Here is a 288,358-nt window from a genome sequence, read left to right as displayed (position 1 = left end):
CATCTTGATATGCCACACCTGTGGGGTGGGATGGATTATCTCGGCAAAGGAGAAGTGCTCACTATCACAGATTTTTTCAGATTTGTGAACAATATTTGAGAGAAATGGTTATTTTGTGTATATAGAAAATGTTTTAGATCTTTGAGTTCATCTCATGAAAAATGGGAGCAAAAACAAAAGTGTTGCATTTATATTTTTGTTCAGTGTAGTTATAGATATGTTTATTTTTACTGTCGGGTCACTCATTGTGACCCGACCCGTGTGATTTTCTAACCTGAAGTGTGTGTTTTTCTCCGCTCACCGCTGCAGGTGATTATGCAGAGCTGCGTGTCGACTCGTCAGAAGCAGCTGATCTCTCCCGTCAGATTAGACTTCACTCGCGTTTGTCCATATCGATCAGATCTAGCTATTGAAAGCGATGTCAGGCACCCAAGCTGAGATTGTATATATTTCTGCATTTTAACAGTGCAATTACAAAGTATAAATATAGTATAAGAATGTGGCAATTCGCCTTTATTGATAGCATACATTTAGAAAAAACTAAATAAAAAACGGATATCCGAATAACGAAATTAAAAACCGAATAGTAGGCCAACGACCGAATATTCTAATATTCGGGTACAGCCCTAGTTGACACTTCATCAAAGTGACACATGTTGTACCATAATATAGAGTTTTACCTCACTCTTTCTAAGCCCCTAAGCCCATCCCTTATATATTGTCATGTTCATAATCTCTGTGAGAGATCTCTGTCCGTTCGCTGTAAAGCCCATTGATAAAGTCGAAACAAGGTCAGCCTTTGAGATTCAAATGTTGCCATTTGGGCAGTCTAAAGAAGAATTACCCTTTTCCTGGTAACAGCTGCTGATTGGCTCTGTTTTGCTTACCTTGGCAGAACAAGCTTCTTCTTTATTTCTGAGGATATCTTTGTGTCATCTCCTGGTAGTGTGCTGGGTTTGGATGCCAACCTGCACATATACTAGAGATTTGCAACTATTGCTGCATTTTTGTCAGTTATTTTGGATGCATTTGTGCATTACTAATGAAAGCATATGATTCCTTGTTTTTTTTTTGCAAACAGTGTAAATGTAGGTGAATGTCTGTTTGATTGAGTTATGGTTGCTGTTTTAATTCTGTAGTAGCCTATTGTCTCACAATTCCTTCCATGCAGTTTGCTTATGCTGCCTTCAAGAGGTATACATAGAAAAAATAAAGAAATCACAGTGAGACTTTTGACTCTCATTTGAGAAACAGTGACAATGGTGACAAAGAAAAGCCCTATATGAAAGTGTAAGTTTTTTTTTTTACTGGATGTTATATGTGCTTTACACTTGAAGATGTCCAACAATTTTTTGTGTTTTTTTTTCTTCCCCTTTGTGACAAACAGGTGCAGTTTCAGAAGGTCCAGCAGCTTCGCTTGACTCAGTCCCGGGCGCAGTACTATGGCTCTCTGCCTAACGTCAATCAGATTGGCAACACCACCACTGAATTCCAGGTGGGTTTTCATTTCGTGTTTGCAATAGAGCAATAGTGTTGCAGTGATTACGTATTTTTGTATGCCAACTCGGACGTTCGCATCGCAAGGGCTCACTCAACAATAAGTAACAGGATTTTTCCATTGGATTTACGAATATTGCATAAGGTAAGATCAATGGCAAACACACATTTATTATATTTACACGTGTTGTTTAGCAGAATAACCTACACGTATTAACACCACTTTAATAATAGTTAAAGAGTGAATGTAATCGCAAGAAACAGCTGACGTTAGGCTATAAACCAACTCCGGATGTTCCCATGACTTCCCGTCTGGCTTGTTAGCAACCGCTGCTTTTAGGACTTCAAAGTAAAATCTCATAATCTTGTATTAACCACAGGTGATTAAAAAAACAATTTACTTCAAGACGAGGGAGCCCAGAAGTAAATCAGCTTTGTGTTTATTCCATTATTGCAGTGATTACTGTAGAATTCATATTTAACACTGTGATACGTTGTGTCCAATCAGTGTTCAATGGTTTCTTAAGGTGCGTTGAGTCAGAAAGCACACAATTGTGTCCCTCAAGTTGAAAAATTAGTAAATGGTCATTTTGAGTGAAAGCGCGTCACCACTAATGTTCCTCTCTGACTCTTTCAGACCACAGGATAGCAGTTGTCTTGCCTTTGTTGCAAATATAAAACGAAAAAACATGGGGAAGTAATGGACTATGCGCTCGAAAAGTGGAGCGAGGTTAAACCCTTTTTTTGTGTGGTGGACCTGCTGCTTTTAAGAAAAATATTCCGAGTGCTCTGCATCTGCACCCCAGCTGTGTGCCAACAAATAATTGCGATAAAAAAAAATGAGGAGGCGGCTTTTTTTTTTTCTGAACAAAGCCTTGTAGATATGCTGGTGCTAGAAATTAAATCATTGCAATTCATTTTGTGCTAATGTCCTCAAATGCTTTCCTTTAGTCACAAGGCTGTCTGAAGTCAATCTGAATATTTCTTATTTTAAAACCATGTCTCCCTTTAGAATCTATTAAAATCAAGGTCCTCATTCAGGGTTTTTCAAGGCCTGAGGACAATTACCATCAGCTCCAATGTGTTCTAGTCCAGGGGCTCCCAAACTGTTTACACCACAGCACCCATTAAAGGAAGGTTTTGTCATGGGACCCTGAGCCTCAACAATCTAATTATAATATACATATATTATGTATCATAACAATCATAAATTCTTCTTATATTAAAGCCAGATCATCATTTATCAATATTAAATCAAATAGTAGAGATTAATTCTCAAAATAAAAGCCAACTGGTGATCTGGATATTTATGGATTCAAAATAAGCAATGCCTTCTTATTTTTTATAGAGTTGAAACTAATATAATGCAAATGTTTGCCTTTTTATGAGGTAAAAGGTTATTAAAAATGTATATCCAATTGCATGATGAATCTTACAGCACCGTTGGCTCATCCTCAAGGCGCCCACTCTGAGCTTTGCTGGACCTTCAGAAGTGCAAACAAGCCTCCTCAGAGCGTTAAATTATTCAGCTGCTCACTCGAAAAAAAGATGGAATATAAGATCAGTGCAGTCGTTTTCAGTTCTCCTTCCGGCAGTGGAGCTCCTGGGCCTGTATCTGTGTCAGCTCTCAGAGGAGTGGGTTATGCTAGCACACAGAGGGTCCGGGTGAAAGTGGCCTTGTTATACTGAAGAAGGGCCCTTTGAGGTAGAGCAGTAATTGCAACACCGGGGTCAGGACCACAAATCAATCCCCACATGGAGGGAGAGAAGTGTCACTTGTCGAGTCCATTCACTTTCTGTTATGGGAACAAATCTCAACAAACTAAAGGGCTTCTAGATTCCACCCGATGATAACATTTTGATAACCTATATTCAATTCATGATTGTAGAGTACTTAATGTCTTGAGCTCTGAGGTCACAACATTTTTTCCTCTCACTGCCTGTGCTGCAGCACCTCTTTTCAACATTTGTGTTTGAAGAGCCAGCGTGATCCAAAGACCCATGAAGCAGTCCTCACATGACGAGCTTTATAAGAAACAAAGGCTTTCGGCCTTCAGCTGAGGCTTTAATAAGGGCATGAACACAAAGGACATTTTGGTTTTGAACAAATTGGACTAAGTGACAACATTCAGTTACAACTGATTTAAATAACATTTGACAAAGCTATTTTCCAATACTCCTCTCTGTCTGTGGTGAACTGGACTGTAAATCATGTGATTTCTCTTTTCAGGGGGGCTTTCCGTCAGGATTGGACTCTGTCAGAGGGACCCGCCACCACGGGCTGGTGGAGAGGGTCCACCGGGACCGCAACCGCATCAACTCCCCCCATCGCCGACCCGTCGACAAGCACGGACGGCAGATATCCTTCCAAGCTTAATCACTGACAGTGGGAGATGTGGGTGTTATGGCTTCCGGGTTGTTGGTCTTTATTGTTTTTTTTCTTTTTTAATGGCGGTTTGTATCAAGCGTGACGCCATTCACCAGTGTAGGCAGCTGTACAGTAGCCTCAGGAACAGACTTAGTCACAATGCTAGTTTGATATGTGACGCAGAGACAGCGCGCTTTACTTACGCCTAATGGACACTGACAGTGGGAGATTCTCAGGTTGGGTATGCATGTGCATTTAGCAGCAGATGTGATTTTTAGGCAGCCGCACGAGTGTGTCATTGTTGTAATGGGGTTAACACACAGGGTGAGGAAAATAGGCGGGAGTGTTGGTACTTAAGCTCTCAGCATCACTCTTTAAAATACCCAGAGTTGGAGTGAGTAAAAACAGAACAATCTGTTTTCTTATGCCTCTTTTAATTACCAGTTTCACTAGTTTTATAAACCAGATTGCGTAATATAATCTGCTACCATTTGTTTTTTTGTCTTAACCAGTGGCTGAATTTAGACCAAGATTGATTAACAAATATTTTATTTGATAAGAATATGAATTGCATTCTGTAACTTGGGATATAATACTGTCTCAAAATTGAAATTACAACTTCCAAATGTGTCTTGTGGTTGGAACTGAAGGTTTTTTACTACATTTCTGCTTAACCTTGCCTGAAAATTACAATTAAAAAAGTGAATGCAGGATTTGATATGTTTTACGAGACATAAGGGCAGGAATTCAGAGGGGAAGGAGCCGTTTTGAGCTCTGCTACTAAAAAAAAGAGCTAAAAGCTTTTTTTTAACGTCATACGTCAAACGCGTCATATTACGTCACATGGGGAGCAACTTTCTCCGACTCCTTCTCTGCCCAATCCGCGGTAGTAGTTAGTAGTTGGTTTGAGCGGTTGTGATTTAGTGAGCTGGTATTTTTTCGGTAATTTTACATTGCAAATTGTCACCATTTGTAATCAGGACATCGAGTCCACAGTTTGGCTCACGGGAAAAGGACCGGAGCGAGCGTTCGTTCCTGGGTGCGAGGTACATCCACCTCCCTGCAGCACATACTCTCCACAGCTGAAGCCTATCAAACAAAACGTTTATCAGGAAACCGTATTACATCTCTCTCCCCCCCTTCGCTCCCCTCTCTCTCCCCTCCGGTACACAGCACCGTAAGACGTAGTGTGGAGTTGCATTAGGTAACGCGAGATACGGCTGATACTTGCGCATTAGTTTCTGTTATGGATCAGTATCAACAGTCCTGCCAGTAACGTTACTATATTATCAATACCACTTTAGTTATAGCCTGATATGTGATAGCTAACTTTACAATGTTGTGATGTGACGTTAGCTAACATTAACTGTAGCTAACGCCGGTCACTCACCAAGACAGCTGCCCTGCTCTCCACTGGTTCTCCTCACACCACAGCTCCATTTCTCTCCGATGGCCGTCATTTCTTCTAATCCTTGGCTGCTGCTGGTCTCTTGGACTCTGTGTACAGTCTCTATTATTATACCTTTACAGGTGATCACACAAAGAGCTTGCTCCTTGAAACACATAACTGAAAACTTTGAAAACACCAAATAAAATACACGAATCAACTGAGAACACTTATATATTCTCCTATGTTAATAGTATATATTAACAAGTACTTTTATTCTGTGACACATTTGGTATATTTTAAAGGTCTTTATCTAGAGAACGGTATATTAATACAAGAGAACATTAATTTAATCTCCTGCAATCGCACAGCCCGCTAATTACATTTCCTGATCTGGATTCACACCCAATGTGTTGCACATGAAACACCCTTAGCCCACTGATCCATCAGCACCCCCCCCCCCCCCCCCCCCTTACCATTTTAATAACTAGATCTGTGTATTCCTTTGCCTTGAGACAGAGATGATTCAGTGAAATGTCACTATGGTGTGTGTGTGTGTGTGTGTGTGTGTGTGTGTGTGTGTGTGTATGTGTGTGATAGCTCGAGAGGAGTGTGTCCTGTGTCTCAGCATGTGATGTCACACCAGTGTATATATTTCCACGGAGAACAATCGAAACACAAGCATAACGTAACGGTTTTAGTGTGTTGCAGGAATGAGCCATCAACCTGGAAATAAGTTAGCTTCTTACCACTTCCCTTTTCTCAAAGTCAACATTTCATTTGAGTTTGTGGGTAGTTGCCTGAAATAAGGTCTGTGGTAAATACAAGCTTAAGAGATTCTTAAGTTGTGTTCTACGTCAGAAAATATGTAAGTATTTGTATTTATTTATAGAAGGATCATGCATACAAAAACATTAATCTCAGCAAAGAGAAGAGATGTAATATGCCAGATTATAGCTAATGGCTCATTTCCATCTGTGGTCCTTAAGTAAATATGCCACTGGTGAATCACAAACACTTATTTTCATAAAAGATTGCGGTTGCTAACAAGTTAATAAATGAGACTACTCAACCTCATCAGTCCAAACATTAGCTGACTTTAGCTTCGCCTTGGTGAGTAGCTTAACATTAGCTTTTTACTTCTGGCAGTTGCATTTTAAAATTCTGAAAGTGGTCTTAATATGTGGACATTATCCGAACAGTGCAACAAAATTAGCTTTAGCATTAGTTTCTGTCGAGGGAGCCCTTGCAATGTTAACAGGTCGGCCTGAAAACATTTTGTGAACAATGCATCATTCTATTGGACAATACCCTTGAGTACTTTGAGGAAAGCATTTCATAATCATATTAGTTTTTATTTTTCTCGCTGTCTCGCAGACCCCACGCAGCAAGCAGGAAATGAACCCATCTCACACTGTCCGCTCCTCACAGCAGCGAGCTGCGCAACGTCCCGCCAACACGGCACCCAGACCCCACGCAGCATTCTCATCTGTTTGTCCTTACTGGTGTCATTTTCTGGCTGCTAACGCCATGGTAACACATAATCACTGATGTTCCGCTGTAACGGTGGTGGACTCATCAGAACAGAGTGCGCGAGCCGACCAATCAGAGTACAGTGGGCTCACAGGGAGGGGGGGGGCAGGAGCTCCAACAAGCCGTTTAGGACAGAGAGTGAATACACATACTATACAGAGACGCTGTGTGAGAAACCAACGTGAGTTTGAAAAATGTCACAATATAAATCTATTCTAGTAGACCTCAACAATGGAATTATGATCAGGAGAAATGGCCCTTTAAGTCCAACTTTAGTCCTGTTCACGTGTTTGTATCTTTTGAGAAAACGTACGGCAACAAAAGTGCTCAAGGGTTATGTGGTAAAGAAAGCCAGTGTTAAAAGAACACACAAACAAGGGGAGATGGTTAAAAACTGGTTAGTGGCTATTCAGAAAAAAATGACTTTTTATTTCTGTATAGACTTTTGTTGCCCTCCATTAGTTTTGAGTCTTGAAGATACTTTAAAAACTGATCAAAGGCCATCAGAAATTAATCTCTGTTATTGTAATAGGAGTAAAGAACAGGTTCTTCTTTGACGTTCTTCATACTGAAAGAGGATTCAGAAACACGTTCCAAGCTATAAATACTGATTTCAAGGCTGTGCGATAAATATACCATTACATTTCACTTAGCTGACGCTTTTGTCCAAAGCGACTTCAAATAAGTGGTCGGATCTTTGGCGGTCTTGCATAATATATACAGTAGCTTTATGGTCCGAATCCATCTCTTAACCACTTCTGCTGTCATTGCTCTTAGTTTCCACTAAGACAAAATAATGCTATCAGAAATAGGTCTTTGTATCTGTTTGAACGCCACAAATGTATTCTTTTGTGCAAACCAGAAGGTATCGATAGCACAGATTATGTCGCAGAGAAAACCTGGTCAGATTCCTAGTGTTGTTTAATAATTGTAATTAAATATATATCCTGATTGAATTGCGTTTTTATTATATTATAATCTGTGTTGGCGAAATCCTTAAACAGCTGCTTGTGTTTAGACAACATTTTAAAAGTTTGATTTATGTTAGATTATTAATAAAAGCCTTTTGTCGGAGAAAGGAAGGAAAATAAACACAAATGGGGGAAAAAGAGAATTTTGATTGATAATAACGGGGAGAAAAGCAACTTCTTTAAATACAAAATTGTAGAGCAATTTCTGGCTCTCATTTAACAGTGCCAGATTTAGAAAATTGAGTGTTGCTTTAATTTGACAAGAAATCGAGGGTGAAGTTTGAATTATATCCTAATTTTACACAACTTCTGTGCTCCATCTACAGTTAAGGGTTGACCCCACTAATAGAGTTGTTGAATAATGCTAAGAGCATGTGAAACAGCCGGATTGTTCCTCCTCTGAGCCTGGAGAGACAACAATACTGTCCTTTCCCCTGAATTGTATTTGTTTATAATATTTTAAAAGGGACTTATCATCAAATTAGTGTAAGTGTTGATAGCATGGCTCCAGTCTCTGTCATTCTGTCTCACTTCTACTGATAATATGTTGTCCAAGGCCCAACAGATGCTGCGTAGAACAGTGTTTGTCCTTGAGTGGTACCCAATCTCAAAGCTTTAAAGGTCCCATGTCATGCTTTTCCGGTTATTACCCGTCCCCTTGTGTGTTATGAAGGTTGCGGGGGCTAGTGGAGCCTCGCAGATGGGGGTGCTGCAGCCCCCTCAGCACCCCCCCCTTCCCGCGTCCATTCGCGATGCCTCGCTGTCTCCACGCAGCAAGCAGGAAATGAACCCATCTCACACTGTCCGCTCCTCGCAGCAGTGAGCTGCGCAAAGTCCCGCCAACACGGCACCCAGACCCCACGCAGAATTCTCATCTGTTTGTCATTACTGGTGTCATGTTCTGGTTGCTAACGCCATGGTAACACATAATCACTGATGTTCCGCTGTAGCGGTGATAGAACCATAGTGGTAGACTCATCAGAGCACAGTGGGCTCACAGGGAGGGGGGGGGGGGCAGGAGCACCAACAAGCCGCTTAGGACAGAGTGAATACTGTACACACGCTATACAGAGATGCTGTATGAGAAGCCAATGTGAGTTTGGAACATTGAACAATATAAATATATTCTAGTAGACCTCAACAATGGAATTATGATCAGTAGAAATGGCCATGACGTGGGACCTTTAATTCGTTGTTGTTGATCAGTCACCATTTTAAACACCCCTCCCTGAACCACCCAGGGAGGAGACTATGTGCAGAGCAGAGGAGCTACACTCGCAAACACTAAAATTGTCGGCAAATCAAAACCCCACCCTTCTGAAGTCCTGCCCTTCTTCAGACAATGTCAGGAACTCTGCTTCTACATTCTGTAGTAAATCAAATAATGCTGTCTTTGTTTCATCACATATTTGAAAAAGGCAGCTCCATTGTTCACGCTTGTCCATCATCGTTATGGGGCTTTGATGAGAATGTGCTCGCAATATGAATGCTTTCTTTTCGCACCTTGGACTCTCACCGTCTTAAGATGTCATGTCAAGTTGAGCTTAGAACTGTAGTTAAAACACATTATCATTTAGAATCAGACCTCAAATGCCTTTACACTTAAGAGTTTCAAGTCTTATTGCAAATGTGTTTTATTCAATTTGTCCTCCATTTCGTCTTTGGTGGTAATATGTAATAATAATACTTGAGATCTTTATAAAATTGAACTTACTATCACATGTTTCTGTGCCTATAATTCCCTTAACTCAAACCCACATAGAGAGCTCTCCGTACGGAGCCGTCTACCTGTCCCCCCCTCTGGACAACAACTGGAGAAGGTGAGTGGCACATCTGTTAAACTGCTTTCTGAATTTGTCTTCTCTTCTTCCTCTAATTATATTGTTTTACAACAGGAAGGGTTTCCTTTTGCCACCCTGTTTCCTGTATCAAGCCTCTCTGTGCCTACTAGTAGTGTCTTTCTACATCTAGGCTCCAGCCGTCTGGATCAAACAGAAATGTATATATCGATGACTGAATGTCCAGGGCAGAACTGGGGCAGGGCGACGGGCGGAGCTGTTAACCTTTATTATTTGTGCACAAGTGCTGTGCTAGCCCTGGGAAGGCTGAGACAACCTACAGATGTTTGACAGATAGCCTTTTGCTTTAAAGGTCATGCCCAAGAGCCGCCAACCTACTGTTAAGGGATTGTATGTTGTCACAGCACAACTTCCCAGAATCTCCAGCCTAGCACATATTAAATAAAGGTACCTTCTGTGAAACAATCCTACACTGCTAGCTGGCCTTGATTTGAGCTTCATTTGTCCAGATCTGGTTGTGTGTACGTTGAGCAGTCAGTGTATTGTAGGCGACTTTTCTTCAGTGTTTACAAGAGGGTGAATTATGGCCCTCTGTTAAAAAGGCTCAGCCGAGCTCCTCCCCATTCACTCATGCTCCTTCTCCACACTTGTGTTTAGTGTGCTGGCTTTGGCCGGCTGCCAGTCACCCTGCCTCCTCTTCTTCCAAAGTGCAGAGACAGACATTCGACATGCTCCGTGTTGAGCGAACCACAACAGCTTGTACTGTAGAAATGAATAAAGCCCACGCCCTGTCGTCATTGTTGACATCACAAAACAGGTTGGCTGACAAACGTCGTGTTATCAGAGTGGGTGTGTTTCTGGGACCGCCATGTGGCACAAAGCAATGAATGCAGATGTTTTATTTGCGCGGCACGGCTCTGTTCCGCATTGTGTTTCTCAATGACAGTTTGAGCATTGTGGTACCTCGACAACATAATATGGAAAACAACCAATTACTTTTTTTATTGAATAATTACATTTTCCGTCATGAAGGTACCTTTGTGTTTTTGTTATATGCTGTAAAGGGATGGACCAAAGCAATTCTAACATTTATTTTCTATTGGTTCCCATTCGTGGTCACTGTGAAAATAACAGTACTACAATCAAATTCTCCCGGCCTTTTTCGATTTGTGAAAATAATATTTTTCATGCCACCTTGTAAATGGCAAAGCATTTATCTCTACTATTTCACTCCCTTTGATTGTTGTCCACCATTCCATACAGATAGCCTTGTATTAGTGATTGGCATCATCTCTGTCAAGTCTCTGCAGGCCGAGCATCGCCTCCTGCTCCAACCTGCAACAGATTGTTGTCACAGTGTGGAACACGGATACATTTCCCCCTCAGCAGTAGATAGATAGAAGGCAGGCAAAGATAAACTACTTTCCCCTGGCGAAAACTGGCTGTGTCGGAACAGATGAATCAGAAAGCTTGGAGAACTGCTTAACTTCTACCAATCTTACCATATGCGAGTTTTACACAATAAATAGTTACATTGTGTTTTGGAGTGCTTTTTAATATCGATAACAATATGTATTAACCCCAAGCTTGAGGTGTAACAAGCTTACTTTGAAAGAACATTTTGATATGATCTGGATGTTTCTTGCCAAGACAAACATGGGTGCTCTTGTCTATGCGTTCTTATTTCTAGTAGCTTATTGCTGCCATGTAAAAAAAATCTGGCTAGTAAACCTTCCTGCAGTTGAGGGATCTGGCAGGATGTCATAAGTGAATTAGACTTTTATGGCTCATGGGTGATTTACAGACTCTGGGCTCCAGAGAGTAAAATGGATCAAGAAGGTGCAAATAATTTTTACACAAAAGTAGAAGGATATAACTTGTAAGAAGGAACTTCAGGCACATACAGAAGACATGTTCCTCATCCCTGAGCAGAACAGAAATCACAGTTAGATCTTCTTCTTCTTTCGTGTAACATCAGAGGTCCAACTCGGTGTCGTGTAGCCATGCCCGCATCTCTGGTCCTACGTCGAAGAGGCTGGCTTCCGAGGGTGGTCTATATAAAGGGCAGGTGGTTATTATATGTTCGGCATTCTGTTCAGGGTCACCGCACTCGCATGCAGCACTGTCTGCCAGGCCCCACTTCTTCATTGATGTTTTGAAGCGACCGACCCCAGTTCGTAGACTGTTTAGTTTAATTGTAAACGAACTATATCCCCGAAAAAGTTTTGCAGAACATTCTAATGGAAAGGTCAGATAGAAAGGCAACCCAGGATTTTCTCTAAATAATTAAACAATGGTGTGGCACCATAATACCGTACTATTGCAGCACCATTATTCTACACCCAGAACAGAATGTTGATGGCAATTTTGACATTCAAATTGTATTAGTAGTAACTGTTTTAATTATGATAGCTTCAAAACTACCAGATGTCCAGGCTACACCACTGGGTCTAAGCTGAACTCTCAACTTTGAAACTTTTATCAAATTTGTGGAACCAAGATTACGTGACTTGTCGGGTCATGTTTCCAATGTAACCTCGTAATTTCACAAATGTTATCATTATTGATAGTATTTCATTCGGAGTATTTAGCAAGAGGTTCCTTGAAATGTAGGCTGTATAAGTGGAAATAACAATAAGAAGAAGATGGACCTTTATTAATCCACTCGATTTTATACAGGTAATACAGTACACACTTTTTACAACATGCACAAATACACAGTTAGTGCACATGCAGTTGAGAGGTCAGAGCGGAGCAGTAAGCAGTTGGGGGTTAGGTGCCTTGCTCAAGGGCACTTCGGCAGTGGCCCAGGAGGTGAACTGGCTCCTCTCCAGTACAAGTCAACACTCCGTATTTTTTGGTCCGATCGGGAAGTGAACCGGCGACCCTTCGGTCCAAAGTCCAATCCCCTACAGACTAAACCACTGCCGCCCCTTAAAGGTTTGCTTTTGCACAATCTGTGTTTTACTCTAAGGGTGCTTTCACAAGCCATAGTCGAATTAGATTCAAATGATACTGTTTGGTTTTGTTTAAAGGTGGACCAAATAAAAAAAATAAAAACCCCAGGGTCGTTTATTATGAAGCCCAGACTGGAAATGTACTCACAAAAGTCTTTTTTTGGTCAGAAATGTTGCGGTGGAAAATTAAAAAATGTGCAAAGAAAACCCAAACCAACCAACATGATACTCTATGTTTGTAGTATAACAGCTTTGATGTTCCCAGCAAACACAAATTGAAAGTGTTCGGAACAAACGCCTCTGGTTCAAGGTTGGCAAAAATGTGTTGATCCACTTATTCATACAAGATATGCTGCCAACTATGCTGGTTTAGTTCACTTCCTACAATTAGGTCGGATTATGTTCTCACTGCTATTGGACCGCCCTAGGGATCGCTTTGAAATGGTACCATCTCTCTCAATCTGTGTTGGACCGTTTGTTTTGGTCCACACCAGAGCATGATTACTGCTTCACAACTCCCTTCAAACCACCACCAGCTCTCTTGAAATGTACGGAACATGTTGGTTTTAAGGAGACATAATGCTCTGTTTGAGTTGAAATGGGAACTGGATTAGAGTCTGGCTCAGGGAGGTTCTTCTTCCTACTACTGGGAAATTCCATTAAAGAAAATGTTCTGTTACACGGTTTTACATGAGAAAAAGACAAAACATTTTCCTGGTCAGTGCCTCAACATAAAATCCATCCATGGAAATGGTCGTTAAGCTCTTGAAAGGCAGATCCCCAGCTTGTCCGTCTCGAGGGAGAGTGGGGCGGAAAGTGTTTACAACGCCAAGCACATCTGCACTACATTACAGCTCTGGAGAGGAGCCACAGGGACCTTTAACTGTTTCAGTTCTTCATCACCTAAACAGTGATCAGTCTCCTGCTGTGGATTCAGCCTCTCAACCACTGACGATTGGCAAAAAGAAATCATCCGGGCGGACAGAAATGACAAATTCATTATATATGTACTGCTGTGTTTTTTGATGAAGTAGTCATGCCAAGCTGACGAGCCTCGTTTAGATCAGAGCTGAGAATGGAGTGGGTCAGTGCTAAGTTATCGCTGGGCATGACAAGAAATGTAGACACACAGAGCGGTTCGCATAGCCTTTTAACCGCTCGATGACCAGCTGACCGGTCAACAGATTTGATCATCCCTCTGGATTTGGATTTCCCCCCCCCTTTTTTTCTGAAATATAAGTAATGATTTCCCAACTTAATCCATCTGTAGTGTGTCAACAAGCCATTGCTTTTTTTCATATCCACAAGCTTGTAAGGAAATCTGACGGGTCCAAGAAAATTACTGTACTCTCGGAAGACAATTTATCAAATGGGATTTCTGGTTCCTGGGCTCCTCCCGCATCAGTCCTAAGTATATCCCAGTATGTGTCCTTTCAGAGACCAGCTGTTTCAGGGTCAAAGCTTTGATACACTCCCACGCCCTCTTTCTCTTATTCACCCAGTAATGCCTGCTATTCCTGTACCAGCCTCTCTCGGGATGAAAGCTCCGAACACACTCCCTGGAGATCGCTCTGTATAAATGGTCTCAAAAATGTCCTCTTTGGGAAATGCAGTGTGATTATTCTCCGGGGGCTTTTATCCCCCCATATACAGCAGGTGGTCTTATGGATGGCCTACGACAAAAAGCCATTGTTGAAGTTTGCTAAAAGCAACTTCTCTCTAGCCCTAAGGTTTTTAAACTTGATTTAAAGAAGCTTAGCCTCCTTGCTATGTACTTCTTACTCACCATTATCCTAAATTAGTTTCATATGTTTTCATTAAACATAATACACATTCTCAACATGAGATAAACCAGCAGTAAAATGAATGGCAGTAACAGACAAAATCTAAATGAACTTGTCAATCTGTCAGAGGGCTTTTTATTGAATGGGTGGAGTGCCACAGCTTGTCTGCATTCCTTATATCTAAATATAAGCGTAATACACTACACCCTACTGTCAGTGACACGCGTAGTGGCTAAACCAGGTGTTGTGACACATGTGGAGGTATTGTAGTGGGTCTACAGCTCATTAAACGTCCCAGTGAATGGAAGGACTCTGCCATGCCCGACATGGCCCCCTGTAGTGTGACTGGAGACCTACAGGCTTTAATGTTGCACCATGTTGAACTATTCAGACTTTAATAATAGCCTTGTTTTACTGGGGCATCCATCATGTCCCGGGCTATAAAAAGCCTTTTCAAAGGTTTTTAAATACTACTGATTAACAGCAACTGTGGCCACAGGGGACAATAGTGTAACTTAAATGTAAATTACAAATAAAATAGTTGGAGAGCACAAGTAGAGAAGCCTCATAGTCACATCTGAAGTTTGCAAACGTCAGCCCCCTTAAGCTACTTATCAGACCTGAACAAGTGAGGCTGAATATATTGAACCTAGAATGGGTAGGATTTATTGCATATAAACTTGTTTTTTAATTTGAAAGAGGAATCATTTCATACATTATCGATCAAAAGTGAAAGTCTTTCAATCATAATTATGGATTATTACAACCTGAAAGGCGACGGGATCAGAGGTTGTAGTTAATAATTGCTCCTTTATGTATTAAACCCATTTTAAGAGTGACTGTATAGTCTATTTTCAATGCCTTCATTATTTCATTTGAGGTTATATGTTTAATATTCTATGTGTATTAATGGTTATTATGCTGTGTGATACATGATGCTCTTTTTTCTTCTGTTCTGCCACTTGGCTTTCGCTAGGCAGTTGGAAAGCGTGCTCATCATCCCTTTTTGTTGCATGATGGCTAGAGATATTTAATAAACTCGTACTCCGATTTTTATGATTTCGATAAAGTTAATGACATTGAAGGGAATTATTCAACTTCAAAAAGTAACAGCCAGATACTTTGTTGCACATGTAGAAACAATAGTTACGTCTGTAACTACGGTTCTATGAGTCCCGGATGACCGCCAGAGGCGGTGCTTTAAGCACTGGATTTGTCCATCGCGCGCATGCGCAGGTCGAGTACCAATACCAACAAAGTCACCTGTGACACCGGCTATATCTGCCGGTGTCGTCAGAGGATCTGTTCCCAGAATCTTCTCGCAAGCACACAAGAATTCTGAGTGACAGGATACTCTGTCGGTCATCCGGGACTCATAGACCGTAGTTACAGACGTAACTATCGTTCTATTTCGTCCCAACTGACCGCCAGAGGCGGTGCTTTAAGCACTGGATGACTTATACCAACAATGTCATGAAGAATCCAAACCCTTGCTCACTACTGGAAGTAGCAAAAGGACCACGCCCAAAGGATGGGGAGTGGCGACATTAACCCGATTAAAACGTGGAGAATGTGCCAGAAGACGCCCACGACGCTGCGGCGCAGATGGTCTCCAGGGGCACCCCTCTCAAAGCAGCCCAAGATGTTGAGATGCTCCTTGGAGAGTGGCATCTCAACCCTGATGGCAGGGGGCGGCCACTGGCCCCATAGGCATATGAGATGGTATCGACAACCCAGTGGGGTAGCCGCTGATTAGAGAGCACAACCTCTTCTAGTGCCGCTATGGCAAACGAAGAGCTGCTCCGACTGCCATATACAGGCAGTAGCATCAATATACGCCCTTAGGGCACCCACAGGGCACGGCAACTCCGACATGCCGTTCTCCTGAATGTCAAAGCGGACCAGGTGGACAGGCTGATTGAAGTGGGTTTGTGGAAGCACCTTGGGCAGGAACACCACCTTTGCCCAAAGGGCAACCCCTGAGCCATCGGAGTCCCACCTCAGGCATGTATCGCTCACGGAGAGGGCATGCAACTCCCCAACTCGCTTTCCTGAGGTTATGGCAAGCAGGAATTCTGCCTTCGTGGGCAGCCACTTAAGCCCCACCTGGGCCAGGGGCTCGAAGGGAGGGGATGATGGGGCATTGAGCAGCAGGGGCAGGTCCAAAGCTGGAGCCCTCAGGGTGCTAGGGGGACGCTGATGTAAAGCCCCTCTCAGGAAGAGGGACATCGACCTGTGGCACCCCACTATGGCGCCGTCGACCCGAACATGTCGGGAAGAAATAGCAGCCACATAAACTCTCAAAGGTGGAGTGAGAACGTCCACTATCTAGAAGGGACTGCAGTCTGGGCAACAGTAGACATGTTGACCAAAGGAACAAGCCCATGCTTGCCCCCCAGTTGGGGTAAAAAGTGCGTGAGTGCAAGCTGCACAGCCCGAAGCTCTAGCACCTTGACATGGCGTGCACCCTCCTGGGCAGACCACTGACCCTGGACAGTCCTGCCCTGCCACACTGCACCCCACTCTGAGAGACCTGCATCTGCAGTGACAGTCTCCCGGCGGGATGGGATGGTGCCCCTGGGCACGCCCATTAAAAGATAGGCCCTGTCCCTCCAGCGGGACCGAGAGTGCAGGCACCGCTGAGAAACCCTGACTCTTCTGTGCCTGTGCCACTTGGCGTCCAAGTGAAGGCTGTTCAGCCACATTTGCATAGGGCACAGTGACTGCAGGCCTAAGGGCACAACAGCTGAGCCAGCCGTCAGTCTGCCCAAGAGCCAATTGAATGTAAGGCACCATCTTGCCCAGCCTGGCAAGCTGCTGTAAGCTGGTGGCTGAGTGCGGCTGCTAGAGGGGCCCCTGGACCTACTGGGAGTGGACACAGGCCTCTGAAGACCCGAGAGCTGCTGCCTGGTCCGCCTAGCTTGGGCAGCACGCTCCAGTGCCTCCGGGGCAGCTGTCCCAAACAGCTCCCCTGGCTTGACTGGCACACTACGGAGGACATGTCTCTGACAGTGGTGGCTGAGCAAGCCAAACCTGGCATTGAGTCTGCACCAATAAGGACATAACTCCCAATTCCCTAGACATTAGGGCAAAGGCTTGCAGTGATGCATCACTGAGGCCCAGCAAAGACGGCTCAGCCGGAGCTTGCTGCAGAGAGGTAGAGACAGCCAGCATCAGATGGGAGAGGGAGTTCCCGATACGACCCATGCGTGCCGCTGCGTCGTAGGCCTTACAGAGCGGTTAGTCTGTGACCCTGCACTGCGGCCGAGGGCATCAGGCGATGGCAGGGTCAATGGATGGCATACAACCCAGCCCCACCCTCGCCGGATCCTGCATGGCAGCAGAGGGCCCTGGTGTCTCTCCAGCATGCATGGAGCTCCCTCAGGTACCCCTCTGAAGGAGGAACAGTGAGAGTGACCGGGGCAGGGCTAGCCTGCGCCGAGTTGGCCTGCGGAACCTGAAGCTGCAAGCGTGCCAGGGCCGCACGAATAATGGCCGCCATGGAGGAGTCCTCCATGCCCTGCAGAGAGCTCTAAGCAGAGGAGTGAGAAGCCTCCTCGGGAGTGAGCGGGGCCTCGTCCTCCACCTCTTAATTGAAGAGGTTTAGCCGAAGCCGCTAGCGACATGGCATCCTCAAGCACTACTTGGACTCAAACCCGGATGTTTTCTGAAAAGCCCCGAATGTTTCACTTGAAGCAATTATTCACGTCTCGTGAGTAATGTGCAGTACCGGAGTCTAGCAGAGAGGCAGAAGCTGCGGGACAGTAGCCTGCATACTGCTTAGCCTTCCCTGCCCTGAAGAAGAAGTGATCCTTCGTTAGCGTGAAGAGTCTGCTTTATGCAGCCCCCAAATTCTGGGCTAATCCCCGGATCTCCTACGATCCTAAATCCGCCAATGCAGAGCACACCGCGCATATAGTGAAGATTGTTCTCTGCATTCAACCCATCCTATTGCTAGGAGCAGTAAATAACATTGATATAGTTAGGCTGAGCCACGCTACTGCTAGCTAAATTAAACGAGAAACGCAGCTAAAGCTGGAAACTCAAAATGCTAATGATAACGCTGCCACAATCAGCTATGCAAAAAAGTACACAATAGCACACTAAGGGCAACTTTATGGGAGAGGAAGCGGGAACACTGTCGTCACCAGAAAGTCTAAGCCAAACAATAAAGCCAGCAATCAGGACAACTTAGCTGGGAGAGGGTGCAGGGACACAGCCATCACCAACAAAGTTGACACAAACATGTCCGTCGAAGCTCTGCGCAGCCGGCCACAGCTCCTGGAGGACGAGTCAACAACCCGCGGCTCCGACTGGATCAGTCGCGAAGCTGCACGCCTCCAGCTGTATGCAGAGAAATCCCTCAGATCAAACGTTCAAACCGAACGCTGTAGGCTACAAGAATGTAGCCACGGTCCTCTCGCGCAGCGAGAAGATGAAAGGAACAGATCCTCTGATGACACCTGCAGATATAGCCGGTGTCACGTGGGGTCACAGGTGACTTTGTTGGTATTGGTACTCGACCTGCGCATGCGCGCGATGGACATATCCAGTGCTTAAAGCACCGCCTCTGGCGGTCAGTAGGGATGAAATAGAACTCCCATTGATTTGGCTCAAGTTGTCTTGTCTAATATAATATATATATGAAGAAGAGGAAAACAGATTTCAAAATACATTAATTTAAACAAATCATATAAATGTATGATCGTTAGCATGGAAGATTTATTTGTGCACAAGTTAGAAGTTGTTCTATTGTACAGCGCTGCCTGATGGGTAATTAAAGGCAATAGGTTACGTTCACAAATGTGGGAGAAATGGGCCAAATTGTAGCATACTTATCAGTAATGAGAACATTATACGTTATAAGTTATTTGCTGAGATCTGGGGTATTTTCACAAAAATGATGTCAAGATGAGAAAATGTTTTCACATCAAGTAGTTTTGATTATCTGGCAAAACTTTTGTCTTTTTTGTCTTATCGTCTGACCTTTTGTGTTTCTTCCCAGTCTGTCTTTCTAGAGATGTCATTGTGTTCCCAGATCTTTACAATTGTTTTCAGTACAATGTTATCATAACCAAAATAAGTGACGAATACTCATTTGACATAAGGAGTTGTAACAAACTGACAATTTGATTTAGGCCCGATGTCATTTAACTCTTTGGGCGAAGAAACCACCTTGTCATTCTCGAAGCTGATAAGCAGGATAATTGTGGGGTTTTTTAGACCATTTTTACTTTTACAGGACTAGTTCTACCCGTTGATGGAGCAATGAAGAGCCTTTTTGCTGAACGCTTCAGAAAAATCCACTTAGCCACTGTTCCCACTCCATGGTTTCAGCCTTTGACAATGACCCTTCAGATCAAGTGTTTATAGCTCAAGGTTTACAAAGCGGGTTTCGAGTCTTCGCTCTGCTCTAATTTTCTTTTGTCTTTATTCCGTTTTTGCTCAATGTACAAAGGTATTGTGCTGTATCTGAGTATTCTCCAGGGTCTTTCTTTCTTTCAACATGCGCCAACATGGGCTTTTTGTACTTTTTAACCAATTTATTCTCTCTTTTTCACAAACTTAATGGCAGTAGCCAAGGGTCTCTACTTTCATCCAATAAATTTCTGTCATCTTTTTCCTCCGTCTCTTTTAAAGGGAACAGCAGCCATGGACTGAGGAAAAACGGCCTGGGTTTAGATTAATATCACAACTCAACAGGTGACCCTTGACGCCCCCCCCCTTCCTTTCTCTCTCTCACCGTTTCCTTTTTTCCCTCAGTCTATCTTCACGGCTTTATCCCTTGCTCACACAGACGCCAACAATTCTGTTCTTTGTCTTTTTGCAATCTCTCTTGGTTACATCGCGCCCTGGTTTCAATCCTTTGTAAATCTCTGTCTGATTTGTAACATCTCAGTAATCCCATCCTTTCTTCCTTTAAAGCACTGAAAAAAGAAGGCAGCACATCTCAGCTAAAAACTGTTATGGTTTGTTTATTAATCATCTTTTCTCCTTTAGTCTTCGACAGTTTCTGAAATATGAGCTAACCTCTTACTAACCCAGCTTTAGGACTCATGGCTCCTTCCGGCTCTAACATCAAGGCTTCTAATTCACATTTGCTTATTTTCACATCTTTCTGTGTTTTTGAAACTTATCTCGAGAAAATGACAACATTTTAAATGTATGATTTTAAGGGACAGTATGTAGGATGTGGCACCATCTAGCATTGCAATTGAAGATTGCCACCAACTGAATACCCCTCCAATGAGCCTTTACAATACTGCGATAACCAACCACCGGGTGGGTTTATATGCTTTTGTAACCACCACACTACTTTAGGCAAAACAAAACTCAAGTACCGGCTAGCGTTCCCAAAGAACTACAGTGAGCTTCAAGTAAAGTAAAAAATGTAAAGGCCTTATCTGAAGCCAGAGTCTGCTTTGTCCATTCTGGGCTACTGTAGAAACATGGAACTCCGTAAAGAAGAGTTCCCTCTCTATGTAAATATAACAGGCTGGTTCTTAGCTAATCAAAAACACTTTCTAATACATTGAATGTATTAGATGTACTTCCAAAAACATTGTCATGGATATTTTATTCTTATTTTGCTAATAGATCTTCCTGAATTCTACACACTGGCCCTTTAAGAGAAAGGAAACAAATCTTCTAATTGACGATTCATTCAATGTCTAAATTCAATACTTTGCTTGACTTTTTTTTCCACACCAACTATGTTTAAACATGTTATTTTAGGTAAAACACGTAAGTTATAATGACTTTGCTTTCACAACTTGCTGTAAGACTGCAAATAAAAACAACATCCTAATACATTAGCGTTTCATAAAGATGACCACTTTAGTCTACAAAAACTCATCACTTAATTAATATGTGCATACTGTAAAATATAAAATAGGAATGCAGTTGCTTCATAGGTTTGGATAGTGACCTTGTTGGGACTTTGCTTTATAATGTAAAACATGGCAAATGTATTCCATTATAAGAATATTTCCATCATTGGAATATGATGAGTTTCCATCCATATTTTGAATAACTTTACACAAATCACCTATTGATGTGGCTTAATGACATCAGACACCTTTTAGTTTCCTGAGACAACCAACATATTTTTATTTTTTTTAAATACTGTATTTTTTTAATCTTTAAACTTTGTTTTTTTCTTTTTATCTATGCTGTCTTCCATAATTGACGGAATAAAACCAAACTGGGCAGCTCTAAAAGCATCAAATTAGGATGGATCAATCTTAAGTGTGATTACAACAATTCACCCCCTAGAAGAAACGTAGGAATGACTCATGAAAGGAGCCATCGGGGCTTAATTGAGAGCGCTAGAGAAAGCTCGCAGCTGGAGTGCAAAGACGCTGGGATTTGTGTGGGTAGTCCCATGCATGTCTGTGCACAAGTGATAAGTGAACTTGCTCATATCAGAAGTAAAAAGCCCTGATTTCAATTTATATTTTATAGCTGCCAATTCATATTTCAGAAAAAAGGTATTCACAGGACATATAACTTGTCATTGTGGAAACAGTATGTGTCAAATCCCAAGGGAAAGCAGTGTGAAAATGATCTTACTGAAAGATAGTTGACATACATTATATGTATATATATATATACTGTTCATTCCAGCTTCTCAGTTAAAGTCAAAGGTGATGTCTTTAATTGTCTTTCATTTCAAAACCCAAATAAATGTAAGTTAATATTTTATACAATGAGAAAAGCAGGGATATCCATATTTCTGCGTTACCTAAACAATACATTTATCGATTATCAAAATAGTTTTAGACTTATCGTCTGGCAGCATTAGTTTGTTCTATACCCTGAATTGATATAATTAGGCATTACAAACCTTTGATCATTATTTCATCACTGAGCCAAACTTGTTTACATCTCAGACAGATAAACATTTAGTGCGGCGCTGTGATGATGTTTATGAGTAAGGTCAGTGGGATGAATGCAGCGTGTGTGGAGGCAGAGCAGGAAGCAGAGTGACTCACTAACTCCGCGGCCCTGAGGAATCATCTGCCTCTGTCCAAGGTGCTGGAACACTTTGCATAATTTTCCTTATTTTTCCTCCTCCTCTTCATCCTACACAGAACCAACTCAGATTCGGCTCTCCATACAAGCGCTATGAACCCAAACCCTCAGGACCCCTTTGGCATGAACCAGCAGATGGGTCGAGGTCCCTCCCTGCGCAATGGTGAGAGAAAACACACGCACACACTTTAAAGTCCCTCAATAGACCTTTCAAATTGATTCTATATATTCTCTTCAAAATAGTCTCCACTGGAGAAATAGAATAACAAACTGTGACCCCTTCCATCAGGATTTTTGTTTGTTTATTGTTACTTAAGTTGAATGTTTTGGTTAGGACTCGTTTAACATAACCCCCTCCCTGCCTGAAAACCTCCATTGGACTCTTTGTTTACTTCCATAACATAGTGACATCACTATGTAAGACTCGCGCTTCTATTGGCTAGCGCTAAGGGGGGGCGGGGCATCTCTAAGCTGTTGACGAGATCACAACAGAGCAGGCCAGCTAACCAATCAGAGTAGGCTGGGCTCTGGTTTCAGACAGAGGGTGAAAAGCGGTGCTGCAGCACAGGCTGTATGAGCAAAATAAAGAGCTTTTTGAACATTGAAGCAGGTAGACACGTCACAGGAGAGACAAAATATAAATATTAACCTAAAACTGAGCATAATATCTCCTTTTAAAAGTCATTTGTTGTTATGGCTTCCCTTCTAACAAAGCTGCTAGTTTCCCTCGCTTAAAATCAATTATAACAAGGCTATGCAGTCTCTTTTAAAAATCTTAAAAACAGCCCGGAGATTGTAATTAACATCCACTTATGTATTGAGACGTCACCACAAACACTCATTCAGTGCATTCTACTCTGCAGAGCTCTATGTCATCGCAGCACAGAGGCAACATGTTTTTCTAGCAGACAGCCTCTCCGTCTCACGCAGTACGCAGGCTGCTCCTATACTGGGCTCATGTCATAGTAATCATGCTAGTTTATGATGTTTGCGTTTCTGTTCTGCAGGTCATTTATTAACAGAGAGCACAGTCCATGCAGCCAGCATGAGGCCTGTAAGCCAATCTGGGCTCATTTACTCAAATCACAATCTGCCGGCTTAAAATGTTCAATTTATACTCTTGGATTGTAATTGGTCCAAAGAAAGGGATCTAACTCTAAGTCAAATAATTCCTCCATGCCTCTCTGCCTTCCTCCCGAGCTGTTTCCATCCCAGCGTCGATGTGTTTTTGGCACTTTGTCTGATCTGAGCGCTGATGAGCTGTGGAGTGGATGAGAGGAGGGCTCCTGCAGCACAGCACTTTTCTCTGTGTTTAGCCAACAGGTTTAAACAGGATATTGCCTTAAGATCAGGGCCAAGAATGAGCTTCACATACAAACCCAGTGTGGCTATTTCAAATTACAACACGCGGTCTGTTGTGCTTTAAATGGCTCACACCCAGTTGGAAATAGTCTGTGTGTGTATTCATGTTTAGGATTGCTCTGTTAGTGACCCATGTATCATAATACTCTTGGGTAAGCGGAACACGGTTATTTTGATTATTGGGTAATCAACAGATTATTTTCTTTATCGCCATCATCATCCAGCCAGGAGATATTTAGTTTACTTTCACAGAACACTAAGAAAACTGTTAGAGGCCCCATTATACAATATTATTTTGATTTTAAATATATTGCAATTATGTTTTGGAGTGTATTGTATTGGTACACAAACATGACATTTTTGGTAGCAATACATTTTTATTATAAATGTTATATTAGTTAGTAGTAAGTTAGATAAAGTTTGCTAAATTCTCTAATGTCTTTCTACAATGCCAAATTTTTTTTATTGTCCGACTTACTGCATATATTACACATTAGTTTCAGACAAGAGGTGCTGCAGCAGTATGAGAGACATAAAGACCTTTTTGAAAATTAAACCATGGAGACATTTCACAGCAGAGGCACTAAATACACACATGAACCTGAAAATGAGCAGAATATGTCCTCTTTAATATCAAAGTAGTTTCCAATACATTATTTGCTGATTGACTAATACATTAACAATGGAGTTTTTGTTTCAGTTCTCCTCTTGTGCAGAGCCATTATAGTTAAAGTGTGGATGATTATGTTTCCTGACAGGAGCTGCCTGTGGAGGATCACGTTGTATTCAGCTCAATCTTTCTGCAGCCTGCTGTATATAGTCCAGCAGCACATACTACACATAGCTATACGGGGCTGTATATCCTCAGCTCCAAAAGAGGCCGTGACACCACACTGGCTCATGTTGGGGAACGAGCAGTGCCGCCTTACTCGCATGAGTGCAGAGAGCCGTGTACCCGGGGCCTCGTTGACACCTCTAAAGGTTTCGCCGGGTTTCGAGTGGTGTTAAACCCCGGCTGATTAAAGAAGCATCTAACTAGGAATTACAGCTGAGTCACACTGTCGGAGTAGAAACACTCACAGGTTCAAACCCCACTGCAGTCAGCATGTCGTTGTGTCCCTGGGCAAGACACTTCTCCCCAAATGGCTCCTGTGGGGATTGCTCACAGTATTGAGTATGTAAGTCGCTTTGGATAAAAGCGTCTAACAAGTGACATGACATGTCAATTGTCAAATGTTATTTTAAGTGTACTTTTTAATGTAAATCAGACTTTTCGTTGGGTTTTCTGCAAATTGGAAAGTCGTTTTCCGTCCCAGTTGTCCCGTTTCCGTTCCAGTTGCGCCTCGGCGAGCTTCGCAGAAAAAACACCTTTTGAGGGAGAGATGAAACGATGCCAGACTATTTGTATCGCCTCATTATCCCATCTGCTCCATCAGCCTCTCAAAATGAATGAGCCTCAGAGAGAATGAGAGCGTGGAATGAGGAGGAATGGCTGGGCAACGGTTCAAAAGCTCATGCAAGAGAATGAGCGATGAGGAGTCTTAAATATCGAGAGAAACAACAAAATATTTCTCTAATAAGTAACAGAGTGCAGAGGAAGTGTTGTTGCTAAACACAAGAGTTGGACACGAACAGAGACAAGTTAAAAGGAAGGAAAGACAAATGTTTCTGGGATCAGTTCTACAGTGAAAAGGAAGGAAAAAGAGGCTCTTTGTGGTCCCATAAAAACAATGGCCCTCTCTTTATTTCTCATCAGTCTATAAACCCCCCACCCAGCGCCCCTCCTCCCTCTCCTCGTCTCTGTGACTGATAACATGATGCCAGATGTCCAGCTGTTGTGTTTATGAAGCCACACAGTAATTGCAGTGTGTATTCCAAAGGGCCTGAGCGACACATCATTGTGCCAGACATGCCGGGATAATTCAAACAGATGTTTAACTTTGAAATATCCTTTAATGTTCATGTGTTTTTGTTTCTAAGTCCTTTCTTTATTTCTCCATCGATCATCCCGCCCCCTCTCCTTTTTGTTGTTTGTTTGTTTGTCTCGTGAAGGCTGGAATGCAGCCAGTGTGATTGAGGCGGAGGTGGACAGCTCCGGAAACGGTGAGTTGAGCATTCCGTCGGTAATGAAGAGATGATTTACGTACGTTTGTCTGTAGAATAAGTTTAATTTAAGTGTACTTTCTTCGTCTCTGCAGTCTTCTCCTTCCCCACGCTGAATAACGAGGAGAACCTAATAGGTGTCAGTAAGCCCCTTCCCAAGCAGCTGTGGGAGGCTAAGAAGGTGAGACTCACTCCACTTGCTACTTCCTCCATCTGATGGTGCTTTCTGTGCTCACAATGACTGGAATCAGACAGTTTATGTATTTTCAGATTAGGACTGGGTATTAACAATAATTTGGTTGTATTATATGTATTATAATACAGTGGTTACATTTTCATTTCATTTAATCGTTTGTGAACTGGGACAGTGCACATTGATGAACACTTTAAAACAAAAATAATGCTTACAAGTGTAAATGAGCCAGATTTTAGCTTTGAGCTCATTTCCATCCATAGTCCGTCACATACAACATATAAGAACATGACATTTATTTACATAGCAAAAATAAATACATGATATGCAGAAAGAGCATGAGCAGCATACAAGCATTTACCACATGGCAGTACAATGTAGCAGCTACGACATATAAAGTGCAAGATAAGATAAAAGTGCTACATAAAGTGCAAGAGGAGAGACCTCTGTATTAAAGTGCATTTAGCTGTGATTACACGTCTGTTTGTTTCTCAACCATTCTTTAAGTTGTCCTTTAAAACTATTGAGAGTGGGACAATCCCGTATCTCAGTTGGGAGGCTATTCCACAATGAGCTGCCTTTAATGGAGAGGACATTTTGTCCGAAAGTGGTCCGTCTGTGCCGGTGGACCTCACAGTCTCCTCTGGTTTCTGACCTAGTGCAGCGTCCAGTGTGTTTTTTGTGGATGAATTCCCCTAAGGGAGGGGGGGCCAGTCCATGTAAACATTTATAAATAAAGCACACACTTTTAAAAGACTTTAAATGGTCAAAACTCAAGAAATTGTGTTTTTCAAGGAGTTGTGGTATGAATTTGGCTTTCTGTCAAAAACCTTGATAGCTCTCTTGTACAGCTGTTCTATGGGTTTCAGGTTTGTGGCACAAGCAAACGACCTGTTTGTAAAACAATAGTACAGTATTCAATGTGGGATAGAATCATACAGTGGAGATATGACTTTGCAGCATTGACAGTAAAGAAAGGATTTGTTTAACATTACATTACATTGCATTTAGCTGACGCTTTTATCCAAAGCGACTTACAATAAGTACATTCGACCAGGAAGACACAACCTTGAAGAAAACAGAATCATATAAGTACATCAGGTTTCATAGAGCCAAGTATTTCAAGTGCTACTCAACTGGATAAGCCAGTCCTTTATTAGTATATAAGTGCTCTGTTAGCAGTTCTTTGTTAGTAATTCTATCGCTCGAGGTGGAGTCGAAAGAGATGAGTTTTCAGTCTGCGCCGGAAGGTGTGTAAGCTTTCTGATGTCAATGGGGAGCTCATTCCACCATTTTGGAGCCAGGATAGCAAACCCACGTGTTTTTGCTGATGGGAACTTGGGTCCCCCTCGCAGCGAGGGTGCAGCGAGTCGTTTGGCTGATGCAGAGCGTAGAGCACGCGCTGGGGTGTACAGTTTAACCATGTCCTGGATGTAGGAAGGCCCAGATCCATTCGCAGCATGGTACGCAAGTACCAGTGTCTTGAAGTGAATTCTGGCAGTTACCGTAAGCCAATAAAGGGAGCGGCGTGGTGTGGGAAAATGTAGGAAGGTTGAAGACCAGACGAGCCGCTGCATTCTGAATGAGCTGCAGAGGTCGGATGGCACATGCAGGTAGACCAGCCAGGAGGGAGTTGCAGTAGTCTAGGCGTGAGGTGACGAGAGCCTGGAACCGAACCTGCGTCGCTTTCTGGGTCAGCTGGGGACGTATCTTCCTGATGTTGTAAAGCGTGTATCTGCAGCAGCGGGTTGTAGCAGCGATGTTTGCAGTGAAGGACAGGTTGTTATCTAGGATCACACCCAGATTCCTTGCAGTCTGGGTCGGGGAAACAACAGAGGGGCCGATGTTGATAGTCAGGTCAAGAGTGGGACAATCTTTTCCCGGAAGGAAAAGCAGTTCAGTTTTGTTGAGCTTGAGATGATGAGCGGACATCCACTGAGAGATGTCAGCTAAACAAGCAGAGATGCGTGCGACGACCTGGGTCTCTGAGCGGGGAAAGGACAGAATTAATTGGGTGTCGTCAGCAGTGTTATGAAAAACCATGCGGGCTAATGACAGATCCGAGCGAGTTTGTGTACAGGGAGAAGAGGAGGGGACCAAGAACAGAGCCCTGAGGGACCCCTGTAGTTAATTGACAAGGGTCGGACTCGGACCCTCTCCAAGTTACCCTGTAGGTACGGTCTTTGAGGTATGAGGTGAGGAGGGAAAGTGCAGAGCCTGAAACTCCAAGTTCTTGGAGAGTGCGAAGGAGGATCTGATGATTCACCGTGTCGAATGCAGCAGACAGGTCCAACAGGATGAGGACAGAGGAGAGGGAGGCTGCTTTGGCAGTGTGCAGTTCCTCAGTGACAGCAATGAGGGCAGTTTATGTGGAGTGACCTGCCTTGAAACCAGACTGGTGCGGATCCAGAAGGTTGTTCTGATGGAGATAACAGGAGAGTTGTTTAAAGACAGCGCGTTCAAGTGTTTTAGACGGGAACGGGAGGAGAGAGACAGGCCTGTAGTTTATAACATCAGACGGGTTGAGAGTGGGTTTCTTTAGGAGAGGGTTTACTCTTGCCTCCTTGAGACTGTTTGGAAAGTGACCAGAAGTTAGAGAAGTGTTGATGAAATGGGTGAGAAACGGTAGAATATCTGGAGCGATAGTCTGAAGGAGGTTTGAAGGGATAGGGTCCAGAGGACAGGTGGTGGGGCGGGTAGAGGTAATGAGGGTAAGAACCTCACTTGGAGAGAGAGGGGAAAAGGAGGTTAGTGTGCCGGTGGAAAGAGGGTCTGGTGACCCAGCGGTGAGTAAAGGTGAGTCAGAAAAAGAAGAGCGAAATGAAGAAGTGATCGGATGTGTGGAGCGGGTTTACAGAGAGGTTAGAAGTAGCGCAGTTCCTTGAGAATATGAGATCAAGGACATTGCCAGCTTTATGAGTTGGTGGGGACGGAGACAGTGAGAAAGCAAAGGCGGTTAACAGAGATGTTAGTTCGTCTATCTTCCCCGTCTGGAGGTTGAAGTCTCCGAGAGGTACAGCGGGAGGGCCAGATTCAGGGATGTGTGATAGGAGATTATCCAATTCCTCCAAGAAGTCCCCCAAGGCACCTTGTGGACGGTAGAGAACAACAATGGTTAATTGTATAGGATGGGTTACTGTGACGGCATGGAATTCAAAGGTGGAAGGAGTGAAGTTAGGTAGCTTGAAGAGGGAAAAGCTCCATTTGGGAGAGAGCAGGAGACCAGTGCCCCCTCCTCTGCCAGTGGGTCTGGGTGTATGGGAGAAGGAATATGCTGTGGAGAGAGCTGCTGGGGTGGATGTGTTGAATGGAGTAATCCAGGTCTCAGTGAGAGCAAGGAAATCCAGGGACTGCAGGGAGGCGTAGCCAGAGATGAAGTCAGCCTTAGGAACAGCTGACTGGCAGTTCCACAGGCCGCCTGAAACTAGATGTTGGATCTCAGTGGAGCACGTGGGATAGACGAGAGCAGGCCGGTTATAGCGATTAAGAGATACACGGGGCCAGTGATAATTGCGAGAAGACACATGAACAGGAATGGAGAAAATACACATGATTATAGCATGAGGGGCTAGAAAGCTAAAGAAAATAAAAATAAAACGCCAGCGATGCTTAGCTCAATCAAAGTAGGATTTGCCTCCTCTTTGCCACCCTCGTGACTCCCGCAGGACTCCAATGTCTTTGTCAGTCTTAGAGACTCCCGCAGGACTCCAATGTCTTTGTCAGTCTTAGAGACTCCCGCAGGACTCCAATGTCTTTGTCCGTCTTCGGCTGTCTGACGCTGAAGGAAAGAGCTACCTAAATGGACGCCTGATTGCTGAGTTCACACAGCTGTGGTGCCACGCCCCTCTAATTAGTTAACTCTCTACAGCTGATGGGCGACAGCTGAGAGGCCGTGCCTATTTTAATGCACGCTTGATTGCCTACTGAGCCCTGTTTAACAGGTTCACGTGATCAGATCTGAGATTTAAAATCTCTCAAAAGCGCCGATTTAGCTACAATAACTACAGAACAATTATACAGAGTAGAATAACTGAAATAGAGAAGTCTAATTAAACACGAATAGTACTTACAGTGGTTGCTGCATCAATAGGTAATGTCGGCACCCGGTCAAGATGCACACTGACTTCATAACATTTTGCAAGTTGAATTTAATGGTATTGGATACTTTCTTAATGTGTTTCTTTTTCTTTTTTTTCCTAACTAATGGACAATTTTCGATTTAAACCTCGATTTTTTTCCTATTTTTTTCTAAACAAACCAGACCAAGGCAACATTTAAATACATATTTTCTTTATTAACACAATAAAAATAAATGAGATTACCAAGTAGTCTAGGCCTATGTGAACAAATCAGTTGTTCAAGAATAAAAAAAATTAAATAAAAACAGCACCACGGCACTTGGCTGTCATTAATGTGCAATGATTTTTTTTAAATCAAACTGAGAAAAAAATCTCTTGTAGGCCATCCCTGAAAAACTTGTAAAATGAAATACAACACATAAATAATGATAATGAAATGAATAATAAAAAAATACCCTCAAACAAAATAACATCTGTGATCGCCTGCCACCGGGGCCCTTTCTTGTCGTAAGGAATGACTGTTGAAAATGCTGCTGCCAAGGTTACCTGCTTTTTTGCAGGCACTTTGTGGCTTGAGCTAGCATCTGCATCTCTTAGTGCTACACACTCCTGCCATTCCACTGCATGTCTCTGTCGCAGGTGCTGGAATAAGTTGGTTGTGTTCCCATGTTTTGCTGCGATCGTCTTTCTACAGACCTTACACAGAACAGTTGTTTGTTCTATGTCTGACTGCTTGTACCCGAACCACTTCCATACAACTGAAGTAGCACCTTTTTTAGGAATGAGTTCTTCATCTGTGTTCGTGGACATTTTGATGGTACGTCTGTCGGTGGCGCGGTGAATGTGATTGTAGTAGGCTATGTGACTACCCGATCTGCAGCTCTGCACATGCGCACAGTGTTAGAAATTAAAATCAATGTTTTTGATGGCATAAAGTACCTTAAACATACCGTCAGTTTAAATGCTGTTTTATACTGAAAAACCAGAAGTTCTTGTGCACAACCAGTTGTTAAGCTTTTATTCTGAAAATCCTTCATCTCCGGTTAGCATTTAGCATGTGGCTAATATGCCATTTACTATAGAGGTGAATTTAGTAGCGATATGAGACGGAGTGTTGCACACCGAAACCTACTGATTTCAACACTACAACTATAGACGTTGAGATATTATTATTGCTGAATATTAAATGAAGGTACAGTTTATTTGAATACGTTTGTTTACAGACATATATGTGTGTAGTTATATATTAGTTATATATTGAATGTACAGTGTCTGATTCCTCTGTTATGCTCAACAACGAACATTGGAGACGTGGAGGGCCGGCCCCCAGCAGCGCCAACCGGCACATAGGGAGGAGCCAGCAGAGGAAATATAACAGCTGGAGAGGTGGAGCTCGCTCTCTTCCCTTCGCTCACGAGAGCCAGAACACAGCTGTTTTTCTGACTGCATCCATACCCGCGCCTTTTTTAATTAAAGCACCATTTGAACCTTAGCAGAGACTCCATTTAGTCTCCTTTTTAAAGCTTCTCTCCTGGACGCGAGAATAACGAACACAGCATAACAACAGCAGATCGGGCAGAGCTGCAGATCCGGGAGTCACAGGCAATGTGGCTGAGTTTTGTGCGCGTTCTGGAAAGTGAGAGAGTAAGCTACTACGGAGTCCCTTAAAGCAAAACAAATCTGCGGAGTCTAGAAATGTTTTAAAATCGCGATTTTTCGGTTCAGCCATTTCACAAACCGTAGGAAAGTAAAAATGCAAATTAATCGTTAAAACCGAAAAAATCGCCCAGCCCTAACTCCAAGATACTTGGAGTGGGGGACTAGTTCTATTTCTGCTCCGTTTAAAAACACGTTGGATCCTTCGATTTTGACTGGTCGTTTACTGAACATCATGCATACTGTTTTTTTTTGCATTTTACTGTAAGCAAATGTTGTTCAGCAAGTGTTGAACCTTGTCCAATGCATTTGAGAGACAGGATGAGATCATTTCAGTGTTCTTCCCATGTACAACGATGACCGCATCATCGGCATGCATTTGCACATTCAACTCAGGACATACATTAGGCAAGTCATTAATGTACAGAGAAAACAGTAATGGTCCAAGAATGGAACCTTGTGGAACCCCAACAGGGGTCTTGCATTATGTCCGAGTAAAGGGGATAGATTACCTTTTTTCGTTTAAATCCGATTTCAGGAAACATGCACACAGGTCGATAGTGTTATTGTATCACAAAACACACAATGTGTGAAATGTATTGATATTTCCATCCATCCATTTTTAAGAATGGACACATTGATAGGTAATTGTGACACAGTAAATTCTTGACACATGTCAGGCTACAAGTTGGACCAGTCTTTCTGCATGAGAACAAATAGATATTCAGTCAGCAGGACAGACACTTCAATCATCAGGAATGTCAGCAGCCCCATGTCAAAGCCTCATGGTGAAATCGTCAAACTAGACGAGAAAAAGCACAAACCCTCTTTTTGTGCACTGTTATATTCCACATTTGATGAAACAAAACATTGGCCTGTCAGTGCTTATTTTCATTTCCAAGTATTAATGTCTTTTTGATTTGGACATTACTGTTTTTTGCTCAACCAATCCTGAGGGAAGGAAGGACATTATTTTGGAAATGTGCAATGTTTTATTATTTGATTATACTTCAATAGCCTGATCTATCACAGAGAATCGGTGCCCATATAGACCATGTTTAGCAGTTCAGGTATCAGCCATGACATGACTTAAACACATTAAAAAACGGTTTCTTTGTCAATGTCTTGGAACTATTCAGTGTTTTGACCCCCTTACATACTATACTATATTATTACATGGCTTAGTTCAATACTCGATTCTGATTCGTCAATTTGGACATTTCAGAGGTTGTTAATACTTGATAACACACAGCTGCTAACAAAATGATGACTGTTGCTTAGGAGGATCAAGGGAGAGAAGGAAAGAGGTTGGGAAAAAAAACTGCGAACAAGGTTGGACAGTTACAGAAAACAGCGATCAGAGCTGCCTTCATTTTTTTTTAAGTTGTTGTTACCACAGTTCAGCTGTTGGTACACTGTGGAACCAAGTTTTTTTTTTTTTTAGGGAAGCAATACTTTTTAAGTTAATAAAATAATTTGTCGAGTCTGCGGTTTATTCAGTATGTGGCCACATACTCTGCTTCGAGCCGGGCTCCATGGTCACCTTGTCAGTTGTTCTTTTTTCATTGCTGAAAATAATAGTCCAAGGATTAAAATGTTGTGTTAATGTTTAATTTCATTTGATCTAATTGTATTTTATGTGTTTCTGTTTCAGGTCCAGTCCCTGTCATCAAGGCCGAAATCATGTGAAGTGCCTGGAATAAAGTAAGTCAATGGGAAGGAGCTTTTTATCTTATTCATAAGTAAACCTTTATCTTTTTACCCAACTGTTTCAAGATCATCACCAGCAGTGTGATGTTACAATGCCACATGGGCGGCAGATCACTGTAGCTCGTCACAAGAAACAATGGAATCATAGAGATGAGATGCCGCACATTCCCACCTCGCCAAACAGGATGTCTGTGTTCCTCTTTAGAACTCCAACCCTTTTGAAATAAGAGGAACAGAGTCATTACAATCAGATTCCAAAGGCTTTGTTTTCCCAGTGCAAACGCCCTCCGGTGTCATGGCATGATTTAGAGGTAAACAGACGTCTCCATTTTTACTAGCAATTCATTAGCTCTCCAGCAGCAGCAGCAGTAGATGGTCAGGCTTTGTTTCGAGTTAATAATAAACAGAGAGCAACACAGTACAGCTACTGGGCCTCTTTATTTCATGTTGTCAGTTTTTCTGACAGAGAGGGACACTGTTTGTGTGTTTTTGGACGAAAGTGTTTGTTCATTGTTTTGTGTTGTGCCAGTTTCTGTGGGTACAAACAACAATGAGTCACTGTCGCTGCTCATATGCTGCTAATGCGGCATATGAGCACAAATGGAAGTTAGAGAAATATTGGAGTAAATGGGGAGTGGGTGGGAAAAACAAGAACAAGTGGATGGGAGTCAAAGAAACGTCTTGTCAATCTGAAATGGCATCTGCATTCAGTTATGAGCAATATATTTACATGAATTTAGTGATTTACTGATGAGTCACAAACGTTTTCTATTTGCATTCGCAGCATATTCCCGTCCCCGGAGCAGAACCCGGGTCTGTCCCAATACCAGGGTTTGTTAAACACCGGGGGCTCCCTGCCCGACCTCAGCAACCTGCACTTCGCCTCCCCTCTCTCCACCCCTCTGGACCCGGAGGACAATGGAGGGTACCCCAACCTCAGCGGGGGCAGCAGCACCGGAAACCTGCCGGCCGCCATGATGCACCTCGGCATCGGCAACTCGCAGGGTGGGTGAAGCACGTTTTTTGTGTTTATGTGCATGCTTTACACCCTGTTGGACTTATGTAACTCTTAAACAAATAAAGCACTATCTACTAAAAGTATGAAAGAATGCTTTCAGAGCTGTTCGGAATAAAAGCTCACCTGATGTTCACATTGCTCATATAAACTCCATTCTTCTCTGCTGAGGTGTTTTTCTGTCTCCTCTCCAGCCCACCATTATTTCCCCGTCTGTTTCCTTAGCAAACTGTCAATCAATAGGAGTTAGGGTTACAAGAATGTGTCATCTTGCAAGATTTCGGTGGTTGCCGAGCAACACAACTATAATGATAGTCTGTCCGTCATTCCTTGTGTTATCTGAATTTACTTGTGCCGCATTTCCACAGCTTGGTAGAGCACTTCTTGACTGGCTTGGAGACAATATTTTTTGTGGCAAAAGTTGAACATTTCCCTAATACTTTTTTGGAGTCCTCTCACTTAAAGGTAGGGTAGGTAATTCACTTCAGAAACACTTTTGGTTATATTCCATGGAATGCTCTTAACATCCAGATAACAATGAATACATTAAATGCTTTGACAATAAATCCATAAACAAATTTCATCTGTGGAAGCCGTAGTACTGTAAAAAGCACGACCAGTTATTTTAGCCGGCCCGGCTAAAATAACTGGATGGCCTACCTGCCTGTCAGCCTTCCATCTCGTGCACAAACTTATCTCGTGCGCGTTAGTGTGTGTTGGAGGAGGGGCTCTGTAAGAAAGTCTGAAGGAGGGGGCATACTTTTTTTCGACAGCGTACTTTCAAATTCTAGCGCACTCGAGCTGGTTTCTCCATTCTTACCTACCCTACCTTACGCTCTAGCGCCCTTGGAGATCAGACGGGCCTCCACACTGCCTGCTTTTAAATCGCTTCTTAAAACCCACCTCTTCTCCTTAGCGTTTTAACATTTGGCGTTTCAACATCTTTCAGAGTGTTGCTTTTTTGCATTTAAATTGTTTTTTTGTTTTTACTTGTACTTGTTTTATGGTGAGTGAGCTGAGCTGTGTTACTTTTTTGTATGCTTTGTTTTATCTATTTGCCTGTACAGCACTTTGGTCTGGAGGTTTAAATGCTTTATAAATAAAGTTGTATTGTATTTAAGGTTCTACGCAGGCTAGGCTTGTCGCAGTACTCTATTGCAGTACTCACATACACTGATTACATAACTTCCGCCCCCACCTTTGTTTTTGCATTTTGTCTTTCATTTTTACATCTGCGCAGTAGAACATGAGCAGCAGAGTCACATAAATCCGCCATTTATAAAAAGACACGCTTCCATCATTAGTAGCTGCAATTTTGTACTCATGTCCTGGCCAGCTAAACCACACCATAGTCAACTGACCAACTATAGACAAGGGTCTGGCTGGTTTAAAAAAAAGGGACAATCCAGCATCAAATCAAGCCAAACACTGGACCAGACGGGACCAGATCAGACTTGACTTGGCAGCTACCGTCAGATTAAATACTGTGACGCCGTTGTTAGCGCTATGCCACCAGAGGCCGGCCATGGTTGCTTTTTAATTGGCCAGAATGGTCATATTGACAAATTCTGTTTCAATTGGTATGACGACAATTCATTCTGTTTAAGCTAGTACTGGACCGGACCTGCACCAACAGAAATCGATCAGAGTTGGTCTCTAGAGTTGGATTGTGTCTAGAGACATTGCTCAGTTTGGTTTCCGTCGAAAAGATCCATAGCTGTGTCGTGTTAAAGAAGATGTCAGAGCAGTTTCGCGCAGCATTGCTGTGAATATCAGTTGAAAATACCACCTACATTGAGGGGGAGGACCTGCAGTAGAAAACAAAATCAAGAAACCTGGTACCAAAAGCGAGTCAAGCTGGTAAAATGCAGTGGAAAATAGTCATTTAACATACGCCCCTACTGACTGTCGAGATTACAAACTCTGGGCCTGTCAGTGAGTTAGTATCCTTGGGGATTCTTTTCTTTGTAGGTTCAATATTGTGAAAGTCTGCTTCAGCTTCACATTCAAAGTTGTGAATCACTGCTGCTTTGAGCAGGTTCCAGGTTTCCTCCTCTGCCAGCCCAGCAGACATTATGGACAGCTCATTGAATGATGCCTCTGTCTCCTCACTGTGAACTCTGCCGCCTGATCCGATCACACCCACCGCTGCTCCCTCTCAGTCTTTCCTCTCTGTGTTCTGTGAGTGGATGTGTGGTCGGGCTCCCATGCCGGACACAGTTCAGCTTGGCGGAGCCCCAAAGAACCACAAGAACTCTGACCCTGTTCCGGCTCGCTACAATCAGCTCTTTTCTTTCCCCTCAGATCCCCTCTGTCTTCTCATTTTCCTCCCCTCTTCTCTCCACCGTTTCTCTCCCTCCCCAGACACACAATAAAGTGTAGTGTTTTGGGTGGCAGGCCTGGAGAGTATTCTGGAAAATAGACTTCACGCCACATCATAACTTCCACATGTTCTTCCTGGTTTCCGAGGGCCCATATCTGCTCCAGATTCAGTGCTGCCTCGTTACATTCATCCTAATGTGCATCTACTCTCTGATGCTGTGTCTCAATCTGCGCACATCTGTACTCGCATCTGCTGTTTTGAGTTCCAAACGTGAATACCATTACAAAGTATGGCTGAATGCAGTGCACTATAAGAGGTGCACTCAAAACAGTGGTGCAATGATGACGTATTTTTACAGGTCGACCCGTTCCAAGTCCCTCAACAAAAAAAAGGAGATTCTTCCATTGGATTGTGTCTGCGTAATGGAAATAAAGCCACCAGTCAGGTTGCACTCCTGTAAATGCAGCACTATACAAATAAAAGCGATACATCTAGGTTTATTTTACAATTCAAGCAACTGGCGTCACAAAGAAACCAGAATTCATTATATCGGGTAATCGAGGAGTTAAATGATTAGCTACCAAGAACGATGATGTTACTAGCTAGTAGCTAGCTAGCAATTATTGACAGAGAGACAGCAGCCGTGTGCAATTTGAGACAACAGTAACAGTCAGGATTCACACCATGCATAAGTGTTCTCAGTGCAAGACATGCAGTGTACTAAGGGAGGTACCCACATTTAGACACAGCACAATACTTTCTTTGTCTGATGGATGTGCCCCTGCCTCTCCTGCCCCTGCAGGTCTCTCCTCCTCTCTGAGCAATCCCTCGATCCAGGCGTCCCTCAGCAACTGCCAGCTGCAGTCGTCGCTCAGCAATCCCTCCATCAATTCGTCCTTGCGCATGTCCAGCAACTCCCCCCGGCGACGGACAGCACCCATCAGCCCTCTGACATTGTCTCCAGGGACCGAGCAGCGCAGGGGTCTGGCCAAGCAGCTGTCTCCCACCATGTCCCCCTCGCTGTCCCCCATCACACAGGTACACATACCTTCACATTACCTTAATAACAAGAGGGTATATCTATATTGTAAGGCACAGAATTTGAAATAGAAATGTACAAAGCTATAAAACTGAATAGAATGAGAAAAATGTATAGGTTTTGATGGGATGTTGTGTTGAAACTATGTTGATTGACAGTATCGGGCTCGGACTGTCCTCATGGCCTAATGTCATCATTACTAAAACTCTTTGTATACAATGTAGTCGGACGTTAAAGCAAAAGTTCCTGGTGCCATGGTTTCCCCCCTGATTTGATGGGTTGAGTGTTGTTGAGTAATGACACTACAATCAGAATAAATAAACTTCAACTCTTGAGTGAAGTTTAAGTTAGTCTTCACTGACTCCTGCTGGAATGATCTGTCCTGTGTAGGGAGTTCCTCTGGATACCAGCAACATGCCAAGGGAGCCGCCCCCACCCTATCCGCTTTACCAGCAATCCCAGCATGCAGTGGACCAGGGCCGACAATGCCACCAGCAGCAGCAGCAGCAGCAACAACAGCAGCAGCAGCAGCAACAACAACAGCAACATCAACAACAACAACAGCAGCAGCAACATCAACAACAACAACAGCAGCAACAACATCAACAACAGCAGCAGCAGCAGCAGCAGCAGCAACAGCCTCTTTCCTCTCTTCAGAACATCCCTCTGGACTTCAACACGAGCCAAGTAAGTGCTTTGAAGAGTGTCAGGGTGTGTGTGAGTTTGCTGTCCATGCATGCGCACACACACACACACACACCCTGAAAAAGATAATATTCTGCACAGCAGTATATCATTCTGAGTTCAGAGTTCGGCTTACGTTTGACTATCGTCTTTTCTGACAGCTCAACAACATGTCAGCCTTCTTCAACGACCCCTTCATGGAGCAGCAGTTCAATCGCCAGACCAAGTCCAACCCTTATCAGGTACAGGTTAACACACACACACGTGTGCGCACACACCACTTACTTTACTAGCCAACAGCACACTGAAGCACCCTGTCTTTTTCAGGCAGAGGGTGAAAAGAGGTGCAGCAGCACGGGCAGTATGAGAACATTAAAGCATGTAGACACAGGCGAGATACAAAATACAATTATGCAACCAGAACATTACCATGAAAGGGCCCCTTTGAAGCAAAAACGACTTCTAATACACAAAGAAGTTAAAACAAAATACCTTGTTTTAAACAGACGCTTTTCAGAATAAAAGACTCTTTAGAATGGATTTCATGATATTTAGCCCACACGATATCTAATAATCACATTTAATAAGATAATTAAGAACCGAATGTGTCACTGCCTTCAGTTTTAATATGAATATGTTGTCTATGCACTGTGGAAACAGATTTCCTGCCAATGTGAACTCGGCTCGCTGATTCTCTGCACTTTCTCTCGTTTGCCATTTCCTCTCTGCCATCTGCCGTCTAGTTCGACCAGTTCTCTCTGTTGGAGAGCGCGATGAGCTCCACGGCGGGGGGGTCTTGCTTTGACCCCTCCTCCTCCCTGCTCTACTACTCCCAGGCTGCCCTCTCTGGGCTGGGGGGCAGCCACGGGAGCCTGCAGGACCCCATGCACATGAGGTCCAACATGTTGTACTCTAACTGCAGCGGAGGCCTGCCCAACATCATCCTCACTGGTAAGACCTAGCGGGGGGGGGTTATTTTCTGTGTGTCCCTCATAGGCCACTAAAGGTGCATCCTGGGAGCGAAAGAGGATTGTTTTTGTTTGTTTATAACGGAAAGAAAATGAGTATTGTGTGAAGGAGGGGAAACAGACACAAAAACACAATTTGACGGGGGGTTAGATGATTGTTCTGGGCAGAAATCCAATGTTTACCATGTTATTGCTTTAAAATTGGGTTTCCATTTTATGCAGGCAGGTTAGGGAAGTAAGTTAGGTAGGTAAGTACAGATTATTATTTCTTGTTTACGAAAACAGATGTTGATGATTGCTAGTACTGATCCGTTTAATGAAACAAAACAACGAGCGAGGACATTTTAATATTCATCTGACGATTATGATTAGGAACAGCGAAGATGGTCTCTGGTTACAAATAAAAAGGGTAGCTGTAGACAGTTTGCAATGAATTGTCTCCAGTCAGATGAGCATTTTTAATAATGATATTACTCTTTTTTCCAGCATGAAAGTGTCACGAGACGCAAGTATAAGTGTCATGTGTGTTTCTTGAAACTGATTCCTCTCTTTAGAGATGTATCATTGTTTGATTGATTGCATCTAGTTAAAACCTGTGATAAATATACATTTTATGATTTTTGTCTTAGTTATTAAGTTTATGAAGTTGTTTGTTTTGTCCTCGTTGTGTTTTATGACATTGTGTCTTGTAGTGTTCTCCATAGTTTTTAATGTTTACCTGGGTCCCCTTCAAAAACTCAGAACAGCGTTTCAGTTAGAAAGAAATGGTGCTTGGCAACATGACCGGTGAGATGAACCGGGATGGGACATCTCCGGTTAAATAGTATCTGTTTATTATTCAGCTTAAAAACAAAGGCTTTAGAAAGAATGACATCATCAAGGCGTGTTTATTTATATTTCATTGAAATCATCATTGAGAAATGTTCGCCTGCATAATCACGTCGCGCTGTCTGTAGTGCTATTTCTGCCGAAGCGCATCTATAACATGCAGGTTGTGGATCGTGTGAAGTTTATGCAACAGCTGTCAATTAACACTCCAGCCAGAATCGGCACAACCGTCAGTAAACGACAGGTTTCACATCTTTCCTGTCAAAGTCCGGTAAATACCGGCTAGCAGAAGCACCGACTCAGCTGTCTATGCTTGCTTATATAATACTTAAATATATAGAAGTCGGCATTTGTAATAGGAGGAAGATGAACCTTCATACCTCATGAAGGCTGCGTGACTGATGTTTGGGTGTAACCTTGGCTGAACAGACAGGGATACTCTGTTCAGTCTGAAAGGGAGAAGAGTGTTAGCTGTATTTATTTAACAGCTGTGATGTCTAATGATGAGGACAGTGTGACCGTGTGAGCCATGGCAAGAGGAATTGTTTTCCCGACTGCAGGAACCTCTCACCCACCGTCGTCTGCTTCTCTCTCTCAGATGACTCCAGCCTGTCGAAGGACATCAGCAGCGCGCTCTCCACGGTGCCCGAGTGTTTCGACTCGGAGGGCTGCTTCCCGCTGGAGGACGAGCTGCACATCGAGCCCCTCGGCCTGGACGGACTGAGCATGCTCAGCGACCCCGACATGGTGCTGCCGGACCCCTCCGTGGAGGATACTTTCCGCAGTGACAGACTCTGAACACACACACACACACACACGTGGATTTGCAGTGTAAAGAGTGTACAAATCTGACATGTGCATGCCAACAATCTCTATATGCATAGTGCATGCATCCACTGAGATTCATCAAATGTGAAGTATACACACACCTTTTAAGGAGGAGACTTTTGAACACACACTGTTTACTCCTGCTTGGTGCAGAGTCCCCCTCACACATCTCTAAGACGGTGTTTTGAATGAGATGCGTCGATGCAGTAGTTGGGATTCAAATCAGCGCCAGGAGCAGAAACAGGTCCAGTTCTGCACTTCAAAAGAAGCACGTGAAACAATGCCCGCTTCTCCTGCTCTCTCATCGCCAGCTCACAGCCCCCCTGAAGCCATGGCAACCACATCGCCATGGTTACGCAGCATAGCAACCCCATCGCCACGCCGAAGAGCAGCAGGAATGCCGACACATGCTTTTCCTTTCCTCGCGGCTCCTGTAAACGAGAAGTGAGCCGTTCACAGCTGGAGTAAAGAAACTACTTCAGGCTCCTGAACAATCATGGTAAAAATGAAGACTAAAAAGATTCTTGTTTATAAATGTATTTCTTTGCATATGTTACCAGATTATTTTTCAAATGTTTGCCACAGATCTATACATTTGAATATATATAAATATATATATATATATATCAATTGCAGTCTGATTAGAATGTATTTCAAACTCGAAGCAAAAAGGGCAAACTGTTTACAAAAGATGAGATTGAATAAGTCAATATTACTTAGAGATTTTCTAATTAATAAAGAGATACAATTCTACGATGAATAAATGCTATATTTTCCTTACAATTTGGTTGGATACCCCCCCCGGCTGTGGTTTCCAGCACTGGGACAGCGTCAAATTCAACTTTGAAAATCTTTTTTAAAACTTTTTTCCCCTCTTGTTTTAAATACTTATGTACATTCATTGCATACGTTTTATTTTACATTTTTTACTGACTCGTTATGGCGCTTTCACTGTACTTTAAATAGTGTCGTGAATAAGGGCTGTGGATCCATGATGCCCACAAATAGCTGTTTGCATCCGGCTTCCTGTCCCGTGTTGTGGCAGTGAACCCCCCACCCCCCATCTGAACAGTTACTCAGAGAGTCATCATGTGGACATCGGACATCATGTAACATTGCACTTAACCTCTTTTGCACTAATTGGTTCACAGTGTGTCGACTGATATTGTAAAAACTGGTAGGATCCTCTTTTTTTGTTTGTTTGTTTTTACCTGATAACCCAAAGAAGTTGAATGAAGCCATTATTGAGAAATAATATATGTCCTTGGCTTTGATCTATAGTGATGTGTGTTTGTGCAGAGCTCATATTTACATTTGATTATGTAATAGCCGGGCCTTCAGGGCATTGAGTGCCCCCTGGTGCCTGTTTAAATGACATCACAACGCTTTCTTTTATGTGTCTGAAAAAGATTCGGAGCAAAAAATGCCCTCCTTTTTTTGGCTCCTCTTAGCTATGCAACCTTTCAGTTCAGTGCAACCTGTTGAACGGGTGCGCCTTGTGCATTATGCAGTGTTCACAATGTGGGGGATCAAATTAGCCAGAAATCACAATATTACATGTGTCCAGTGTCCACAGTGTGTGTCGACTTTCGATCGATAAGAAGAGCGCCTGCTGGCATCGAACGGATCAACAGTCGGAGAACAAGGATGTCGTGGAGGAGGATTTTAAAACTTGTGCATCATTTTGGACAAATGGTGCATGGCACTGTTTGTGTTCCGAAGGCGTCGCACTGAGTGGACTGTGGGCTCTCCCAGTGTATGAAAGACATTCAGGGGTGTTGGGGTTGTTTTCTAAGAGTTTATATATTCAGCTATTATACATTTTGACCTGCTCTCTTGTTAGCTCTTAAGACAGTGGGATGGAGCCACTTTGCTGTTAATTGTGTCGAAAGTGTTTTCTTTTCCTCCCTCTTTCCCCTGCTGTCTGAACGCCTGCCTTCTGCTGCCTTAACATGTTGTATTTTGAATTGACATATTCCAGCAGTAACCTGTATCCGCTAGTTATCCCCTCCCTTTAGCTTTAGCTCTGTTTGGTACTAACTGCGCTTTGTCCTTTTCTGTCTCTTAGTCTCACTGTTTTGTTTTTTTGTCTATTCCTTTTTTTAGCAAAATGTACAGTTCTGTTATTTAAATAATTGTTTGTCCACTAGTGTTACTACTTTTTATTTGTAATGTCATTTGTTTTTCCCCGAGATATAAAATGTTGTTGGTTTGTAATGTATGTTATAGTGCTTATCTTTCTGATTTAATATAAACAATAAAACTCTATACTATATATTAAAGGTGCTGTTGATGTTCCTGCCAGCAGATGGCAGCAGTGTGGTGTAATCGAGATGAAGGTAGACATCCCACAAACAACATCTCTGTGTTTAGTTGGAACAAATACAAGTGCACCTTCTTTAGATCTTCCTGTATAGTCTGACAAATTGTTATATTTCTAAACAAAACACACTTCTCATTATTTTAATTGTGTTTGGATTCTGAGAACAGCTCTGCAAGGTGTTACTGTTTGTTTGGTTTCACAGGCAAGCAAACTGACTATCAGTTTGGAAACAGTGTGACTTTCCATCTAATTAAGGTGCAAAACGAGGAATAATCTTTCTCTCATGTCTTCTATCATTTGTCAATAGTCTATCTCACCAATCTTTAAAACTGTTGTCTTTTACGAAACATCTGAACGTTTAGTTTGTTTTGTCTTTCTCTTAAATGAAGCATAATTGACCCCGATGTTTAAAGAAGACAAGTGTACCCTTTCTTGGTATTCCAGCTGCGTCTACCTCATGAAAGGCCACTACAAACACCTTTTAGGGGAAATTGATGGCAGTAATACTTGTTTATTTGCCAAGATCCAAATTGGAGTCAGATGGTAACAATTTGATGGTTTGTTTTCACCCCCAGATCACATCTTCTGTCATTTTCCTAAAATGTCTAAACTGCAATCGGGGACATTAAGAGAAAGACTAATGGTAGCCTGACTGATGAAAAGGCTTTTGCTAGTTTAACTTGTTTAACTTTATCCTAATTCAAGAAAATCGTTTTATGCATTTTGTCCTCTGCCCTTCAGTTGAAATTGTTTAAAGGGGCCCTATTATGCTCATTTTCAGGTTCATATATGTACTGTGTGCCTCTACTGTGACATGTTTACAAGCTTTAATGTTCAAAAAGGTCTTTATTTTTCTCATAAAATGTGTTTGAGCGCTAGCCAATAGAAGTGCGAGTGTTACATAGTGACGTCACTATGTTACAGAAGTAAACACAAAATAGTCAAATGGTGGCCTCTCAAGCAGGGGAGTGAGTGTGTGGGAGAGAAACTCCCTCTGGAGGTCTCTGGGATTTTAGCCTCTGCAGACCATTTACATGCACACAAACCTATATAACACAATAGGGCCTTTTAATGAAAGGATCTCTTTATGACCACTACACAAGAACAGTAACAGGCCCCAACATGTCTTCTATTATCAATACCAGTGGCGAGCCGTCAGGGCCCTCTAGGCCCTCTGTGAGGGCCTAAGATATTCTAAAAAATAATATTTGAAAACATTAAAAAAAAAAATTGTTATATTGTTCATTAGTTTTATCAAAATAACTTGATTTAATTGTATGTAAAATAATATTTCCAAAGAAATAAATCCTTCGAATCTGCCTGTTCAGTTTCTGTTGGAATGTGAAGGGTTAAATGCCGTCTCTGCGAGTTCTCATTCATAACACTCCGTTCGATGTCTCACTATGGGATGCGCCTCATCGCAGAGCAAACAGAAGCATCAATCTCATTACGCCAATCCTGATTGGCTGGTGATCTTGACGTCAGCGTCAGGGAATTCACCCCCAATAAGTAGCTTGCGCCACAACGCATGCGTCATTCAAACACCTCTTCTCACTTCAGAGCACATCTCTACAGTAGCCAGGCTAGCTTAACTGTCCACAGACTGAACCCAAATACCCATTTCGGTCGACGGGCGCTCGCCGGCTACTCCTTCTGCTTCGCAGGAAGACGGTAGTACTAACGCTGTTAGTATTTAAAGTCTACCTCGCCCTTCTCTTACCCGAGAAAGTAAGGTAGGTCCGATTTTTCAAGCTAGCAGCACACCTGTTGCTAGCTCGCTCCCTCTCTACCGACACCACGGTAGCGAGGACGTTTTTTCTTTTCTCTTCTCCACGGAGGAGGAAAGGAATAAAGGAGCATACTGAGGCGCAATCGACAACCCCGGCTCATGCGGACATTGTGTCCGCTTCACCGTCAAGAGCCTCCGCCAACGGTTAGCACGACAAGCTAGCCTGTCGGAACAGGACCCCCCCCATGTCCACGGACCCGCCGGCCGGCAGTCAAGACACGGGGGTGTCCGCCACAGAGAGTGAACCCCTCGCCGTGTCGGTCTGGGGCTCATTATCTGCGATGGCCACAGAACCGGAATCCCGCGCCCTGGCAGGCCGGGATCCGGTAACGGCAAGACACGCGGGAACGGTTTACCGCGCTCCACCAAGCTGGGGCTCCCGGTTAGACCTCATCATGGTATCACCTGCGGAGGATGTCCTCGAGCTGGACTACGAGGAGGACGAAGAGGAGGATGCCCTGGCGTTCCTCCTGTCCGAGTCGGATGAACAAGAAGAGGACACCTTCATGTCATCGGCCCAGGCTGCAAAGCCTGGAGCGAGGGCTGCTCTCCCGGGCGATAGCACACCAGCTTCGCCCGGTCTGAGCATGGACCTGCAGGCCGTGTGCAAACGCGCTGCGGCCAGACTCAACGTCCCGTGGCCTGAAATGGCCAAGGAGACCTCCAGGTCCCGCTACGAGGGAAAACATCTTCCCCAAGCAGCGGGAAAAAAGAGGCAACTCCTTCCGGTCTTCCCGGAGATGTTGTAGAGGTGTCGGTCTCGTGGAGAGACCGGCCCTTCAGCAACAAGGTCCCAATCCAGGGTGCCTCCTCCCTAGACTGCGACAGAATGGAGAAGCTCGGCCTGCTCCGCATACCGCCCATGGAACTGCTGGTAGCGGCCCACCTTCTACCAAGGGTGGGCCCGTCACCGAGCAGGAACCCCACGCTGCCAGCAAAGTCGGACCGCTTTCAGTCCACAATGACTGAAAAGTCCTATAAAGCTGCAGCGTTGTCCGCCAGGGCCCTGAACGTGTCCTCGCTGCTAACCGCTTACCAATCGGAGCTCTGCGAGGACCTGTCGGGTAACCCGGGGGCAGCCACTCTGGACGAGATGGCAGCGGTCACGGACATTTGCCTCCGTGTCCAACGCTGCGCCGTCCAGGCCACGGGCAAGGTAATGGGGATCATGGTGGTGCAGGAAAGAGTGAGATGGCTCAACCTCACCAACCTCCCTGACCGAGAAAAGGAGGATGTGCTGGATATGCCCATCGTTTCCGAGGGAATTTTCGGCTCCGCTCTCGCCTCCATGCAAAGGAGGTGTGAGACGAAGAAGAAGGAGGACGAGGCCCTCCACCTCTGCCTCCCGCGAAGGGTCCAGCCGCTGCCTTCGCAGCAGCAGTCCTTCACCCAAGCTGCCTCGAACTCTGCTCGGTTTAAATCACCGGACAAGCAGAGGTCGCAGCCCACCCCGAGTCCCCAGCCCAGGCTGAAGACAAGGGCAAGCTGGCCTAGAAAATCTCCGGTTCCGGCTGCAGCTCAAGCTCAGCCAACCCAGAATGTCGGCCAGCAGTCGAGGAAGAAGAAGCGAGCGGCGTGACAGCCCCTCCTTCTCCCCTCTGTGACAGAGCTGGAAGTTCATTCCCCGGCTCTGAATGTGTTCCCGCCGCCTCGAGAGATACCTAAACACCATCCTCAAGTCCGCAAAAACACATGGCACACATTGGTTGATTCTTTTGTTATAAAACATTTGCCGCTGACGCATCCAGGCTTCAGGCCGAGGGTGCAGCTCAAAAAAATGAAAAGAAAATCAATAAAACCAATAAACAGCCCGCCAATTGTTCCCCTTTTGAGAGCAGCTACGGTATCTCTCAAAAGGCGGATTATTTTATTTTATTTTATTTATCCTTTATTTATCCAGGAATGTCCCATTGAGATACAAGATCTCTTCTTCCAGGGAGTCCTGACCAACACGGCACACAACAAGTTTCAACATAAAACAAAGGCATTAGTGACGGGTCTGTGAAGGCACCACGCGCAGTGCCGGCTGGGGCTTCAAGGGCACCTCCGTCACGCGCATGCGCAGTGCCGGCTGGAGCCGTAAGCGTGACATCTCAGCTGGCTCTAAGGAGCATACAGCAGGAGATACTCACGACATCTGCCTGGGCTTCTCAAAACAGTTATACTTTATCTGTTTTCACAAACCCAGAGAGAGTCAACCCATATTCTGGAGAGAGAGGTTCTCTCTCTCCTAGAAAGAAGGGTTTTATCTATAATGCCCACCGAGCGGAGTCAGATTACGCAGACAAATGTCCTCGTAAAGCACCTGCTCAACATGGGTCTCATAATAAAACTAAACCCCGCGTCGAGAGTATTGGTTATTATGTAATGCGTAGTGGCACTACACCCGACTTTTCTAGTACGGGACGCGCCTACGGGTGCTGTCCTTTCGCGGAAGGTGGTCACCACGGATGCATGTCAGACAGGCTGATAAGGTATTTACGAAGGTCGCCCGGTGAGGGGTCTCTGGAGCAGAGACCTCCAGCGGGCACACGTAAATCACCCGGAGCTTTTAGCGGTGTTCCCCACCCTAAAACGCTTCCTGCCTTCTCTCAGAGGACACCATGTCCTCGTGAGGACAGACAACACGATATTGTGTATGAACCGCAAGGGGAGGTTGCGTTGTCTCCAGTCACACACACTGGCACACAAACTGATCCCTTGGAGCGCCAGACGTCTCCTCTCTCTGAGAGCGACACAGGTACTGGGAGTGATGCACCGCGGGACAGAACTACTGTCCAGAGGTGCACCACTCTATGCAGACTGGACTCCACATCCCAGGATCGTGAGTCCGCTGTGGGTGCGTTACGGCAGAGCCGCGTTAAATCTGTTCGCATAAAGAAAAAATGCTCAATGACAGCTGTTCTCTTTAATGCACGATTTAAACGCACCATTAGGCGGGGACACACTCGTACACGATTGACCTCCGGGTCCTCTGTACGCGTTCCCACCCCTGGCTCTGATACCCCCAACTCTGGCCAGAGTCAAGGAGCAACGCCACACACTTACTCTGATGTTTCCGCCCTAGCCCGCAACGTACGGGCTGGCGGAGATATATCAGCTGTTGTGCGGGCAGCCGTGGCAGCCCCCACCACGCAGGGACAGATTGTCTCAGGCGGGGGGGGGCGATCCTTCACCCACGCCCAGAGCGCGGGGCACTATGGGCCTGACCCGTGAGTGGTACAACCTGAATACAGTGGGACTCCCTCAGAAGGTGATAAACACTATTCAGAGTGCGAGAGCTTCCTCCACCAGGTCTCTTTACGACTGTAAGTGGAGGGTGTTTGAGGAGTGGTGCCTTCAAGAAGGACACATCTCTTTTCAATGTCCTGTCGGGGTGATTTTATCATTTCTACAGGACTTGATCGAAAAACACAGAGCTTTCTCCACGATCAAGGTGTACCTGGCTGCTATTGCTGCATGCCATGTGGGCTTTTTGTCTGCCGTTCTATGAAGGGAGCGCGCAGGCTCCTCCCTGTCTCCAGGTCGCTGGTGCCCTTATGGGACCTGGCAGTGGTTTTAAATGGGCTCAAAATGACCCCATTTGAACCCCTGGAAGGAGCTGACATGAAACATATGTCACTCAAGACAGTGCTGTTACTGGCCCTGGCATCCGCTAAACGGGTCAGAGATATCCATGCACTGTCTGTACATCCTTCATGCACTCAGTTCGCCCCAGGGCAAACGAGAGTGTTGTTGAAACCCAACCCTGCCTTTACACCAAAGGTGGTTGGTTCGTGTACCCCAATTGACATTGAGGCATTTCCTCCGCCGCAGGTTTCCTCCGGGGAGCAGCAGCAGGATCTATTGTGTCCAGTCCGGGCTTTACACACATATATGGACATATCAAAGGAGCTTCGTCTTAATGACCAACTCTTCGTGTCCTGGGCTAACCCTCACAAGGGCAAGCCTGTTACTAAGCAACGGCTCTCCCACTGGATTGTGGAGGCAATTGCTTTGGCCTATACGAGTCAGAATTTGCAAGCACCTTCGGGTCTGCGGGCTCACTCGACTCGGGGCCTGGCTACGGAGTGTTATGGATGAGAACTATAGGTTACTTACGTAACCCCAGCCCTCAGAGTAACATGAAGTGAGATGTCTCACCAGACAGCCCTCCTTGCTAGGGTGAAGCAAGAAGAGGTGCTTATTTTGAATAATGCATGTGTTGTGGCGCAAGCTACTTATAGGGGGTGAATTCCCTGACGCTGACGTCAAGATCACCAGCCAATCAGGATTGGCGTAATGAGATTGATGTTTCTTTTTGCTCCGCGATGAGGCGCATCCCATAGTGAGACATCACACTTCATGTTACTCTGAGACCTGGGGTTACGTAAGTAACCTATAGTTATGTGAAGACGGGAGAGCTTGTTGGTCCCTCTCTACATTCACAGAGGGCCAGCTATAGTAACTCAACGAGAGTAATGTCAAATGACAGTACAATTGACCAATCATATCTTCCCACTAAATGGGCGGGCTTTATTTTCGCGGACTTTATGACAAGTTCCGCCCGCTGTGAGGTCTGTGCAGTGACGCGTCCTAAAACCCGGAAGTAAGCTTCGCTCGGATTCCCTCGACAAAAAGCAGTGGGATTTCTCCATAGGATTTTGGAAAATAGCTTGAAATAAGGTCTGTGGAAAATGAACCTGTTAGATAAATGCACGTTTTGTTCAGTCGGATAATATCCACATGTCTATCCTACTTTTATTATTTTCGAATCATAAATCTAATCGATAGATTTATGATCGATAGATTTATAATTAGCATAAGTTCGTTCATGATGGCTCACTTCAGTGATAGTGATGACATCGTTGCGAAATTATTAACCGAGTCATTTTCAAGATTGAGTTACAATGATAAACTGGAGTGGCAAAGGATCAGCTGAATGACCCGCAAGTGCTTCATCCAAAAGGACAGGAGGATGGACTTTGTGTTTCAGTGATTTATCATCAAAGGTAGGCCTAAGTCATTTTCAATGCCGACTTAAAGGAGACCTATCATGCTATATTTAAATGATATAGTGTATGACCATACCTATATAAGGTATATTTATACATTTTATTTTTCAAAATACCAAACAGATCATTTTTTAGACATGCCTCGTTTCGCTCATTTTCGCTCTATTCCAAGCCCGTCTTTGAAAATTCTGAGCAGCAGCTGACCACGCCCCCCTGCAGAAGAGCAGGCATGAGCCGGCGAGAGTCACGTTACCATGCTTGCTGTGATTACGAGTGTCGAATAAACATGTAATCTCAGAGCAATGCATGTGTTCAAGCATACTATCAATTTGATCCAGAAACTGACCCTGAAGCAGCAGAGGTTTTGGTGGAGGTGCAAAAATCTCGGTTGCAGCAGGACGTTTCTGAATGGTTAGCTGACAAGCTGTTGTCCCTATTTATTTTACTCTGTTACGATGCTTGCTCCTTATTCCGTTCATATTTTGGCTAATTAGCAAGAATGCAATGTGTACAGTTTGTAACGCAAAAACAGCGATATATATATATATATATTTATAAAGGGAGACATTCATATTGTCAGCATATATACAATGGCCTCATTGCGTTTAATAGTTTACAGTCCTTTTCTTCCAACATCGTGCAACAACCGTTGGAAAGTTGAATAACTTAGGATGATAAAAAGTATAACTCCAACAACACCTCAGTTGTCAGCAATGTGTGTAGTTTCATGTGTTTTTAAAAGCTCAGTTATTGACTTCTTTGTGCAAATTGAGCCACGATGCCTTCTGAACGGAGAATTTGTGCTGCATGGAGATACCACAGGTAACATTTTTGATAGCTTTACTAAGTTGTCTGTTTAAATACATTTTTCACATGTCATTCAATATATGTTTATCACAATGTGTCAAGACGGATGCAGTAACTTGAGGACTCTGTAACCTGTATGGTGGACCATCCTGGATTGGAGCCTGTGTGCCTAAATGTGTTCTCCCTGCAGAATGCGTTGAATATTTACAGAGCTGAACATGGTGGACTACAGTTGAGGCAAATAGAGCAGTGAGTGGTTTGTTTGTTTTGACTGAAATTGTAAAACGAATGCTAATATTGTTCATGGAAATAAATACTGGTGTATATGGCTTTATGCAATCTTTCATTCTGTCAACACAGCAATGGCATAACACACCCATGTGTACGACAAAAAGGTCCACACACACAACCTTATGCTTTTGAAATCAGAATATTCTTTACCCATCCAAACATGAATAATCACGACACATTTTGATATCAACTTGGAACTTTATTGTCAAAATCAACGGTTAAAAAAACCCATACAAAAAACCTAAATGTAGCCTACTTGTATTTTGTATAAATGACACTAAATATCTTTACAAAAGCTTTGTGAGCTGGTGCTGGGGCTTCCTTGGACGCAGGATCAGAGTGGTGATTCCGGCCTGCGTTGTCCTCAGGATACGCAGGGAGTTTCCTGATCCGTGAAATGTCGATGTTGGGTTCAGACAGCAGCCAAATTGAACCGTGTAGCATACCCGGCGATGACCTCCTCCCTGTCAGGTCGCTCATAATGGTGCAGGGTCCACAAAGACTTGGTCGAAGATGAGGTCCATCAAGTTGGCCACGTAGGGCTGTGCAATGGTAAAAAAAGCACAACAAAAAATGTGGTTTAGATTAGTATATGCATGTAAAAAACTGAAACTTCTTTCTAATTTTTGTATTTTATATTTGTAAATAGTTGTATAATAAATATTTTAAACACTTACGGAATGTGGGGTCAGTCTTTACTGGTTTTGCTCTGCATTCTCCCTTCCTGGCCTTTGGGAACTGCAGTTTATACAGAGGGTTTCCAGTGGATGTAGTGGCTTGTGCACGCTCAGCGTTTTCATTGTAGTGCAGGGCTGCCAGGTACAGTCTTTCATTTCCGCCATGATAAAAAAAAATGTAAATAATAGCAAAGGATGTACAAATTGTCAGTAATTAGTAAGTATGTGAGGTGCTGGCCTGTAAAGAAGAACACATAGTTAGAACAAAATCATCTCAACTTAGTATTCAGGATGAGAAAATACTATTTGGATAAATATAGTCTGCAATCCCAAAAGATGGGGCTAAAACTCTCTATTTAGCAAAACTCTCTATTTAGCAAAGCTCTTTGCTTAGCCTTTTCCAATCTGAGTTAGTTTTGAACCGTAACGTGCATGCTGTGTTTCTGACTCAATGCAGATGATGTGTTGGAGAGGGGCTGAGCTCAGTAGACTGACTGTAATGAGTGCTAGCCACTAATTAGCCTGTTGCTAGAGGTAAGGCCTTGTCAACAACAACAGACCAACGGGGCTTTAGCTCAGTTTTACTCGTGGTGTGTGTCCCCCCTCGCATACATACACAGTGTTGTATCCTAACACACCCCCATTTATATTCATGTGCGCAAACAAGTAAACACACAAAAGCTTTTACATATAACGCTGCAAAACACGGCATGTCTCATTAGCGTAGCGTAGCTTAGCTTACAGATCGATGATATCTGATCGTTCTTACAGACTACAATCACAAAAGCGTTTACATATAACGCTGGAAAAAATGGCACTTGCCTACAGAAGATTACATTTGTTATTATAACTTACTCAATATGATTGTAGAGGATACAAAATACTAATAAATAGGAGAATAAATACTTGTGTTATCGCCTAGGGCGTGGCTTTACAGCCTTCACACAGATCGCCATTACGGCAGTATGTCTGAACATGTTAGCAAATGCCTGATAATTCAAATGACAAAGCAAAGACTGCGGAGCGCACAAAATAAAATGCTACAAAAATATATAAACACCTAACCGATTACTATTTGGGTTTGAGGCGACATTGATACGGCGAAGCTACATGCTACATGCTACAAGCTAGAGATAGCTTTATCAGGAAAAACACCGCTAAATAAAAACTTACAGCTTCAAAATTGGATGTGTCCTCACTGGCCTGGTCCCAGATGGTTGGTATTGATCCCGGGTTTAGCATTAGTTTGGAGGCATATCCGTTTATGAACTTGGAAGTTCATAAACATGTCCGTGGTCAAATGTTTGGAACACACAAACAGAAATCTGCCGTGGTCTTCTGGCACATGTCCCTTGTAAATGAAGTCTAGCCACAGATTCATTTATTTTTCCACTGATGGCATTGCATGCAGTCCCCTGTCCCGAGTCTTGCAGCCAACAACAGCACAACGTTTAACTGGCTTAGACATCCTGGCAAGAGCAGGCAAAAACACAGATGTGACTGGGGTGTTGATTATTTAGCCTGCCGATAGCCTATATGCGAATGAGAGGTTTGGCAATGCACGTGGCCGTGGCTCATTCCCCTGATAGGTGGAGAGTTGACCAATAAGCGGAGCACTTCTTTGTGACGTAGAAAAGTATTGGAATCTGGATCCGTTTTTTTCAGATCCGTTGCAGCCCCTTTTTTAGAGATTTGGCGAAGGAGGAAAATAGAGAGGGTTGTGTTTTCTGACACTTGGTGAGTTCCCTGGAACACCGGGGACACATATTCATGTATAAAAGATGTACAAAGGTGCATTTTGCATGATAGGTCCCCTTTAATTCATTTGTAATTGTTACTTGGCTGTGGGCGCCCTGTCATGATAGGTGTTTATATAAATGGTGTTGTTCTGTGTGGTAGAGGGTCGCTGTCATTGATGCGTTTTGCACCCCGGACCACTGTTTTGATATTCCGCTGTGACGTAATATCTCTTCTTTTTTTTCGAGGGAAGGGGGGTCAGAGGGCCTAGGTATAAAAGTCACGGCTCGCCACTGATCAATACATGTTATTTACTTTACGAGAGAAAAATGCTTATGTTTGCTTTCAACTGTCAAACTACTGGCTCACAGTTAGGATTTATAAACCTGACATTTGGTGACGAGCAGGTGGTAACTGCAGTCTCTGAGTTCACACACAGCAACTGTATATACAGAGGAGTGTGTGAGGACAGTATATTGTGGCAGATGGACAGTGTGAGCTCCTGGACATCAGCCAAACTTCACACACAAACACAGTGAGGGAGCTGAACACATAATCACAGTTATCAGTCAGAGAGCTGGAGTCGGTCCAGAGTGAGTCTAGGCAGGTCAGGATGCCAGCTTCAAATCGTGTGTGTGTGTGTGTGTGTGTGTGTGTGTGTGTGTGTGTGTGTGTGTGTGTGTGTGTGTGTGTGTGTGTGTGTGTGTGTGTGTGTGTGTGTGTGTGTGTGTGTGTGTGTGTGTGTGTGTGTGTGTGTGTGTGTGTGTGTGTGTGTGTGTACTATCCAGCTGGTGGGAACCTGAATAATAACTAAGCTGTTGGCAGAAAGTAATTAATGAGGCCTGTTAAGCTATTGGCAAGCTAGCTGTGTAGCAGTCAACTGCTTTTATTATATTTAACTTTTTTTCTGTCATTAACAAGCAGCAACCTGAATTCATGTGAAGGTGCCAACAACGTGCATTCTTTCTGATGGCAACAGAGGGCTACTGGTGCAAATATAAAGTCTGATTGTCTAGAAGTCTATGTGAAAATAAGATAAGATAAGACTTTATTCATCCCGAAGGAAATTGTTGTGCCAGAGTAACAGTAACAGTAACGAAATACAACAAACACAATAAACACAGCAGAAAACGAGCAATCAAACATCCACCGACAACATGAAACATAGAAACATAGAAACATAGATGGTCACACAATCAATGCAATCATTATTAGCAGTATTCAGTAGTTTTCAGTAGTTAGTAGTGCAACAATTAAATCATAGTGGCAGTTACGTAATTGCACATTATCATAGCATTATTAATAATAATATACTAATAATAATAATATAATATAATATTGCACATAGTTATATATAGCTGTGAGTGTAATTGCAAGAATGTTAATTATATAGATATATTGCACATAGTGTTGGTGTGGAAGTTCTCAGTGCCCTTTACTTAGGGGTGAAGAGTTAAAGAGTTTGATGGCCACTGGGAGGAAAGACCTCCTGTGGCGCTGTGTGGTGGTTATCGGTGATCTCAGCCTGTGGCTGAAAGTGCTCCGGTAGGAAACCAGCATGGCATGCAGGGGGTGAGACCCGTTGTCCAGAATGCCGAAATTACTAACTTCTTACCCCAGTAAGCAATGAGTTATACCTCAGTGAACATTTTGTAAATTAGTTTATGGGCTTAATCACTGTTCTGACTCTTGGTCAATAGAGAATGATATTCATTTTGTAAATTATTGTGCCTTTTAGAGGTAAATAGACTCTAAAGCAGGTTACGTTGTGACTGACAATTTGACTTTGGTGCTCTTCTTGTTCACTTATTAGAACTTAAACCCTTAGCGGGTTTTTATTCCATTAAAGTTAAAAGTAACATTTTGGTCAATCATGTTTTTTTAAGCATTTGTGTAATGGCAATTTACATGACCCAATGTCCTCTTTGCTGTTACCATCAGTAGAAAACAAAATGGTAAAAGTGATCTTACGCAGACAAGATCCCACAATGGCTCCTACAATGTGGTTGTGTTTAGCTCCACCCTCTCGAGTCCCCTCTGGTTTAAAAGCCAAGATGGCGACTGTCAGAATGTCAAACTAATGTTATACAGTTCATGATCCGTAAGAAATTCGGTAGTAAAGGATGTAATCAGTTCTAAATTGAGTGACAGGTAGCCTACTTGAGTACACAGATGAATACTACATTTATAACTTTTTGGGAGCTTTCCATTATATCTTTAATTGTATATCAGTGGACAGGGTTGGCACGGCAAAACTCCTTAAATAACTCATGTTCTTAGTGATTTTTGTAAACACTGCTGAAAAAAACACTGCTTCCATGTAGTATGTAAACAACGCACAAATAACTACCTAACTATAATGTGACAGAGGTCGGCTGTGGTGAAGAACTCTGGGAACTACCACCTGACTCTAGTATTCCTCAGATGTCTTTCAGCTCATGAATTTACGGCCTGCAACTTTGAGTGTCTCTTACTGCTCACATTAACCTCCACTTCAACAGCTGTTCTAAAGGCCCTGACACACCAACCAGATTTTGGGAGTCAGAGGCTGTCGGGCATTCGCGGCGCCGTAGTCAGGTTGGTGTGTCCCGCACCGTCGACCGTGACACGCCTTATTTGGACTGCCAGACCCGATGCATGGCCGATTCAACATGTTGAATCGGCCATGCATCGGGTCTGGCAGTCGGACCAAATAATCACTCTGATTGGCTGTTCAGCTAGCAAATCAGTGCATGAGAAGCGAAGCGGAAGTGAGGGACGTAAACAAACGATTTAAGAAGGCACACACAGACTGCTATTCATTTTCATCTCATCATGGCGATCTGGAATGATGCAAACGAAGACCTGCTCATCACCTTGATCCAGGAGAGGCCAGCTCTGTATGATATTACGGAGAAAAGATACTCTTCTTCTTCTCTGTCTTCCGGTTGTTGCCTCTTTTGAATGACGAATACACACTACCGCCGCCTGCTGGTAAGGAGAGTTATTGCCACTCACGCACTGAAGTCGGTGCGGTGTGTTCCCGTGCGACACATGGCCAAAACGCAGGAGAACACGGCCAGGCAACAGCCGACTTCAGCTTTGGCTAGTCCTCTGGTGACTGCTTGGTGTGTCAGGGCCTTTAGGGAAAACAAACAGTGATGAACCCTGTTCATGGTGCCTGCTCAGCAACAAGCAACAGAACACATACAATAAGAACGCCTGGTGGAGAACATGGACCATTTCACAGCTCAAGTCACATTTTAACGTAAACATCACTCCAAATGACTGCAAATGTTGCCTCTGTTGGGATGAAATACTTTGTACTTAAAATACTCCACTATGAGTAACATTTCAAAATGTTAATTAATGGGGCCCTATTATGCTCATTTTCAGGTTCATATTTGTATGCTGTGCCTCTACTGTGACATGTTCACATACTTTAAAGTTAGGTCAAAAGGTCTTTATTGTTCTCATACTGCCTGTGCTTTAGCACCTCTTTTCACCCTCTGTCTGAAACCAGAGCCCAGTCTGCTCTGATTGGTTAGCTGGCCAGCTCTGTTGTGATTGGTCAACTGCTTGGAAATGTCTCATCCCTTAACAACAATGAAGTGAAGTATATAGGCCTAGTACTTGCCTGTAATTAAATGTAATGAAGTTGAAGTATAACATGGCAGCAAATCGAAATGATAAGTAGCTCAAAAGTATACCCCTCCGGAGTTGGTTGACGCGCATAACTTACGTAATTAATCATATATTTTCGATTATAAGGAGTAGAAATATGATTAAGATATCCGCGGAATCGCTGGAAGGGTAGCTTTCCAGCGGTATCTCCTGTGAGACTGTAACCAGGGCACAGCAGCCAATATGGCCGCTCAAAGCAGCTTGACTTTACACTGTGTGGGATTGGTGGATTCGTGTGTCCGTCAAGGAAATCTCGGCCGGCAGCCATGATGATCTGAAATGACCAATGGACATCTAGAAATCACTAAGGACCTACCCACCAAGTAAAAAAATACATAAACCACGTGTCTCCCATTAGTTTATGTGGGTCCTTCTCAGGTCGTTTAAATAGAATCCTTAGAGGCTTCTCAATACTCAAATTTCCCCTCCTCGACTCCTCGGTCCTCCGGTAGTGACCCGGAAATGAATTTCAGCTTGCCATTTCGAAGGACATCTCATTTCTCTAAATGCACACCGAGGTTGCGTTCCGATAATCCAAAAATCAGCTCTTAAATTCTAACTCTATCTCCTATTCCTTGACCTCTGGGTGAAACGTCACGGGGTTAAGGGATAGTAGATAGGAGAATTCAAAAGGACTTAGGAGAAGAGACTTCGGTAATTTATAGAATCTGAATGCACTTTCACTATCCGACGTGTTTATGATGCGCCAGAGGACTTCATAAATATGCGTCTGCTGCTGTGGGGGAACTATGGAAACTACAGTTTTCTATACAACCGACTACATGGATGTTTAATAAGAATGAGGGACTACTGTAAACCTCTCTGAAGAACCAGCACCTTACCGTGGTAGAGAGGTTTGTGTGCCCTGATGAACCTGGGGGCTGTGTTGTCTGGAACCTTGTGTTCCTGGTAGGGTCTCCCGTGGCAAATTGGTCTCAGGCAAGGGGCCAGACTAAGATTGGTTCAAAAGACCTCATGAAAGAAAAACCAAGAAGTGAGGATACCCGGCCCGGAGGAAGCCCGGGGTCCCTTTCTGGAGCCAGGCCCAGAAGGAGGACTCGTTAGCGAGCGTCTGGTGGCCGGGCTTGCCCAGCCCGAAAAGGCAACATGGGCAACACCTCCGCTTCTCCGTCCCGCGGGCCCACCACCTACGGGAAACAACGATGGGGTCGGGTGCGCTGCCAGAAGGGTGGCAGTGAAAGCGGAGGGTCTCGACGGACCAGACCCGGGCGGCAGAAGCTGGCTTTGGGGACATGGAACGGGGGGGGAAGGAGCCGGAGCTTGTGCGGGAGGTGGAGCGTTACCAGTTGGATCTGGTTGGGCTCGCCTCTACGCACAGCGTCGGCTCTGGAACCTTACTTCTGGATAGGGGTTGGACTCTATTCTTCTCCGGAGTTGCTCAAGGTGTGAGTTGCCGGGCGGGTGTGGGGATACTCACAAGTCCCCGGTTAGGTGCTTCGTTGTTGGAGTTTACCCCAGTGGACGAGAGGGTCGCCTCCCTACGCCTGCGGGTTATGGGGGGGGGAAACTCTGACTGTTGTGTGTGCTTATGCACCCAACAGCAGTTCACAGTATACGGCCTTCTTGGAGACCCTGGAAAGAGTCCTGTATGGGGCTCCTGAAGGGGACTATTTAATCTTGCTGGGAGACTTCAACGCACATGTGGGCAATGATGGAGACACTTGGAGGGGCGTGATTGGGAGGAACGGCCCCCCTGATCTGAACCGGAGTGGTGGTTTGTTACTGGACTTCTGTGCTAGTCATGGATTGGCCATAACAAACACCATGTTCGAACATAAGGATGCTCATAAGTGTACGTGGTACCAGAGCACCCTAGGCAGAAGGTCCATGATCGATTTCGTTATCGTATCATCGGACCTGAGGCCGTATGTTTTGGACACTCGGGTAAAGAGAGGGGCGGAGTTGTCAACTGATCACCATCTGGTGGTGAGTTGGGTCGAGTGGCGGGGGAAGCCTCTGGATAGACCTGGTAAGCCCAAACGTGTAGTTCGGGTGAACTGGGAACGTCTGGAGGAGGCCCAAGTTCAGGAGGCCTTCAACTCACACCTCCGGCGGAGCTTTTCAGGCATTCCTGTGGAGGTTGGGGACATTGAACCAGAGTGGTCGGTGTTCAAAGCCTCTATTGCCGAAGCCGCGGTGGGGAGCTGTGGTCTCAAGGTCCTAGGTGCCTCAAGGGGCGGTAACCCTCGAACCTCCTGGTGGACACCGGTGGTCAGGGAAGCCGTCCGACTGAAGAAGGAGGCCTTCAGGGATTTGTTATCCCGGGGGACTCCCGAGGCAGTTGCAAGGTACCGACAGGCCCGAAGGGCAGCAGCCTCATCCGTGGCCGAGGCAAAGCAGCGGGTGTGGGAGAAGTTTGGAGAAGACATGGAGAAGGACTTTCGGGCAGCACCAAAGTTATTCTGGAAAACTGTCCGACACCTCAGGAGGGGGAAGCAGGGAACCATCCAAGCTGTGTACAGTAAGGATGGGACGTTGTTGACCTCAACTGATGGAGTGTTGGGGCGTTGGAAGGAACACTTTGAGGAACTCCTGAACCCGACAACTCCGCCCTCTATGTTAGAGGCAGAGCTGGAGTATGACGGGGGATCAACGCCAATCTCCCGGGGGGAGGTCACTGAGGTCGTCAAACAACTCCACAGTGGCAAAGCCCCGGGGGTGGATGAGATCCGCCCGGAAATGCTGAAGGCTCTGGGTGTTGAGGGACTGTCATGGTTGACACGTCTCATCAACGTTGCGTGGAAGTCAGAAACAGTACCGAAGGAGTGGCATACCGGGGTGGTGGTTCCCCTTTTTAAAAATGGGGATCAGAGGGGTGTGCCAATTACAGAGGCATCATACTACTCAGCCTCCCCGGGAAAGTGTACTCCAAGGTACTTGAAAGGAGGGTCAGGCCGATTGTCGAACCTCAGATTGAGGAGGAACAATGCGGATTCCGTCCTGGTCGTGGAACGACGGATCAGCTTTTTACTCTCGCAAGGATCCTGGAGGGGGCCTGGGAGTACGCTTATCCGGTCTACATGTGTTTTGTAGACTTGGAGAAGGCGTATGACCGAGTTCCCAGGGAGTTACTGTGGGAGGTGCTGCGGGAGTATGGGGTGAGGGGGTCTCTACTCAGGGCCATCCAATCTCTGTACTCCCAAAGCGAGAGCTGTGTCCGGGTCCTCGGCAGTAAGTCGGACCCATTTCCGGTGAGGGTTGGCCTCCGCCAGGGTTGCGCTTTGTCACCAATCCTGTTTGTAATATACATGGATCGGATTTCGAGGCGTAGTCGTGGGGGAGGGGGTCTGCAGTTCGGTGGACTAAGGATTGCACCACTGCTTTTTGCAGATGATGTGGTTCTGATGGCTTCATCGGTCTGCGACCTTCAGCACTCACTGGATCGGTTCGCAACCGAGTGTGAAGCGGCTGGGATGAGGATCAGCACCTCCAAATCTGAGGCCATGGTTCTCAGCAGGAAACCGATGGACTGTCCACTCCAAGTAGGGAATGAGTCCTTACCCCAAGTGAAGGAGTTCAAGTATCTCGGGGAGGGAACAATGGAGCGTTAGATGGGCCGGAGAATCGGAGCAGCGGGAGCGGTACTGCAGTCGCTTTACCGCACCGTTGTGACGAAAAGGGAGCTGAGCCAGAAGGCAAAGCTCTCTGTCTACCGGGCCATTTTCGTTCCTACCCTCACCTATGGTCATGAAGGATGGGTCATGACCGAAAGAACGAGATCGCGGATACAAGCGGCCGAGATGGGTTTTCTCCGCAGGGTGGCTGGTGTCTCCCTTAGAGATAAGGTGAGAAGTTCGGTCATCAGGGAGGGACTCGGAGTTGAGCCGCTCCTCCTTCGCGTCGAAAGGAGCCAGTTGAGGTGGTTCGGGCACCTAGTTAGGATGCCCCCTGGGCGCCTCCCTAGGGAGGTGTTCCAGGCACGTCCAGCTGGGAAGAGACCAAGGGGTAGACCTAGGACCAGGTGGAGGGAATATATCTCTTTGCTGGCCTGGGAGCGCCTTGGGATCCCCCAGTCAGAGCTGGTTGATGTGGCCAGGGAAAAGAAAGTTTGGGGCTCTCTGCTGGAACTGCTACCCCCGCGACCCGACCACGGATAAGCGGGAGAAGATGGATGGATGGATGGACTACTGTAAACTCATCTAGAGACTCTGCACCGTGCTCTGATGCTGTTGTTTTATGCTTTATGAACGTGGACAACAGAGAAACATATTCTTCATGACCAAAGTTGTAATTGAAATAAAAAAGGAAAGTGAAATGTATGCTCCTCACCCTCTCCCTCTGGTCCACATTAATACAAATGATCCCAATATGTATGATTGTATGAAAATATCTTAAAATCAATACAAATGTATTTATTATAAATGTTAGTCCTTACCATCTATCACTGTGTATATCACCATTCAAACATCTTTTAAAAGTTGAACAAACCCCACACAGCTCAGTGAAATGGTGACTTTATTTGACGATTTCAGTAAAAACTAATGTTCATATTTCTCTTTTTGATTATAATACTGATGAACGTTCAAAACAAAGCACTTTGGCAAGTTACCACTTACGTTTTAAAATGCTTAATAAGCACCGTAACTTTCATGATAGCCTATAACTTCTCCGTCATAATCGTTTGTTTCCGTGAACGGCCGACTGTTGTGTGATGCCAAATGCTGCGGCTGCAAAACATTGTTGGGCAGCATTTTCTCCTCTCCTTTCGGTTAGGGAGGTCCAGTGGTTCCTAAGCTAAAGGAGGTTATAAAGGAAGTTTGAAACCTCCTTTCCTTTCATTTAGAGAATTGGAACGGCACTTATCATGGCTGCCACTGACGTACTTCCGGGTCATTTCACTTGGTTAGGAAGGTTCCTAAGCTAAAGACTACTGGAACGCAACCCGAGGATCGAGCGTCGAGGAGGCTCTCTGGAGGATCAATGACAGCTCTGCATGCATCCCCTGGATATTATTTTAGAAACTGCTTTCATCGCGTCGCGATGTTTCAAGAGAGAACAGCTTTGAGGTCCTTGCAGAAAGCAGAGCAGTGTGTATAATATATATATCACTCAGTATAACAGGCCTACTCTCTTTATTTGCTGTAGTTTAGTAGATATCTACAAACAAAGAGTCGATATTTTTCTAAGACCATTTAGTGCTTCACATAATAAAATACACAATGGCTGTAGCCTGATTATGCTTTAGGAGCTGTAGGTGTGTGTGGTACAGTGTGTAGGTGTGTGTTGTACAGTGCGCAGATGCGGCGGACAGACGGATCTGAGTTGGTTTGGTGTCCTCTGCTTACTTTTACTACTTGTAAATAAAACGTTTGGCCCGTAATTTCAATTCCCCATTTCAGCGACCAGAGAGAGGGGGGGGATATATCCAGTCTCTGATTGTGTTACGTTATTATGAGAGTGCTCTCATACTTTAAATTGTATATATTTATATAATTTTTTTTGTGTGTGTGTGTCCGCATCTGTAGCCTGTTATTTTCTCATTATACCGCACTCTCAATGAATTCAAAGTAAATATATAAGTGGTCATGAACACATCTGTCCATCAGACAGAGGGCTGCTGTGCCTCCTGTCATCATTAATGGACGTGTAGAGCCGATGAATGGGAGTCGGAGGCGGTGTGTTCAGTATGGAACTCCACACTTTAATATCAAAGAACATTCAGACAGGTAAGACATTAGCTTGTTACTCGTTGTGAAGCTAGCATGAATGAACCTAGCTTCCGGTGCCCTCTCTAACGGGTCTGTGTTGCAACACAATAACCTGAGGTGAATTATGTCCTATCACGTGGCACCACACAAGCCCCCCAGAATTTACATGTAAACAAAGTCTGTGCGGCGGGGAGGAACGACGCGCCGACCCCCACGACTCCTGAGCACGGGAGCCGGAGAAGCGACATCCGCCTGTGCGGCCCCCGGAAGAGGAGGGACCGGAACAACAGGTCCTAAATCCGTGACAGGGGTCACAGCCGGGGTGCGTCCCCGTCGCGGAGGTCGAGCCAGCACCACCGCCTGGTCTAAGTCCAGGTGAGCAGCCTTCACCCGGTCTACCAAGACGTGCTCGGCTTTGCACCACCAGGTGCTTGTCCCCGTGCTCCAAAACCCGGAAAGGTCCATCGTAAGGGGGTTGTAGGGGGCCTCTGTGCGCGTCGTGCCGGATGAATACGTGCCCCGCCGAGCGGAGCTCCGCGGGAACCCGGCACACTTGAGTACCGTGCAGAGCAGTAGGGATCGGAGCAAAGACCTCAGCGGTGTCCAAGGAGCTCTCGGTCAAAAGCACTGTACTTGCGTTCTCTGGGCGTCAGCTGGCGGCTGAAAAAGGCGAGTGGCTGCCAAGCGCCCTTCACCCACTGCTCGTGCACTGCACCAACGGCGTAATCCGATGCGTCTGTGGTAATGGGGATGGGAGCCGTGGATTATGGGTGCGCCAACAGGATCGCCTGAGCCAACGCGGTCTTGACCTCCGTGAAAGCAGACTCAGCTTCTGCCGTCCAGTCGATCGCCTGGATGGGGGTCGTACCCTTCAAAGCCTCATACAGCGGCCGCATAATGTGAGCGGCCCGGGTGATGAAACGGTGGTAGAAAGTCACCATCCCCAGAAACTCACGGAGCGACCGGGCTGTGAGCAGGCGAGGAAAAGCCGCAACAGCCTCCACCTTCGCCGGCTGGGGTGCTGCACCGCCTTTGGTGACGCGGTGCCCGAGGAAGTTAATATCAAAAACCCTGAACTGGCACTTTGCAGGATTGATGATCAACCCATGTTGGCTGAGCCTCGTGAAAAGGGCTCGGAGGTGTGACAGGTGCTCCACCGAAGCGCTGGCGACGAGTATGTCGTCCAGGTAGACGAACACGAATGGCAGATCCCGCAGCACCGAATCCATCAGGCGCTGGAACGTTTGGGCGGCGTTCTTGAGCCCAAAAGGCATCCGCAGGAACTCGAAAAGTCCAAACGGCATTATCACTGCTGTCTTAGGGATGTCCAGGGGATGCATGGGCACCTGGTGGTAACCACGCACCAGGTCCACTTTCGAAAACACCGACGTACCGGCCAGATGTGCAGAGAAGTCTTGAATGTGCGGCACCGGGTAGTGGTCAGGTGTCGTGGCGTCGTTGAGGCGGTGGTAATCCCTACACGAGCGCCAACCACCGTTCGGCTTGCGAACGACGTGTAGAGGAGAGGCCCAAGGACTGTCAGAACGGTGGACGATACCCAGGCGTTCCATGGTTGAAAACTCCGCCCTCGCTACTGCAAGCTTAGAAGGGTTCAACCGCCGGGCCCTGGCGTAGACTGGGGGACCTTCGGTGGTGACTTGGTGCTCCACCCCATGCTTGGTGGTGAGCGCGGAGAAGGTGGGCAGCGTCAGGTCCGGAAAGTCAGCCAACAGCCTGAGAAAAACGTCCGCTCCCGACAGCGAACCCGACAGCCCGTCGTAAGCCGCCTTGCCAAGTGTACAAACGAGGGAGGAAAACGTCAAGGCATCAACCAAGCGTTTATTTTTAACGTCCACAAGGAGTCCGTGAGCACATAAAAAATCCGCCCGAGGAGGGGAAAATAAATATCTGCCGTCACAAAATCCCAGTTGAAACGTTGTCCTCCAATGCACAAACACATAGGCCTCACGCCGTATGTGCGATTGGGGCCGCCATTAGCCGTCGTCAACCGCGGTCCATGTCCCCCACGAGCGACGTCTTCCCTCGAAGCAGGAACTACACTCCGTTGAGCTCCCGTGTCACACAAAAACAAGCTTCCCGAGACTCTGTCGCTGACGAAGAGCAGCCTGCTCGTGCCGCCAACGCTCAGGGCCACTACCGAGCGCTGGCTCCTCCGTTTCCCGGAGGCTTGTAGCTGCAGGGAGCGACACAATTCTTTGCGCTGGTCCCGAACCACGCGTGGTAAAAACACTCTCCTGTGTCTCCACGCCGGCTTGCTTCTGTCGTGTCCAGTCTCCCCCAAGCCTTCTTGACTGTTGCGGGGGCGTTGAGTGTCACAGCTAGCGCCTCTGCACCGGGCTGCTGGGTAGCCAAGAAAAAAAGGTTGGCTTCTTCAGCCAATGCACGGGGCTCTGTAATGGACATGTTGGCTAGAGCCGTCTGGACACGGGAAGGCAAGTGGCGTAGGAATGTCTCCATGAATAAAATCCGGGGATCTTCCCCTCCTAGCAGATTTAGCATCTTCTCCATGAGCTGAGATGGCTTGCTATCCCCTTGGCCTTGAATTTCAATAATCTGGCGGGCCCTCTCCTTAGCAGATAAGCTAGTCTTAAGGAGAAGGGCCTTAATCGCCTCATATTTGCCATGGTGTGGGGGGTCAGCGATAAATCCCACCAACCTGGATGACGTGGAGCTTCCCAGCGCTGCTACTACATGGTATTTCAAATCCCCATCACGGACTTGTCGGAAGGCGAAGTGCACCTCCACCTGTGCAAACTAGTGTTAATTTCGTTGACTAAAACTATGACGAAATATGTTCGTCAACGACCTTTTTTTCCATGACGAAAACGAGACGATGACGAGACGGCACCGACAGCAGTAAACAATAACTGCAACGAAATCATCATGCAATATCGTTGACGAAAAGTGACGAGGCGAAAATGTAGTTTACTAAATAAAAACTGTGCCAAAATCTCTCTTTACTTTCGTTGACGAAAAATGAGGAGACGAAATATTAACAAAGATAACGTTACATTTCTGATAGTCAGTTTTTCTCCCAGCAGTTCCATTTCCGGTGCTGCGGCAGGGCAGCAGCTGTGTGTCTGTGCTGCGTGCGGCGGTACATTTGAATTACACCGGGCAGCGGCACAATATGAACTGTCAGGAAGATTCGGGTCTAACTCATGGTCTAACTCGGGTCTAACTAACCTTATTCAACAGAAAATAAAATGGCAACAACAGGGCTTGGGAGCAGTGGTCGCACTCGCGTTAACCGAATACCCCCCCGTCAGCGCGAGTGAGTGATACATTGTGCACTCGACGGGTAAATACTGGATTATGACGGAAATGTTACAATCCTGTCCGTCAAAATGACTGACAACGAAAAAGTCTAAAGCCACCACTGTTTGGGAGAAAGAAACGAGGCGATATTTGTGCCCATTTTCGCTACAATGAGGCGGAGAAAAAAAGCGAATGCATTGTTTCATCAGAAGGGAAGCAATGTGGCCATAACACAGGTAAAAACACCACAAACCTGACCAGATACTCTCTGCAAAGCTACATTCTTAATCATTCAACCTGTGTTTTTCATTAAATAAGGACAAGATATAATCTTATTTATTATATACTAAAATGACAAATTATTGGTTTTGGCTAGACTAGTTTGACTGAAATGTTCTATATAATCTGATGACTAAAAAAGACACAACAGTTTTCATTGACAAAAAGTAGACTCAAATAATTAGTTTTCTTTGACTAAAATAAGACTAAAATGCTCAGACTTTTAGTCGACTAAATCTTGACTGAAATAGTTACTGTTTTAGTCGACTAAAATAAGACTAAAATGCTCAGACTTTTAGTCGACTAAAACTTGACTAAATAAAAACAGGATGAAGGTGACTAAATATGACTAAAACTAAAAAGGAAATGTAACACAGGACTAAGACTAAAACTATATAAAAAAATAGCTGACGAAATTAACACTAGTGCAAACCACGCCGCAGCGGCATGCTCCCAAAACTCTGGCAGCTTTACAAAAACATCGCTACTAGCCATGTTCATTGAGTCTTCGGAAACTTTCTCGAAAACGTCAGGGTCACCAGTGTAGAGCCGATGAATGGGAGTCGGAGGCGGTGTGTTCAGTATGGAACTCCACACTTTATTATCAAAGAACATTCAGACAGGTAAGACATTAGCTTGTTACTCGTTGTGAAGCTAGCATGAATGAACCTAGCTTCCGGTGCCCTCTCTAACGGGTCCGTGTTGCAACACAATAACCTGAGGTGAATTATGTCCTATCATGTGGCACCACAGACGTCTCTTTAAAATGACCTCTCAGAGGAGAGGGTTGCGTTCCGATAATCCAAAAATCAGCTCTAAATTCTAACCCTATCTCCTATTCCTTGACCTCTGAGTGAAACGTCACGGGGTTAAGGGATAGTGGATAGGAGAATTCAAAAGGACTTAGGAGAAGAGACTGCGGTACTTTAGAGAATCCGAATGCACTTTCACTATCCGACGTGTTTATGATGCGCCAGCGGACGTCATGAATGTGCGTCTGCTGCTGTGGGGAAACTATGGAAACTACAGTTTTCTATAGCGGACTACAACATGGATGTTTAATAAGAACGAGGGACTAATGTAAACTCATCTAGAGACTCTGCACCGTGCTCTGATGCTGCTGCTTTGCTTTATGAACGTGGACAACAGAGAAACATATTCTTCATGACCAAAGTTGGAATTGAAATAAAAAAGGAAAGTGAAACTTATGCTCGTCACCCTCTCCCTCCGGTCCACATTAATACAAATGATCCCAATACGTATGATTGTATGAAAAGATCTTAAAATCAATACAAATGTATTTATTATAAACGTTAGTCCTTACCATCTATCACTGTGTATATCACCATTCAAACATCTTTTAAAAGTTGAACAAACCCCACACAGCTCAGTGAAATGTTGACTTTATTTGACAATTTCAGTAAAAACTAACGTTCATATTTCTCTTTTTGATTATAATACTGATGAACGTTCAGAAAAAAGCACTTTGGCAACTTACCACATACGTTTTAAAATGCTTAATAAGCACCGTAACTTTCATGATATCATTTCTCGGTCATAATCGGTTGTTTCCGTGAACGGCAGACTGTTGAGTGACGGCAAATGCTGCGGCTGCAATGCATTGTGGGGCAGCATTTTCTCCTCTCCTTTCGGTTAGGGAGGTCCAGTGGTTCCTAAGCTAAAGGGGGTTATAAAGGAAGTTTGAAACCTCCTTTCCTTTCATTTGGAGAATTGGAACAGCACTTATCATGGCTGCCACTGAGGGACTTCCGGGTCATTTCACTTGGTTAGGAAGGTTCCTAAGCTAAATGGACTATTGGAACGCAACCGAGGAGTTCTCATTTCTCTAACTGCCTGCTGCTTCCCCTCCTCTCTCCTCGGTTCTCCTCCTCAGTCCTCCGCTCGCATCTCCTGTGGGCGGGACTAAGTCTCGAGGATAGGAGTCGAGGAGGGGAAATTTAAGAATTGAGAAGCCTCTCTTGCGTCCTTCACTTGCGTCGTTTCCCTGCGTTTAGTCCCTCCCACCAGGGAAGCATGGAGAGACGCAAGGAAATCAAAGAAGCAGGGAAATGAGTTTTAAGAGCAATGGGACGTCCTTTCCTCCGGAGTGTCACGTGAAGCGACGTCCGTTTGTGATGACGCCGCACAGCTGTTCGTCTGACAGCAGCCAGCTTTTCACAAACACCCCCGCCTCTGTTAGTACACATTTACTGACACAAACATTTGTATCATCTGTTGTAGACCCAAATACATGAAATAAAATAAGAACTCATTCTCAAAAAAGATAAACGCCATTCTTAAAATGTATAAACGAAAAAAGCGATCATGAAAATGTTTCCAATAAATGAATAAAACATTTTTTGACCACTTTGTTGTTCAGATATCACATATTTGTAACTAAATGATACATGAATTGAAACAAAACACAGTATAGACTGAGGAGTGACTCTCGTGAGTTTCATGTATTTTCTTCACTCCGCAGGGAAACTGCTCTCATGTCAAGAAGCATATCAGATCATTGCATGCGCTGTATTGTCCAATCAGTGAGCCATACACAGTAAGGGGGCGGGGCGAGTATCTGTGGATTTCATCGGAGGATGGTCTGGTGATTCCTTGATTATCGCTCCTCGATCCTTGCTCCTCCGGCAGAAATAAGCGCCATGGGACGGTACTCAAGATGGCGCAGACAAATCAACTTCCGGTGATACCGAGGACCGAGGAGTGAGGAAATTAAAATAATCGACCTGAGAAGGACCCTGTGAGGAGAAAGAGAGACAGAGAACATGGCTAAAAATGTTACAGTCGCCGCCTTCGCTAGAGATTGTTTTCGCTAGTGCAGTGAAGATAGAGCCTAGAACCTAAATTCTTCGACTCTTCTGAAGAAGAAGAATACAAAGACAACAACAAGGATCCATTTGGACATGGGTAAGTGTAAATATTACAGTAATTAGGGTGCGTTCACACCTGCCTTGTATAGTCCGGTTGAATCGAACCCTGGTGCGTGTAGCCGCTTGGTGCGGTTCATTTGGGTCGGTGTGAACGCAGTCCGAGACCTCTTAAGTGAACTAAACAACCGGACTCTGGTCCGCTAAAATAGGTGGTCTCGGAGCGCTTGCTTGCGAACTCTGGAGCGGTTCATTGCTGGTGTGAACACAGTCCGCACCAAAACATAGGAAGCGCAGTATTTACGTGTCACAAGAACGCGGATATCTTCAAAATCTTTAGCGAAAGAGTCTTTCAAGACATCCGCGGTTGTTTAGTTAAAGAGTGAAGCAGAATGTGTTGAACAGTGTTGTGTAAAGTAAAAATTCTCAGCTACATAAAAGTAAGAACACCTGTCGTCGGTGAAACGCCCCTCCTTACTGTAGAACGTCTCTCATTATATGTGTTATAATGTTTTTTTAACGGACGTTGTCTGATTATATAATTGTAACCCACTGGATAAACCAAGGTTACAAGGTTCTTGTATTTTGTTTGTTAATAATTATTTATTATTTATCTAGTTATTTTATAGTATATTTTAGTTCAATGGTCAACTTTTAAGAACTAAGCTCATTGATTGCTGTTGGACAAAAAACCGCCAAGTCCCGCCTCCTCACTCAGGTTAGTAAGAGCACGTTGAAGACGTGTGTGTGTGTGTGTGTGTGTGTGTGTGTGTGTGTGTGTGAGGGAGCAGCGTCAAGCTGGAAGAACAGAGACATGTGTGAGCATTATATGCACAAAACAGCGCAAATTAATAGTTTTACCGGGACGGCGGTGGACCAATCTCTGGGGCTGTTGTTGGAGGTTGGAGCTGCTTTGGAAAGCGGGAGTTTTGATTGCTATTTTGTTTTCCTCGGCTGGGTTTTTATGATACCCTTGGATAAAGAGATTCCGGATTTTCTGGATTGTGGACTCTGGATTTTCTCCCTGACGAGGGGGATGGCGAGCTACCATTGATAACCTGAACACCTCATCTTTCCGCTACCAGTGGTAGGATTTTGAGAAGAATTTACAGGAACTGAACAAAGGACAATTTTCTTTAGGGGGTTTATTTTTATTTTTATTTGGCTGGCAAGCGCTTTAAAACAGTTGGAATTATTTGGAAGAATGTTGTTTATTCCTGTGCCAATATATATAATTTTATCTTTATAAAATCTCAGTATTCACTTCATTCACTCTGGTGTTCGACTTCATTTATTACCCATCCTTTAAGAACCTGGAATACTGGTCCAGTTTTCACACACCTGACACCCTGGTTACATAATCATATGCACGGGCCGCTAGTGTCTGTTGATCTCCAGATTAACAGCAGCATGAGAATAACCTGCCGAGGGTACTACGCCGAAAGTGCCGATGCTCCATGGCGGAGGCTCCGGTAGAAATTGCCGGGATTTGTGTTTTTACCCCCTTAATGTCTGACCAATGGTTGAACAGCATTTCCGTGTTTAAAGTTTATAGTCCGTTTGAGTTTTGCCCGTGTGAACGCAAACCGAACCTTCTGAAAAATGAAACAATGTAACAAACTGTGGTCTGGTGCCCAGCAAAAAACGGACTATTAGGTGTGAATGCACCCTAGTGTACTGGCAATGTGTGGGGAATACCGCGAAAATGAACAATAGGTTTATTGATATATTTTTTTTATCGATAGTCATGAACTTTTTCTTGGGACAAAATAGACTCTCCATTAGCAAACGTTTACTCTGTGTTAACGTTATTTTGGTGTGTAAAAGTGAGATTACATGTGTAGATGGTTAAATTAATCATTTATTCGTCCCACAACGGAGACATCTACAGTGGCTATAGACATGTTTTTGCCATCGATTATTGTATCATACTGTTCTGTACAGATGAGGTTGTCATAGATTTATTTATATGTGTGCCTGTGATTATTTTACCGTCCTGTACAGATGAGACTTTGTAATCAGATGTACAGTGGGGCAAAAAAGGATTTAGTCAGCCATCAATTGTGCAAGTTCTCCCACTTAAAAAGATGAGAGGTCTGTATTTTCATCCTAGGTACACTTCAACTATGAGAGACAGAATGGGGGGAAAGAATCCAGGAAATCACGTTGTAGGATTTTTAATGAATTAATTGGTAAATTCCTCGGTAAAATATTGGTCACCTACAAACAAACAAGATTTCTGGCTCTCACAGACCTCTAACTTCTTCTTTAAGAGCCTCCTCTGTCCTCCACTTGTTAACTGTATTAATGGCACTTGTTTGAACTCGTTATCAGTATAAAAGACACCTGTCCACAACCTCAAACAGTCACACTCCACACTCCACTGTGGCCAAGACCAAAGAGCTGTCAAAGGACACCAGAAACAACATTGTAGACCTGCACCAGGCTGGGAAGACTGCATCTGCAATAGGTAAGCAGCTTGGTGTGAAGAAATCAACTGTGGGAGCAATTATTAGAAAATGGAAGACATACAAGACCACTGATAATCTCCCTCGATCTGGGGCTCCACGCAAGATCTCACCCCGTGGGGTCAAAATGATCACAAAAACGGTGAGCAAAAATCCCAGAACCACACGGGGGGACCTAGTCAATGACCTGCAGAGAGCTCGGACCAAAGTAACAAAGGCTACCATCAGTAACACACTACGCCGCCAGGGACTCAAATCCTGCAGTGCCAGACGTGTCCCCCTGCTTAAGCCAGTACATGTCCAGGCCCGTCTGAAGTTTGCTAGAGAGCATTTAGATGATCCAGAAGAGGATTGGGAGAATGTCATATGGTCAGATGAAACCAAAATAGAACTTTTTGGTAAAAACTCAACAAGACGTGTTTGGAGGAGAAAGAATGCTGAGTTGCATCCAAAGAACACCATACCTACTGTGAAACATGGGGGTGGAAACATCATGCTTTGGGGCTGTTTTTCTGCAAAGGGACCAGGACGACTGATCCGTGTAAAGGAAAGAATGAATGGGGCCATGTATCGTGAGATTTTGAGTGACAACCTCCATCCATCAGCAAGGGCATTGAAGATGAAACGTGGCTGGGTCTTTCAGCATGACAATGATCCCAAACACACCGCCCGGGCAACGAAGGAGTGGCTTCGTAAGAAGCATTTCAAGGTCCTGGAGTGGCCTAGCCAGTCTCCAGATCTCAACCCCATAGAAAATATTTGGAGGGAGTTGAAAGTCCGTGTTGCCCAGCGACAGCCCCAAAACATCACTGCTCTAGAGGAGATCTGCATGGAGGAATGGGCCAAAATACCATAAACAGTGTGTGAAAACCTTGTGAAGACTTACAGAAAACGTTTGACTCCTGTCATTGCCAACAAAGGGTATATAACAAAGTATTGAGATGAACTTTTGTTATTGACCAAATACTTATTTTCCACCATAATTTGCAAATAAATTCTTTAAAAATCAGACAATGTGATTTTCTTTTCTCATTTTGTCTCTCATAGTTGAGGTATACCTAGGATGAAAATTACAGGCCTCTCTCATCTTTTTAAGTGGGAGAACTTGCACAATTGGTGGCTGACTAAATACTTTTTTTCCCCACTGTATGTATATGTGTGTCTATGATTTTATACTGAATGTAAAGTAACTGGAAATACCTGTGTGTGTGTGTGTGTGTGTGTGTGTGTGTGTGTGTGTGTGTGTGTGTGTGTGTGTGTGTGTGTGTGTGTGTGTGTGTGTGACACCTGTCCAACCTCCCAAACTTTCTTTTTATGTGTGCATTGTTATTTGTGCTTGAGCAACATTTTACTTGAACTTTATTTCAATGAAATTAGTTGTAACTATTGTCCTACATTTGTTATACAGAGATGTTTCACAGCTGCCTGGGCCTAGTGGCCCACAGGCGGCGTTCATCCAGCAGCCAGAACATCCATCTGTGCCTGCCCCCAGGTCAAGATCTACATTACATTACATTACATTGCATTTAGCTGACGCTTTTATCCAAAGCGACTTACAATAAGTACATTCGACCAGGAAGACACAACCTTGAGGAAAACAGAATCATATAAGTACATCAGGTTTCATAGAGCCAATCAGTTCAAGTGCTACTCAACTGGCTTTAGATAAGCTAGTCCTTTATTAGTATATAAGTGCTCTGTTAGCAGTTCTTTGTTAGTCATTCTATCGCTCGAAGTGGAGTCGAAAGAGATGAGTTTTCAGTCTGCGCCGGAAGGTGTGTAAGCTTTCTGCCGTCCTGATGTCAATGGGGAGCTCATTCCACCATTTAGGAGCCAGGATAGCAAACCCACGTGTTTTTGCTGATGGGAACTTGGGTCCCCCTCGCAGTGAGGGTGCAGCGAGTCGTTTGGCTGATGCAGAGCGAAGTGCACGCGCTGGGGTGTACGGTTTAACCATGTCCTGTATGTAGGAAGGGCCAGATCCATTCGCAGCATGGTACGCAAGTACCAGTGTCTTGAAGTGAATTCTGGCAGTTACTGGAAGCCAGTGGAGGGAGCGGAGGAGCGGAGTGGTGTGGGAAAATTTAGGAAGGTTGAAGACCAGACGAGCCGCTGCATTCTGGATGAGCTGCAGAGGTCGGATGGCACATGCAGGTAGACCAGACAGGAGGGAGTTGCAGTAGTCTAGGCGTGAGATGACGAGAGCCTGGACCAGAACCTGCGTTGCTTTCTGGGTCAGCTGGGGACGTATCTTCCTGATGTTGAAAAGCGTGTATCTGCAGCAGCGGGTTGTAGCAGCGATATTTGCAGTGAAGGACAGGTTGTTATCAGGATCACACCCAGATTCCTTGCAGTCTGGGTCGGGGAGACAACAGAGGTGCCGATGTTGATGGTCAGGTCAAGAGTGGGACAATCTTTTCCCGGAAGGAAAAGCACTTCAGTTTTGTCAAGGTTGAGCTTGAGATGATGAGCGGACATCCACTGAGAGATGTCAGCTAAACAAGAAGAGATGCGTGCGACCACCTGGGTCTCTGAGCGGGGAAAGGACAGAATTAGTTGGGTGTCGTCAGCGTAGCAGTGGTATGAAAAACCATGCGGGCTAATGACAGATCCGAGCGAGTTTGTGTACAGGGAGAAGAGGAGGGGACCAAGAACAGAGCCCTGAGGGACCCCTGTAGTTAATTGACAAGGGTCGGACTCGGACCCTCTCCAAGTTACCCTGTATCTACCGTGGCTCAAGGGCCTTCACCAGAGCCATCACCACCAAGGACCAGCAGACCAGCATCACTACAGCTGCCTCCACCTCCATCTGCGGTTGCCACCAGGTCAAGATACACCACAGCCATCACCATCAACCAGTGGCGTAACAAGGTTGTGATTGGCCCCGGTGCAAATATTGTTTTGGGCCCCCCCCCCCATCGATCCAAACATAAGCGCACACTGATGTGCTCACACACGCACGGACATACACAACCACTCAGAAGCACCACATGTATAGGCTATCAACAACAACCTGTCCTGGCCTCAAACCACCACAGCCTGACAACGGCACAGCAAATTAAACCTGTTTCCTTGATGTTTGTTTCTGGGGAATGGGCCGATAGGCCTACATAGACCGGTCGCTATAATATAGCTTTTGATCTTGGGGGTCTCAATAGCGCCATAGAGTCCACTATCGGTTGGGGCCCTTTGGGGAACTGTTGGACCACCGCCGGGCACAGCCAAATCCAGACACAGCCACGGCCACGGATACAGCTTCACTTGTGGAGCTAGATGGCAATGATGGTGGTGAGGCAGGTGAGCTATCGTTAGCCTCCGGCTCCGGCTGCCGCTGCACGTCAACATTTCTAACGTTTGCGCTCAATTTCGAGGACAATGTATGACAAAAAAAACGGTCTAATTTTGTCAGTTTAGCTGTTACATCTCCTTGTTCTCTCTTGTCCTTTCTCTTTTGAGCGCTGCACTTGTGCTTTGGTTTGCTGTACATTATAAATGCAAGCTATTACATTGTTTATAATGCTACCGAACTTGCTGCTCCTAGCTACAGTACAGTACAGGTTGATTAAACGGTTCGCTCGTCACACAAGGTATCACATGACATGAAAGGGAGCAAGGTTATTGGGCACCTACACAGCAGCCCATGCACCATCGCCCCCACCTACACAGCAGCCAGACCCACTGTCTTGGAAGACAGACAAAGACCTTGACACTGTCTTGACATTTATATTGAATAGTTGGTTGAAAGTTCTGATGTTCAATTTTGTAAATAGTGAGATTGAAAAAAAACATATTTATAATAAATTGTTGGTTGAGAAAAAATGTTTGAATGCTCAATTTGTATTTGTACATCACATGAACCTTAGTATGTAATATGAAGTCATTATTCAGTCCTAATGTATCTCAGTCCCTGCTGTGGTGAAAGTAGAGTGATTTTCAATTTTTTTATTTTAGACATGAATTGCACATTTATATACAGTGTAATTCAAATATTTCACTACTTTTGTGATCCTAAGACTTTGGTAACCAAAAACATCAAAACAATTGGGAGAAATTAGTAAATTTGTGTTTTCACAAGAGTTTTGAAGATTTTCTGAAAATCGGATGTCAAATGTTAAGCTTTAGAGCTACTTATCTCATCACACATGTGCTCTAAGGTGAGTAATGTAATGCATTTATAGCAAGACCAGAGATTGTCCTGAACATTTTGATATGTAACACATGGGGTGCCATGTTATAAGAAGTACATTTAAAAGGTGATTTAAGGAAACACCTACAAATCCTAACTCCCCTCCCCCTCTCTGGTCGCTACAATGAGGAAAATAAATTACGGGCCAAAAGTTTTACTTACAAGTATTAAAAGTAAGCAGAGAACACCAAACCAACTGAGACCTGTCTGTCCGCTGCATCTACGCACACACTGTAACACACACACACACACACACACACACACACACACACACACACACACACACACACACACACACACACACACACACACACACACACACACACACACACACACACACACACACACACACACACACACACACACACACACACACACACACACACACACACACACACACACACACACACACACCTAAAACAGGCTACAGCCGTTGTGTATTTTATTATGTGAAGCACTAAATGGTTTTAGAAAAATATCGACTCTTTGTATATATCTACTAAACTAAAGCAAATAAAAACAGTAGGCCTGTTATACTGAGTGATATATATTGTACACACTGCTCTGCTTTCTGCACGGACCTCACAGCTGTTCTCACTGGAAACATCGCGTCGCGATGAAAGCAGTTAATAAAATAATATCCAGGGGATGCATGCAGAGCTGTCATTGGCTGAGATAAGTCCGGCCGTGCGTCACGACTCTTGCCCCTTTCACACCAGCGCTTTTTCAGCTCCGGCTCGGAGCTAGAGCCTGAAAAGCGCCGGGTTTTCCTGTTCACACCGCAGCGGCACCGGCTCTTAGCTCCGGAATCGGGTTCACTTCCAGCTCCAAAAAATTGTCAGAGGCAAGAGCTTCGGAGCTAAGAGGTGGCGTCGCTTACGTCTCTCTTACGTCGAGGCGTGCAGGAAACTAAACCCACCTCCCCTGAACATGGGTCGACTGTCATGCCTGCCTACAAGCAGTAGTGCCTATAAACACACTTTATAAAGTCAGGCAACACTAACCAGGCTTCGTGTGGTTCTGTTTATTTGTGCCTTACTTTGACCATCCGTTCGCTGTTATCGATCATTGTGGAGAGAGGCAGGCGTGTTGTTTTGTATTATTGCAGCTATCGGATGCAAGTAGTCAGTTTAGCTTCGGTTGCTATGCCAACATCACCCGTTTTATACCAGAGAAACTTTCATAACAGCGTTGTGATACCAAACAGCGTCAATTCAGACTGACACACATTCACTTAGGCTAAGGGGAACTGGGGATATGCATCAGCTGCTTGTGTGAGTCGGACAGTGAATACTTTAGAGCGGCCGCTGCAGTGTGAGCTAACCGGGAGCTAACGGGAGAATAAACTCCTGTGGAAGAGCAGCACTGCAGCGGTCGGTAAATGCTGCAGAAACACGTTAATAAACAATGAACCACGGCACTCTGGAGAAAAGTATAAGGTTGGAGAAGTCGTTATTCAATTTATTCTGGCTTCGTGTGATTAAAAGCAACACGATCATCGACACGACGCAGCTCCCCGTTGTTGTTGTTGTTGTTGTTGTGAGCGCCGTAATGGCTGCCGTTGGGGAGCAAATCAGCGATGTAAACGGTGACGTCATGACGCAGCAGGGGCAGCTCTGGGGCGCCAGTGGGCGGTGTGAACAGAGCGGGAGCTGAAAAGGGAAACCGGAGCTGAACCAGAAAAGCTCCCGCTCGGAGCTAGAAAGGGAAAAGCGCTGGTGTGAAAGCCGCATCTTTGAAAAATCTCTGTTCCCGGAAATGCATCCGCGAAGGAGCCGTGGAGGACCGTGGAGGACCCATCAGTGTATCCTCGGTTAGAGCTCCTCTAGAGAGCCTCCTCGATGCTCGATCCTCGGTCCTCGAAGTGCATTTAGAGAAATTAGATATCCTTCAACATGGCGCGCTGAAATTCATTTCCGGGTCACTACCGGAGGACCGAGGAGTCGAGGAGGGAGATTTGATGAAATGAGAAAGGGCCAGGGAGTCCCCATTGACTTGCCTTTGGCTCCCTGAACGCTGGTAATAGACGAAATGGGATCGTGGAGAAATGCTCTCCGCAGACCCATTCTCACAGCGTTATAAACAAGGGTGCACATAACTTTTTGAGTGAGTTACTCAGATGAGTACCAGGAGACAGCGTTTGGTACTCACCCCACACGAAGCGTGGTCCTCCTCAGTGTCTCCTTCACTGTCCTCTATTTACACGTCTTGCATGATAGATGATGAAGATGCTCCTCTCTTTTTAAGCCTCCGATTTGCTTTCTCCAAAACTTGTTGCCAAAACTGTGAAGTCTTTGCATTTCCTGAGGCCAAGTTGGAGGATTAAATACTAAGAAATTATCACATGACTTGAAGTCATATCTGATTTCAGATGTGGGAAGTTACTAAGTACACTTATTCAAGTACTGTACTTATATCATATTTGTACTTGACTTTGATCTAATTTGTAACATTAGCTGCACCTTTACCAGCTTTGAGAACACTTTAATGATCAATCATTATAAAACATATATTATTCTGAAATGGACCAATCTGCACAATGACTACTTTTGGTACTTTAACTAGATGTTGATGATAATACTTTTCTACTTTTACTTGAGTAACATTTTGAATGCAGGACTTTTATTGTAACAGAGTATTCCTACACTCTGCACTTCTACTTTTACTCAAGTACAATATCTGAGTACTTCTTCACCTCTGTCTGATTTCAAACTCTTCCAAAACACCCTGAGGAAGTTTGCAACTGTTTGTTTCACTCCACTTTGGTGTAAATAAAACTGCAGCAGCTTGACCACAGAGCGTGTACGTTGTGATCAGCTGATTTTACGCAGTTCTCCAGTGTGTGCCCGAGGCACAGAATGTGCACATGGGGAGTCTCCCGCTGTAGCCACTTGGAGGAGTTTTGGCACAATTCTGTTGTTCATACCGACGTTAACCCTGTCTGTGCACACGGCGACCAACTCTGTTGTCCGGTGCACCCCTGGTTATAAACCTTTTTCTTACTCAATATCAAGCCACACTTATTGTTTTTACTTCGGCTGTGAGTATTTGTGTGTGCTCAGGATGAGTTTCGCTTGTTCTCGCTGTATCGCCGACCCGGAAACCTGTCCGCTCCTCGCAGCAACGTCTCGACCAATCAGAGCACACTGGATTCACAGGGAGGGGGGGGGGGCAGGATGTGTTCAGTGCTGTTTTTTCTGTCAATCTCCCTTTTCTTGTTCTATTTTTTATTTGCTTGCAGTAAAATGTCTGTAATTTTACTGTTTGCCGTAAGAAGCATATTTGACTTTCACTGCTATGACTGTTTTTACCACATGTTTTTCTGATGTTTATGTGGGGGCTCTCTCTGTGCTGATTGGCAGCTAATGCCAACCAGACCCCTCAGAGAAAACTGTGCTGCGATAGAACAAATGTCTGTAGACTGGAATCCTGCAGGTGGTTGTAATATTGATAAAAGAGGAGATAGAAATGTGTTTTGAACATTTTGTCCCGTTTTTATTTAAAGGCTGATTCCAGAAAGTGCTGGCATGGAATCAAACACAGGGAGCGGCACGCACTTGATGATCGACTACATGTTTATTCCAACCTGATCTCACCAGAATGCGTGACTCCACCACGACACCTTAACACCGCATTGCGTGGTGGAGTCACGAACTTTGTTACATTTACGTGTCGGCACCACGCAAACAACCCCAATGTAAAGTGAATGAGGCTCTTTTGTCGTGGTGCACACACGCATTTCTACAACGTCCCGCAGTGAGCTTTTATTCTATACAACGTTTTTTAAATCTACTTTATAGCTTGTAGTAACTCACGGGAGGCTTCTTTTATTTTATTTGTATTCATAATTATTTTAATTTTTCGTCAGAATGTAAAAATTACATTAGTTACGAATTTGTGTTCTCAAAAAACAGTGCTTTGTGTTTAATGCAACTGTGATTTTTATTAAATTAGTTAGTTTTTAAGGAAGGCCAGAGCTTCAGCTGTGTCAAATATATTGTTCCCTTTAGTTAACGTTATTTAACAGATAATGATCATGTCCCCTGTATTGTATTACGAGCGTCCATTCCCATTGGATAACGGAGAATTTTACACCCGGAAGTAAGTAGCCTATTCTCCTTACTGTCGATTGATTATACAGTGATATCTGCACTACTCATCGACTAAAAAACACTAAATTGTCCTTGTTAATTACACAACATTGATTGGTTTGAATTGTGTGCAATGCTTTTGTATTTTCCCCCTTCGATTCGGAGAAACAAATGTTTTTTCGGAGTTTTAGGATGGCCGAAGACACTACACTACCCAGAATCCTCAGCTATCGTTTGGGACTACACCATGTGCTTAGCTTGACAAACCCCGTGATCAGTCCTCAACCTCTGTGATTGGATGCGCGAAGTTTACACAGAGCGTCAAAAAGGACTTTGAAATGGAATGAAACCCATCGACGGCACACTATTCAAAACAGGAATCGAACGTGTCCTACCCCGTATAGCCTGTGGGATGAAGCTGTCTCTGTGTCTGGTGGTTTTAGTCCGGATGCTGCGGTACCGCCTGCCAGACTGCAGCAGACAGAACAGTTTGTGGCTGGGGTCTTTTATAATCCTGAGGGCTTTCTTTAAGGTTAACCTGGTATTTTTACTCCACTACATTTATTTTTAGTTACTTTACAGATTTGGATTAATGATGTGAAATATAAACAACCCTTAAATCAGACTTTAGTTACACCTGAATGAAATTCAGTGAAGGTGATTGTCAAGTGCCAACAATCAGGAGAGATATTTGATAGTTGGTGGTTGAGAAGACTAAATATTTATCTGCAGATCCGTTTAAAGCACATTCATTACTCGTTATTCTCTAATAGTTCATTAAAAACTGTATATAATTGCTATTTTGCACATCCCTTTCAAGATTTTCTAAGGTTTATTGACATATCATATACACAACAGTGTAGTTATGCAATGAATGAAAACCTTGGGTCACAGGTTCCTCAACAGTGCATTACAAGACATCTATCAATATGTGTGTACCTCCACCATTACACTGTCGTATTCTGCACATTTCTTTAAATAAAGCCTTATTAGTTTGCACATCCTCCTATCAGGCACTAAACTGTTTTATTGTAGATATTATTTACAGTATCTTCTTGATATTTTCTATTCTATATTTATATAATTGACCTTCTATACTTTCCCACTATTTTGTATGTACTCTTAATATTTCAATGTTTTGATCAAATATAACACATTCAAAAGTGCTTTACAAAAATTAAAGACATTAAGAAAAAGGCATTTTAAACAGTCGTTAAAAAGCAACACAATCTTCCTGCATTGCAATTACTCTAAACGTGTAATAACGTGCTTTAACCAGTAGGTGGTTTGGGTTAAAAGGCTGTCAAGTTTACAGTGTTAACAAAATAAAATATACTGCTGTTTCCGGTTTAGTTTATGACGAATATTATTTTGTTATTGTTTTGATATTTGTAACACAAAAGCGATGGAAAAACCCCACAGCAACACAGAAAAGATGTTCTTAACATGAACCAGCGGTCTAGTAGTTAATAAAAAACAATAATATCAAAACAAAATATTACTACTAACTTTATTGTGAAATTAAAACAGAACGGTAAAAGAATAGTTTCCGGTCTATTCTGATGCCCGATCTCTGTAGATAAATAAAGAACTAAGACAGATGTGTAATATTGAATGCAGCCAAACTATTTATTACAATGCATTCATGTGATGACTTTCGAAGAGTAAAGCAAGCACTGCTGAATAAAGTATGATTTTCTCTTTTACGAAACGTTTTTTTTCATATGGAATGCAGTTGGAGGTCAACCAATCACAGAACTTGAGGACTGATCACGGGGTTTGTCAAGCTAAGCACATGGTGTAGTCCCAAACGATAGCTGAGGATTCTGGGTAGTGTAGTGTCTTCTGCCGTCCAAAAACTCCGAAAAAATATTTGTTTCTCCGAATCGAAGGGGGAAAATACAAAAGCATTGCACACAATTCAAACCAATCAATGTTGTGTAATTAACAAGGACAATTTGGTGTTTTTTAGTCGATGAGTAGTGCAGATATCTCTGTAAAATCAATCGACAGTAAGGAGAATAGGCTACTTACTTCCGGGTGTAAAATTCTCCGTTATCCAATGGGAATGGACGCTCGTAATACAATACAGGGGACATGATCATTATCTTTTAAATAACGTTAACTAAAGGGAACAATCTATTTGACACAGCTGAAGCTCTGGCCTTCCTTAAAAACTAACTAATTTAATAAAAATCACAGTTGCATTACACACAATGCACTGTTTTTTGAGAACACAAATTCGTAACTAATGTAATTTTTACATTCTGACGAAAAATAAAAATAATTATGAATACAAATAAAATAAAAGAAGCCTCCCGTGAGTTACTACAAGCTATAAAGTAGATTTAAAAAACGTTGTATAGAATAAAAGCTCACTGTGGGACGTTGTAGAAATGCGTGTGTGCACCACGACAAAAGAGCCTCATTCACTTTACATTGGGGTTGTTTGCGTGGTGCCGACACGTAACGTAACAAAGTTCGTGACTCCACCACGCAATGCGGTGTTAAGGTGTCGTGGTGGAGTCACGCATTCTGGTGAGATCAGGTTGGTTTATTCAGTGCAGGAAAAAAACTGTCACAACAGAGCTGCTTGTTATTTTTCAAAGAACGATCAGTAAGGTCATTTAATATTATAAAAAATGGAATAGACTAGATAGATCGATTTTAAAGTATCCTTAGGTATGAGTTAAGAATTAGTCAATATTTATCTTTGATTAATAATTTCAAATTGGGAAACTATTATTTATATATCACTGTTTTGTTATCCCAGGGAGTTACTGTGGGAGGTGCTGCGGGAGTATGGGGTGAGGGGGTCTCTACTCAGGGCCATCCAGTCTCTGTACTCCCAAAGCGAGAGCTGTGTCCGGGTCCTCGGCGGTAAATCGGACCCATTTCCGGTGAGGGTTGGCCTCCGCCAGGGCTGCGCTTTGTCACCAATCCTGTTTGTAATATACATGGATCGGATTTCAGCACTCACTGAATCGGTTCGCAACCGAGTGTGAAGCGGCTGGGATGAGGATCAGCACCTCCAAATCTGAGGCCATGGTTCTCAGCAGGAAACCGATGGACTGTCCACTCCAAGTAGGGAATGAGTCCTTACCCCAAGTGAAGGAGTTCAAGTATCTCGGGGTCTTGTTCTCGAGTGAGGGAACAATGGAGCGAAAGATGGGCCGGAGAATCGGAGCAGCGGGAGCGGTACTGCAGTCGCTTTACCGCACCGTTGTGACGAAAAGGGAGCTGAGCCAGAAGGCAAAGCTCTCTGTCTACCGGGCCATTTTCGTTCCTACCCTCACCCATGGTCATGAAGGATGGGTCATGACCGAAAAAACGAGATTGCGGATACAAGCGGCCGAGATGGGTTTTCTCCGCAGGGTGGCTGGTGTCTCCCTTAGGGATAAGGTGAGAAGTTCGGTCATCAGGGAGGGACCCCGAGTTGAGCCGCTCCTCCTTCGCGTCGAAAGGAGCCAGTTGAGGTGGTTCGGGCACCTAGTTAGGATGCCACCTGGGCGCCTCCCTAGGGAGGTGTTCCAGGCACGTCCAGCTGGGAAGAGACCAAGGGGTAGACCTAGGACCAGGTGGAGGGATGATATCTCTTCGCTGGCCTGGGAGCGCCTTGGGATCCCCCAGTCAGAGCTGGTTGATGTCGCCAGGGAAAAGAAAGTTTGGGCTCTCTGCTGGAACTGCTACCCCCGCGACCCGACCACGGATAAGCGGGAGAAGATGGATGGATGGATGTTTTGTTATCAATTTTATTTATCCCCCTTGATTTTTCTATTCTTTTTGCTTTAGTTTAATATGTATTTATTTAAAAAAAAATTCTCCTTGTTTTATTCATACTGTATGTAAAAACATGTATCGACAAACTTAGTTGAGCTGAGCACACAAAATCCTAATGCACCAGTGAACAGCTGAAACACAGGGTTGGATTTACACTCCACCCCAAAACATCACTGTAACAACTAAAAAGAAACTCTGTGGAACCATAATTCCTGTGATCTGTATTATTAGCACGCTGGGTCTCACCACTGAAATAGTTGTAATCCCGGCTGCAGGATCAGAGCTGTTGGGCTCACGTGGTTCCCAGGCAGCAGCCTCTGATCCGCGGTCAGCTTTGTGAATCGAGACTTGGATGTGGTCGTTGCTTGTTTTGCATTTTGTTTACATACTTGCAGTGTGTGTTATTCCCAGCCAACAAGTATAAACCACACTCTGCTCAGAGGGAACATCTGTCGTCAATAAGCGTGACTTTGTTTGCAGCGTGTTTGTGACTTTCATTCAGTAAACGAGCGGTTATTTGTACACGCTCACTGCAGATTCCCTCTCCTGCAGCTGTATTTAGGGTTTGTACATGTTTGCATTGAGATGTTGACTAGTGTTTCTTAGACTACCGTGCCACTGACATAAACTAGTCTGTAAAGTGCATCTGTGCAACCTCAGCCCAGGGGATGTGTGTGTGTGCGTGCATGCGCGTGTGTGGGAACATCCAGCAGAGACAGTTAGATAACGTCAGTCTGGACAGAGGCAGCAGATGTTTCCCATTCAGACGCCATGTTTAAGTCTGTGTGGATTTACAGGGGAAAGCTACAGTTTACTACCTCAGAGTGGAGGTATCCTCGAATATCACTCATTTTAGACATGTGTACTGTATATGACATTCGGTCCACAAAGTGAACGTACACTAACAATGAAATACACTAAAGTATATTCAACTCTAGATTATTTAAGGATTCTGGAAAAGTACTTGTTTACGGAAGAGCATTAGGGTCAAAACATTTATTTAAACGCAGAGAATAATGTCAGAACTTAGTTTTATTTGACTTTTCTGAATTCTGAGTTTAAAGGCAGAACTCTAATACATATTTATACTCCATGTTTTAATAACTTGTGACTCTAAACTCTGAATATAAAAGTACAAATGTGCATGTGTTTTGGCACATTTGTACTTTTATATATTTGCATTGTTTCTGAAGCTGCAGCGCCTTTCTCCTAATGTAAGTGTTTTGGGCTGTTGTAGTGCGTTTGCACCTGTCAGCCACCGTAGTTTGAGTTAAAAGATTCAGAAACATTTCCACTAACTTGACAACATATGCACAGCATTTAGAAAACATTCATCAACTTGACGAAACATGTGCAGGTTTTACTAAAAGCGCTGCATAAACGAAACGCTGCAAACACAAAATACTGCAAATAAGAAAAAGCTGTAAGAAGCTCAAAGCACAACAGAAACAGGGACAGTAAAAAGTGATGCACACAACTGGGACCGGAGCACTTGGTGATGTACAGGGGTTATAAAGTTGGCCAACTTTCACTGTCAACAAGTGTTCTGGTCCCAGCTGTGTGCATCACTTTTGAATGTCATTTTTCTTGCTTCTTTTTTTAAAGTGCAGCGCGGATCTCTTGATGTGTTTGGGCCCTTGTAGCACATTTTTCCCTGTCGGCCAATTCAATTTTTACCTGAATATGTAAGGCTTGTAAAAACACAAAGATATTTTTAATCCTACTTAAATGTTTTTGTTTTGTTTTAATTTCTTTCTGAGTATATATTTTTTTAACATGTTTTCAAATTTCAATCCAGAAATAATGTCACAGTCTTTGATTCTGTGATCATAGAAGGTGAATTGGTTTGATTTTACACACAACAATCCCTACAAATATCATTATATGTCATCAGCGAAACATTGATCATATGAAAATGTCCTTTTTACATTGTAACTGTAGAAAATATAATAGAATGAAGTGAAAATAAGAAAAAAACAGAAAGCCTTTTTCTGTGTTGCAAGATGTTAGGGTCCTAAACACCAACCTCTAACTCTGCAAGCTGGTGTTGACATCCGTTTGCACAGTATACAGATTTATTCGTAGTTAAAAGCAGCATGTGATTGTTTGGTTTTGCTACATAAACTCCTTCTGCAGATGTTTTACAGTATTCAAACAGTCCAGAACATTTCGTTGATGGTATTTACTAGAGGCTTTAAGTGGCTTTAAGTGCGTTATTTTCTCTCATGGGAAAGCAGCGGGTGAAATGACCATGGTGGTTGCATTTAATGAATAGCTCTTATGATGAGTTTGCTTCAGGACTCAACTGATTGCACACTCCGTGTTATTTTTAAAGATGTTGAGCTTTTCACACTGTAATTCTCCCATACCTTCCTGACAGCTGTTAATCAGAGGTGTTGTTGTTTCCCCTTTTTTATGGATTCATGAACCCCGTACATCAAACCTATACATGTAAAACTTATATTACTTCATGCTCTCTATGTAATTTCTACTACAGTCTTTAGGCTAGCGTTACATCCAAAACAAGTCATATCTTACCCCTGTATACAGCATTGTTTTGCACAGGGGATTGTGGACTGGTCGAGACGAAAGCTGGAAGTGCCTGCAGGCTCTCGAAACACAATCCTTTCATTTCACCTACTTCTAATACCATGCTGGGATGGTGCCATGTTGTTGCACTTTATTTAGACAATCAGAAGATTATCTACTTCATACCTTTTTTTGTATTCGATATTTTTCTTGCTCTACCACGTATACAATTTAACGTAAACAATTCCATGATTCTGAGTATTCAGTGTTAATTAGTTGTTGATGCAGCCACAGGCTCTTGTGTGATGATTCACAAATATGCTGCTCCATTATTTTCTCTAATGGTTGATGACACCAGGTTTGAATCACCTGTCTGCGTTGCCCAGACCTGCATGTTGTGTTGTTACAGACACAGTTTAAGACTGCTAAGATAACATGCACAAAGTGGAATGGCACTTTGATTCCGTGTTAAGCTACATTTTTACGAGAAACTCCTTAAATATTGTTTTTTAAATATAATTTCAAACATCTGGATCAGAAGTCATCAAAGGATTAGAGTTTTACAGCATAAGGGGAACACTCATTTTAAAGGGTGAAATGCTTTATTCAGTGTTCTTTTACACTTCTGTCAACTTTTTGGAGAATATTAAGTTTTAAAACATATTTTAAAAAACAGTATTAACATCACCATGAGACTGAGTAGACCCTGAAGTTACATCCCTAACCCCACATCTTGCTTCGTAGTACCTGCAGTCAGAATGCTCTCTGCATGCCTGTGTTTGAAATATGTTTGACCTTCAAAAGGTATTTAAAGAACAAACACCCCTCATTACATTACAGTGTTTTAAAATAACAAAATGGTCCATGCAGCAGTGAGTTCTCTACATAAACACCTCATGTCACTATACTCCTAACGAGCTCGTTAGTGTAATCAGTGGCAGCTGGTGCAGAGTGAACAGGAGTCTGACTCTCACAGTTAAACAAATAATATTAGTCATTAATGGACCAGCAAGATCACAGAAAGATTTAAAATCTAATTTAACACACAAAGCAATTGTTGGTGTTGTTGTTTGCACACTGACCCATTACAACTAGGACATATTCTCTCTCTAAATGTAATTTATTGCTAAGCTAATTTAGGCATATTTGAGAACAGCAAACTCTATAATTGTATTGAATTGGTTTTATATGGGAGTTTAAGGTTCTATATCAAAGCTAGGTCGGGTAAATGTTTCTGTTACATTTGTTAAAACACTCAGCTCAAATGAAATGATTACAGCCGACCTGCCTGTCTATCTACCTGTAATGTAGCTTTAAGTACTAACAAGAGCCATGTTTGAAGTTTAAGTGGTTCATGATTTGTTTAAGTCAGCGGTTCCCAATCTGTGAGCTGTTGCCCCCTAGTGGTCTGCGAAGGCATTGCACGTGGTCCGCCAAATAATTTGCAAAACATTATGATTTGTGTGGAAACATTTCATTATTACGATTTCTTTTTTTTTTAACCTCTTGTCCTTTTTCTTTTTCGATCCTCCTTAGAACGGTCATTACAGACCTTGACAGCGGTCTGTTCTACTGGATTAACAACGTGTCACATGCTCTGAATTGACCAATCAGAATCGAGTATTCAACTAAACTGTGTAATACAAATGCCTGTTTGTTACTGATAGCCAGCTCCTTTTCTAATTAAAATAAAAAGTACTCTTGAGAACTTTATTTAGCCTCCGTATTGTTTCAGGTTGAATGTGGGCCGCGAACATTTTTTAGATTCTTAAGTGGGCCCTGAGTTGAAAAAGGTTGGGAACTGCCGGTTTAAATTGCTAATAATCATATTTGGGGTTGCTCTGGATTGGGCCTTAGGCTAAAACAAAAGGGATTAGCTTTCAGTGTTTGTTGGCAACTTGCTGACTTACCTGCTATATTTAGTGACTTTATGCTAGCTACTTTCATTGGAAAAGACCTTGCAATATTGGCCTGGTTTTTTCAATAAATGAATTCAAGAAAATCAAGCTTTCTCAAGCAGGCTTCTCCAATTTGTCCTACCCAAGCTTTAATATACTTTTTTCTATGTAAAGATTAGTGGAGTAATACCTGGCCATGCATGCAAGGTCATGAGAGTGCTTTGTGTGGCTAGCTAATGCCTTCCACTTTGCACTGCCCTCATATAGCGGTAACCACAACAACGTAGTCCCAACAGCTTCTTCTCAAAAGCATAACATCAATCTTACGATTCCCCCAAAGGCTAACAATGTTAGCGTTGTCTACTTGTGCCATTGTTAGCACTGTTGTTGCAGTTAGCGCTGTTAGCTGCTAGCTACGGTCTCAGCTGTCTGTTCTGAGGGCCATGTCAAGGCTTTTTCTGGATTAAAGATAAAGTTTGGAGTATTGGCTTGAAATAAATGTATGTTGTTCAGTGCTATACACCACATACACAAAGGCCTGGAGTTAATTTTCTATTATTGACATTACATTTATTTTTGAAAGATTTGCAACAATTTAATGAAGATCGCAGGACATTCATTATAAGAGGCTTTCCAAAACAAAAACATATTTGATGACATTCTGATCTGGCCTGCTGGTAGGTTACATTTTGAAAATCGTCCAGGTACACTACAATATTTAACGTTGGATATAAATTGGAGGTTTTCACCAGACAGCAACAAGCTATAAAGCACATATAACTAAGCTGTGTTCAGGCTGCATGTAATGTATATGATTTTTCACACCCCCACCGGCAGTCTTTCATCAGTGCTGCTGTTTGAAACCCAGTCCAGCCATCAAGTTTCACCATTCATACTGGCAGGCTGCCAAGATCAGTAAAAACCTGAAAGAGAGGGGGGCGGAGTAGGACAGGGGGTGTAACACACCAACTCTTCCCCACCCCCCACTAATGTCTTTGAGGAGTAGTAAAGTACCTCTTCAACTCCGAAGACTCTTATTACAGAGCCGCAGACTGAAGCCAAATGCACAAACAGACGCACAGAAAGAGAGAGCATACGTGCATGAATGTGATGATCGCTGTAAACACTTGGCTATCTGTTCCTCTGTAACCACAAGGAGGACTAAACAGTGAGGCGTGCTCAGTACAGATGGAGCTATAGGGAGGGATGAGGAAAATGTGTCTACAAGCCAAGACAAGCACAGAGTCCCGGGAGCACTTAACTAATCATTATATATATATATATATATATATATATATATATATATGTACACACAGAGGAGACACTCACTGCTGGCGGAAACATTTGCTATAAAAGTTAAGACCTGAGAGACAACTTAAAACAATGCATTACCAATCTTATATGCATTTATAATCATTTCCAACCCTTGTCTTACTGCATGGACTCTCATAAAATGCTACAGCTAGACCTGACATGTACATTCCCCTTCAAAATTACCATGCAATTCCACTTCATGGTGTCCTTGCTGAGAACAAAGACAGAATGTCATAATAAAAAAGACTTAACTTTGCAGTAAAACCTCTTGAGATTGTTGGATACTCATTTTTGCCTCTGCGTCTGATCCCGACAGTGTGTTGGGCTGTCCTCAGATTTTCCCACTCACATCTATATCTATAGATATAGATATAGATATCTGAGCGTAGATATTGAACAGGTTAAATATTTAAAATCGGTGCAGCCAGGGTAGAATCACACTAGAGAAATACTTGGCTAAATCTTCTCTAAAACCATAAACAAACATCAGACTTGTTGCCTTAAATACTCGCTACAGAACTGAAAGACCGCCATTTAAAAAAAAGTCCCCAAAAAATACATAATTGTATCGAGTTTGTTTGATAAACCTACAGTGATTTTTTAGTGAAACCATGTATAAGTGATAGATTTCTGTGTTCAGTGTGAACTAATGGGCTTGGAGCGCCACAGGGGCAGGGCTGAGACAATGTTTTTTGTTTTATGAGATTTATGATAAATTATGCCATCTTCTTTGTTAAAGATATGGTTTAATATGAACACATTTACCTTCATGTCAAGCTGCAAAAACGTAATCAATCTAGTCCTGTCTGTAACCTTATAATTAGCCCAAACAAATGTGTTTTTAAGGAGACGAGACCACTGGACAACCGGAGTGACAAACATCCTCTAACCACACTCTGCTGAGTGATGCTGCCTGTCTGATGTAGATTTATGGCGCTGCAGGCTCATGTTGTCTGCAAGTCTTCATGTGTTGGTTAGTAAATCCTTCCTTTGGCTTCAGATGACTGCAACATCCCATCCTGTGTACTGGTGAGTGATCTGATACTGCATAATATTTACCCTGGCGACATGACCCCATGTTGTCCAAAACAAGCCGAGAAGTAACGGATACTGACAGTGGAGATCACAGAGTAACTGCTGACATCCCCGCAGCTCTGGGTGCAGAATGAAATGTTGTCCTGCTCCCTCTGTAATATCTGCACAGCTCCAGGTGATAGTTCAAGGTTTCGTGTTGAAGTTGTAGCATGGCTGAGATTAATCTCCGCCTTTGTGACAGGACTAGGTGGAGGTGGTGGTCTGAGTTCAAAGAAAGGCCATGTGGTTGCCTCATCCCTGCCGAGTTACCCATAATACTGCGGTAGGAGCCATGTAGGAAACTGGAGATGACCTGCTCCTGCTTCATACATCAAGATGTGCTTGGACTGTTGAACAAAACCTGCTAAAAGGGGACATGCTATTTCAAACGTAAAGCTCAAAACAAAAGTGATGCATGATGGGTAGACAGGAACCAAAAAGAGGAAATTGAAGACGCTCTTTTGTAAAAAGGAAGGCTGGTATGGAGTGATTAACATAGAAAGGTGTCCTGACATGTAGATGGGGTTTATCTATTTCAAGCTGTCACCGTGCAGGAGGTGAGGAGAGTGTGACGGGATGTGGGGAGCAGAGCAGAACACATAAAGATAAAGAGACAAAAAGCCTGAGATGTGTGAAAGTTCAAAGTCACACACAGAACCTTCACTGAAGCTGTAAAAGCCCTAACACACGTGTATAAGCACTAAGTTGCTGTAGGTATACTACACTATTATTATGTGATAGGAGACCAACACTTAGGTCACAGTTAACTATTTGGACTCACGCTCCTACAAAATGACATTCCTTTACAATTAAACTGCATCCTCAATTATGTTTAGAAGATAATGCATTTCCTCACAGATTACTGTTGCAATTTCAAAGGTTAATGTTGTATATTAAAAGAAAAACAACTATTGGTTTGGTTGAGAAAAAGATCATTGCTTAATCTGAAATATAGGTAGGCTACTTTGCTTACGTGATTTAAAGGTCACCTATTGTGCAAAATGCACTTTTTGATGTCTTTTATACATTATGTGTCCCAGGTGTGTAACGAGTGTCAGAAAATACAACCCACTCTCTTTTCCTCCTTAGGCATACTCAGATCTCTAAAAACGGAGGTACAACGGAGCTGATTTGCTGCGGTCATGTCGACATTACTCAAATGTGAGCTGGCTTTACACCCACGGCCCTATCAGAAACGTCGCTATCAGAAACAATGCGCGACGTGTTTTGGAAGTAATATGGTCTTTGTTTACATTAGCAAGCATCGCTAACACTCAGACCGCTGTACTGGAGAGAGAATGTGTAAAAAAAGCAGGATATACAAAGGTAGGCCTACTCACCCACCTTGTGATAAAAAAGCATTTGAGCTCCATACTGTTTCAGAAATAATCCTTGATGTGGATGGAACATAATATGGCGTTTAATTACGGCAGCATTTAGCTGAGAATCTGGGTAGAAACCTCTCTCTTCACAGAGGAGAACTCATGCATGCGCCAAAGGGGCGTGGCCAGCAGCAGCTTGGCTACATTTAAAGCTATGGACCCAGAATCAGCACTTGGTTGGTGCAGGGATGACGTATTTACCCGGAAGTAAGCTGCGCTCGGGTTCGCTCGACAAAAAAGCAACGGAATTTCTCCATAGGATTTTGGAAAACAGCTCAAAATAAGGTCTGTGGAAAATGAACCTGATAAATGCACGTTTTGTTCAGCCACATGTCTACCCTACTTTTATAATTTTTGCTATATGCTATACGTTATGCTATAAACGAACTACAGCAGAGTCGCGCGACTTCAATGTCACGCCAACTTAAGATCGATATTCAAAAATACAGATTCAAAATTGTACAAGTTGAAGCATTTGTTTTAGCAGTTTGCAGGAGGCAGGTACTTACTTTCAAGCAGAACAGGGCAAACACACTTAGCAGGAGTGTTTACGTGTTCGGTGTAATGACGTACAACGTCCTTGACAACTTCCTTAACCCCCCCCAAGGGGATGTGAGGTCATCACAAATAAAACAGGCTCACATGGAGAGGATACTAGATACATTTGCACACTCATTACACTACACATTTTTCTTGGATTAGTTAACATCATAGTCCCTAATATATTTGTAGAAAGGCAGGAAATGGAATTAAATCGAGCACAATGTTTCATTGCGGAGGACCCCCTGTGTTGTGTCCCCCCCCACTTCTCAAACCAAAGTTACACCCTTGCATACTAGTATATTCAAATAGGTGATACATCAACGTTTAGACCTGTGTTCAATTCAACTAAAATGCGCAGACTGTGAAGGGCAACACACCATTTTGAATCCTGAATATTAAGGGATATTTAGATTATTAATGGATTTACCATTCTATACTAAGAAAGAGGATTAGGGCCACATGTGAACAATTATTTGAAATCTGACCAAAAGCTGTTGTTATTTTTGTTCTGAGCAAAAAGTCAGAATTTGGACTTTAATCTCTTCACTTTCATGATGTCGACGTTGTGTCACCTTTAACTTTGGAGTAGCTGCTGGGCTGTGATTGGAGGAGAGGGGCGTGTTCACTGAAATAATGCAATGCTCAGGTGGAGAGAGAGAGGGAAAGAGAGAGAGAAAGAGCGTGAGACACACACACACGCACACGCACGCACGCACGCACGCACGCACACACGCACACACACACACACACACACACACACACACACACACACACACACACACACACACACACACACACACACACACACACACACACACACACACACACACAAAAGCACTTCGCTCACACAGCCAGTGACGGTGGACTGGTGGAGCACTGCTGTTGTCTCTCTGCGCTCTTTATCTGGCTTTTTCCGCCACACATTAGACCTGGTTGGACTGAGAGGAAGAAGCAGCCGCTGGAGCTAACTGCGGAGAAAGTAGTCCGGTGCAGGACTGGGTAAAACTGAGATCACCTGCTGGGGCGTAAAGGCGACACACTCTCCAAGGACACAATTAATGGAATAACGTGCAGTACCCATGTGAATTAAAACTGTCCTAAAGAAGAAACAGGAACTTAGTGCCAGAGAAAACGTAAGTGCACCTTCAGCAGAAGATGCGCAATGCTTTTTTTTCTGCGTGTCCCGAAAGACAAAACTGATCTGATGGGTTTTGGGAACTAACAGCTGTTTGGATGGACAAGCTTTGCAGCTGAAGAAACAAAGTTATTTCAAAGTTTCTCTTTGGAAAAAAAAAGCAAAAGCGTAATAATCTCCACGAGACAGTGGGATATGGATGGTGTTGCTTCTGAAATCCGTGAGTCGCAGCCTGCAGCTGGGATGCACAGCGCATCTGAGCCGCGACGTTTCACACCATGATGCGGAATCAAAACTGCACCTGACAACGAATGTCACAGACCTTAAACCACTCCAAACGGATCTAATATGTCCTCACTATTGAAGAGGTAAGACACTGTAGGCTAGTTGTTGGCTGCCTGCGCAAAGGATCGCATGAGATGTGAGTGATGGTGATTTATAAGAGAGGAGTTCAGCTTTGATGGGAGGTGATACATTCCAGAGACATGTTGGTTTTTCCTTTTTTACTGTTTGTACTGTGAGTTGAATTTTAGGGGGGAAATATGTTGTGGCTTTAAATATTTACTTTGAGTTTTTTTCTTGCAAGGAGCTGCAAAGCCTTGAACATTTTGTTGCACTTCAGTGCAGGATTGGAGGTGATACATTCCAGGGACAGATGAGTTTTTTTCCAGATTGGAAGCTGTTTGTTTTATAGTTAATTTAATCTAAAGAACTGCAGGCCTGTGGTCGGTTGTAAAAAGTTAGAGTGACATTTGTAACATGTCATATTGGGCTGCCCCTCTTGATTAATCGACTAATTGGTTGTTTTGGTCGTTAAGTCGTTCTGTCTTGTTCAAATCACTTCCAAGAAGAGCTTTGATTACCACAAGATTTAAGTGGTTGCTTTTGCTTCATTCTTTGTGGAGAAACTCAGTTTTACCAGTCTCTGAATTAAACAAGCAATCCTTAAATTGATAACATTGTGTGAGAGTTTGTTGACAAATAATGTATTTGGTTGAAGACAGCCCTATATGCATTATTTGACTCCAAACTTGACTTGGAGCAGTTTGGATAATCCTCTGGTGGCCTGTGGTGTGTGAAGGTTTCTCTGGGGGCAGAAGTCAAATCCATTCTGCTGTGAGCTGCTTCCTGCCAGCGGGTGAGGTAATCCTCCTGCCATACAGTATCTGTGATATTACGACTCCTGGCTCTACATTCCACCCATCCTGCTCCCACTTTATCTCCCAAATGTCACCAGCTATAAATACCCTGCTCATATTTGATCTAATCCCATCCCTGCTACAAAACACAAACATGGGAGGACTGCAGAAGGTCTGGATCTGTACTTAAACTGAAGTTTTAAAAAATATGTTAAAACCCTAAATTCACCCTGACCATGTGTTTACCTCTATCTTGTGGATTACTCCTCTTAACGGAAAGAATACAAGCTGACATTCCTGCACTCTACACCTAAGATGTAAAAGTGTGATATTCCTTTTTATGGGCTGCAGCTGCATGTGTTGGAATACATATGTACGCTGTCTGTCAGCCTGACTGGTCTGCAGAACAGACGATGGCAAGGGAAAGATTTGGCATTTCTGTCTCTGATAACACTTTGGAGGAACGTTTATTTAGGAAGAGGCTGAGCCCATCAGCCCCTGAGCTGATTTAATCAGTTTACCATGGAACACTGAGTAAATAGCTTCAAAACGAGGACTCTACAGGCGCTTTTCCACTGCAGGACCGAGCACGGCTTAGCACATCTTAGTTTGGCCTTGGTAAGCCAGGCTCACTTTAAGCTGCGTTTTGTTAGAAATGATAATCAATGTTGATATGGCGTAATTTAAATGTCTAAAAACCGAATATTCACACTACTTCCGGCTTTCCGCTAGTGCATTTCGTCATTTCCGGTTAGCATTAGCATGTGGTGAAATGCTACGTTTTCAAACCGTGAATTGAAGGTGAAATGACGTGGTGTTGTACCCTAAACACACTGGGTTTAACACTCATTTATTGACGCTGAAATCACTTTTATTAGGGAATGTTTAAATAACCACAGACACCAGAATGATGTAATTTAGCAACAGAAAAAGGCAGGAATTGCATTGGACCCGCCCCCCCGACGACGCCGGCCAATAGGAGAAGACCTCAGATGACAACAGGAAGAGCAAGCCAAGAATCGACCTCTTTTTCTCCCTGACCTCGGCTGACCGGACGCATGGGGAGAGCTCCTCCACTCGCAAATTTCATTTGTATATCACAGCATCTTTAGTGTAATGAAATGCTGTTAACTTTTATAAGCTTCCCTTGACACTTTTCAGTGTCTCCTGCTCTCAGGGTTCAAGAATTACTTACAGTTTCCATTACAGTTTAGTAACTGGGGTAGTTACTATAGTAACACAGTGTAGGCAGGGTGATCGGCTGTTCGGCGGGCGGAGCAATGCTGTGTAAAACTGCCGTGACGTCATGTTCAATGCGAACCACAAAACCAAACATCAGCCGTTAGCTGTTAGCAATCAGAGCTCACAGCTCCTCATATCTGTTCAGAAACTAGACAAAAGTTAAACAAGTACAAACCACAAACTGTCTGTGTCATGGTGAATACAGTCGCTGGTTTATTTATGTCTGTAGGCCGTTGTTGTCAGTGTGGACGGAGCATATACAGTGTTAGCTTAGCCTGATCGATCCGATCTCCATTCAGAAAACACGCATTTAAATAGGTTTTTCGCCTGCCGTCTGTCTGCAGACTTGTCAAAGCATTAATTCATAGTTTCTACTAACCAGTATCAGTATGTTGTTACTTCGGCATCATTTTGAAACGTGTATTACAATTAAATCACGGTAAAATATATTCATTTTGTTGTAGTTGTAGCCCCCTTGCCAGCGATTCTCTCTGACCATTCAGTAGTCGAGAGTGTTTACTTCACTAGTTTAGCATATTCAGCCCGGTTGTTGGCCCGGTAAGAACCTCAATTTTGGAGGGCCAGAAAAAAGGTGAAAAAGTAGCCCTGAGCCGGAAACAACCCCTAGTGGAAAAGCAAAAAAAAGCCCGGCCCGCTTAAACCGTGCTACATGCTGCAGTGGAAAAGCGCCATCATGTGGTGCTACATGCTATGATGTCACTCTTTCCTGCAGGCTGGAATTTCAATGCTATTCTTCACTGTAGATGTAGAGCGCAAGAGAAGGATCAGTATATTCAAAGTGACTTTTCGTAAACTAATTGGATTTTTATATCAAACATGCCAAAAGGTTAACCCAGCTTTCAGATTTTTTTCAGGTGGTACATTTTTGTACTGAAAAGACAATTTTCTACAGATGTACTGTCACAGATTGAACCGGGTCATAAGGTTCAGTCACTTGGTATTGTGTTGCTCTAAGTACTACAATTTCCATCAGCCACATGGACAATTACTAAATACCTCATTGTTTCTTCTCTAAAAAACGTGTTTGCATATTTGCTGAATTCATCCGAAATGAGCATGAATTTGAAAGCAAACTGATTGTAACTGCTGAAACTTTTATCAGATTTCAAGTCCAGGCTTTAGCTTGTGCTTGTCCAAGTGCCCTAATTGTCGGCCACTTAATTGTCTAATAAAAAGCAAAAGTGCTGGATTACACTATTTTCTTTAAGGTGTGCTTGTTGAAATATTGTGCAGTTTTGTCATTTTGGGTACAACATTGTACTTTGAGGTTATTTGTGTTTTACACAAAGATTACTCTAATTTACCTACATACTGGTCAAGAGTACTGCCCCATGCAGCTACACAAAGGAAACAATTCAAGATGCTACTGCTACTGGTTCATTAGTGTTTCTTTAACTATAATTATCAAAAAGATGGAGAATGTATGCTTATTATAATGTCTGGGCAAAGAGGTTGACGAGGAGTTCATTTATCAGGCTTCATTGTTGACATGCGCTAGCTGGAAGTGATGCATTTGCTCTTTATTGTTCAAGATTTTGGCGTTTATGCTTATTGTTCATGATGTTTTTCTGTCATTTTGGTCACAATATTGCTTGCGTGCTTCTCTGCATGTTTCCCATGCTGCTACCATGACTGTAGATGACCTGAAAGGCTCTGCCTCAGTCAAAGTGGCTGTGAAAAGATAATCCCATAATCCCTGAGGTATGACAATGTACCAAGTTTGTTCTCCCTGTCGTGGAAGGAGCGAGTTAAGTGCAGCGAAGCGCAGTGAAGGGAAGGGACCAAAGTTGAGCAAGAGACTGAGTCTAGTCTTTTGGGCAACAACAACATCAACAAAAAGACTGTCTGTCTGTCTATTGTTTAGTCATTTACTGGAACACTTGGGGTGTTTGGTCCCAAGCTGTTTGTAGCTAAAGGCTAGGAAAGATAATTACATTGTAATTCAAATATATATCGTTTGTAATCCACGGAACTGAAAAGCAGAGAGCTTGAAGAGGAGTCCGAGTGGGAGTAGGATGGGGTGGATGGGAGGGTCCAGTACATAAGACTTTTTCCTATGGGACTATTGCTTGCAGGGGCGGTTCTAGGGGGGGGGGGGGGGGGGGGGCAGGGGGGCAGTGCCCCCTAACACTGACCTCTGACCCCCCTGTGGCCCCCCTAACAATGACAAGTTTTTTTTTTTTTAAATGTATATTTTCTGGTACTCGGTTTGCCAAAAACCGCAGGATTTTGTTGCTGTAATGTAAGATTGTGCAGACACCCTTATGTAAAGTAGAGATGTAACTGTTCATTGCCTTTATTTTTATATAAATATGGTGTTAGTGCAAACATTGCACTATAACTTAAGCTGAAGCTAACAGTAATAACTATAAGATCTATCTGAAATAGTGCTGCGTACCAGTACGCCGAACCGGTACTGGACTTGTAAAAAGTTTCGGTTCAAGTCCGGTTAAAACCGGAACGTCGGGAACCGGTACTTGGACTCGCAAAAAAACTACCACTTACGTATATTCTGGTGTCTGTGGTTATTTAAACATTCCCTGATAAACGTTATTCAGCGTCAATAAATGACTGCTAATCCCAGTGTGCTCAGTGTACAACATCACATGTCATTTCACCTTCGATTCACGATTTGAAAACGTAACATTTCGCCACATGCTAATGCTAACCGGAAGTGAATAATTTTCAGAATAAAAGTATTAAGTTAATAGTGTGAACTTCCGTTTTTTTCAGAATAAAATTGATTTAAATTAAATAGTGTATTTAATTCAAAATTACGCCATATCAACATTGATTTTAATTTCTAACAGTATGTACATCACTATGTATGTAGTATGTACTGTATAATGTACACATGTAGAGTTGTAGAAAAGACATGGTGTACAGACAGTACAGTACACTCTGACTGTACAGTCAGTCACTACAGTGTCGCCTATACTGTATAGTAGGTGTGTAACAGTGTAATGCGTATAGTCTACTCTACACTCTACCTTTCAGCAACGTTTTAGGGATTTAGGCTCAGTCAGCTCAGGGACTGTTTGGTTACTTTAGTTTGGTAAATGAAATAAATGTTTGAACTTTGTAGTAGTTCACTGTAGTTGCTGTCATAAGTCATTTGTAGACTAAGTGGCAAAACGTGTTTTTTTTACATTTGTACTTTGTAGAGAAATGTAGACACAAGTTGGAAGGGAGCACAATAAACCTAACGAGTTTGAATTTGAGTTGATTATGAGTTAATTTTCAATTGATAATTAGCTAACAATAAGTTCACTTTAGTCACACAACTTGACACAAGCCATGGGTTCAGGTCCGGACTTATAAGTCCGGACCTGAACCTGAACCTCTGGACTTGAGTCCGGACCTGAACCTGAATGTGAGTCCAGGTACGCAGCACTAATCTGAAATAAATAAGTGTACTGAAACAAATACCAATAACTGTATTGCATTGTTTTCTTATGCGCAATTACTTCATACTGTCTAGTTCTCTTTTTCGTCCTGCATTTATTGTGCCCCCCTCAGAAAATAACTGGCCCCCCAGTGGCCCCCCCAGTCAAATTGGTCTAGAACCGCCACTGATTGCTTGTGTCTCGTGTGTAACCAGAATTTATTCATACTTAACTTCTGTACTAAAAGTAAGACCTCTCAACGTGAACATTGAACTAATTGTCACAACACTTTGCTCTTCCATAGTTATTTTTACTTAAACGTTTACTTATTTGTCATGTGACGACGCCATTACGACTTCAACCAAACTTTGACTCATTTGTCAATCAGCTAAATGTTGGTTAAGATTCTGTAGTAATCTGTTTCACGTAAATTTGCCACTTTGTAGAAAACATTACCAAAACTTGCTGGACATTTGCAGAAAGACAAATCATGTAAAAAGAGGATTTACTTTTATAAGTCCACATAAACATTGGTAAACTATTTGATTTATTTTCGCTTAAATGGTTCACAATGTCTCTTTAAGCGAAACATCTGCTGAGACACAAAGACCCTCCACTTGTGTTCAAAGAGTCTCATTTTGTCAATGCGTGCTGACCGAGGCCACTGAGGATCCGATTGTTGCCGCCTCATTCATAGTCAAACCAGGTCGCGGGCTCAGAGCTGACCACAGAGCCTCCTCCCTGAACATCTGTTAAGGGTTGTGTCAATTCATTCATGCAGCGTGCTCCATATAACCCTCAGACCCTCCACCAGGCTCGCCCAAACACTGGGCGGGTCACAGCTAAATCTCCAGGGGGGTCAAAGGTTAAGACCGGCCCCTGGTTGGAAGACGTATTGCTTTTACAAACTTAGTGGGTGTGCAGACAATTGTAAAAAGGAAAGGGCACCATACAGAAGCACTTAGATCCCACACAAAGAAACTGAAGGAGCAGAGATCCTCAGTCAGGTGTCTCCTGTGTTGACTTGATTCAAACCAGGTCAAAGGACACATTCTCACCTGCAATGCACTCTCAACCTGTGCACACTAATAGCCTCCATCTAATTGCTAGATAACATCGTGGAGCTGTTATTTATTTATGCAGGGTGGGAAGGTAAGGGCTACCTGTCTGTCAGGGTGTGTTCAAGCAAAGGTTTGTGAGTTCAGTCGTTAGAGGAATTATCAATGAGGTTGGGGAGATTTATTTTGTACCTCTTTCTCTGAGGCTGGGTGGCAACAAACACTTTTCTTGACTATCGCACTTTGTACAAGTGTCAATGAAGGGAATTTTAGTGTGGATCTTCATGTTGGACTTTGGTTATACCACAACCATAGTTTTTTAGTGTTGACCAAAGTTGCCAATCTTATACGTCTAACTTACGTTTACATTTTTTTTTAAAAGCTCAATTGGGCCCCAGAAAATCTTTATAAAATATAAATACACAATGTGTATGTATTCATTGGATTGATGGGCAATTAATGCATCACTTTGGAGCAGTTCATTTAGGAAGACAGCCAAATTGTTTAAAGAAACATTTAAAAAAATCAGCATTAAATAATTCTTATCCTTTCTTTTCAATTCACAAATTTGTTCTCACGAATAATTGTGATTTATTGTAATTTTTATTATGGTATATTGAGTTGTGTGTGTGTGTGTGTGTGTGTGTGTGTGTGTGTGTGTGTGTGTGTGTGTGTGTGTGTGTGTGTGTGTGTGTGTGTGTGTGTGTGTGTGTGTGTGTGTGTGTGTGTGTGTGTGTGTGTGTGTTGTCGCTTTTATATTGTCAGCTAATAAAGATGTCAGCAAATTGTGGAAATTGCCAATCGACAGTTCCCAGAGCCCAATCTTTTGTTGCCAATATCTCGCTTTATAATAATATAATAATAATCCTTATATTTATTATAGCGCTTTATCAATGACTCTCAAAGCGCTTTACAAATACACATTACACATACAGATCATACATACATGTAATGGTCATCTACTGTGGACAATACCCACTGCTTTGACAGTTAAATGTAAAAGTAATCAAGTAATCAATACTTAGCAGAATAAAAACAAATGACATTTTAGTAGCTGGAATCAGACAAAGTTTACAAATTGTTTATATCGTTTTTTCCCCCGATTAATCAAAATGTAGAAAATGATAAAACAGAACAGGAAAATAACTGAAAAAAAGTATTTAGTAAATATATATTCATAAATGATCGATCATTTATTAATTGAAAATTATAAACAAAGGATCAATCTTTCTATTTTCTGTACCGCCAAGTTCAGAAAAAAGCGAATTGGCTTGCCTTCTAATTATTTGTTTAATGATAAGAGCAGTCCAGCGTTGTTGGTGTTGGGTGGGGCCTGTGGGTTTTTTCTTACTCCTCAGACTAATGTCTGTGAAAACAAACAAGTAGTCTCATATTGATTAGAGCCATTTCCCCCTCCCTTGCCGGGGGCTTTTCACTAATGTGCTGCTATAGCCTTAATGAGTGCAGGAGGAGGCGGACTGACCCCTGTGCCCCCTGTAAGGGCCCCTGTGGAGAAGGGGCCAACCTGCAGTGACCGGGGCTGCTGTCTTTTCATGTTCAAACACTGAAGCCAAAGATCAAGTGAAAGTGAGAGAAATGACTTCATCTGTGCGGATTGCTTTATTCAAGGTCCTTCTTTTGTATCACTTTTTTTCATGATATCTCCACACTGCTCATCAACATTGATGTCTAAAACAAAAATAATAACAGGACTTTTGTGCATGGATGCATCACCAAACGTTCATATTTTTGTTTTATCAAAATAAGTATAAAGTTAAAATAGCTGTAAAAACAACAATGACATATTATCAGTATTATTCTTTTTACATTTGATATATATTCTATAGAAGATACTGATCAACACTTCACTTGGAGGCATCTGTCTGTCCACTCGACAAATAAAAGTCCTAAATGTAATCCATTTTAGCTCCACCAACTCCAAATGGCCTATTTGTCTCTTTAGCTGCTAAATGTACCATGTTCACCAGCTGTTTTTACTGTGTCCGTCTGTTGTGATGGGTTTATCCACATTTTTAAAACACATTTTTCATTGGTGGAAGTGACTACATGATGTGTTACCTACAAAAAAAAACGGATAAAAACAGCATTGCTCAACTATCAAGTAGATAATTGGAATGCATTTGTGGTGTAAAACTGTTTCACCTTCCTTTATCATCAGGGACATTTTCTAAAAAATATATGGTTTTAGTTTGACATAACAACTGAATTACCATTGTTTTTCATTTACTCCAGCGTAATTAGAAAATGAACCATCTGACTAAACATCTAGTCTGGTGATACACTTAATTATTTTCTCATACAAGTTGTTCCCTGTAATATAAATGTTCCCAGATATTTAATACACGATAGGCTGCTTTTGAAAATGGTCAGGGGTCAGGAGGTAAGACAACTACATTTTCCATTTCGACATCCAGCTGAGATGCAGGAAGTAAAATAAAGTCTTTGTGATAAAACCTCTTACATCCATCTTGATTTACGAGGCCAATACCCTTTTTTGGTCAGTCTGACCTTCCTTGTTCCCTGATATGAATTCCCCCATGTAAGGCCAGGCTTGGAGCCAAGGTCGCTGAAGGGAAGGGCCGCTCAGCCAAGTGTGGGGGAGATATGTATCGTTTAATTGGACAGGGCCACTACTGACCTGGGACGTAGCCAAAAGCTCTGAAGCAGCTCTATGTTTACGGCCCAGGGCAGATAAAAGAGAAAGAACAGAAAGAGATAAATGACAGACAGTCTGGAAGCTGATGGAGAAGGTGGCAGAAAGGGTCAGGGGGAAAAAGAAAGAAAAGATGAAGTTGCTAAATGCAACCAGTCTTCGATATTTTCTTGTCTTAATAGACATGACATGCTTCATCACAAACAGACCGTTAAAAGTGTGACACACTGCGGCTGTCAGCAGTGCCAGGAAGCAATCAAGGGCTTTCCAGGAATTACCAACACTTCTCAGGAAAGGTGCTTTTTGATGAATCAGAGGGAGAAAAAGACGGAGAATCAAAAGTGTGTTAGCCCGGAGGTGAAAGAAGGAGGCAGCTGTTAGAACAGACACAACAGACACTTAACGCAAGAGTCAGAGGTCTTATCTGGAAGCACCTCAGAAGTGGCTTGGTACTGTTGCCTATAGTTGCTTTTTGACTCATTTATTTTTTTACTAAAATATCCTTCTTATGGTCTCAAAATTAACCCAGTGTGGTCGTCAATCATGTATGAGGCAATTCAGGAATGTCCCAGGCTAATCTAAAATGTCAGTATCATTTCCTAAATAAGATCAAGGCAACTCACATTCTTTGTTTTAGTGCTATACAGATCTCTGGATGTGCCAGCTGTCAAAAACGCCTACTATATTTACTTCACTGGTACAGATTGTACAAGGTTACATTAAGGAAACTATCATGGTGCAAACTAAACACAGAGACACAATGTGATTGGACACATTTAGTGAGTGTACCTAAGTGCATAAATCCACCCTTTAACACCCTCTTGTTGGTGGTTTAGTTATAATAGAGTCATTGGAGTCAACTTTATTTTCCAAACTTAATCTAAGTTTCTGAGAAAGTTTGGGACCCAGCCGCCATGTTGAAAACAGTCAAACCAAAACCAAGGACTGCCCACTGATTGGAGCGAACTCTCTCATTTAAAAAACAGTTCAAAATATTTTTTAAATAGCATATGAAGCAAGAAAGATACAACATAGTGACATAATCTTAGCATAATCATAATTTATTTTTGATCAGGGCTGAGGTAGGGGGTGCGTTCAGTCAGGCAGGCGGTCCCTTCCTCTCCGGCTGTGTATGAGTTAAGCCACTGTTGGGGTGGAAGGGGGGAATTAATGCTGGATGGGGGGGGGCATTCCTGACCTTGGCTCCTGCCCCAGGGGTCCGCAGCAGTGTGGAAACTTATTTGTGTATATTTTGAATGACCTGAAGACCTCTATTATACTATTTTTCATACATTTATTATAGGTCTCAGCTATATACAAAACATGGCTCTGAAGTGTTTGGCTCCAAACACCAAACAGATCATTGTAGCATCCCATAATCCTCTCTGTTTCAGCCCTGTTTCAAAAGTGCTGATTCTCTGTCTGTTACTTTAGATGAAAATAAGGAGCCCCTCCCCACGCCCCTCTGACAGATATTTGGTTAAAAAGAACACAATGGAGCTCTAGGAGGAGATTCAGGTGATAAGGGGGGGGGGTTATATAAATGGATCAGGACAAAAAGTGAGCGAATATTTTTTCCTGAAACTTTCAGAATCTCTTTACACAGTTTATGTATAAAAGACATGAAAAAGTGGATTTTGCATAATAGGTGACCTTTAAGTAAAAAGTACCCATAACTACCAACTGTTTTAAAGAGTAACTGACCTCACTTTATATTAATAGAACAATAATGTCATTGTTAGCTAATGAATGTTTCGATGCTGAACAACGGCAAAATGACAAAGTTCTCATTGGTCCCTCTTCTTTAGAGAAGACCAGGAAATTATTGATACATCATTACATGGATTTGTACTCCACTACTTCCCACCTCTGCTTCTGTGTTTGTGCATCTTGTATATATGATCTGTAAAACAGCGAGGGTGATGCCCCCCACTGACTGACATTGTGTTTCTCTCTCTGTCTGCAGGAAGCTGACTCTGTGCCAGGCCCTGACCTTCGTCCTGCTGCTGGTCGCTCCCCTCTGCCTGTCGTCCCCTCAGAGCGTAAGTACGACCCGCCGTCGTCAACACGAGTCACTGCGTGACCCTGCGTGACCCTGCGTGGCCCTGCGTGGCCCTGCGTGGCCCTGCGTGGCCCTGCGTGGCCCTGCGTGGCCCTGCGTGGCCCTGCTCTCTTTTCAACAGCTCTCACTGTATCGACCCTGGGTTGATCATCAACTACAGCTCCCTTCTATTGACGGAACTCTACAAAGTGAAGGCTTTCTAATCAGCCAATCACAATTAAGCACCGTTAAGCACATGTTTCCATTAGAAACACCAATTATTTATATGATTATCGATAGTATATAGATAATCATATAAATAATCGAACAGTGGTTCCCAACCTGGGGGGGCGCCAAAGATGTTTACATATAATTGTAACGCAATACATGATTGTCACTAAAAGCCTTGTCTGTCTCTACATTACAATAAAATAATTGATTAATTAATTTGAATAAAAATTCAAGTTAGTAGCTATTAAAGGCATAAAAAGACAGACATTTATAATTCTTTCTTTAATAGAAATGTTTCTTCTTCCCGTAAAGTGTCCAAACCAGGCTTTTCTGGATAAGCGCATTTTTAAAACATAGTCATTGTCCATGCCGGTTTCAGTTGGATTATTTGTCACAGTTGCTCCGATCAGATCGGTCTCCTCCATTTTGTAGATTATTTACGACTTTTGAATCCACATAAACACATCGGCAAAATCCGGCTTACTTTGAGCATGTGTTTTAAACAGTTACAACCCTTTGCGAATTGTTTCCACTTCCGCGCCGTCCTTTAATTTCTTCATTCAGCGGGCATCCAAATGAATTAATCCTAATAACCATCAAAGTCACTCCAATAGTGCTCCTTAATTACGCTTTCATCCTCCTTTAACAAAATACTTCATATTCATCCAGTTTGTGACAGTAGTTGTAGCATTTTTTAGGCTTTTAAACTTTAATTACCGCTCTTGTGCCCCCCCTCCCCCCCTTGTGTGTGTGGGGGGGGGGGGGGGGGAGCAACTTCCAACAGGAGTCATTTGGGGGGGCTCTTGGGAAAAAAGGTTGGGAACCACTGATCTATACGATTAATTAATAACAGGCCTAATATTTTTGATATGGATCAATGGTTCAGCCAGACAGATTACATATTTGGAATGGCTCACATGTCGGAATTATTTTTCGAAAATATCTACATTAGCTTGTTTTTGTCCAAATTATCAATCTTAGTACATTATTAAATATTCTGTGGCCGATGTCCTTTTCAACTTGTGACAAATATTTCTGCTTAATGTTCGTCAACTTGTGTTTTTACAAATCAATCCAGTCACGGCCATGATGGCTTTATGTTGTCTAAATACACATTGCTTATAGCTGTTTCTGTTCTGTACTAAAAACAAATGAAAAAGTAAGGGTAAATAGATAATGATCTAATAGCTTGATGACAGTGTTTCAAGTGCACTAGTCTGAATTAGCACATGGGACCTCGTAGTCCCAGTCGTTTTGGGCTCAAGGCCATTTCCCAGCGCCTCCTCACTTTTCCTGCCGCTTTGTCCTCTTTTTGTCTTACATTTCACAGGATTAAATATAGTGATTAAGCTAATTTGTTTATCGCTAAAAAAATCACGCTCTCTGGTTCCCCAGAGGAAGTTCAGCTCATTCAGATAATAAACCAATCACAGCCCTTTGACAGGCGTCAGTTGTGAGTATAGGGCGGCTTGTCGCTGAGCTATAGGAGCTTCCTGATTGTATTGTTTTTGTAGCATGTTTTTCATCTGATGATATTTTGACTCGGAAATCACAATGTTACTCTTGGTCTTTCCATACTCTGATCACACACCTTTTCTCCTCCAACTGCAGCTTCCATCTTTCATCACTGTTTGTCTTGTTGTCAGGCAGTCTCGCCCCAACCCTTCCCCTGGGTCTGGCTGGAATAACCAGAAATAGAAAGAGATAGGATACCCCTAACCCACTCTGTCACACCAAACACAGGAATGCAATGGAGGCTCAACATGCTTAACACTTTTTTATTTATGTTGTCAGAAAGAAACTGGAAGTCAATGATTCACTAGTGTTATTTAAACATAAATAACGAAGAAAACAAATTAGCTTTAGATGTTTTGGATAACTGAGATGTTTTCTGTTGTCCATATTTGTTAAATCAGTTCAAGATGCAAAAAGTGCTGCAGCAGTCAGAGCAGTTCACACCACGCTCAGATATTTCTCGTGGCTGCGGTCTAACATTCAGTTTTAATCTCTTTCTTTCTCCTTATTTATTCTCCATATGAAAGCTGCACCAACCTGTTTTGTTTCCCAACTCCTCCTCACATAGAGACGCTTTGTCTTTTCCGTCACTTTCTAACCATAGACTGTATATATAAATTTCTAACGCACTGGGTAGCCATATGCTCCTCTACAGTCGCACTAAACTTGTGGATGACATTGGGAATTCCAACAAAAACTATGTAACTTCAAATAACTGCTGGGTTCTGCAACACACACACACACACACACACACACACACACACACACACACACACACACACACACACACACACACACACACACACACACACACACACACACACACACACACACACACACACACACACACACACACACACACACACACACACACACACACACACACACACACACACACACACACACACACACACACACTTTTCTTTAAAACATATTCTGACTTTAAACACAATTTCATGAATTACTTTTCTTTCTTCAAGTCAAGCTACATTACTTAGTTTAAATACATCTGTTGACTTGCATGTTAGACTGTCGGCTCTTTACCTTTCTCCTTAAGTCCTTTCTCTTACTGTATGCAGTTTGCTTTTCAAATACAAGAGCAGGTTTTTTTCTCTGCTCATGTGAAAGAGGGGGGGTGCATTGTGAAGTTCAAAGGTCACTGTCATGAATCTAGAATTTCGACCCACCCCATCTCCAACTGTTATCAACGCTAATTTGACCGGTGGTAACACTAATGAGGGCAACCTCAGGTGACCCTGCCATGGAAAATGATGGAGAGCAGTAGCACAGGTTGCTCTCAGCTGTGTGCGTGTGTGTGTGTGAATGTCAGACCAATTCTCTTCTATGAATCACAAAGTCAACGACCCTCAGTGAGTCTCAGGTTTTTTTCCAAAACATACATGTTGTTGCGCAGTCAGTAGAAAAGATCCATACTAGTGTAGTTTGGTAGTTTTGAGGTTTCAGTGTATAAGTTATATTAGCGCGGTTAATTTTTAGACCAGAGTCCTTTAAAGTGCAAACAATCTTTGAATACTAATTGAAACTAGAGAAAACAATTCCTGAAGAAATTGCTAGTGGGAATGCTTTATGCTGAAAAACTGACGCTGAACTGCTATGCTGAAATGTAATGTATAAGAAGAAAGTGAAGAATTTAGATTGAAATGATACATGAACACTGGGGGCTTGAATGTGTCTCTTAAAAAAGCATAATCTAGACGTTTCAGTAATGAACAATTACAGAAAAAAAGTTGTTTTTCAACAGTTGAGTAACTTCTTGCATTTAAATAACTGTTTTGATGTGTTCCAGTCAGGCTTTCGTCCAAACCACAGCACTGAGACTGCTCTTGTAAAGGTCATCAATGACATCCACTTAAACACAGACAGTGGCAGAACTTCAGTGTTAGTATTATTAGATTTCAGTGCTGCGTTTGACACTGTTGACCACAGCATATTACTAGACCGACTGGAAAACTGGGTGGGACTTTCATCAACAGTTCTAAATGTATTTGAATCCTACTTAAAGGACAGAAAAAACGTTGTTTCTATAGGTAAATACACATCTGAGTTGACAAATATGACATGTGGGGTACCTCAAGGCTCCATCTTGGGGCCTCTTCTCTTTAACATCTACATGCTACCACTGGCTCAGATAATGAAAAACAACAAAATAAGTTACCATAGCTATGCGGATGACACACAAATTTACATAACAATTTCACCAGGAGACTATGCTCCAATTCAAACACTGAGTAAGTGCATTGAACAAATCAATGACTGGATGTGTCAGCACTTTCTCCAATTAAACAAAGATAAAACTGAGGTAATGGTTTTTGGAGCAAATTCAGAACGTATAAAAGTTAGCACTGAGCTTCAGTCTGCAATGTTCAAAACAACAGATAGAGCCAGCAATCTAGGTGTAGTCATGGACTCTGACCTGAGTTTCAACAGTCACATTAAAACAGTTACTAAATCAGCCTACTATCACCTAAAGAACATATCTAGGATTAAAAGACTAATGTCACAGCAGGATTTGGAAAAACGTGTCCATGCTTTTATCTTCAGTAGACTCGACTACTGCAATGGTGTCTTCACATGTCTCACTAAAAAATATATTAGGAAGCTGCAGCTGATTCAGAACGCCGCTGCTCGAGTCCTCACTAACACTAAGAAAGTGGATCACATCACTCCTGTTCTGAAGTCTTTACACTGGCTTCCTGTGTGTCAAAGAATAGATTTCAAAATACTGCTGCTGGTTTATAAAGCACTGAATGGTTTAGGCCCAAAATACATTTCTGACCTCCTGCTAAATTATGAACCATCCAGATCTCTCAGGTCTTCAGGGACTGGTCAGCTTTCTGTCCCCAGAGTCAGAACTAAACATGGTAAAGCAGCGTTCAGTTATTATGCTCCAAATATCTGGAACAAACTCCCAGAAACCTGCAGGTCCGCTGCAACTCTGACTACTTTTAAATCCAGGCTGAAGACTTTTCTTTTTGCCGCTGCTTTTAATTGATATATTCATCACATCTTAAACTGCACTGTAACTTTTTATTCATTTATTTTTTCTTTTAATGTTTCTTTTATTATCTTTTCTTTTTAATAACTGTTTTTAAATGCCTTTGTTTGAATGTCTTTCATTTTTGTAAAGCACCTTGAATTGCCTTGTGTCGAAAGGTGCTACATAAATAAAGGTGCCTTGCCTTGCCTTAAACATTTGATTTATGCTGTTATTTCTTATCACTCTGATAGTTCACCATGAACTAGATAGACTATTGATGTATATCCTGGAAAAATATTAATTCGTCTTGTAAATCAAGTGCAAAACAGAAATATCCTACTTACACAATCCTGCTTCTCAGTTACAGATCTGATTAGATTATACAGTGCAGAATCATGCAGCATACATTTTAATATCAATGAGGGGAGTGGCAGAAAGTGATGGCATGACTTTCAAGTATTCTTTATTCACGTGTGGTCCTATAGCGTCAATTCAGATCTTTCCCTCCAAGTCACTCCAGGTGACTTGGAGTTTTGCGCTTCCTGAAAGAAATGTACCTTGTTGAGTGAGTGAGTGTGTGTGTGTGTGTGTGTGGTGTGTGTGTGTGTGTGTGTGTGTGTGTGTGTGTGTGTGTGTGTGTGTGTGTGTGTGTGTGCACGTGCGTGCGTGTGTGTGTGTGTGTGTGTGTGTGTGTGTGTGTGTGTGTGTGTGTGTGTGTGTGTGTGTGTGTGTGTGTGTGTGTGAAGAGTTAAAGAACTGTGTGTGATCCAGCTCCTGTATGAGGAACTTGTGGGAGCGCTGCCAGTTTCAGTCCTCCTCCAGGGCATAAACTCTGGAATGTGTTTGAGGAGCGCCATTGAGATATATATAATAACTTTGTATTGTTTGGCTGTGATGGTCCTGATCCACCAGGCTCACAAGGTCATTTCTGTACACGATATACTCTTTAAATGAATCTGCCAGGTGGATGTTCTCTTATTAATAGAAGCTTTTGTTTGGCGTCACACTTAACTCCCCCCAACACAAGTTTTCCCTTCCATAAATGATATCCTATCATACTGCCAAAACTGTAGCCTCTCTGTCTTCATCTCTAACCCACACACATGCAGGGATTGAGAGCTGCTGACAGTAGCCAGTTGCCTCCTGACAGCTTTGAACATTTAAACATCACAGTTGGGAGCAGAGTCATGTTGTCCCTGACTGCATGGCTTCACAGCAGCAGTTATATTGGGTCCAAGAAACCACAATACATGGAGAAAAAGCAGATCAGAATAGAAACTGAACAGTCTGATCTCTGTGGGAACATTGTAATAGACTACAATTGTAAAGAATGTAGGGTTATCAAGATTGTTTTTTTTTAACGGGTTCCTCTTTTCAGTAAAAAAGACTCTGTATGTACTTAAAGGGGAAATATCATGCCAATATGTAGGGTTTGTATTTGTATTTTAGGTTTCTACTAGAACATGTTTTCATACTTTAATGTTCTGAAAACACATTATTTTCTCTCATACTGTCTGTCTAGAAATACCTGTATTCACTGTCCGTCTGAAATGCTCCGTTTGAGCGCCTGTTTCTTTAAGCCCCACTTTGAACCAGCCTAGTCCGCCCTGATTGGATTGTGAAATAAATGTTGTGCAGCTTTGCAAAGATAGTTCTCCAACAGCTGGTGTAGGTACTCATATTGTGGGAGCTTTGTATAATTAGAAAGTAACCCAAGTGACAGAGGAAACTGAGATGAACATCTGAATGAAACCCATTACCACTATTTATGTAGTAGATTGACCCCATCACTAATATGCTATAAGGCATATACTCTAATATCAAATTATTATCATAATAGCTAATGTTGTAGCTGGTCAATGTGGAGCCTATTTTAACCACCAAACTTTGTATGCATTGCTAGTTGGTAGCTGAACAAATAGTAAATGTAAAATATTAATCTAACAAGTCTCAATTATTTTACTATAGCAGTAAGTAAATGTACTTAGTTGATTTCCATTACTGCTTACCAGCTTACTTTTTGCTGTGTCTCTGTTTCGCTTTGTTTAAAGTGTTTAATGTCAGTATTAAACTGTCTCTCGCTGTCCTTCATGTCTCAGTCATGGGTTTCTGCGTGGCATCCCTCCAGCGAGGCGTCATCAGTGCGTCCGACCCGCGCCCGGCGGCAGCTGCACTTCAGGAACGAGTGGGCGCCGTGGAGCGGCTGGTCTGTCTGTTCCCGTAGCTGCGGGGGCGGAGCCTCAGTCAGGACTCGCACCTGCATCACAAGGTAAATGTCAGCGGGGTCCCGCAGCAGGGTCACTCAGACTACAGCATCAATCTTTAAAAATGTAATACATTTCAAATATGTCACCAATGATCCTCAGAAATCACAATTAAAGTTGCAACTGAAGCTTAAGTGTTGTCTGTTTCCAGTGGGGAAGTGTAACAAAGGATTCATCATTCATCAAAACTTAACAACCGTTTTGAGGAACTTGTACTTTATTTCTACTCACAATTTCGAGGCAAATATTGTACTTTTTACTCCACTACATGTATGTAGTATTTGGTAGGCCATTTTATTTAGCTTTAGTTACTAGTCACTCTGCACATGTAGATTATCAAAACAAAATAGCATCAACTAATTAACTTCTAGTTTTTGGTAATTTGAAGTACATTTAATGTTCTAACTTTGTTTGAATGCAGGATTTTTAGAGAAACATTAAATACATAATAACATAATATATCTGAAATCATTGTTTGAGGTAGTTCATACAGTTGTGTATAGTGTGTTTAACAAATATTTTGGAACATCATTCACATATGTTGATAACACATTACATTACTTGTATTGCTTCTGTGTCCCAGGAACCCAGTGGGTGGACCATGTTCAGGAGAGCCCAGACAATACAAGATCTGCAACACTAAGGTCATTTCAGAATAACGCTTTTCACACTGTATGAAAAATGTCTTTTCGATGCAAACTTCCTAGAACAATGGATGATGTTTGCTATAGAAGTTGGTCATATAGGCGTGGTTGGGGTTGGTGTTTCAGGGTGTGAACTGGAATTTCAACGACATATTAACTTGTGTCTTCACTGCACTGAACTCAGGGATTAAACACAGACCTGCTGCAGTCAGCTATCAGACCTGCTATTGTGTTAGAAATGTGTTGTCAGCTTGTGTGTATGTGTGTGTTTGGACAGCATGTCACTGTTGCCCTTATTGATTAAAGGAAAACCGCACACATGGGTTGCAGCGTGTTTAAGCATGTTTGAATGTGTGTGCATTTGGCTGTTGGTGCGGTGTGATTAGCTCAGAGCTTTCAATGAATGGACACAAATCCTCAACCTCTCTCCTTCTCCTTTTTTCCCCTACTCACCACTCGGCTCATGTATTGTTAAAGCTGGGTATAGAGTGGTGCAGTGAAAACATATAATAAAACTTGCCATGTTAAGCTTGCAAAGATCTTATTTCAGGCATCTAAGCAGAAACGCAAAAAACGCTGAAGGGAACCAGAAATGGTAAAATATGATAACACATTTCTGGGTTCTAGGACTCATTCCTACACCACTTCATTGGCAAGTGTCTTGTGTTACAATACGAATCATGATATAGGGGGTTACGATTTAATAGATTACAAAAGTGTAAGCAATGCAATTTAAAAATCTAATACAAAAAAACTGTCATGAAGAGTGCACTACCATATAGGAGGGAGTAAAAAAGTGTGTGTGTGTGTGTGTGTGTGTGTGTGTGTGTGTGTGTGTGTGTGTGTGTGTGTGTGTGTGTGTGTGTGTGTGTGTGTGTGTGTGTGTGTGTGTGTGTGTGTGTGTGTGTGTGTGTGTGTGTGTGTGTGTGTGTGTGTGTGTGTGTGTGTGTGTGCATGTGTGTGTGTGCAGGAGTGCCCCCCCAGCTCGGAGGACTTCAGAGAGATGCAGTGTGCTGCCTTCAATGACCGACCGTTAGTGGCTGGAACCTCCTTCAGATGGACCACCTTTCACGGAGGTCAGTGAAGTCAACTTTCTGTTCAGTTACTGAGAACTTGTTGTTAGGAGATACAATGTTTTCACTGTGATGGTCCTACAATACAAAGTGTGTAATTCTTCCTTCTGGCAGTGGATAAATACCAACAAATACAACTGTGTAAAAGGCCTCTGTGGACCGAAGTCCTCTGGCCTTGAGGAAGTTTGTGCGTCCACACTAAGGACTGATGGACACTCATTCTTGTGGTTGAGCAGATTGGAGTGAATTATAATTTGACTATGTCTGGAAGTCAGATTAAGTTTCCATGATGGAAAGCTCTCATGTCCACTGTGAGGCATGCTGTGTAATTAATCCACACGAGTTTTCCATGACATACTCCATGACATCTGTTAGTTTTTTGCCCCCTCTCCTTCACTCGGCTCTCTCCCAGATTCTTATCTTCACCTCCTGCCTGTTTCTGTTTCACGGCCTCCTCCCTCCCTTTCCTTCTGCCTCGCCTGTGTTCCCATAATAAACTAATGAATCACTGACTGGAGCTCTTCCCTGCCAGGCTCTAACCCCTGTGAACTGAGCTGCCTGGCCCTGGGTCACAACTTCTACTACAACTTTGGCCGTGTGCTCGATGGCACGGCCTGCGCCAAGGAGCCTGGAGCTGTGTGTGTCAACGGGCGCTGCCTGGTGAGTGTCAACAATACCAAACTGGTGTTGGAGTTCAATCCCGTTTCTAGGGGAAATTCTTATGTTATGTTGGGGCAAAACAAAACACCATCGTTGCCAAAATAGTAATATTGAACAAGCGGAAGGGATTTGACCTGCTGAATGTTTTGTGAGGATCTACAATGTGTCAACGTTGGCTTCTGTTCACTGCAGCACACTACCTACCAAATATCAAGCTCTGTGATGGCTGATTTCTTAAATTAGCTAAATGCTCTGGGCGATACAATCCCTGTCAAACTAATGATGATCTCTTTGGTCTATTTTTTAATAATTACCAGGAGGGAAAATGTTGAATGTAGAATGTGAATGTGGGTGACAATGCTGAATTTAATTCGAAGACATCTTTGTATTTTGAGGTCGAGTTTCTTTATACCACTTTAATGTGAGTCGATAAAGCATCCACCACATCTAATGAAAAAATAAATGTAGCATATTCCTCCAGAGCCTTGAAGCCTCACACAACTCCTCTGACATTGATCCATTTTCACGTTTGCCATATGGGGCAAAAACATGCTGTTGTCCTTGTTGTGCTAGGGGCATTGCTGCCATATTATGGAGCACTGTAGCAGATGTATCCAACACGAATGATGAGTATGGGGTTGATACGGACGTCAAAAATAAGTATATGTTTGAATATAGAAATCAGTGCTTGACAAATTATACTGTATTGCAAGTTGCAAATTCACATATACAAACACACACCTGCACAAGTCACTCCTCCAACTTCTTTTTCTCTGATGTTAATTTCAAAGCGAGGACGGATTGAGTGGAGGTTTCTCACTCTCCGTTTCCACCCTGTTGTGGTGTAAGTGATGTTGAGTCTCTGGAGAACTCCACTCCATGCTGTGCGTTAGGACCAGAGTGCACTCATCAGTGTGGACTGCAGCCTTCAGCCAGCATTACAGCTCTGCTCTGCACTCAGTCCAAACGTCATGCTCCCAGCCTGTCCCCCTCTCACCCTCCTCACACAGATGGAAATGAACTTGCATCCCTTGGGTCCTGCAGCGCAGCACATGCAAAGTAATGAGATGCATCCTAGTACTCAGTAGACACATCTGCTACATGGGGGTGAACTAATAACTCAAGTTATTTTGACTGCACTGACAGAGGATTAATGCATATGTTTACATATGTCTATGTATGTTTTGCATGCTAACGAGTGGTGTATATACGTGGATGTATGGGTCATTGGCTCCTCGAGCCGAGGTCAGAGCAGCACAGGACTGAAACAGGAAGCAGATGCTGCCTGCAGCTGGGGTGGACAGCTGACGGTCACCAATGAGATCAGACTGCAGAACACGTCTACGTGTGCACATGTGCTATCTGTGTGTAGAAGCTCTTTTACATTCAATTTGGTTAAGTAGTTTTACTGGCAAAATGTTGATCTAAGAGTTTGTTCAATCAATAATTATAACTTTTGTCTACCAATCAAATAAAAAGTTAAAAATGGTTGACATCATCAAATACCAGAAGACTCAGTCCACAGTCCAAATCTAGATATTCATGTTTTGCTCAGTTTACAATGATAAAAAGGACTCAATCAAGAGTCTATAGCTCAATCAGTGGCTCAATGTTACTAAAGAGTCAACATTTTCCAACATTCCACATTTTCTAATTAACATTTAGAGTAACACTAGGTAAAAGTGATGGGAATATAAAGACTTCTCAGAAATGTGCTTATCAACCAAAGACGGATACAAATTGTAAGCTGTGAAAGGCGCTAGATGAAAATTGAGTTGTTAAGATGTATCGTAAAGGGACGATGGATCTGCAGCACATTTCACTTTCCCATCCACTCAATAGTTCTCAAGTTATTTAAAACCCTAAAAAAATGTCACGACCAAAACAATTCATACATTATTTAGAATTGTTGTTAATATTATGTTGACTCACCAATAAATGAATGGACCTATTGTTTAAATACTAAAAACAGTAGAGCACACAACCAACTCAAACCTGTCATTGAATCCTGAATGTTGCAGAAAGAATGAGCAGCAGCAAGTCTATTCCTCCACTCTCAAAGTGACTTGAATGATTCTGGTGGACCTTAGTGCCTCCCTCAGTGGGGCCCTCGTGCACTCTACTACTTTGTCACTGACAACTCATTTCCTGTTGTGCACACACAGATGCTTGGAGTGTTTTTGTATTTCTAAAAAGGCTTAGGGGCTGATTTTAGGTTCCCTAGATTGTTGCACTCTTGCCCGGGACCTCCCCCTTGATTGGTCCGCTCTGCACGCTGTGAGATGAAGTCCGGACACTGTAATCAGTCTAGTAATAAGATTCTCCTCACAACCGAAACCACCCAGCTCATCCTCCATGCTCTTTGTTTTGGCATTTTAAGATTTACAGAGACAACTCTGTGACCCGTCCTTCTGTTGTAAATGCCAAAGTAAATGGTGAGGAGGAGAACATGACAGGGAACAGCAAATAAGAGAAGGAGGAAGAGAGTGGGTTGAGATGAACCTTCGCCTTAAAGGTTAAGGTGAACTTTACATCAGACAAAAAGAAAGTTTGAGCAAAGGCTTTCGTCTGAAATGTGTATATGTGAGTGCAAAGGCACGCCGTGAGAGAGAAACACATTTAACCAGATTTATTACATGGCTTAGTTGAATACTCGATTCTGATTGGTCAATTCAGAACACGTGACACGTTGTTAATACCGAACAGACAGACCGCTGTCAAGGACTTATTGACCGTTGTTAAGGACGCTCACATCTTCAGAAAGAAGTCCGGTCGATTGAACTGTATACAGTTGGGCCGAAAAGCAAACTGCATGCAGTTTGCTTTTGGAACTGGGACAAGAAAAACTGCGGAGAAGTAACGGGCAGAAACCCTCCTTTTTACGCAGCGGTCCAGACATAGACATCAAACGGCGACACATATTCACTTGCCAGTTACTTTGTCATTAGGGCAGGGATATCTAGATACTTTCCAAGGTTTGACATCATGAATTGTGCTACTTTTAAAGCAAGGAGCGATGTTTTCAAATCTGTAATCAAAAAGCTCCTCAAAAACGCTATCGAAGCCTGCCGTTGCTACGTTAGTTCAAACAGTAACAACGGACTATTTTTCTTCGCGGATGCATGTCAATTTAAATCAATACATACAACTATTTTTTAAATCAATAAAATCATTTTCTAAATCCATAAAAGCATTTCAATTAATATTGGGAGTCATAACGTTACTTTGTTGAGAATGTGGCCATGTAATAAGCGGGATAATGTGCAGCGACTTGGTCATTATGGGGAAAAGAACACCTTCATGCCGATCTAGATCCCTCCGCTTCGCGTCGGGCTCCTGATCAGCCTGTCGGTGTTCTTTTCCCCATAATGACCGCGTCGCAGCACATTATCCCTTACTTAACTGTTGACTCAAGTTCGAACCCGCGTCTAACAAGTGACATGTAATGTATTGTAATGTTGTGTGTGTGTGTGTGTGTGTGTGTGTGTGTGTGTGTGTGTGTGTGTGTGTGTGTGTGTGTGTGTGTGTGTGTGTGTGTGTGTGTGTGTGTGTGTGTGTGTGCGTGTGTGCGTGTGTGTGTGTGTGTGTGTGTGTGTGTGTGTGTGTGTGTGTGTGTGTGTGTGTGTGTGTGTGTGTGTGTGTGTGTGTGTGTGTGTCATACAGACGCCCGGCTGTGACTCCATCTTGGGCTCAAAGCAGCAGGAGGACGCTTGCATGGTGTGTGGAGGACAAAACACCACCTGCATGCACCACAAGAGCGTGTACCAGAGCAACGGTCTGGAGGCAGGTAGGAAACACACACACACACACACACACACACACACACACACACACACACACACACACACACACACACACACAATCACCGTATAATCTCCATGAGGAATCAATTGCAGCAGTTTCAAACCAACACGATCTGGGGATAAATCCAAGCCCTCTTTGTGTTTTCCCTCCAAAAAAGGCCATTAGTCGTTCAGGTTTAATCAAAAGGTTATTGGTCTCTGATGACATGAAGATTAAGAATGGTAAATAGTGTTGCCTTCCAGGAGGAAATGTAGCTCCAAAATTACAGTGGTTAAGATTTGAGGAAAAACGCAGAGTTCTTCAATCTCTAAATGGAACTCCGGCTGGATGCCACCACAACATGTTATACCCACGTTCATACTGTGTCTGCAGTTCAGAGGGCAACATGCGGTCGCTCTCTTCTGCTCAACATGTGGGGAGGAGGAGTTTTTTGTCAAAGTTGTTAAAGTATTAAAATTAGATGAACTATTATGGCAATAAATCTGTAAACTAAAACCAACTTGGAAAACAGGGTTGCCAAAAACACAGACCAACAAACCAACTTAGAAAACCACTCAAACTAAGACATGCAACAAAATAAACATGTGTTCCATCATTTCGACCCACATGTACTGTTTAGGGGTCAAAGGGTAGAGGCAAAGAAAGACACATACGCATTGAAATGCCTCTGTATAAGGATGTGACTTTGTGGTGAATATGGCATTGAAGAAATGCCACAGTATGCGTTGTGGAGCTCAGTAGTTTAACACTACTTCTACTTAAATATAAGGTCTATGGTTTCGCCCACCACTGATTGACAGAAAGCACCCAGCGCCTCTGGCTCTTGGCTCAGGATCACCTCTGTGAGTGGCTTCCTCCCACATCTCTGTGGGGCGGCAGAACTAAAAGCCAGCCGTGATGGCTCAGATTGAGCAAGAAATAATGCTGATAATGGCCGCTTTGTTTGGGCGACTCGACAGCCTTGAGATGTTGTCCCTCCTCCTGCAGCTGTGTTTCCCAAAGGAGGTAGATCTGATGGAGGGCGGCTGCACAAAATCGCTCCTCACAAGGTCAAATACCGACCGCCTGGAGCTTCCCGCTGCCTGTTTGTAACTCTGACACTCTCAGTTACAGCGCTACATGTTCATGTAGCTAAAGCCCCAGAGATGAACCTTGTGAATAGTTCCTCTCTGAGACGGGTGAGCCGGGGCAACCAAAGTTACGTGCTCTTCAAAAGCCGTAATGAATGGGGTTCACCCCGCAGCCACCTTACACTCCAGAGCAGCAGGACAACCATAGAGCTGTCCCTGCCTTTTTTTTTTTTTTGGCTCAGAAGTGAAATATCATTCTATATGGAAGGGCTGTGGTTTCAGCTCATTCAAAAAGTATCCGTCTTTGTGCTTTAAAATCTAGTAAACCATTGATGGCAGTTAATCATTGCTGACATCATAGATTGTCATTGTTGTATAATGACAGATGGTAAAGACTTTCCAAGAGCTTTGTAATACTGTACGAGCCACACCAATGTCTGGCAAGATATGTTCAAAGATATAATTATCTGATTACTAATCCAGATTATTGTGAGTTACTGATTACATACCAGTTACTGATTGCTGAAAAAGGGCATAGCATGCTATTCAAAGACTAACCCTGAATATAAAGTGCTCAGTACAAAGTGAAGGCGTGCAGCAATCTGTTTCAAGTGACAGCACACGGCACTGGACAGTAATGGTACAGTCAAATGTTAAAGACCTGCAGCTGTGGTTGGAATCAATCCACAACTATTAATAGATTATGAATGCAATTACTATTGAATTAACAGGCCTGCCTATTTACACCTAAAGTACTATAGTATACACATGGCTTTACATTCTCAGTCTAAGAGTGTTTTAAAGAGCAATAGAAATGAATCTATCTGTTCAGGCCTGGATCTGAAACCTAGAAACGCTGACATACTTGCTTTTAAATATCTACTTGTTGTTAAAACATGGTTAGTGCATCCTGGTGAATTGAAGCAGGATTTAAGGCATAGTTGTTCGCAGCATCTGAACAAGCAGCACTGGTTTAAGGTTTTGAAAGAAACTAAATTGTGAGTGTACATGAACACTGTGGCAACCACCTCAGATGACACCATGATGAATGTGTTGACATTGTAAACACTCAGTTCCCAAAGACGATGTTAGTGGTGTTGATTGCTATAATCACACAGTCTGTAATTAAATGCAAATGGGAATTACAGTATTTCGCTTCCTTGGTTTTATGTGTTTAGTTTTGATGAATTTACATGCGTTTAAGTTTGCATTACATTGCAGTAATAACTGTCATTACAGTCATATACAAACCTCACAGTGGAGTCTTATGCAATCAAGGCATTTATTTATTAAAAGTAGCATTTATTTAGTGTGTGGCAAGTGACAGTGATTTAAAGAAAGGCCAAGAGTATGGAGTGAAGGATAACACATCATTAGATTTGGTCCCAGTGCAAGTTAATTGTGTCTTTAATAACACACTGTAATCATAATGCACATAACTCAACTGTTTGTTATGCATGTTGTTAATATGATGAAGGGCCCTTTGACATTCATTTAACTTCTCATTCTGTCTGATCTCAAAGCTGACACTTGTTGATCTCAGAATTATCTCTAGAATGCAACAGACAGTCTTAAAAGATGATGCGAAACTTTCTTTTGATGTTCTCCTTTTAAGACTAAAATAACTTCAAATGACTTAAAGAGCCATCTGATTCTTCTTTTTTCTGGGCTTCACTTTGTTGCAAAACTGTCTTAAGCTCATAAATACTGACTTTTCCTTTAATCATGTTACTGTAAGTAGTTTAAAAAAAGACGAGACTCATTAAACCGAGCTTCTAATTGAATGTCTCCGTTTGCCAGGCGGACCTTTTGGATACAACGAAGTGACCATGATCCCAGCTGGAGCTACTCACATCCGAGTCACTGATAACAGCAGGAATTATCTAGGTAAGACCATGCACACCAAACACACACACATGACTCCTGGGATGCTGTGTGTATCAGTCTCTGCATAGGACTCCCTCTGCGTCACTGGCTCCATGGCTGAAGTGTTAATCCAGCAGTTAAAGTATTTCCTAGACTTGCTATAACTTCCTCTCCCCAGAGACAGGGGGCTCAGCAGTCCTATCTGGTCTCTGGACCCGCTGTATGTTTTCCAGGCAACATAATAACCAAGGACATCTATTCTTATCCTTGTTTATGAGACCAAAATAAAACAGGGCCTCAAACAGCGCACACTGTGCTCCTGAAAGGGGACGCTCATAAAATGCTTTATCTGACCACTGGGGCGAGGCAGGTGAAGGTACTTGGTTCCATTTCATGCCATGGAAATTCCCTTTCCCACTGCTGAGGAGAGACAGCTGCCTTATATAGGCTGGACATATTTCTGTTTATGACACCAAACACAGAGAGCATGACCTCCTCATATGGACAAAGAATGTATGGCATTTAGAAATATTTGACTGACCGGTCAACTCTGAATAACATCAATAACTTTTCCTTCCTTCCTTTCCGTACCTTGATCCCTTATCCAGCACTCCAGAATGGTCACTCCCAGTTTGTGATCAACGGTAACTGGAAGATCAGCATTCCGGGCGAGTACAATGTAGCCGGGACGAAACTGGTGTACCGGCGCTCTGCAGACACCTGGGAGAGCTTCGAGGTACCAGGACCCACCCAGGAAGACCTCCATCTCATGGTGAGAGCTCTAACATATTGATGCCGGATGGTTTGGTCAGCGTCCGGTCGCAGGAGTTGGAAATCTCTTCTTGATGTTTCGTGGATCTTACCGATATCAGAAATGTGCCTTCAGGACCTTACAATCTGTACAGCCTACAAACAAAACCCTCTGAAAGCAACGTCAAAACAACCTTTACAGGAAGAAATGGGTAGAGAAACTGAAAAAGGACCCCCCTCCAAAGAATGCAATAAATGTCTAAAAGCCATCGAGAAGCTTCAGTTAAACCAGGATTTATTATTGAGGCCATTCTGGTCAGGCTACAATACAGCAATAGATAAACACATTGTACCTTCCTGCATTGTGCATTATACTTGTAAATTATACTTGTTCTGCACATCGTTCAGTATTTCCCAAGGGAAGAAAAACATCAGCTTTGAATGAATATTTTATGGTTTCATTCATACCCTGTTGTAAAAGATCTGGTTAGTTACCAAACAGCTGTTACCTATTGCTTTCTCCTGTAAGAACACTGCTGTTGGGAGTTCTGTAGAACATTGATGGGAGCTGTAAGCATCCTCAGAACAGTGTACTCTTTGTTTCATGTGGTAGTTGTAATAAATTCAGCAACACTCTTACTTCTTACTGGAAAGTGCCTGTATTTAATGCCTATAATTTGGCCTAGTAACACTAAATCTTAGGGTTAGGGGTTAATCCTACTCCTTAGGGTTAAGGCAACTTTTATCTCTGGCTTTGTAAGACATAAGGAACATGTGTCATCAATTTAGTCATCACGCAGTTTCGTTCATTGCTTGTTTAGTTTAGTTGGTTAGCAATCCAAACAATAACTCTTACAATACCAAGGTTATGAGGAGCACATACAAAATAATTGAGATTCAAATACAAGTATCGGATCGTACTTGTTGCTGACAAATCCCAAATATTAGAGGACTCGGATCAGGATCAAGACCAAAATATTTGGTCTTGTTTCTAGGACTTGCTTTGATGCCAAAATAGTAGTAGTAGTAAAAAGTATGACAAAGTAAGCTGCTCTTTAAGCTAATAAAATAGTCTATAAGTTTCAGTGCCGTCCTTGTGTGCAGGTGCTGGCTACAGACAGAAACCCGGGGATCGAGTACGAGTACTGGCTCCCACCAGGTCAATACGCCCTCCACCATGGGAGGAGGAGTCCACTGCGCCAAGCTCACCACACTGACAACTACCTCCCCTGGGATCAACCAATCACCACAACCACAACTTCCCCTGTCACCACCCGGGCTTCCCCTGTCACCACCCGAACACATTGGAGTAAGTCCTGCAGCTAGCTTCATTTAAAGGCCCTTAAACAAATGTATAGAATAAAGTTTAAATCATCTTAAATCTTAGTCATTACATGATCCACTCATTTACATTTCCAAGAACCCTCAGATACAGGCCTGGTAGATAATTACGTTATCAATTTATCAAACTACCATAATAATAATGCATTACATTTTTTATTAGAGCGCTTTTACAGGTGCTGAAAGCGCTTTACAATTACACATTACACATGTAAGAGTCATTATTGTGGACATTACCCACAGGAGCAAATGTGGGTAAAGTGTCTTGCCCAAGGACACAGCGGCCTGACGCAGTGGCGGCCGAGGCGGGATTCGAACTGGAGTTCACCAACGCCCCTTGATCTGATGATCAACGCTCTAACCATGTGGGCCGTTGTGTCTACATGCGTGTGGGTTTACAGAAATAGCCACCATGATGCCAGAATAAACAGCAGGGTCCAATATACAGTCAGGCTCACTGAGATGTATGACTGTGAAAATATGATCAGGTCGCTGATAGATACAAATAATGGATCTTTGGATAGTGTAAACACACACGTAGATAATGCAGAAGGAGCACGGTGCCTGATAGAGATCATTCATGCTTCTACTGTCAAGTTTGAGGCTGAAAAAGAAAAGTAACTGTTTGCTGTCTCAAAAACTTGATGGAGTTTCAGTTGACTTGGGTTTGGTCTGTGATAACTACATTTGGAGGACGCATTCAAATTCAGGCCGGATTCAAATACACTTATCTTGATCATGTTGAAATCCCTACACTCCCTCACAGGTGTTTTCGTTTGTTCGGCAATAAAAATGATTGAGGAAGCTCACAGGTGCAAGACACTAACAGGAGAACGAGGGAAATGTCAATCAATGGCAATATTTACAAGCCTACAAAGTCCTGAAAGCAAGAAACAATAAGTGAAAACACCTGTGTGGTCGACAATGGTTTAAACAATCCATCTTCACGAGACTTGATTTAAGAGTTTATCTACTGGCTGAGCAGCTGAGGAATGCGGCTGGATCATCTCTCTTGATAAACCTGCTGTACACATGTGCTTAATCTCTCCGTAAATATTCACACTCACATGGAAATCCTCACACAGCTAACTCATGCCTTCTGTCGGAATCTATCTAACACTGCAATACATCTTTGAGCCTTTCATTTACCTGCTGGTGGATTCTTCCAACACACACTTTGACTCTTGATGTTGCCAGAAGAAGTGTGTTGTTTGGTTGTTTGTTGGGTAGCAAGGTGAACTTTTCTGTTGCTTAGTCTGGTCATGGTTTTGTTTCTTGGAAAAGGCATAATGAGGATAGAATGCATGGTTTGGCATGTTATTTATTTGAATAAATCTACCACCACATGTTGAGAGAAACCTGCTGTCTCCTTCCTGTTCATCAGTATCAGACCATTGTACAAAAAGAAATTATCTTAAGCTAAACGGTGCCTGCAGTTCCTTTTTGACAAAAGAGAGTTATTGTTGGTACTATTGTCAATTCATGGCTCTGTGGTAAAAAATATTAATTTGAGGCTTAAAAGCAATCGCCAGAAGTAGAACGCTAACTTTGGGCTATAAACAAACTACACTCTGGTCACATGACTGAGTAGATACCTTTTCCTGTGCTTGAAGGAATGATGTTTCAAAGTCTTCGTGCAAAACGTGAAAGTCTATTCGGGTTTTGTTTACCACAGATCTTATTTCAGGCAACCAACCTATTGGCTTTGAAATAAGGTACCTCATTTATGAGTTTCAGGTCTGTATCCTTTAGTACTCTATTGTGGATAGTGGTGAGACATTGTCACATATTTGTAATACTTAAAAAGTGGCTTACGTCAGAAGTGTTATCATAAATGTGACCTACTATTTAAAAAATCTCTGACTGGGAAGACATGTCATGGTAACACTGTGTTTGTTTGATATGTGTCTCCTAGTTTCAAGACATTTGAAGCCACCTCGCCAATCTCCCCACCACAACCGTCGCCAGCCCCCCCACCAGCCCATCCTGCCCCGCCTGCAGAGAGAGGAGAACCACAGAAACCTCCTTCCTCAGCCTTCACCAGGAAGTATGTTCACCTTTTCCAAACCTGACCCTCACCTCACCAAACAGCCCAGCTAAGCATGATCCCATAAATGTGTAAACGATTCTCAGATATTTCATAAAATGCCTTTGTTTATATATTAAACGTCTTTTCATACAACGCAAGCATGTCTTTTTTGATGTTGAAGTACTTATTTTAATATACTTATTTTTATCAGGCCTATGTTTGTGATCCTTATTTTTCATGCTTACTTTTTTGCGCAGGACATTGTGGGAAATGTCATCGAATTAAAGGTCGAAGGGAGCGCCAAAGACAGTATTGCCAGAAGGACTTTGGTGAGTTGGAACCTTGTAGTTTAAATTAAATATGACTTTAACATGTGAATTTATATTTATATCTCATTGAATTTTCTCTGTTAGTTTTCCGTGCCCGGGTGCTCGGAAAGCTGTACCGAGGCCAGGAGACGCGGTATGACGTCCAGATCCTCCACACCTACCGCAACGGCTTCCGCCTGGAGCACCGGGAGTTCTTGTGGGTCCCTAACGTGTGTGACTGCCCCCACCTGGAGGAGGGAAAACAGTACATACTGATGGTGCGCCGCCACATCAACCACGAGGAGACACTGAACCGTATCCTGCTGGAGGAGGAGAGCTACGTTGTGCCGTACAGACCCCGAGAGGAAGAACTGCTGCGACCCCTCGAAAGACTCTGCAACAACAGAGGAGCCAAACACCCAGAAGAACGGACGGGATGAGAGTGGAGCCACAAATGTGTTTGAGTGTGTGTGTGTCAGAAAATAGAGCTCATACTGAAACTTTATCACTTCAAATGTTTTATTTTTGGACCTTCGAACCCTATCAAACTACATCCGGTCCATACGATGGTCTGATGTATTCCAGAGTGGCGTCACTGGAGAAAAATGACATCTGGATAGAAAACAGACAATTTTAGCCTCATTTAAGACGCGCCACAGTCAGAAATAAAAAAGACTCCACGTTTATTTAAAAGCCTGACCAGCTTACTGTACCATATAGAGCACTTTAGGTGGATGCTTGTGCCCACCTTTAAACACGTACCAAAGAGAAGAACATTGACTGAATGGCCTTTTTATCATTTAAGTGTTTTATATTATTATATTGTTGTGCGTGCGTACATTTTATAGGAAAAATCCACCTGAAAACACTTAAAGAGCATCTTAATTCCCATCAAACACCATTTTGAGTTTGTCCTCAACTTATTTTCTGGGATAGACGGACTCATTAAAATATTTCCAGAAGCTTAGTAGAGTTGGTATAAGAGTAAATGCTTCAGTATAAAATAGTCATATTAGGTGTTGTATTTTAGTCTCAGTCCCTCAAAGTTTAAGTGCAAGAAGCTGCCTTTTCCAGAGCTTCCATAGCATAACCAAAAATGTCATCAAATTGTGCCTGGGTTTCTATGTTGAGCAACATTGACATTTTGGGAAAGTGGAATTTCAGGAAGGAAAGCTGACCAGATTCAAACTTTAACAATTGTAAAAAAGAATCTAACACAGGTAGAACATATCATTATCTGTCCTTCAAACAGCACATGTAACTGCAGCTAAATTCAAGTACATTGTGCATGTCACAGCATAGAATTAGGACTTTAATTAGAGGTGGATTTTCCTTTTGGTTTTAACTCCAGATATAGTAACAACATATTGCTTCACAATATATTTATGTATAAAAAAATAAGCTTAAACTATAACACATTAAGTTGTGTGTCACTTGTTGTTTAACATTTTTCGTAATGTCTGTTCCTTTTGTGGTATTCATTTTTATAGTGTGTTAAATCAGGTCTGCTTTGTGATACTTTATGTGAAAGAGATTATGAAATAAACAGTATTTTATTGCATGGCACTGCCACTGATTAGCTACAAATATACTAAAGCATCATTTTACCGATTGTTTGAGATAACTTGCAGTCTGATTAATAGTCAGTTAACTTATGTGCCTTGTGTTGTGCATTTGAGTTATAACACTTTTTTTCTAACCTCATCTACATGTGCCAAAAGTGTAAAAATTGTAATGACCCGTTCTTCTTAATATGAACGTATTCTAGATGTTCACATACATTTTTTGGGTCATTTAGTATTAAAGCTGATTAAACATGATAAAGTGATTTGTGTTCTTTACCACACAGTCCAAAAGTGTTCCCACTAGTTTATCAAATTGGTATTATTATTTTTGTTGACAGATCACTTTCAGTTTTCCTCAGAGCTACAACCAGAGGACACACTAAATTTGATCAAACAAGCTGCGTGACGAAGAACTTGAAAACATATTTTCTGTCCTTTGATTTTCATACTTCGTTAGCCTCATGGCTACCGTTAGCAGCCTAGCTAATGCCACTGTCTAAAGCAAGAAACTACTGTGAGAATCCAAAATAACTAGAAACCCAAGAGCAAGGATAAAGGCAGGGTTAAACACCTGGTATTAGGTAGGTATATTTAATTTATTTCTGATTTAGTTTAGAAAGAGTGTTTATATTACTCTCCCTCTCCGTCTTCTTTGCATCCTTTGTCAAAAGGGCACTTGTGCAGGGTAGTTTCCCCATTTAATCCTGTTTTTCAGTTAATTTACAAGATTACAAAATATTTCTTTGTAAAGAAAACCTTGATAAAGCTGACGACGCAATGAGTAACCGGATCTACAAACACATAATAGGAAAAAGTGCCCTCAAGTATGTTCATGCCGCTCTGCCCACTCCCATATCCCATCCTTGTGGGTCAGCTCTCGCAGAGGTTCACACAGTTCAGACAGGTGTTCACAGAATTTTGCCAAATAGTTAACCATGCCCAAAATACGCATTACCCTTTTGCATCTGGGCCGGGGCATCTCTCGGATTGCCACCACCTTAGCTGGGTCCACCTTTAACCCCTCTGAGGTTAAGAGATGTCCAATATGGCACCTCTGTGCGCCTTAAGGCCCTGACACACCAAGCAGTCACCAGAGAACTCGCTGACGCAGACGCCGACTGTTGCGTCGGCGTCTTCTCCTGCGTCTTGGCCATGTGTCGCACTGGAACACACCGCAAAGACTTCAGCCGAGCACGTACAAACTGCGCATGCGTGAGTGGCAATAACTCTCCTTACCAGCAGGCGGCGGTAGTGTGTATTCGTCATTCAAAAGAGGCAACAACCGGAAGACAGAGAAGAAGAACAGACTACGTGATATAAACAAACAACAAATAGCGTGTGCGTTCCATTTTCACTCTCGTCTATCAAAAACATGTTTTGTGCGGTACTGGAGCTATCAGTCATTGGGGTGTTGCTTGTGGAAGACATTCTCAAGCAACCGTTTCGCTTCTCATGCACTGATTCGCTAGCTGAACAGCCAATCAGAGTGATTTCTTTGTCCGACTGCCTGTGGCCGACGCACGGCCGATTCAACATGTTGAATCGGCCGTGCGTCGGCCATGAAAGGCCATGAAAGGCCAAATAAGGCGTGTCACGGCCGGCGGTGCGGGACACACCAAATTGAGTTTGGGCGACAGGGCACGCTTCGTCGTCCGACTAACGAAAACGATCGATTTCGGCCTGGTGTGTCAGGGCCTTTAGTTGTAGCTTCTTTGGATTTAGCTTCACATTTCGCTCTCTGCATCTCTGCAACAGCATTTCCAGCTTCCTGTCATGGTCTTTCACAGCTTCATCATCTGTGTTTCCTGCCCCTACAATCAGGATGTCATCTGCAATTATCTTGATTCCTGGTAACCTCTCCAATGTTTGATTCAACTTTCTTTGAAATGTCTCTGGGGCTGGGCTTATCTCCATTGGCATGTGTAACCACCTGTAGCGGAAAGGTGTGGCAAATGCTGTGAGGTAACTGGATTCTTCCTCCAGCTCCACATGCCAGAATCCATCTTTCACATTGCACACTGTGAACACATGTCAGGTCAGGCAGTATATCTTCCATAATTGGTAATGGGTGATGACTTCTCTTGAGTGCTTTGTTCAGTGGCTTAGGATCCATGAGAATTCTCAGTTTTCCTGTGGGCTTCCTTATTGTCAGTAGACTACTGATCCAGTCAGTGCTCTTTTCCACTGGCATTATGATCCCTCTCTCATGTAAACTTGCAAGTTCCTCCTTTTAGTGGCTAAAGCAACTGGCACCCTTCTCTTTGGTAGCTGAACTGGTTTTACTGTTGGATCCACTTCAAGCTTTAGCTTTCCCTCGAAGCACCCATCACCTTGAAACACATCTGAGTATTCTTTTTTAATCTGCTCCTTTTTCCACAGTCAGGATGTTGTGGTGCTGTACTGTTCTCAACTGCATTGCTTCACTTGCAGATCTTCCTAGTATAGGAAGTATAGGATTTCCTTCTCCCCTGTGGATGCTCTCCAAGTGGCCAAACTGGTCAGCTCAGCCAAGAGCTCCACCTGCTCCCTGGACCCCATGCCCACAGCCCTGGTCAAGGACTGCCTACCCACCCTCTGTCCCTACATGGTGGTGATCATCAACTCTTCTCTGGCTCCTGGTATAGTCCCCACCAGCTTCAAAATGGCCTCAGTCACCCCCATACTCAAAAAACCTGGCCTGGACCCCGACGACCTCCAGAACCACCGGCCGATCTCCAACCTTCCCTTCCTCAGCAACAGTTTGTCTCCATCAGTGGCTAAAATTCACCCCCGGACCCAGTCCACCACGGTGTACCCCAGGGCTCTGTGCTTGGCCCCCTCCTGTTCACCATTTACATGCTCCCCCTCGGCCAGATCATCCGACATCATGGACTCAATTTCCACTGCTACGCTGATGATACCCAACTGTATCTCAGCACCACTCCATCCTCCCAGCTCCCCCCTCAGTCTCTCATCAACTGCCTCCATGACATCAAAACATGGATGTCTTCCAACTATCTTAAGCTGAACAGCAATAAAACAGAGCTCATGGTTGTGGCACCCAAGGCCCTGCTCCAGAAGGTTGGTGACTTCGTTCTCGAGGTTGACGGCTGCTCCATCTCCCCATCTCCTGAAGCCCGCAACCTGGGTGTCATCCTCGACTCCACCCTTTCCTTCCATTCCCACGTCAAATCTGTGACCAAATCCGCCTTTTAGGAACATTGCCAGACTCCGACCGTCACTCTCGGAGTCGGTTGCCGAAACCCTAGTGCATGCGTTTGTCACCACCCGCTTGGACTACTGCAATGGTGTCCTGTTCGGGGTTCCCAACAAAACCCCGGACAGGCTCCAGTATGTCCAAAACTGTGCTGCTAGGGTACTCACGCACACAAAGCCGTGGCAGCACATCACTCCCACCCTCATCCACCTACACTGGTTGCCGGTCAAGTCCCGCATATCCTACAAGTCCCTCCATGCCCTTGCCCCCCAGTACCTATCGGACATCCTTCACCCACATGCCCCACCCCGGAACCTGCGGTCCTCAGACTCTGGCCTGCTTACCACCCCACCCACCAAACTGCGAACCATCGGGGACAGAGCCTTCAGTGTGGCAGCCCCCACCCTCTGGAACGCTCTCCCTGCGGGGATTCGCAACATCCCCACACTTGACGCCTTCAAAAGGGCCCTCAAGTCCCATCTGTTTGCCAAGGCTTTCGGCCCCTAAATCGATCTGTTGTTTTGTCTGTCTAACTTTTGTTTTGTTATGTTTGTTTGTGCCCTATTACTTGTAAAGCGACCTTGGGTCCTTTGAAAGGCGCTATATAAATTCAAGCTATTATTATTAATATTATTATAGGTTTAAGCTTCTTCTGCTTGACGACCACAAACTCAAGCCTGTAAGATTTCTTGTTTTGTGGATTAAACACTGTCTGTGTGCACTTTCCAAGGGGCTTCAGTGACGTGTCATTATACATTATTAACTTTCTGCTGCATTGCTCCAGTTGGACACCTTTAACATACTTTTCTGGAATAACATTACATTACACCTTTGAGTCTGTTTGACTATTAACTGTGTTCACAGCCTCTCCACCAGATCCCAAACTGATGCACATCACCTCTTCTCCGCTGTCTGACTTCTCTGCTGCATTCTCTAGTCAACAAAACCTTCTTGTAGACATTAGCAAAGTGATTATGTTTTCCACACTTTTGTCGGATATGCAGGGAATTTCTCCTTTTTCCTTTCATGTCTCCAGCCACAGAATTTACACTGAATGATGTTCACTTCTTCCGCCGCTTCTGTTTTTTTTCGTCTTCTTAGCTCCCTCTCGCTAGCCACTCAATCCTTGTGGTGCGCTAGAACACTGTTCTCCGGGGCTGGATTTGTGTTGCTGCCACGATGTTTCAATATGTATTGTGTACTATACTGATAATAACGACACACTCTATCTTACGCTCACGTACTTTACTTGTAATGTTCCAGAAAATACAATGCAACATCCTAGCCGTGCTAACTTCAGAACTGACGCTCATGCCTGGTCCCTCGGCTCCTGTCGTCCCCGCGGGCCAGCTGTGCATTCACAAATAATGTCCCCCTGGCCAACGTATATTGCAACAGATACCATTCTTTCCCAGAGGCCTATACTACGAATCCAGTTCAACATACCCTGGATATGTTTGAGTTAGCTGGTTTACCTAATCCAAAACAAACGCGCTCTCGCTAAACGGTCCTACGACGCTGGCCAATCACAAACATGGAGAAGTGTACTGACAGCGCAGCGTCATACTTCCTGAATGAAAAGTGAACTTTAATACTAGTCAAATATGAAGAAGTTAAACTTTAAATATCCATGACTTAAAAGTGTTTGAATGCGTACATTAACAGGTTTATGATATCACTGCCCCGTCTAAGACAAGAGTGGATCTGACTTTAATTACATTTGACTCAAGTGTTTCGTCAACTTAATGTGTTGCTTAAAATAATACTTCTGCATACAGTATGTGACACTGTGAGTGTTGCACAGACAGATACGGCTCAAGAAGCTGACTCAAATAAGGAAATATGTGCTATGATGTAATATGAATGATAATGGCGTCTGCACTCACAGTGCCACGGACTGTACGTAATGTTACTCTGATCCGGTTACTTATGTTGTGGCAGATATTTAAGTAATTTAACGCTAATGTTATAATAGTCAGATTGCTCTGAAGATGGGAGGTGATATTCTATTAATGTTCACGTTCACACAATGGCAGTCTAAACTGTATTTCCTTTCTCCGCACACGGAGCTCTGATTGGTCAGCAGGCGGTTCTTTCACTGAGTTGATTTCTGCAACCTAACCTGCTCCGGAGCAGGCTAGCCGTTCAGCATAAGTTACCGTGGAGATCTAGCCCGCTAAGAAGTGAACCAGCGTCATAGGACCGGAAATCCAGATCTTTCCCTGAATTTAGCTCGCTAAGCGAAAATCCGGCTTCGTAGTACAGGCCTCAGGTTTCCACATAGGCTACCAACATCAACACAAACATGTGGGGGGCTTTTTTTAGATCACACAGTTCACCTCAGCAGACATGACTATTTCATTTGAAGGCATGAGACAGAAAGCTTCCATCCCCTCTGAAAGAGACTTGTATTACTTTTTTGATTTTGAGCACTCATGGTTTCAAATTGTTCAAGTTTTCAAAAGAGAGTAACAAATGTAAAACAAAATGTAAACAAGAGTAAAAGTGAATGATGAACTGTAGAGCAACATAATGTGAGCATGCAACATATTCCTCGTAGTAAATCAAATGCAGTATTTTTGCCTCAATTTAAAAAATGCCTTGTGTTGACTTTTAAAGAACATCATACATTTCTATTTAGCTGCCCCTCAGTCAATGCAGAGAATACTGAAACAGAATCCCCGTGATCCTGGACACGTCAGGGTTTTTTTCAACACATGACCAAATCTTTCTTTGGCTTTGTACTGGAAATCAGAACAAAACATAGAGACAACATCTGGGATTACGTTTGGTTAAAAAAACACTATTATGATCTTGCTTTATGTATTATCTGTCTAGTGTTTTATTTTGACGATTTCTCAATGCTATGTATTTTTTTACTTCCAGTCTTTGTGTGTTTTTTTCAGCCTGTTTTGATGGTTTGTTCTGGCCTGTTTCCCATTAGCCCGCCAATCACCTGTCCTCCAGTACACCTGCACTTCATCCCGTCATTAGTTCAGTTGTTTTTAAATCTTGTCTTTTGTTTAGCCATTCTTGGACCCTTGTATGTTGTGAAGTTCTGTTCTGTTGTGATGTTTTGTTTGCATTGCATTGCCCACCCATTTGGTCCACCCCCACTTTCCAGGTAAACCTTCTCATATAGTTGGACACCACTGGCGTATATCTACCTTGCTATTTACCTAATTTCTATAGTTGTAACCAATGTCCCCATGCAATGCAAACATTTGCAACCAGTCAGGACTATATCATGGATCAGAGGTCATATTTGAGCCAACACAGTCAATGCAATCAATCCTCAGCTTTGAGAAAGATTTGTTCATGATCAAACCCATCATCTAAATTTAGAGGACTAACAGGGCTTTCTTTTTTAGGGAAGATTATTATATAAAAGAAAGATAAACAAACAGTGGGATGCTGGCCTCTAGAAATATTATTGCTATGGAAGCCGCCTTCCTAAAGACTAATACAGTCAATATTTGAATGTAATACTAACATATCTTAACCTACCTACTATAATTCCCACATTTTAGATATTACTTCTGATCCCTTTGGCAATTCATACTGTAATCGTGTTTCCAAACCACAGTCAGGTCCTCACTAGTGGTGTACTGCATGTAGCCTGTGACATCATTAAGTCTTTATCCTGTTAGTCTTATATCAACAGAGCACTCTGTCCATTCACAGCCCTGTGAGTCTTTGACCCCTGACGCCTGTGAACTTCAGTTCTGATAATCCCCTCCTGCAGGCCACCGAGGGTAGATGATCGCTCGTCCACATCGTGCCATGTCCGCCTCACTCCTCTTCCAGAGCGTGTCACACACTGACGTGCACGTGACGGGACAATCCTGAGCGCCGTTTAATGCGTGAGCGTCGAGGTCTTGATTCGGACTGGCAGCTGCACAGAGGGCCCAGCAGCAGCCAGAGGTAGAGGATCACACAGGCCCAGCACGACGACATCTTCACCAAGAAGGTAGACCAGCTGCCGTGGGTAAAGGTGGTCTCCAAAACTGCTGACTCATAGCTGCAGGAGGACAACACAATTTGAGGGAGGAAACCATAGGTTGCTTAGGGACTGGTGAAAACACATTAATAACCAGTAACTGAATATTTTTTAAAGCTATACAGAGATGGTATGAATAATCCCCAGCATTTTATTAAGGTATTAGAAAACACGTGCCAAGTAAAAACCACATCTCACACATCTAAGCTTTCTTAACAGCTGACATGGAGAACCCAGAGAAAAGTGGAAGTTAAAACACTACAGGAGGAAGCTCTCGTGTAAGAAGAATCTTGAAAGTCAGGCCAAGCTGACAATATTTAAAATCATGCAGTGCCAGTTAAAAAACAAAAAGAGGGTTCTGGAAAATCAGCTGACAGCTCACAGAAATCTGACAAAGATAAGGTGAAGTTGAGAAAGGAGGAAAAGAAGGAAAGGAAAGAGGCATCCCCTATCCTTCACTCTTCCAAGTGTCGTGTGATTCCACAGTCTCACAAATGAAATAGAAACACGTTCTTTTTATTTTCTGTGAGGTTGTGCTCAAGACATAATTGGAGTGTCATAACATGGCCATTTTTTAGCCGTTACCAAAACACATCAGGACCCCAGCATCCTTTCTACCCACAATGTGTTTCGTAACTGCAGCGTGTATTATCGCGTACACATTTCTCCTAATGTAACTTATGTACAATACTTGAGTAAATGTCATTTATTACATCCACCATACCGGATACACACTCTTACAAAAAATATTCCCGTCCTTCAACTATAATAAAAAATATACTACTCTTCACCTTAATTGATCCTTCACTCCCACTCTAATGTTCATACATCCCATAGCATAAACTAACCTGAACCAGTTAGTGAGGGTCATCATGACGTAGAGCGAGGCCAGGAAGAAGACGAAGTGGAAGAAGAAGTAGCTGTAGGCCACTCTCTGCGTCTCGTTGTGGACAACCTTCTGACAGCCTTTGCTGTCGTCCTCCATCACAAACTCTTCCTCAGCTGAAAAGGAACATGTGCAACTGTCACAGCCAACTTCAAACATCACTGAATGTATAGTAGATCAATTCAAATGGTGAACTGGTACACACTGCAGGAATCAGAGCTAAATATGGATCCCCAATCTCTCCATGCAGCATTCAATTTAATTTGCAGAGCAGCTAAAGACTTATGAGGACAATGTTTTGATGTACTGCCCATCCAGTAGGTTGAAATAGATTTTGAATATACAGCACATACTTGTTGAGGGTGCTACTTTCATCAACTTGTATAGCCCTCTAATGGCCACTAAACACTGGTTTAAAGAAATATCCTTAAATAGTCAATATGCAAACAACTGTCATGGTTGCAGCAACTAACTGAACACAGAAATGAATTACAGTTTGCCCCGCCTCCTTCACTTTAACCCCGCCCTCCTTTATAAATAACCTTAGCGCTTGCATTTTCAACATATTGATGCTGAATATCACGATGATTTTATTCTCCGTTGTCAAGATTTTTGGTAGTGCCTAACTGAGCATCATTCAGACTAATGAATCGGAGCTTTCTTCCAACGTTGTATCCGCTTCTCTTTATAGATCCATGCGCATACCTGGTCGCAGCAATTAGCAATGTGCGCTTGATGTATTTGTATTGCCCTGTTTTTCACCCAGATATGACGTTTTCTGTGCCTGAATACTGCAAACACACATTTTACACAACCTCCAACCTTAATACCATCTTTTTTATTTCTGTGGTTGACATTTCTCCCGCTCTTGTTTGTATGTAAAACGTACATACATGAAACGAAAGCACAACAATTATCAAAACATAGCTTGAATTGCCTGGATGTTGGACCCTGGACCACCTTCTTGTCTGACTTTCATCTTAATATTACTGAATGAGTACAATATAGATGCAAAAGTACCCCACCAAGCACCTTTAAGAAAACAGATTCATAATATCACGTCATCAGAACAAACCTTCCTCCTCCTCGGGGAAGCAGAAGAAGCAGGTGGCTTTCTGGAACTCATAGCGATACACTTTGATCATCCAAAACGGGCCGAACACCTCTGCCAGGTAGGAAGCTTCATTACTGCGGAGAAATTACATTTGTTATACATTAGTTATTTCTGTAATTTATTTTTGGAAACATGTTTTATGCTATATGGTAATGAGAGTTAATATTATATTTAAACATATGATGTTCATAGAGACGACCCACCATGCAAAGAGGACACAGCAGTACATGATGGCTGCTCCAATGATGGCCACAGCGTTGCCGTCATTCTGGACGTCATGTTGTCCCACGCTGGGGTAACAGGCGGTCATGTTCATGCCCTGATACACCACTGCCAGACAGCAAAACAGCGTGTTAACTTTCACTGTGTTCTTCAGGGGAAATTGCCTTTGTGCTTCATCTACATGTTTCTCTTCATGGGAAACAATTGAAGACAACATAATGCTGAGAAAACAAATGACATGTTTGGTCATACAGGTGAGTATGATGATATACACCACAGAAATGTCCCAATTTGGGATCAATAAAGTACATTGTATATTATATAGGTTTTACTGCTGACTCCAGACAAAACTCTTTACAGATAAATGTACAACACTAGTCTCGTATTGTATCTATGTTTTCTTGGTTAAAGGAAACAACAAATATGGAAATAGATTTAGGTGGTTTACATCAGCTGTTTATAAATCAATTGTTTTGCCTCTTTTTGTAATTGTGTGTGTCTCTTTAGAGTCATTTTGTCTTGCTAGTGATCATTGTGTGTCCGTTTCATACTGTGCTTCTTTGTATTCAATTTGTGTCTTTTCTTGATCATTTTGTGTGTCTTTGTGGTTGTTTTGCCCATGCTTGGCTTGGTTGTTGTAAGCTTATCGTGGTATCTTTGCAGCTTTTGGCTAGATTGTGTAGTTGTTTTTTATAGTCTTTTAAAATAGACATTCATTTTGTAAGAAAGTAAAACAACATGAATTGAGAGGCTGATTGGGCGTTTATAAAAACATATTTAAAACATATTTGGAAATGTGGCTCTTGGACAAATGTAGTTGTCTTCCAATGTTTTCTTTCTTTCTCTGTCCTTCCTTTCAAATCCTGGGAAATTCCTGTCTTTCTTGTAAAATAGGGGGTCTCAGCTGCACGTCTCCTTCAGGGACTCTCTCTCAAGACTCCCCCTCTGGATAACCGCTAGGGTGAACACAGAGTCCTTACAGATATGTACTGTATGCTCACACATGTGCATGCATGTGCAAAGACTGAGGGTCAGTTTCAGTCGGCTGTGGATTCCTGAGAGAAGTTTTTCATTTGTGTGCTGAGTGTGGGGGGTGGAACCTGAACTCAGTGAAAACACTGGCTAGTTACAGGACTCAGACTGTTACCTCATCATGACACACACACACACACACACACACACACACACACACACACACACACACACACACACACACACACACACACACACACACACACACACACACACACACACACACACACACACACACACACACACACAGACATACGTCCCGCATTGAGATGATTGTATGGCAGATTTATGAATGAAAGTAGCTGAGGAAGGAAACTCAGCAAGACTTAAGTGGGAAATTAAATATCATACGACGGCAGTGTATGAGTGTCTTTTGGTGGGGTGGTGAAAAGGTGTTTTTGTAACAGATTCAGAGTGCATATTTTCTCAACAAGTTGCTACAATATCTTGCAATGCCCCAGGACTCACACATACACACACCTACTATACACACTCATACTGTACACTCTCACAGTAGGCCTCCTACAGTATGTTCGATACAAAAAGGACAGAACAAGTAGTCAGAAATCACGTTAATATGTTAATTGTTATTTCTTCCAACCTAATATTCAAGGGAGATGCAATTTTCGTTTCTTCAAAGATTGACTTCTATATCATTTTGGCATATGATCATCATTAAATGTTTTCCACATCCTCGTACTGTTATTGTTATCCCTCCTTTAGCTAAACAACGTTTATGAACAATATGAATGATCAATATGGAGAAACAACTGACATGCGGTGACATGTCAATCATGACTTTCTTTCCCCCAAAATATCTGTTCCCATCGCACTTATGTTAGCTTAGACTCACAGCATTTCAAGTGGACTCCGTTGGCAACAGTTTTACAGTGAGAGAGAAAAAGGACAGAAGATAAATATCTTAACCCTAAGCCGTATGTTGCTTTATGTCAAATGTCTTTCTGTGGAGAACAATGATTGTCAGTTAGTGAAGTTCTCAAACACTCCTGAGACAGAATCCACATCTTCCAATGGATTGATCAAGAGAACTGGATACAGCATTAGGGGGACCCCCGTTCATTCCTATAAAAGTTGCTCAGTGGCGCATGAAGCCAAAATGGCCTGACTCTTGAGAGCAAAATGACCCATATGTGGCGAAAGTACCCATACGTCGGGCACACTTGAGTTTTCCAAAAGTCCCACAGAAGCTGGAACCATCGAAAGTATAGTATTCTTTTCTGGAAAATCACTTAGTTATTGTATTTGCTGTTTAGGGACTGATTCATTTACTGATTTGTCTTACAACTGACTGATAATAACTACAAATCCTAATAAAACGTAGGACTCAAATGCCAGGATTTTAATATTTAATTTGCTAAATTTGCAATTGTTTTGATACAGCTAGTATGATATCTCTATTTGTGCTTGCATTACCTAAGCTCTGTGTGCATGGTTATGCAGGAAGAAGAGAATGATCATTGGATAGAAAGTATTGCCTCTTGCTATCTAGAGAAGGATCTGATTTGCTCTGGACTTGGTCTCCACTTGGTCTTTAACTGTGTTTGGTCTCAGACTCCCTAGAGGCTTCTCAATACTCAAATTTCCCCTCCTCGACTCCCCTCCTCGACTCCCCTCCTCGAGACTTAGACCCGCCCACAGGAGATGCGAGCGGAGGACCGAGGAGGGGAACCGAGGAGAGAGGAGGGGAAGCAGCAGACGTTTAAAGAAATGAGAACTCCTCTCCTCTGAGCGGTCATATTAAAGCGACGTCCGTTCATTATGACGTGGCAACAGCTGCATCAGCTGTCGAGTGTTTTGTCATATTTTATAATCTCTGTTAGATCAGCTGAACATTGTTCCCCCACATATTTTATTTGAATTCATTGAGAGTGCGGTATAATGAGACAATAACAGGCTACAGATGCGGACACACACACACAAATATATTTATATAAATATATACAATTTAAAGTATGAGAGCACTCTCATAATAACGTAACACAGTCAGAGACTGGATATACCCCCCCCCCCCTCTCTGGTCGCTGAAATGGGGAATTGAAATTACGGGCCAAAAGTTGTATTTGCAAGTATTAAAAGTAAGGACATCAAACCAACTGAGACCCGTCTGTCCGCGGCATCTGCGCACTGTACAACACACACCTACACACTGTACAACACACACACCTACACACTGTACAACACACGCACCTACACACTGTACAACACACGCACCTACACACTGTACAACACACGCACCTACACACTGTACAACACACGCACCTACACACTGTACAACACACGCACCTACACACTGTACAACACACACCTACACACTGTACAACACACACCTACACACTGTACAACACACACCTACACACTGTACCACACACACCTACAGCTGCTAAAGCATAATCAGGCTACAGCCGTTGTGTATTTTATTATGTGAAGCACTAAATGGTTTTAGAAAAATATGGACTCTTTGTAGATATCTACTAAACTAAAGCAAATAAAGAGAGTAGGCCTGTTATACTGAGTGATATATATTTTACACACTGCTCTGCTTTCTGCAGGACCTCACAGCTGTTCTCACTGTAAACATCGCGTTGCGATGAGAGCAGGTTCTCAAATAATATCCAGGGGATGCATGCAGAGCTGTCATTGGCTGAGATAAGTCCGGCCGTGCGTCACGCCTCCACCGTTCCCGGAAATGCATCCGCGGAGGAGCCGTGGAGGAACCATCAGTGTATCCTCGGTTATAGCTCCTCCAGAGAGCCTCCTCGATGCTCGATCCTCGGTCCTCGGTGTGCATTTAGAGAAATGAGACGTCCTTCAAAATGGCGCGCTGAAATTCATTTCCGGGTCACTACCGGAGGACCGAGGAGTCGAGTTGTCGAGGAGGGGAAATTTGAGTATTGAGAAGCCTCTCCTATGTGTGTCTTGACTACTCATTAATGTCTATAATACATTGTGGTCTGTTTGCTACAGGTTTGTCTTCTTGCCTTTTCTCTGCTTCATGATTTTGAATGTTGCATAATGCAAGACATAGAAAGAAGCATGTCCCCTTAAACACCAACAACTGACCTCCTGTGTGTTCCTCAGCTGTATAAACCAGACCAACAAATCACTCTTCATTACCAGATATTGACAACGAGTTGCACTTTATCTGATTACCATGACGAGCTGTGTGAGGTCCTAATGACGCTGCCAGGTGTATTCCTGTGTTATTATGTTGTCAATGGATCCATGAGGAATGTGAAACAAATATCCTCCTGTCTGCCCTCACCACAGGCCACCGGCCCAGCAGGCAGCATGTCAGAGCACATCTTATCCCAGATTATCTGTGTATGTACGTGTGTGAGTGTACGTCTTTATTTGCATGCGTGCCATTAAGATTTAAACCCAGGATAAGACAGGGGCCTCTGACAAGTCTCTGCTCTAATGTCTCCGTCATGTGGAGGACCTTTGTCTTACCTGGAGCCAGCAGGTGAGTCATTATGAGAAGCAAAGGCAAATTATAGAGGCATTTCAAATAGCTGTGTGTGTGTGTGTGTGTGTGTGTGTGTGTGTGTGTGTGTGTGTGTGTGTGTGTGTGTGTGTGTGTGTGTGTGTGTGTGTGTGTGTGTGTGTGTGTGTGTGTGTGTGCGTGCGTGCGTGCGTGCGTGCGTGCGTGCGTGTGTGTGTGTGTGTGTGCAGGATGATGGGATGCAGACACACATTTTTGAAACATTTCACAATAAGAGGCTTTTATGGTGAAAATAAAGTCTCAAATAAGTTGATTGTATTAAAGTCTATGAAAAAAATACTTTCACTAGTTTTATTATCTCAGTAAACACTTTCCTGCCGAGTTTATTGTCTCAATCACTTGTTTCAAATTGTCTTAAAAACGATCAATACAGCTTTAGTATTTAGTTTGTTAAATGATGTAGATGATAAAGCTGCATGCTTCAGGGCGGGGTTATCTAGTGATTGACAGATGGGCATGTCTGTGTTGTCCATCATGTGCTTTTGTCCTACAAATGTAAGCTGTAGCTCCACCCTCTTGTGTCTCATCTGATTCCCGAAACCAAGATGGTGACGGCTAAATGTGCCAAACTCAAGGCTTCAAAACCCTGGTAAATACATTTTTTTTTTTAAATCTCCATCTACTCCCTAAAAAACCCTTATTACTTAAATATTTTTTTCTTTTTCCTCATTGATGTAATACATTTATTATCAGCATTATCCTGCAGAATAATCATTAATTCGTCTTCAAGTCTTCTGTTGTTCTGTGTTTGTTTTTGCTTTTGTTGAATCTGCACGTTCAATTTAAAAAAGTATATTGTTTTCCTTGTAAAGAAAATGTATGTTAATTAGTTTCTGTTCAAAATGTATATGAACATAACAATATACCAAATGCTATTTCTGTATACATGTTGTAATATTTCAAAGTTACACTATACGTCATTATGGTCATTCCAATAGAGTTTTTTGGATTTAATTTAATTTAAAGGTTTAATCATAGTATTTTCAGTTGTCAAAACCAAAATAATAAGCTCAAAGAAGCTAAAATGCTTTGTAGAACGGCAGCATTCCCTCTTTCTTTGGTAGTTGTTTGAGCTTCCCTTTCCCAAATTCATTTCACCTGAATGTCACTATTGGCCTGAGTTGATTGGAGGTTATTCAGATCACCTGTTTCATTGGTGGAGCAGAGAATGGTATTTCATAATAGTTAGAGACATTTTGTAATTATCATTATTATTATTATTATTATTATTATTATTATTATTATTAAGGAGGCATGTTTTTCTCATTGTGAGGTCACTGTCAATGTAGGCCTTTACTATTTCATTATCTTTTGATTGATAAGGTGCGGACGTGCGGTCTGTGTGTCAGTGTTAATGCTGGACACATGTTCAGTGGAGCTGCACAGACCTGCTGCTGTGCTCCTGCTCTCTGTCTGTTGGTTAGCGTACCTTTTTCTGGCGGGCGGCTGGACAGCGCAGAGAAAGTGAGATACATGACGTAACAGCTGATGATGGAGGCCTGGAGGAGCCCCGACCGAGGCTGCTCTGCAGGGACAGAGAGAGGAAGTCAGCGTCAGAGTATCCAGCACATACAATGTATAATAAAACACACAACGATGCAAAGATTGTGACCTTATCAAAACTGGGAAAACAACAGTGGAAAAAAGTGCATTGCCATCCATTGATTTACTGTTAACAAGAGTAAAAAAGAGACATTGAGTCATTGACAATAACATGCTAATTAGATTCTGCTTTTTCTTTTTATACATACTAACAACAACACAAATTCTCATGAAATAAAAAACAAAACATCAAGCCTGAATTGGACTGAAATGAGTACTGAAAGCGCTCTAAATATGGAGACATGTGCACAGTCGGGTTTTGGGATATTTGGATAATAATTGGATATTAATACCAATGCATTGTCACATAAACAGCATTTTAATACTGCTACTAGTTTAATCTTTGAAAATGTGTAATCCCCAAATGATCATGTATTGGTCAAATCATCTGCATAGTTACATGCAACAATAGTTACAATATTACAATAACAATATTTCCCTCTGAAATTCAACATATACTAATGGAAATAATCTAGTAAAGTAAAGCATCATATACTTATAAATGTTTATTGTTACTCTCATCTCAGTAAGCAGCTGTATGTAAGTCCCAGACATGTGCAGACAGAGCATGGCTTTACTGAACAGTGAATATTAGCTCACATCTAATTATTATTATTATCTGCAGCAGCACTGGTTTCAACAGGGGGAGTTTGCTGGAGATGAACTAAGTGTTATTTCACCGCTGCACATCGATGACAGACACGCGAGTTGTGTTTCATCAACTCACTCTGCTTCACGCACGGTGTGACGGCAATGAAGGACATGAGGCCGCAGAGCCCCAGGTTGATCCACAGCAGGGCCTTGTTGAACTGGCAGGCCACGGGGTGTGTGTAGTACTTGTACATGAAAGTGAAGGCCATGGTGGCGATAGTGTAGAAGAAGAGGGTGGCACACATCACCGCGATATACCACCGCTTGTTCTCTGCTGCTCCGGTCAACCTGAGGTGGGGGGACAGAGAGAGGGCTGCAGCTTCAGGTGTGTTTTAGTACTGCTTCATACCGCAAACACCTGTTCACACATTTAAGATGAATATTGCTAAAAATGTAGGTCAGAAGTGATGTTTTTATCATGAGCATTTCATTGCATCCTAAAGGAACCCTCAATCTTTATGCATCATATGGTGATATAGATAAATGGACTGCATCTAGCGCTTTTCCATTCTTCACAACCCTTCAACACTCTTACATACACATCATTATAATTCAAAGTCTAATACTTTTATAGAGGGGCTGCAGGGTGTCACTTGCTCAGGGAAACTAACATGCACTCACTCTCACACGCCATTGGCCATGCCATTGGGAGAAATGTGGGTTTGTGTCTGGTCCAAGGACACTTTCACGTGTACAGGGAAAGGGCTCGGGGTCGGGCTACTGAGCTTCCGATTGGTGGAAGACCATTTTACTTCAAATTCTATATATACAATACAAGGTGTCCCTATATATATATATATTTTTTTTATTTCCTGCTTTTTTACACATACTCTCTTCAGTACAGGTTAGCTCTGAGTGTTAGCGATGCTTGCTAATGTAAACAAAGACAAGATTACGGGCATTGTTTCTGATAGCAACTTTCTGATAGTGCCGTGGGTCCGCATTTCAGATATTACGTCATATTGGCAGCAAATCTGGATCAACTCCGTTGTACTTTTTAGAGATGTGGGTATGGAGGAAAAGAGAGAGGGTTTTATTTTCTGACGCTGCGTGAGTTCCCTGACACACCGGGGACACACATTTACAGTATGTATAAAAGACATAAAAACGTGCATTTTGCACAACAGGTCCCCTTTAAACTTAAGCCATGCAGCTGAAAGAATAGTACTCTGAGTGAAATTATTCTTATTGTAAAAAGTATCATTTGTTTATGTAGGATTATTTCGGTGTAGATAATATAAAGAGGACATATAATGCTCATTTTCAAGTTCATATCAGTATTTTGTGCCTCTACTGTGATGTGTCTCCATGCTTTAATGTTCAAAAAGATCTTTATTTCTCTCATACTGCCTGTGCTGCAGCACCTCTTTTCACCCTATGTCTGAAACCAGAGCTCAGTCTGCTCTGATTGGTTAGTTGTCCTGCTCTGTTGTGATTGGTCAACCGTCTAGAGCTGTCCCGCCCCTTAGCCTATCACTTACAATGTGTTGGAGCGCTAGCCAATAGAAGCGTGAGTGTTACATAGTGATGTCATTATGTTATGGAAGTAAACAAAGGTGTCAAATTGAGGCATTTCAGGAAGGGGGAGTGTGTGGGAGAGAAACTCCTTCTGGAGGGATCTTTGGGATTGTATTCTTTGCAGACCATTCACGTGCACAAAAAATGATTTAACACACTACAGGAACGTCCCTGTAGGTAAGCTTCCACTGTACATATGTGCCAGATTTGCCCCAGTTTGTGGCTCTTACAACCTCAGATCCAGTGCCTGGATACGGTTCCAGGTTCCTGCTGTGCGGACTGAGGCTGGGAAAAGGAGTCTTTTTTATTATGGTCCTTGGTCTTGGAATGACCTTCAATCAAACCTAAAACTGAGGGCACTTGTCCCTATAGCATGTTTTAAGTTGAAGTTGTCTGAGGTCCTTACCACCAGCTGCTCTTGCAGTAATAAGTAGTGCACCTTTCTTACTGTCCTAATGTGCACAATGCAGTGGCTGCTTTTTGTTTTTTGTTTTCTTAGTTGTGTTCTCTGTATTTTATATGTTGGTGTTATGTGTTATGTGTAACGTTGCTGCCTTCTTGGCCAGGTCAGCATTGAAAATGAGATTGTATCTCAATGCTTTTATCTGGTTAAATAAAGGTTAAATTAAAAAATTTAAAATCCCCAAAAAGCATTATAGGGCCTCTTTAAAAAGCCCTACATGAGAAAACTTCAATATGTTTAAATAAATATATCTTTGTATTGAGGGCAGGTGTCTACAGTTTTTGTCATGTATCACCAGTTTGGCTTATCCAATTAATAAATGTGCAAATGAAGGATTTATAACCGCATGCAACCACATATTTAATCATGACATATTTTAGGATGCTCTCACTCACCAGTTGTTGTTCCAGGTGTGCGCAAAAGCTGTGATGAGGATGAGCTGGATGAGGATGAAGGCAAATCCCCCCACCACACCCACATAATGCCAAGCTGAGGGAAGAGAGGAAGAGAAAACCATAAAGGTTGATTTATCTCAGGGAAGTGAAAGAGGGAGAACTAATCAAAGAGAGAGATAAAGAGAAGCAGCTGTGAATAATAAATCAGCTCTGATATCAGGCTTGTTTCACAATCAGGTTTATTGTTCCCAAACAAAGTGAAATGAAGCTGTAGAGATTTAGGGTCCAATAATTCACAGCTGTGAGTCATATAAAGTGTTATTAGGTTTTCAGGAGTGGCTCTCTGCTGTCCTCTAGCTGCACCCAGGAGGAAGTGCACTAACACCATCATCACCATCACGTTTGTTCTCAGTATGGATTTATTTCCCCTGCAGATTCTCACCATGCAGGAAGGACTCTGTGGGGATGAAGAAGGCGGCCATGCACATCCCGAGCAGAGTGATCAACTTCAGGAACCAGAAACTGCAGGAGACACAACAGAAATAAGGGTTATTCATTTATTGTCTCTGTTTATGTCACATTTTTCTTTATTTGTTTGTTATTCGTCTTCTTCTTATACACATAACTCTGTGGGTTACCATTTATAAATAAAAAATAATGGTAAAAGACATAGAAAGTGTATTATTACTACATGATTATACCATTTAGACCACAAATGGGGTCTTTTTTATGACGACTGTTCAGTGTGAAATAAAAAATTATCATAATTGTTTCATGACTATAAGAATTAGCATATATTGCATATTTGTATACCAAGAGTATTTGCTGACCTACATTCTTATTCTACATTTAGATTTATAACGTTTCAGTGATATTTGTGAATACATTTCTATGATCAAAGAGGTTTTGAGTCTGTACTGATACCCCTGCAGGTCCATGTGTCTCACCCAAGGTTTCAGAGGGCCACTGGGTCACTGCCGACCATAACAAGCATGGAGCCGTAACCTTTGCCAAAGACTCTGGTAGATTTATAGCAGTGAGGATGAACAATCCACTCTGTCAAATCCTAATCTGAGTGTTACCAGCGCTCTAATCGGCTGTAATGGAAAGTGTGACAACAAAAGGCTTTAAATAGACCAGCAGGAGGTGACCAGAGGAGGACAACAACTAGTCTTTACACACTGACTGTCCTAATTCCAGATGTGTTTATTTCAAGAGAGGCGGGGACTATTCTGGATGAGCAACCTACTGTATTCTGATTCAGGAAAAAAAACATCCTGCAAGATATTTCAGAGAAAATTCCAGTGCCTTATAATGTTTTGGTGGTTCATTTTCAAATTCGAAGTTTTCAAAGAAGCTAAAAGGAGCAGACGTCTTCACCCCTTTATGTCTTTGTGAATGATCCCATTTTGTCAGCAGGTTTAATGAAAAACTCACAAATCCACCATTACCAGCAGTCAGGACTGTTATGCTGCGTTCATGTGCAAGTACAAAAGACATGGATTTAAATACTTTGAAAAATCATTCTCAATTTTTGTTTTGTTGTCTCAGTAGGAACATGTTGGGAGGTGTACTGTGCACTGACCCGTTGTGTATGAGCGCTCTGTAGTCCTGACTGGACTTCACGTCTATGAGGAAGATGGCCATCATCAGGTAGAAACAGGAAGTGCCGAAGCACACTCTGTAGACCGCCGAGTAACCCACCAGCATCTCACAGTGACCCCCGCCGTGCGCCTGGTCACACACCATGTTGAAGAAAGGCACCTGACACACACACACACACACACACACACACACACACACACACACACACACACACACACACACACACACACACACACACACACACACACACACACACACACACACATGTTTTTATCTATTTTCCTACTCAAAGCTGTCAGCAAAAGTTATAAAAAAATCAACCGACCACCAACTTTATGGCTTTTGTGCTGATAATAAACCGGCTCAGTCAGGAAATAAGGTAGAGTGAGGGGTACGACCTCGTTAAGTCACATTATAGTAACTCTGTTTTGTTTGGTTCTCATGTCTTGTGGCCTGTTGACCTGCAGCAAATCACACACCATCTCAGTGTATAATTATCATATTTGGCCCCTGCCAATTGTAATTGAATAATTACTTTACTGTATGTTATTTTCTGTCAGAAATGTTGTACAGAATAGTTCTGTTGCTAGCTGTCAATGCGATTATTGATTGTTTTGGTTATAGTTCAGTACATTGATTTGATTTGCTTTATAGAGGATGAGATGTAGGGCTCACATTTTCCCTGACGAGCTCGGAGACGGTGCGGGACAGCATGAGGCAGGAGACGGCGCAGCTCATGATGTGGAACAGGGTGTACATGATCCGCGTGGTGGTGGACGATTGCACCGGAGGACAGAAGGCACAGCAGAGCGAGCAGGGAGCCGGTCCACAGCAACAGCAAATCTGAAGAGGAGGAGAGGAGAGAGGCAGATCAGCATCTCACACAAACACAACAACCAGTCTGACAACCAGGAAGCACCAGAGGTCGTTGTTGGCTCAACCCTTTGCACTCAGGTCCTGTGTACATGAAAGAAATTGATCATTGTGACAATTTTACAACTGACAGTTTCTCCTGCAACTTGCACAGAATGAACAGCGTGAACATGTAATACTTTTTTGTGGCATTGAAAAAAAAGAAGCAGACATTTAAATATTTGCTCTTGGGGGAAAGTATAGTGTTTTCAAGTCACGTCCAAAGCCCAATTCCAAGTGGAAGTCATCGGTGTTCACAGGCAGCTCAAGTTGCAAGTCTTTTAAAAAGAAAAAAGTTGAGTCTAAAAGTCATCAAATGTGTGACTTGAGTCGAGGCGTGTACTTGAGTTAGTTGAGTACAGGCCTCTGAAAAACACACCTTTAAACGTAAGAGGGTGACAATAAGGAATCTGGGTTTTCACACACATGTGAATAAACATCCATGAGGCCAAGTAAAATAAATGTACTATATATTTTTTTAAGCAAAAAGACAACTGCGTTATCCATCCCATGTGATGTATGGGGTTGGATGTAGTGTTAGAGCATACATGTCAAACTCAAGGCCTGCGGGCCTGTGGAAAAATATAATCATAAGAAAGGACTCAGATAGAGCCATAAGCAATGAATGCAATGGATTTTTCATTTATTTAATGTTTAATGTTGTTTTTATAGGCAATCATTTAAGCTTTGTTAGTTCAAGGTTTAATATGTGCAATAAGTTCATTTTAATAAGTTTTGCAATAAACATTGAACCAGTCCGGCCCTCGACTAGTACCGATTTGAAAATGTTGGCCCACTGTGTATTTGAGTTTGACACCCATGTGTTAGAGGATCTTTCAACTCTTCATTGTAAATTCTTACATTAAAATGGTGACAAATGAAGAATCAACATAAAAATCAACATCAAGCGAGATATTTCACGAGATATTCCCTCAGCCCCCCTTGAAATATGTCTACATAACTCACATTACAATTTGTTGCATCACATACAATATGACACCCAAAACAGTGAAAGACACAAACAGTGTTAAATTCAACACGTACTAAAGGTATGATGCTGTGTATCATTCTGATAAAGGACATCCTGTAGGTTTCAGACTACCCTTCACAGCACTCAAACAGCAAATGAACAGTACTATTTGATTTCCTTTGTGGACGCATTGCTCCAGGAATTAAAACTCATGTTGTCTGAAGATTTTGGAGGTCACTATCTCAGACAGCTTTCACTGACAGTGTTTGAATTTATAGATTAAAGTGGACCTATCATGCTATATTTGAAACATATATTGTAGGGCCATACCTATATAAAACATGTCTGTGAATTTGTTTTTTCAAAATACCAAACAGATCATGCATTTTAGCCATACCTCATTTCGCTCTATTTGCTCTTTTCCAGCCCTGTTTTTGCAAGGACTGATTCTGTGAGAAGTCTTCTTCGCTGCTTTTGTGGCAGACTACAGCGCCACTTACAGGCCTGGCATATGTACTACAGCGTCTCCAGCGCTTTCGAGCAGCAATGGCCATGGCCCAACCCCCCATTCCCCTGATAGGTGGAGAGTTGCCCATATAGGCAGAGCACCCCTTTTCTGACGTTAGAAAAATTCAAATCTGTATCAGCTCCGTTGCAGAGAGAGAGTTGTGTTTTCTGATACTTGGTGAGTTCATGCCGGTTCTGATTCTGATTAACCTGGGCTGGGAACAGTGGTGGAAACAAGGTTGATTTTAATTAAATGTATTATGTCAACAGATTTCACATAACTGTAGTAGGTCAATCAGTTGAAAGCAATAATATTAAGTTTAAATAAACAATATGGGTTCAACCTAATACATTTAATTAAAGTCAACGTTTCAATTTTCTCAGAGTAGTAACAAAGTACATTTACACAAGTACAGTAGGTAAGTACAATTTTGAGGTACTGAGTATTCTCAGTTTATGCTACATTTAGACTTTAATAAACTACAATTTATTTGACCGCTTTTAGTTGCTAGTTACTTTTTAGGTTTAGATTATTAGCTAATACAAAATATAAAGCAATTATTAAATTAAAAAAAGTATTTTTATTAAAGGTGGGGTAGGTAAGTTTCAGAAACCGGCTCGAGATACACTTTTTGTTATATTCCATGGAATGCTCTTGACATCCCGATAGCAATGAATATCTTAAGTGCTTTGATAAAAAATCCATAAAAAAATGTCATCTGTAGAAGCCGTAATACTGTAAAAAGTACAACGATTGGATGGCCTACCTGCCTGTCAGCCTTCCATCGGGGCACAAACTTCTCTCGTGCCCTCATTGGTCATGTGCGCGTTCGTGTGTGTTGGAGGAGGGGCTCTGTAAGGAAGTGGCAGATTTTCTCCGGCTGTGTATTTTCAAATTCTAGCGATCTCAAGCCAGTTACTCAAACTTACCTACCCCACCTTTAAGTATTTCTACTTTTACTTAAAGGTGGGGCAGGTAAGTTTCAGAAACCGGCTCGAGATACACTTTTTCTTATATTCCATGGAATGCTCTTAACATCCCGATAGTAATGAATATCTTAAGTGCTTTGACAAAAAATCCATAAAAAAAAAAAATCATCCGTGGAAGCCGTAGTATTGTAAAAAGCACGACCAATCCTCTGAGCCAGCCCGGTTAAAATAACTGGATGGCCTACCTGCCTGTCAGCCTTCCATCTGTGCACACATTTATCTCGTGCCCTCATTGGTCATGTGCGCGTTCGTGTGTGTTGGAGGAGGGGCTCTGTAAGGAAGAGGCAGATTTTTTCCGGCTGTGTATTTCAAATTCTAGCGCACTCGAGCTGGCTTCTCCAAAATTACCTAGCACATCTTTAAGTACATTACTTAAGTAAATGTACTTCCCACCTCTGTCAAATGCTACCTAAACTGAAGACCTTTCAACCAGCGTCAGGGCTAATTTACAAATGTTAGCAAAAATACGGTGTACTTCTTCCAACGCTGGCTGGGAACGACTGGATAAACCCATCACTGCTGATCCTGAACTAAATCTAAGCAGCCAAAAACCTGCATGCACTGTCTGAAGCTGCAGCAACTCTGCAGATTACAGGCTGAATCAGCGGATAGAAAAACTGTTTCAGCGATGTGAATGCGGTATTTCACATGAAGTAAAAGTCATTCTAGGACAAATATGTCTCTACGCGCAGCACATAATCTGATGAATGATGCAGAGAAGATTATACAACATGTGGAAGAGCATACTGAATAAAAATAGAGCTTTATCATGTACCTACAGTACCTCAAACATGATTTGATCGTGTAAATCATGAAACATGATAAAAGGGACAGTTTGTAAAAATAGTTCTCATGAGAACATGACATTTAGTCAGATATGATACGTGGACCAATTGGTGCTTCATTTGTATGTTTCCAACCTGAAACAAAATCACTGATTTATTCAACCAATTTATTCCATTATCCTAAATTCCATATTGATGTGTTTGTCTCTCATACGCCCTGTGGCTGAATAGGCACTCAGAGATATGGGTATTTTATGAATAATATTTGATGTTTCTACAGACTTAACAAACAGTCTCTTTGCTGAATATTGGCGCTGTGCCATTTGAAATTGTAATTACACAGTGAAATGTAAAACTCTGGTGCTTTGAGGACTTCCTGCACTCAGTCATCTTAAAAAACAGGTGTTTTTATTATGTCTCTAACCACTGCATATGTCCAACCTACTTTAAAGGGGACCTATCATGCAAAATGCACTTTTGTATGTCTTTTATACATGAATATGTGTTCCCGGTGTGTCAGGGAACTCACCAAGTGTCAGAAAATACAACCCTCTCTCTTTTCCTCTATACCCAAATCTCTAAAAAAGGGGCTGCAACGGATCTGATACAGACTGATCCAGATTAGAATTATTTTCTACGTCACAGAAGGGGTGCTCCGCCTATCTGGCCAAGTCTCCACCTATCAGGGGAATGAGAGGTTGGGCCACGGCCGGCCATTGCCGCTCGAAAGCGCTGGAGACGCTGTAGTACATATGCCAGGCCTGTAAGTGGCGCTGTAGTCTGCCACAAAAGCAGCGAAGAAGACTTCCCGCGCATGGTTGCCATGGTTGCCCTTCTGTTTATTCTCCGCTGTGGCTCTTTTTCTCCCTCCCCGAGGCAAGCGTTTGCTCCTGCTGCTGTTATTCAATGCAATCTCTCCCTCGCTGTAAATCTCTCCGGTAGTCCACCAGCAGATGACAAACACCCACCTCTCCGCCTCTTCCAAGGAACGAGGGGACCGTGCGGCAGAGTTTCAGTTCGATTTTTTTTCGCCGGTCAACATGTCAAAGTTTAAATCTTCTGGACAAAATTAGAAAAGTGCCGGTCAAAGGTCTTCTTTGTTATTTATTGAGCTTTAAAACAAATGAATAACGACTCTATATAATAATAATATAAGAATAAAACACGGAGGACGGAGATCTCTTTTTGTCCCCCTCTTCTCCCCGCTGCAGCCTAGCAGCTGATCTCAAAGCACGCTCCCCTCTCCTGCAGGGGGGCGTGGTGCAGCTCACAGAATCAGCCCCTGCAAAAACAGGGCTGGAAACAGCATATAGAGCGAAATGAGGCATGGCTAAAATGCAGGATCTGTTTGGTATTTTGAAAAAAAAAACTATATTTATATACTTTATATAGGTATATAGGCCCTACAATATATTGTTCTAATATAGCATGATAGGTCACCTTTAAGGTTTATAATGCAGGATTAATACTATTATTAGTGAAGTTGTTGCAGTAATTGCGAGGGCTTAGATCTGCAGATTAACACTCGGTATAATACAGCGGGTCATTCAGTATATATAGGTCAAAGAGAAGCAGACTGACGGCGTCTGATGTAAAGAATGTGTTGAAGAATCTTGTTTGAGCAGAGAATCCTTCATTTTTAGCTCAACATAAGAGCCACATGCAGAATGGTATTTCCCAGACCCTGCTGGTTGTTTGTATGATTATAAGATCTTAAAAGCTCTTGAAGTGTTTAAGAAGTTAATCGGAGAGTTTAGCCTGCATGAATCACCAATTAATGCCCCAGTGATCCAATTGACCTTCCATGATATAAAGCTGTGTAATAAAGAGGAGGGACTGTGTGAATGTAGCAGAGGTCATTTTTTAATAAGTATTGGTCCCATGCATTATTGTTGGTGCCATTCTACATGTAGTTTTCAACAGTTACTTTAGTTGTTCCACCGTCAGCCATTTTTTCTACTTACTGCAAAGAACTCACTTTGGTAATCTTTGGTAACTGGGGAAAACCAACTCTTCCTGTATTGGTTGAGCAATGGTTGACGCACTTACTTTGTGCCATGAATGGAGGTTTAATTTCCCAGGATCTTGGAGGGACTGACTGTATTGCGATGTGCAAGCCAATGTAAACACGGATTGTCCTTATTGTGCAGACATTACATTGTGCAATCAACATTTACGTCAATGAGTTAAAACAACAAATAAGGGGTGTTATGTCAGGAACTCGTTGACACATTAACTTCCTTAAGCTCTTAAAGAATATGTTGTTCTTTTAATTAATTTAACCTATGTTTATTATTTAGATTTGAATGTTTTCTTTCCTTAAGCTGCATTCAAATCATAGGTGGTAAAACGACAACCAATCAGATGACAGTTGTATGTATTGGCGCAATCCAGCAGAGGAGAATTTAACCGATTGTTTTCCCTGTGAGGCTCTGCGCCCAACGTGCGGTGAGCAAAGAGAAACTTGACATGTGAATGGAGCTTCAACTTGACTACATATAAGGTTATTCAAAAACTTTAATAGACTTCATATTGTCGCTAATATTTGTATTTTTTTAATGTAAAACTTGCTAACTAAGTAACCTAAATGTAATCTATTCCGTAAAGAATGTATTAACTCATGTTAGCAGCTCTGTAACACTGGTGGCACACAAGTGCGTAAGCTCAATGCTAACATGACAATGTAAGCAGCAAGGTAATGTTCAGCAATTATGATGTTTACCATGTTCATCATTTTAGTTTACCGTGTTAGCATGCTAACATTTAAAATGTAGCACTAAGGACCAAGTAGAGCTGCTGTGAACGAATGAAGTTGTTGCTGATAAACCAACGTATTGGATAGATTTTCAGCAGATTTTTGTTCTTGATTGATGCTGAGCGGAACAATATGCCTGTATAAAAAGTCATGGCAATTCATACGAATAGATATTTCAGTGGGGCCAGACTGACTCTTCCATCCATAGAGCCACAACATTAGCATTGTCATTTCTTCTTCTGTACACAGATATTTGAAGGGTGAACACTTTTTTAAATGCATTAATGAGCCTCACTTTTGCACTGCCACAAAACTCACTATAGCACCAAATGTAGATTCATCCGCCGACAAGTGCACTATCTCTTCCTTCTTACGTTTTTTACTTCTAAGTACTTTATTTCTTTGCTTCACTAAACTTTAAAAAGACTACATGTGATTGTAACCCAATATTTGTGTAGTCTGTATGAACCTATGGGCTTACAGCTAAGTGCCACAGACATTGTAGGAAAGCTAGAAAATGTAGACTAACTCAAAGTTTTTGTTTAGTTTTTTCAAAACTGTTTTGTTTTTCCCGCAAGTGCTTCCATCAGTTGAACACAAGCCAACGTTTGTCAGTGATAAGTTATAACAAAGTGGTGGAACCACTTTTACCTTTAAAAATATTTGTTCAATCAAAAATAGGTTACATTGTTATAGATTTGACTTCAAAACACAGTACAACATTAAAATACTGTAATTGAATACACGAGTGATTATAATCCAACAATATCGGTACATGTTGTGATAATAATTCTAAACTTTTATTTTGAAAGCATGACATGAACCTGTAAAGGAGTATATTCATATTGCAAATGTTACTTAAATAAATATCTCAATACTTTGTCCAACACTGAATGATATCTTCATTTAAAAATATCTCACAATATGTCTATTGAACAATAAATAACAAATCCCTTATCCAGTATTCCAGTTAATGACATAAAGTCAAGAGGTAATCAATTATCATCTACTATGAAAATACGCTTTTATCTTACATAATAAACTGACTGTGTACAGAAACTTCTAGCATCCTGCGCGGCTGCTCATCAGCTCTCACCTGATAGGCCACCATGTTGAGGAAGTAGTTGTAGACGCCGCTGCGATTCATCCCCTGAGACGCCGACATCGTGCCCCTAAACTGCTTTTCATCGGCCACTCTACATTTGGCCATCAACTTCCAGCACCAACAGGTTTTTGTTTTCTCAAGAGTGACTACAAAGAAGATGGCATCCTCAAAGAGGCCGGATCACAACTTCTCACAGGCCTGACGATGGAAGTAAAAAGTTAAAAGAGCCCAGCAGGTTGCCTCACATACTCCTTATTCTGGATTAGCAGTAAATCTATTCCGGCCGGGCTCCCTGCGGCCGAAAGCCTCAGCATGAGCACTAAGTCCGGCTGCTCTCAGTCCAGCCTCACAGGGGAAGAAGTGGTTTTTTTGCCCATATCCTGCGTGCTTTGGCTTTGGCTCTGCGGCTGTGCTGGGTGCTGCCAGAAAAGAGGGAGAGGTGGTGGTGAATGCCCGCTGCCTTCCCCCATCCTACCCGGTCAGATTAGGCAAAGAGTGTGTGAGAAGGAGGAGGAGTAGGAGGTGGACAGGGACCATGTGTCAACCCATCTGTCCCTCCCTTCCCTTCCCCCAGCGCCATACAAACCCCACTGTACACCGGGAATGGGCGATACTCCTGTTTAATCCAGATTTACAATATTAAACAATTAACCCTGTGATTTCTAGATCTGACACCTCAAAGCCCCCTACTTAAAGACTCCCACCCAACACACACACACACACACACACACACACACACACACACACACACACACACACACACACACACACACACACACACACACACACACACACACCACACACACACACACACACACCCACACACACACACACACACACAGTCCACAATCCTAACAAGTTATCATGACAGCATTACGACAGAAACAGTGTGGTGGGTCAGCCTGGAGGTCTGTGATGGAATCCACTAAAGCAGGGTGCATTAGTGGATGTTATCACAGCTTGATGGCGTCCATTAAGGCAACAGGTAGACACTAAAGATTAAGTTCGACCAACTATTTTAGTTTCAAATGATTTGCTCTTTTAATGCACTACTATCATTCAAAGTGTGTTTCATTTAGATTTAGAGGTTCACTGTTCTGAAAACACTGAATAACTTCCTTATTCTTCTGAAAAAAGATATAATAGTTGGTAATGTAAAAGCAGTTTTGAGACTGTTTATTGTTATTCATAAAAGTGAAGTTGTGTTCTGAACGGCACAGCAGCAGGGAAATGACATGATGTGTTGGTAGCTGTTGAAAAGCTCTGAGTGCTCGGGGAGAGAGTCAGATTAGATTTGGGTTAGTGTGTGCAGGGCGGAGCGTCGGGATAATCCCATCATTGTCCATAGATGACCTTCAGCGGCACAGACGTGCTGTCAGTATCCCTCTCTAAAACGTCACTGACCAAGAGACTGATTGACCAATCAAACTGCATCTCAACTCTTACACACTTGCTCCTACCTGAGCTGTAGTAGATGCTGTGTGTGCCCGATGAAACACAGGTGAACAGATCTACAAACAATGGTAACAATAGCTGTTCATTCTTTGAATATTAGATCACTAAACTGACCTCTCAAAATATAGTTGTTGTCATGAACAGTCGAGGTAATACACATTTAGAAAGATATAAACCGTAGAACTACCCAAAGTAAAAGTTCTGCAAGATTTACAAAATATAAGCGTGGAAATGTATTTAAAGTACCAAAAGTAACAATAATCGTTGATATAGCAGTATTATGTATCTGATATTACTGTATTAAGAATATTGATGCATTCGTGTGTTCATCGCTTTAATGTTGCAGCTTATGTTTACTACTTTAAATTGGGACTTACATCTCGGGGATCATTAAAGTTTTATTCTAACATATTATTAGTAAAACAATTCATTTGGTGTTTATATTTTGTGTTATTAATATGAATCTGCAAAGTAATGAAAAGATTAAGTGGAAATGGAACGCGAAAATTGTAAAGTGATAATATGTGTTTTTCCACAAGTGGATACAAGTTTTCAAGTAGTTATCTATATTATTTTATTGATATTTAGATAATATTATGAAAGAAATGCGTATCAAAGGGAACATTTGTTGAGATCGGTAAAATCCCCTAATGAATACTGATCACTAAAAATAATGTGGATTGAGTTGTTTACATGAATGTCGGAAGAAGCAGCCTGTGCCAAAAACCTGCTCTAAAAGAGAGACACGGTCACTTTCTAGGAACACAGTGTAACAACAAACATGAGGTTGAATAAGAGGAACAGTCCGTTCAGGATCAGACTCTAAGTAGCTTGGCCTTACAAACCCAGTGAGGGATGTCCTCAGAGCACACGGACTACAACAGTAGCTTGAAGGCCACAACTCATACCACCTCTAGCTAGTGCTCAAAGCATCACCTTGAAAAGCTTTTACCTCTAAGCTTGCATTTAATGAGAATCTGTGATCTATTTTGATAAGTCTGGAGCAACTGTCACATATCTTCAAAACTACATTTCAGCACTTGAAAAAGATGCTTAGTGATATCAGTCGTAGGCTACTTTGCCCCTTAGATGCATTAGTGGGTCTTTCTTGACCCGGTGAGGTGGTTTTCTTGAAGTATCTTTGTAATTACATTTTTTTATCATTTCATATTCTAGCTATTCCTCAAAAAACATCTTTTGGATATCATGCCATTCAAATTTTAAGTTTAAATGTTATACACTTTAAGAAATACCCCAAGCTTCCATACGTGGGTGAAAAATGACCCGCATGCATTTTCTATGGGATCCTATGGGAACCTTTGATTCTTATCACCTGTTGCTGTCAGGAATACATTCTCTGTAGACCACAGACTCATCATAAGTGACACCTCTCAGGAAGATTGATTTACACAGCAAGATCTGATACCTGTCAGTATAATAATAATAATAATAATAATAATAATAATAATAATAATAATACATTATATTTTTATAGGGCTTTTCAAGGACTCAAAATCGCTTTTCAATATAAGGGAAGGTTAGGGTGGGGGGTATAGGACTATCAAACTTGATCAACCGGCATGGATTGATGGGGGGGGGGCTATGAGAGGAGAAGAGATGAGTTTTGAAAATTGACTGGAATACTGTGAGGGTCTCAGAATAGCGGAGATCTTTGCATCGATATGTTCAAAACGTTTTTTCATCAAAATATAAAGAAAATGTCTAAAATTATAAATAGTGAAAAATTAAATATAAAATATTTCTAATGTGAACCAAAATATAATACTAAATATTATACAAGTTGTTTTTCTTAACCAAAATGACAAAAACGGCATAAAAACACACATTATTCTAATACGGGTCCTTTTTGACCCACTTATGGAAGAGTGTAGGGTCCAGTCACTCGGGCATCTAAAGGCCTTTACACCCAGACTCATCCTTTGCCTTAGCTTTCAGGGAAACCACTGAATATCTCTAACCCTCAGTTTGTTAGTGTTCCTCTGAGCTCCCATCTCCTTCCCGTCCCTTCTAAAAACGGATGTGCTTCTGTTTGCTATCGTATTCTCTTTGCAGGCATTCATATTGAAGCGGATATGTGTGTAGGTCATCCTTGTTTAACATTTATTTTATAGTGATGGTTTATTTTGTACACAAAACATACTGTATATTTCATATCTGTCCGTCCAGGGAGAGGGATCCCTTTCAGTGATTCTTCCATAAGTTTCTTCCATTTATTCAATGTTAAAGTTTATTTTGGTTCGTTTCTTCTTAACCAAATTCAGGGTCTATAAGGACAGAAGGTGTTGTAAAGATTGTTAGGCTAATATATGATGTGTGATATTGGACTGAATAAGAACATTGGCTTTAAAAAGTCAAATAAGAGCTAAACAAAACATGTTCCTGATTAGGAATTCAGATATCATGTCTTCCTCCAGGACAGATATTGATAACCCCACCAGAAATGAACATTATGCGACAATCTTAGAACCAAAAACATCCACAAGTTTAAAAATAAATACTATCCTTGATGTCACTTTGGACTACTCCGTCCAACACGAGCGGGTGTAAAGCAGTGATTCCCTGTGATAAACACGTGTTGCTCCGATGGCATTCCTGGGGGCCCCTTTCACTCTCAGATAATTGCCGCTGCCTAGTGGACGAGGAGGTCGTGCCAAAGAGGACAAACACAAGCAAATAAGCGGATGCAAATATCCGCTTGAGTGAAAGTGCTCAATCTATGGTTTCAATAGGCTTGCGCAATAACTGCTGGCTGAAATCCAAGCTTGTTTACAAAAAATGACTCGTTCATTATTCATTTCTTTCCGAGCATAACAAAGGGGTAACGGTTTGTGGCAGCATTGTCTTTTTCACCTGTTTTAGATGTAGGTGAGCACAAATCTGGGTGTTGTAAATGATACAGCTGCAAAAAGAGTTGTCCATCCCATAGAAACACAATGCACCCATTCATAATGTGGCATGAATGGGTGCACAAGGAATTAGACTGAGGAGAAATTATTAGAAGAGTCAGTATCTGTACCACATTCTTTAACTCACATAGAAATGGCTCGACTTTGGTGAAAAGTAAAAAGAAGCTCATGTTTGATTTTCTTTTTCTTTTTCGCGGTGGTTATCATTTATATTACATGGCCGAAACTATACAACCACTCCTTCATAGTTTGTGTTTTAGGCTGTTGAGGTGAAACACCTTAGATCAAAATCTACAGATATCTAAATGCTACAGTGTATACTTTACATGATACTACTTTACAGCTTCTGATGACAACTTGATATCACATAGACATGAGTATGACCCGTGAATTGTGACTAATTATGATCTTTTAAATAGACCTCAAAAGACAAAGGATTCCAAAAAGTGGTGGAGAGCCTTCGAGGAAATGAGGAAGCTGTTATCGGGGACATTGATGCAGCAAGGACATGTTCAACATTCACATGTGTGGAACATTTGGGTGTTTACATAGTTTATTTTCTTATTTGAATAATAACAAGGGATTTTACCGAATGGCAACGTTTTCAGGGTGGATTTTTTTCCTTTTAATTCAGGTAATTGTCTTTCATTGAATACATGCATCCTTAAATAAATGCATCCTTGTTAGTTTTCTGGTTACATTTTGATGACAATTCTTTTAAATCAGAATACCTTGTCAATAAAGGTGTTCCTCTCTGATAGATCAAGTAGCTAAAGAAGTATTTTAATGAGTAGTATATAAAAAGGAACGAATGCTTTATAACACTTTAATATATTTGTAAACACTGTGTATTTTGCAATGCATTTGTCCATTATGCCAGCTTTGACCAGCCAGAGGTTGGCTGGTGTATAATTATAGGAACAACACAATAAATACATTAAAATGTAGTTTCAATCATATAAAGAATGTCTCCATAGAATTGCTGCTTACAACTACATTATACTGTAGTGTGAAAACTGCACTACATGTTAAAGTATAGATGTTGATATCTTACATATTGGGGTTAAAGGCAATACTCCTTTTCTTTTTCAAAATAAAAGACCACTTGAGATAAACCATTTCACTGCACACATTTGTTGTGTGATTGTCCTTGTTCACGGTTCCTTATTTTGTCTTCATAGAGAAACACCTGTCATCTTAGGACCATGCTGCAGAGTCTCACCTGAGTACGCAGCCAGTGTCTCGACATCACGTCCCCCAGGCCTGAGCAATAATCAATATCGGAAAACAGTCAGACAGCCATCAGTCATACAGCAGGATGAAGGAGTTGGCATGGCAACAGCGATGTCTCTCCCACCCCGGTGCCATTCCTTTGACTCTTGTTCTATCACTTCGTGCATCTCCTTAAACTAATGCGGTGTTTTTGTGCTTCTCATGAGCAGGTTTGCCTTTCCTTTAATCTGATTATTGGTAGGTGGATTGAGAAAAGCTCAGAGCTGAAGAAGTCTCCAGAGACGGAAAACCTGTTGCAGTATGGTTGAAGGGCTATTTGTATTAAAGCACATGTAAACCTCTTATAACAGACAGGAATAGAACCACCGTGAGCACAGGGGTGATTTGGTAATCCAGATATTTAAAATATGCATTATCCAGTTATCTTCTTCTTATCTCTCAGATAATAACAAGAGAGTAGACCGATCAGATATTATAATATATGGTCTCAATCCTGCTAATCAAAATGTAATTAAAAAATAAATGAAGGTATTCACTTAAAGGAAAACACAGACAAAGCAGAGCATTTTTTTTTTTTTTAAAGTAATTCACCTGAATGGACAACATGTTTTTTGATGTGGAGCAAAGATTATTATGAAGTTCTTTAAACACTTCTCCTGAAAAGAATACAATTGTTCGTAGATATATAAACGATTTGGATGTACCTTGGAATATTCAGTACATTCACCTGTAAATACCTTTGCTGTATTGTATTTTTAAGCAAATCATTGTAAGTGTTTATTTCAGTATGGCATAAAAAACAATGCAGAACTTTGGAAATGTATATGTTTGTTTACATTGTTTAAAGATACACTGGATCACCAAAGCAGAACAGTGGCCCAGAACCCCATTGTTCACTGTGATGGCTTTATGAATGTTGATTACATGTCAATTTGTGGAGGGGTATTTGCCACTACAGCTAAGGCAGGTCCTGCGTTATGACTTCATCATACGGTTATCTTGTGTAATAACTGTCTAGTCCAGGTGCCCTTCAAATCACCTCTTAATCTGCTGGAATTTCTGCAACAGCAGCAGGACAAATAATGAAAAGAAAATGAGACAGGTTAGCTGTGAATGTTTCCGAAACAATGCACAAGAACACTTTCAATTTAAGGATCATGTGACCGTGAGTTAGGGATGGCATTAATGTACCTTGAAAAAGTTAATAAAAGGTTGCATATACCTTAATTGATCACTAATGTAATAACCAACCCAGCGAGCATGCTAAGTAACACAAATCAAACACACCCACGATGCTCCTTGACCAACAGGTGCAGGTAATGTGCTGAAATACTCCTGGATTCTATTTTTTTCTATGCTAAAAGAGCCTCTCCCATCAGTGTGTGTGTGTGTGTGTGTGTGTGTGTGTGTGTGTGTGTGTGTGTGTGTGTGTGTGTGTGTGTGTGTGTGATGACTTCCTGCTTTTAATGGACTGTTTTTATTATGCTTTGAGAATAATCAAGCAAAGAAGTTGAACCTGGAGCTAATTAAGGAGGAATATGTGCACGACTCACAGACTGAGTGGTGAGTTATACAACACACACGAATGTGTCTCACTGTACATACAGGAACCTCAACAAGTGCTGTAGTAGCCTATGTGTGTTTGTTGCTGCAGCTGTGGAGAGTAAAATGATATAGATCATGGGAAAGGGATTCCCTATATTTTTTCTTTGTCTTTTCTTTTTGTATTGTCTATATAATTTGTATCTGTGTATATAAGTCCCTCTGCGAGGGCAACAAAAAAAACAATACAAAGTTTGGTCACAAAAAAAAAAGTAAATGTATGTTTGACAAAAAACATAGGTTATGAGTAAGTATGGGTAAGTATAAATCATCATATAAATCATATAAAGTTGGTGTATCAATTATACAGTTAAATTGAGATCCCAGACTCATACTTGATAAAAGATATATCCAAATATTTGTTTTAAATCTCGTCCTTTACACGATCTTTCCGGTACTACCCCGTTTTGCCTCCGACGCTCGAAGGAACCTTCCTCTTGGTTCCGGCCTGACATTAGCAAACATGGCAGCAGAGGGAGACGTCGATTTGGACCTGGAAGTCGAGGATAACTGCACGGGGAAACCAGCAGAAAAGCCTCGCAAACATGACAGCGGAGCCGCTGACCTCGAGAGAGTCACAGACTACGCGGAGGAGAAGGAGATCTCCAGCTCCGATTTAGAAACGGTGAGAGCTCCGGGCTAACGCTAGCCGGGAAACATGCGGCCGCTGTCGGCTGCACTGTCGCTACTTCCTCCCCAGCACATGTAATACAGCTGTTTAGTGATATTATACCAAGGATTTGTGTCAAAGATATGTCCTTGGTGTTTTATACGTTTTTTGCTCGAGTCGAAACAATACAATTCTGGTGTAGAAGTGTAGTGAACTGCCTCCGAGCTAGCTAGCTAAAGCTAACGTTACTTCCCTCTTTGCCTCAATGAGCCTACTTGTTAAAGGGACAGTAGTGGAATATAACAAGAACATTTAAGCACTGATGGTATAACACATTGAAGGTACTTGTACTTAACTTGAATATTTCCTCTTTATGGATTTGTATAACTCACTCCACTACATATCAGGGGTAAATATAATATTGTACTTTTACTCCACTGCATTTGTGACAGCTTTAGTTACTTTTCAGATTAGTTACATTACATTACATTGCATTTAGCTGACGCTTTTATCCAAAGCGACTTACAATAAGTACATTCGACCAGGAAGACACAACCTTGAGGAAAACAGAATCATATAAGAACATCAGGTTTCAAAGAGCCAATCGTTTCAAGTGCTGCTCAACTTATAGTTATTTTCTTTATCCCATCATTGGCAATGCTTTAATGACTTAATGTGTTTTAAATTAAGCCAAGTACATTTCTCAGCCCAGGTGTTTATCTTATTTTGTTACATGATTCAGAAAGTAAAAAATCAGAGGTATCTTGTATGTATAACAGTGACATATCTAGCAATACACACGTTTTAATAATTTTTTAATGATCTGGTAATGGCCCAATATTTTTATTTTACTTGTAGTAAAATGTGCTAAATGTACCACTTTTATTTACTTGTGTTGAATATTGTTGTATGTGTTTCTTTTTGTGGTAAAGTTGACTGATATTTTAAACAATGTTAAAACATACATTTATGAATAACAAATGTTTTTCTTTCAGGCCATGTCAGTGATTGGAGACAGAAGGTCACGAGAACAGAAAGCCAAACAAGAGAGGTAAGATTATTGTTGTATTTTTTTTTTTACAAGATCAATGTTAACCCAGCAGCATCAGATTCATATTTCTCCATTTTGAGCAGTTCCTCTCTAGTATTCATCTCAAATCTGCAGCTCACTATGTGTTTCTTTTTCAGAGAAAAAGAGTTGGCCAAAGTGACCATCAAGAGAGAGGATGTGGAACTAATTGTAAGATTTTCTCTCAATATATATATATTTTCTGTTTCATTAATCTGTTTGGTCCACTTAACCACATGAACTAAACATGTTTATTAACCGTCCGTGAGCAATAATCTGATGCTTTAACAGCCTTTTCTCTTTAGGAAAGGTTTAATACAAGATTGTATATATTAAGCAGCTGCATAATTTGCTCTTTCTTGATGCACAAGGGTGTGAAAATGTACTTTTGATCATTTGCATCTCAATTGGTTGCAAGGGTGTAGGTGTCATCTATTTGAATTCCAGACGTGAGTTGTTCTCCATTAAAAGCATTTTTGTGATCAACTACAAAAAGCTCCTGCTCACCACAACCTGTCTGACCTCCTTCAGGAGTATACCGCCTCTGCTGGTCTGCTAACTATCCCGACCCCACCCCTCGTCACCATGGGGGCTCGGGCTTTTAGCTGCACAGGTCCCACACCTGACAATCACCACATTCAAAACCCACCTATTCAAACGAGCCTTTTCACTGTAGTGCTCACCATCTGGTTCACCTGAATAACCCGTCCCTATCGTTTGTGTCAACTTGGATGTGCTCCTCTGATTGCCTGTTTGTGTTCTGTGACTTTAAACGTATTTGAATATTTACCAAATTGTACAGTTTCCTTGGGTGTTATGAAAAGCGCCCTTAAATCAAATGTATTATTAAACAATGTCTGATGAAGCACTCACATGTTGTGCCGTTTTGTTGCAGATGTCAGAGATGGAGATTTCTCGGTCCGTGGCAGAGCGCGGTCTGAGGGAACACATGGGGAACGTGGTGGAGGCGCTGGTGACTCTGACCAACTGAACAGCTTTCACACACTGGACTGCTTCACTTTGGTTGCTTTTTCTTCTTCCAGGAGACTGGATTGAACTCAGTGGTTAAACTGTGGTGGAAAAACCTTTACACTTCTTTTTGTTTTGTTTTTTAAAATAAAAGTTAACCTGAGTACTTGTGTGACCGGAGTTAATACTTAGTGATTAATGTGGGAAATTATTAAAAATGAAAAAAAAACTAGTTTTATTTAAACGCAAGCAAACCAAGTTACAATGCCTGTACTTTGAAACAAAACGGTAACGCAGGAAGTCGGTACAAGGATATGCATACTGTCGACACAAGGATATGCATACTGTCGACACTAGCTGATTATTACAAAAACTCACTGTTGTAAAAGGACAATAGAATTTACCAATATCTTTACCAACAGAGAAGATTCTGTATAATTGCAAATAGAAACCCTGCTTCATCTTAATTCTGGTTTTTGGAAACAATCATTTGAAATCATGGTGTTATTTCCTGGGTGAAGAACTCTTCATCAATATGATCAAAGCAGTGGAATCAGTCTATTTGCTGCTTTCCTTCCACAGCAAAAATCCAGGAGATAAACTCCGCAGGCTGTGCCTCTGAACAGTCTCTGAAGCTGAAGTCTTCGTCACATCTTAGGTCTTCCTCTTCTTCACTGTGGGCCGGTCGAACACATCCCTCACGCCGGCCGCCTTCTGCTTGAAGAACTTGCTGTTCTGAGCGCTCTCCTGGGCCCAGGCCGAGTCGAAGGACGTCGTGTCCTGGTCCACCAGGTGGGTGTACTTGGTGCGTCCAGAGCGACCAAAGTTCTTGACCTTAGAGGGAGAGAGAAACCAGAACAGATCGAGTCAGAATAGGAGCATCCATTTACAGAGGCACACTTTTTTTTTGTGTGTGAAACAAGCAGGTAAATAATTATATATATTTGTGCATTTTGTTTAAAATGTTTCTTCCTCAAGAATTAAGACAAGGGGAAAAATCAAGAGTTTACATGGTATATGGCAAGTCAAATTAGGATTAACACTTGCGATTGACTAACAAAATAAATATTTAAAAAAAGGCAGGAAGTTGCCAAATTCCCTACGTTCATAATTTAATCTAATTGATGTAAGATTTGTTATACTGTGGAGCAGCAACAACATTGAAACTCAAGTTGGAATCTTGCCAGTTCCATGTTTTTGCACCATCATACTAGGGCTGTCTCGAATACCAGTTTTCGGGCTCCGGATATTCGGCAGTAATCCGCAGCGAATATTCGAATTACGTTGATATTGGAGATTTCAATAAATTCAACAACAAAAAAACGAATAACGAAATTGAAACCCGAATAGTACTCCAATGAACGGATATTCGGGTACAGCCCTACATCATACACAAACTAAATGATTGACATTAAGTTACAACAACATTGTGTAGTGTAGCAGGTGAAATACGAGTGAAAGCAGCTGACCTGCATGACTTTGGGGAGGATGGTTTTGTTGAAGTGATCCTCCAGAGTAGGCGCGCTGAAATCTCTCTTGTACACGTGCTCCTCCTCATCCTGTAACAGAAGTCATGTTAACAGTTCCACAACGCACTGCAACAAGCACAGCTCAATATTCACAAATCAAACTATACGATTGTAAACTAAAATAACTTCAACGATATGTTCTGGACAGGAAATGTTATAGTTGTAACATATTTATAATGGATACATTTCTAACTAATCTAAAGTATTTCTGTACTGTCATTTGCAGTATGGGTCATCAATTGTCCCTTAAGAAAAGCTTTCTCTAAAACTAATTGGAGGTCAAATTGGTCCAATAATCTAAATGTTAAAACATATAGGTTCATCTGTAAAAATGATAATAGAACTATTCAACAACTTATTAAATAAAGTAATTACATCACTAGAATCTGAAAGCTTTTCAAGGAGGTTATTCCGTACCAATACAGTTGCTAGAATATAAAAGTTTGTAGCACCTTCTTTAAATGAAATGAATAATAAAGGACAAAAAAGTAAAATCATAAATGGATAAATAGCAGTCAATGTACCTGTATGCTATTTGACAAAACTAGAGAAATGTAATGTTCGGACATCAGAAAATCACCCCTATCATTCTCTTCAATGTCTCCACTGGGCTTGAAAAGTGAAGAGTATTGTAAAGTACATCCACTAGTGAAATGGTTCTGCTCTGTGTGTGACTCACCATGAAGAAGGCTCCTCTGTGGTAGTACTTCTGCAGGAACTTGTATTTTCCTTTGCTGGCTTTGTTGGTGACTTGCTTGCCGCTGTTGCGCAGCTCGGCCCGCCGCTCCTCCTCCGTCAGGTTGTGGAATCTCTCGATTTCGGCCTTCTCTTTCTCCATGCTGAGGACAGAACACCGCTCATTAGGAAAGTCCTAAATACACCATGTGTAGTCATATCGTTGTTTACTCACACTTCTCGGGCCTCTCGGTCCCTCTTGATGCGTTTCAGCTCTCGGACTTTCCAGCCTTCGTACTCCTCCTCCTCGTTTTCTCCGTCAGTGTCCAGACCTTCCAAAGCAGCCAGCGTGCGTCGGTTCTCCTCAAATTCCTTCTTTGCCTCCTCCTCCACGATCTTGAGGGTGTAGCGCCGCCGCTCCTCCACCTGCTTCTTGGCATCGACCTCCAGCTCTTTCTGCCTCAGCTCCTCGACCTCCCGCTCCGCCACCGTCACTCTGTCCTTCCTGCGGAGCAGACAAACAAAGAACACAGATTAATGATGGTCAAAACTCCATTTCAGTGTCAGATCATTTGCAAAAATAATTTCACTTATGTTTGAGACTCATTTTGAGAATAATATATGCAAAAACATTTTCCCATGTCATGCCTTTCCGGTTATTACCCATCAAGGTTTTTCTGCATGCGAACGGTCTGCAGAGTCACAAACCCTCAAAGTACACCCTGTAGCGAGTAAAACTCTAACACAGCAAAGACCTGTCTGTGCTGCCCCAGAACGCCTCGTTGGACATTTTTCTTTTTCCATTTTCTTCTTCCTAGGTATGGTGACGTAACCATACCCAAATGGACTAATTGGTTCAAATGGACCAATCCACGGAGCCGTTACCTTATGTCCGCGGAGCCGTTACGTTTGGACCAATCCGCGGACTTCCTCACACACACAATCTTTTCTCAGCTGCAGCTTCGCGGATTTCTCAGCCTGAGGCGACGCCGCGAGGCTGTGAGTCTCTGTGTGAGCACACACACAGACTCACAGCCAGGCTGCGGGTGTGTGCGTGTGCTCGGGCTGGGTTTCGCTGTGTCTCACTGTCCGCTCCTCGCAGCAGCGAGCCTTGCAACGTCCCCCCAACACGGCACCCAGACCCCACGCAGCATTCTCATCTGTTTGTCCTTACTGGTGTCATTTCCTGGTTGCTAACAAACGCCATTGTAAAATCGCATAAACACTGATGTTCCGCTGTAACGGTGGTGGACTCATCAGAACAGAGTAGGCGAGCTGACCAATCAGAGCACAGTGGGCTCATAGGGAGGAGGCAGGAGCTCCAACAAGGTGTGTAGGACAGAGAGTGAATACACATACTATACAGAGATGCTGTGTGAGAAACCAATGTGAGTTCTATTCTAGTGGACCTCACCAATGGAAATATGATCAGTAGAAGTGGCCAAGACATGGGACCTTTAAGTTTGGACCTGGATCCAATTTTCTGTTTTTCATCCGATACAAGCCAGTATCATTAACATTTCTGACTACCAAAAAGGGAAATGCACTACAGTATCCGACTACTACAACAACAACAACAACAACAACAACAACAACAACGGTATATCACTTCAATGAATGCATCTCTTTTATGAATATTCTGTATTTACTTGACCTTACCCTTCAAGTCAAACAATGAAAGTGAGATGTTTGTGGTCAAGGCGCTAAAGCCGTAAAGTGAGATCACTGAGCTACAGTCAGGAGTTAAAGGCACGGTGGTTTCACTGCATACTTGCGAATGAAGACAGGTTTGAGTCGTGGCTCGGCTTCATCCTCGCTGTCTGTGTACTCTTCGTATTCAGACTCGGACTCTGACTCAGCCCCCGACTTCCCTTCCTCCTCTACCTCCAGCACCTCTACGTCGTCACTCTTCCGTTCAGTGGCGCGCTGTCGCATCATCTGTCGCCTCCTCTCAATTTCCTGATCACAATGAGAAAGTCTGCTTTAAAAACTTTTCTTGAATTAGGAAATTGTTAAGTGACTGTGACAAGCCACTCATTATGTTTTGTTCAAATTAAAACGGCACAAAAGAAACCTACTTCATCATCCACTTCTTCCTCTTCCTCCTCTTCTTCCTCGCTACTCTCCTCCCGCTCAGGGTGCCATGTGCCTTCATCAGAGTCCTCGCTGCTCTCGGCCACAACTTCAGGCTCTGCGATCTGTCTGTGTCTAGCGAGTCTGAGGACAAAGAGAAGGGAAGCAGCGTGTACAAATGAGTTTAAAATCGAAGCAACATTGAAAATTCTTAACAGTCAAAACAAACGACGGGTTACCTCTCCTCCACGTCCTCAGACACACGGTTGAGCAAGCGTTTGAGACGTGGGTCGGAGACATCCTCTTCCTCCAGCTCCGCCTCAGCCTCTGCTTCCTTTCCCTTCTTAACAAACTGAAAGTCCTCTTCTTCCTCATCCGAAGACTCCATTGGCGCATAGTCAGGACGTTTACCCGACACGTACCTCTTCACCTTCACCTTCTCCATGGACAGCTCACCTGGGAGAAGCAGAGACAACGGTGAGCTTAGACAAGGTTTCTCACCCCTGATGCTGCTGAGGGTGTTTCGGAAGAAACCTCTGAAGTTGGGCCGAATGTCTTTGAGATAAGAGTTTGATACCGTTGATCATCGCATCTTAAAGCAGAGGCTACTCAGTATTGGCATATCTAGCCATGCAGTGGGGTGGTTTGCAAACTACCTCTCTGAAAGGTCCCAATGTGTTCACTTTGATGGGCTGTCTTCGAGTGGTTAAACATTGCTAATGGTGTTCCTCAAGGTTCTGTTTTAGGTCCACTTTTATTCTCCATATATATCAACAGTTTAGGTGAAAATGTGGATGAAGCTACTTTACATTTTTATGCGGACAATACCGTTATGTACTGTGCAGGTCCCTCCATTAAGGAGGCTGGTGTTAAATTACAGGCTGTTTTTAACATTATTCAGACTCAGCTTGCTGAGCTTAAGCTTCTTTTAAATGTTGATAAAACATCATGAGATCGCATGATGTAGTCTTGTTAGATGTGCCAAGAGCAAGGACTGTCTTAGGTAAGACAGCTTGTATGTGCGCAGCTCCACTTGCTTGGAACAATCTTCAGCAAGAATTGAAACTGAGCAATCTCATTCCTCTGCATGTTTTTAAAGCTAGGCTAAATGAAATGCTCGTTGATATTATGGGCACTTGTAAATGTCTATATCTATGTAAATGTATCCTGTAAATATAATGTATAATGTCCTTTATTGTTTTTTGTTTCATGTGGAACCTATATGCTGCAAGTCTCCCTTGAAAAATAGATCTATGATCTCAAGGGACCAATCTGATTAAATAAAGGTTTGAAATGAAAATGAAATTAAATGAGTTCTTCACAACACTATGTTAACACTTATTTCACTTTTAAAAAAACTCTCATAATCTCCTCCCTTAGCATTACACCGTTAGTTTTGGTCTTTGAACTCAAGGATCCAATCAGCAGGACATTTCACAGATAAGCAGTTAGCGTATGTGTTTCTGAGCATGTATGCTTTCAATGGCTAGGGTTGTTATTTAATCTGTCCCACACACACACACAAAATATCCCACAAGGGAGTAGCTTTTTTTTGGATTGAATCTACTTTTTGGATTTAAATACTTTAATTAGGGGTAGAAATGTAACATCTCTGCAAGCACACTTTCTTTGTCAGGTTTAGAGCGTTTAATTGTTGTTGATTCACAAGAGGGATGATTCATTTCATTCAAATATCTTTTTTGGGATGCACTCATCAGGTTTTGGAAGCTGCCACTACAATCCAATAGGAAATATTGAATACTTCTTCCACCAACTTCCTCCATAACTTAACTGTTCTACTTTGACAGCAGCTTATGTCTCATCCCATACTTTGATCTTCTCCATAATTCATGGGGACAATTAAAATGTGTTTATTTGAAGGAGCAATCCAATCAGCCAGATGCTTCAAGGAAAAATATCTATTTGTTTGTAAGTAAAAGACTACAGGCAATACGGACATTTGATTCCAAGGCTCATATTGCTGGATTTGAGGCTATGGAGGACACATCTGGACCCCGAAAACAACCTAGTAAACTTAGAAGGAAGAAAATACCAAGATTTTTGGGTAATAAAGAATAAGTTGCTAAAGCTTTATATAATGTATCTGTCGTTGAGATTGAGCACATCATACGATCATACTTTTACATTATGACAATGTTATGATTCCTGTCTCCACGTGTAAATTGCACATCTTAAACTAAAAACTACTAAAATAAATCATAAGTATCATCAATCAGTAAGTATGTGTTATCTGCTGCCTGTTTTTTTACTGTCAGAATCAAGGCAATGTAATTTCTATAGCCCATTATCACAGCCATCTCAAGGATCTGAATGTTTCTTCCATCACTGATTTGTTGTACATAATGTATGACAGCAGTAGTAAGTGTTGTTCTGCTGTGGCATTTTAAGTTTCACTACGTTGCCAAGAGTAGCCTATGACCCACTGACACACATCACGCTAATATGTGACTGTTTTGGCCTCTTATTATGAAACAACAAGTTATGAGGCTGGTGAATTATCTCCTACTTCTTCGTAACATGAACCGTAGTTTACTATTAAGTCCACCTAACGTATTTATGATTCTCTTTTAATTGTTTCACACAGACTTTTAGTGTTATTTGTGTGAACAGTTGCGTTACGCTAAGCTAGATGGCTAACTTAGCATGCCGCTAGCCGCCTGCTAGCTAACGGCCAACATCTCACCTTTCTCATTCCGGACCGGCACGGCTCCGGCCGTGGACTGGATCGGAGGGAGCTTCATGTCGTGGGTTTCGCGACTAGACATGACTGCCTGGTCGAGGGTTTCAATTTATTAAGGGTACAAATAAGTATTTAACTTGAAAGACCAAACGAGCTATCCGTCGCTTCAGTTAAACGGAAGTTAACTCTCTGAGAAGCAAGCGGACAGGAAGTGTATCTGTTCTGACATATATTTCCTACCGATGAGAAACAAACAGCCAATATCCACAGGTGTATAAAGACAACAATAATAACGCCAATACCGTTTATTACTGATCAGCAGTTACAAATATACCCAAATTGAACTAGTGAAAAAGTTGATAACATATGGTTTATGCTAAATTTAGATATTCTGCAAATCAATAATAGCCAGTCTATATAGCGTATAATACCGCCCTCTAGGGGCTGATACCTTGGCTAGTTATTGAAGAATTTGGTTGGATGTTTTTTTTCTTACTTACACTTTTATATATGTTAATTGTATTGTAAAAGTGACTGAACCTGTGTGTGTTTCTCTAGCAAAACTACAAATATTACATTCTTTAGCTGACGATTATTAATACTAATTTATACTGGTATAAAAATATAAAATCTTCGGCCGTCTGGTCGGTGGTACAAAAAGCCAGACAACCAGACTCCACCAGAAAAACCACCAGACTCAGAGACAATTTCATTCCACAGGCCATCATTTCATCTTACTGTACAATATTTAATTTCATATTCTGCCCATATATATAAGGGCAGAATATGAAATTATTATTATTATAATTTCATATTCTGCCCTTATATACATATATATATATAAGGGCAGAATTAAATTATTATTATTATAATTTCATATTCTGCCCTTATATACATATATATTATATAAGGGCAGAATATGAAATTAAATATTGTACAGTACGTGTATACACTTTTTCTTGCACTATATATTTATTCGTAGGGTCTGAGACCAGAGGTCGGCAAAGACCATATTGTAATCGCTACGCATGTCTAGGGTGCGGAGACGAACAAAAAAGCCACTTGGAGGGGTATAAAAAAACGTACAGGAATTCGGCCATTTTGAATTTGGCGTCGAATTCGTCCTCCGTACTTCAACGAACTCCTCCTAGAGACTTCATCCGTTAGACTCCAAATTCGTCGGGTAACGTCTCGAGACATGGGCGAAAAAACGATATCTCGAAACTTTTTTCCCCCGTGATTTGGCGCCAAAGTTTGCGTTCGCTCGATGCTAGGCGATCCCTCGCCATGGAACACGATGATGTCATAACTCCAACTAACTCCAGAACGCCACCAAACTTCAAATGATGGTTATCACTGCAGCTCTGAACAGCTCTACATAAAATCTGATGTTACCATGACAACACATCCTTCGCCATAAAACACGATGTCGCTGTAACTCCAATGGACACTGTCCGATCGTCCCCCAATCTTCACTTGTATGTCACCAGTCCATGGCCGTCCATGCCTCAACAGCTCTACGTGAAATCTGAGATCTCACCATATGCCGTTTCCATGGCAATGCATCCCTTGCCAAAAAACACGATGATGTCGTAACTCAATGGAAAATCGTCCAAACGGCACCAGACTTCAGATGATGGCTAATAGTCCAGCCCTGAACAGATTTATGTCCATTATGGGGTGTCATCATATGCCATGGCGACAGATCCCTCGCCATAAAACACAATGTCGTCATAACTCAAAGGAAAATCGTCGTAACAGCACTAGACTGCAGATAATGGTTAATGGTCCCTCAACAGCTCTATATCAATTATGGGGTGTGATCATATGCCGTGCCATGGCGACAGATCCCTCGCCACGAAACACGGTGCTTTCGTCACTCAAAGGAAAATCGTACAAACGGCACCAGACTTCAGATGATAGCTAATGGTCTGGCCCTCAACAGCTTTATGTCAATTATGGGGTGTCATCATATGCCGTTGCAATGGCGACAGATCCCTCGCTACGAAACACGATGTTGTCATAACTCAATGAAAAATTGTTAAAACGGCACCAGACTTCAGATACTGGTGAATGGTCCGGCCCTGAACAGCTCTATGTCAATAATGGGATGTCATCATATGCCGTTTTCATGGCAACGTATCCCCGTATGACAATAGTGAGTTTTCCTCAAAAGCTGTTGCCATGGCAACGCATCCCTCGCCGTTAAGCACGATATTGTTATAACTCCTGTGCAAATGGTCAAAAAGTGCTCAAACTTCACATATGTGCTAACAGTCCAGCCGTGAAGACATCTCCGTGTCAGATTGGATATTTCGTCAAATGCCGTTGCCATGGTAACACAATGCTCACCATGAAACACGGTTTTCTCATAACTCCATTGAACATGCTCCAAGCGGACCCACAACTTCACAGGTTTGATAACGATGCAGCCCTCAACACATCTAGGCGTATAGGGTGTCATCAAAGGTCGTTGCCATGGCGACAGATCCCTCGTCATCAAACACAATGTTTATGATACTGCTGTAACTCCTATGTACGTTATCCGAGCGGCCTGAAACTTCCCATGTTTGCCAACGGCCGAGTCCTCGAGACACCTATGTGACACGTCGACGTACGAACAACAGCCTGCGGAGCGTCGAAGACCCGCTCAATGCTGCTTGCAGCTTTAATTATTTTTGAATTTGTGTTATGTTCTATTTAACTATGTTGCATTGTTGGAGGAGTTCGGGGCATACGATTGTCATTGCCATTGCCATTTCTACAATGTAGCTTATGTGCATATAAAAACCTTTGAATTTGAATTGAATAACTGATATTACTCACTTTTAACATACCCTTAATTTAGTTATACAACCAAAATATGAGAACATACATTACAAAACCACACATCTGCATATGAAATATGATTTATTTCTATAATTTACAACTAATACATGTATCTTATTGTAATTAAAATGGTGTGCTCTCCCATGTGTTGTCAGAGCTGGACCCCTCTCTGTCTGAAGAGCTCCTCCAGCCTCTCCTCCAGAGCGTAGTTGGTTCCTCTCAGGCCCTTCACCACCTCACTGGCCCACACAAAATACTCCTGCACCCGCTCGGCTGTCCAGCCTGAAAAACACATAGAGAGGGAGGAATATGGTGAGTAAATACATTGTCATGCATTGGTACACAGTACTTCACCAGGAGTTGTTACCATTTTACTACATGTGCAACTGCAACATAAACTCTCCTTTCAGAGTTTTATTTTAGTTTTAATACAGTTCATTAAGTTGTTGGACAGGTTTATTTCCCGTATGAGTACATTTGTTTTGGTGACTTCAATACACTTTATCAATATACCTTTTTTGTATAGTCATGAGTTTATCAAATCCATCCTATAACAAAATCAACAATGCATTTTCTCACTAACAAGAATTGCCTGTAAAGCCTCGTTTAGCTGAAACACTTCCCAAGCAAAGGCCCCTTATCTCTTTCAGTTAATTGTTTATTAATGATGTATTTAAAACATAAAAAGAAATAAAAAGAAACTAGATATTTTTAAACCGTTTTAAAGGTTTTCATCCTCACTTGGGGAGAATTTTTCTTGGTTCTGAGATCAACGAATAGTGCAGGGAAGTCAAAAAGTATTAAGAGATTAAATAACACATTGTGGATTTTGTTCTCTATATCGGATTTGTTAAGAAACATGAAATAAATGCCATGAAACATGAAGTCCATTGAAAGTTAAAGAGAGGTGTTGACCGGAGGGAGTGCAGCGGTTCAGGTCCCTCAGGTTGTAAAGTTTATCAGCCAGTTTCACCACTTTGGCTTGGCGGCTGCAGTGAGCCGCGTGTTCCACCTGCTGACGCTTCCTGTCCTGTTTGGACAGGCTTTTGTCATCCGTCACCTCCTGAACGATGCGAGCCACGATCGGTCCAAACTTTGCTTCTAGCTCTGCAAAAGAAGTGTCCGTGTCCTCCACTGTGTCATGGAGCAGTGCCGCCTGCAGGAGAGACAACACACAGGCTCAACTACACATGAAACACTTTCAGTAACAGCAATTCACTGATAACAACTGATAATGTACCTGCAAAACCTCGATGTTTGCGACGCCTCCTTCATGGCTGATGATTCTTGCAACTCCTTAAAAGCACACACAGTGAGCATTAAGAGGAAAGTCCACATGATATCTTAAAGGGGCCCTGTTATGCTCAATTTTGGTTGGGGGTGTGGAAGAGAGAATCCTTCTAGTTAAATGTTAAAGCCTTTTATTGTCATTATACAAAAAGTACAACGAGATTCAGAGTGCAACTCTGTCCCAGTGTGCAAAAACTAGACATACATAACATTAAAAACACGGCAGTAGGACAGACAACATAAACAATCATACGGGGGGATATATATTTTTTAAATCCTCTGGAGCAGAGAGAGGAGCTGTGGATTATTGTTATTGATTAATGCATCAGTGTTTCTTAGGGTCAAAAACACTAAACTCACAACTTAAAATGAAAGCGATTATTTAATAAAAGAGCACATGTTCAATGTGAAAAGTGACAGTATATAGATTAGTTGCAATTTGGTGCTTATTCATTTATATATATATATATATATATATATAAATAAATAAATAAAAAAAGATTATTATTTGTATTTATTTTTAAACACCTGGAATTTCAGGGGGGCGGCGCGGGGCTCCGTTGGCGGGGCTCAGCGCCCCTCCAAGACAATGGGGGACACACTGGAACTTACCAAGTATCAGGTATCCTCGCCACTTCGGACAAACATCAGAAACTATTTTAAAATCCATTTGTAGATCTTCCACAAAATGATATAGCTAAATGACAAATTAAAACAAATAGCTCCTACAGAATATCACTTCATGTTGCAGCTGTCAAAGTGGAGCTACATTTTATTATTAAAAATGCTAAAGTGTATGCTGCAAGGTAGCTTGTCAACGGTGAAACACAAAGCCTTATATTATCTCAGACCAGTATATTCTTTTATTATTAAACATTTGGTGTTGTGACATTACAATATTTACTTGAGAATTGTAGTATAGAGTAGAAGTATAAAGTACGTCAAAATTGCACTTAAGTACAGAGTTGTCTTGTTTTGATTTCTGCATTGTTGGACTTTACGATTGCGCAGCAGCACCTGAAGGCATCACCGCAGAGTTAAAACCTTTATACAGTCTGTGGTTAAAGCACCGCTACCTACCGATGGGGTGATTAATGTACGGCGTTGCCTCTGGGTCTTTGCGTCGCTGGTTACGGTGTTTCTCTGCGGCAAAATTCACGGTCTCTAACAACAAAACTGCGTCGGAATTCATGGTTGTAGAATAACATGTAGCGAGAGAGAAACAGCGTCAGGTGATTTAAACTTTCGACGTCGCAGCGTCGCTGTCAGTGTATCAGTCCGCTTCATCTGGTGTCCGGGGGAAACCGATCACGGAGCGATTGATTCCGCTTATTTAGCTACGGAAGCAGGTAGCTTTTAATATCAGCTTAACCTACCTTTTGCTTATTTTATCTACATATATTCACCCCCTTATATATGTTATGTATTGAATATTCAGGTAACATTATTTCTACATAACTGTCAGCTTTTTAACGTTAATCGTTGTCTTGAATATTCCTGTGATGTGAAGGATGTGTTTTTAGCCTACAAGCTAGCCTAGCTATTAGATGAACCACAGCATATATGCTAGTCATTTGTATGTGTTACTATTACATGTAGCCTCTCTGTAATTATATGAGCCACATGTTTTTGGAGTATTTACGCTATTTAACACGTATTTGTTCTTTGCAATGAATGTGTGAGTTTTGCCTTGTTCCAGTGTTGGCCCAGAATGGCTCACAGTGCCAGGAGAGATTGCCCGGAGCTCCCTGACTTCTCTCTGCTAAAAACGCTGGCCAGAGATCATCTCATCTACCTGCTGGAACAGGTAGGACCAAGTCACAATATGTCCTAAAATGTATTATAGGCTGACATCTGGCTGCTAACATCCTACTGATATGACTGGCATGTAAATAATGCAGATGTTAATGTTTTTAATAGGACCTCTATTTAATACACAACTGTTAATTACCAAAATAAACTTTACAATGAGGGGACTATGAGCGATTACGAAGGAGACGTTGCACTGCTGACCACGCCCCATCTGTCAGAAGTGTTATGTCACTCATTTTCTTTTGTACAGTCTACTCACAAAAGTGAGTTCCATTATTGTCAACAAATCTTATGAAAACATAAAAATCACGAGCAATAAGTATTTCTGAATATCCAAAGCATGTTACTCTGTGCCCAAAAAAGAGCTCCACTGGTGTCCAAATACTATTAGAAACCCACTGTTGCACTTTGAAATATGCTCCTTCATTGCCATGAACACGCCTTGGTTTATTTTGAATCAATTCCACTGGATCGTCTTGCTGACAAAAATACTCACTACAAAACCAAAGGAAATGTAACTTTTCTTTTTTTGCCTAATATTTAAAGATGTACTTCTACAATAGGAAGCAATGGGCAAATAGGGTCGGACAATAATGTTTGACATTATGGGGCGTCATTTTTAAATACGTTTAATTTGTTTACATGCAAAAGAACATTTAAAAAATATAACGCTCGCAAAACAGCAGGGTTACCAGCGCTGAACATTGCATACATATATTTCGTTTTTTGCTATTTTAGTTTGAAAACCAACATGCTGAGCCTGACACTTGGTTAAATAAATGTTTTATTCCCCAATGTTGCCAAATAGCACTTTAGCGAGCATCTCTTCATCCCCCTCTCTCTATCTCACAGCTGCCGGGGAAGAAGGACCTCTTCATTGAGCCTGACTTGATGAGCCCGCTGGATCGTATCGCCAATGTGTCAATACTAAAGGTAAACCTCGTCAGATTGTCTCTTTTTTGATTGAAAATCTACAGTTCTAATATCTAATATCTTCTTTTTTTTACAGCAACATGAAGTTGACAAACTCTACAAAGTGGAATATAAACCTGTTATCAGCACCTCAGATCAGTGAGCCCTGCCACTTCATACTTCTTAGATTATCTAAGACCTTTATATTACACACACGCACGCCTGATACGACTGCCTCACCATGTGGCATTACTCTCTTGCAGGCTCTGTTTTCTGATCCGGCCAAGAATACAAACTGTGAAATGGATATGTGGTAAGTAGAGTTGGGTTTGTTTTGTAGGTTAGTATGAAGCTTATGATTTAGAGAGATGAATACGTAACACCATTAAACTAAAGCAGAATACTTATTAACTGAAAAGGTCATTTGATTTATTGCTTAAAAAAATATAAATCTTCAAATTTGTAAGGAACTTGGCTATGGTTGGAATTTATTATTATTATAATTTTTTTAATGATTTAGATTATTATGAATTGCAAGTTTCTGTTAAGTTAGCTCAACACACATTGAAACGTTCTGTCCTTTAGCTGAAGTGAAAACCTAAAAAAAGGGTGCCCAGGTGCTACCGACAGTGATGATATGTTACTTAATATGGTGATGTATTTGCATATCAAAATATATATACATGTATAGATATATATTTTGAAAAAAGCATGCTTATATTTCTCAAAATAAGTGCTATAAAAAGGTCTGTTGGTGCCAAAACTAAGGTGTGGTATTGGCACTTGCATCAAACAGTTCCCACTATACCCAGTCCTTTATACATGCAGTTACTTAGTTATAACATTGCCCCCTTGAATAATGTACAATAAGCCTATTAAATAATGTAATGTTTATTCCTTCCTGTTGCAGATGTGGCCAATGCAGACAAAGCAGCAGGAAAATGTAGAAGATACAAGATAATCTTTACCCCAAAGAAGGTATATCTGTTTCCCCTCTATTGTTTTGCACACACTCTGCTTTTTGGATGAAGTCCTTGATATTAACCTTCTGCCTCTTCTGTGCAGTTCTATTCATGCGATGCGGTGCTAGAGGAGCAGGGGATCATCGGCGGTGAGCATTCGTCTTCTTTCACATTGTGTTTCAGTAGCAGTGATCAGTGTGGGTGAGAGGAAATGTTACACTTGTTGTTGTCTTCCCACAGATGTGACCACTGATGAGTGGTCTTTCTATCTTCTTCCGCTCGACGATGACATCATCAGTCTGGAGCTGCCGGAATTCTTCCGAGACAACTTCCTGGTAAATAATATGCATGGGAAATATTAGTTGATTGACTATTTAGTAAATTACCAAATCATTTATTGCACTAGAAGTCTGATATTATGATATAGAAAAATATGGCAGATGAAACAAATTGTCCGATTAGATCAGCAAGAAAATATGGATAAGTACAGTTTGTCAGATAGCAGTAAAAAAACATCAGACCATACACACAAATCATCCAAAATCCATTGTCTTTGCTGGACACTGTGCACTCTTTGTCAGTAAATTGAAATGGCTGTAAATGTGAATTCTGATCTGATGCAACTAAGAATTATTTTCATTATTAATCACTTCATAAATATTAGGAAATTGTGAGGAAAGAGGCACCATTTTGCAATCTATTAACCAATTAACCATACTTTTTGTATAAGAAAGTAAAATGTCATTGTAGCACATACAGTAGCACCCGAGTAGCAGAACATGATCATCATGTTGTATTTCCTCCCACAGGCGGGGGACCAGCGCTGGGTGAAGACCGCCGGCAGCGCTCTGCACCTCATTCACTCGCTCTACGGGCCCTTCTCAAAGATCTATGGGATTGGGCGATGTTCCAAGGTGCGGTATTATCAACGACCAAAAACTGTCAGATAATATTTATATTTGTATGTAGTACTCTACTGCAACATGTTTACAAGTTTCAATGTTCAAAAAGCTCTTTATTGTTCTCATACTGCCTCTTTTCACCCTCTGTCTGAAACCAGAGCCCAGTCTGCTCTGATTGGTTAGCTGGCCGACTCTGTTGTGATAGGTAGAGATGTCCTGCCCCTTCCTTATTCATCACGTACAATGGCCAATAAAAGCACAAGTGTTACATTGTGATGTTGTGGGAGGTGTGTGGCGCAGTGGATAGAGCCTTGGTATGGGGATCAGATGGTCACAGGTTCAAACACCACTGCAGTCAGCATGTCGTTGTGTCCCTGAGACACTTCACCCCAAATTGCTCCTGTGGGGATTGCATGTATGTGAGTCGCTTTGAATAAAAGCGTCTAACAAGTGACATGTAATGTTGGAGGTTGTGGCTCAGTGTGTTAGTGCGCTGATCTTGGGAATATGAGGGAACTGGTTCAAATCCCGCTGCAGTCAGTCAGCATTCCGATGTGTCCTTGACCAAATCAAATGTATCCTGAGTGGAGTGCCCATAGTAATGGGCATTCACATGTAATAATAATGTAATAAATGTCACTGTTACGGAAGTTAACAAAGGAGTCTAATGGAAAAAGACCTACATAACTCCCTACAGGAAAGGGAAAACCCCAAAAATATAGTTAGTTTTCCCAAATAAATGTTCTGCTGTGAACTGCCCCTAATTCTGTCCATTATGAACAGATGGCGTACGAGTCGTGGAGGGAGCAGGTGGCAGAGGGAGAGCAGAGAGCTCAAAAGGCTGAGATAGGAAAAGTGTTTCTCATCGACAGAGGTGAGGATGCATGTGCCCTCTCAGCGGATGACATGCAGAGATGTGCTTTCTGTCCCCCATAACTCTGTCTCTATGTTTGCAGACGTGGACTTTGTCACTCCTCTGTGCTCACAAGTTGTGTATGAAGGACTCGTGGACGATATTTTTAGAATCAAATGTGGTAGGTATTTGTATGATTCTGCTCTGGTTGCAGATGTATTTGGACATGTCTCATCACAGTGTCTGTTCTGCAGGATGTGTGGAGTTTGGACCTGAGGTTACCTCCTCTGACAAAAGTATGAAAGTCATGCTGAACTCTCAGGATAAGGTAGGAAGCTGCTGACATTAGAGATCCTCCATTGTCATGACTTTAAGTTAATCATCTGTTGTAACTCTCGCTTGGTTCATAGGTTTTCAACGAAATCAGAAACGAGCATTTCTCAAACGTCTTTGGCTTTCTCAGTCAGAAAGCCAGGAATCTCCAGACGGCATATGATGTGAGTTACTGTTGATAACCCTCATTATAACTTGGCGTGTGAGTGACAGAGCTAACACTGTGATGATTCTACAGAAGCGACGGGGGATGGACATAAAGCAGATGAAGACGTTTGTGTCAGAAGAGTTTAAAGGGTTAAAACAGGAACATCGGCTGCTTAGCCTACGTGAGTGTTACAGCAGTACATCAAATCAACTGGCATGTGCTGTATACATCCAATAATAATGACTGACTTTCTCTTTCAGACATCGGTGCCAGTGAATCCATAATGAAGCAGAAAACTAAGCAGGACTTTCAGGAGCTGCTGAAGACAGAACACTGTAAGAATACTAAAGTGTCCAAATATTATATTAATGATTTCAAAGGGTTCACCTCTGACTCGCTTTCTGTTCCAGCTTTACTTGAAGGATTTGAAATCCGGGAAAGCATTTCTTTCATAGAGGAGCACATCAACAGACGGGTGCGCCTGCTTGAACACAGTCTGATATGAACAGGTGAAATGTAAAAAATGAAACTTACCTCTTTATATTTTTCAAAGGTTTCTATGCTAGAAAGTCTGAGGCTGCTTTGTCTTCTGTCCATCACGGAAAACGGTGAGTGGTCTTTGTGTAAATATCAATTCAAAAACGGATTCATATTATTCTAATGTTGTATTAAAACCGTGTTTTATAACAGGACTTCTGCCAAAAGACTTCCGCTCACTAAAAACACAGTTTCTACAGGTGAGATTCAACATTGTCTTTTTATTAAGAAAATGCTGTCTGTGTCCGACAATCAAACATTTTATGTTTTTGAAAGCCACAAATGAACTGGCATTAGACATACTACCAGTCGACAGCTTTAAATACCTTGGGGTAACACTGGACAATAAACTTAATTTCAACCAGCACACCACTGACATCTTCACAAGGAGCCAACAAAGACGATCCATTATCCCCCCCTCTTCTCCTAATACTGTACCAAAGCATTATCCAACCCATCTTCATGTACTCCTCCGCCTGCTTTTTCAATATGCTCACTCTCACCAACCGGACAAAACGGACAGACGTCACCAACACTGCTGCCAGGATAATCGGACTTCTTACACCAAACCTCACAATACTTAACAACAGGGCCATCTCACGCATCGCATCCACAATAGAACCGGACATCACACATCCACTCAATCAGTACCTCGCCCCACTGCCATCCGGGCGCATGCACTGAGACATAAAAGGGCTCGCTTTGGAAAAAGATTGGTTCCGGCAGCCATTTCTGCCTTAAATAACAGGCCTCGCTAAGTGTAACTGCCATGTGTTTCACCATCTGTTGTTGTCTGTGTTATTGTTTGTTGTTTATATATTGTATGTATACTGTGTACAGTGCTGTGAAAATGAGTTTCCCCCTGGGGTCAATCAATCTAATCTAATACTATACTTATATACTTACACATACTACTTTCTGCTATGTCTGTGTGTAATTCCCTGCTACTGAGCACATTGGGTATTGATGAAGCCATATCTAGGAGCTTGTATTATTTAATAGTTATCCATTTATTTTATTGTTCTTTTTTGTTTATAGTAAATCTTCCCCTTTAATTCTTACTTAAGTTTATCAAATAAGTTGTAGTATGCCTCTGTTTTTGTAAAGGCAGCCTTTGGGCACCGGGGGATGGGAGACCTGCTCATTATAAATCTGGGAAACAGGTGGTAGTGGGCGGCGCACTCGGTAGGCCTATGGTTTTTACCATCGGGTAAGAACGAAGAAAAACGCTTGTATATGTGTATAATAAATTGCACTAAAACGGCTTTTGCTCGGACCTTGATTTTACCCATGCGTAAGATACGCTCAGCGGCACTTTGCTTTGAGTTATATTTCTTTCTTAGATTTTTATGATTTTGGCCGCTTTAGGTATGAATAAATAGGGGTTAGTATTGTAGAAATTAGAGCAAAAATCGACAGAAGTCCCCAATAAATAAGCTGTTTTCTCCTGTGTTAATATCTTTGCTTCAAACTACACTGTACATTTTAGGAAACAAAGATTGACATCCTCAGTATCAAATTGGTTTGAGTCTTTTTATGGTGTTGGTTGACAATGGATAAAGCATTCCCCTTTAAACCTGTCCTAATTTAAGGAGCCATTGTTGTTAATATGAAAGCTGTTCTCTGATTGGCCCCTGCAGAGCTATGGAGTGGACCACCTGCTCACATTTGCCAACCTGAGGCAGTTGGGGCTGCTGGTGGAGCAGCAGCCCGGGGAGATGCTGACCGTCATGGAGAGCAAAGTGGGCAAACTGGTCAACGACAAAACTGCAGGTGAGACAGGCTTCATCTTGTTTTAGTTGTGTGGTACTTAGATTAGAGTTCGCACATCATCAGCAGTTCAATCAATACAGTCTTATGACACATGGCAGGAGCACAAACAAAATATACAGAAATAGGGAAAAAAACACAACATGAAACAATAAAGACAAGGAGTGTTTTCTATTGGTATAAAAATATCTTATATATGAAAATAGAATGCTTCCACTTTTTTCAAGCTTCCTCAAAGTCTTCTCCTGAAGCTTTATGGAGAAATTGATTATTTCCTATACAAATACTTTATATATAATATTCCAGTCATCAACATTTCTATCATCTTATTTTTAACTTCCTATAATCTATCCTGATCCTCCTCATCTGCATTTGTATTATTCATTGTTTGTTTTGTGTTTTTCAGGAAAGTTGACTGATGCCTTCTCTTCTCTTGCGAGGAAGAGCCATTTCAGAGCCCTGAGCCGAAAGCTCAACCTGGTAAAAGATCATCTTTACCGTGCGCCAAACGGCATTTTCATCAGGTCTTATTATGTCACTAAGTAATTGTTCCAATTTGGTGTAAAGGTGCCAAGGTCAGATGAAGAATATGACCTGCGTGTCCCCAGAGACATGGCCTACATCTTCAGCGGGGCCTACGTCCCTCTGAGCTGCAAGCTGGTGGAGCAGGCGAGTAAACGGCTGGAGGCATGATGTCACATGGCTCGTTGACTGATTGAGGAAACCAATGAGAGATCATCAGTGCCATGTTGAAACTTATTAGTAATATTATTCGTGGTGTGGTCGTGTTATAGGTGTTGGATCGAGACGGCTGGACTGGTCTTGAAGAAGTCACCAAGCTGCTGAACGGGCATGAATTTGCTGTTACAGGTTAGATCACAAGGAGATATGAATGTAATGTTGAAGTTGAATACTGGCAATATTCTGCAATACTCGGATTATTTAAACACTTTGTGAACTGCAAACACATTATTTGGAACTAGTGTTGGAGAAAGCTGATTTCCCAGACTAGATTTTGTGCAATTTCCCCCCCATTTATATGCACTCAAATGTGCTTTGTACTTGTACAGATGGAATGACAAGGACTTTAGACGGGGACTAGCTAATGGCTAAGTGATGGGATGATAAGAGGGAAATCATTGGCGATGAATCCTCATAATTAAATAAGAATTCTCACTAAAGGCTTACACTATTAAAAATGCGCACTGACAGAAAGAAGACAAAACATCAGGAAGTAGGAGGTCATAGCTTGCATTATTACAATACAGTTAAAACAAGTGAGCTGTGGTCCTAAAGTAAGGTTAATGTGAGAAAGAAATCTGATTACTGCACCACTGTTTTCTGTGTGAAAAGATTACTCAAAGTAACCTCGTTTCAAGTAAAGCCACGTCTTAATAAACTGATTAATGCTAAATGCTTCGTCTCCTCAGGCAACAACGGAGCCGATTCAAAAGCAAAGGGCAACGCTCAGCGCATCGTCCTCGTCATGTTCCTCGGTGGCTGCACCTTCTCTGAGATCTCTGCCCTACGGTTCCTCGGCAGAGAGAAGGGTAAACATTTGTCTGCCAGTCACCTTCTGATGGTTTCCTCCCTTTCGGCTTCGTTCTTCCTGTTTGTGCAGCTGTTGCTTGGAGTTTCACTTCTTCTGTTGCACCAGTTAATCTCACAGCCTCATTGTATTCTCAACTGCTCCTGATGATTTCTCAGGCTACACATTTTTAAGATTTGGGGAATTTTTAAATATGTTTAAGATATTTGCTTGGATGGTGTGATTTGTAGGTTATTCTTTCACTTTTAAGATATTCATATCAGAATACCCCAGGGGAAATTGGGTTTTGTTACGGTTTGAAATAAAACCATTTTAAAATGAAAGAAATATTGAGAAAATAATTATACAAATGTAAGAAGTTACAGTAAGAATGTGTAATACAAGGATACAATAAAATTAAGATATTTAAAATGCGATCAAAATCAACATGATGGTGCTTTACCAGCAGAAACCTTACACCCCTTGTGTTTCTCTTAATAACATTACGATAAAGAAATATTAAACTTACATTAAACTGCAACTATGCATTCAAATCTTACGAATACTTTTGTCTTATTGCACATTCTTTCTTTAAATTAATTTGTTTGTATATATATTTTTCTTCTATATTTTTCTTAAATGTATCTTTTATTTAATTTTTTCATTAAATCGATCAACTACAAAACCCAATGTCCCTCGGGATAAATAAACAATTTGGATGATTGATAATGACATTCAGTTGCTATGCTTTGAAGACTGTGTAGAGCATGATTGGGCTATGACTTTTTTTATATATTTAGTCGGCTGAGGGCTTTTTGGAGCGACATTTGGTTGTGTGTTGTGTTCTGGGGATTGTAAAGATAACTGATATTCAGCTGTATAAATCACATTAACTTATCATGTCAGAAGTGAGCAAAAACACTTCATTATAGGAAACTATTTTTCTGATAAAGCAAAGAAAAGCTCTATTTACATGTTTGCCTGTTAACTGAATAAAAGGTATTTACGTTACACAAACAAATAGTAAGAATTATTGACATGAAAGTGAACACATGCAGTAAATTATCTTCATGAAACTACCTGGATTTCTTATTGTAAAGGATTCTCTGTTTGATCAGAAAGAAGGTCTTCATTATACTAATAAACTTGCTGTTGTTTTTCTTTTCCAGGTTTTAGATTTATTGTAGTAACAACTGCGATTACAAACAGTTCAAGAATCCTTGAGTCTTTGTTGGACAACCATGTATGAAGCCTGTCAGCGCTTCATGATGGACACAAACTGAGAGACATTCCTGCAGACACCTGTCATGCATTCCCTCCAGCACGATGTCGTTACAGATGGAAAATGTTTCCTTCTGGCCTGTGTCTGACAGCGAAAGAACTGTAAAGATGTATAAAGTGAATAAATGTTTTTAACATGTTAGTTGGTTGTTAATTTTTTGGCAGAGGTGGACATTTACTCAAGTAGCCTATTTACGTACACATTTGAGGTACTTGTACTTCTTTATTTGAGTATTTCCCTTTTGATGCAACTTTTTACTTCATCTCCACTACATCTCAGAGGGAAATGTACTTTTATCTTACCTTATTATCTTAAAGAGTATGATGCATTGCTATAAATAACACTACCCTACAGTATATACAATACTCAAAATGAGCACAACCAACGACAGGAGTCAAATGCAACATAGGCTACATTAATGCAGCAGCAGTGGTAATCCAAAAACATCACATAAAATACAAAAAGAAACGGACATTTCACTACAGATTGAGTACTATTACTTTAATGTTCTGAACGCTGGATTTGTGAATACATCTTCCGCCACCGCTGTGACTGTTTTTTTCAGTCTAAAATTAACAGCATTACCATTGTAAGTGTCAAACTTGCTTCTGCTAAACACCACACCCTCCATTCCTGGTGTGTTTGTTTTTCACAAGTTGTTCGTCGATGGGCGGGTCAGCCTCAAGCATAACGGCTGAATCCCCAGCGGGCCGGCATGAGTTTTACACAACAAGCGCTCCTACAGAAGGAGCCAATCAGAGAGCAGGACGCCGCTAAACGCGTATTTTGAACTGTGTACAAACTGACCCGGCAGAGAGCAGGCAGAGAGGCGACGCTCGTCTCTGGGACACGTTTACGGCTAATATTAGTTGTTTTTAACTCTTCACCGATATTGGAACACAACATATTGGATTTTAACAATGAGGAAGAGGTATGGTTTAAAAAATGTTTTTCGCCATAAAGTTGCCTAAACGTATTTACAGCAGGTGGCTAACCGTTAGCTTAACTATTTCTAACGTCTGTTGGCTCGATCAGAAACTTGAATTCTGTTTTCTTCGGTTTGAATTTCCCTACGGGTTCCATTGAACTATGTATTCAAAACGGAGTTGACAATGTTTTTCCACTGTCTGTCTGCCGTCCCTGTAGCGAGGTGCTCGCAGCAGAGTCTGTGTCCTGTCTGAATAAAGCACTGTGCCACCTGAAGGACATTTGGGAGGAGATCGGTATCCCAGAGGACCAGAGACTACAGAGGACTAATGTTGTCAAAAACCACATTAAGGTGAGCCATCATCAGCATGTCTGTGAACGTGCTGCTTTATTCTGTCAGCTAATGTAACGAGATCAGATATAATGAACCGGTTTCGATATACGTGGATGGGGGGCTTCTGCAGAGAGCCAGCCATCCTACACTCCAGGAATCCGATCGTTAGTATGCAAAGTAGAGATTACATTTGGGGGTTGCAAGGTGTTCCCATGCACTTTGCCATGGTGTTTTGCTATGAGAAAATAAAAAGCAAGTAATGCAAAGTAAGGAAAGATAATATATAACAAAAAAAATATAAACAATATGCAGAATATATCTTTCCAAGAGGAAATAACTGTACCAAAGAACAGTTTTGGGCAGGAAAACATTGATCAAATGTGCAATGATTCAGACAACTTTGCACTAGATCCTAACTGATACTTGATTATATAACACAGGTTGATATTCAGAATAATGAATGTATGATTATTTTAAAAAAAAATCAAGACTTGTACTTTGGAGATTTGGACTTTTTTTTTTTTTTTATATATATATAATTGTAATATCTACATTTTTGTGAATTATAGACAGCAGATTTGTTAATATTTCCAGAAATATGTTTTACTTGAGGCAACACAATGAAGCTTCAAGTAAACAAACTGGTGAAAGAAAAACTTGTTGTGAAAATATGTTATGACAGTCATTTTTTAAAAAGTTGAATATTTGATGGTAACTTTAGTGTGAACTAAAACTATGACCATTAAAGAAACATTTGTATACAAATGTGTCGGCACCAAGGACCAGTTTTACTCAAAACTAGATGTATGGAATTAGAAATAAATAAAAGATGTATATCTTCCCATATTGACCCAAAAAAAAACATCAAATGATTGGTTACTGGACTGCATCTATTGCAATATCTTCACACCTCTGTATTCATAATGATGATTTATGTTCTGTTCTTTGTCCTGCAGAGCTTACTAGATATGATGGTCAAGGAAGAGGAATCTCTGAGACAAAGACTTGTAAGCAGCATTCAAGCATGCAGGACAGACATGGAGAAACTCTGCCTGGAGCTTCAGCTGAATGCGTTCGAGGTAAGAACTAGGGATGCATATCGTTGACTTTTTTACGATACCGATACCACTGAACGATACCGATACTCAACCGATACATATCGTGATACTTTGAAAATGTATCATCCCACAATTACTCCCATGAAGCGATTTAGGATATAGTTAACATGTCAAATGAATATTAAATTCAATTGTGGGACTTCTTGGACCTTTTAGTACTGAACAAACAATGACAAATACATTAAAAATATGAAGAAAACCGATTATGGAATATCTTTTATAACACAGGTGTAATCAGGTGTGCCGCGTGAATAGCACATCTTGTCAATGCAAACAGACCGTTATAGCACCGTTATAATTAATGTTAAACCTGAGATTCGACTAGAGAACAAATACATAATAGAATAATGGTCTTGAGATCTCGGCATTGCACAAACAAACAAATCTCATCTTTAAAATCAACATTTCCCTTCACTGGTGAGAGAAAACAAATCCCATCACAGTTCATTTGTGGGACTTTTAACTTTCTAGTATTGAACAAACAATGAAAAATACATAAAATATGAAGAAAAACGATTATGCAGTCTAATTTATAACACCCGCCATCACGGGCCACGGACTCACTTTTAAAATAAAATGAAAAAAATATTTATTTATTTTTATAGAAAAAATATTATTATTTTTTAAAGTATCAAACGGATCTGATTTCGGTACGGTATACCGTAGGCACCAGTAACCGGTATTTCGGTAATACCGGATACCGGTATGCATCCCTAGTAAGAACCATCTACTGCAGTGTTTCTCAAACTTTTTCATACCAAGGACCACTTAACCAATAAAAAAACACTCGTGGACCACCTAACTCCACAAATATAAAAAAACACATCGTTTTTCTAGAACAGATTACAAATCGCCTGAGAAGGGAACAAGTGGCAACATGTGTGATGAAGGTGTTGATCTGGGCTATATCATGCAATTGAAAGTGAAACTTAACCTTGCGATATTCCCGCGAGAGTGCGAAAACTTAAATGTATTTATTTATTTCAAATGTGAAATTTTACCAATATACTCACAGACCAGTAGGGGGCGCTCACGGACCACCAGTGGTCCGCGGACCCCACTTTGAGAAGCACTGATCTACTGTGATTAAAAACACAACCCCTGTATTCAGAGCAAATATTTCTATAATTGGTTTTCCTGTAAATCCAGATTGATTGATTGACCTGCTAACTAGCTGTGGTTTTGTTAATAATAAGTAGAGTAGTTAAGAGTTGGTTGATGCTAAAACGGATTTGAATGTCTTAAGTATCCCCTATAAAGTGTTCTTGTTGTTATCTTCTGTGTGATAGGAGGAGAGTGGCATCAGCATGCTGCAGCAGGAGAATAACATCCGCACACAGGTGGAGGCTCTGCTGAAGGAGAAGGCTCAGCGCATGCAGCAGCTGAAGGCTCTGCTGGAGCAGGAGCAGGACCTGTGTGACATCCTGTGCTCCGAGCTCTACGGCCTCTCTGCAGACTCTGTCCCCACACTGGAACAACTGGAGAGCTTCAGCCAGCACGTGGCCAGCCAGAACACAGAGAAGGTGGGAGCTCGCTTTGTTACACCCACCCTGTCTAGTTATTTTAGATGAAAGCCTAATTTTGGTAATTTATTTAATGCACGCTCTCAGTAGTTTACTCAAATGTAAACCCTCCTTCCCTCTATGCAGCCATTTCAAAAGTAGTAGTATAAAATCAAAATGGTGCTGATTATCTCACGTCCAAGAAAGTTACTACAGTTGAGGTGTATTTTTTTTTTTTAAGTATTAAAATGTCTGTTAGGTTGTCATGTGGGTTGGTTGTTGTTTTCACATGAAACAACATTATTGTTATTATATTATATATGTAGACAAATCTGTGTCACAATTCCTGGAGTTGTATACCAGCTACTCCATTTTCTCTCTAGTCACGTCACTTTAGGAAATATGGAGAATTCCTTTTGCAACCTGATCTTTCATAATATTCCCTACTGAACTGCAGAAGCCTACAAGTAACAAAACAAAAAGCATAGGCTGGATTTCCCCAAAGTCTGTCCTCAATTGACAATTGTATATACATTCCTAATGCTCAATGCTTCTGAATTATTATATTTAACATATAAGATGGTGCTTTTTTAATATAAAACTACATATCAGGCTTACACAACAAATGAAAGGTCAGCAACACCACAGAAACGTTTGCCATGGGCAAAAAAATCGGGTCTATACTAATGGACTGTGCTCTTCAGGCGAAGCGGTATGCTGAGTTTGCAGACCTGAAAAGGCAGATAATCCTGTACATGGCAGAGTTGGAACACACCCCCGAGACCAGCTTCGAGAAGGACGTCGTCTGCGAGGACGAGGACGCCTTTTGCCTTTCAAGAGACAACATCTCTTCACTCAAACTGCTTGTCTGTCAGGTAAGATGTTTTTCCTAGCATTGCATTTGATAACGTTTTAAGCAACCCCATTTAAGATAAAGGGGAGTCCTTTCCTCAACTAATGATATAATCCAGGGCTCGACATTATAAATGGCCCGCTGGCCCGGAAGCACTTTTCAGACCCCGGGCCAGCATAACGTACTTTCCACTTGCCCGCTCGGGCCACTAAAAATATTGGTTAAAAAAAAAAAAAAATGGTCCTGTGTTATAGGTATTTTGACAAGCCATTTTGTTAAATTGTTTCGTTTATTAACGCTACAACATAGCGTTTCGTGAGGCGGTTGTCATTGTTGGGTGAAAAGCAAACAGCTGTTTCCTGCGGAGCGCAGTGCGAGCAGGCTCCATCCATGGCAGGCTCCCGTGAATGGGAGCGCGCTCGTTCACTACAGACTTTCGCGCCACCTAACCATTCGCCAAAATGTTTTTAATACCAGCGGTAACCGGCCAAGCGCCGGGCAAAAAACAATCTTCAAATAAAAAAAAGTCACCGGGGGAGTTAAAGGAGAGTGAAAAGGGAGAAAAAGTTTCAGCCACACTGGCTTAATCAAGGGAGTTGGCTTAGAGTGGTGCAGTGACGCGTCCTAAAACCCTTTTTATAATTTTCTAATCATAAATCTATCGATTAGATTTATGATTAGAAAATTATAAAAGTAGGGTAGACATGTGGAGATTATCCGGCTGAACAAAGCGTGCATTTATCAAACAGGTTCGTTTGCCACAGACCTTATTTCCAGCTATTTTCCAAAACCCTTTTGGAGAAATCCCGTTGCTTTTTGTCGAGGGAACACGCAGCTTACTTCCTGGTTTCAGGACGCGTCACTGGCTGCACCTCTCAATATGATGCCAATATAAACAAGGTCTTCTGTCGGCTCTGAACATCAATGCCGACCTATGCTGACAAGTAAGTGAAGAGTAGAAAATATAAAGGTATTGGCTAAAGGGAAATGTCGCAGCAGTTTAGGATAATGAAGGTTCTAATCTAATCTATTACATGGCCATTACATTTCTAACTCCTAATGACAGGAAGGCAGAAAGTGCATTATACAAATAATAATTTTTAATTTTTTAACAATGACCACAATATAATTATTTTAATAAACCAAATATGAACAATTGAGGAAAATGAGGAAGAACTGATGATTCAAATGTTGTAGTAATGTAGTTAGTGCATGAATTACTATTGCAACAAATGTGTTAATTTTCTTCATGATTAGTCGATTTTTTTGAACGAATGCCCCGGGCCAGTGGTTACAATGGTGGGGCCAGTGATAATACAATGCCACCGGCCCGGAGGGGTTAATGTCTACCCCTGCAATCTGTTGGCTGATGCTAGATGTTTTTTATAATGCTACAATGTAACAAAACAAACCGATTCATACTCTAACTCCACCAGAGCATTGTGTTTCCAGAAGGCAGGGTTGTTAGTGGTTCCTTATGTCTCAGTAAGTACAACGGGAGCCAGAGCCTTCAGCTAGTCTTGTTCTCTGGAACCAGGTTCCAATTTGTTGTTGGGAGGCAGGCGACACCCTCTCCACATTTAAGAACTGACTTTCTTTTTTAAATAAAGCTTACAGTTAAGGTTGGCTCAGGCTTGTCATTGTCTTTATTTGACATGCATTCACATTATCCTCTTTTGTCACCTGGATTGTCCATGTTGTCACTTGATCGTGTTTTAATCAGATCTGAATTGTACTAACTGTAAATGCCCCTGAGGCCACGTGTAAATAATGATATCGGGCTGTATACATTGATTTGATTTGTTGCCCACCTTATATCAACTGATGCATAGCGACAGTTCAAGCAGTCATTTTGGTGTGTCATGTGGACCCTGCAGCTGGAGGAAAGCAAGGTGGAGAACGAGGCGAGGTGTGAGGCTAACCGAGAGAAGATCCAGCGGCTGTGGGACAGACTGCAGGTTCCCCAGGAGCAGAGGGAGGCCTTCAATGATCACATGGTCTCGTCCAGGAAGAGGAACCTGGAAGCGGTGAGAAGCTTGACTGCCTAGTTCGTTTATTTTTAGTTATCTTTCATTCCGGGATAGGCTCGGTCGGTCTGGCTTCTTTGTAACACTTTCTTTTCCTTTCTCAGTTACGAGCAGAGGTGCAGCGTCTGGAGGAGCTCAAACTGCTAAACATCTGCAACGTCACCGAGGCCATCCGCTCCGAGATCGCTGTGTTTTGGGAAAAATGTTTCTTCAGCACTGACCAGCGGCAGGATTTCTCTCCATATTTTAGCGGTATGCGGTTAGACATTTTATCTGTCCATACAGCATTTTTGTTTTAGAAAATAAATAATCTACGACTCTAATTTGCTATTATTTCTTTAGTGACTTTTACTGAAGAGCTTTTGAGTCTGCATGATGCTGAGATCCAGCGCTTGAAGCAGCATTATGAGGAGCACCAAGATCTGTTTGATGGGATCCACCAGTGGGAAGACAGCTGGAGACTCTTCCTCGACCTGGAGGTGAGTGCGCTGCGACAGGGTGACGACACAACTCTCAAAGCATCTGAGGCTGGTTGGCTGTACAGATTACTGTCCGCTGTTATTCCCCCAAAAGACAAAGACATGAAGACATGCAGAAGTAGTAATTTCTTTGAATCCCCTAGTGCCATCAGATTGGTCCAGAATCAGCAGTATTCTATTCAACCTTCATGACTTTGTACTATTACTGTTATGATATATTCTGTGACAGACTATGTACCAAAAAGACAGAAATAAACATAAAAGCAACACACACAAATAAAGGAAAATACATAAACACTGGTTGATCCAGGGGAAGACTTGACTTTATGAATGTTCTGCTTCTCAATGTATTACAACATTGTAACAAACTTCTAAGCTCGATAACTTACTTACATTTTGTCTAACTCATATATAGCTTAAGCCTATGGTTTTAAATGTATTTCAAAAAACATTAAGAATAGAACAATTTTAGATTGTTAGTTTGAACAGACAAACGCACCCACAATCATTAAACCCCTGAATTTATTTGTGTGTGTTGGTTACATTGCTTCATGTTCTAGAGTTTATTCAGGTTATTGTCTTTCTCAATCACAGAAAAAAGCCACAGATCCGACCAGATTCACTAACAGAGGAGGAAATCTTCTGAAAGAGGAGAAACAGAGGTCTGAGCTGCACAAAAGCCTGCCCAAGGTAAGACATAAAGACTGCCTGTTCATTTCTCAGTGATGCAAATTAGTCGCGGTTCCAGGGCCGGCTTGGAGCTAGAGCCCGATAAGCACCGGTGACGTTATGACTCAGCAGCAGCAGCAGCAGCAGCAGCAGCAGTCGGTTGCGTAAAGCAGACGTAAAGCAGTAGAAACACTTTCGCAAGCAAAGAAGAAGAAGAAAAACTGAAGCCCTTAAAGTCAAGTGTATAATATATCTATATATATCTACCTGTAAATAATGATAAAAACCCTTGATTTATAACTTAACATCTCTGTCTCTTGATCTGAGTATATTATAAAGAATAGCCAGTTAATGGAAGCATTATAGCACAGGCCTTTGTCAGATGGTATATTACGCTGTTTTTTTTCTGCTTCGAATAGTTCTCTCTTTTTTCACCATACCTGTGTTTGCATCCCTGATTTCTAAACCGTAACATATTTTGTAACTTTCTTACAATTTGACGATAACTGAACATTGATTTGTTTTTTAATTTTTTCTAGCTGGAAAAGAAATTAAAAGCCCAGATCGATACATGGGAAAGTGAACAGGACCGTGAGTTTTTAGTACACGGACAGAAGTTCCTGCAGTATGTGGAGGAACAGTGGGAGCTGCACCGAATAGAGAAGGAGAAGGAAAAGCAAGAGAGGGTAAACAATCTGCCTTTCTGTATTATAATTATGATTTAACTGGGAAATGTGTTGAAACGTTCCAATCTCTTTGTAGCACCTAAAGAAGAGCAAACAGACCGAGGAGGACATGCTGTATGGAACAGCCGTACGAACCCCCACCAAGCGCAGACTCCTAGGCACTACTACCCCCATCAAAACACGAAAGGTGCGATAGTATTACATTTAGTCTATAAACACTTGCTTTATTACAAACTCACTGTCTGGAGTTGTCTGACTCTCTTAGCACTAACCCATTTCCTCTGCCTCTTTTAGTTCAACACGACGTCCAGCATCTCTAGCACCACCTCAAACAGCAGCAGCCGCTCTGTGTATGGTGCGACGGTGTGTCGCTCACCTGGGCCCCGCCCACCTCTCTCAGCAAACAAGGTTGGTTTCCTTTCAAGATGGAGGAAGTAGAAATAAAGCACATACAACGTCAAGAATAGAGAGAAAGACAGCGACGGCACACATCATGTGACAGAAGAACTATGTTAATGAATTGAGAGCACATTAAGTCAGATGGCGTCGGAGCATTAAATTAACTTATTATTATATCTACTTACTTGACTTATGCTGCATTTGTATGTAAACCTTTCCTAAAATGTCTGCATGTTATTTCCTGTGCTGAGTTCACTCTAATTTCTCAGATCGTTCTGATAACTTGGGGTTGTCCGTCTTCATACAACTTCCTTCAATTCTTCACCCACAAAAGGATCAATGCATATCATTTACTCCTTCTTTGTCACGTAGAATTTAAGTACACAAATGTTGTTGCTCCCGTATGCCTCCACAAAAATCCTGAAATCGAGAGTGTTGGTGAATTTGAGGAAATGGAGGGCTGTTTTTTTTATATCTTTGTTGCCTATTGGGAAAACAAAATATTATTTAATGTTTCAAGGTAACATGGCGTTAGTGATCCTTTTACAAATAATCATTTTGTGGGTAAAGTTTCCCTTTCTTAAGATGTTAGTTGCTTGTCTGATGTGATTCTCTCCTGCCGCGCGTCCCCAGACTCCATTAGCGCGGACGCCAGGCGTTGGTAAACCCCCCAACCCCCGCCTGCAGGGCTGTAACAAGGAGAACGAGGCGCAGCTGAAGGGGAGCCCTCTGAGCGGTGCGTTGCTGACCGCTGCTAGTCCAAAGCCTAACTTCAGCATAGCCTCTGTTGCCAGCACATATTCAGAGTTTGTGGTAATTTACCCTTTTGTCTCTAATCTATTTCCTCTGCCTCTTTTTTTCCTAATCTCTGTGCAACAACACCTCTTTAAGAAGATTGGGAAAATGTTAATGATGTACATTTAATCATAGAAGGACTTCAACTCTGAACCTGTTCAGTTAAGGTGTGTTTGGAATCCTAAAACCGTGTGTAATCCTGACTAACTCGTTCATTATGGCGTGATTGCATGGCTTTAATTAAAGAGAAATGACCTTAAAGGTGGGGTAGGTAATTCACTTCAGAAACACGTTTTGTTATATTCCATGGAATGCTCTTAACATCCCGATAGCAATGAATATATTAAATGCCTTGACAATAAATACATCAAATCTGTGGAAGCCGTGGCGCTGTAAAAAGCACGACCAATCATCTTAGCCGGCCCGGCTAAAGTAACTGGATGGCCTCCCTGCCGGTCAGCCTTCCATCTGTGCACAAACTTATCTCGTGCCCTCATTGGTCATGTGCGCGTTCGTGTGTTGGAGGAGGGACTCTGTAAGAAAGTCTGAAGGAAGGGGCAGATTTTTTCCTGTTGTGTATTTTCAAATTCTAGCACACTCGATCTGGTTTCTCCATTCTTACCCACCCTACCTTTAAATGTACTTGCTGTTTTGGCTTTCGGCATGCACAGTTCTGATTTAGTCATTTAGACAAAATAGGCCCTGTGTAAAAAAACATGCTGCTTTGAAAAGACGATTTATTTCTTCAGGTATCGTGAGCGCTGAATATCGAACCAAGAAATCCAGTTTAAGTAACAGATTGATCAATTTAAGGGGCTTCTCTGATGGTTTAACCCGGATAAGCTGGAAACTTATCACTGGCCTTTTTCACTAGTCATTCTGAGTTAAATTGTAGAAGCAGATGTGGTTTCATTGTAAATTGCCCACTTAAAAACGTGCGCTTGCAATTTGATTGGTCAATGTTATTGCTAGCTGGGCTTTCCCCTTTTTTAAGGGTTGCATTTTTTTCACACAGGGAATGTTGGTCTGTCAGCCTTTACCCACAACCACTCTCACTCCCAAAGCCTTCACAGCTCTGACAGACCCCTGCTTTCTATATGTGCTGCCTATATTAACCATCTGTCTCATGTTCCTCTGTTGGACAGTGACTTCAGGCTGAACTAAAGCCTCTCCAGAGCCTCAACTTTTACTGACTGATCCAGAGCCATTCTTGTTTTAAGCACTAGCTAACGTCATGCAGGAAAAGCAACAGAGAGACAGTATGCTGAATGTGTGTGAGTGTTGAGTAGAATACATTTGCCCCCAAACACTGATTATGTTATGAAGAGTGTAAACTAATTTAGTATTCGGTAACACTCAATCGGTAATAATGCCATGCATTGTTGATTGTTGCATTGGGATGCACTTGGGCTCTCAACATAGCAAATGTAAGTGCAGAAGTATGCACATTGGGACACGGCACTAGTCTGTGAAGTTGAGTTTCCCAGTCAATCAATTGAGAACCAATTGGATATGCCTAATATCTCAAATCCCTTGACATGAACTTAGTTTCCACAGATCCTCTCCCACTCCTGTGCACAGTGTTAGTCCCTTGTCCCTCTCCCAGTATCAGGTACTGTATTGGCCTTATAGAAGATCTTTTGAACAACAAAATGAAGCATCATGGCCTGTTCCATATACCATAGCAATGCATTTAGTTACTTTTACTTTTGCTCTTACAGCAGCCATTTAAAATTAAGTAAAAGCCAACATTATGTATTCAACACAAATGGACACCTAAATGGAATAACAATGATTCACACAATAGATTGAGGCGAATAACCTGATGATAGGCTCCTTTTGTAGCGTGGATTTCTGCAGTGGAGAGCTCATTTTGTGTCAGAATTTAAAACCAGAGTCTGTCTGTGTTATGCGTCTTTTTCACTCTAACAGGATGCACAGTGTGCCATTTATTATTAATTATAATGTCAAGCGGCTGTTTGTTTGATGGCATATCTGCTTTTAAGTGTTGTCATTTCCTCGTATCGTCACATTACAGAGGAAGATTCAAACTGAACGGCTGTTTTCTGTCTCCACAGCGAGACTTGTCAAAGGCCTCTGACGCCAAGGTCCAGCACAACATCCTGAACTCCACCAGCACCAACCTTTGAACTCTCCACTCTGAGGGCGACTGCTATCATATCGCGGTCCTTTCAACTAAGTTTTAATCTCCTCCTAAACGGATCACTGCCTCTCACTGCTATCTGCTTCTATATTTAAATGAAGGTAATAATATATTGAGTGCAAAGTCAGTGATAAACAAGGACTAAGCGTCAGTGGCTGAGCGTGTGGTCTTCAGCAGTCTATCACTGTAAGAGGGAAAACAAAGTTTGTATTATAAGTTAACTAATACTACATCGCTCACTACATTTTGCCAGTTATTGAAATGTCATAAATGTCCTCCGCATTTTTTACTGCACACGAAAGGAACGAAGGAAATGTATCATCCTGATGTTATGCAATCTGGGGTTAGAGGCCAAATGTATTATGAATACTTTGCACTTTTTTAGAATATATATATTGCAGCACATAGTGTAATTTTTCTTTAATTATTTTGGGCATTTTGTGCCTTTTTTTTTTAATAGAGATAGATGATAGGAAATGGTGGGGAAGAGAGTTTTTTGTCCAGGAATCAAACCGGGAACATGCATTGTGTAATTGTACACGCACTCCTACTGCTCCATCCAAATCTGTTTTTATACATGTATATACATGTATTTGTGTACATATTTTCTGTATCTGCTTTTTTCTTCAAAAAATTTACCTGTTTTCAAAGATGTCATATGTTACTTTAAGACTGTTAGTTCAAGTGTGTTTCCGTGCTGCATATCAGTTGATCTATAGTTAAATCGCATGAAATCAATACACCATCATGGCTGATTTGGAAAATAGAATAAAAACATTTTCACTTGAAAAGTATGGTTATTCTTTTGAAAGATTTATAATTTTCCTTTTTATAAACCTTTGTTGGAATCAAAATATCAAATGTCATATTTACCACAAATCAATTGCAGTGGAATGTAAATATGTGCACATCAGCGTGTACTGTGTACAAGTTTTATTCAAATAAACGAGCCCCAATAAAACACCAGTTATGTTTTTAATACCTTAGGTGAGAGGGAATCTGATTTATCTATTGACTAAAAGAGTGGAGGGATTCACAATCACTCCTGGAGTTTAACTGTTTTGGAATGTCTTGTTGAAATACAAGTCATATCAACCTCTTTATGGAAACATTTATCACAAACCGTACTTCCTTTTAGACGTTATTGACCTCATTGTACTCAGGTATTTTGGCTTATCCGGCAAAGACAGTATAGTTGATCAAATGTGAGATTGTATATTGACATCACTATGTAGTATGTAACACTCACTTGGCTAGCGCTCCAACACATTGTTTGATAGGCAAAGGGGCGGGACAACTCTAAATCACAAGAGAGCCGGCCATCTAACCAATCAGTGCAGACTGGGCTCTGGTTTCAGACGGAGGGTGAAAAGAGGTGCTGCAACACAGGCAGTATGAGAAAAATAAATACCTTTTTGACAGGTCAACGTCACAGAAAAAAGGCACAAAATACAAATATGAACCTGAAAATGAGCATAATAGGGCCCCTTTAATGTTTCACATATGTATTGGTAGATTACCCTGATGAAAGTCTAATGATTACCCATTTTACAGGGATAAGCCTGGTATGCAAAAATAAATACAAATATATCTCTCAGGCACCTTAATGCAATATTTAAAAAGTAACAGCTGACTTCAAACTCAGTCATCAGAAAGGTTACAACAAATTAAAGCCTGCCACTGACTAGGTAATAACTCTCTGGTTTTCTTCTGAGGTTAGTTTACGGTACATCGGTCATGTTGATGTTAACTGAAAATATTCAGGCTTAAATGTAAATCTAGTTTGTCTTGTTAAATCCAATCAGTGTTGATTACATTTACTGGAACAGTTGACATCAGCTGATGTTATCTGTAACCAGACCTGTGGCTCCTGTTGTAAGTCGCCAAACCAGCTACCAGACCTGCTCATGTTTGCCTTTAATACACAATGTATTTGACATACCAGGCATTCTTTCACTGGTCTGTTTAAAGAAAAGGCTAAAAATAGTAAGGATATCTTTCCAGATTTCAATGTTCACAGCTACTGCCTCATCATTTAAACATATTTTGCTAGCATAGAGATTCCATGAAATAATGTGTAACATATTTCTTAGATGAAAGTTACGCGAAAGGCTTATAGAAATATTTTTGATATATTGTGCGGATGTGGCACTTGACCTCAAAATATTACAAGTGAACATTATGACAAGTTCAGTCTTAAGCAAGTTGCTGCTGAAGACTACATTTGGGGGGAAATAAGCAATACCAAAACTCTAAGTGGACTGAGAATGAATCAGCAAACATTTGTATGCTATATGAATAAAGCAAAAAGTGACAGTAAAACTGAACACCCTTTTATTATCCTCTTCTCGTCTTATGTCCTTATTATTCTTTTTTGTATTTATTATAAACAGTATTGCTTTTACATTTTTAATCAATGATTGTATCACTGAGCACAACCTCGATTTTATGTTTTTAACAGAAACTTGGATTGAACAAAATAATAGTGCAGCTGTTCTTATTGAATCAACCCCTCCCAACTTTTTATGTTTTTACATTTTATGAGTCAGGAAATAATGCATAAGAAAGGGGGTGGAGTTGCTATTTTGTACAATGATTCCATTCAATGCAGGAAGACATCGTATGGAAACTTTGCTTCTTTTGAATATGTGGCCCTTCAGCTGAAATGCTCCTCTCGAGCTCAGTTCCTAAATATCTATAGACCACCCAAATACTGTGCAAGCTTTTTTGATGACTTTACTGAACTGCTGTCTATAGTGTGTATTGACTTTGACCGTCTAGTCATTGTTGGTGATTTTAACATCCATGTTGACAACCCCCAGGACAGAGGGGCTAAAGAGCTGTTTTGTGATCTTGATAACTATGGACTGACTCAGCATGTGACGGAGCCCACGCACAATAAGGGGCACACTCTGGACTTAATTATCTCAAAGGGTCTGAATATCTCTAAGGTTGTGGTGACTGATGTTGCACTCTCTGATCATTCCTGTGTTTTCTTTGAGAGCTCTATTTCTGTTCACAAAAATGTTCAAAAAGAGATAACCACAAAGCGATATTTAACTGAAAATACTAGGGAAATGTTTACTCAGAATTTTTCTTCCACACTTGCCCCTGCTAATATCTCAGTAAATGAGCTAGTAGATCATTTTAATTCAAAAATGTTAAATGTTATAGATGCCATTACTCCAACTAAGGTAAAGGAAGTGACTGGGAAGAAAATATCTCCATGGAGAAAGGCCATGACCGTGAGAGCAGAAAAAAGAGAGTGTCGAAAAGCTGAACGTAGGTGGCGAAAAACAAATCTCCAGGTTCACTTTGAAATCTATAAAGAGAGACTTGGCCTTTATAATTTGGAATTGAAAAACGCACGACAGTCTTTCTTCTCTGACATCATTACCAAAAACAAAAACAATGCACGTGCCTTGTTTGCTACCGTCGACAGACTAACTAACCCCCCAGTGTCAGTAGCCTCTGAATTTCTATCCACCAGGGCATGCAATGATTTTGCCTCCTTTTTCAGAAATTTTCAAAATTCAGAAAATCAGACAAGCAGTCAGTGCCTCTGCATCAGGAACAGCAAATGTGTTGTCCCTGTGTCCACCTAACATCAATTCAAGCACCATGACACAATTCCATCAGATTAATGATAAAAACCTAGAGGACATTATTCAACTTCTGAAATCCTCCTCCTGCTGCCTTGATGTTATTCCAACAGGGTTTTTCAAAAATGTTTTTCATTGCATGGCCTCAGATCTACTTCATATAGTAATCAAGTCTCTTCACTCAGGTGTTTTTCCACAGGCCCTGAAAACTGCAGTCATTAAACCGCTCTTAAAAAAGAATAATCTAGATGCTTCAGTAATGAATAATTACAGGCCCATATCTAACCTGCCATTTCTAGGTAAAATCATTGAAAAAGTTGTTTTTCAACAGTTGAGTAATTACTTCAATCAATCAATGTTTATTTATATAGCCCAATATCACAAATGTTACATTTGTCTCAGTGGTCTTCACAGTGTGTACAGAATATCAGTATGACAATACGACACCCTCTGTCCTTAGACCCTCACATCGTACAAGGAAAAACTTCCGAAGAAAACCCATAGTTTAAAGGGAAAAATGGGAGAAACCTCAGGGAGAGCAACAGAGGAGGGATCCCTCTCCCAGGACGGACAGACGTGCAATAGATGCCGTGTGTAAATTGAAAAGATAATACATTTGCAACATAGGTAGTCCAAATGTTTGGAAATGCATGTGTGTATAATAGGAAGATGAATTCACGAGGATATCCATCCAGGACCGATGATCCAGGACCACAGCCACGACTCGCGATCCAGGGCTCGCGATCCAGGACACAGGACCGCAGGATCATCCATGACTCCGGATCCCGGCGTATATAGACACCAAAAAGAAAGCCATTTGGGGAAGCTGGGTTAATCGGAACATGAGAGTACACAGGTATAGACAGTGAGAAGGAAGAAGTAAGATGTCTCCCGACAAACTAAGCCTATATCAGCAAAACTAGGGGCTGAATCTAATCAGCCCTAACTATAAGCTTTATCAAAAAGGAAGGTCTTAAGCGCACTCTTAAAAACGGATAGGGTGTCTGCCGCCCGAACACAAACTGGAAGCTGATTCCACAAATGTGGAGCTTGATAAGAAAAGGCTCTGGCTCCCATTGTACTTTTAAAGATTCTAGGAACAACCAACAACCCTGCATTCTTGAAACGCAATGCCCTAGTAGGCCAGTAGGGTATAATGAGTTCTTTAAGGTAAGATGGCGCCTGCCCATTAAGGGATTTGTAGGCGAGAAGAAGAATTTTAAATTCTATCCTGTGTTCTATAGGGAGTCAGTGTAAGGCAGCCAGAACAGGAGTAATGTGGTCCCTTTTCCTAACTCTGGTTAGTACACGAGCTGCAGCATTTTGAATCAGCTGAAGCGACTTGACTGACTTCTTGGTACTCCCTGATAATAAAGAGTTACAATAATCCAGCCTTGAAGTAACAAATGCATGGACTAGTTTCTCTGCATCGTTTTGAGGCAAGATATGCCTGATTTTTGCAATGTTACGTAGATGGAAGTAGGCGGTCCTTGAAATTGATTTTATGTGGGCGTTAAAGGATAAATCCTGATCAAATATAACACCAAGATTCCTTACAGTCTCACTGGAGGCCAAATTAATGCCATCCATAGTTAGTATATCTTTAGATAATTTGTTTCGTAGATTCTTCGGGCCTAGTACAATAACTTCAGTTTTGGTCGTGTTTAACATCAAAAAGTTTAAGGTCATCCACGTTTTTAAGTCCTTAAGGCAGTCTTGAATTTTATTTAGATGATTAATTTCATCAGGCTTGATTGATAAATATAGTTGAGTATCATCCGCATAACAATGAAAGTTTACAGAATGATTCCTTATAATATTGCCTAACGGAAGCATATATAATGTGAACAAAATAGGTCCGAGCACTGAGCCCTGTGGCACTCCATGGCTAACTTTGGTTTGCGTGGAAGATTCATCGTTAACACGTACAAACTGAGAGCGTTCAGATAGATAGGACCTAAACCAGCCTAAAGCAGTTCCCTGTATGCCAACTAAGTGCTCTAGTCTTTGCAATAGGATATCATGGTCGATAGTATCAAATGCAGCACTGAGATCGAGCAAAACAAGAATAGAGACAAGTCCCTTGTCTGAGGCTATTAGAATGTCATTTGTGACTTTAACCAGAGCTGTCTCTGTGCTATGATGTGTTCTAAAGCCAGACTGAAAATCTTCAAATAAATCACTGTTTTTTAAGTAATCACACAACTGTTTTGCGACCGCTTTCTCGAGAATTATTGAGAGGAACGGAAGATTAGAAATAGGTCTATAGTTGGCTAAAACCTCTGGATCGAGGTTGTGCTTTTTAAGAAGCGGTTTTATCACTGCTACTTTGAATGATTGTGGAACATAGCCTGATAATAAAGACATATTCATAATATTTAATAAAGAAGTGCTAATTAATGGAAAAACTTCCTTCAACAGCTTAGTTGGAATTGGGTCTAACATGCACATTGATGGTTTAGAAGAGAGAATCATTGAATGTAATTGTTCAAGGTTTATGGCTGAAAAGCATTCTAGTTTACTATCTAGTGTAATATTAGAACTTACGTTTCCGGGAGCTGTTGATAACACTATACTGGTCAAAGGCAAGAGGTCATTAATTTTGTTTCTAAGAGTAACAATTTTATCGTTAAAAAAGCACATAAAATCATTGCTACTGAGTGCTATGGGAATAGAAGGCTCAATCGAGCTGTGGCTCTCTGTCAGCCTGGCTACAGTGCTGAAAAGAAATCTTGCATTATTCTTATTCTCATCTATTAATGAAGAGTAGTAGGCTGCTCTCGCTTTACACAGTGCTTTCTTATTACTTGCATTTAAATAACTGTTTCGATGTATTCCAGTCAGGCTTTCGACCAAACCACATTACTGAGACTGCTCTTGTAAAGACACAGACAGTGGCAGAACTTCAGTGTTAGTATTATTAGATCTCAATGCTGCGTTTGACACTGTTGACCACAACATATTACTAGACCGACTAGAAACTGGGTGGGACTTTCGGAAACGGTTCTAAATTGGTTTGAATCCTACTTAAAGGATAGAAAAAACGTTGTTTCTATAGGTAAATACACATCTGAGTTGACAAATATGACATGTGGGGTACTTCAAGGCTCCATCTTCGGGCCTCTTCTCTTTAACATCTACATGCTACCACTGGCTCAGATAATGAAAAACTACAAAATAAGTTACCATAGCTATGCGGATGACACCCAGATTTACATAACCATTTCACCAGGAGACTATGCTCCAATTCAAACACTGAGCAGGTGCATTGAACAAATCAATGACTGGATGTGTCAGAGCTTTCTCCAATTAAACAAAGATAAAACTGAGGTAATGGGGGGGGGGGGAACCAGTATCGCGCGCAGCCTTTCATTCAGAATTTCATAGCAGACAAAGCCCTACAAATAACAACAATAAACATAATAATAAAACAATTAAAATGTTGTATTCAGCAGCCCTGATTAACACAGCGGGCCCAAATCCTGGATGGGCGGGCCCGGCCCCATGCCCCCCCCCCCCCCCCCCCATGACGCTGGGTCTGCTTTACACTGGCTTCCTGTGTGTCAAATAATTGATTTAAAAATATTGCTCCTGGTTTATAAAGCTCTGAATGGTTTAGGCTCAAAATACATTTCTGACCTGCTGCTAAATTATGAACCACCCAGATCTCTCAGGTCTTCAGGGACCGGTCAGCTTTCTGTCCCCAGAGTCAGAACTAAACATGGGGAAGCAGCGTTCAGTTATTATGCTCCAAATATCTGGAACAAACTCCCAGAAACCTGCCGGTCCGCTGCAACTCTGACTACTTTTAAATCCAGGCTGAACACTTTTCTTTTTGCTGCTGCTTTTAATTGAACTATTCACATCTTAAACTGCACTGTAACTTTTATCCATGTATTTTTTCTTTTAATGTTTATGTTATTATCTTTGCTTTTTAATGACTGTTTTTAAATGCCATTTTCTTAATGTCTTTCATTTTTTGTAAATTACTTTGAATTGCCTTGTGTTGAAAGGTGTTATATAAATAAACTTGCCTGGCCTTGCCTTACTGGGTTTGTTGTATTACAAAAAGTATGTGCTGCTTTTGTCTTTTTGTCTTTTATGATTTTGCTTTATGAATTGAGTGATTATTTAAAAATTAATTGTAATACGATCAAATAAATATAACTTACAATTATGAATTGAAATAAAACAGACTTCTTATATTTTGTAGAGGTCACGGATTTTATTCTGAAGGATTTTTCGCCGGAAGTCCTCTGCCGGGGAGGAACTGTTCCTACAGGAAGGCAGGCATGTCTGACCATAGGTCACACTGCTTTCACACACACACTACGAACGTTGAAAGTGTCTATTAATGACAAGCTGAGCAGCTTTGCTCAGTTTTTGCTTTATTTATTAAACGAAAGTGCAGTCATGGCGGGAGCGTTAGCCAGGCTGCTCTTCTACCCGACGTTAGCCTACAATGTTGTCATGGAGAAGGCGACGTCCAGACGGTGGTTTGACCGGGTGGACGAGACCGTGGTCCTCGGAGCGCTGCCGTTCAGATCCATCACCACACAGGTCTCACAACTCACACATCACTAATAATGTCCTCTACATGTCTGCCTGTCTTTTTATTAGTCATTACAGTGGAGGAATAAGCACCCAGCGTATTTACTAATCCCACCTGTGAAAATACTCTACTACAGGTGAAAGTGCTCCATTCAAAACATGTTTCTGCTGAAGTAATGTTGCATTTACTGCTGTAGTTTACTCTAAGCCAGGGGTGTCCAAACCTTTTTTACTGAGGGCCACATACACAAAAATATACGAAGGCCTACTCACTAGAGGTGATGTATATTGCCTCAAAGGTAGCACAATCAATCAAATGTAGGTAAATAAATATCCTTTAATTAAAAAACAGTCTACATCACAGCTTTCCATAGGGTTTAAAAGTTATATTTATTTTGTTACAAAAAGTGTTGGCAGCTCATTCATTAAAACAGAAGCCTCAGATTGCTTAATAAGGGGAAATATGAAGGTATATTTCAAGCTTGTTATGCACATAAGTTATTTATTTGAAAATGTGGCTTATTAACACACAAAGACTGTAATATATTTGTGTATATATTTATGAAGAAGTTTCATGTGTGGGCCCTTTCCATTATCCTTTGAGAATTTGCTGCTGGCCAATAAAAAATGGACCACGGAATGCCCTCGGGCCTTAGTTTGGACCCCCCAGATCTAAACCAACGCATCTCATTCTATTACCACATGGTATGTTTGTAGTTTTGTCAGTCCTGTGCAAACCACGTATCTCTACAAAGTCAACTTTTATTGAGCTTATAATAACCTATGCATTTTCCATCTGATCCAAGAGGCTATTATAATACTTTATCAGGATTAAAATAAGGAACATTTTCTTACAATTCACTCTTAAGACATCAAACACACAAAATCCACACATTTGGAGATGCATGGTTTTCACTGAAGAGGAAGGGGTTGAAAAGCTGTAATCTGAAAAGTAACTAAATCTATCAGACAAATATGGAGACTAATGTACAAGTCTACCTCTGACTCTAAGATGTAGTGTAGTCTCTACATTTCTCAGAAAGTTGAACGGTTTCATGCCGTGCGGTGATGACTTCAACTACTGCCCTAATCTTCTGGAATTTGCTTCTAATGTAATTGCATCTTAATTTTATTATTTCATTAGTCCCATCAGAGAAGTATGTCGGGGTATAACTTGCTTTGGTTTCTAAGAAATGTCTGTTTGTGTATTTATTTGCTGTTAAATAAAGACACTCAGCTTTAATTCTTTTTTCTTTTAAAGTGTAAAAATAAAAAGCTCAAAATGAACATCAGTTGTTTGATTTGAATAATTAAATAAATGAATCACAAGTAAAAAAAAACATATACATTGTAATTGCTTAATGCTAATACAAATGACCACCAGTCCAATTTTGAGCAGAAGATAACAACATTTGAATTAAAAAAAGATGATGATAAAAATATATTTAGCCCTAAATACAGGAATGTAGGAATCAGGAAAGATCATAGTGATATATTTATGTTTTATTTCCGGCTATATTTGAAAGTATTGTTAGAGCACTTCAAATCAGTTGCTGTTGGCATCAATGGACAAATCCTCCTCTATGCTCTTACAGATCTTTAACGCATGGTATTTCTCCCAGTGAGTGAGCGCCCTACAGTCGGTTACATTAAGTCATACAAAGCACAAACAATAGTACTAATAGAGACACAAAACACATGCCCGTATCAGGTGCCCCTCATACAGGAAGGATAGCTAATCACTTACATGCCATGAAATTACAATTATGTGATCTAATGATGCAGTGTCTCGTGAATCATTTCAAAAAGCCCCCCAGATATCCAAACACACATGTCTCTTAAAGTTAACAAAACTATGACGGTGGGAAATAGCCGGAGATATATGAGGGAAATTGTTCATGTATGGCCTCATAGGTAAGAAGGGCGATTTTTAACTGTTATGTGAACCGGTAACCGATGCAGACATCAGTTGGGGAACCTTTGTTGTTTTTGGAATTAGCATTAGTCTTCTTTAGAAATTAGGAATGTATGTATGAGGATTCTAAGTTCTTTACTTTTATAAAATGTGTGCAATTGTACAAATGGGGAATAATGCAGTACATGTTGTGTACTTTGTGTGTTCTTGTCATTTATATGTAATCCATTTGGTCAGTGTTTGTAAATGATTGTTTTGTCTTATAATGTTATAGGTACTTGTCTTTCAGTCTGTGGATGACTCTACAGTCTACGTTACAATTCTAATTCTATAGTTAGTCGTTATTTTAGTCAATCTTCTACTGTTATGTTTTCATTTACATTGCTGAGATTGATGGATTCTATTTTTCGTGTTGCAGCTGGTAGAAACAGAGAATGTCCGAGGAGTTATCACCATGAATGAGGAGTATGAGACTAAATATTTCTGCAACTCAGCTGAGGTGAGTCCACTTGTACTTACATTTATCTTTGAATATTCAGCAGGCAAACATCATGTATGAGTTCAAAATGTAATCCAGCCACAAAGCTTGATATATAACAGTGTAAGGAGCATTGAGGTTGTCTTCTTCCTTTCCGCATCGATCTATGAAAGTTTAATTTGACGTGTCTGATGCAGGAGTGGCAGTCAGCAGGGGTGGAGCAGCTGAGGTTGAGTACGGTTGACCTCACCGGCGTCCCCAGCCTGGAGAACCTGTGTCAGGGCGTGGAGTTCACCCTGAAGCACCGGGAGCAGGGCAGCAGCGTGTACGTCCACTGCAAGGCCGGACGCTCGCGCAGCGCCACCATGGCTGCTGCCTACCTCATCCGGGTCAGTACTGAACACAGTCCTCAGGTTTTACTCTGACCTCCAAATGCCTTGTTGCACAGAATTTGGATTTTTAGTTTTGTCTTTAGTTTTCTTATATCTCACATGTATGTGTCTTGAGAATGTATTTGTGGTGATGTTGTATTTGAAAGCATTTAAGTTGGGAAGCAACTTGTAATTTAGAACAGTAATTGACCATAGTATTAATTATGTATTTCTCATTTATCCAGGTAATCTCATGCAGTAGGTTACAACAGGTTAACGATGTAACATTTTACTTTCTTTAATTAAAGAGACAGGTTTTCCACCCAAAAAAATTAACTAACCCAAAACACCCATACCCTCTAAAACAGGGGTGTCAAACTCAATTTAATCGCGGGCCACATCAGCATTATGGCTGCACTCAAAGGGCCGGTTGTAACTTATATATAAATATATATATAAAATAATGTATTATATTACATTATTGCCTCTGCATTGGATTATTATCTGATAGGGTAATAACTTCATAATTCACTACGTCTGAAAGCAGAAGTCTGGGGCAAATAATTGCAATTCTCTTCAGTGAGAATGTCACAAAATGATTTAAAAAGAAAAGCTGTAAAAAACAGAAGTGACATTTAATTTTTATAAAAAAAAAAAAAAAAAAAAAGTCAAATTCTGGGAAGTCTAATTTGAGATGCATTCTGGGACATGTAGTTTATGGGCAACGTGCTTCTGTAAATCGTCATCTAACCGTATAATAAACATATTATATTCTTTGCAAGCTCTTGTGGGGCCACATGAAATGAAGTCGCGCGCCGGATTTGGCCCCCGGGCCTTGAGTTTGACACCCCTGCTCCAAAAGATTGTGCTATTTATCAATCTAAATTGTTTTGGTGAGATTGACGAGTGTTGGAGATATTGGCCATAGAGTTGTTCCCGAAATGACTTCACTAGATGGAGCTCAGCCTGTGTTGCTCAAAGCGAAAACAAAAAAGCCTTTTTAAAATGTAAATCCAGAATTCAAGAACCGGTTTCTCAAGAAAATCCACAGACCTTGTTGTTTCATGTCGGAACTAGTCCCTTTGTACCGTATCACCACAAAGAAGGAAGTGAGCATGTATGAGAAGCTTTTGACAGCAAGATGTTAAAATGATCCTCGGCTGAGCTCTAACTTTAGCTAGCTTAGGAGATCTTCAGAAGCCTCTTGTCTTGTAGCGTAGGGACAGATCATTTTTCTTGCCGCTTTGAGCACCACAGGCACAGTACCTTGAAGCTCCAGTGTCTGCAATTTGGACATTGCACTAGTTCATATATTATTAGATACAATTTGGATTGATTGTACATCCCTAATACTACTCTGAAACTAATTCTATGAATCTTGGTCCAGGCTGTCTGTTCACAGAGTAATACATATCTTGATTCTGACATTGCACTTTTCTGCTGACAGTTACACTGCTGTACTCCAGAGGAAGCGTGTCAGAAGCTGGCGTCTGTCCGTCCGCACATCCTGGTGCGCTCCGCTCAGCTGGAGGTGCTGATGAAATATTACCAACAGGTGTGTGAACAGTCCAGCTGAGAGGACAGGACGCGGGTCGGACCTCATCCTACAGCTGCTGGAACACTGGACTCGGAGCTTTGGACAATCCTCCGAATCTATACCCACTGAAGAAATGTATTGCCTTTACATGAGCTTTTACTGGGAAATTATGAAGTAACACATTAACAATGTACACAATACATCAGTAAGCAGAAAACTGTTTTTTTTACAAGAAATATAAAGCGATTTAATTTTGTATAGCCTTTACATAATGACTACCTGGTTTCTTGCCTCTAGCTAAAACACATATACATTTTCATATGGTGAATTTATGAAGCTTAGAATTATGTTAAAAGAACAATTAACATTACCTTTAAAATATCTGAGCCGCCTCCTGTTACAGAAACAAATATTTTCAAATTCCTAAAATAAGCCAACAATAGAATATTGTTAGACTGTGGCTGTAATAGGCTTAATTGAGTTGTGTGCATTATGCATCTTGTAGCCAGTGGCAGCTTTTACTTTGTTTACTGGAACATGTTTTCTTTCAATGTATCATATCTTCCGAATACTGACAGTGATGTTAAATAAAGTATTTGTGAGATAAAACAGTCCCAGTGTGATTGATGGTCTTTTATTTTCAGCATCCAGGTTTTACTGATATACATGCATGAGAGCTGTTGTAGTAATTAAGTGAAATGGCATGAAAACATAGTAATCTACTGAAAGACGCTGCTGTAATGAAGGGTAAGTGCACCAACAATTGAACGGAACGGAAACTAAATACATTGGCGCTTTCTCATTTCTCTAACTCTCCTCCTCGACTCCTATCCTCAATACTTAGTCCCGCCCACAGGAGATGCGAGTGGAGGAGCCGAGGAGAGAGGAGGGGAAGCAGCAGGCGGTTAGAGAAATGAGAACTCCTCTCCTCTGAGCGGTCATTTTAAAGAGACGTCCATTAATGATGACAGGACGCACAGCAGCCCTCTGTCTGATGGACTTATATATTTACTTTGATTCATTCACAGTGCGGTATAATGAGACAACAACAGGCCACAGATGCGGGGACACACACACGTATATATTTATATAAATATATACAATTTCAGAATCAAACAGAGCACTTTCATAATAACGTAAGACTATCAGAGACTGGATATAGTTTCAAATGTTCTCTTTAGTTCAGTTTCCATTGTCGCATAAGACTGATCCAGATAGCTCCTGAATGTTTTCCTATTTGACCATGGCTGTCCTCTGTCTCCTGCTATCTGTATATTTTGCGCAGTCTATCTCTGCTCACGCTGTTGCGTCAGCGTGTTCTCCTGCGTGTTGGCCATGTGTTGCACTGGAGCCAGACTGGAGCACACCGCAAAGACTTCAGCCGAGCACGTACGAACTGCGCATGCGTGAGTGGCAATAACTCTCCTTACCAGTAGGCGGCGGTAGTGTGTATTCGTCATTCAAAACAGGCAACAACCGGAAAACAGAGAAGAAGAACAGACTACGTGTGTGATATAAATAAACAACAGCTATGTGCGTTAGCTTCACCTTAGCATGTGTTCTTTGCAGGTGTTTGTTGAGGTTTGATTATGACTGATTTTAGAAAGTAACGAAGTAACGCGTGTCGGTGCAATGTTAGTAACTGTAGTGTGATTACTGAATTATAAAAGTAACGCGTTACACTACTCCGTTACCGACAAAGTAATATTATTACAGTAACGCGTTACTTTGTAACGCGTTACACCCAACTCTGCAAATAACCCTCTCTGGAAAATCCTAAATTGTGGAATAGTTTGGCCATTAAAATGCTTTTTTATTAGATTTCTAGCGAGAAGTGTATATTGTACTTTTATAATCTACGTCCAGTGGATGTGTAGGATCTACAGTTTGATAGATATACGAAGATGATTTGAGGTTTCGCCAGGAGAACGTGTACTGTATATGGGGCAAATTCCATGTAAAGTTAGCGTGGGTGAAAACAGTATTTCCGGTCTCGAAGTTTTCATAATAAAACCGGAAGTATTCCCCACACTGTCAAATGATTACACAGTGATATCTCCATTACTCATCCACTAAAAAACATCAGTTTATCCTTGTTAATTACACAATATTGATTGGTTTAAATTGTGTACAATGCTTTTGTGTTTTTAACCTTCGATTCAGAGAAACAAATGGTTTTTTTCGGAGTTTAGACACTACAGAGTTTCCGAAGACACTACACTACCCAGAATCCCCAGCTATCGTTTGGGACTACAACATCCGCCTTGCTTTACAAACCCCGTGATTATCCCTCAAGCTCTGTGATTGGATGTTGGAGTGGCAGTGCGACAAGGTTACGCCGAGTGTCAAACAGCTCTTTGAAATGGAATGGAACCACGCCAGACAAAACTGGACTTGGACGGGTCCAGCCCGGCCCTCCCCCCCATAATTACACATGCTGGATATTCTGTGTTTCGCAACATGTTCTATGGCACGTCTCTACTGGGAATTGTAGTTTTAAAAGACGTTTTCGTATTTCCCACAATTAGAAGTTGCCAGTATTAAACTGTATACATCCCTGGAGGTTTAGGGGATACAAAACACATTGGTGTTGTCAAATTTAAAACCTATAATTAATACATGGGTGAAAATTGCTTGTCTCCATAATGGGCAGCATTAATATACCCACATGACAGCAAAGGTCAGAAGAGCTTTATTTAGCAGCTGGTGACCCCTCCTGTTGTTAATTGATGTTGTTTTTGTAACAGCAGCATATACTACTTTGTTCTACTCCACTACAATTCAGAGGTTAACCTGGTATTTTTACTCTACTACATTTATTTGTGTTACTTTGCAGATTCTGATTAATGATGTGAAATATAAACAACCCTTACATCAGACTTTAGTTACACCTGAGTAAAATTCAGCCCTATCAGTTTGTCTGTTTTGCACATCCTCCTGTTAATATCTTTGGACGTCCTGCACTAAACTGTTTTATTGTAGAGATCACTACAGTATCTTCTTGATATTTTCTATTCTATATTTCTATCATTGACCCCTATTTTGTATGTAGGCTACTCTTAATATTTAAATGTTTTCATCAAATATAACTTATTCAACAACTAAATTCAATAACGTGCTTTAACCACTAGGAGGTGCGGGTTAAAAAACCAGTTAAGTGGTCTAGTTAATAAAACATAATAATATCAAACATAATATGACTATTCACTTTATTGTGAAATTAAAACAGAACGTAAAGGAAAATACAGTTTCAGTCTCTGATGTGAAGCTTATGCATTGTACCATGAACTTGTATAGACCAGTAACAGTCAACTGCATGAGGAGTTGGAAAGGTAGTTCAGAAAATCAGTAATATCTTTAAAAACTACAACAAAGTCCCTTTCTATCAGCTGTGCACCTTTATGGTGTAAATACAGACTATCTACTAATTGGATCAAATATAAAAGTCAGCCGAATTAGTGTTGATACTGCAAGGAGACGTATTGTGTGAAAAGAAATGGAAGATGTTGTTTAATTGTTGATATATTTATGGTCCACGTCACGTATTCAGTTTTGGCGGCATCTCTTCCAGTTTGTCAAAAGGTCTTCTGATCAGGGCTCTTTAAATAAATATCTACGGCAGATATGTAATATTTAATGCAGCTGAACCGTGTATTACAATGCCGTTATGTGATGACTTTCAAAGAGAAAAGCAAGAACACTCGGAATAAAGTATTATTTTATTTTTTAAAAATGTTTTCCGATTTCATATCACATAAACACCATATCCCGACGTGCATTGCGGCGTGATTTTAGCCTATCAAAACCTCTGAAAAAAGAAATGTGTCTCTCAGAATCGAAAGAGAAAAACCTATGGGAAAAACACAAAAGCATTGTACACAATTTAAACCAATAAATGGCGTATAATTAACTAGGATAAACTGATGTTTTTTAGTGGATGAGTACTGCAGATATCACTGTTAAATCATTTGATCATTGGTTTTATTATGAAAACGTCGAGACCGGAAATACTGTTTTCAACCCGTAACTTTACATGGAAAGCTTGCCGCATATACACGTTCTCCTGACGAAACCTCAAATCATCTTCGTAATATCTATCAAACTATAGATCCTACATATCGACTGGACGTGGATACTAAAAGTACAATATATACTTCTCGCTAGAAATCTAATCATAAAGCGTTTTAATGGCCAAACTATCCTACAATTTTGGATTTTACAGAGAGGGTTATTTGTGAATAAACAACCCTCTGTAACATTTGCATTCAACGGGAGCACTACAGTGATTCTCAAAGTGTGGTCCGCGGACCACTGGTGGTCCGTGAGCGCCCCGTAGTGGTCCGTGAGTATATTGTTAACATTTCACATTTTATATAAATAAATAAATAAAAGTTTTCCGCACTCTCGCGGGAATATCTCCACAATGAAGTGAGCTTAAGTTTAAGTTTGATTGCATGATATAGCCCAGCGCAACACCTTCATCCCACATGTTGCCACTCGTTTGTACCATTTGCAGGCGATTTGCAATCTGTTCTAGAAAAACGATGTGTTTTTGGATATTTTTGGAGTTAGGTGGTCCGCGAGTGTTTTTTTATTGGTTAAGTGGTCCTTAGTATGAAAAAGTTTGAGAAACACTGCACTAGAGGCTGACAACTTTAAAACGTAATTATAGATCGTATTAAGCGCTTGAACAAATGACATATTTGGTCGTAATAAGGGCTTGAACAATCGACCCATTTGGTCGTATGAGTTGGAGGACTTGTTAGCTAATGGAGATGCAGTTATTTCCAGCATTCTTTATTCATTCAAGTATGTGATGCCTTTTATCTGCTAATGTACAGGAGGAAGAGTGATAAACTGGCTGTCTAGTTGGCTTACATAACAGTTAAAGTTTACAGCCTAAAAAACATGGAGCATTTTTCCCCCTTTTATTCATTTTTATGTCAATTTGCACATTTCATGGTGATGCTCAGCCTCTCCCCTTAACTCCTAACAGTCATCATCATGTCAACCACAACACGGAGAAATACTGAGAGAAATGTGTGTGTAGTTGTTGATACATTTCTGACAGAGGGAACTAGAATACAGATTTAAGAAATATCAGTTTTGTCATGTTTTGTCTTGACTATATTACAATATTATAATAAAATAACATAGTATTTATATTATTGAATTTATTATGATTATGATTATTAGTAGAAGTAGTTTATTTGCATTAATTATATTGTAATCTTTTTGAGGCTAGTATTTGGCAGGAAATGCAGATGTATTCACCTGTAAACTGAACGACATACATGCACATTTACCATTTACCTCACTGTATAAAAAAGTAACTGTGTTGATAATAATAATAAACTGGAATTATATTTAATTTTTTTTCACTCCTGTCGGTTGGGGGAGGGCCTCATCTCACAATGTCGCTTGGGGCCCCAAGTTGGCCAGGGGCGGCCCTGTGTCCGCTGCATCTACGCACACACTATACCACACACACCTACACCACACACACGCACATACAGCTCCGAAAACAGGCTACAGCCGTTGTGTATTTTATTATGTGAAGAACTAAATGGTTTTAGAAAAATATCGACTCTTTGTTTGTAGATATCTACTAAACTTAAAGGTCACATGTCATGGCCATTTCCACTGATCATAATTCCATTGTTGAGGTCTACTAGAATAGATTTATACTGTGCAATTTTCCAAACTCACATTGGTTTCGCATACAGCATCTCTGTAAAGTATGTGTATTCACTCTCTCCACTAAACGGCTCATTGCAGCTCTTGCCCCCCCCCCCCCCCCCCCCCCCCCTCCCTGTGAGCCCAGTGTGCTCCGATTGGTCGGGACCAGTCGGGACGTTGTGAATCGCGCTAAGCTCCGTGGAGGTAGGATTTCCTTGTTTAGCGATACACAGCGAAACACAGCCAAACTCACCCTGAGCACACACAAAGTCACAGCCGAAGTAAAAACAATAATTGTGGCTTGATATTGAGTAAGAAGAAGGTTGATAAACGCTGTGAGAATGGGTCTGCAGAGAGAATTTCGCTGCGATCCCAACTGTGTTATCAGCCTGCAGCCAGGGAGGAGAAATCAGCAGAGCTGCATGCACTGAGTGTGTGAGGAAGTCCGTGGATTGGTCAATTTGGACCAATCAGCGGGGGCTTAACGTAACGGCTCCGCGGACGTAACGTAACGGCTCCACGGATTGGTCCATTTAGTTCCGGGGACGACATGACATCATGATGTACCCGGAATAATCAAATGGACAGTGACGTATCTCCAACGAGGCGTTTTGGGGAGGTATTTTCTGTGTTAGAGTTTTACTCGGTGTACTTTGAGGGTTTTGACTCTGCACACCGTTTACATGCATAAAAACCTTCATAACACACAAGGGGACGGGTAATAACCGGAAAAGCATGACCTTTAAGCAAATAAAGAGAATAGGCCTGTTATACTGAATGATATATATTATGCACACTGCTCTGCTTTCTGCATGGACCTCACAGCTGTTCTCACTGTAAACATCGTGTAGCGATGAAAGCAGTTAATAAAATAATATCCAGGGGATGCATGCAGAGCATAGACTGTATATATAAGATGCAGAGCTGTCATTGGCTGAGATAAGTCCGGCCGTGCGTCACGACCCGTCACGACTCTTTGAAACATCTCTGTTGCCGGAAATGCATTCACGAAGGAGCCGTGGAGGACCGTGGAGGACCGTGGAGGACCCATCAGTGTATCCTCAGTTATAGCTCCTCCAGAGAGCTTCCTCGACGCTCGATCCTCGGTCCTCGAAGTGCATTTAGAGAAATGAGATGTCCTTCAACATGGCGCGCTGAAATTCATTTCCGGGTAACTACCGGAGGACCGAGGAGTCGAGGAGGGGGATTTGATGAAATGAGAAAGGGCCATTGACTCAATAGGCGCATTCACACTGCGGTACTTTTCCCACAAAGGTTCATGCAAACTTAGTTCATGATCGCGTTCACACCAAAAAGAGCCGGTACTAAAATTAGTTCATGCGAACCTTTTACCAAGTCAGGGACTTTCGAGCGGCTCTTTTGTGAGAAAAGAGCTATATTTCTGATTGGCTGGGCGGATTGCAAACCACGCCCCGTAAAACTCCCAAAAAGTTTTGTGAAGCCGCCATTTTATTATCCTCGCATTAGCATTATTAGCATTAGCCCAGCGCAGAAATGCAGAGAGACTAACTTATGGCAACACAAAATAAAACATGGGAGCGGTGGAGATGAGGAGGTGTCGGCGTTCTGGCGATTTACTCGGAAGTCTTCAGCTTCTACTGAAGCCAGTCCCAAACTCCGGGGACTTCCAGCCGGGGACTTTGGGCGGCAGTATACGCCGTGAAGTGGTTTGCGGCCTGCCAGTAAGCCCAAAGCAGAAGAAGAAGAAGTGACGTCAGCGGCTTCATTTGCCTAATCCACCCCCAGGGACTTTTTCCGGTGTGAACGCGATCTGTACTTAGTTCATATGAACCTTTGTAGGCCATCAGGTGAACCCTGTTATCGTTTCATCCCGCTCCACAGAAGTGGAAGTACACAATCTTTAGTTCATAAAAAAGAACGAGTCATGCTTATCCACCAAAACAAACTTTGTCGCTAAAATTCCTGTCAATTCTTCTAGGCACGTAATTATTGGCTGAACTAGTCCCTTCGAAGCGTAATAATATCTTGGTCAAAAGTAGTGCCACGGTCCGTCACGTGATCGTGCTACACCAATTGGGTAGCTGCATATACCGGTATCAACAAACAGATTTGGAAAAAATGGCGACCCCCATGATTTCATCGAGTAGCGGGGACGAGGAAAACGCACCAGAAAGTCTCAAAAAGTCAAAATTATCAACACACAAACATTGTTACATGCATATTACGTCTGTGAAGCACGAAAAGGTTGATTATTTTACCAATATCACACTGCAGGTCTTCAACAACATCAACAGACTGTACACCCTCCATGACAGTGGCATTGATTTTGAAGTTACAAATACAATATTATCATATTACAATAATAATAATAATAATAATAATATAATATATATATATCTATAATAATAATAATAATAATATATATATATTATATATATCTATAATAATAATCTATATATATATTATATATATCTATAATAATAATCTATATATATCTATAATAATAATAAATATATATATATTATATATATCTATAATAATAATCTATATATATATATATATATATTATATATATCTATAATAATAATCTATATATATCTATAATAATAATCTATAATAATAATAATATAATATATATATCTATAATAATAATCTATATATATCTATAATAATAATAATGTAATTCATCAAATTATTATATGATGAATGAGTAGATAAATGAATCAATGGTCATTGGTATAAGTCCTGCATTTTATTGATCCAAATTACTTAACGTAACAAGTTAACCTTCTTCTTGGACGCAGCCAGCGCCATATAGATAGAAGAGTTACGACAACGGAAGTCCAAAAACGGTTATCGTCACGTGGTTCATGTAGACGAGGATCGTTCCCCGGAAGTTCATGGCGGGCAATGTGAATGCATTGATAACAGGAGATAGAACTACGATTTTTGGTAATTATTAGTGAATAAAGGTATTGATTTGTAATATTTATACAACAAATCGATATGTGTATGTATTTGCATCAATATGTTTTAAAAAATAAAATAGAATTTGCTAATATTAAGTGATAATATTAGGATTAGTGTGAACAACTAGTTTACACGTTAGGCTAACAGTGCCTTGGTTAAAGAGCCTCTTGCTGTTTATTTATAGCTTTGAATTCTTTAAAACCAATATTATCTTCTTAAAATCGTATGGTAGTCAGGAGCATCACTTTATAATGTTTATTGATACATTTAGAGGGAGGGGATCTAAAGTAATGCTTTAAAATTCAGATTAGATTAATTTCTACCATTTTCTTAAATTCATGGTAGTTTCAGTAATCCCATGGTAATTGAGGACACAAGTTATCTAAATGACTAATGTCATCTTTATGGCTTTCAGAAAGGACAGGAGACCGACAGGTGACTATCAAAGGACTAGCAGCAGCATGATGATGATGATGATGATGATGATGATGATGATGATGATGATGATGATGATGTTAAATGTGTTGTTTTAGGAACATCCATTGCAAATACATGGAATTCAATAAACATTGAATAGCATATCATGCAGTTTGTCGGTGCCTTTTCCCCCGTGTTGTCCTGGTTTTCTGTGCTGCCTCCTAGTCGCCACCATGGTTTGCTGTGCTGCCTGGGGATGCTCAAATCGCTCCGAGAATGGAGTACGAATGTACGGCTTCCCCACTGACACAGAGCGGAGGAAAAAATGGCTGGCTCAAGTCAGCAGGAGCAATTTCACGACCAACAGCAAAAAAATATGTGAGGTAATTATATACAAACACTGCATTTGCACTTTTTCACAAAACGAAAACCACACCATTGGGAAAGTTTAATGTTTTGTTTAATACAAAAAAACAGGGAAAGGCTTGAAAAACACTGAGAGTTGAGACTCAGGGTGCAGGGTGAGGGTCTCAGTGCAGGTATTCAGGCTCCATTGAATCCCCCTCTGGTTCTTGTGCTGAAAGAGGGAGTAACAGACAGGAGAAAGTGTTATTCACACCTATATAGCACACCTATTGGATGGGAAATTGCCTTGGGGAGATAAGGTGTGGTCTTTGTTCCCAACTGAAGTTATGGAACTTTATTATTTGTGAGTTCAACAAAGTATGACAAATGGCATCAGTAACAGATGTGATATGAATTTCTATAAAGTTGTCTCACATTCTTGGTCATATTTTATATACAGTATGTAATGAGTATAACATGTCCAGTAAGTATAAAGTGTTTCCTAATACTGTGTATTCAACCACTATGGAATATGTATGTGGGCAAACAAAACTGAGTTGTTCTGTGTGTGAAGTAACCTCAAGTCACTCCGCAGGCACATTTTGATGCAGACCAGTTTGTCAAGACAAAAAAGGGCAAGACTAGGCTGAGAGCAGAGGCTATACCCACCATCTTCGTGCATCGCCCTGTGGTCAAAAAGAGAAGGGCCTCTGCACCACGATTCACTCCGGGACCTGTATCTACAAAGCCTATAGCTCATGATCACAGCTGTAGGAGCCAATTAACTGTGGGTATAAAGGTAGGAACCTATGTGTGTTGGGGAGAGGTTCCGCCAGAAGGCCCATGCAGTTTTTTACCACACACACAAGGAACACACACGGAGAACACACACAGAGAACACACACACACAAACACGGGATTACAAGCAAAGCAAAGGTATTGTGTAAACGGTAATATCGTGTGGTGAATATGGAAAGAAGCAAGTAAATGGAAACCAGTAAAATGGAAATAAATGGTCTGTTTCAAACTGGAAACTTTGTTTCTGACCTTTATTCGGCAGCAAACTTGTGTGCATCAATTACACCCACCAAGCGGATCCTCAGAGGCTTAAAGCGTTGGCTTAGCCTCTACAACAGCTATAGTGTGAAAGGTGACACAGGTATAATAAGTATGAACTCTTAGTAACAAAAGTAATATTTCTTATTTTTAAGTGGTATAATATTTTAAACGTTCGAAAATGTACAGTGCCATGTCTTCTATTAGTCTCAAAGATTGAGGGAAGAAGGGAAGGGATCACTGCCCTCCACCTGCCAGCACCCAGCCAGAGGTGCTCAAACAACAAAAACAAGCAAGGTGTCCCGTCATGTACCTGGACGTTTGGGTTGGCAAAATGGAGTAAGAGAGGGACTTGAAAAACCTTGGGGGCTCTCTACTCATGTTGTTACAGTTGTCTTGGTTACAGCTCTCAAGTTTTTTTTTGTGCCATTTCCACATCTTTAGAAAATATGAAATAAAAAAATTGAAGTGAAATCAACCTCTTCTCTGGAGAACAAACTTTGATTTCTCTGTCTTGTGAGTTTGCAGTCTTGCAGTTTTGCTCCTCCACCTGTAACATCACTGCCCCTCCACCTGCCATACAGTAGGTTACTAACAAGATTACTTATATAATACAGTGATAGAATACATGTTTAGTATGCTTACTTATATAAAACAGTAGTATTAAACTTACCTTGTGTTTTCACTATCACTTAAGTCCCTCTCCCTTTGCCATCAATCCAAAATCAGCTGAGCTGCAACATTATACAGACAGGTAATAATCAACATAATCACAAGGACACAATATGGCTCTGCTAAAAACACTCACTCTTACACGCACCAAAGTTATATTTATCTAATATTTAACTCCCTCCACCCTCGCATACAATCCCGTTTAGAAGCCCCTCTTCTCTAATTCAACAATGTTGGACGAAATTAAATTAAGAGAACGGAATGTACAATTAAAAGGCTGTTCAACGTGTGTTGCTAATTTGCTTCGGTATCCTAGCTTAATCTGTTATCTGTAAACGTTCCCTAAATCTACTAATTTAGGGATAATCCACTGACATCCTTTAATACACATGTTAATTTGAATCAGATGTACTGATAATATCCGCAATATAAATCTTTAAACTTCTTCTTACCTTTAAAAGTCTGTCATGAACGGTCTATTATGCTGCAACTCTACAGCTCTGCTATAGCCTTGGCGCTAACTTCCGGGGAACGATTGAAAGGCTCCACGATCCGCCATTGCTGTAAAAAAGTGGTCCATTGGAGTGAACGGAGATGTCGTAACTCTCAGTCTATATGGCGCTGGACGCAGCTATGTATGAAATCAAGTCATGTTTATTTTAAGAGTGCATTTAACGTGTACAGGGTAACAATAACAACAGACAAAAAGTCCTCAGTCTAATGGAATAATCCACGAGCTCAGCCAATGAACCTAGCGATGCGAACATGGTAGTCCAGGAATGTTGTTGTAGCTGGAGTTGGCTGATAAACGCTGCTAGCCAATGTTGATTCGATGGTCAACTCTGTTCCCAGATAGTAAAACCTCTCACAAATACCGCGTATATAACGCAAATACCTCGGACTTAGTGATGTATTAAGACATATGACAAAACATGACATAAAACAAGCATACAGCACTGTTCAGAATCCATTTGGTCTGGTTTAGCGTAACCATGTAGGCGGCCATCTTTCACTTCTGTTGACAATATGCAGCTACCCAACTGGTGTAGCACGATCACGTGACGAACCGTGGCACTACTTTTGACCAAGATATTATTACGCTTTGAAGGGACTAGTTCAGCCAATAATTACGTGCCAAGAAGAATTGACAGGAATTTTAGCGACAAACTTTTTTTTGGTGGATAAGCATGACTCGTTCTTTTTTATGAACTAAAGATTATGTAGTTCCACTTCTGTGGAGCGGGATTTCTTTTCTAAAGGACTTTTTGAGGTTCACCTTGCGGCCTATTGTGGGAAAAGTACCGCAGTGTGAATGCGCCTAATAACTGAAAAAATATTCTTGAGTAGTGGACGGGTCGTTCGGGACAACACATTCTCACTCCCATCCCGTCACATATTGACGGACGGTCAGGGCCCCTCCCCGTCGCTATATTACGTACAGGGTACCCCTTGCCCGTCAGGCTTCTACGGGCAGGGCGTCCCATAGACCTTCATTGCGGACAGCGGACCCCTTGACCGTCAGGCTTCTACGGGCAGGGCGTCCCATAGACCTTCATAGACCACGTGATCAACAACGATGGCTGACCTTCGTGTTATTCTCGGTGGAAAATGCCTATTTTAAGGTTCATTTGGCCATTAAAATGCGCTTTGATGTCATTTTATGCGAGTAATGAGTTTTTATTTCTGATTATTTGTGCAGTACATGTACATGATGTTTAGTTTGCTAGTTATGACGAAGATTACTTCATGAATGTGTACACATGGTTGCTAACGTTTTGTGGTGGAAATGTGTTTTTTCACAGCAAAGTCACCCTCTGTACTTGGACTTATTGGGAGAATCTAAAGGCAAGAACATCCCAAATATTCATTTAGGTCTTTATTTTAGACCTTTAGTGTTGCCGTCTGTGAGGAAAATACATGGGGCTCAGAGCCTCGTATTTTTAAAATCTTTTTTTCCTTCTAATTTGTTATTCTTTTCAAAATAACACACTGTTATTTACTCACCAATAACGCACAATTATCCTTGCTTTTATTTATTGGTTTAATTCCATAATCTCGGTCTTTTTTGGCGTTCGTCAGGAACTGAATTTCAAAATAAAAATAACCGGAAACAGACGTAGGCATTTCGAGCGATTACCCAAGATCCTTAGCTACGCTGATTGGATGTTTTAGCCGCAATGCATGCTGGGATTTGGTGTTTATATTATATGAAATCCGGAAAACATTTTAAAAGAATAAAAATAATACTTAATTCCGAGTGCTCTTGCTTTTCTCTTTGAAAGTCATCACATAACGGCATTGTAATACACGGTTCGGCTGCATTACATATTACAGATCTGCCGTAGTTCTATATTTATAGAGCCCTGATGAGAAGACCTTTGGAAAAACTGAAGAAATGCCGCCGAAACTGAATACTTGACGTGGATCATACATTTATCAACAATTAAAAAACATCTTCAATTTCTCTTCACACAATACGTCTCCTTGCAGTATCAATACTAATTCGGCTGACTTTTACATTTGATATAATTCATAGATAGGTTATATTTACACCATAACGGTGCACAGCTGATATGAAAGGACTTGTAGTTTTTAAAGATATTACTGATTTTAATTGGATTGAATTTTGAATGTAAATACTGAGTCTGAAATAGTATAGCAATATGCTGTAAAATTATGTGAAAGCATGAATAAAACTACACATCTTCAGATGTTGTACTACACTAATAATACAAAGTTATTATGGCTTTGTGTACCTTGTGTGCACCGCCTAGTGGTTAAAGCATGTTATTGAATTATTGTTTTTATGTGTTATATTTGATTAAAAAAATATTAAGAGTACATACTTTCATAGGGGGAAAGTAGAAGGTCTGTGATAGAAATATAGAATATAAAAAATCAAGAAGATACTATAAGAGATCTCTACAATAAAACAGTTTAGTGCATGATGTACAACGATATGAATAGGAGGAGGTGCAAAACAGAAAAACGAATTAACCTTTATTTAAACATTAAATAACAGATTAAGGTCTTCTTTTAAATAAGAAAAAAACTTTGGGGGTATCTATCTACAGATAAATATTAAGCCTGACAAAGTACTTAACATCTAATATATTGCTTTCCTGCTATGTTAACTATGTTGAAGCACTTATTTTAACTGATATTATACATATGGATTATACTCTTATGTATGTAGATAGAATAAGAAATGTGCAGAATATGACAGTTTAATGGTGGTGGTACACACATATTGATAGATGTCTTGTAATGCACTGTTGAGGAACCTGTGACCCAAGTTTTTCATTCATTGCATAACTACACCATAGTTGTGTATATGATATGTCAATAAACCTTTAAAATCTTGAAATCTTGAAAGGGATGTGCAAAATAGCCATACTATACAGTCTTTAATTAACTATTAGTAGAGAATAACGAGTAATTAATATACTTTATTACTCGTTTCCATTAATGTCAATTGCAGATACATGTTTAGTCTTCTCAAGCACCAACTATCAAATATCTCTCCTGATTGTTGGCACTTGACAATCACCTTCCCTGAATTTTACTCAGGTGTAACTAAAGTCTGATTTAAGGGTTGTTTATATTTCACATCATTAATCAGAATCTGCAAAGTAACTCAAATAAGTGTAGTGGAGTAAAAATACCAGGTTAACCTCTGAATTGTAGTGGAGTAGAATTACAAAGTATCAATGAGCTGTCATGTGGGTATATATTAATGCTATATATTGATGCTGCGCATTATGGACAGCGATTTTCACCCATTTATTAATTATATGTTTTACATTTGATAACACCAATGTGTTTAATAGCACTCGCAACTTCTAATTGTGGGAAAAACGAAAACGTTCAGTAGAGACGTCCCATAGAACATTTTGCGAAACACAATAGTGTAGTGTGTAGTTCTGGGGGGGTGTTCGATTCCAGTTTTGGATAGTCTGGTCTGGTGTGGTTTCGTTCCATTTCAAACAGCTGTTTGACGCTCGGCGTAACCTTGGCGCACTGCCACTCCAACATCCAATCCCAGACCTTGAAGAGTCATCACGGGGACTGTAGTCCTAAACGATAGCTGGGGATTATGGGTAGTGTAGTGTCTTCGGCCATCCTAAACTCAAAAATGTTGACAATCGCAATGATGCTCGAAATGTCCCTTATAGGCCTACGTCTGTTTCCGGTTATTTTTATTTTGAAATTCAGTTCCTGACGAACGCCAAAAAAGACCGAGATTATGGAATTAAACCAATAAATAAAAGCAAGGATAATTGTGTGTTATTGGTGAGTAAATAACAATGTGTTATTTTGAAAAGAATAACAAATTAGAAGGAAAAAAAGATTTTAAAAATACGAGGCTCTGAGCCCCATGTATTTTCCTCACAGACGGCAACACTAAAGGTCTAAAATAAAGACCTAAATGAATATTTGGGATGTTCTTGCCTTTAAATTCTCCCAATAAGTCCAAGTACAGAGGGTGACTTTGCTGTGAAAAACACATTTCCACCAAAAAAACGTTAGCAACCATGTGTACACATTCATGAAGTAATCTTCGTCATAACTAGCAAACTAAACATCATGTACATGTACTGCACAAATAATCAGAAATAAAAACTCATTACTCGCATAAAATGACATCAAAACGCATTTTAATGGCCAAATGAACCTTAAAATAGGCATTTTCCACCGAGAATAACACGAAGGACCGCCATTGTTGTTGATCACGTTGTCTGGGAGCTGTTGCAGCATCCATAACAACCACCTTAGCAACCATGAATGTGTACACATTCATGAAGTAATCTTCGTCATAACTAGCAAACTAAACATCATGTACATGTACTGCACAAATAATCAGAAATAAAAACTCATTACTCGCATAAAATGACATCATAACGCATTTTAATGGCCAAATGAACCTTAAAATAGGCATTATGAAGGTCTATGGGACGCCCTGCCCGTAGAAGCCTGACGGTCAAGGGGTCCGCTGTCCGCAATGAAGGTCTATGGGACGCCCTGCCCGTAGAAGCCTGACGGGCAAGGGGTACCCTGTACGTAATATAGCGACGGGGAGGGGCCCTGACCGTCGGTCAATATATGACGGGATGGGAGTGAGAACGTGTTGTTCGGGACGTATCCCAATCGGCCCACTTCGTTCTTGAGTATTGGGAGCATACTTTTATATAGCTTATTATTTAGATGGGATTCTTGTTTTACTTACTCAACTATAGCTATCTGATGTGTTTTTGGGTTTAAAAAAGTATTGTAGGCCTATGTTAAATAATGGGAACTCATTCATATTTTTGTTCACATCCCTTTTATTTATGTTACTTTACCTGTTTTCATTTCTTCTTTTCTTAATGTTTGTTTATTATTTTCCTTTTTCGATACAAATAGTTTACCTATAGCCTGCGAACTCAAATCCCTTTTACTGTGGTGCTAGCAGCTCTACACAGTGCTCCCACATTAACACCTAAAAAATGCAGCTGAATTAACTTTGTCCTAACTCTGGTTGGTGTATAACGTCGGCGAGCATTGATAGTAAACACCCTAGAGAAAAACGGGAATTTAACAAAAACAAGTGTGAAAATAGTGGAGTTTATGGCACTGTTGGCTTTCGACAGCAGACAACAGTTCTCTTCCGGTCCATCAGGAGGCGACATCCCGCTAACAGTCGCGACTCTGCCCGAAGAAACACGGTTGTGTGTAGAACAAACATGGCAGCGTCGCTGGTGCGGTTTGTCCGCGGAGGTCTTGGAAGGAGTTACAACCGTAAGTTGATTTGAAACTCATTTTATTTCGTACACTCTGTTTGCAGCAGTGGTCTGTATATGTATGTATGTCCTTCCATGCCGCTGAAAACAGCACGGTTTTTTTTGCAAGCGTCAAATGTGTCAGGGATGACCTTCGAGCTAGCTAATGCTAACGTTAGCATGCACATAATTGAATAACAGGTACTGTTTTTAAAGGCAGATTGGTTTATTATGGCAACATTAACGGTCATACACAAGGGTTATGAGTAGATGGAGGAGGATTTGATGCATTTTGTAGTATTCTTGTTTCAGTTCCTCTGCAGTTATACGTTCGGTTTTTAGTTGTGTATACTTAATGTTTTTTTTGACATATTTTTCTAAGTTGCAAGGACTGCATGTCTCCTCCAGCAGCAGACCAGGCTGCAGAGCTCCGACACCAGCCGTGAGTACACACTAACCAACTGATGAATCAGGAAACCAGCGGTGGAACAAGTTACCTGACTACAAGTATTTGCATCAAAGTGTGCTTAACTAGTACCGAAATGATGGCTTATTTAAGAACCATGTGTGTTTTGGAGATTCAATGTGAATGTCCTTCAATTGAGAATTGTCGTTTTGGTAGTTTTAAAAACAATTATCTAAAATAGAATAAAACAGAATCTTCAGCTCACCCAAACAATACAGAATACAAGTTTTAAACACACACACACACACACACACACACACACACACACACACACACACACACACACACACACACACACACACACACACACACACACACACACACACACACACCACACACACACACACACACACACCACACACACACACACACACACACACACACACACACACACACACACACACACACACACACACACACACACACACACACACACACACACACACAGAGAGATCAACAGCAGCTGGTGAGAAAGAAGCACAAGTAGCCTATACTCTTGTTGAAGCTTCCTATGCCATATCTGATCTCAAGCAAGGTCAAGAGAAAGCACATGTCATTTTATAATTATTACTATGTCATAATTATTTATGCATAAATGTGTTCATTACTTTAATGTTGCAGCTGGTCATCACATATTCAGTGAGAGTAGTTATTTTACTCAAACTCAACTCCAAATCTACACTATTCCCTCTGTTGCTATGTCAATAATGACCATGAGAAGGACACATTGTTCAGTCCTTACTAAACTATTGTCTCCTCTCTCCATCATGCAGCCACCATCAGGCCCAAGGATGCTGTGGCTAACAGTGGCCAGCTGGCAGCGTTTGGGGAGTTTGTGGCTGAGATGATGCCCAAATATGTCCAGCAGGTCGAGGTCAGTTCATATGAGGATCAGTGTTCATCGTACTGACTGTGCTGAGCATTGTAATGTGCATCCTAATATTGGAACAGACCAAGATGTAAATGGAAGGCTTTTTGTATTTGTATTGTTGTTATATTGCTTGATTACTACAATTATATTCATGCCCGGCGCCGTGGGAGGGCCCTCCCATTTGACATTCCTGCCCTCCCCCAATAAACACGTTTTTTTATTTATAAAAATAAAAAAATATATATATTTTATTTTTTTAATTATAAATAAACTGTGAACTTGTATGCTACGATGTAGAACTGCAGCCGATGCAGCTGCTGGCGACCCTGCACCTGCCGTTGCAGCAGCACGCCTTAATGCTTAATGTCACAAGCTTGACCTCGGCAAACCCCGGGGCTGAGTTAGCGAGCCCAAGCCTTGACTCATCAAGGCGGCCGCCACCAACGCTGTCCTCCGAGGCACAGCTCCTTGTGCCCCTACCATCACCACCTGCGTTGCCACACCCTGTACCACACCCGCCAGCATCCTCCTCCTCCGTGCCGGTGCCTCCACTACAGACGCTACCTTGCAGCACATCAACAGTACTATTGGGCCAGCAATCGCTCAAAGAGCAACAGCCCCAGATGATCTTGGGGTTAATAAACCCAACCAGGTGAAACTGGATCGTTATTCAGGCAGATTGTTTTCAGGAAAGAAGCGCACTTTTGCCGCTGCACGGTACAACAACAGACCATGGCTTGAATATTCGTTAAAAGCCTTTTGTTTCCCCTGTAGACAGTTTAAAGTCAATACGTCTTCATCTGATGCGGCTTTTACTGTCAAAGGTTTTTGCGACTGGAAACACGCATTACAGACTGATAAAGGACTGCTACGGCATGCCGCATCAAAAGAACACATTTCATGTGAGAGTGTGTGGAGAGAGAGACAGATATAGGCGAGGAAACAAATAAACAAATGAGTACTTTGGTGCAGATCAGCTGCACGGAGCCGTTATTACGTGTCAGCTGTCGTTGATATTATAGCTTTTTTTTAGCCGTCAACCAACTCCCTCTCAGAGGTGACCACGATTCACTCCACAGCATGTCCGAGTCAGGCAGTGCATAGGAAAATAAACCACTCCCAAGGCGGGCTAAACAGTTCATCGTCTCCGTCTCTACTATTTCTCTCCGAGTGCAGCGATGAGGAAGCTGCCATCCGTAACCAGTGTGCCTTGCTCGTGATTCACCAGTGTTTGTGCTGCCACGCACACAATGTTTCAAAGTGGTTGCTATGTTGCCCTTTATTTGTGTATGTATTTGCGATAAATGTTCGTCTTTACGCAATGCTGTTGGCCTTGCTGTTTGATATATATTGTGCTGCAGGCCCGCTGCACGTGACGGTTTTGTGTGCACTCCCATGAAAATAATATGCCCTCCCTTTTAGATTTGGTCTGACTATATTTATTTGTTCTTTTCTTTTCACTATCGATGTAAAGCGACTTTGAGCACCTGTAAAAGTGCTTACAAAATAAATCTATTATTATTGTATTTGAACACATTCCACATGACAACAGATGTGCAAATAGTTAAAACAGGCAGGTCAGTCCGACTTGGTACAGTTTGCATTAGTAATTGTATTTTTTAAGTACTTTGATAAATATGAACATGTGCCAGATTTAGCCATAAAGGCGTGGTGCACAATGTAGAAGAAATATATGGTGTTATAAAAAAGAAAAACACCTAATTGGACCCCTTACTACTGAACTCTGTTTTTTTAAATAAAGCTTTTTTAATTGTATTCCCGTATAATTGAAATGTCTATAATCCAATTTCAAAAAGGTGCAGGTAGCGTAATGCGTTTGTTTGTGTAGATGACCTGTTTCAATGAGCTGGATGTAATGATCCATCCCGATGGGGTGATCCCGGTGCTGACCTTCCTGAGGGACCACACCAACGCCCAGTTCAGGAACATGATCGACCTGACGGCTGTCGATGTACCGTCAAGGCAGAACCGCTTTGAGGTAGCTATCAGCAAACGTGCACGCACTCACACACCTAGAGACATGCCTTAATGGTGAGTTGTAGAATGAAAAGAGTGCCCTATCAAAGAATGTTAAGAAAAATGTGTGGTGTGTTTGAAGATTCAACTGTAATATTGCGGCTTTGCATTTGTCACTATAAATAGTGATATTTAACATGTGTAATATTAATACCAAGTTGCCAAACACATGTTCTATTGTTGACAGCCCTAATATTAATGAAATGAATATTTTAATGGGGGGCAGGAGCTGTCCTGTTAGTCGAGTATCGATCCTTCTAAACAAACTTTCCAAATGTTTTCATAGTGAGAATGTGTGCCTGTGTGCTCGTTTTCAGATTGTGTACAACCTGCTGTCGCTGCGCTTCAACTCTCGTATCCGCATTAAGACGTACAGCGATGAGTTATCGCCGGTGGACTCTGCAGTCTCAGTCCACATGGCTGCCAACTGGTATGAGAGGGAGGTGAGTCACAATCTCAGGGGTCATTACAGCGTTTATTTTACTCATGGACAAACCTGCTAAATGTATATGTTTATTTTTCTGCAGGTATGGGACATGTATGGCGTGTTCTTTGCCAACCACCCAGACCTGAGGCGTATTTTGACAGACTATGGCTTCGAGGGTCACCCCTTCAGGAAGGACTTCCCTCTCTCCGGATACGTAGAGGTGAGTCCTGCAAGAAACACACTTTTCAGCTTTCATATTTGTGTTTTAAGGTTCTACTGTGACATGTTTACATGCTTTAACGTTGAAAAAGGTGAGAGGAACTCACTCTGGAGAGAACTTTGGGATTTTATCCTTTGCAGACAATTTACATGCACACTAACATATATAAAACACTACAGGAAAGGAAAACCCCCAAAAAGCACAATACGCCTCTCTCATACAGCCTATTTAATGTGCGGCTCATTTATAAATAGGGATCTCCCGATCCGATTCCGATCATTTGATTTTGCCGATACCGATTTTTTCCGATCTTTATGCAATGCATTAAGAGGAAAAAAAGGTAACGGATAACGGCTGGTCATCCAACGCGATGAATTCAGCTATCTTGGCTGTTATTGTTTGGCCTTTTCACTGTTCTGGGGCCGTTTCTCTTTCCTTTTAAAAGTCTCTGAAAGTGTCGGTTATTTCAGTGCCGTTACCGGAGTGGCCGCTGTGTACTCGTCGTGTTGTTGTTGGTGTTTGTTTCTCAGGTAGCGTATTAGATTGGTCGTGTTGAACGTAGCTCTGTTCTTTCCACCACGCGGAACCTCTGCCTTGCAAACATTGCATCTGGCTGTTACACTGCCTTCGCTTTCAATTTTATAATACTTCCAAACTGCTGACATTTTCTCTGTCCCGACTCCCGAGTCACCAGCTAAACGTAGCCTCTCGTTAGCTTACTGCTACTATTAGACACTGCGCCCACTCTGTTGCCAGATTTCAGAGAAATAAGCAACCAGGTCTATGAAAACAAGCCCAAAGAAAGCAACACATACATGATGTTGTGTAATTTTAAACCTAAACTAAGGCCTCAGGATGACTTTAAGACGTGAACATGGTCATTTTTGTTTTGTAACATTAAATAAAATATATATATTTTTAAATAAATGAATCCCCGATTCTTTTCTCCCGATTCCGATCTTTTGAAAATCACGTGATCGGCCCCGATCACGTGATCGGATCGGGACATCTCTATTTATAAATGTTGTAGACCGTGCCCAAACGGCTGGATCCTTTCATCATTTTTTTCTTCCATTCAGCTCTTGATAATTATTTCAAGTTTCCCACAAGCTGTGAAAAGCCTTTCGAGTTTGTGCTGAGAAGGAACAACTCGTGGCCTAAATACTTCCTGAATACATTTCCCTTTTTAAAGAATGAATTATTCATTTCAACACGGTACCCAAACTCCTCTAGTTTAATTCTCTCTTTCAGACGATGTACCCTTCACATTCCTGTTTTTAAAATTCATCATTTAATGAGGAAGTCGCCACTTGAAAAGCTTCTCATGCAGTATTGTTTTCATATTTTCCACTAAGAGTTTTTGAAGTTTTTAGTCCTTGAAATGCACCATCCATGAGCATGACAAATTTCTTTTAGATGCAATAAAAAAAATGCGACAACTTTGCCTCTTTAATGTGTTGCGTTGTTTCCCTCTGCAGGTGCGTTATGACGATGAGCTGAAGCGTGTGGTGGCGGAGCCAGTGGAGCTGTCGCAGGAGTTCAGGAAGTTTGACCTGAACACGCCCTGGGAGACGTTCCCGGCATACAGAGAGCCCAAAGAGGAGGCACCCAAACTGGAGGCTGGCGACGCAGCCCCTGAGAAGAAATGATGACTCCCTTTCTCATCTTCATGTTCTGTCTGTTAATGTTATTTTTGGGAGGCCCAGCACCCTGAACAAACCCTGAAATGTTTATGTAAATAAAAATACTAATAAAACAACCATCACAAGAGTTTCTTTCAATTGTTTTCAGATTCGGTTTTATGACTCGGTGGTCTCCAGTGTGATCTTCTTTGCTGTAGTGTGTTGGGGCAGCGGGGTGAAGACAGCTGATGCCAACAGACTCAACAAGCTCATCAGGAGAACAGGCTCTGTCCTGGGAGTGGATCAGGAGTCGTTGGCAGTGGTGTCGGAGGGGAGAATGCTGAGGAAACTCCTCGGCATTCTGGACAACGGGTCTCACCCCCTGCATGCCACGCTGGTTTCCTACCGGAGCACTTTCAGCCACAGGCTGATATCACCGATAACCACCACACAGCGCCACAGGAGGTCTTTCCTCCCAGTGGCAATCAAACTCTTTAACTCTTCACCCCTAAGTAAAGGGCACTGAGAACTTCCACACCAACACTATGTGCAATATACATATCAATATAATTAACATCATTGTAATATACTTGCTGCTATATATAACTATGTGCAATATTATATTATTAATAATGCTATGATAACGTGCAATTACGTAACTGCCACTACGTTTTAATTTTTGCACTACTAACTACTAAATACTGCTAATAATGATTGCATTGATTGTGTGACCATCTATGTTTCTACGTTTCATGTTGCTGTGGATATTTAATTGCTCTTTTTGCTGCACTTTTAGTGTACAGTTTTGCTGCTGTGTTTATTGTATTTTGTTACTCTTGCACAACAATTTCCTTCGGGATGAATAAAGTCTTATCTTATCCGGCGTTCTCCAATCAGAGTCTTCGGAGTCAGACCAGGAAATGGTGGCCAATGATGTTAGGGCAACCACACAGCAAATGTACACATGTAACAGCAAAACGGACTCAACAGGACCGGGGAGGCGATGGCCGTCACACTGATGTATACCATTGTATTATCACCCTGCTGTGAAATGAGTATTTGATACTGGACAGTTTTTGTTTTATTCTTATCTAAAAACAGAGGGATGATAGCTCATATATGAGACTTCAAAGGACTTTTATTTTGAAACTCTACATCAGAATGTCCTGATTTCTTCTGAGTGACTAGATGGGGTGTCCTGCTATCACCCTGGAGTGAAATGAGTCTTTGATACTGGAGAGTTTTTGTTTTATTCTTATCTAAAAACAGGGATGATAGCTCATACAATAGAGATTTCAATGGTCTTTTATTTGGAAACTCCTTAAGTTTTACATTCACTCATTTATAATGTGGTAGTTATACGTAGTTTGTTTTAAATAATTATTGATCACATTATAAAGTACATATTTCTTAATTTAATATGTTTATGTTATTTAGATGTATTTGTTATTGACCGAGTAAGCGCTTTTATTTTGAAGGCAGTTATTCCAGGACTCTACCGTAATGCATAGGATATTTGTGCACCGCAATATCACGTGCGGGATGGCTTGACCAGGTTTTCCCGAGTGGAGGCTGGCTTGACCGCAGTTATATTTTACCAAATTGATAAGTAGGCCTTCTTGATTAAAACTGTTTGTCACAGTATATTTACTTATTTGTAGTGCTCATTCCAAACCTACTGTTTATTTTTTTATTATGCATTAATCATTTCAACCAATAATTAATTAGTATCTTTAAAGCCTGAAAAACTTGAAAACCTAGTTCAAAGGTTGAAAAGGTATAGTTAAAGGTTGGAAAAAGTAGCTAAAGGTTGGAAAAAGCATATCAAAGTATATTAAAAAAAAAACGTTTGGTTAACAGTCAACAACTCCAATCTGCTTCACCGTGACTGTACTTGACAGCGGTGTCGCAAAATGGTAAACAATGTCCTTATGCCCCTCATAAGGCATAAGGATTAAATATAGCTAAATCCATGTTTGAAATTACTGAAAACTGGAGCAATTTTGGCAAACTAAACAAAACAACTGTCAATTAATCTAATAGTCCATTATCACAAGGAGAATATGGTTGATAATGTGTTATTAAATGCCTTTTTTAATTAAGTTCTATTAATTTTGATTGTTGAAATCTAAGTTGTAGTATTTATGACATACTGGAGTCAGCCAGCAGATGATGCTGCAGCACACGATATAAAATGCAGACTAAATTTCTCTGACAGCTGATGGTTTTATCTGAGTTTACATCATGGATGCAATGAGAACACATGCTTTACATTTCCAGTGTTTTATTTTGTCAAACATTTGCAATGAAGCATTCATTTTACATGTAAGAAATACTCAAACAAGAGTCAACATGGACCAGACTACTGTAGACATTGGTCAACATATAATTATTTTTTTCTTTTTTTTCATTGTGGTTGGATTTGTGCTTTTGAGACACACAATTTCTTATTTTGGATAGTTTTCAACCACATTTTGACTCATGTCTGCTGGAAATACAGTAGTTACTAATACAGGATGATCCATCTTTCATCAGGATTATCAAAAAGAAAGAAGCACAGACCAGGAACATCCAACATATTGTCAGTTACTGTACAGATAATTCATTTTAATAAAAAATACCAGGTTAACAGGCGTCACCTGGGCCTGTAAAGCTGGTCGGCAAGTCATGACAACTTTTTTAATTGTATTTCTAGTTACATGCATGCATCACATAAGTGCTTCAGATGAGTTATGCTCAAGTCATTTCACACACCACAAGTTCTGATCATGACTTACTGAACAGGGTCAGGTTTGTCTCAAAGTAAAGCTGAAGCAGCCACAGGTCCACCCTCAAGCACTGGAGTCTCTCTCAGGCTGAATTATATAAAGGGTTGGATTTGAACAGAATGCATTATTTTCTGAAATGTGGCAAACCCACAGCAATTTCATCCTGCAAAAAAATGTGCATCTCTTGTCCAAAACTGTGTCATTTTCTGACTAGAGGAGAGGAAATTGTCGATTAGTAACACTGTTACAGAGATGCCTGGTGAGAGTGTGAGGTCGCCGGAGACTTGCTGTCGCTTATTAGTTTTCTGAAGAGGTGTGTGAGGCCATTTCTCCCGGTGCTAAAGAGAACGCTGTGAGGTGAAGACGCTTGGGACTTTCAGCTAATTTCAGAAAATTCTGCTTTCCCCACTCGTCACGTTTTCAGGTTTATCTGATTGTGTTTAATTTGAGATATTTTAGTGAAATACACCAAGAGAACCCTTCATTTTACTTACTTCATTTCTGTGATTTGCCGTTGTGTAACGATGTAACAATGCAGTACTTGTTTTTTCTTTTTTTCAGTATGGATTTTCACTAGCTTTGAGTGGTATTGTGAAAATATTCAGTCAGTTTCACTTGTAATACTGTCTTAAAATGTACCTGAATGTATTCTAAGTATACTTATATTTGTACTCTCTTTATTTATCCCTTTTTATTATGCCTTTGTGCTGCTGCAACAACCACATCTCCCATCTGGGGATAGATATCTTTATCTCAACTTGTAATTCGTTTCAATGGACAGTTTTTTGCATGTGGGTTGGCTTGCGAGCCCTAAAAGGTCTACGTAGTACCTATTTTGAAAGGTTATGGCCTCAGTGTGGAAATGGGAATTATTTTTTTCCTTTTTCTTTTTTATATTATCAATTGTCGAGTGACCCCTCAGATTTATTCTGACCCCTAGGTTGAGAACCAGTGCCCAAGCTGTATGTCTATGAATAATTTAACCAAAGTGTTGTTCCCGTAGCTCTTCAAGGTCTCAAAAGGTCAAAATCTTCAAAAAGAAAAAGAAAAAGAACCAAACAAACATTTCTTCTTTCTACGCCTATATGTTCTTCTGAGCCGTTTCTTTTCTGACCTCTTTGGCAACATTGCTTCTGGAATGGCAAGTTGCAGTCAGATGTTTTTGGTCACTTGGTTACCTTTCAAACAATCTGTAAAAACAACATTGTCTTTGTATTATAATAGTATATTTCTTGCCATAAAATCTTGTTATGTAAGCAATCATTTTTTTATTCGCACAATCAGCAGACACGAAGCAACATTATCATTATTTTTGACTCATGCTTTCATTGAAGTGATGAATGTAACTCTCTGCTTTTAGCTCTTATGTTGGTCTCCACTATCTCCTGAGAAGACAGATTGCTCTTAAGCTGGGAAAGGTTCTATCCATGTTCTCCAACTAGTCTCTAAATGTGTCTGTCATTTGAGGGTTTCGTGGGTTTGGGGTTTTTATGTCTGGAAAGTTAATAATGGCGGTAAGAATAAACCAAAGCAATAAAATGATTGCTGTGGTGAGTTTTTGGTCCATTGTTTACACAAAAATATTAATTAGTGTTACATTAACTGTCATTTCTCAATGCCTTCAGCACCACGTAAAACTATTTTCATCTTTTAATGACAGCAGAAATCAAATAAACCAAACCAAGTTTGCTTTGGTAGACTTATAATTAGAATTCTGTAAACTGATATTGGTGCCCACTCATGCTGTGTTCAATCCTTACTTATATTGGTCTAAAATGTACATTCTCTTAAAATAAACTAGCCTGCTAGCAGAACCCTAGTGTTATCATTTATAGCATAACTTCACTTCACAGAAAACTACCTTTTAAAAAAAAATGTAAATGTTCAATTACAGCAAAGTATCACTTCACACGGTGCCTCTCCAACAGAGTAGGTGATTTCATAAAGTCAAGGTTAATCTTTCTCCCGGCGGTGTGAAATTAAACAGACATGCATATTACAGTGGCCTCGGAGAAGCTGTTCAATTTTCCCCACAGTGGACGCCATCTGAAGAAATGAATGAAACTGCTGCTAGAATTAGAAATCAAATTAAGGTCCGCATCCCCGCAGGCCCAGAGGTGGCATGTGGTCAACAGTTGGGATGGATATGCAGTCTGCGCTTTATCAGAACGGTTGGTTTCCTCTGCTCCCGCTGTGGCTAAGCATCGGAGCGAGAAACACTCTGATATAAATAAAATGAAGACTCTTTTTGACACGAAACACACGCTTGTATCAGTTTCACATGCCTCTAAAGACAGAACTAAAGTAAAGTGACATTTTACATACAAGCAGAAACAGCAAGTCTTTGACAATAATTACAAATGCACTTACAGAATTTTTTTTATTTTAAAATGAAAATGACTGAGATTACCTCCTCACCTACATGTACAGTAGGCAGGGTGACTTTAATACTTCACTTTAATGGGAGATGCTGAATGCAAACCCAGGAAATGTCAAGTACCAAAAATCATTACCTTGTCCAGAAAATCTACATGCCAATTTTCATTAAACTTTGTGGAAGGGTGCAGCATTGGACAAGGAAGAAAATATTCAATTTAGGAGGGTATCCAAATCCAAGGGTGTATATACGCATTATTTTTCACTTATGAAAACTCTCTTGGTCGAATTCTGCGCTCCAAGAGTGCCCTTCTGGATTGATTATAAACCACTAACAGAATAACTAACAGTGGGTAGTTTTAGCGTTGTTGAATTGCAATGTCATGGAAGTACAACATCTATCTCCCTGTGGTGGTTTGGCTGACACGGCGGTGAACAGGTAATGCCGCAGTTTTCATTATGGAGTGAAATATTGAATTTGAGTTCACATTACTGTCATTCGAAGTTTCACGTTTGAATATGATGAAGTCTTATCCTGGGAAGCTAAAAGCTGGAATTTGAAGAGATTTTCTTTTAAGCATTGCACTCAGTCAAAGGTCCCCGTGATTTTGTGAAGAAATTCCTAGTAAGAGGAAATGTCAAAGACAACGGTGAGTTTCCTCCATTCGGCACGCTACCCACGAACTGCCCAACGCCTTTTGTGGACTCGGACTTCTCCACTTACTGAATTCCCCCCACAATGTTCAATCCCAAGCCCCTATGCTGTGGCTAGGGCTTCTTTTCTGCATATGATTGGCTGGCTCCGGTGGTGGTTGTAGTGTTGGGTAAGTCTGGATATACCAGGAAGCCAGTGAAGGTGATGTACTTGGCGTGGTTGCTGTAGGCTCCAAAGCCATCTTTCTGGTGGGAGTAGAGCCAGACGATTTCTCCCGGTTTCAGCGACAGCATCAAACTCTGACTCTGCAGAGCCTTCTCGCCCTGGCTGTCGTCATAGATCATCGCCTGCACCTCCAGGTGGTTCTTCATAAGCTTGACGGACAGCGTCTTCTGCGGCATCTTGCCCACGTTGAAGGAGAAGTAGTAGGCTCCAGGAACGCGACAAGTGAACACCCCCTCTGTCACGTTAAAGTCTTCCCCGATGTTGACGAACGCCGTGTCGAAGCTGACCGGCTGGTGTTGCGGCAGGCCCACTTGGTTGACTCCCACAATGCTTTGGGTGCGCCCTACCGAGAAGGCAGATCTCTGGTCGTCCTCGTCGTCGTCATACTCTTCCTCTTCTACCTCCTGATGTTGCTGCTCCTTCTCCTCCACCACCACCACCACCGGTGCGTCTGTTGTTTCAGACCTGATGTTCTCGGTGGCCTGCTTGCTGTTCAACAGGGGCTTGTTCTCCTCCTGGGGCTGCTGGGAGTTGGAGTTAGAATGGTGGTGGTGTGTCTGGAAGTCGTAGGTGTCGGGGTAGATGAGGTAACCGTTGAAGGTGGTGTAGTGTCCCGTGTTGCTGTAGAGCGCATAGCGAGGGTCACCATGGAGACGGAGCCAGACGGTGTCACCAAACTCCAGCTGCAGCATGACGCTCTGACTCTGCACCTGAGGATTAAAGCAGGCCTTATTATCAGAGTTCCACATAAATACCTTTTGTAATCATTACCTTGGAGGGAAAACCAATCCTAACACAGAATTCATTTTTAAGAAACGCATTTAGATGAGAAGGTTTGATTGAGCATGGCGTCAGTTAGCTTAGCTCAAGGACTGGAAGCAGGAACAACAGCTAGCCTGGCTGTCCAAAGTTCAGAATAACACCTACCAGCATATCCAGCTAAAGAAAAACATAAACCTTTGTCTTGAAATTTAAAACTATTCCTCAATTTAAGAAGTCCTTGCATGTTCGAAGTTGAATGATCATTAGCCTGATATCCATACCGAATGTTAAGCTTTAAGAATGGGTCAGAAATGAATATTTAATTCTTCGTCAAAAAAAAAGATGTGCTTAAAGAGCTGGTCACTCAAGTTTTCTTTTTAATCAAACTGGGGGAAATAGTGCAGACAGTATGTTGGGGACTAGTTCCAGCAATGGATGAATCCACATTATTAGTATTTCTGGCAGTAGGTGTATTTTGGAGTCGTTCTTAATAAACTACAGCTTGTGTGTTCATTAAACATGTCACCCATTGCAACAGTGTGGCTTATTGTTGTGCGTTTAATTGTTATTGGACAACAATGGAGCTTTGTCAAACAAAGAAAGGAAATATCTCAGCCTTTGATGTACACACACTATAGATATATTCACTGTTGGTTTTGATATTTTTACTGGACTTTTTGCGACAAATAAAAATGTTGAGTACCTCCAAAGCCAGTCAGCAAGGAACTTTAGTCCCACCCACAAACGATCTGATTGAGTGATGAGCGGTGTTTGAGAGGTCTCAAACCTACCTTCCTCTCCTCGCCGGCGTTCTCCTCGTACACGATGGCCTGCACCTCATTCCTGTTCTTCATCAGCATCACTGACAGGTCTTTGTGTGGGAACTTCCCCACTGTGAAGGAGAAGAAATAGGCCCCGGTGATGCGACAGCGAAACAAGCCAGTCTTGGGGTCAAAATCCCCACCAATGTTGACATAAATTGCGTCAAAGGTCACGGTCATCTTGGGCCCGCCCTCCATGCTGTTGGTGCGTGCAACCGAGAAAGCCGAGCGTAGCTCCACGTCGTCCTGCAGACGGGCGAAACCCCACGCACCGCCCGCATTGCTCAGGCACAGTAGGCCAATCAGAACGCTTGCTGGGAGCAGCATTTTGTCTGGAGAAACATAAAAAAAAAGAATTATTACAAAAATACAGAGTTTCAAATGTTTAGCCACATGGAAATCGATAATGGAATATGAAAACTTTTTAAATGTTTGCCCATTCAACCAGTTAAGCCACATGCCCCCGGTACTGGGGGGAAAACGCAACATCTTGCAAGAAACAGCGTCTGAGGGCTTCTTAACATTTAACAAATTATGAATGTGTCATACCCACTTAACGGGAAGAAACTCAGCTATCAGACAACATTAACAATTTTTTTCTAAACGAAACTCTAATGCCAAGCCTCTGAATTAGCCCTGAGCGAAAAAATGCTAACGCACTTAGCACAGAACTCACAGTAGAAATACTTTATTACTTATTGAATCTGCACAAACAAGATATCAGATTAAAGCTGAGATTCCACAGATTCCAGCGGTATAAATATCATCACTGTGTCCCTTTTTGAAATGATTACTGATAATTAGGGCTGCTCAATTAATCGCATTTTAATCGCAATTACGATTTTGGCTTGCAACGATTATGAAAACAACATAATCGAAGTAAACATTTTTATTTATTTTTTATATATTTAAAACATTTTTCATTGGTTTTTCAGTTGAATTATACTTACAGTTCAGGGTAATCAACTGTTCAAAACATACTGTTCAAATTATTTTTCTTCAATAAATGGATGTTTTCAAAGTAAATGGATAATCGTTTTTAATAATCGTGATATCAATTATTGACCCAAATAATCGAGATTATGATTTTTGCCATAATCGAGCAGCCCTACTGATAATCCATCATCATATTTATGGCTATAACCTAGTTTTCAGTTTTCAGTGCGTAACATAGCTTTCGGTTTGGGCAAGCTGCGTGCGCGCATCACTCTCATTCATGAAATTCACTCTTGGCTTCCTTTACAGACTTAAATGTTGTTTTTCAACTTCATCCCGTAAAAGGTTGGTCTCTGGCTTATTCCTGTCCCAGCTGGACTACGGTGATACCATTTATAGATTTACCTGTCCCACTGTTTTGGCCAAACTTGACCCACTCTACCATGCTGCACTGCGTTATATATCAAATGCACCCTATAGGACTCATCATTGCAAACTGTATAGCCTAACTGGATGGTCCTCACTTAGTATGCGTAGGATGCAGCATTGGTTTTTATTAATGTATAAAGCCATTTTAGGTAAGCTTCCACTGTACATATGTGCCAGATTTGCTCCAGTTTGTGACTCTTACAACCAGTGCCTGGATACGGTTCCAGGTTCCTGCTGTGCGGACTGAGGCTGGGAAAAGGACTCTTTTTTATTATGGTCCTTGATCTTGGAATGACCTTCAATCACGCCTCAAATTGACGGCACTTGTCTCTATAGCATGTTTTAAGTTGAAGTTGTCTGAGGTCCTTACCACCAGCTGCTCTTGAAGTAATAAGTAGTGTACCTTTCTTTCTGTCCTAATGTGCAACATGTAGTGACTGCTTTTTCATCTTTTGTTTTCTTAGTTATGTTCTCTGCATTTTATATGTTTGTGTTATGTGTACACATGTGTTACGTTGCTGCCTTCTTGGCCAGGTCAGCATTGCAAATGAGATTTTATCTCAATGCTTTTTATCTGGTTAAATAAATAAAAAAAGAAATCCTCAATGGTAACGTGTAGGTGGATTTAGGAACTTCCCTCTCAATTCTATTGGCTCTAACGGTTCAAAAGAGGTGTCAATCATCAAAATTGATCGAGGGGGGCCAAAAATATGGCAAATCCACCCAAATGACCCCAGAAGTGTTTTTCTTTTCTTCTAAACCTCTCTAAAAAGGTCACATTTAACTTGTTTTGCATCAATCTGGATACAAGGTACTTATTATATGTTATAGTTTGAATTCCTAAAGCTTTTAGTCTACTATCCCATCATTCAAGGGTGGTTTTCACTATAAGTAATTTTGTTTTTGTTGGACGGACACTATAGCTTACATCTTTTTACTATGTTCAATCTGAATTGACTTTAAACTAAAACAATTCTATATTGATTCTGACTTTTCTACATCCAACTCACAGGTTTATCATTGCTTTGAGAAAAAATATTATTAATTTACCCCTTTTTAGAAGTGAAGATATTTTGGTTTTTAAATGTCGAAACAAGATGTCATCTTGAAATATTTGAAACTGGGACGGACATGTTTAACTTTTTTCTGCAATTCTATTGATAAACCATTAAAACAATTAAAAGCTGATTAAGTGGTAATGAAAACAATTGTTAGTTGAAGCCATAAAAGGTTGAAAAACACATTTGATACATGACATTTTTTGTAAGGTACAAAAAGTATTTTTTGTACAAGGAGGCAAACAATAAAACCACACGTACACAGACAATACTCGCAAATTGAGCAAGCATTCATCTGCACATTGGGAAACATCAAAACAAATGTGCCTAAAACACTCACACACAATCCCTGAGTCCAGCAGAGCGCTCTCAGCAGAGGAGATATTAATGTGTCTTTTATTGGAGACAAGTGCTCTCATTGTCCTCCTGTAATGAACCAACAGAAGCAGGAACACGCAGGTGGAGCTGTTGGCACCTTCACAACAAAAGGACTCTGTATATCATATGCAGAGCTACCAGACCCCGAGGAGGGTCTTCCATGTCCGGTGCTCAACACAGTTGATCAATCTACACATAGATAATACGACTGTCAAACAGTGGCGGCTGGTGGAAAGGACAAATTGAGGCTTAAAAATATGAGAAGACTGATCAATACCTCCATAATCTTCAATGTGGTTAGCTATGAATCTTCCAAACACCTTGTCCTGGACATAGTTTCTACAGTATAAACTGTGCAACAGTACAGTAGGCCCACACAAACTGCAGAACACCGGGGCTTTGGGAACACTCAAAATGACTTAAAATGATTTAATTCCCATTTAACCTGTTAAGGGGCTTTCCCCCCCCGTTTTTTTTATCACGAAACTGTGTCTCAGGGCTTCTTAAAATGTAATAAACTATTCATGTGTCCTGCTCATTTAACAGGAAGAAACTCAGCTAACTGATGATATGAACCATGTTTACCGAAACAAAACACAAGTCTCACAAGAAGCATCTAAATGAGCCCTGAGTGAAAAAAAAAATGCTAACGCACTCTAGGTATAAATCAATCGATATACTTATCGTATATGCACAAACAAGCTTAGCTAACACGCTGAGATTCCACAGATTCTAGAAATATAAGTATCATCACTGAGCGATCAGAACTCGCGACAGGGGAAGCAAATACAGACATCACACAACGTAGCTTTAGGTAGCAAAACACGGAGATATGCTCATCTTTTGCTGTTATTCTGATCAAAAACGAGAAACGCGGCTGAAGGTTAATCCATTGATTAATCCAATGTGTCTGTCACTTTGAAAAAAGTATTGATAATCCATAATTCCATTTTTATGTCAAAAACTGAGTTTTCATTAGCTGCTAATGATAGCTTCCAGAGTGAATGACAGCTTCCTGTTTTGTCTCCTTGGATACGAGTCCAAACAACTCACAGACTGTACTGGGCGCTGACGTAGGCGCCCTGTGACCATCAGATTTGACCACGCTGATTGGCTGAAATTATGTTTTGGCGGCATAGTTTAAAGATAGCAACAGTAGCACTCTCGTCTGGGCGCTGTGCATAGCGCCCAGACGAGAGAGGGTAATGATACACGGGCAAGGCCAGGCAAGAAACATGTGACTTATCAGTAACTTTAGACATCGTAACACAATTTTAAATGAGATTTTATTGTAGATTATACATTTTACTGATACCAATTATATAATATTTACCTTGTTTATTACAAATAAAAAAATATATATATATATCTTTTAAATATATATTTTTTTATTTTTAATGCGGGAAGAGGGGGGGCGGCGCCTCTATGGGCCGGCCGCCACTGCTGTCAAATATATGTCACAGTATTAAGGGGGAGGTATTATAAAGCAACTGGATTTTCCTTTTTGTCTAAAACAATGTGTATCCGTTATTCAACAGCACAATGAAATCTAGGTGTAAATTGAAAACCTGATTTGATCTTTATATATTTTTACAATCTATTTATATTTTGGCAAAGTAAAGTTAAAATTACATCACAATGACATTTGACAACAATGAAATGCAAATATTATCCTCCACTGTAACTATTCCATTAGTATGAGCCTTTGCATAAAAGTACTTTATACTGTGCCTGTAGCCTTTTACAAGCCTATAATAGATTTAGAATTAGATTTTGAAAGGTTTTTAGATTTGATTTTATTGCTGCTCTGTTTTTTCAGTGATAAACAAAATTCCTGTGCAAGATTCCTGATGAAACATTAATGGTGGAATAGGCGAAAAATAAATTCATAATATCGGAAGGAATCATTGTTAAAAAAGGCCAATAAAACTAGCTTATTAGGCAAGTTTCCAGTGAACGTTTGACATCTTTATAATCCCCTAACGTCAACAAGCCCTCTGGTCCCAGCTGTGTGCATCACTTATTAGTAGGGTTGGGTATCGTTTGAATTTCCACGATATCGATTCCGATTCCGATTCTACTTTTCGATTCCGGTTCTTAACGGTTCTCGATTCCGATTCTTTGAGGGGCAGGGTAAAAAAATGATACATGCTTCTTCCACCAAAAAAAATTACATTTATTTGAGAAACTTTTACACAGGTTAGTTTAAAGTAATATTCACATTAATCAGTCTGTTTATATTCACTGCTATGTAACTTTAACCTGAGAACCACTGAAGCTGCAACAGTCCAACTTTTAAAAACAGTTCTTGTTGAGAAAAACAAGCATATCTGCCTCTCAGGCATACCGGGAAGAAATGTTTGAACATTTTGAAGTAAAATGCTTCAATCTGGTGCACACGCAGAATTACTAGAGACTAGATCTAGGGGGTACAACTCTAAACACCCATATGAAAAAGATCAGTTTACATTTTAATAATTAAATAACAAATAGCCTACATGTAATGCATTTTATTTTTGTTGTTCATTCATATCTTATTTTACTATTTTATTTATGCATATCTTTTTATCTCCAGTTTAAAACGATATGTCTGGTTTACTGTCCTATAGTATACATTGGAATGATTTCAAACCTGTTTTATCCCAATAATTATAAAGGAGAGCCTTGGAAATATGTGTTTACATAAATTGTGATCAAAACGTTTGAGACCCACTGAGATAACTTAGACTAAAGTGAACTATCTAAACCCTCAGAGTCCTTTACCTCACTGAGCTGTAGTTATCAGCCTCTCAGTCTGACTGGAGAGGACTCTCCCTCCACATCATTGTAGAAACATCTTCTTCTTCCGTCAGAGCAGCTAGCACCAGATGCTAATAACAACAGCGCCGGTTCCAGTGCACCCTCCCCTTCTCCCTCGCTCACGCGCACTTTGGCTGTGAGCTGCGGTTGCCAGATAAGCCAACATCCCCCATTTTCATCACTTGCAGCGCCCATCGTACAGGGCAAATGAAAAGTGTAGCCGGGGTGAAAAGGATGTTACATTTACTTAATTATGAATGTTGTTACATCAAGGCCGAAAATTAGGATGAGCACCAACGGTCAAAACATTTATTTTTTCTCCCAGAGCTGTCAGCGCAGCGCCTCCACAGATCTGGCGCCCTAGGCGAACATTTATAATGCCAGTGCGACGGGCCGGCCCTGGGCTGAAGTCGAATAGTCCATTTAGCTTAGGAACCTTCCTAAAGGAGTGAAATGACCCGGAAGTCCCTCAGTGGCAGCCATGATAAATGCCGTTCGAATACTCTAGAATGATGAGAATGATAGGAAAGGAGGTTTCAAACTTCCTTTATAACCTCCTTTAGCTTAGGAACCACTGGACTTCCCTAACCGGCAGGAGAAGCGAAAATGCTGCCCCACAATGCCTTGCAGCCGCAGCATTTGCCGTCACTCAACAGTCGGCCGTTCACGGAAAAAAACGATTATGACGGAGAAATTATATCATGAAAGTTACGGTGCTTATTAAGCTTTTTAAAACATAGGTGGTAAGTTGCCAAAGTGCTTTGTTTTGAACGTTCATCAGTATTATAATCAAAGAGAGAAATATGAACCTTAGTTTTTACTGAAATGATCAAATAAAGTCAACATTTCAGTCTTCACTGAGCTGTGTGGGGTTTGTTCAACTTTTAAAAGATGTTTGAATGGTGATATACACAGTGATAGATGTTAAGGACTAACGTTTATAATAAATACATCTGTATTGATTTTAAGATCTTTAGTTCATACAATCATACGTATTGGGATCATTTGTATTAATGTGGACCGGAGGGAGAGGGTGACGAGCAGTTTCACTTTCCTTTTTTATTTCAATTCCAACTTTGGTCCTGAAGAATATGTTTCTCTGTTGTCCACGTTCATAAAGCAAAGCAGCAGCATCAGAGCACGGTGCAGAGTCTCTAGATGAGTTTACAGTAGTCCCTCGTTCTTATTAAACATCCATGTTGTCGTCCGCTGTATAGAAAATTGTGGTTTCCATAGTTTCCCCACAGCAGCAGACGCACACAATGACGTCCGCTGGCGCATCATAAACACGTCGGATAGTGAAAGTGCATTCGGATTCTCTAAAGTACCGCAGTCTCTTCTCCTAAGTCCTTTTAAATTCTCCTATCCACTATCCCTTAACCCCGTGACGTTTCACTCAGAGGTCAAGGAATAGACGATAGGGTTAGAATTTAGGAGCTGATTTTTAAACTATCCGACTGCAGCCCTAGTCTCAGGTTACACTGTAGGAAATGTAGATACAACGCTACATTTCCCGCCCCGCCGCAGTCATGCAGCAGGCTACGGAGAGCGGCGAGAAACATTTCCTCAGGAATCGAAAAGCGGAACCGAAATTCACATTTCTAAATGATGCCGTTGGAATCGAAATGTTGGAACCGGTTCCGAACCGGAACCGGTTCTCGGTACCCAACCCTACTTATCCCCTTGTCCCCCTTTCCATTGTGTTTTGACCAACCTGATCTCACCAGAATGCGTGACTCCAGCACGACTCCTTAACACCACAATGCGTGGTGGAGTCACGAACTTTGTTACATTTGCGTGTCGGCACCACGCAAACAACCCCAATGTAAAGTGAATGAGGCTCCTTTGTCGTGGTGCACACACGCATTTCTACAACGTGCATTGTGTGTAATGCAACTGTTATTTTTATTAAATTAGTTAGTTTTTAAGGAAGGCCAGAGCTTCAGCTGTGTCAAATAGATTGTTTCCTTCAGTTAACGTTATTTAAAAGATAATGATCATGTCCCCTGTATTGTATTATGAGCGTCCATTCCCATTGGATAACGGAGAATTTTACACCCGGAAGTAAGTAGCCTATTCTCCTTACTGTCGATTGATTTTACAGTGATATCTGCACTACTCATCGACTAAAAAACACCAAATTGTCCTTGTTAATTACACAACATTGATTGGTTTGAATTGTGTACAATGCTTTTGTATTTTCCCCCTTCGATTCGGAGAAACAAATATATTTTCGGAGTTTTTGGACGGCAGAAGACACTACACTACCCAGAATCCTCAGCTATCGTTTGGGACTACACCATGTGCTTAGCTTGACAAACCCCGTGATCAGTCCTCAACCTCTGTGATTGGATGCGCGACGTTTACACAGAGCGTCCAAAAGGACTTTGAAATGGAATGAAACCCATCGACGGCACACTATTCAAAACAGGAATCGAACGTGTCCTACCCCCCCTCCTCCCCCCCTTAGGTCACAGGCTCCTCCAACAGTGCTACGCAATAAAACAGATGCACAGAAAAAATAGTGAAATAGTGCAATAAGAGTCTATATACAAGTGATTGGAATATGATATATTAGATAAATAATTTCTAAGTAGCAACCAGATGAATGTTATTTCTAAGTTCAGGTGTTTAATAGTCTTCTGGCCTGTGGGATGAAGCTGTCTCTGTGTCTGGTGGTTTTAGTCCGAATGCTGTGGTACCGCCTGCCAGACTGCAGCAGACAGAACCGTTTGTGGCTGGGGTGATGGGGTCTTTTATAATCCTGACGGCTTTCTTTAAGGTTAACCTGGTATTTTTACTCCACTACATTTATTTTAGTTACTTTACAGATTTGGATTAATGATGTGAAATATAAACAACCCTTAAATCAGACTTTAGTTACACCTGAATGAAATTCAGTGAAGGTGATTGTCAAGTGCCAACAATCAGGCGAGATATTTGATAGTTGGTGCTTGAGAAGACTAAATATTTATCTGCAGATCCGTTTAAAGCATATTCATTACTCGTTATTCTCTAATAGTTCATTAAAGACTGTATATAATTGCTATTTTGCACATCCCTTTCAAGATTTCAAGATTTTCTAAGGTTTATTGACATATCATATACACAACAGTGTAGTTATGCAATGAATGAACAACTTGGGTCACAGGTTCATCAACAGTGCATTACAAGACATCTATCAATGTGTGTATACTTCCACCATTACACTGTCGTATTCTGCACATTTCTTTAATTAAAGCCTTATTAGTTAGCACATCCTCCTATCAGGCACTAAACTGTTTTACTCTAGATATCATTTGAGTATCTTCTTGATATTTTCTATTCTATATTTATATAATTGACCTTCTACTTTCCCACTATTTTGTATGTACTCTTAATATTTGAATGTTTTCATAAAATATAACACATTCAAAAGTGCGTTACAAAAATGAAAGACATTAAGAAAAAGGCATTTTAAACAGTCATTAAAAAGCAACACAATCTTCCTGCATTGCAATTACTCTAAACGTGTAATAACGTGCTTTAACCAGTAGGTGGTTTGGGTTAAAAGGCTGTCAAGTTTACAGTGTTAACAAAATAAAATATACTGTTGTTTCCGGTTTAGTTTACGACGAATATTATTTTGTTATTGTTTTGATATTTGTAACACAAAAGCGATGGAAAAAACCCATAGCAACCAAAAAAAGATGGTCTTAACATGACCCAGTCGTCTAGTAGTTAATAAAAAACAATAATATAAAAACAAAATATTACTACTAACTTTATTGTGAAATTAAAACAGAACGGTAAAAGAATAGTTTCCGGTGTATTCTGATGCCCGATCTCTGTAGATAAATAAAGAACTAAGACAGATGTGTAATATTTAATGCAGCCAAACCATTTATTACAATGCATTCATGTGATGACTATCAAAGAGTAAAGCAAGCACTGCTGAATAAAGTATGATTTTCTCTTTTACGAAACGTTTTTTTTTCATATGGAATGCAGTTGGAGGTCAACCAATCAAAGAACTTGAGGACTGATCACGGGGTTCATGGTGTAGTCCCAAACGATAGCTGAGGATTCTGGGTAGTGTAGTGTCTTCTGCCGTCCAAAAACTCCGAAAAAATATTTGTTTCTCCGAATCGAAGGGGGAAAATACAAAAGCATTGCACACAATTCAAACCAATCAATGTTGTGTAATTAACAAGGACAATTTGGTGTTTTTTAGTCGATGAGTAGTGCAGATATCACTGTAAAATCAATCGACAGTAAGGAGAATAGGCTACTTACTTCCGGGTGTAAAATGCTCCGTTATCCAATGGGAATGGACGCTCGTAATACAAGACATGATCATTATCTTTTAAATAACGTTAACTAAAGGGAACAATCTATTTGACACAGCTGAAGCTCTGGCCTTCCTTAAAAACAAACTAATTTAATAAAATTAACAGTTGCATTACACACAATGCACGTTGTAGAAATGCGTGTGTGCACCACGACAAAGGAGCCTCATTCACTTTACATTGGGGTTGTTTGCGTGGTGCCGACACGCAAATGTAACAAAGTTCGTGACTCCACCACGCATTGTGGTGTTAAGGAGTCGTGGTGGAGTCACGCATTCTGGTGAGATCAGGTTGGTTTTGACCTTGAGCTTTTTTTATTTGCAACATTTTGTTTATGCAGCTTTAAGTAAACGCTCCGCATGTTTTGTCAAGTTGGTAAATGTTTTCTAAATGCTGTGCATGTGTTGTCAAGTTGATGAAAATGTTTCTTCATTTGCATGTGTTTTTATATTTACATCGTTTTTGAAAGTGTAGCACGTTTTCCTAATCAAAATGATCTTTGGCAATTGTAGCGCGTTTGCACAGGTTGGCCACCGTAAGAAAAAGCTAATGTAACCCTTTTTTACCTGACACTAAAATCATTGATAAGATGTAAAGGTAAACTGATTCCGTTCAAAATTGAATTTGTTTTTGTTTGTTTCGGATATGTTGGAATGGATCCGTTTGGAAAGCTAACTGTAAATGATATTTTCATGTAGGAATATTATGGACAGAAAGCATGTTTGTGTGCGCTATCCTTTGACAAGATTCAAGGGTGTCATATGATGGAGTGTAATTGGTAAGGGTCCCTGCTTATTATACTGTGTTGGATTCTGAGTACATCATCATGTACCCACTAATGTGTTATACATTTTCTCTTTCTATTTCTACAGAAGCAATGCCTTGCAGTTATTTACTCTTGAAACTAAATGTTATTCTTGTGTGTTTATACTTAAGCGACCTCTTTTTAAATGGGGACTAATTATGGCATTTAATTGTACTTAAGGCACCGAGGCACAACTGATTGTTTTTGTGTGATGACTTGTCTCACTGCAGCAGTTAGAGGAATTCAAGATGCTTCAGGTCTAGCTCGATGCAGATATAATAATGTTCCTTTATGAATCTGAGCACACTTTTAGGAAAAGATAAACAAAAAAAAATTAGCACTGCAGCAGATGGGCATGTTCATATAATGGCAGCTTGCACTCAGAAATAATGTTTGTTTGTGTGTGTATAATGGCAGCCGTTTTAACCAGTCACGTCGACCGACTACTCCCTAGAGAGTTTGATGCTCCTGGTTCAAACAGCTATGAAAGAATAGATCAAACAAAGCTCTTCCGTAATGAGTACCCATGGGAGTTAAGCACAGAGAGGAGCAACATAAATGAGCAGAATGGAAAATAGTCGAGAAAAATGTGTCCAGGCAAGCAGGAAAAAGCACATGGATTTTCTACTAATTTGCTCAAGCATTTTCTTGTGTCTTACTCCTTCCTTTAATTTATTTTAGATTGGTCACACCAATTTACCTCTGCCAATGCTTTCAGCTGATATTGTAAGTCTGTCAGCAGAATAATGGAAAAACTACCAATCTGAGTTTCAGACCAAGGGAGAGGTGATTTTGAACATTAAAGCATGTAAACATGTCATTGTACAGCAGGGGTATTCAACTAAAATGCAAAGAGGTCCAGTTAGAGAAAATGTCCCCATGCAAAGGTCCGGAACTTCAAAATGTCTAACTTGCTTTATGAATTAGTGTGATATATATTGAAGTGACCTGCAGCTTTATCAACGTCTGCATGTAATCAACAACTGACTGCCAATCAAATAAAGAAAGTACAATTAAAAAACAACAGTATTTATTGTCAATTAACATTTAACTATACAGATATACAGTAAATACTGTGGATATGTGCAATGTTCCTCCCTGGCTGCATTTTCCCTTTTTCTTTGTTAACCGTTTCACATCATGACTTAACAGTTTCAGCTGATTATAGAACAATATCAGTCTTTACACATCATAACAATTGAACAGTTTTAAAGTTTCTCTTTCTTTCCCTCTTATATTGCAGTCCCTCACTCACTTTTTTTTGTTCAGTGCGAGAATTGAGCTCGAGCTTGTCCTGCCAGGAGTTTATAAATCTGGGCTGAAATGGTGTCAGGGCCATTCTCATAGTGCAGGTGCTCATTGGTTAGCCTCGGTTAGTCTGCCCTGGAACGATATTTAGTTTTATATATTGGGCTCTGAGACTGCTTATTTTTTGTGACCTCAGTTCTGACTTTGTGCTTTGTCTCATAGTGGCGTTTCACTTTTAATGAGCGCCACAGTCTCTGAACAAATGAGACACACTGGTTCTGTGCTCCCAGTGGGCAGGATGAACATGAATGAGTCCACTCAGGGTTGAAAGCTCTGTTCTCACTGTCCACTTTATTTGTCTCTCCCTGTCCGCCGCTAACTCACCTGTTCACTCTCCTCTCCGTCTGCTCTCCCTGTATCGCTAATTATTCTCTTCACTCACTTTCCTCTCCGCTTCTCTCTGCCGCTCTCGTCTCTTCTTCTGTGTTTCTCCCCCTGTATCGCTCACTCCTCTCTTTCGCCCCCTATCGGCGGCGGTTAAAATAGAATTGCCCCGTCAAAATTGAAATCCCCTATTAATGTATTGATTATAGGTCCGGGGCCGTATAGGTCGGCGTCTGGGTCCGGATCCGGACCGCGGCCCGCCTGTTGCCGACCCCTGTTGTACAGGAACAAAATACAAATATGAACCTGAAAAGCATAACACGTCCTCTTCAACAGTGTGAGATAGCGCACACATACAGGCTGCATTCATGAGATGTTAGAATGATCAGATAAAACCTGTTTCACGTGACATCCTTTTAACAACAGATCTTCCAGCACTTAATAATTGTATCTATCCATCCATCCATCCGAGCTCTTGATCTGCTCTGCACCTCCTCAGTTGGACCTACTGAACGTTTAGATAAATGATGTTTGTGTCAGTGCTTCAGCCTCATGATTGTGACATATATTTGAAGTCACATATCAGTTCATTGTGATGTTTTCAAGCTAATTGCGTCCCTTTGCCATCATAGTTCTACTTTCTCACCTACTTTCCATTATTATTTTGTTTTCTGCTAGTGTGAATAACAGCTCATTAATAATGCTACGTTATCCTGGCAGCTGAGGAGGTTGCACGCTGACCCCCTGTCAGCAGAGGTTATCAGGAGCACTCTAATGTCAGGGGGGCATTCGTGGCAAACTGGTCTCAGACGAGGTGTGTGTGTGTGTGTGTGTGTGTGTGTGTGTGTGTGTGTGTGTGTGTGTGTGTGTGTGTGTGTGTGTGTGTGTGTGTGTGTGTGAATGCCCAGTGGGCCGAATTCAGGCGGCCTTGGATAGAAGGTTGGCGCTGAATTCACTAGCTGTGCTGAACAACATTTGTATAGCTAAAAGAGTTCCTCTCCCAATGGAGGATTTGGGACTGGTAGAGGCAGAGGTGGAACATAACAGAGAACAAGCTGCAGACACGTCTCGTCTCCTGAGGAGCACGCTTATTTGTTTAGTGTCCTCGGCTGTCAACACTGTTTAAGCTTTTAAAAAGATGGATTTTGAGTCTCTGGATTATTTTGCTTTTAGTTTGACTATGTTTGGCTCTAAATGCTGTGTTGAGAAGAAGACCCTACACACATTGGCTATCTCAGTGAGAGGGAGGTCTGATTGCCCGTGTTATCATTCTGGTTTGGGCAAACAATTCTCTGGCATGTTTGTATCTATTTGGACCAATCACAATCATCAGGCAATTTGTCAGTGAACCGGTGTCTTTGTGCATAGGTTCAATAAAGAAAAACAAAACAAACTGAAGCATATAAATCAGCTCATCATACAAAATAATGTGGCTAAGTCTTTACCTTAAATCAACCCATACTCCAAAGACAGCAACTTGGCTGCAAAAAAGTAAAAACATGTTATATAATTGACTAGTGTGTGGCCAACAAAACTTCATCCAACTTCAACTTCCTTGTCTCCTCATTGTAAGCTCTTTGTCCATACTCATTGTCTACAGGTACTGGTGACTCCCTGCTGCTCTATTAAGTGATGCCTGTGTGGAGCTCTGCTTTATGCAGACAATTCCCAGCTGTGGGCAAAGTAAGCATGAAACATAAGAGGCCATGTTTATGTGAAATATGGCAAAAATGTCAAAGAAGACCTCCTTGAAAAGACAAAATAATGATACTATAGCACAAGCCACGAAGAAGGTGTCATATTCTTCTCCTTTCATTAAGCAACAGTCAACCCTCCCTTCACAGCTGGGTAATGATTCAGCCGTCAGACTGTCATCTGATCTGTTATCTATACAATCTCTCTGGCTGTGATTATACCCGTGTTTGACATTCTGAGTCAGTCTGCTCCGGCTCTGGATCGATGTGCCCTTCTGAGAGAAAGACGGAGTTGAGACGGAGGGCTGGTGTCTGAACACACCATCGGTTATTTGTGTGTGTTGTCAACACGGTAGAAACCTTTCAGCTGAACCCAGGTTTGTCTCGGAAAGGTCAGAACCATTTCAAAACCAACCTTATTTTCAGATTGACCTTGGCACACACAAAGGATTTTAGGCTTTGCAGACATGCAAAAAAACCTGAACACTACAGGAAAGGCAAAACTATAAGACGCATAATAAGGCCTCTTTAAATATAAGCTAAAATGTGAAACATATTTGCAGATGAGTGTGGTCGTCAGCAGGTTCATTATTTTACAGTCTTTATTCTACTATTTAATCAGATCCTAGTCTTTGCTCCATCTCAGGTTGTGGCTCTTCCTGAGATCTCCCCTACTGTATGACTAAACATAGAGGGAAGGAGAAGGGCTGATTTCTCCTCCCTGGAGACGGATCAATACCTGATGATTGAGATGGCGGATGAAAAGCGTGACAAGAGGAAATGGAATAAGAGAGTAGATAATGAGCAAGAAAAGCTGAACAAATATAGCACAACAATCTTGTGAGAGTGGATTCAGAGTAAAGTGTGAAGATGTGGGAAGTTGTTTGGCTGGGGGGTGGATTTTCAGTGAATGTGTGTGGCCTATATACGTTTGCTGTGTGGGTGGGAATGTGTTTAGCTGCGTAGGTTGCTATAGGTGTCTGTATCTGAAGGAATTGTGCTCATTAAAAATCCTCTCATGTGAGATGAGTTCTGCGTATTCATGTGCACACGTATGTTGTCCTGGCCTCATGCGCAAGTAAAAAAGTGCGTGTGCTTGCGTATTTAGCCTTATGTGGGTGTGTGCATGCTTCATATGCATGTGACAATATTTTTGTCGACTCTCCTCACTGCTGGGCCATCTGCTCGAGGTGATAACAAACACATTAGCCCTCAGCCTGAAGCAGAACCACATCTTACCGGCTGCCTGAGGATCACTCGTTTTTATTACCTTTACATCTGCTCTGAGAATCTGTAAATATGTTTTCATATGTCCTCCTTCTGCACGTGCACATGTCGTCTTTGTAATCTCGTAGTCCATATGCTTTGATTGGAGATTATTACTGTCCGAGGAGCTCACAGATTCAGATTCATGGATTGTTGCTTTAGCTTTATGGCGCTTTTAAGCCTCTTTTAGCAATTAGCTTTGGTTTTACAGCACCTTGATTTAATTCTTCGGACTGATAGTACAGCTTTTTAGAAAAACCACTAACTTCAGAATGTCTGCCACTCTGCTAAGAATGACACATTTCATACGACTGTAGGAGCCAATTATCGCTTATGATATAGTTGGGAACCAGTGTTTGTGTACTCAGAGGTTTCGCCGGGAAGGTTTTTGACCACACAGACACACACCCACACGGATAGTGTAGTTATTGTCTTTTGAGGTGTCAGTTGTTTGTATGCTGATGGAAAGATGATTTAAGTTAAATGGACAACAGTCATTGGAAACTAAATGGACTGAGTTTTCAATTGGAAACTTTGTATCAGATAATGAAATGTATGCAACAATGTGGTCAACAAAGGGCACCTCAGTGGCCTAAAGCTAACCCTATACAACCACTGTTGCATTTTCCCCTTGGCTTGGTTGTGTTCAAACAAAAAGTTGTAAACAAAGGCCTTGCACAAGTAAACTGTTCTCTCATTGGTCAGAAATGTAACTGGGTAAGATTTGCCTCAACGTTTTTTAAGAAAATACACCAGCATTTATTAAAGGGGCCCTATTATGCAATTGTTCAGGTATATATTTATATTTTGTGCCACTTCTGTAAGATGTGAAAGTGCTTAATTGTTCAAAGAGTTATTTATTTTTCTCATACTGCCACCTCTTTTCACCCTCTGTCTAAAACCAGAGCCCAGTCTGCTTTGAAAAACCTATGTATATAACATACACACTATATAACATACAGGCAAAGGAAAACACCCTGTCTTTCTACAGTACTTGTACTAAATAATTACTAAGGCCACCTCTCGTCTTGCACCTTTATTTGAAGGGAATATTTATCTTGCTGCATACAGGAGCTTTCCTCATTAACACATAGTGCTTTTGACTAACAAATACTTACTATAATTATTCTCTGATTAAGGCTGAATGAGAAGCCTTTTACAGTCTAAAATTAGTCATGGTGTCAATCTTGATGTCTATTTCTATCGTAAGCTCTTTGCTCAAGCTGAAATCAAATCAGTTCATGGAGTGGCTGTTTCGCTATCAGTGTAAATCTATCTCTCTGCTTCCATGAACAACCTCTCGTACCCCCCACCACCATCTCCCTTATTAGATCAAAGCCACACAGAGGAAGCTATTGTTCCACTGTAGAGTCGAGCAAGGCTGCCTGCCTGCTCTGAAGTCAAAATAATTCATTGCACATATGCATGGTTGTACATTCATACACGCTTGTCATTGTTTTTTTATGCCCATATTTCGGCTGCGTTTGTCTTAACATGTGCTAATTTAGCCTAGCATAAATATTGGCCAAAAGTGAAAACAGTTACCAACACATCTACATTTCACTTATTCACATATTATGCCATGTTTGTTATCACTAAGCAGACAAACACATGTAACGTGTTTTAACATGATGTGGAGTCAACGGGATGGTTTGGTTATATTGTGGCACAAAGCCAGTTAAGCAAACACCAGCACAGCAACAACATATATTTTAGTGGCCTAAAAGAAAGGGAAATCTGAAAAAGCAATATTTTGGTTTAGGTGTTCGCTATATTTTGAGTATTTTCCAATCTATATTGCCAGCTAATAATGCTTTACTTTGAAATCTCAATTAACCGATACCGGTTACATCACTGTTTAAAATGAAATTCCAGTCACAAGAAGTAGTCTTGTTATGATATCTTGCTAGAGGATGAAAGTGAGTGAGAGTTGTAAACAGGAAAGCTGAGATGAGTTTATTGTTGGAAAACAGAGAAAGTATCATAGATGTATTTAGTTATTTTATGTCATAGTTAATATTGGGCTGATTTTGACCATGTGGTTGAAAAGCAGGATTTCAGATCAAGCCTATTTTTTAAAGGAAGACTGTTAGACAAACTAATACACAGACTGGATTGAGGGACACATATTTAATTTCTCTGTACTGCTTTTCCATAATGGTGTCAGAAACAGAAGTACAATCTGAATCTGTCAGTGTTCTTATTTGTGTGGAATCGTCCGAAGGGTTACATTGCAGCTCATTAAAGGTGGGGTAGGTACGTTTCAGAAACCGGCTCGAGATACACTTTTTGTTATATTCCATGGAATGCTCTGAACATCCCGATAGCAATGAATATCTGAAGTGCTTTGACAATAAATACATAAAAACATTTAATCTGTGGAAGCCGTGGCGCTGTAAAAAGCACGACCAATCATCTGAGCCGGCCCGGCTAAAGTAACTGGATGGCCTGCCTGCCTGTCAGCCTTCCATCTGTGCACAAACTTATCTCGTGCCCTCATTGGTCATGTGCGCGTGTGTGTGTGTTGGAGGAGGGGCTCTGTAAGGAAGTCTGAAGGAAGGGGCAGATTTTTTTAGAGACTATGCAGAAAAATTATAAACAAAAGAAAGAAAAGAAAAATGAAATAAAACTAGATTATTTTAAATTGATCAATTTCTCTTAGAAACTTAATAATTTCACAATATCCTGATGTTTTCCCTAACAGCCCTGATAGCAAAAAGTCATGGTATTTTCATTTGCTTTCTTCATTCAGTGTCTGGAAAAGCACATTCCTCTGAGTAATATATTTCCTGCAATGCAGTATAACATGTTCAACAGTTTCTGGTTGGTACAGTGTATACATTTTCCGGTTGCATGCTTTCCTATTATACTTAATGTATGATTGAGAGCAGTATGACCTATTCTATCCGAGAAATTACATTTTCTTCCCTTCTTTTGAAGGGTGTTGGTGTGTGTGAAGCTCTGCTTTATGCGACAACAAAATAATTAGTGTATCACTAATGTCCCAATGTTCTTGCCATGTTGTTTGTGCATATTTCTGTATGAATGTTTTAACCACCACTTTGCTAAGTGGAACTTCAATGTCTGTGTTCGTAATTCTGAGTGTTTGTTTGGCCAGAATATCCACCTGTTCATTTCCCTCCACACCAACATGAGCAGGAACCCAGATGAAACGAGTTGCTATGCCTCAGTGATATGATTTGCGGGATTGTTGGTACACTAGTACGAGTTTCATGGTCACTACATTTTTTTGTTGAATTATGCACTGATTGTGCAATCCTTAAAGGTCCCATGTCATGCTTTTCTGGTTATACCCGTCCCCTTGTGTGTTATGTAGCTTTTTCTGCATGTAAACGGTCTGCAGAGTCACAAACCCTCAAAGTACACCCTGTAGGGAGTAAAACTCTAACACAGAAAATACGTGTCTATCAGTGTTTCCACCAGACCAGGGCTGAGAGGGCATCCACCCGAGAGAGTGTCACGTGACTTGAATTGAGCCGTCTCTTATAGTATATCTCTTTACGTTAGTGATGGGAATTACGGCTCTTTTTAGTGAGCCGGAGCATTTGGCTCGGCTCACTAAAAAGAAGAGCCGGCTCTTTAACTAACCCGTTTACCACGGAGCCTCAGTTTCGCCGCTGCGAGGCTCCGGCGCTCGCAGTTCACGCGCATGGCACCGTGGGTTCAGTACTCTGAAAAGAATCCCAATAGGCTCCTTTGCCCCTCCAACAGAGGAGTGTCCTTGTCCTTTTGTATCATCAGAGACATCACACACCCCGGCCACTCACTGTTCGAACCGCTGCCATCCGGCAGACGGTTCAGGTCAATAAAAGCACGCACCAACAGACTGAAGAACAGCTTCTTCCCCAGAGCTGTGGCCTCCATCACTCCCATCCCTGTCCAACCACAAAACGCACTATAACATGCACACATACAAACACACTACTTCCCATCAAAGACTGCAGCCTAAAATACCATGTTATTTATTTGTATATTTATTAAGTATCAACTGATATTTTTTAGTAACTATTTATATTTAAACATTGTAGCTTTATATATTTTAACATTCTGGTAAAGTGCATATGATGACCCTGATTATTATTGCTACTATCTCTGCTTTATCACTGTTTTTATGGATGTGTTCTTATTTATGTTATGTATTGCATTGAGAGATGCCAACTGAATTTCGTTGCACTGATGTGTGATGACAATAAAGATATATTCTATTCTATTCTATTCTTCTATTTTTCCTCACACACACACACACACACACACACACACACACACACACACACACACACACACACACACACACACACACACACACACACACACACACACACACACGCACACGCACACGCACACACACACACACACACACACACACACACACACACACACACACACACACACACGCACACGCACACGCACACGCACACGCACACGCACACGCACACACACACACACACACACACACACACACACACACACACACACACACACACACACACACACACACACACACACACACACACACACACACACACACTCCAACAAGCCGTTTCGGACAGAGAGTGAATACACATACTATACAGAGATGCTGTGTGAGAAACCAATGTGATTTTGGAATGTAAATCTATTCTAGTAGACCTCAACAATGGTGGCCAAGACATGGGACCTTTAACACACTCGACACAACACGGTGCACAATACAGGTTAACATTTTGACACATTTAGTTATTAAATAGATCTTTAGAAGCGTTTGTATCTGAATTTTTGGACACATTGAAACCACATATTGACATACCACTATTACATTTCTGTTCATGCAATGCTTTTTGGAAATGAGTTAACTTGGTGATGCTGGTATGTGTAGTTTGTCTTTAGACAGAGCCAGCCAAGCTGAGCTGATTTATTTATCTGCAATCCTATCATCAGAGACTAATTCAATTGGCATTGTAAGAACGTATATCAGCGGTTCATTTATGACTAGAGTGTGAAATATTATTTATTTGACAGTAGGTTATGTCAAATATGAATGATCTGTAATGTTGGTAAGATCCATCTTACATCATTCCTGCTAGTGTCCAGCTTCAAAAGGCATGTACTAAAGGCATACATGTTTACCCACACACAAAAGATGAAACATCTTTTGCTTTATGAGTTCAGACAAACATCTATTGTGACGCTCCAGCTCAAGGCCTGCCACCCCCGTCTCCCAACAACAAAAGGGGGGAGTGGTGGGGGCTGCAGCCTTCTCCTCTCCCACTGCTATCTAAAATATAAAAGCGCCTTTGAAAATTACTTCTGTTAGAATTTCAGCATGCAGCCTTGAAAGCCTCGAAGATGCTAAACAGTGGGAACAGCTCCAAATCTTTGGCTTGAGAGGAGAGAAGCTTGATCCTGATGAGGAAATAATCACTGCCTCTGACACTTTGTTAAAAGCAGTTCGCCAAACCAAATGAATAAGAAACATTAAATGCTGCAGGCCATGGAAACGTTGTGATTATTTATGGTTTTCCATCCCTCCTTCTTTGTAATGCCAAGAACAAGGATGCTCATGCAGATACAATCTAAATATGCCCTCTATCTTTGTCAAACTGTTTTGTGATGAAGTATGCACATTTTGTTTCTCAGAACACCATGTTGTCAGAAAGTATTAGGGCAGTGATGTTTCAGAGTTGCGAGGTTGAAATGCTGACTTTCAGCTTGTGTTCACGTCCGTACTGGCTGAACAGTCTTAACTTATAGTACTTAATACTTTTTCATCAGGTAGACTGAGATCTGAATTATATGCTCATATTGTGCTCTACTAGATATGTTAATATGCAGCTGTTTGCTGTGACAGCAGGTTTCTAAAGTATAAAAACGGGCTTCTGTTTCTACTTGGTTTAACAGACTTGTACTAAAAATGTTGCACTGCAACCTCAGTCATCGTTGCATTGCAAATCACATTTTCTGGACTACAGTACCAAATAAAATACACTGCACAGTGTGTTCTACTTTAACCTTGTCCCTATCCGTTATCCTCTCAGCCACACCTACGCATACACGTGTGATTATGTACTTTTCCCATGATGCATTTCAGCAATTTTTTGCCTGACCCTGATTCATGTTATACTGTGAAATGGAAACTATTGTGACCGCAGCAGTAACAACAAGAGGTTATGCTACAATGGATGAGGATGTTCTCCCTCGATCATAACATTGGTGCAGAAAAAGTGATGGTGCTGTTGTATTTCCAAACGCTAGAAATATACTAATGCATATTCCTTCTGGCAGGTTATTTAAATGAGTTAGAAACATGCACAGTAATGTTCTGTCTATTGTTTGAATAACTTAAGTATTGTTTTTCATAGTTTTAAACAGGGTTTTCATGATCCATATAATATACTAACTCAGGCCAACTTGGTTGTAAAGGAACCAATAGCATAGCCAGTTGTTGCGTACCTAAACTCTTTTTATTTTTAGGCTAAATAGAAATTGAGCACAACCAAAAGCCTGCAATTACCCCCTATTGCAACTATGGTGGATCAAAGTCGAACCACAAGGTCGCTTATTTGTTAATAATTGAACAATTTCTCTTAATTCTACCTTTCTAATCGTCAAACAGCTTATTTGATTGAAAATACATTTGATGAAAGCAATGTTACTGATAGGGATGACAGCCAAAACATATGGAACAAATACATCTCTTTATAAAGTGCATACAAATATTGGCTCTCATATACAATAAGATGTTTGGAGATATTACAAAAGACTCATTCAAAGCGCTGCCTGCCACTTTGCAATAATACACATAAACCGTCATCATATACCAGAGGTTGGTATAATAGTCGATATAATTCCCCCGGCAAACTTCAGAGGCCTTTCACATCTATCGCGCTTCGCCAGTTTAAAAAAGAAAAAAAATCAATATGTGTTACCTGCTTCTCTCAGCGGGGCGAGCCACTGATTGAAAAACTCAGAAACCTGCCGGGCTGATCAGAGAAAGCACAAACTACAGCTTTATTTCACTTCATACTTTCAATTGGATGCAAAACCCAAATATATGAATAAAGCAACATGTTCCTACAGACAAAATCCCAGCCCCTAAAGCTTTGTATAATGATCAATACTGCGGCTCTGTTCTCCACGGAGCCTGCAGGGCCGCTGCGTGACTCATGTTCTGAAGCCGCCTCAGTCGGCCTCCTACCTGCTGGGTGGGCCAAAGCAAAGTTCAGGCTTCTGAGGGAAGGTGGATACAAAAGATCCCACTTCTGGCTGAAAGAAAATATGGAAATGTACCATGTAGAAGTGCTTAGTGTTATGAACCAATCCTGAAATCACTAGGACGATACAAAATCATCTTGTGTTGATGGAGCAAAGATTGCAATGTCTTTTCAAATCAATCCCACTGTGTGCAGACAAAGGCTGAAAGCAGTGTGAAGTTTATGGGCAGCAGAACTGAGTCTGAACTAAACTGCCTTTTTTTTTGCTCTAGTATATAAATATGTATTGCTTTTTACTTCACACGGCCATCGTTTTTGAAACCATGATATGAGTTCTACAAAGGATAACGTTGTCATAAAAGCAACTGGGACAAACTAGAAACATGAAGGATTCATTGGTTTTCTTTACTGACTAAAAGAGTAATCTGTTCACACATCGCACGGCTCTAGGGAACACACGTGCAGACACCATTAGTGACCCTACACCAGCCAACAATCAGGACACTTTGTCTGCTGTGACAATGATGTTTTCCTCTGTAATGTGTTACAATCAGAAATGCTAGATGCCGTTTGGAAGACGACACTGACGTTTGAACAGGTCCATTTATTAGGGCCCATGTGTTAAGACTCAGTTCCCATGCGTAAGTCCCAGGTTCGAATCCGGCAGGGAAGTTACGTTAATGCCGCCGTCTCCCCCTTTTAACACGTGGCTCTGAACTCCCACGAGTAACACGCTTCAAGTAGATCGGTACAAGGGTTGCCGATATAATATGGACCGCATTCGTCTAGCACCTCAGTCACACACTCAGATTGCACAGAGCTACCGTTGGGATCAATTTGAGGTTGAGTGTCTTGCTTGGACAACCTGCCAACCCGCTGAGCGGCAGCAACAACAGCTGCCAAGATAATCAGGAAAATGGAGGGACATATTGATGTTTTCAGTATTAGACAAAGTCACTTGATCACAAGCTCTGTTTCTTGCTGAGGGGAAGTTAGACCATGAAAGCCATTATGCCTCGCTAAAGTATAGCTTTTGATTTATTTTTAACACACTGCTTTACATTCACCCCGTGGCTCGAGCGTGTCAGGAAAACCGAACTGTTTTTGCAGCTGTATATCCTGGAGCTATAAATAATCAAATTAAAATGATCTGCACGTTGCTGTCTCTAACGAAACGAAACAGTTCATGAGGCTTCTTAGATGTTTTAAACTACATATTGTTGTTAGGTAACCTCCTCAGCAATGCCACATGACTCTACTGTTTGTTAATGGGGATCAATATCTTGATATGGTGTACAATTTAATATGAAATATAATGTGAAATGTTATTCTGCTCCGAGTACTAGGGTGGGTTAAATGCAGAGAACACATGTCACTGTGTGCTCTGCATGTGTGACCATTAAAGAGGGGTCCATCCCTCCAATTATATTCTGTCTCTATTTAAACATTGCATTGCAGTTTGTATACTGTTTTATCACAAAAGTGATTTTCATTGGTTTTGCCTTGGATAAAATAAAATGTGTAAATATATAAAATCTATTTCAGACATATTCAAATATCTGTAGTTTTTGGACATTTTAAATATGAAAACATGAATTTCTCTGGCTTTTGCGAGAATTAAAACGTTTGAATGATTCTCTTGTCAAATCTATTCATTTAACATACGTCTGAATTCAAAGGGCTCCTATTATGCTATTTGGGGTTTTCTCTTTCCTGTAGTGTGTTCTATATGTGTGTGTGTGTGCATGTAAATGGTCTTCAAAGGCTCAAATCCCAAAGACCCCCCCAGAGGGAGTTTCTCTGTAGCCTCCTGCCACGCCTCATGCTAACTATCCTGCATTGTGCACAGTGAAATGTATTATTTGCAGACCCGCAATAAACAGTATTACTCTGCCATCCTTTCTCATTATTGGATCTTCTCTCAGCTCTGCTTTTGGATTTGTGTATCCTTGCCAGGCCTGACACCTCCTCCCTTTACAACTGCACAAAGGGTAAAGAAAAAAAGAGTGTCTAATAAGCACCCCATCCACAACCTCAATGTTACAAGCTGGAGATGGAGTGCCCTGGTCACCTGGGACACAATATCAAAGAGAGTCGGGGGGGCTGTTATCTGGAGGTGCAGTGACAGACCCCGGCTGCTGCTGCTGTCCTTCATTAGTCCCCCTCCTCCTCCTTCCCTCCCCCTTCTCTCTCATCTTCAACACTTGTCACTGTGCTGTCAGCATGCCTGCTCGACTGTAGCCACGGGACCAGCCTGGGGACCGGATGGATGGCATGGATGAAGGACAGAAAGAAGGAATAAAAAATGAAAGCTTCTCGAGGTGTAAGCCAGGCTTGTCATCCGAAGCAAACAGAGGAAGATCCATTTCTATGGACTCTAATCCGTCCTGTAAATGTCTTCTTTCTCCTGCCACAGCCTGAGTACAATGAAAACCTGGAGCGGGAAGACTTGCTTTCTCAAAACTGTCAATTCAGCGTGTACACTACAGAGACACAGAAATATAAAAAGAAAGAGAAAAGTAACAGCGGTAGCGGCATCCTGCAGGTGTCTTGCCAGGAAACATTGATGATGGTGACAGACGAGACAGGAGCGAGGCAGCAGACTGGGCTCACTGTGTGTGTATCATTATGAGGACTTAGCAAACAAATGTCATCATTTATTGAGCCGGTTAATTAAAATGTGAGTAAATTATATGAAAAATCCCATTACAAAATGTACAAACAATCTATTGGCAAGTTATCATGGTCTGTTTTTATTGTCTGGTTCTGGATTGTGAATATGTTATATTTTCCAGGACAGCCGGCTCAATATCTACGATCTGAAACATCAACGGTTTTGGTGTCAGTTCCTTAGTATCAAAGAGCTGCTTTTTTAGAGCTGCCATTTTACTTTCAGACACATATTGCATTGAACCATACTTAAGAGAAGCAACACTTATTCATAGTTAATCCATTCAGTGCTTGAAAACAATCTGGTTTTATCGCTCGCTCATATATTATCTCCTCCACTGTTTCAGTTAACTCCAGGTATTCATTAATTGACCGGTGTACTGAAGCTAGTGTCACTATCTGAATCTCATTTGCAGAATACTACAGAAGCATGCTTATGTTTACCATCTCAGTTTTGAGTCCTAGCATGCTATCATTTGCTTATTAGAACTTTACATTAAGTAACCTATTGTTAAGGATGATATAAAGGGTGTTTGTTTAGCAGGAATGTGGTCATAAAATACAGGACAGACTGAATCTTTTACCTTAGGATGATGATGGTATTCATCCTCTGGGCACCACGAATGTCTATTGAAATGCGTGATGGTGATCCCTCAGATAATCGTCGAGACATGTCACTATAATCCAAAATGTTTTAACCTGCTTGTGGCACATAAAGTAATGGGATCACCACGATCAGTAGAATTTATTTTGTGAGGACCATGAATATTTGTTCAACATAACATGCCAATCCATCTGTGGGTTGTTAAAATATCTCAGTGGAGGATTGGCACATAGACCAATGATGCCAACGCTAGAGTGAAAACTCTGATGTACATAAAGGATTGCAAGTGTGACACTTACATATAGTCCACCATGTTCCTACAGTATCTCAGGAAGGGCTAATCAAACTGTGGCTCTAGAGAGGGCCATATACATTTTTACCTGAAGGCAACCATGGTCAAATGATGGTTATGGTAAGGATGGCCTCAGCTACCTGAATTGTAAAATTAGGGTTTAGCAGAAGGGGTTCTAGTTGATGGCAATCTGCAACCACTTAATGCTGCCACATCCAACCCACTGTCTCTTTAACTGAGCGGGGGAAAAAAATTAACAAAGGACTCTTAAAGGTGGGTATAGGTAATTTTGGAGAAACCAGCTCGGGTGTGCTAGAATTTGAAAATACACAGCCGGGCCGGCTAAAATGATTGGTCGTGCTTTTCACAGTACTACGGCTTCCACAGATGACATTTTTTCTATGGATTTTTTGTCAAAGCACTTCAGATATTCATTGCTATCGGGATGTTAAGAGCATTCCATGGAATATAACACAAAGTGTATCTCGAGCCGGTTTCTGAAACTTACCTACCCCACCTTTAATTCCGACTTTATTGAGCTTTGTCACTCTCTAACTAGCAAATGCATCACAGGACAATGGCGCGTTAAAACGTATGGAGGAGAAGATTCCCATGAAGGATTTGTATTTATGGGACTGGAGAGATGTTAAAGTGATCATAACGTTTTGGGACATAGGGTTTTGTTTAAAGCAATGAGCAGTGAGTGCTATTATTTCAGGATGTCTCAGGAGACAGATCAGTGCAACAACAGGGTTTATCACACAATGACTCCCTGTATAACTCAAATATGTCTTCAACTGTCATGTCTCTCCGCTCAGGGCTTATGGTCTGGCTTTATCCCAACAGTAATCCTAGAATCCTAAGTGAATGCTTGGAAATAATTTGGCTTTCACATCACAGCTGACTATGTGTTCACACTGTTGTGCTCACAAAACACTCACCTGCAGTAAGTCAATAATCTCACATGATTTGAGGCACTTTGTTTTTTTTGTGTGGGATGCAAGTTGAATTTTCGAAGACTGGCATAGTCGGAGGAAACAGCTATCCATATGCTTTGAGTATTCTGGTTGTTGTTTGCAGAGGTGTATTCAACAGCAGCTAAACAACCTTTGCCAATAGCCCACATCAGTTTTATTTGGAACATACTGCCAGTTGTACTGTTACAGCACCAGCTTCGTCAATACAACAGGAACAGCAATGTGTGTGGACTTGATGGACGCGAGACAGTTTACAATTTGTGATATGTCCTCCTAACTCTTTTTAAATAATCTGCGACAGCATATATTCTGCATTTATTACCTGTGGTTAAGAAAAAAATGTTGTGTTTAAATACTTTTTCTGCAAAACTCTTTACAACAGCAATTCATTCTGCAGTTTAGAGGAATTTCATATAAAACCACCGCTATCCTCTGCTGAGTTATAGAAGGTCGTTCGTGTAATTTGTTGCTCCTGCCTCACTCCTGAATCTTGTTCAGAAAACCAGGGGGCTAGACTCAGGTGGAAATAATTCTGTATTACCCTCCCTGAACCATCTCTTTTAAAATATTGTGGTTACTATGGCATTGCTATAACCATGGAAATACATTTGTTATGCTATGTTGTAATTACGCACCCCATACCACCCCCTGGTAATTACAAGATACATTTCTTAGTAATAAGAATAAGATAAGGATTGCATAATTATGTTACGGCATAATTAGAAGATACAGCAGTCATAATGATTTCCTTTTTCTTTGGTGAATGCTGCAATTTATGTAGGAATGGCAACAGATAAGTGCTGGTGTGCACTGGAGTACATCCTGTCCAGGACCTTTAATGAACTGAGATCCCTGCAGTCCTTTTTGTAAATAATCTTGTTGTCAGATCATCTGTCAGTGACATCTACATTTAGGGTGCATTGTTGTGCATTTGTTAAAGAAAGAAAACTGGGGATTGTTAGGCATATATAGGGGTGTTGGAGAACAGAGTGAAACCAGATTTTCCGCCTGAAACATGATGCTTTTTAATTCCTTTTGATTTGGTACTATAATAGTTACCTTAAGTGACTAAGCCCTGTAAATTCTCTTTCGACCAATTTACAGGGTTTCTGAAAAGCTTTAGCATTCAAGAGAGACATGGAGAGCCCAGACTTGGATAAAATAAGGTTAACTGTTTTCCCAATAAGAGGATGTGTGTTCCTGAGTATCTGAGCAGAGTCACCGCCCTGTCTTTTTTATAAGCTCGTGCAAGGTGGCAGTGGCATGAGGAAAGGCAGTGTAGTGCTTTATCCACATTCTGCAAACTGTTTCATCATACTAAGGAATTGTTATGTAGTGTATTGAGTTGGTATTCCTTTGTCGGATGCAGGAAAAGAGATGTGTCAAGAGAGTTTCCTTCAACCTAAATAAGTCACATTTCCCCTCCAGACATACAGTACTTCCACTTCCTCATGCACCTGTTTCTATGCTTTCCCCAGATTGTCTTTGTTGCTTTGCGCCATTGCTTTCGAGCCTCTGATTTAGGTTTTAAAAATGTGTTATGCAACCTAAAATAATTCTATAATTTATGATTTATGATTTAGGGAACGATTTAGGGATAGGGAACGGCCCCCCTGATCTGAACCGGAGTGGTGGTTTGTTACTGGACTTCTGTGCTAGTCATGGATTGGCCATAACAAACACCATGTTCGAACATAAGGATACTCATAAGTGTACGTGGTACCAGAGCACCCTAGGCAGAAGGTCCATGATCGATTTCGTTATCGTATCATCGGACCTGAGGCCGTATGTTTTGGACACTCGGGTAAAGAGAGGGGCGGAGTTGTCAACTGATCACCATCTGGTGGTGAGTTGGGTCGAGTGGCGGGGGAAGCCTCTGGATAGACCTGGTAAGCCCAAACGTGTAGTTCGGGTGAACTGGGAACGTCTGGAGGAGGCCCAAGTTCAGGAGGCCTTCAACTCACACCTCCGGCGGAGCTTTTCGGGCATTCCTGTGGAGGTTGGGGACATTGAACCAGAGTGGTCGGTGTTCAAAGCCTCTATTGCCGAAGCCGCGGTGGGGAGCTGTGGTCTCAAGGTCTTAGGTGCCTCAAGGGGCGGTAACCCTCGAACCTCCTGGTGGACACCGGTGGTCAGGGAAGCCGTCCGACTGAAGAAGGAGGCCTTCAGGGATTTGTTATCCCGGGGGACTCCCGAAGCAGTTGCAAGGTACCGACAGGCCCGAAGGGCAGCAGCCTCACCCGTGGCCGAGGCAAAGCAGCGGGTGTGGGAGAAGTTCGGAGAAGACATGGAGAAGGACTTTCGGGCGGCACCAAAGTTGTTCTGGAAAACTGTCCGACACCTCAGGAGGGGGAAGCAGGGGACCATCCAAGCTGTGTACAGTAAGGATGGGACGTTGTTGACCTCAACTGATGGAGTGTTGGGACGTTGGAAGGAACACTTTGAGGAACTCCTGAACCCGACAACTCCGCCCTCTATGTTAGAGGCAGAGCTGGAGTATGACGGGGGATCAACGCCAATCTCCCGGGGGGAGGTCACTGAGGTCGTCAAACAACTCCACAGTGGCAAAGCCCCGGGGGTGGATGAGATCCGCCCGGAAATGCTGAAGGCTCTGGGTGTTGAGGGACTGTCATGGTTGACACGTCTCATCAACGTTGCGTGGAAGTCGGAAACGGTACCGAAGGAGTGGCAGACCGGGGTGGTGGTCCCCCTTTTCAAAAAGGGGGATCAGAGGGTGTGTGCCAATTACAGAGGCATCACACTACTCAGCCTCCCCGGGAAAGTTTACTCCAAGGTACTCGAAAGGAGGGTCAGGCCGATTGTCGAACCTCAGATTGAGGAGGAACAATGCGGATTCCGTCCTGGTCGTGGAACGACGGATCAGCTTTTTACTCTCGCAAGGATCCTGGAGGGGGCCTGGGAGTACGCTTATCCGGTCTACATGTGTTTTGTAGACTTGGAGAAGGCGTATGACCGGGTTCCCAGGGAGTTACTGTGGGAGGTGCTGCGGGAGTATGGGGTGAGGGGGTCTCTACTCAGGGCCATCCAATCTCTGTACTCCCAAAGCGAGAGCTGTGTCCGGGTCCTCGGCAGTAAGTCGGACCCATTTCCGGTGAGGGTTGGCCTCCGCCAGGGCTGCGCTTTGTCACCAATCCTGTTTGTAATATACATGGATCGGATTTCGAGGCGTAGTCGTGGGGGGGGGGGTCTGCAGTTCGGTGGACTAAGGATTGCACCACTGCTTTTTGCAGATGATGTGGTTCTGATGGCTTCATCGGTCTGCGACCTTCAGCACTCACTGGATCGGTTCGCAACCGAGTGTGAAGCGGCTGGGATGAGGATCAGCACCTCCAAATCTGAGGCCATGGTTCTCAGCAGGAAACCGATGGACTGTCCACTCCAAGTAGGGAATGAGTCCTTACCCCAAGTGAAGGAGTTCAAGTATCTCGGGGTCTTGTTCTCGAGTGAGGGATCAATGGAGCGTGAGATGGGCCGGAGAATCGGAGCAGCGGGAGCGGTATTGCAGTCGCTTTACCGCACCGTTGTGACGAAAAGGGAGCTGAGCCGGAAGGCAAAGCTCTCTGTCTACCGGGCCATTTTCGTTCCTACCCTCACCTATGGTCATGAAGGATGGGTCATGACCGAAAGAACGAGATCGCGGATACAAGCGGCCGAGATGGGTTTCCTCCGCCGGGTGGCTGGTGTCTCCCTTAGAGATAAGGTGAGAAGTTCGGTCATCAGGGAGGGACTCGGAGTTGAGCCGCTCCTCCTTCGCGTCGAAAGAAGCCAGTTGAGGTGGTTCGGGCACCTAGTTAGGATGCCACCTGGGCGCCTCCCTAGGGAGGTGTTCCAGGCACGTCCAGCTGGGAAGAGACCAAGGGGTAGACCTAGGACCAGGTGGAGGGATTATATCTCTTCGCTGGCCTGGGAGCGCCTTGGGATCCCCCAGTCAGAGCTGGTTGATGTCGCCAGGGAAAAGAAAGTTTGGGGCTCTCTGCTGGAACTGCTACCCCCGCGACCCGACCACGGATAAGCGGGAGAAGATGGATGGATGGATGGATGGATGATTTATGATTTCACACGGGATGCAAACTGAGATCTCATGGGTCAAAGTCCTGTTCGTTTGAATCATCCATTACATCCATACCTGACTATTTATACCACATCTCATGACTTCCGGAGAACTGGCTCTAGGTGTCTTCTGATGCAGCAGATGGTTTTATATAGTTATCACCTGAAAGCCTTCGGGATTTTAGCCTTTGCAGAACATTTACATGCACCAACACTATTTAACACACTACAGGATAGGGAAAACCCCAAAAAGCATGATATGATATCAGCGACGTGCAGTCAGGGGAGGCAGAGCCTCACCTGTCATACTCCAATGTAATGGGAAAACAACTAAAGAAAAACTAAATAGTAATAATAATAAAATGTCTCCACTGATCTGTGTTGTAAGTGTGATTTATGTATGATTCCAATCGCTTTTTATAGTCAAAATCAGCAAATTTGCAGAGCTCCGCTACAACTACGGGTAGCGATGAGAAGTTTGGCAGGGACGAGCTTTGCCTCTCGTAAGCCCACAGTAACTGGCTGGAGCGCGGGCACTAATTTAACGCGGGCACTTATTTTGTTAGCGCGCTCAAGCCAGTTACTGTGGGGTAACGTGAGGCACAGATGAGATCTGCCTCACCTCAGAATGCGTCACCCCACAGCAGTGGCGAGCCGTCAGGGCTCTCTAAGCCCTCTGTGAGGGCCTAAGATATTCTAAAAAATAATATTTTAAAACATTAAAAAAAAAACATTTTTTAAATTTTCTTTTTTTATATTTATTTGTTACATTTTTCATTAGTTTTACCAAAAATAACTTGATTTAATTGTATTTCAAATAATATTTCCAAAGAAATAAATCCTTCGAATCTGCCTGTTCAGTTTCTGTTGGAATGTGAAGGGTTAAATGCCGTCTCTGCGAGTTACTGTGAAGACGGGAGGGCTTGTTGGTCCCTCTCTACATTCACAGAGGGCCAGCTACAGTAACGGCCCGTCTACACTACAGGCATCAAAAAATCTTGAAGCTGGGCGTGTCTGAGGCTTGGCGATTTCTCGCGCCCAAGGCGACCAACAACCAATCAGGAATCTCCCGCCCGCCCCCGGCATACAAAGCAATAGCAATGTTAAAACGAAGTAAACTGGATATAAACTCCCCAAACAGGCGAAAACTTACCAGTTTCACCCACTGTCTCTGCCACCTCCCTCCATGCCTGGTTCCTCCGGTTTGTATCCCGGTAAATAGTTGTGGTCGTAAAGAACCGGGTGATTTGCTACCGTAATTTCTCGTTTGGAATATGAGGAAATGAACTGGCTCTCCCAGCTTGCACGCGGTTTGATTGGCTAGCGCTTGTACTGGCGGGATTTGCATAAACGGGATTTGATTGGCTGATGCTAGCTTCGAAAGCATCGGGAGCATCAAAAGTTGAACATTGCTCAACTTTTGATGCTCATGATGCTTGCAAAGCCATGCCATGCTCCCCACAATGCAGTTCGGCGAAGATTCAAAATCTTCTACGTCACCCCAGTCAAATGAATGGGCGAAGCGTTGAAAGTTTCGATGCCTGTAGTGTAGACGGGGCGTAACTCAATGAGAGAGTAATGTCAAATTACAGTACAATTGACCAATCATATCTTCCCACTAAATGGGCGGGCTTTATTTTCGCGGACTTTTTGACAAGTTCCGCCCGCTGTGAGGTCTATGCAAGTGGTGCAGTGACGCGTCCTAAAACCCGGAAGTAAGCTGCGCTCGGATTCCCTCGACAGAAAGCAGTGGGATTTCTCCATAGGATTTTGGAAAATAGCTCGAAATAAGGTCTGTGGAAAACGAACCTGTTAGATAAATGCACGTTTTGTTCAGTCGGATAATATCCACATGTCTATCCTACTTTTATTATTTTCTAATCATAAATCTAATCGATAGATTTATGATCGATAGATTTATAATTAGCATAAGTTCGTTCATGATGGCTCACTTCAGTGATAGTGATGACATCGTTGCGAAATTATTAACCGAGTCATTTTCAAGATTGAGTTACAATGATAAACTGGAGTGGCAAAGGATCAGCTGAATGACCCGCAAGTGCTTCATCCAAAAGGACAGGAGGATGGACTTTGTGTTTCAGTGATTTATCATCAAAGGTAGGCCTAAGTCATTTTCAATGTGGGCCGCCGTGCCGACTTAATTCATTTGTAATTGTTACTTGGCTGTGGTGGGCGCCCTGTCATGATAGGTGTTTATATAAATGGTGTTGTTTTGTGTGGTCGAGGGTCGCTGTCATTGATGCGTTTTGCACCTCGGACCACTGTTTTGATATTCCGCTGAAGTATACGTTGTGACGTAATAACTCTTCTTCCTAGGGCCTAGGTATAAAAGTCACGGCTCGCCACTGCCCCACAGAAACTGGCTGGAAAGCGGGCCCATCTCACTGTAGGTCACCAATGTAATGTTTGTAGATCCCTTTATTACATTTATCCTCGCCATCCATAGTCTCTAAATAACTTATTTCACGTATATATGATATTTAGGCTCGCTGGTCTCATCATACAACGGCAATGAAAAAAGCACCAGGAGAGGCAGCCATAACCTCTGCCGCACTGAAGGGGGCGCACGTGAGCCCACAGGTTCTTGTTGCTACTGTTATTCTACGCAGAGACGGTAGACGCAAACAACAAACTAGACTTTTGAAACTAGAGGAAGATAAGGAGGACTTTTACAAAAAAGTAATAGAGATTGTTGTCCAGAAGGATAGCATGGACTTCATCTTCAAGTCAAGGTAAGACCCCAATTGTAATGAACATGGGATCTTACTAAGAAAGAACAATCCAATATTTAGATTTTGGGTATCCTTTTGTTGAACGGTGTGTTTAAAATGAATCGAAGCATCAGACTAAAAAAGCTTTTGAAAATAACCGAATATTTCGATTAAGGTCAAAATATAATATTTGTAAATCTGACTCTGAAAGAGTCAGTGCCTCACCAGCCATGAACCTCACCGCACGTCACTGTATGATATCTTTAAGAGTGCCTTGTGATCAGTCACTGAAGGCTGTGCATTTTTTAACGTATTTGACACCCCAGGAATAAACCAGGGCTTCTATTTCAGCTGTATTTTGCTCATCAACAACAAATGTACTAGTGATACATGAAGTATATTTATTTAGACAAAGCCAAAAAATGGAGCACAGAAGTGTACGGAGCCCCCTAGGGGACATGGAGAAAAAAAAAAAAATTCTTTAAAAAAAATAAAATGTTTTGCGAGATCTCGCAAAACCTTTGCGAGATATCGCAAAACCCCTTTGCGAGATCTCGCAATACTTTTGCGAGATCTCGCAAAACCCCGTTGTAGTTTGTAGACGGTCCATAAGCACTCCTCTCCCTCCTCCAGCTGCAGATTGTGACCAATTCTTGATGTTTAGCTCGGATGACGGCGCGTATCGAACTGTTCTGATAAAAACGACTCTGTAGCTCGTTGTCTACCTTGCTATGATTGTAAAGTCATGTTGTTTGTATTTTTACAACGTTATGTTCATGAGTTATTGATCCGCGAAATTCGAATCTGTCAATAACTCAGCTCAGAGGAACGTGCATGTCCCCTCGCTCTGAGTGTTCTCTGGAGGTGTCTTCACTTATGTGAAACCCTTTATATATACAGTATGTGTGAAACCCGTGCCTATTGCCAAGCACTGATGTTATATCTTTATATTTAAGGCCAAGCTCAAAGTAAAATCGATGAACCACTCCATTGTTGTGGTTTCTGTGTTGCCGTATAGCAGCCGAACTGACCAGGAAGTACTAAATGAAAAGTATTGCGAGATCTCGCAAAAACATTTTTTTTGTTTTGTTCAAATTATTATTTGTTTTCTTCTCCATGTCTCCTAGGGGGCTCCGTAGAAGTGGGCCACACTGCAGGAGTGGATTGAGAATTATCTTCACCAATTCAAACTGTATATCCAAGCTGCAATATTCCCCAAAGCAGCGAGCTCCAAACTTTACAGAACCGTCTCCCAAACCTTTAGGGGGGGGTTTACATGTATAAGTAGAGCATTCCTTTACTTAACTCAGCATTATAGTGTGTAAGAGTGTGTTAGTATGATGATATAGGTCAGAGTATCTTTTATCTGCTGCTTTCTTTGTTTGCTTTCTCTACATCAGGAGACGCCCTCAGTTTTGGATAAAACAGGGGAGAAGCGGCTGGACACAGTCACGCAGACGCACAGATGCTGCAAATAACACAAGCGTAGGCCTGTTTCCAAATGTGTAATCTGTGCACACACCTCGAGTCAGAGGATGAATCTGTTGCCTGCGGCATCTGTGTGCCACCGATCTGGATTAAGATACTGTGTCTGCAGACAAAAGGAGTCACCTCCTCAGTGTGGGGAAGCCATCCAGAGATAAGAGAGATCTCGTCACCTCCGTGGTATTAACAACCCCCCACTGCTACAGGGCTCATTTAATGAGAAATAAATAAAGCACATGATATCCATGCATGTGCTGCAAGATGTTAAAATATGCAGGTTGTCCTTTTGCACAGCACATAATATCACTCTAGCTATCACACATGATACTCACACATGATATATACATTCCTCCCTCAGTTGAAGTATCGCTGTTTCTGGAGATCAGTGCGAATAAATAATGCACTCTGCTCAGACGCGGCACGACTGCTGAACACACACGCTTTTTTTCCACCAGCAGCACGCATCACTTAAGCATTCATTAATATTACAGCATCACTTACACCCCATTTTTTTGTTCATCCGGAGAATGACACTCTTACATTGGGATGGACACAACACGTCCCGGACTCTTTCTCTTCTGTTGACATTCGTCCCTCCCTCAGGACACCGCAAAACCCCCACTGATGCCCCGGGGTTTTACGCTGCGTGCCTTCACACTCACAACTTGAGCGTCAAGTTCACCCCCCTCACGATGTGTTCACCTTCATGAACCTGAATGTCAGCATTAAATTACAGCTTGCAAAAATAAGAGTTTTCTCACCTGTAGGCTATGTATGCAGTCTTCTGTCCTGGGTGTGGGTGTGTGCAGCGCAGAGATGAAACTTATGTCTCTCCAGCGCTGTAGAAAAAACCCTCCCCTACTCTTCCTCTCTCCTCCCTCTCTCCTCCCACCCTCCTCACTCACTCTCCTTGCTCTTTTTTTCCCTTCACTCGCTGTTTTTTCTCCATCTGCCTCTTTCTCCCTCCTTCAGTGTGTTCCTTCAACCTGCTGCTGTCTTTGAAGCTGAGTTAACAACCCCCCCCACACACGCAAACACACACACACAATATAAATGATAAGAGGGGGTTATGATCTGAAGAGGTCTTGGAGGTGCAATGCGTACCACTGCAGTGGAGCTACTGGTGAGATGCTCTGTTAAATCAGATGTGTGTGTGTGTGTGTGTGTGTGTGTGTGTGTGTGTGTGTGTGTGTGTGTGTGTGTGTGTGTGTGTGTGTGTGTGTGTGCAGTCGTGTTTGCCAGTGTGTGTGCACGTGTTTGTGTGTACACAGATAAATAGGAGGGGAGGACACGCCGTGCCATAATAACTGCTGGGCTTCGCTATGTGGCGACGGCGCTGCCAACTTCCTCCCTCCTGCTCATTGTTGGGAGTCATTATCTCACCTTTGGGAGGAAGGGGGAAGGGGGGGTCGAGGCAGAGAGAGAATACATGTAATGCTCTCAAATTGAAATTCATCCTACCCCTTCTCCCTCTGTAATCTCATTCAAATTCCACAGTCTGTTGCTCGCTCATATTTAAATGAGCACTTGACTAAATCCCTCCTGTGCTTTTGCTTTTCTTGGCTGACGCTTGGCAAGCTGCCGCGCTCTGTTGCATCCTGGACGCTTCTCGTCAAACTGGCACGTGCTTAGTTTTTTGGCCAACATGCAGACATAGAATTGAAAAGAGTGGGAAGCACAGTCGTGCAATGAGGCTAAACAGGTCTAATGGGCAGGCCGGCAACATGCGTCTGCTCTGACCGGGAGGAAGGTTAATGAAGCATGGAGTCACCAAAAGGTCGGGACATGTCCACACTGACAGAAGGATCTGTTTACTCCTCTCGGATATTCTAGTGAGGTTGTTACCAAAAAACACAGGACAGTTAGTGTTGACTGCCAACAACCAAATGAAACATTTAACCAAGAGCTGGTGTCAGCTTACACAATGAATTGTGACTGCTTGTATTTTGTATGGATTTCCTTTTGTTTATGGAACTTTGGAGTTGCTTTTGTTTTTAGAGACTTTCTTGAAGAGGACTTATTATGCCATTTTTTAAGTTTATTTATGTATTTTGTGCCTCTACTGTGACATGTTTACATACTTTAATTGTTTTTTTAAAGTTTATTTTTCTCATACTGCCTGTGCTGCAGCACCTCTTTTCACCCTCCGTCTGAAATCAGAGCCCAGTCTGCTCAGATTGATTAACTGGCCGGCTCTGTTGTGATTGGTCAACTGTTTAGAGATGTCCCGCCCTTTAGCCCCTTATGAAGTGCCTTGTGTTGGAATGCTAGCCAATAGAAGTGCAAGTATTGCATAGTGATGTCAATATGTGACAGAAGTTAACAAAGGAGTCCAATGGTGGCGTTTCAGGCAACAAGTCCAAACGGGACAGTTACAACTGTCTATCTGTATTCAAGTAAAACAGTTGGGTGACATTGAAGAACCACAGAATCGGTTTTGGGTTCTTTTAACCTCAAGAATGTAGTCATTTCAACTCAAACCAGATTTTTTTAAAACTGTAACAATAGCCCTAACCCTACCCCACCCCATAATCTTTTCCATCCACTTCGAAGTCTTGACGCGCTAAATCTAACCAAACCTTGACCATATCATTGTCCTATCATACATACATTTATTTTTGAAGCAGTTGGCGAGCAGAGAAGAAATACACAGTTTCTATCTTTGTCAGATGAATCTCAACACTTTTGCACTACAGAATTTCTCACATTGATATTTGGTTAGTTTATGCGACTTATATTCAGTTTGGGTCACGTTATTTGCAAAAACTTGACATGTGTGAACACACCATTAGTAATCATTTAAGATGGAGTGTCAAACAAGATCGAGACGTCTGTCTGAATGACAAAGTGAAACCAATTGTATTTTAGGTTCATATTTCACATTTCACATGCAAATAAACATTTATAGGCTTGGCTTAAATTGCAAAAGACATCTAGCACTGACTTTGAAAGAACTAAACTAAGGCTATCAGAATGGTTCTTGGCAGATAGGTTAAACTCTACATCCCTCCCCTCGTTTAGAATATAGGGCAGGAGCTGAATCATCTCCCATTTCCCTTTATTGACGTCTCTTTCTGGGCTCTCTACCCTGCCATCTGCCACCTTCAGCAGGTGTTTCTCCTCCTGCACCATGAGCCCCGCACATACAAGACAGAGTCAGCTAATGACCCGCCCTAACTATCAGTTAATGATGGAAAAAGGCTTCAAATTGGTCCCAATGTCCCCCTCATGTTCTCTTTTACCTCTTGCCTTCCCCCGTCATCTCTTCCCTGCCTGTCAGTCTGTTACTGGCCTTCTCCATGACTCTTCATGGTCCAAACATTCGGGATTAGCCAATTAGTGAGAGGGGGAGCAGATAGATGCTCAGCGCCAATGGCTTGCTCTCTCGTTCTGTGAGTACGGGAAATAGAGGGAGCTTATGTTTCTGTTGCTCTTGGTGAGTGAACGTCAGACCGTCTTCACCGGCGTTAATTAGTGAAAAAAGCATCTGCTTCAAATGCAGCTGTGAGTGCAAAAACCTTTGAAATGTCATCTCTCGGAATAAACATTTTAATAGTAGAGACTGTGGAAACAGAACAAGAGGCAGATATGGAATATTTCATCATAAAAAGGCTGGGTGGGATTTTTTATTTTTTATTTCCCCCTGTTTTAGAATTAAGACTTGTCTTCAGATTGAAGGTGACGCGGTGCGTAGGCAGCTCCAGGCAACCTTGTTAATGACAAAGCATCATCTCATCTGTGGAAATAAGGATACGCGATAAGCCTGCAACATGACATGACTCCCTGATATTATGTTTTATTACTGCTCCGTGAGACCCAGATGGATGGGGGGAGAGATAGATGGAAGCATGCACGAGGTGAGAATTGATAGGGGAGACGACTAGAGCAGATAGGGAAATGTACTATTGTCCCAATCCTTGTAGAGTTTTTTCTAAAAACAAGCTAATTTAGAAAAATCATATTTGAAAATGCTCTTGGGTCCTTTCCCACTTCCTTAACAAAGCGACATTATAATGTAACAGTCACACTTCTATTGGCTAGCACTCCAACACATTGTACGTTAGAGGCTAAGGGGCGGGACGTCTGAGCGATCGACCAATCAAAACGGAGTCGGCCAGCCAACCAATCAGAGCAGACTGGGCTCTGGTTTCTGACAGAGGGTGAAAAAAGGTGCTGCAGCTAGTATGAGAAAAATAAAGACCTTAAAGACAGGCCTTGTTCTAACTTTAGAAAGGCAGTAGGTGAACAGGGGAGACTTTGCTTAAACAGAAGTGTATCTATTTATTTAAAAAACACACAAGAAAAATGGCACTGTCTCTCTCTAGGAGGCCAAACTGCATGTGCTCAAGAACCTTTTGAGATCTACCTGTGGTATTTTGTTTTAATGCCACTGAGATAGTAGCTACTTAACCTGTCATTTCCAATTTTTCACTAGGAAGTTTTAGAATAGTCCTTCTAGCCGGCTAACGTTAGCACCGATGGGGACGTCGTTGAAGTTATTCTAGAGTGTAATACAATAATAGGTTAACTAAACATAAAACACATTACAGCAAACCAAGGGCTGTTTCAACGGAAAACACACTGACTTATATTTTAAAAAAGTGCTTTCTTATATACCCAATTCAATTCCTCCTATTGTGTAATTGTATGCCTTAATCCCTTGTATCTCAATGTATGCGAGGGCTTATCACTTTTTCTTTTGAACAGTTTTCTTATACTCTTTAGTAGCTATTATTGTGACCTAAGCACTCCTCATTCTCCTCCTACATTCCTGATACTGGCAATCCTTCAACACCATTATTCCTGGATGTCCTTGGTACATATAATATGAGGCCGGTGGCATTTAATATAATGTTTACTGTTTCATGATGATTGAAACAGTCAGATTGGTGCTAGTGTCTTGTAGCACTCATTACACTGAAAACTGAGGAGTTACTAATGGACTCACAGAGTAATGTACAGAATGTACATTTGTTTCTAGGCAAATAATGAAGTGTTTGAATGCATATAATACAGTATGATGCTTACAGGCTTTCCCTCAGCCGAGTTTTATGTCTCTGTGGAAATGTGCAAATACGGGTATAAGTTGATAAGTAAATGATTGAGTATCGTTCCACAGCAGTGATGTAACAGGCTGCTTTCATTAAAGGATCCCGATTTCCCTCTGGTTAATTATTCATCACAGCAATCCACGAGCGCTCAGGGTCTTCAGACTCCATCTCAACCTCTGTGGAGGGAAGTTGTGCCTTCCACTTTCCTGATTTCTTTAAAAATATTTTAATATATTTAGGTAGCATTGAGTTGCTTCTGATCTGCTGAGGGTTTGCTTATGTTCCTCTATCTATATATCCATCTAGAATATTTTTAATATCTGGAATTGCTTTTTTTCACATCTTAGATTCATATCTTTTTTCCCTAATTATCAAAACACAGATGGAAGCCAGACATGGGTCATACCCCACACAACTGTTCATTGTGTTTGCATACTAACCAGTTGTATTTCTGCAGTAATGAATCGTGTGCTTGTCATATATATTAAAACAATTCAATCAGGAAAAGATCAAGCCTTAAGAATAACCTTGCTGCAGAGAAAAATTCTGGTTTTCAGTTTATCTTCCGCGGCAGAATGTGTTGTTTGAAAATGAATATCCCCGGTTCTTCTGGGTTGTTGTTAACATCAAGGTCTTCAGAGATTATTGCTGCAGGTTGCAAGGGGCTCAGTCACTGTGGGCTGCCCTAGTTTCATCATTAGGTCTGTTTTTATGGAGCGGGCTGACTAAAACTAAATATAGCCGCACAGTGGGCTCACACAGCAGAAAGAACAACCAGCCCTTGTTGTTGTTGATGGTGATAAACGCCGAAAACGCTGTGATGTAGATGAGTCAGAAAGACTGATTTCCTCAACTCCAAGTTACTTACAAAGAATTTGTCTCAGACATATTGTTGATGTGTTTGCATTATTGAGGAAATGTACATTTGTCAGCTTTACATTATTCATGTTGGCATCAAAAACCCAGATACAAAAATAAAGTGTATGTTGTATAAAATAATGCAGACCAGAAAGTGCACTATAAATTAGTCGCCATGCCTTGCTTGACAATATGAAAACTATTTTGATATCATGGGCTCAAAAGTATCTTAATAAGTAAACATTAATATATACTTATTTCATAGTTAAATGATTTGTAAATGACTAAGCAATGCACTAATTTCACCAGTTTACCTTTGTTAGTTAATGACGAAATGAGTTCCATATTCTTCACATTCCGTTCCAAAACAAGAGAGAAAGTCTTTCTTGAGTAAGGAAAAAATGTAATGGCTTCGAATGGAATTCGCAGCACTTTTGTACATGCGCAGAACAAATCCAGCTTCCGGTACGGATCAACAGTGACATGTGTGTTTCAGCCAGTGTGTAACCACAGAATGTAACATTTTATTTCCCCTGAAGGTATCTTACATTTCACATGGCATTGGTCTTCTCCAGTTACTCAACAAGTAAATGTGACTTAAAATTGCTTCCGTGTAAAAAAAACAGACGTGTACTGTCAATGACAGCAGCAAACAGACATACTTGTGTGTAATGTGTAAATCAAAAGCACATCACGTGGGCTCATCCAGAGACACTAGTTTGTTCTTTTTCACACAAAATCTACGGATGACAAATGCTTTGCAAAGAAAAATGTTGACTCTCCGGAGGGAGTTTTTGAATGTCTTGAAGGTGACTTTGACTTTTCCATGTTAGATTCAGAGCTGATTCAGAGCTGTAAGTCCTTTCAGACAGACCTGTGCCAGCCGTATTTTTAGCAGCTATAATCCTGTTAGTGGAGTTGATGCGTTTCAGATGAAAATCCAGGCAATGAAATCGTGAGTGTGTCTGTTCACTCACCTCAAAGACGGGTGGAGTGGCTGTCACAATGTGAGGGCAAATATCCTTGTGTGAGACAGTGATGGCAGGCAGTGGCACACACACACTTACGCACACGCGCGCGCGCGCGCACACACACACACACACACACACACACACACACACACACACACACACACACACACACACACACACACACACACACACACACACACACACACACACACACACACACACACACACACACACACACACACACACACACACACACACACACACACACACACACACACACACACACACACACACACACACACACACACACACACACACACACACACACACACACACACACACACACACACACACACACAGGTGGCAGTAATCTCTCTACTGACATAACCGCTTCTCAATCTGTCTTTCTGCCCTGAGGCCTCTATTGCAGGGCTGATTCAATTTGCCTCCATCAAAATGCAATTTCTCTGCTTTACCGTCAGCTCTCACCCCACCTCCTTCTCTTTTTCTTCTCCCCTCCCTCCTCCCTCCTTTAACATAATTTTCCTCTTCTTATTTGACAGCTCTCTCTCTCTCTATGTCTGGCTGCCCTCCTCTCTCTCGTGTCATCTCATCTTTCTCCCCCTCTCTGCTCCATCTCTATTTTTTCCTCACTCTATGGTTCTGATATTTCCCAGGGGTTCCTTGGCAGCCCGTCTTGTGTTGTTTTTCCCTGGATGATGGGGGAACAGTGGTAGGCTACATTTAGACCCTCACAAGCCAATGCTCTCACACCAGAAATGAGATATGATGGCGTATGAAAGAAGATGACGTGAAGGTTTCCTGGCATGGAGCCTCACTCGGGCTCTATTTAGGAAACTGGCTGAAATAAATCTGTACGGGTCGGATTACGGCTTCATAAAAAATAATGATATTCATGTTAAAAGGTTTTAAATGGGGTACTTTAAAGGCCCACTACACCGTTTAATCATGAAAGGATTAATTATTACTACCACTAGAGAAACAGAAATGAATGGGTATAAATACCTTGTAAATGTATATAATATAATTAAATCAGAACCGAACAATTTCATAAGGTATAGTTGGTGTATTTGTAGTTTACCTTGAAGTTTCCATATGCCGAGCTGTGGGGGTCAAAATGAGTTAATGTGAGCGCAGTTCAACCGTGATAGAATGTCTGAAATAGAGCAGCCATTGTTGATTATTCTGGGACCGTAAAAAATGACGTTTTTTAATTACATACACAACAAATCATCCTTACTTCCTCTTGTAATTCCAGGGCAGATGTTTACCATGAACTGCATAGCAGTGAAAGGCAAATACATCTATAAATGGATATTAGTTCAGTAAGAACCATCACTACCTCTACTTAATCCATGAGAAATGTTCTGCACTCGTTCGCTTTACATCAGACAAAATTGGAGGAAATGCATTTTCTCCGTCACAGTGGCTTTGTTGATACTTTAGCTGTGTCAGGAATATGTCTGACTTCATGCTATTCATTCAGAAATAATGTAAAAACCCTCTGATTTCACATGCCTTTTTTTGTTAGACCACATGTAGTTGTTTTATTCCCCCCAAAGTGAATTAAAAACTTGTATTTTAAACTATTTAAAATATAGGTATTGTGTCCAATTTCAGCTACAAACTTATTTGTTTATTAGGGTTTGAATAACTACTATTATAAACAGTTTTCAGTAGCTTGTCCCTGATCCTCTGTGTCCATTCTTAATTTCTTGAACAGATTTTGTTCATCACAGTTTACAGTTGATCGTAAACAGAAAACTAATTGGAACACACATCCCATTCTGGGTTGGCCAAGGGTTTTTTCTATATTTTTTCGAATATATATTTCAAAGGTATTCATTAAAATGCAACTTCTGTTTTATGACAACATTTTTGTTAGTAAAATGCAGGCGAAATACATTGATGATCACATGTTGTGAGGAGCTGCTTTTGCTCAAAAACTCAAAAGGTTTGGAAAAATTAACATCAAAAATATAAACCAGAAGGATCAGTGATAAAACACTCATTTCATTTACATATGATTTAGCTGATACTGAGCCTGGAGCTAATTATATCTGCTGTTAACAAAGAGTCAACTCAAATTGATAAACGTTTGTATTTTTAATAAGAAACCAATTGAAGGGAGTGCATCAAATGTAAACAAAATGCACCTGCTATGACATTTAATGAACTCTGCTAAAATGCATCATTATATGTTTTATTAAATGAGTGAAAGTCAATCAATTAAGGACGTGAAAACAAATAGATGTTCTAAATAGATAGATAGAATAATGCTGTTTAATTTTAATTCTATGTGGAACAACATCAGTTTGACATATTTGAAAATTGGTGGTGTATGCAAGAGTCGTCGAATCCCTTTGCAGTTGCCTTTATATCCACACAGAATTGCTGGAAATAGTCTAGGATACTTCTTCCCTTGTTAAACAATATGCCCCAACACATTTAACAGTCGGACGTCTCTAAGGTCTTTGTGCATGATTCTTACCAGCTGCAAGTGATAATGAACATCCACAAACAGGGCAACGGTAAACACACAAGGAAATACTCGTCTCTTGTGTCATATCTCTTTAATAAAAACACAATACCGCAGAGCAAAGATACATCACACTCTTATCACATTTGTTTAAATAATTATAGCTAATCAGTAAGTAGACTAATGAGAATGGCTCCAAGCTAATGATATTTCCAGTGCGTCAATTGACCCTACGAGGCTCCACCACCTTCCCTTTATTACTCTTGCTACACATTTAAAGCTACAATAATGGTGGCAAATGTATCCACTGTTTTGTGGATAAAAGTGCTCTTTAGGTTTAGATGGTGAACCTTGATTTTAGCTAAGATGACTTCCCTAGTAAGCTTTATTAGCTGTAGCTTATTAAGCTATACAAACGCCCTGTGCGTCGGTTTAAAAACAGCAACATAGTCTATGTTCATTTATTGATGCTAGTTAGCCTGGGATGCTAATGTCTGTACAATCTAATTCTTCTTCTGTTATTGTATTTATTTTTGGGTCTAGAAAAGTCAAACACAATTGCATCTCTGTGTTGAAAAGTGGTTGGGAGGACGTTTCGCACAGAGCCTCGCGATTAAAAACAGCCAGTTATTCTTTGTTTCTATGGCTACCTTCTCTGCTAGCTTGAGCCGATCCTACCTTTTCAGTTTATTGTTTTTTGTTTTATTGTGCTTTTTGTAAAGAAAGCAAATCAGTGAAAAATATATGAAAGAGTGCAAAGAACCACATGGATACAGGAAGATAAAAGCAATAGAAGCAGAGATAAATTCACACATTTCCTCACCGTCATTGGAATGTGCATGTCCCTGCTGTTATTGAGTAAAGACAGCGCTCCCACACTGTTCTCCAGGGGCTCTCTGATAGGCTGGCTCACTGCCAACATGTTGCCATGTGAAGTAATGCTAACAAAGACAGATTGCCCTAAACACAACTCAAGGTGCATTGGAGCGCTGCTTCATCTCGCCAAATTCAAGAATAACAATGCCCTGTTGAGGAAGTGATTGATAGAATAAACTTTCCCTCCCTAAAGTTGAAGCTAATAGGGTTATTTTTCAATGTAACTACATACCAATATGCCACTTCTCGTACATCTATTTGTGCCTTAACGTTAACCCAATGTACCTTTGTTTTTGCACCCTATTGATAATCTTCACTGTTTTTTTCTCCCATACTTTGCATTGCACAACAATCTCCCTTGTGATGAATGAAGTTC

General features: G+C 41.6%; 11 protein-coding genes across 20 annotated transcripts in view; 7 read left to right on the top strand and 4 right to left on the bottom strand.

Moving 5' to 3' along the window:
- The window catches only part of crtc3 (CREB regulated transcription coactivator 3), a 64,561-nt gene extending 21,206 nt beyond the window's left edge, over window positions 1-43,355 (top strand). The window contains exons 2-15 of the mRNA XM_071202610.1: window positions 1,388-1,495; window positions 3,728-3,859; window positions 9,518-9,576; window positions 19,937-19,999; window positions 22,390-22,493; window positions 25,745-25,795; window positions 25,891-25,976; window positions 33,378-33,427; window positions 34,218-34,438; window positions 37,574-37,809; window positions 38,201-38,497; window positions 38,656-38,736; window positions 39,238-39,445; window positions 40,889-43,355. Coding sequence (XP_071058711.1) covers window positions 1,388-1,495; window positions 3,728-3,859; window positions 9,518-9,576; window positions 19,937-19,999; window positions 22,390-22,493; window positions 25,745-25,795; window positions 25,891-25,976; window positions 33,378-33,427; window positions 34,218-34,438; window positions 37,574-37,809; window positions 38,201-38,497; window positions 38,656-38,736; window positions 39,238-39,445; window positions 40,889-41,088 — 1,896 coding nt within the window. The 3' untranslated portion in view covers window positions 41,089-43,355. The remainder of the gene's footprint in view (window positions 1-1,387; window positions 1,496-3,727; window positions 3,860-9,517; window positions 9,577-19,936; window positions 20,000-22,389; window positions 22,494-25,744; window positions 25,796-25,890; window positions 25,977-33,377; window positions 33,428-34,217; window positions 34,439-37,573; window positions 37,810-38,200; window positions 38,498-38,655; window positions 38,737-39,237; window positions 39,446-40,888) is intronic.
- Window positions 43,356-93,514: 50,159 nt separating this feature from the next.
- On the top strand, window positions 93,515-127,586 carry adamtsl5 (ADAMTS like 5). Its single transcript, XM_034109367.2, has 13 exons — window positions 93,515-94,279; window positions 105,398-105,473; window positions 112,316-112,485; window positions 113,064-113,124; window positions 114,095-114,200; window positions 114,730-114,857; window positions 118,521-118,644; window positions 121,532-121,618; window positions 122,206-122,369; window positions 123,452-123,656; window positions 125,604-125,735; window positions 125,975-126,046; window positions 126,131-127,586. Exons 1-13 carry the CDS (start codon window positions 94,260-94,262, stop codon window positions 126,463-126,465), a joined length of 1,680 nt encoding a protein of 559 aa, XP_033965258.1. The 5' UTR covers window positions 93,515-94,259; the 3' UTR covers window positions 126,466-127,586.
- A 4,444-nt stretch (window positions 127,587-132,030) lies between these two features.
- Window positions 132,031-156,221, bottom strand: serinc4 (serine incorporator 4). The gene is made up of 11 exons (XM_034109063.2): window positions 155,813-156,221; window positions 148,473-148,640; window positions 147,778-147,956; window positions 146,635-146,714; window positions 146,193-146,286; window positions 143,893-144,104; window positions 142,993-143,088; window positions 136,990-137,116; window positions 136,748-136,860; window positions 135,635-135,788; window positions 132,031-134,807 (listed from the first exon to the last, which is right to left on the bottom strand). Exons 1-11 carry the CDS (start codon window positions 155,924-155,926, stop codon window positions 134,600-134,602), a joined length of 1,545 nt encoding a protein of 514 aa, XP_033964954.1. The 5' UTR covers window positions 155,927-156,221; the 3' UTR covers window positions 132,031-134,599.
- Window positions 156,222-163,457: 7,236 nt separating this feature from the next.
- On the top strand, window positions 163,458-165,850 carry hypk (huntingtin interacting protein K). The gene is made up of 4 exons (XM_034106648.2): window positions 163,458-163,663; window positions 164,644-164,699; window positions 164,837-164,888; window positions 165,613-165,850. The coding sequence occupies exons 1-4, from the start codon at window positions 163,502-163,504 to the stop codon at window positions 165,706-165,708; spliced, it is 366 nt and encodes a 121-aa protein (XP_033962539.1). The 5' UTR covers window positions 163,458-163,501; the 3' UTR covers window positions 165,709-165,850.
- Window positions 165,851-166,104: 254 nt separating this feature from the next.
- Window positions 166,105-172,859, bottom strand: mfap1 (microfibril associated protein 1). The gene is made up of 8 exons (XM_034106643.1): window positions 172,668-172,859; window positions 170,203-170,419; window positions 169,969-170,107; window positions 169,662-169,849; window positions 168,126-168,395; window positions 167,895-168,054; window positions 167,156-167,245; window positions 166,105-166,520 (listed from the first exon to the last, which is right to left on the bottom strand). Exons 1-8 carry the CDS (start codon window positions 172,747-172,749, stop codon window positions 166,341-166,343), a joined length of 1,326 nt encoding a protein of 441 aa, XP_033962534.1. The 5' UTR covers window positions 172,750-172,859; the 3' UTR covers window positions 166,105-166,340.
- Window positions 172,860-175,557: 2,698 nt separating this feature from the next.
- On the bottom strand, window positions 175,558-178,062 carry hddc3 (HD domain containing 3). The gene is made up of 4 exons (XM_034108845.2): window positions 177,864-178,062; window positions 176,734-176,789; window positions 176,409-176,649; window positions 175,558-175,775 (listed from the first exon to the last, which is right to left on the bottom strand). Exons 1-4 carry the CDS (start codon window positions 177,973-177,975, stop codon window positions 175,645-175,647), a joined length of 540 nt encoding a protein of 179 aa, XP_033964736.1. The 5' UTR covers window positions 177,976-178,062; the 3' UTR covers window positions 175,558-175,644.
- Window positions 178,047-187,963, top strand: vps33b (VPS33B late endosome and lysosome associated). Of its 2 annotated transcripts, none has more exons than XM_034108833.1 (24): window positions 178,047-178,132; window positions 178,483-178,590; window positions 179,448-179,528; window positions 179,605-179,666; window positions 179,771-179,820; window positions 180,418-180,485; window positions 180,573-180,618; window positions 180,710-180,804; window positions 181,279-181,383; window positions 182,155-182,245; window positions 182,328-182,405; window positions 182,479-182,552; window positions 182,635-182,721; window positions 182,796-182,886; window positions 182,966-183,040; window positions 183,116-183,180; window positions 183,259-183,313; window positions 183,396-183,442; window positions 184,883-185,015; window positions 185,419-185,492; window positions 185,580-185,681; window positions 185,807-185,882; window positions 186,443-186,562; window positions 187,710-187,963. In XM_034108833.1, exons 2-24 carry the CDS (start codon window positions 178,495-178,497, stop codon window positions 187,787-187,789), a joined length of 1,851 nt encoding a protein of 616 aa, XP_033964724.1. In that variant the 5' UTR covers window positions 178,047-178,132; window positions 178,483-178,494; the 3' UTR covers window positions 187,790-187,963. The 2 variants fall into 2 exon arrangements, with proteins under 2 accessions (XP_033964724.1, XP_033964717.1); XM_034108826.2 differs by having other exon boundaries at window positions 178,124-178,221.
- A 665-nt stretch (window positions 187,964-188,628) lies between these two features.
- Window positions 188,629-200,725, top strand: prc1b (protein regulator of cytokinesis 1b). Of its 9 annotated transcripts, XR_004551691.2 has the most exons (16): window positions 188,629-188,753; window positions 188,969-189,101; window positions 190,040-190,162; window positions 191,491-191,724; window positions 192,408-192,578; window positions 194,434-194,583; window positions 194,688-194,835; window positions 194,926-195,062; window positions 195,657-195,752; window positions 196,271-196,417; window positions 196,494-196,604; window positions 196,712-196,825; window positions 197,450-197,629; window positions 197,747-197,778; window positions 198,757-198,885; window positions 199,690-199,779. XR_004551691.2 is itself a non-coding variant. In XM_034079460.1 (15 exons), the coding sequence occupies exons 1-15, from the start codon at window positions 188,743-188,745 to the stop codon at window positions 199,736-199,738; spliced, it is 1,836 nt and encodes a 611-aa protein (XP_033935351.1). In that variant the 5' UTR covers window positions 188,629-188,742; the 3' UTR covers window positions 199,739-200,725. The 9 variants fall into 9 exon arrangements, 7 of the variants coding, with proteins under 7 accessions (XP_033935351.1, XP_033935383.1, XP_033935362.1 ...); XR_004551692.2 differs by lacking the exon at window positions 197,747-197,778; XM_034079460.1 differs by lacking the exon at window positions 198,757-198,885 and having other exon boundaries at window positions 199,690-200,725.
- A 6,913-nt stretch (window positions 200,726-207,638) lies between these two features.
- Window positions 207,639-212,842, top strand: ptpmt1 (protein tyrosine phosphatase mitochondrial 1). The gene is made up of 4 exons (XM_034079608.1): window positions 207,639-207,937; window positions 210,262-210,342; window positions 210,519-210,710; window positions 212,140-212,842. Exons 1-4 carry the CDS (start codon window positions 207,791-207,793, stop codon window positions 212,266-212,268), a joined length of 549 nt encoding a protein of 182 aa, XP_033935499.1. The 5' UTR covers window positions 207,639-207,790; the 3' UTR covers window positions 212,269-212,842.
- A 16,175-nt stretch (window positions 212,843-229,017) lies between these two features.
- ndufs3 (NADH:ubiquinone oxidoreductase core subunit S3) lies at window positions 229,018-234,892 on the top strand. Its single transcript, XM_034077797.2, has 7 exons — window positions 229,018-229,128; window positions 229,492-229,551; window positions 230,349-230,449; window positions 232,296-232,445; window positions 232,801-232,926; window positions 233,011-233,130; window positions 234,609-234,892. Exons 1-7 carry the CDS (start codon window positions 229,074-229,076, stop codon window positions 234,777-234,779), a joined length of 783 nt encoding a protein of 260 aa, XP_033933688.1. The 5' UTR covers window positions 229,018-229,073; the 3' UTR covers window positions 234,780-234,892.
- Window positions 234,893-237,019: 2,127 nt separating this feature from the next.
- Window positions 237,020-278,581, bottom strand: c1qtnf4 (C1q and TNF related 4). The gene is made up of 3 exons (XM_034077694.2): window positions 278,488-278,581; window positions 242,330-242,691; window positions 237,020-241,486 (listed from the first exon to the last, which is right to left on the bottom strand). The coding sequence occupies exons 2-3, from the start codon at window positions 242,684-242,686 to the stop codon at window positions 240,665-240,667; spliced, it is 1,179 nt and encodes a 392-aa protein (XP_033933585.1). The 5' UTR covers window positions 242,687-242,691; window positions 278,488-278,581; the 3' UTR covers window positions 237,020-240,664.
- Between the last annotated feature and the right edge of the window lie 9,777 nt (window positions 278,582-288,358).

The sequence above is a fragment of the Pseudochaenichthys georgianus genome, chromosome 3 (assembly GCF_902827115.2).
Source record: "Pseudochaenichthys georgianus chromosome 3, fPseGeo1.2, whole genome shotgun sequence".
Lineage (NCBI taxonomy): Eukaryota > Metazoa > Chordata > Actinopteri > Perciformes > Channichthyidae > Pseudochaenichthys > Pseudochaenichthys georgianus.
The sequence above is the reverse complement of the archived record's forward strand: the minus strand, read 5'-3'. Positions and strand labels throughout refer to the sequence as shown.

Coding starts and splice junctions, on each gene's coding strand:
- adamtsl5 (XM_034109367.2), top strand. CDS start 94,260: ATGTCCTCACTATTGAAGAG. Junction 112,486..113,063: donor ACTCGCACCTGCATCACAAG/GTAAATGTCAGC, acceptor TCTGTGTCCCAG/GAACCCAGTGGGTGGACCAT. Junction 126,047..126,130: donor GTATTGCCAGAAGGACTTTG/GTGAGTTGGAAC, acceptor TTTCTCTGTTAG/TTTTCCGTGCCCGGGTGCTC.
- serinc4 (XM_034109063.2), bottom strand. CDS start 155,926: ATGGCCAAATGTAGAGTGGCCGATGAAAAGCAGTTTAGGGGCACGATG. Junction 148,641..155,812: donor TCAACATGGTGGCCTATCAG/GTGAGAGCTGAT, acceptor CCTCCTCTTCAG/ATTTGCTGTTGCTGTGGACC. Junction 146,287..146,634: donor CACAGAGTCCTTCCTGCATG/GTGAGAATCTGC, acceptor CTCTTCCCTCAG/CTTGGCATTATGTGGGTGTG.
- hypk (XM_034106648.2), top strand. CDS start 163,502: ATGGCAGCAGAGGGAGACGTCGATTTGGACCTGGAAGTCGAGGATAAC. Junction 164,700..164,836: donor CAGAAAGCCAAACAAGAGAG/GTAAGATTATTG, acceptor TTTCTTTTTCAG/AGAAAAAGAGTTGGCCAAAG. Junction 164,889..165,612: donor GAGAGGATGTGGAACTAATT/GTAAGATTTTCT, acceptor GTTTTGTTGCAG/ATGTCAGAGATGGAGATTTC.
- mfap1 (XM_034106643.1), bottom strand. CDS start 172,749: ATGTCTAGTCGCGAAACCCACGACATGAAGCTCCCTCCGATCCAGTCC. Junction 168,055..168,125: donor GACCGAGAGGCCCGAGAAGT/GTGAGTAAACAA, acceptor TTCTGTCCTCAG/CATGGAGAAAGAGAAGGCCG. Junction 167,246..167,894: donor ACAGAGGAGCCTTCTTCATG/GTGAGTCACACA, acceptor CTTCTGTTACAG/GATGAGGAGGAGCACGTGTA.
- hddc3 (XM_034108845.2), bottom strand. CDS start 177,975: ATGAATTCCGACGCAGTTTTGTTGTTAGAGACCGTGAATTTTGCCGCA. Junction 176,790..177,863: donor GTACATTAATCACCCCATCG/GTAGGTAGCGGT, acceptor TGTGCTTTTAAG/GAGTTGCAAGAATCATCAGC. Junction 176,650..176,733: donor CAAACATCGAGGTTTTGCAG/GTACATTATCAG, acceptor TCTCTCCTGCAG/GCGGCACTGCTCCATGACAC.
- vps33b (XM_034108833.1), top strand. CDS start 178,495: ATGGCTCACAGTGCCAGGAGAGATTGCCCGGAGCTCCCTGACTTCTCT. Junction 179,821..180,417: donor AACTGTGAAATGGATATGTG/GTAAGTAGAGTT, acceptor TTCCTGTTGCAG/ATGTGGCCAATGCAGACAAA. Junction 182,887..182,965: donor ACATCGGCTGCTTAGCCTAC/GTGAGTGTTACA, acceptor TTTCTCTTTCAG/ACATCGGTGCCAGTGAATCC.
- prc1b (XM_034079460.1), top strand. Junction 195,063..195,656: donor GACTCTTCCTCGACCTGGAG/GTGAGTGCGCTG, acceptor TCTCAATCACAG/AAAAAAGCCACAGATCCGAC. Junction 196,605..196,711: donor CCCCCATCAAAACACGAAAG/GTGCGATAGTAT, acceptor TGCCTCTTTTAG/TTCAACACGACGTCCAGCAT.
- ptpmt1 (XM_034079608.1), top strand. CDS start 207,791: ATGGCGGGAGCGTTAGCCAGGCTGCTCTTCTACCCGACGTTAGCCTAC. Junction 210,343..210,518: donor ATTTCTGCAACTCAGCTGAG/GTGAGTCCACTT, acceptor TGTCTGATGCAG/GAGTGGCAGTCAGCAGGGGT. Junction 210,711..212,139: donor CTGCTGCCTACCTCATCCGG/GTCAGTACTGAA, acceptor TTCTGCTGACAG/TTACACTGCTGTACTCCAGA.
- ndufs3 (XM_034077797.2), top strand. CDS start 229,074: ATGGCAGCGTCGCTGGTGCGGTTTGTCCGCGGAGGTCTTGGAAGGAGT. Junction 232,446..232,800: donor CAAGGCAGAACCGCTTTGAG/GTAGCTATCAGC, acceptor GCTCGTTTTCAG/ATTGTGTACAACCTGCTGTC. Junction 233,131..234,608: donor CTCTCTCCGGATACGTAGAG/GTGAGTCCTGCA, acceptor TTCCCTCTGCAG/GTGCGTTATGACGATGAGCT.
- c1qtnf4 (XM_034077694.2), bottom strand. CDS start 242,686: ATGCTGCTCCCAGCAAGCGTTCTGATTGGCCTACTGTGCCTGAGCAAT. Junction 241,487..242,329: donor ACGCCGGCGAGGAGAGGAAG/GTAGGTTTGAGA, acceptor TTTAATCCTCAG/GTGCAGAGTCAGAGCGTCAT.